The following is a 261,148-nucleotide window of genomic DNA, read 5'->3' on the forward strand; positions in this document are numbered from 1 at the left end:
ATTCCAGAATTTCATGTGAATGGAATCATACAGTATTTTTCTTTTGTGTATGGCTTCTCCCCCTCAAAACGATGTTTTTGAGATTTGTTGATGTTGTTGCATATACAAGTTATTATTTCTTCTTCCTGCTGAGTACCTTTCCATTACATGAATACACGATAGTTTGATTACCCATTCTCCTGTTGATAGATACCCAGGTTAGTCCCAGTTTGAGGCTATTACGAATGAAGCTTCCTTGAACATTTTTGTACAGGTATTTTTGTGAACATAGTTTTCACTTCTCTTAGGGGAATACCCAGGCATGGAATCATGGATTATGGGTAAGGTTGAACATATGTTTGGTGGTATGTGAAATTTACAGAATTTCTACCGAAGTGATTGCATAATTTTCCTACCCACAATATATGAGTTCCTTTATAGCCTTGCCAACACTTGCTCCTGTCAGTGTTTTCAATTTTAGCCATTCTCATGGATGTTTGCTAGTATCCTTGTGGCTTTAATTTCTATTTCCCTAATGTCTAATCATGTTGAGCACTTTTTAATGTGCTTATGGGCCACTTGTGTATCTCCTTTGGACAAGTTTTCAAGTATTCTGTTTATTTTCTATCGAGTTGTTGGTGTTTTTATTATTGAAGCATATGATTTTTCTATATACCCTGGATAGTCCTTTGTCAGATATGTTTTGCAAACACTTTCTCCCTGTCTGTGCCTTACCTATTTATTTTCTTCAATGAATTTTTTAAGCAGATGAGAAGTTGTTAATTTTGATGTAGTTAAATTTACCCACTTTTTACTCTTTTCTGTGACCTAAGAAACCTTTTTTTATCCCCAACTCATGAAGATATTCCTCTGTGTTTTCTCTAAAAGCTCTTACTTTAGATATGTTCTATTTTGAATTAATCTTTGTGTATAGTTTAAAGTAGGGTGGGAGTTCATGGGGTTTTTTTTTGTTGTTTTTTCCATATGGATATCCAGTTGTTCCAGGAACATTTATTAAAAAGACTTTTCCCATTGTCTTGCTTTGGCATCTTTGTCAAAAGTCAAATGACTAGGTATGGGTTAATTGGTGGATGCTCTATTCTGTGCTATTGATCTACATGTTGATGCCAGTACCATTCTCGACTACTGTAGCTTTATAGTAAATCTTGAAACCAGACAGTTTAAGTCTTGCTTTGCTCTTTTTCCCCCCTTGAGACTGCTTTGATTATTCTAGATCATTTGCATTTCTGTATCAATTTTAGAGTCAGTTTATCAATTTCTACAAAAATTCTGCGGAGATTTTGATTGGAATTACAATGAATTGTGGATAACACTTCTTTGATGTGTTTGTGAGATCCCTGAAAGACATCCCTTTGACCAGACCTCCCTTGTATGTGGGAAGGTGGGTCCAGTTAATTCTCCATTAGAATTTATTTGTTTGGATTAAGATGTTGTGTCATTGGATTTCCTCTGCTACAAATAATAACGGGTATTTTTAAGTGCACTTAAGAGTATTATATTCATAATCTTATTAAGGCCACACATACCAAAGAGCCCCCTAAGTGAGAAATTATTTTTTCCACATTACATGCGAGATGTCTAAGGCTCAAGGAGTTTAAATAATATGTCCAAGATCAGATAGCTGGTAAGGGAGGCTTTGAATTCAGATTCCTTTTACTCTGAAGCCTAAAAGTTCCAGAAACTGGATTTTACTGTCCTTTCTTACCCATTATCCTATGAGTGTGCTGGGATCCAAATACTAAATGATAGTAAGCTGAGACAAGGTGATTTGGTGATAGTGCAAAAAGCAGAGATCTCGCAGGACAGATGGGGCTTTGTCTTGGGATATCCAGGTTTGGAGGATACCATTAGAGGCTGGGATCCTGAAGTTAGCAGTTCCAGAAACTGAAGGCAGACAGTCTTTCTCCCAAATTGGCCAACGGAGGCCCAGACTAGAGGTGACCATCTAAAAACAGCCTGTTCTAATGCCTTTGGCTGCCTGGGAATATTTATATCTTGAGAAACTCACATGTGATACACTTGGCAATAGCTGCGGGGCCCCAGTTCCTCCTCCTCCTCCCCTCAGATGCTCTCAGGGCAGCAGAGAGAACATAGAGATTCACAAATGAGCTTTCTTTGTAGGGCACTGGCTGCTTTGAAATTCTTCATTAAATCTTTTTCACAAATAAATTGCCCAATGTCCATGGGGAATATTTCCATCTTTTAATCATATGCAGTTAGAATTGACTCTAGAGTTGCATTGTGCAGAGGCTGGTAGGGAGGGCCTTGGCAAGGGGCGGGGGACTGCAGACCTTCAGAAGCCCTGCCCTGGTGATTTCTTTTGAATGTAAGTAACAAAAGGAGAGCCTCAAAGGGAACAACCCGGGTGAGCTTATATTTCGTGATGTGTTTAGTACCTGTAGCAACTATGGATTTCTGAAACTGAAAGTTTATTACGTACCTTACCTATTAGTTTAGTATTGGTTCCAGAAGTGAAATCGTGGGTTTTGGTTTTCCTTTCATAGGCTGGTGAGCCATTCTAGATTAATAGTTTAAATAAAATGTCAAGTATCTGATTGCCATGGAAACATTAATACAAAGTGGACCCTGTAGCACTTCGTGCTGGAGAATTACAATGATATGAATTACCTCAGTCTCGAGACACCTTCTGAAATGACCAGAGCTACATCCCTGAAAAATGAGTCATTCATGCACAAAGCAAGAAATAGTGTGAAATGCTCCCACTCAGTCATGTCACCATGCACATGGTTATGAGTTGGACAAATGTCAGCTTCTTTCAAGGGACAGAAATGGGTAATAGAGGCAGAACTCACTGTTGTGTGGTCATTGCTTATAGTGGAGGCACCTGTGAGGAGAGAATGCCAGCTCCAGAGATCTTCAATCCTAGAGAGGGCAAGTGTCTTAAGGTGCTAGTGCCCTGGGGTCCTCAGGAACGTGCAGCAGGCACTTTGAGGTCTGCTCCAGGACCTCTCTATGGAACACATGTTCCGACTACCTCCCCCTGCCCGATTATCAGAGCACTGCTGATTATGTTATGCAAATGATGGGAGATGGATTTCACATTTCCCCCAGCCAGGCTTCACACAGCTTTGCATTTATTATCCCCCTTTAAAAATACAGAGTCCTCAGAGAAGGGGAATGGCTCATTTTTATTTGTTCGCCAGCAGAGTTGGCACAGACCTGTCAAGCAATCATCCTGGGCTGTGATCTGCAAAGCTGCCCTTTGTTTTCTCATTCCCCGACCCCCTAGATTGTTTACAAGACACACACAGACATCTGCACGCCTCAAAACAAGTTATTTCCTGATTCGGCAAAACTTGTCAGCCTGGGTGATGAAAATGTTACAGCATTTGCTGACAAGCCATCAGATAAACCTGGAGTTACGTCCCCAGCACCTTGTCCTCATTCACATCTCTGGATGGTAAACACTTAGCGGGTCCTGGTTCTAGATGATTGTGCAATCAGCCATCTGCCCCTAAGCACTTGTGATACTGCTTTCCACTCATAGGTGCTGGTCCATCACCAGGAAAACAGTGGCTGCATTTCCCCCCTTTTGGAAACGGAGGATTAAGCTTGTTTTTGCTATATTCCCAGGAAGAGCTAAAAACCAAGGTTGGGTCTCTTGATTTCTAGATGAAAGTCTAGCCACCCCAGTGGAAATATTTCTGAACCATATATCCATGGTAAGATGTTTCCCTCTACTCCTACTGTAGCTGCAAAAAACAAGAAAACATAGTATAGCTTTCCATTAACCTCTCCTCCTTCCCACATTCTCCCTCATTCTGCCTTCAGCTCCAACCCCAGGGAGGAACTAATATAATCTGTGTAAAATGAGCAACTGGAAATTAATGGGGCAGAGATCAGCTGACATATCCAATTCCTCCAGAAAAATTTGTATGATGATTTCCCCTGATTTACAAGATACAGCCCAGCAATAGTATGAACTCATCAAAGTGGGGAAAAATAGCCTCTTGTCACAAGTTGGTAAGAGCTCCACAGATCTTCGTCGAGTGGGAATAAAACTCTGTGGCTCTAGAAAGGTTTATTAAATCAGAGATTTATAATCCAGCTTTGCAAATAGCTACTCGCCACCTACCTCTGGTGAATCATGACTCATTCCACACATGTGGTACAGAATACTGATAGGTGTGTGTATACGTGCACACACACGTCATAGATGTACATGTACAAATGTGTGCATGTGTGTTTTTAACAATCATTTCTGTCAACTGCATTGCCCATAAATGTGTAGAACACTAGGACTAGATTAGTTATAAATTGATAGCTGATGATAACAACAGCTGATATTGGTTGAACCCCTCATGAGCCAGGAGATTTATAGATATCTTATTGTTATATAAACCCTGAAAAACTGATGTTATGTCCATTTTCAGATGGGAAAACCAGGACAGAGACTCTGAGTTTAACTGACTGTTCAGGATATAGTAGGATGCAGTCAGGATTCAAATACAGGTCTGTGCTGACTCACAGTCCATGCTGTCCACATCGATAAGGAGCCTTGTTTTCAGTGGCAGCAAACCCAATGCAAAATGGCTCAAACAATAGAGAGAATTTATTGTTTCACATACTGGAAAAGCCAGAGGCTGGCTTCAGTGGAAGCTTGCTCCTGCAGTTTAAATGATATCACCAAGAGCATAATTTCTTGCAGTCTATCCACCCCTTATCTTTCATAAATGGGGGTTCCATTGGGCACAACAGTTCTAGCTGTTTCACAAAATACCAGAATGCCTCCCCAGTGGTTTTAGATGGCATGTCTTCAACATGTCAACCAGAAAAGAAAGACTGATTTTTAACTCTCAGAGAAGAGAGATGCTCCTTTTCCCTGAATCCCAAGAAATATATCCTATTAACTCCTTGAGTATGATAAGATTATATTCCCATCCTTGAGCCACTCCGAAGTGGACCAATCAGAGTATACACCTGGAGCTGGGGGTGGGTCAATCTCCCCCACACCACCGGACGAGAATGAGGAAGATAGATGTTTTGCCCCCAAAACTAGTTCAGAAGAACTAGCAACAACAAAATTCTTGCTTGTATGTCAATTAAGAAATATGTAATAGGGATAAGGAAGCAAAAGATACACCTATGCAGTAGATTTAAGTGTCTGACATTCCTGCGGGTCCTGGGGTGGAGCCCTGTGAACATCCGAGCCCCTCCTCCAGCCCGGCGCTCAGAGCTGTCTGCTTGCTCCTTCCCTCTGTCCCTATCCCCGACTCATGTGCTCTGCCTCTCTCAAATATACAAAAAAAATCTTTCTTTAAAAAAAGAGCACACCCAAGGTAGAACTGAAGCAGGGATAGTAAGCAAAAATTATTTGTAAGATAAGAAATAAATAATGGAAGAGTCCCAGAACAGAAAGTTTGAGCAGTTTTCTTATTCCTGTTGTTGGTTTGTTATATTTTGTATTTTTAGTAGGAAATAACTCAGAATTGGAAGAGAAAAGCTAAAGTGTAAAAGCAGAGAAATCAATCATCTGTGGATGGAATGGGGGAGAAGGAACCATGTGCCTATTCTTTTGGGTATAACAGTAAGGAGTTTTTTGGTGAGATTAAGTGATAGATAGCAAAAGACTGAGCAACATAGGCTTTCTGATAATATAAAATATCAAACTGCTGCAAATTTTTAGACTGAAAATTGACATGCTTTTGAGAAATCTTCCATTCTATATACCATAGGTTGGGGGGGTGATGATCGACGTAAAGAGAAGACAAAGGGAAAGAAGTCAAACCAGTGCCCAGGATATGAGGACATCATCTCAAAAAACATATGTTGAGCACATACTAGATCATGTGTGAGGCTGTGTACTAGATACAAAACTAGGAGAGGGGATGCAATAATGAATTAGGTGTCGAACCTGTCCTTAAGGAGCTCACAGTCTTAAAATGCAGGTAAATAGGAAGATATCAATTGCCATCCAACCTGGCAGGTAGTCTATGGAGATAAGAGACATATACCCAAGGGTACACAGGAGCAACTGAATCAACCTAGAGAAATTTGAGGCGTCCACACTTGGGCTGGTTCTTGTAGAGGTGACAATAGCCCAAGTTGCATGGTGGCCTCAGAATGTGAGCAGTATGTTCTAGTGAAGCTATGTTGCAGGGCAAGCAAGTTGATTTTTTGAAGAGGAAGAAGAAGGAGGAGGAGGAGGAGAAAAGAGGAAGGAAGGCAGGAGGGAAGGAAGGAGAAAGGGAGGGCGGGAGGAGGGGAGGCAGAGAAGGACATAGAATTGTTTCCTTGCTTGATTACAATTGTTTGTCCTGTGATTTTACAGCCTAAACCTTTTCATTTTCTGTTTTTTTTTTTTTTTTTAAGATTTATTTATTTATTTATTTGACAGAGAGAGAGATCACAAGTTAGGCAGAGAGGCAGGCAGAGAGAGAGGAGGAAGCAGGCTCCCTGCTGAGCAGAGAGCCCGATGTGGTACTCGATCCCAGGACCCTGAGATCATGACCTGAGCCGAAGGCAGCGGCTTAACCCACTGAGCCATCCAGGCGCCCCTCATTTTCTGTTTTTAAACTTTTCAGTAGGCTCGGTCTTAAGATGTCACCAATGGGAGCAGAAAATGGTAAGGCATAAAATAACATTTACAGTTAAAATTAGCAAGAGAATGTGGTTAATTCGGTGTATTGTAATAGAATTTAGTTTGTACCCATTTCATATTTTTCAACCCTCAATCTGTGCCAGATGGTCATTCTTTTTAAAAATTTTTTTTTTAATTTTTTTTTTAAATTTTTTATTTTTTATTTCAATTTAGTTCACATCTAGTGTATTATTAGCTTCAGGGGTAGAATTGAAGGATTCATCAGTTGCATGTAACACCCAGTGCTCCTTATATCACGTGCTCCCCTTAATGTCCTTGACCCAGTGACCCCATCCCTCCATCTCTCTCCCCTCCAACAATCCTCAGTTTGCTTCCTACTCTTAATAGTCTTTTATGGTTTGTCTCAGTCTCTGTTTTTTACCTTATTTTATTTTTGCCATATGGTAATTCTTGGTATAATGTGTGATATCACCTAGAAAAAAAGGGATGCTTTTTTAAAAGCTGAAACATTGATTTGGCACCAGGAAGGGAAGGCAAGATCAATTAATGATATTATTTTTCCACTAATTGATATTCTGCCAAGACACTAATGTATGCATATTAAACAGAGAAAAAGAGGATGACAAACTGTTGTTTTGACCTTGCTTAAAAAAAAAAAAAAAAAAAACACACAGTATAGAGAAAATTTCAGACATCAACAGTTTCAACTGAGAATATTTCTCTGTTATGATTGAGAAATGTCACTCTGTCAGAAATTCTGGAAAATGGATCAGAGGTGAGGAGTAGAGGGTCAGCAACAATTTTGCCTGAACCTGAGATGTGTCATTCCCTAGCTCTGGAGGGAATTCTTGTATTCCTACAAAAATTCATTCAGTATAAGGTATTACTAAGAGACACATATACTGTGTTTATATCCTACTGAACCCATCCCTTATTAATATATCATTAAAACAGTGCCAATTATACTGTTTCATCTTGCATTTTGTGGTTGGCACTGCAAACTTTCTGTTCCCTTTCTTCAGCAACTCATTTTTGTTCAATTATTCATTGAAGTAGGCTCCCCAGAAATTTGGGAGAAATTAAATGTTATATCCACATTCATACCAAATTAATTAATCATGATTAATGTTCCTACAATGAATACAAAAGGAATTAATCATGATTAGCAACATATTGAAATGTGCAACTCAGAATTTGAAGTTTCGCCTGCTCAGTATGTACCGTAGAAACCTTGAAAAGGGCATTCGTAGGTTTCTGCTTCTTTGTCCTTTTTTCTGTTCTTGTAGTTGTTCTAAATGACAAAGACTTGAAGAGTCTGTCAATAAATAAAAGTGGATGGTGAGTTTTTTTGCTCCTAGGATTCAGGAGTAACTAACTCTTTAATAAAAATGGCAATCATGTCTTTAGACTAGGAATTGGCACACGGTGGCCTGTGAGCCCAGTCTGGTCCTCTCTCTGTCTTTGTCATTTACGGATTGTCTGTGGCTGCTTACGTGCTACCGTGGCAGAGTAGAATGGTTATAGCAAAGAGACACCATAAGTCCCACAAAGATGAAAATATTTACTCTGGTTCCTTACAGAAAAAATCAACAGCTTGCCAACTATTTAGGGTAAGGACATTTAAGTGATTCTAACTGAAGCTTCCTTGAATATAGTGACTCTGAATCTGCTTTCCATGCCAAGGGGTAGCATAGTGATTGGCACATAGCAGGCTCTCACTATGTTGTATTTGAATGAATGAATGAATGAATGAATGAATGCTTTACCCTATAGATTTTGAGCGAGGACTTCATTCTATGTTAATGCCTGACTTTCATACCTATGAAAAAAGGGAGAGGTTTTTGTCATAGTAGTAATTTATGGCATGTTTTGATATTAGATACAACTGTATAAGATGCGATACAGTTCTGCAGCATTCACTTTGGCACTAGTTATTTCATAGTTATTTTGTAGTGACAACCAAGTGCTGATCATATGTGCTTTGCAAATATTAAGTGCTTTAACTTTTATGCAACCATTGACTATAGAGTTTCAGATAAGACAAGTGAAGTATAGTGACGTGAAGTGATGCTGTCAAAGTCATACAGCTATTAAGTGGCAGAACCAAAAATTTGCACCCTAGTGGTCTAGCTTCAGAATCTGACTTTTCTCTGCTGTGCAAACCTGTGTTGCATTTTGTGTAAGAAGACACAGTGCTTTTTAATGACTGGGCCTTCTTCTTTGAGTAATGTAGCAAATGCTTTGATCTCAACTGGTTTCCTTTATTTCTTTTCATTTAAAGGGCCCTACTGAGGCTGATATGTTAGTGCTTGGTACCCCCAAATCTCCAAAAGTACATATGGATGCAATAGCTCCTTTTCATAAGCTGGCCAACTCTGGTCAAAAGAAATCCTCCAGAAAATACTTAATCCTTCAGAAAACTCATTATATTCTATTAATTCCTGATGTGAAGATTTCAAAATTAGATAGGCAGAATTTCAGCTATTCATTGAACTTATCCATTTGATTCACTTTAAAATCAGTTTGAAGGGTGGAATTAAATGAAGAAAACATAAAAACATGTGACTCCCTGTATCAGCCAACGCTCAGTTGCAAGCATCAGGGAGTAACAAAATTAAGTCAGAAAGGAAATTCCTGAGAGGATAGTAGGTGGTTTACAAACTTGACTCCTGAGAAACCAGGCTTTGATAATGAGTAGGAGCCTGAGCATCAAGGACAGTCTAATTTCATAATATCATAGCTGTCTACGAAGGAACACCATCTCAGGCTCTACTACTCCCAGTCACTTCCCATTGCCCTGACTGACTCATAGGAATATTAGTGCCATTTTTGTAAATATTTTCTCAATTATCCATGTGTTTTTACATCATTCTCTCAAGATTTAAAAACCTAGGAAATCTTACGGATATACTCATATATATACTAGAAGTCTAAATGAAACTCTTGGTGAAGAATTTAAAAACTGCTTTTCAGGTGTATCTTTGACTTGATTTTTTATATTTATAATTGGACTATATATCACTATTTCTTCTTTCATTTATTCAACAAAAATTCATTGAGTTTCTGCTAAGTGCTGAGTATTGGGTAGAGAGAGCACCTATTAGTGTTCATATTATGGGATGAGAAAGCAACACTTCCAAAACAATTTTTTTATAGAATCCATTTTATTTTGATCAATTATGTGATTCAGAAGTGTTGTAGATTGTTAGAATAATGACCTCTAATTATGATGGTTTTTGTTCCTTCTTCCGTCAAGAGGGAAGGGAGGTAAGATGAAGGACAAAATAGGTGAAGAGGGTTACGGGGTTAAAAAAGAGGTAGGATTTATTTCCCAACTCCTTAAATCAACCAAACATGTTATTTTCTTTGACCAGTAAGTGGCAGAAATGATGAAGTGCAAATTCTAGACCTCAAATCTTGATAAGCCTTACTGTTTCTTTTTTCACCATCTTAGAACCCAAAGACTACACCAGGCTATGAAGAAGACCAGTTTAGCCCACTTGGAGGCCACATGACATGCCCCAGTCAACAGCCAGCATCAACTGCCAGACTTGTGAGAGGCCATCTTAGACCTTCCAGCCCCAGTGAAGCTGCCAAATGACTGCAGCCATGTGAGTGAGAGAATTGCAAGAAATAATGAAATATTGTTGTCTTTAGTCACTACGTATATGGATGGTTTGTTGGGCAGCAATAGATGACTGGAAGGGGAAGTATTTGTTAAATACCCATTAGCACTAAATGTGCCATTCTTAGATTCAGATTCTCTGACCAGATCTGATTTCTTCATTTGTTTTGTTTTGTTTTGTTTTGTTTAAGATTTTGTTTATTTATTTGAGAGAAAGGGAGTGTGCACATGCACACAGTAGCATGGAGGAGGAGCAAAAGGAGAGGGAGAAGCAGACTCCCAGCTGAGCAGCGCACCTGATGACTGACAGTGATGACAAGCAGGGACTTCATCCCAGGACCCTGACATCATGACCTGAGCCAAAGACAGATGCTTAACTGACTGAGCCACCCAGGTGGCTCATTTCTTCATGTTCATCTATTGGCCATTTCCCCAAATTGGGTAGAATTCACTTACCTGATAAAATGAACTATTTCTGACTAAGATGATACTGGAAATTCCTGTTTTCTCTTTCTGTATTTACCTGTTTTTCTTGGAAAATTATTATAGATTTTCATAGTCTCTTACAGCTATTTACAGAAAAAAATTACATGTTCATTTTTCCTAATTATCTATAATTGTAATTCAAGGGAAGAAAGAATATAGACAGAGATGGAATTGGACAAAATCTTAAGAAAGACATTATTATAATTTCAGATGTTACTTGGAAAAATACTTGTGAGTCTCATTTCTAACCATGTGAAGGCTGCTTGTATATCCATGTTTTACCTTACCCAACGCAAGTCACAAATAAAAAACTAGGATTTTAATAAAAGCTAAAATGTTTGGTTGACAAAGAAGAGTTTTTATGACCTGCTACATGATTTGCATGACAACCACACACAAATACAAAAGAAAAAGAATTAAAAATACAAAAATCCCCACAAAAACAAAAACAAAAAAACCACTTTTCTGCCTATGTCCTTCAAAATATACATACATATGCTCAGGTCCAGGAAATCCCAGTAACTGTGACCCTGTCTCCAAAGCAGGCAAACGATACTGGATTTTGGGATACCATCTCTAACCCTTTCAACCTGAGTTTGTGTCAGAAATAAATCTGGACATGTTGGAGCACTTGACAGAGCGGATGTGAGCATGAGAAAGCATCAGATCTATCCTTTCCATGCTGAAGAAAATACTATTTTTTACCTGTAGTAAAGCTATTTTATCTGAAGGTAAAATATTGGAGACTTCTTTCCTGTTTATGACTCTTTTTCATTTTGAAGCTCAATCATTGTTGCCTTCTGCTTTGCATTGGAAAGAAGAGTAGGACATCTCTACAAAACTAAGCTTGTAGTCAGTGAGGTACATGTGAAGTGTGTTCCTTACTGTCATTGCATGGGGTAAGCCAGAATAGCAATTTCCCCCCTGCGCATATGTCTGACAAGTAAAAGCCTATTAAACAGTGCCTCCAATTGTCTCATGGAAATTAGACTCATTTTTCTAAAATTGAAAAGATCCACCCAATGTTGCCTTATTACATAGCAAATTGATAGGCGTATTGAGAACACACTTTTTCTATTTAAGCTGTGAACACCTAAAGTTCATCACATTTTCAGCTAGTGGTTACTAGAAATCTGCAAGACAATAAAAAATAATTTGAAAAATTATATTATGAAAAGAGAACATCAATTTTAAGCATGATCTTTTAGAACTTGAATTGTTGACTTGAGTTGCATCTCAGAATTTAATACATCCAGCCCCAAGGTAAATACTGTTAGGCAAGCTTGAACTAAGCTTAACAGAGTTTAACATGCTCAGTTATAATGTTTGCTTAAGAAGAATTATTTCTAGCTCTTCTTACAGACATGTATTTGCTACAACTCTTTAGAGCTTTGCTTTCCAGATGCAATACCTATGATTGAATAAACTGTTCATTACTTTATCTGGGAGAGAGTATGTGTGCTTTTGCCTTTACTCTCAGGCAAATATTTTGTCTCAATCTGTGTGAATCATATTTAATAGGATGAGTTCATCTTCCAAAGTATGAGTATTTAGTATTTATGATGAGCCACAGCTTTTTTGATCCATCCAAGCAACAGCAACTTATGGATGCCATATGTATAAAAATGACCAGAAGGAAACTTTGAGTTATCTCCAAGTACATAATATGTTATTCTCTAGGTAATATGGACCAGATGTTCTCCATCTTCTCTGAGGATGGAGAAGTATGCAATGGGCTTATACTTTCTTAAAGGAATTCAACTTAGACTTCCTTCATGATGACTTGTTGAGTATTAGAATTAGTTGATGAGGGAAACTAACTATATGGTCTCCATAATAGGTTGTAAAATACTACTTCCTCTCTCTCTCTCACTCTCTGTCTGCCTATTTAATCTTATTGCTCAATGGTAATTAAAAGTTCAGTTGAGGAAGACACTACTTAGGAAGGCTTGCCTATAGAATGTGAAGTTCATTATGAATAAATTCTTCCAGATTATCCAGTTTCTTTGGGATTAAATAGGATTTAAAAGGAGCTAGGTACTTGAAGCATGGTCCATTGCCACCACCCTCTGTTCCTATAGAATTATTTTGCTGAATTATGCTTTGGTGTGATGCTATTACACTACACAAGAAAATGTCTATGGGAAGGATGCTGTCAAGAGAAGTGTGTTCTGCTCTACACAGTCTACTCTTTATGAGGGCCCCTCAGAGAAATGACTCCCAAGTCTTAGTAACCAGGGTGGTTCCACCTTCTGTAAGGATTACTTCTTGTTGAATAAATACAATTGTGATTTACACAGTGATGGTGTAAATCCCATTTTTATGGTGACAACAGAAAACTTAGATCCAGTTTTATGGTATACTCATCTGCAGACACTGTAAATGCATTTCGGCACATTTCCAAGCTTAGTTTTATGTCTCCATCCATATTATTCTTTATTTTTTACCCCTGCTTTTAAATTGTACCATCTTATAATAATAACAATAGTAATGTTTATAATAATAACAACTTCCATTTATTGTGTGTTTACTGCGGGGATATCTGCAAGGATATTGCTGAGAGCTCAGTATGTAGCGCTAATTTAATTCTTCCAAAATACTAGTAATAATTATTGTCCCCTTTTTTATATATAAGGGAACAAAAGGGCTGTACATATTAATATTTCCTCTAGCTATTGGGGGTGGGAATTGAGATTTCTTTAAAGACAGGCTCTTGATAGTAAAAACAAACATGTGGAGGGCAGAGTCTAAGTACCAATCACTGTAGTAAGGGTCTTATCTTAATTAAAATGAGGAAAACCCTATGTCATAGCTGCTATAATAAGTACTAGTATCAGTACTAGTTATTAATAATGACTATTATTATTTTCATTATACTGATGAGGAAACTGATGCAGAGAGAGTAAGTCACTTTCTAAGATCCGAGATCAAGATAGAGCTAGTTCAACTCCAGACTCTAACAGGATAACTGTGACATCATCATGCTTATATTTTATATATCCTCGTAAACCACTTAAATTTATTCTGGAAGAGGTGAGGGGTATTTACATTTAAGCACTGGTGTATGTGCATTTATGCACACACACATGTGTGTGTCATTTTCATCTTCCTCTGTGGAAGTGATCTTACCCAGTGATGAGGTAAAAAGGGTTTCTCTGTATAACAGAGTAAGTAGCTCTGCCTGCAGTCTGAGGGAAGGGCTAGGTAAATCTTAAAAATTCCTTTCTGCCCCAATTCAACTGGGTTAAATGCTCCTTGAGGGCAGAGACTATGCAAATGTGCTTTGAGGAGTAGTAAGCCTAAACTGCTCTTTCCCTACTTGTTCATGCCCCTTGGCTTTTCATGGGTCCCAAAGCTGGACAACTTTTATGTTCCTGATGTGCCTCTTCATTAACCAAGAATGACTTCATTTCCTTAGTAATGAACTCTGCTCTGCTCTTAGGCCACACCCATCGGTATCTTCACTGTGTGAGGGCTGCCTCTGAACAGCTCTGTCTATATGTTCTGAACTTATACCCTATAGATGAAACTTTTGGCCCAAGAATGCCAAAAGTTAGGGCACCTAGGGCACTAGGTTCTTGTTGACCTGAATGAGATATGTCAGATTCTCTTCTTGCAAATGCGGGCCAGGTCAAGAGAGTCATGTCAGTAAGTTAGTCTGAATTAATTAGTACTTTGGGTTGCAAGTAAATCCCAACCAGGTTAAGAAAAAAATGGAATATATTATAAATTCACCAATTTCATGGAACATCCAAAGTGAATGAATTAGGGGTTTTGGTGATTTCATTCCCAGGTTTTTCTGCCTTTTTTACAGACTTAACCAGATACTCAGCAAACTACAATGGACCAGAGTCACTTACCAAAAGAGAGGGGGAATTTTTCTTTAGGCTTCTTTGTTTGTTTATTTTTTTGTATGAAAAATAAAATAGAAGTTAACGAATCAACTTAATACCAGTGCTTTTAGGATGCAAGTATCGGGCAAGAAGAGAAATGGATTCCTGAGGAGTAAACTATTATGATTTGGTCCTGGTTCCAGGGAATCTGCCACATCACAAGTAAATAAAATGTTTAATTTGTCTTTGGTGGATATTCCCTCTTTATCATCTGCAGGGGTGCAGTCAAGAAAAGTGTCTTGGAAGTGGTCCGTATTTCTCAACTCTGGAAAAGGAGCTGGCTCTTCTGGAAAATCAGCAATTCTCTGCAAACATTGGTTTCTCCATTAAATGAGGAAGTCAGGAAGTGCTTGTTCTACCCTGCATTTCTCCAGGGGGAATGATACACTAACTGGGAGCCTTGTGCTTTACCGCAGTAAGGGTAAAGGTTGCCCCTCAGCACTCAGCTTTCTGTGAAATAACGGATATTGCCTATTCATGCCACCACATAAAGCTTAAAAGAGCACATGGGGATGACTACCAAGAAGGGCAGTAAAGTGTGTATGGTACAGGGATTAACATCAGGGACTGTGGACTTAGACTACCTGGGTTCAGCTCTCAGCTCCATTGCTAACTACCTGTGTGATGGTGGCAGGTTTCTTCGGCCTTCCGTACCTGTCTTTCCTCCTAACAGCGTTTATGTCACAGAGGTAAGAGAATTAAATCTGCATAATGTGCATAAAATACTTAGAAGTATAGTAAGTGCCACATTCGTGTTAGCTGTTACTATCATCAGTAAGTCTTCACACAACATACTTTGAATGCTGACCTCATTTCCATTCTCACTGCTTTTACCTCCTGCAGATCTTTACCACCTCACCTATCCATCTAGGGTAATTGCTTCAAAACTGGTCTCTCGTTCCCTCCTCTTTCTGAAGCAATCTTCCATGCAGATTTCCTGTTAATCTTTTTAAAATGCCACTTTCCACTTCTTTCAGTGAACACTACCTTTCCAGGGTAGTGTTTACTTTCTGTCCGATACTTAAGACCCTCTACTGTTTCCCCCTTGCCTCATTGTAAACTTCCATTTGCAATGATTTTATCCTTTTACTGCGCCATAGAAGTGGCTGTGTCTTTTGTGGGAGAGGTAGGGACAGGGGGGATCCAGCTGAAAGAGACATGAAATGGATATTCCTAATTTCTGTTAAACAAATTAGTACTTATGAGACTGGTTCTAAACAAGACCTGGCTACATTAACATTAAAGCCTGAGGCTGGGCCATTCCTGTGCAACTGAAGAGCTCTCTGGAGACAGTGGGGCCCCAGTCACCTTGTGACACGTACAGTGCTCCTAAACCACCCAGGGTCATGAAAAGCTGGACTGAAAGGCATATGATGGGTCAGCAGCTTTTCTGAGTGCATTCTTGCATGGTGAGAGGTAACCACAGTAGCTGCAGTTACAACTTGACCTGTACATTTCATTAATATAATACAATTTTATAGCTTTAAGAAATATTAAATAGGAATGGAAGCAGGCACTGCATTCCTAATGGATTTACAACACCTTTTTTTCTTACTCCTCCTTCACTCTTTCTACCTAAAGTAAGAATTATTTTCTTTCTTTTTTTTTTTTTTTGGTGAAGCAGAATGGATTCATTTCCAACCGTATTCTGCTATAGAATAGATGGAATCTGTGCATTGGAAGAGGCAAAGATACTGATATTATATTGATCTCATTTCTCATCTGCAAATTGTGTGAGTGCTGTGTATTGCATCTCTGTGTGTGCTTCAGTTACGTTTTAGAAATTTTCATAGTTGGCAGGGGCTCCTCGCTATGCTTCTTGCTTGTCTTATTCTGCTCCCCATGAAACTGATCAGGTTGCCAAGTTCTTACTGACATCAAAGCAGGCTCTGGGCTCAGATCATCTCTGTGGGATGCAGAGGAAGAGGAGAAACAGCTCTTGCCCAGAGAACACTTCTTTGACCAAATTCTTAGTAAATTCTGGAGCTTATCTGACAGTTTTTTTCAACTGGCCGGGCTCCTAGTGAGGTCAAATATTACAGCTGACGTCAATTGGCTTGTGGCCAGGTGCTGGACTGTGCTGGGCAGAGTCTCAGGGCAACAGATCCACCCTCTTGGATCTTGATTTTTATAGTTCCGTTTTGCATAATGTTCTTTGAAATAGCAATAAAAACAGTAAACAGATTACAAAGTGCAAGCCACCCATGCGTACATTCCTTTCTCCTGAACCCAAGTGAATATGAAGCCAACCCTAACAAAGGTTAATTAAAAGCACAACAGAGATTCTAGTGAAAAAAAGGAAAAAATCCATCTTCCCACAGGCTGCAGAACTAGGTGCCTGACAGTCCTGTATTCCTTAGCTGCATATTTCTTTGCACTTATTCTACACATCTGTGCAAAGACCCTTGATCACTTTCATCCCCCCCCATTCAGAGATGGATGCAAATCTGACGCTGGAAAAACTGAAGGGAGTGACCTTAATTTCTGCGTCCAGGATTTCCTCACATGTGGATACATTCCTATGCATTTTGGATTTCTCCCTTATTTTGCTCAGGAGCCCACTGGCATGTGCTGTCTCCTGATTTTTCTAGGTCCAGTAGTGAGAAACAGCAAAGCCTTGTGCTACTAAACCCATCTTTCAAAATCACCAAAATCTGTATTTCTCATCCTTACCAATTGATGGGTCATCATCGGTGATGATGAGGTTGTGCTTAAGGAGAGCTACCTGGGAAAACATCCTCTATGTGAGACACTTTGTAGACTGGAGAGATAATTCTGGTTCCTAGTTTTAAGCAGGGGACATACTGCGCCTAATGCAACTCAGCCACACATGGTGAGCAAAATAATCTAGAACCTTGCCAGATTTGGATTTCCTGTGAAAGCAATCAGGTATTTATCCGAAGTCTACTTATGACCTGATATATATATATATATATATATATATATATATATATATATATATTTTTTTTTTTTTCTCCTTTTGAGTGGAAGCAGAGATCTCACCACTCCTGGAAACTCTTCTTAGAATTTTTCATTCATGGATGTTCTTCTTGGCTGTGTTGTAGAGATGGAGAAAATAGAAATTTTACCTTGTTTACTCGGCAGACCCTCTGGTGTCTGTTTTTGGTATGAACGGCCCATCAATAATGCTTTAAAATATTAGAAAACACCATTAAGTGATACCATCTCATGGTTTTAGATTTTTATAGTATCTCAGGGACCACCTATTCAGCCTGTTTATTTTACAGCTTAAGAAATATGAGCCAGTTAGTGGAAAAGCAAGCCTAGAACCAAGATGTTCATTCCCTGTATCACACTCACTTTAGGAAATCATGAATGCAAAATCTTCTTGTGAAAGTTTTCATAAGCTCCCCAAATTATTTTTAACCCTTTGAATAGAAAGGTCTGTGCAATTTAATGTTGTAGAGCTCACAATTTTTTTTAAAAAAAGATTTTTTAAAAGATTTTATTTATTGATTTATTTGGCAGATCACAAGTAGGCAGAGAGGCAGGCAGAGAGAGAGGAGGAAGCAGGCTCCCTGCTGAGCAGAGAGCCCAATGCAGGGCTCAATCCCAGGACCCTGGGATCATGACCTGGGCCAAAGGCAGAAGCTTTAACCCACTGAGCCACCCAGGCGCCCCTAGACCTCACAGTTTGTTTCTCTGAATGTTTCTGACACATTTTAGAAAATAGTGTGAGTTAAATAAAGCAAAGCAATGAATGGAGACAGTTACTGTAGTTGACAACAGCAAGGTCATCATGCCCTTTATGATTTCATTGTTAATGCTTTATCTTTTGTCTTTCAAATGGGCCATGGCTATTACATGCATAATTGAAAAATTGCCTTATTCTTTTCCATGTGAACTGATATGTTAAAAATTAACTAGATACTACGCAATGTGGCTCAACTTTTATGTGAGAAATAAAGTACATAATTACAGCTAGTCCTAAATACTTTATTCTTATTAGCTAGCTTTCTGTTCTACTCTATCTCCAAACTAAATTGAATTAGGTTACTCTTCTCACTGTCCCAGATTCACTTCTGGAGCTAGTTATTGGTCTCCTTTGAACCGTCTTTCTTTTCCTGACCATAAGTTGCATGTAACTTCAAGTTCAAGATCAAATTCTACCTCTCTCCTGTTAACTCTCCTCTCTACAAGTTATGCTTTTCTTTCCTTTAATTTAGACCCTTAAGAACATACAATTTACACCACAAAATTTCATGCTTAATTATATCCAATCTGATATAAATTGCTGATTTATGTTCATTTCACTTAAATTTGCACTTAGATTGTGAAAATTCTCATGCAAAGATTATATGTCTTCTCTATTACTACAACATCCAGCACAATAAAGCATAAATAGATGCCCAGTAAGTGTTTGCCTTTGATTAGCCTATGACTGAATAAGGGGGTATAATATGACACGAAGCATAGACCTTGCTACTCAAAGTGCCATCCACAGACGAATAGCATCAGTAACCCCTGGGAGCTCGTTAGAAATTCAGAATCTTAGACACTATTTTGGACATGATGATTTAAAAATTTCAGTGTTTTATAAAGTCTGAGGAGCAACAGTTTAGGGAGAAGGACTTCCACTGTGTTCTGGCCAACATGAGGCAGCCGTATCGCTCTTCTGACCCACTCCTGGTACGTGCTCACAGAGGGAAGTGATTCTTCAACATCTGTAGTCATCATCTCCTTGGAGAATCTGGTGAAAGCTTCAGACCCTCTTTCAAGAAAGTGAATATAAATACACACACATAATATTTTACATGTAGTTTTGTGAGCTGAAGAATGCAGTAAGTTTACAAAGAGACAAATGCTACTGCTATAAGTCCCTTTGAGGGTAGAGTATACGAAGGATAAGGATCAATTATCTATTTGCTGAGGTGCCTGGTCGTGTGTTGTATATTTCATTGTTGGAAAACAAGGAGGGTCTAATTGGCCTTCCTCTAAGGAGGACAGTCCATGATATTTGCACTGTTTGGATAAACAATAATAATCACATATAATGTTGTTACTGCAGGTGGCATGATCAATATTAGTGTGTAAAAGCTAATTTAACCATGAAAGAGGCCTTCATGTAATAGATTTCATTCATCTCGGTAACAAAGTAAGCTTTGATTTAAGTAATCAAGATTGTCTTTCTACCTAATTGTGTACCTAATTTAAAAAAAAAATCTTTTTGTCTTTCTTTTAATCCAAGCAAAGATCCATATGCTTTTCATGTATTTTTTAAAAGTCCTTTGGGGTGATGATCTGAATTGCTCTTAATTATCAATTAAATTTTCTCCAAGTAGATTGTTAAAAGTTTAGGTGAGCCCAATTAGTGAGAACCTCACTCTATCAGCAAGAGTGAAGTTGGTTATATTAAGTCTTCTTTATTATATAAAAAGAAAGGATCAGACATCTCAGATCAATGTTAAGTGGGGATTATGGAAATGGATGCTAAAAGCAAAAGATGTAGATTAAAAAGATATGAGCAGGAAAGTCAAAGAAATGGACTCTCTTTTTGATATTGAGTCTTGCCAGATTCTAATATTAGTTTGAAAATATGCCCACATTTACATTAAAGGGAGTGATAAATTTTCAGCTATATTTATATTTAACAACTATATTTTCAATATTCCTTCTTAGTGACTTTTTTCTTGAAAGAAATAATATCTAAACTCAAATGAAAGGAAATTTATATATATAAGTGTCCAAGTGTCCAAGAAAACTTTGTGAACTGTAAAGTACTCAGAGTTTCTCAGAATAGATTATGCCTCAGGGAAAACTAACAGTTGAATAAAGAAGAGAGTTCTCACTAGCCATAGAAGAAATTTTGGAGTTAGTGCCAAGGGTTGGCTAGCAATAACAAAGTGTATCAGATTACTTCTTTAATTATTCATCTTTGAAATAAGTTTTCGACTATTTCACATTCTTTGTTATTGAGGTACTGGATGAAAATCTGGGCTGAATAGAAACAAAAACTGAATTTCACTTAATTGTATTCAATTGTATCATTTACAGAATGCCAGGTATATGTCAACACACCTCTTGGTTAGTCGAGGAAAAGAGAATTAGAAAAAGAAAGGGTCAGGCCTTGGTACAATTAATGTGACATGCTCTCTATCCTTAAGAAAGTTGCTGTCTAGTTGGGCAACATATGTACACTAAGGATTAAATAATTGACAACTTCTAGAATTATTAACCATTAGGAGTCCAAGGAAAGTGAAGAAAGGAAGCTGAATTATTGTTCTCTTTCAATTCTTTATATCTTTTATTTCACATTCTTTTCTTATTTCACTGCATTTTTATAAGGATAACACTCTTATTAAAGAAGCAAAACTCTATACAATATCAGCAGTGGCTGAGACATCTTTTGAATGGCTGGTTTCCATGGAGTCCCTGAGATCATGTCACTCAGACAGTCCCATCTCCAATAATAATCATGGAAGCCTTGGTAAAATGAGTGAGACTGGAAGTCAGATCAACAGCTTGGGATGTGAATTCTAAAGCTGGCTTTTGAGATGGTTTTGGAAAAACTCAACCAAGACTGGCCTTGGTGAATTTCTGAATCAGATGAAGTCTAAATTTGGTGTGTTCCCAAAGGTAGTTCTGTTCAAAAGTACAGTCAGTACAATTAGAAGGGAAAGGAGAAGTTAATAAACTTCTCTTTATACTTTTTTCTCAATTTGCCTGATGCTTTAAAATCAGGAAGCAGTTACATGAAACAATATGGCTCAATCCCAATCCCTGTAGCTCTTCCCTTAGTGGAAAGAGAGCGGTTGTATACTGTCATATTCAGATACTTAAGAAAATATCTGGGTTAAGTCTTCCAAGTGATAATGTGACCTGACTTGTTTTAGATGAGGTTTGTTTGTGATTTTTTTTTTTAACATTTGTATCATAGCAGATTAAGGACAGTCACATGCTAAAACCAAAGACAAATGATTATTTGATTTCTCACTCATTTTTCAGAGGGTACATGGTTCCCAAAAAGGGAATGATGTTACAAGAAAAGAGCCCTGGCTTTTGCTCAAACTCCATAATATCTTCTTAGACATCAATGAAAATAAAGTGGGATTTGCAGAGAGTAATGGCCACAGTGATGATGGTGATGATGATGTCTATGAGGATAATAATGCGTACTACTTTGAAGTTAATATCAATGAAATAGAATTATAATAGTATAGCCTCTGAAATATGAATACTCAATTGTTTATATCTCTGAGACATGCTGTTAATAAAAACAGCAATGGCAGAAGCCCTGATAAATATTAGGACCAAAGTAATAAAAATTTGCTAGTTAGGAATTCAATATATCCCAGCTTTTTCTTTTCTTTTCTTTTCTTTTTTTAACTACCCCTTGAGAAACTAGGCTTGGAATCAAGGAAGGAGGGGAAATTTCAGGGTGAAATAGATAAATGATAGACTATTTCATCCAGGACTCAAAGGACCAAAAGAGACATGGGAATGGCTCAATGGTAAATTTGTACTACAGATGAATTAGTGACAAATTTACATGATGAATCTAAAATGAAGAGAAAAGGCTAAAATGAAGAAAAAAGTCATTTTTGGTAACTCTATGTAAATCTTTAGGTAAGCGTTATGGCTTTAAAGTTAATTTCTATAACTAAAACATGAAATACTGTCTAGAGCTGGAAGGCATCTTTATAGAGATCAGGCTTTGAAAGCTTGGAGAAGTTAAATACTTTGGTGACTGTCATGTGGTCACTGGCTGAATTGGGGCAGGAATATATGCCTAATTTCCTACTGACAGCTTTGAGAGGAAAGTGGGTTTTCACAGAGGCTTCCACTCTGTGAACAGATTAAGCGGAATGTGACAGATGGACTGTGTTTATTGCTGCTCCCATCAACATGTACAATTATTGAGATGTTACATGGTGTAAGATTTAACACTTACTTGTTGACATCTATTTTTTTTAATTCCTTGTTTATTGTGTTGCTTGGAGAATGCTAAACAGTTTGTAAACAATACAATTTCTTTTCCTGAACGGTTACATAATCAAGTAAAACCACTAACTGGAGTTTAAAATTGCAGTTAAACTGCAGTTAAAACTGCAGAAAGCAAGTCACTTTCTCTTTTTGGGTGACTTGCTTTTTATAAGCCACATATAGGGGTGGAAAAAAAATCTGTTGTCCAATTGTGGGTTTTGTTTGGGTTCTATTAGTCCAACATGAATTCTTTTTTTTTTTTTAAGATTTTATTTATTTATCAGAGAGAGAGAGCACAGGCAGACAGAATGGCAGGCAGAGGCAGAGGGAGAAGCAGGCTCCCCGCTGAGCAAGGAACCCGATGTGGGACTCGATCCTAGGACGCTGGGATCATGACCTGAGCCGAAGGCAGCTGCTTAACCAACTGAGCCACCCAGGCATCCCCCAACATGAATTCTGAAACCTGGATCTGTTTCCTCCCGCATACACGAAGATTTTCATGTAGTTAGTGTGAATTTGAATATTTTAACTTCTCTTTTGATATGACATAATTGGTTTAAATGACTTTAAACTTTTGTTTTTGTTTCTAGGGTTTTGTCTCTTTTATTTCTAAACATACTCGTTCTTTTCATTGTATCCTCCATGTTCTTGGCCATAGAACAAAATAACTGCCGTTGCTATCAGACCAATTAGCCGCCTGGCTAGATTTGGTAAAATTCTTTTATTCTTTTTTAAAACCATAGTAAGTAAGTTTTATTTGTTCATCCATTCACTCACTCATTTATTCATTCATTTGATTGTTTAATTTATTAATTTAAGCATTAACTCCATGTTAAGGTCACCATTATTTCTGGGGCTAGGGAGATGAATGAGATAGGGTATCCTACTTGAGGGTGTTCAAAAGTTGGTGGCCAAAAGGTCATTTTAAGGGAGTGTGTAATTGCTTTTTATATGAGGTACCTCATAAGATCTGACATAGACTTTAAGCACTCTTAGCATCCCTTCATCATCAGGATTTATCAACCATATTTTTTGCTTCTTAGCCTATTTTTATTTCTAGACTGTAATCCTCAGATTAGATGCTCTTCCATGAGTTTACTACTTAGCCCAAGAAAAATATACCTATACTTTCTCATGAAAAGATCCCAAGGTCCACAGAGCATTGGTCTCAGGTCTTTTCATGCATGAGAAGAAGAAAATATATGATATGAATTTGATTACACTCTGAAGGCCTTACTTGGTGAAGCTTCCCTTAACTTCTTTTGGTATGGTGTTGATACATGTATGATGTAGTCTGGATAAGAAATCCATTTTGCCGAGAAAGGACGTTGAAATTAACTCATAATAAGTGCTGCTGTTCTCTGAGGTTCTACGCCTCACCTGAGATGCACAATCCTGACAATGTGTGTATAGAGAGAAGAAGGAGTTTTCCACTGATTGAAATACTATGGCAACTAAAGATTGCCAGACAGACAACCAACCAGATAAACTTGCTGTTATTCACAATGAGGTTTGCATTTCTTTTCTTATTCATGAGAGGACAGAAAAAGGAATGATTCCTACAACACATGGTCGGTTTCTTATGTTTGTTTATACAATGTTATTCTTCCAACATTTCTTAAAAATTAAATTCAAAATCTAATGGATTAAATTGATGACAAAAAACAAAATCATTATGGGCAGTTTAGTGAGGCTTAATAATAATTTATATTCTAAATATGATTGAGGATATTCAGGAATTAAGGTTTTGAGGGAAGAAACTTGTTATCAAGGGACTTACAATCTTAAGGAGGCAGCGAGTGAAGTGAGAGACATGTATTTCACTATGTAAAATGTACTTTGGCTTTAAATTCAATGACTATAAGTAAAGGAGTTTGAAAATGTAATTTTTGTGTATGATTGATTTCCCAGCAAATAGGTATGTATCTATATATGTATATGTATATATTATATATGTTATATAAACAGATAGGTATATATATATATATATTTCATATATATATATTTCACATATATATAAAGTCTGCACCAAAACTTGGATCCTGCACTGTTTATCATGCATTCTAGACAAGACAATATGATTGAAAAGGTAATGAACTATAATACCAAGAAGTGGACTCTCTCTTGGGAAGCAAAAAATGCATCAGGAGACCTCTTAGTTTCATGCATTAGCAAAGTAGAGCCTGTAAGAGGTCTTTGGCAGGAGTTTACATAAGCTAATGAATAAGGAAAATGAAAGCTAATACTTTGTTAGGCTGACAAGAAATCAATCACATTTGATGAACCGGTAAGTTAGATTTAAATGCTAGGGAGTGCCCAAATTTGTTCCACTTTGGTGCATAGGTCAGACAGGTACCTGTAGTTACTACTCACAATGTCAATGCCTTGGCGTTCATGGAAAAGCACATTCAGAAGCAGCCTATTCACTCTTTTGAAAATCTGTGCATGAAAGTCTTGGCCATTCTTTGACTTGTTTATAGCAGCAGCTTAATTGCTACCTGACTTCTAGGGCTCTGTTGCTATCAGTTGCAAGAAAATGTTATCCTCCTAAACACAATGTATAAAGAAATATAACATGTTACAGGCAAATGCAACATTGTACATGGTTGGATTGGTTGTTGTTTTTGTCTTTCTGGCCTCTTCACAACTAACATAGATTAAATATTTCTAATTCTACCTCACTTATTTTGGTGATATCCCTGAAAGGCAGTTAATTGTATACATTACCTTTCATTTTAAGATAAATCAAAACTTCGGTGACTTCTTCCAGTAACATATAAGAAGGGGCTATCCTGAAGTTTTTTTCTCAGGTCTATGAGCCAAACGCTACATAATAGAAATTGGAAGTCAAGTTTGGACAAAGTAGCAGGGTAGGAAGAACCACCAGATTTTGTATTAAGCCCTATTCTCAAGGTAATCTACCTTTTTTTTTCTATTTCTAGAACAAGCCATGCCATCTTGGGTAAATTATTTTATCTCAAACTGTTATCAGTTTCCTCATCTGCAAAATCATTCACTCCTTTGACATATGTTCTTTTAATAATATGTTTTAAAAATGTTTTTCTCTAACTCTAAAATATATCATTATGTTATTTTTCTAACTAAAAAAAAAAAAGTCTTTAATGAATGAAGGGTAATTTAAGGACCAGGAAAACCTTGATGGGACAGAGGAAGTGCATACTGTTGTACTCGTTAGCAATACTAGAATAAGCCTGAATTCTGCCATAGTGCTTGCCAAAAATTTTGCATTATATAATTAGAACACTAAAAACCAGTCACACCTGATTCCAGGATTATTTGTACTTTAAGTAGAGGATTGGTTGTGAATATAAATGAATTATTATAATAAGAGGTGTAAGCCAACAAGAAATGTCAACTATAAAATATCCTCATGTGGATAAACTTAGTCCAAGATTATAAAACACACAATGGAGTCTAATCTGTCCTAGGACGAATATTCCTCTTTTCTCCTTCTAGATATGTCTTCACACTTCTCAACACTTCATTCATTAAATATTAATAGAATACTTATTATGTGCAAAACTCAGCAGAGAAACGGATACTGTCTTTAAGGAGAAATATTGCTATATTTATGTGCTCACGAGATTTTTGTTGAGTGATAGACTGATGGTTGGAAATAATCCTCTAGAAGAAAACTTGTTTGGAAGTGACTTCTTTGCAGATACTTTAATTTCTTAATTTTATGTTAAATTCAATATGAGGAGACTGGAAAATTATCAGGATGCCAGAAGATCTTCTTGAAAATAAAATTTAGAAAGCCACTACACCATTTTGCTGCCATGGAAAATCTGTCCTTTTGATAACTCAGAAGAAAATATGACTGCTATATTCTTAAAATATTCCACAAGAAGTAATTTATGATAAAAATCATAGTACTGCATATTTCTGAGTGAATCCATTTCCTTAACCAGGTAACTTCTTTTTAAAATTTAAGACTATTCTAATTTGTTCCATTCTAGAGACATAGAATACAATTGCTTAGGAACTCACCTGCCTGACCTTCTAAAGTTAGAGCTGGTTACCACGATATTGCCAGTCATCCCTCCTTCAACCTAAACCTCCTTACCTTTCCTTACTAAGACTTTGATTCTGGATTATAAGTTAATTTTGATGAAGATTCTCTTTGGAAATTTCCTATATCACATTTCAATGCTGATAAGTTTTTTTCAAAAAACATATGTTATTTTTTTTAAAGATTTGTTTATTTATTTTAGAAAGAAAGACAGCATGAGGGGGAGGGACAGAGGGAGAGAGAGAGAGAATCTCCTGCAGACTCTCCACTGAGTGCGGAGCCTGCACTGGGGCTCCATCTCTGGACTCTGAAATCACAACCTGAGCCAAAACCAATAGTCTGACTCTTAACTGACTGTGCCACCCAGGTGCCCCCCAAAATATGTTATTTGAAGACAAGATAAAATAATAAGGGTGGGTGAGGGCAGTAGGACAAAAGAAAAGAAAGGCCATTCTCTCACAAGATATTCCAGGGGTTAAGTGTCAGAAAAGACTGGATGTACCAGGGGGCCTGAGGTAGTTGTAGAAGGTAACTGGAGCCATTGGATCCACGTGTGCTAGAAATTTAGTCTAGATTCTAGAGGCTATGTGCAGGCTCCTTACTATGAATAAATTCATTAGGCATGTCTCACCACCACACTCCTAAGAGTAACTCAGTGGAGTGGGAATATATTTTTCATTGGGTTTCCTCACCAGTTGTTCCAAAGTCAACAGGAATGCAGTAAAATAGAACATGGTAGAATCCTAATTTAAATTCCTTCTATGCCCAAATATGAATGTTCTCTGTGACTTAAGCTCAATGGATGCTAGAAGGGTGTTCCTTTATTTAGGACTTATCAAAACAATAATCACCATCTAAAAAATCCAGAACCTGACAGTTTTTACACTTGGAGATGTTCTTACGAAATAGATATATTTCGTAGCAGTGTTTTTAAGATATACTTGTTCAAATCTTTATCCTATGAAATACTATTTTGCAAAGGCAAACTGTTGTTACTACAATAAAGAGAAGGCAAGCCTTTTCTCTCCATTCTTTTATTTGACCTCAATGGTCTGTTTTATATTCTTAGGCCTTCACTTCGGTGACTAGAGTGGTTCTCTTTTGTCTCTGTGAGTGTGATTCAAAGCTGACTCTTGGCAGCTACTGGCTGGTGTGACTTTATATTGTGTATTCCAGTTTGCTAGAACTGGTTAAGTGTTTTGTTAACATTGTTAATTATTTAGCTCATCTTTGACTTGCAGCCTGGTAGGGAAAATAAATTATATAGTCACTGATTAATATAGTTTCTTTCTTCCTTCCAACTGCAATGGCCTCTTGTGTGCAGCCAGATTTATTACTGAGAAATGAGGGGAAGGTTCATTATAGGCGGTTTCATTATTTGAGTGGGTTCTGACTGGCAACCAGCATTGCCCTCTGCTTTGCTAGTCATCAGGCTTAGCTGAGTTCTGATACAGGACACCAACTTGAGCTTCGATGTTTTCACTGGCAACATTCTTGATTGAAGAGAATGAAAAGAGATAGATAAAGGAAGAACAGATATATGGTAAACAGGAAGTAGGAGAGTAGGAAAGGAGCAGATGAGGGAAAGATTTGAAAGAAGGAAGTGAAGTAAGAATCGAGAAACATAGGAGGAGGCATCCCATGAAGAAGGTGAGCAGTGCTGTTGCCTTTCCAATATCTTTCACCGCTCCTTCTCTAACGGCATTCTGGCTTCACATTTCGAAACCCTGACCAGTTTTAAAAAAGATTATAGCCGGCCTCCACATTTCGCTGTTCCTTTGCAAGATCTTTGTTTTGGCAATACTATGCTTATTTACTTTTTAGCCATTTTTCTTGGTTTAAGTTCTTCAGATTCTATTTATTCAAATCTCTGCCTTCATTAGGGCCAATAGAATGAATTCCCGTAATCATGAGAATGACTTAATGTGCCTTTTCTAATAAACTTGCATTGTTAACAGAGATCATCAATGGTATTTTAGCCTACCCAAAACTGTGTTACTTGGGGGGGGTCTGTGATAGGGAAAAAGGAGAAAAAGGTATTTTGGATTCTTTAATTCATACTCAAAGGCCTCTGCCTACGTTATATACTCCTAAATGAAGCTTTTACTTAAGGTCCCTGCTAGCCCTGAGCCTGTGTTTAATTGTTCACAGTCTTATGGCTGATGCGTTATAGTATTGTTGGCTTTTGAAAGTAAGACATTTCTTCCTAAAAATATAGATAATTTAAATTGTAACTATCTGTTTCAATGTTTAAAAGCTGCCTCCACTCCCCATTCTATCTAGCTTTAGAAAATGTTATTATTCTTCTCAGTGTGTACCTGGGTTTCATGAATATTAGAACAGAGTACAGTTTATACCACTGCAAGACTGATTATGGAAATACCTCAAATGTAGCAGCTGATATATTAATGTACAGGAAATTTTTCTTTTTTTAATTCTGATCTCTCAACATAAGAACATTAAATTTTTCTTTTCAAATTCTTTTTCAGTCATTTCTGGATTATGATATGCCTTAATAAATGTTAAAAGCAGGCTCCCTTTTATAGAGGCATTATATCAACATGAAATTTTCCCCAATTAGATTTATGGATGTGGAATGGATTACTAAGAAACAAGCTTCACTGAGGAACAGAAAACCCGATTTCAAGTCACGACTCTCTCATGTGTTTGCCCATGTGATCACTAACTAATTGGCAATAAATGAAATGAAATGAAATGAAATGAAATAAAATACAGTAGAAGTCTACATGGTCACTTCACCTACTAGGGTCTTTCTTTTGTGTCTTCCTATGAATTTTGCAATGATCTTATCAGAAATTTCTATTATATCAAGTGTTATAGTGTACTCGAATCTTTGGTCTCCCTTTATGTTTTCTCCAATGTCAGGGCAATATCTATTTCTTTTTCATCTTAATAAACCCAAAACCTATTCCAATTCCAGGCATATTGCAGACACATAATGTTTATTGAATTAAAGAATGAAGATAATAGATAAAATAAGCAGTCTCTACTATGCATTTCCGTGTTCATCTAAAGATAGGGAATAATTTAACCTCCTCTGGCTCTTTCTAACTCATAAGACAGATTGAACGACTCCATAAAGGAGGTCTTGCTTTCTTCAACTGGCCTTCTCCAACTCCCTGTCTAAAGTAATCCCTCTCGGGGTGCCTGGGTGGCTCAGTCATTAGGCGTCTGCCTTCGGCTCAGGTCGTAATCCCGGGGTCCTGAGATCGAGCCTCACATTTGGCTCCCTGCTCGCTGGAAGCCGGCTTCTCCCTCTCCCACTCCCCCTGCTTGTGTCTCCCCTCTGGCTCTCTCTCTCTCTGTGCCATATAAATAAATAAAAAATAATATAGTAATCCCTCTCTACCTCTTTCCCATAAGATTATCTCTTCCTTTACCCTCTTTTGTTATCTTCCTGGTTTCGTTTTTTTTTTTTTTTTTTTTTTTTTTTTTTTTTTTAATTTATTTTTTTTTTTATTTTTTATTTTTTATTTCCCCACTGAAATGTTAGCTCTGTCATGAGGGTACTTATCTGTCTTGTTCCATCTAGAATCTGCCTTATAGAGAGACACACAGTAGATGCTCAAAAAACTCTTGAGTGAATAATGGGGACTTCCATATGTGACACTGGGGAGACTTACTCAACAAATATAAATGCCCTGTATTTTGATGTGACAAAATTGCAACTAAAATGCAAGCTGCTTTTATTATCATTAACCTACCCTGAGATTCCACCTTCTTTAAACAAGAGAATATATGCTAAAGGAAAAAAAAAATCTTATTTGGTGTGAATTTTTATCATTCTTAGCTTTGCAGCTATCTTTTTTGGGGAAAGCATTGTAAAGATATGAACCTTTAAAAATGTAACTTCTTATTTTCTTGAAATTTCTGATTCCTTTTCAGGAAACTAAGGGATATTTCTTGAATCCTTAAGTCTTTTTTCAAAGTTGGAAGATAGTATTTAATATGAGAAAAAAATGTAAGCCCTTGTTTCAGGAACTAAACATATGTTCATTTTTAGTTGGTATGAGGAATTCAACTTGAATAACTTGATTGTAATGTTGGAGTGTGGTTTGAAGGTAGCGTCAGAAATGACACACAGGTGAAGGTGATTTCATGTTCCCTTAGGGTTTTTTTTTTTTTTTTTTTTTTTTTACTTTGAATCTTAATGTGGTGCTGCTGCTGTACCCATCACAGAAGACCTTAGAGAACTGGAACATGAGAGGATGGGGAGAAAGAGAGAGAAAATTCTCAAGGGATTCACTCCTTAAAAGTAAAAAAAAAAGTAAAAGTAAAGTTTTCTTTACTTTGAATCTGAATGTGAATGCTTACATAATTTGTAGAATCAAAATTGTATAGTCTGGTCCTAGAAGCAGATTTTTAGTATTGGGTTTTTGTGTCCTGGGTGTTTTAAGAATGTTAGTATAAAAACTTACCATCATAGATGTGCATTGGTTTGATGCTGCCATCAAGTAGTTTTTGACCCATTTCTCATTTTATTTTCACATCTAATCAATGACCATGTTGTTGAGAAATATATGAATAATATCACAATTATATTCATGTAGTTTTATAAGAGAGTTGATCATCTTCATGCCTGGGAAGAGAACCACCATATCTGTTTGTGCATAATGTGGATTTTGAACTATGTCTATAGGGGGCAAGAGTTTTCTATTTGTGGCATTGTTTAATTTTATATAGTCATTTTATAGTCTATAAGCATAAGCAACCTCCAGCATCTCCTCCCCTGAAAATAAGAGCTCTTAGAAAGTTTTAAGTGTAAATTTGATTAGCAGTCAGTTGCTTTATACCCAGGCAGGAGATATCATCCTACTATGCTTCACCATATCATTCAGCAGGAAAAACATCTAAGACCACAGTGGGGTCAAAGGGGTGGAGCTGGGCCTCAACCAGTCACACTTCTTGAAGTCAGCTGCCATGCCCCCACATCTGGGCTTATTTAATGCAAAAAGGAAAACACCTTAAAAGAGGTATAATTAGGGACGCCTGGGTGGCTCAGTTGGTTAAGCAGCTGCCTTCGGCTCAGGTCATGATCCCAGCGTCCTGGGATCGAGTCCCACATCGGGCTCCTTGCTCAGCGGGGAGCCTGCTTCTCCCTCTGCCTCTGCCTGCCATTCTGTCTGCCTGTGTTCGCTCTCTCCCCCTCTCTCTCTCTGATAAATAAATAAAATCTTTAAAAAAAAAAAAAAAAAAAGAGGTATAATTAAAGTTTGTATAGTGGGTGCTACACTGCCCATTTCCCACTTTCTATGTCTTAAATTACTTAATAGTGCTATATGAAATATGTAACATCAAATGGCCATTTAAAATTTTATTATGTCAGTGGTGGATATATTTACTCATTGTTTGAAAGTCAGACCTCCATAATGAACACTAGGACATAAAGTGTACATAATCCGAGTACACTTTAACTTACCTTCTCAGATTCTGGATTATTTTGGGGAGCTGCTGATCTAAGTAGGCACCAAACAGGTTAAAACTTTAATACAGTACACCTTTAAATATTGTTATGCCATTGTTCCTGAATAATGTGTCATATTCTTCATGCACACTAAAAGTTAACGGACACTCAAAGATTTGGCCTTAATTGTCAGGTATTCAGCATATATGTTGTCAGAACTTTACATAAGTGTATATGTAAAGATTCATATTTAAGATTATATATATTTTTTTATCTTTGACAGAAATACAAGGAAACTTATTCTTGAGTGATATATATACTCAAGGGTATATATAAGGGTATATATAAGAATCAGTATATTTTAAATTAATTGATATTCACATTAAGAATTTACACAAAGCATTTTTTTGTTTTTTTATTTCAAAGTCAATCAAACAAAATTTATGACATTTTATAAAAAATAAACGTGGTAAAAACAATTTTTTCTTAGTGTTTATTATTATCTTTCTGGGTTATGCTGAAAGCCAGGACACAAAAATTCCAAATTCTAAATAACTTTACCAACTTAGAAATGAAATTTGTGAATAGGTCAAGAGAAATATTCTTTGTTTAAAAATTTGGAATGATAAAAGATAAAATGATAAAAGATAAAAATAAGCTTACCTATTACTCCTTGAATTTCGTCAATACACAACCCATTGTAGGCTTAAATATTGGGGGGAAGAGTGTGCTATATGGGATTGTTTGTGTTTATTTTTCAGGTACATTCTTCAGTCTTTATACTAAGGGAAGAGACTAGCTGGCGTAAAGCTTTCCTATCTGTTAATTTAGTTCTTCTGATATCTTTCAATAGTACTAAAGTCAAGACATAGTATAAACAAAAGAAAATTTCATTCTTTTCTTATTGAAGGTTTTCCTGGAAAGTTTTCTCTCAAAACAGTGTAAAGCTGATAACAGTGCATAAATTTGAGCAAACCCAATTTATGGGCTAGATTTTGAAAGTGTAATTTTTTTGTTTGATGTTTTAAAAAAATCTACGATGTGTGATATGCACTTTAAATTTTCATATTGTTTAATTTTGGTGAATTTTGCTACTTTAAAGAAGTGTTATGAGAGATGAAACAAGATAACTGCACTTTGTGAAATAAAATGCAAATGTGAGGTGGTACTGTCATCTTCCTCTTTGTTGTATGATCCCGAAGATCATCTTCAGTCTTCTCACTGCCCACAGTGTGGAACTGCTGTTTCTCTCAATATGCCAGGCTCATATTTCATATTTTTCATGAATATGCAATTTTCTCTAGTGAAGTTCATACCACGTTCAGACAGAGAAGTTAGAGAAAACTAACATCAAGAAAAATAAAGTTGGATTATTCTTTTCCTGTGTGTGTCTATGTATGGCTTCTGCTATAATAACAAAAGGTGTAATAAAAGGTGTTTCCTTATATTGTGTAGTAACCAACTTGACATATAACTTTAATATATTTGGTAAATGAAAATTTTAAAAAACCCTTTAATTAGATCAGTAAACATAGGTCTTTGGATTGAAATGCTCTTATCCTCTTATACTTTTGAAGTGAAAAATATTTCTTGTGAATCAAAGGAAGCTTTACATTGAGAATTTCCATTTGAAATACCCAAAGACTGAGATAGCAAAGGGTTCTGAGTCACAAATAAGGAAATTCCTTCAAATTCACCTCCCCCCTTTAAAGTCATGGTTAAAATTTCATAGAGTTAAAAAATATATTTTACTTTCAAAGTTACCTGTTAATAATATTTGGTATGGTAATCCTTTATTTGGGTCACTATCTGTAGTTCATTTTTATTGTACTCATTATAGACTGTTCAGAATTCCATATTCTATTATATAAATCACCTTTGAAAGTACATTATGTTTTAGAACTATCTTTGTTGGCAATGATAATAAGAATTGGTCACCATATTACATTCAGGCCATTGAGAAATAATTTTTAAGTGTCAATTCTTATATCTAGGTTGTAGAATATTCGTTTTCTTTTTCTGTCTTCTTAATGAATATAATCACCTATCCAAAATGATTAAGATGATTACCATTGCTTCTTACACACCAAAAATAGTAATAAGCTTAAATAAGTTAAGCTTCATAGTTAAATTTGAGAATAATTCATTTCTTTTTTTTCCTCCATTAACTGTATATTCATAGACTTGTTTTTATTCAGAAACCCTTTCTTACCATTTGAAAAACAGCGCATTTTGAACATTTATCACAATATTCAATTTAATGCTTTAAGACCATAGCAAGCAAAATTCTCTGAGATTACTATGGCTCATATTTCAATTTAATAAGAATGAAAAACTGCTTAATTATTAAAATCTCATTGCTTTCATATCAAGAGTTATTAACAATGCCTTGCTTATGTTTGGATATACATCTTGTCCTTTTCTCATGTTCCCAATGTTTGCTTCTTTCCCATTACCGTTGGTCTTAGGAAACATTTTAACATTTAACATTTAACATTATATTAAGTAAATATACTTTACTTTTACCCAGGAGAGCTAGGCTCTTATGTAATAAGTTATGCTGAATATCATTTTGGTTAACCTCTATACAGTGCTTGAGACATCATCATTTACAGTGAATAATTCTTGCCCAGAGTGGAAAAGCAAATCTGTGTCCTTGACTTTCCATTTTGAATGCTTTTCAAAAACATCGTTACATCATGTAAATTTTGTAATCAGATTTCTACAAAGCTAGTAACATCTTATGTCCATAATAAAATTGAACACATTTTAGCAGAAAAAAGATGCTGAACCGTGTTTTAAATCTTTGCCTGTACACCAAATCAGATGCATAATGATGATTGCTTCTTACCCAAATATGGTAACTAAACTTAAGAGCCAATTTCAGAAAAGGTATTGATTGTTTAAATTAGATGGGGCAATGAGTGTTTTAAAAATATTTTTCCATTAGAGTTTTAAATATTCCACAACTAGTAGCTATCACTAAAATTACGGACATTTTGAGGATTTATAAGCCTGCTTAATACTAATTGAAGTTCCAGTTTTTCCTGTGGGATTGTCCTAATTACCTCTCACTTTCTGTTTTTATGCTGGTGAAGAACCTGCCCATAATTTTAACATTCCAATATGGGATTTTTAACTGCCCAAGAGCTATCTTTGAATACCTCAACATACAAAGTGGTGTGTGTTAATATTCCGGCAGTGAATAAACAGTTATGCCTGCTCTGTCTTTCTCCCCATTATTGAAATTGGGTAATATTACTAGTCAGATTTTATTAACATTAAACATAGTACAATTATTGATGAACTTCTAGCTTTTCATTATTCATTATTTTATTTATATGACATGATAAAGCAGCAGTTTTTTGGGGGGAGGTTTATGAAAGATTTAAGTTAAAATAAGACTATTAATAAACCATTTGATAAACTTGTCAGTTCACTGAACTTACTGTCTCAAAGTCATTAACTGTCAGTGTTCATCTCATTTCAGCAGGTCTTTTTATCAAATGTGAGTTTTTCTATAATAGGCTTTTAGAATATCACAAGAGTGAACTTTCTACCATTTACTCATTGAAGTTTATACATAGGCAAAGAAAAATAAGATAAAAAGTGTTTTCCTTGAGTGTTCATAAACATTCCCTTGTACCTGTAATTAGGATTCTATTTTTATTGAATTAATAATCCAGAATTCAAAACTCTATATTTTTTATATAATAATTTTTTTCTTCTCTTTGATTAATTAAGGATATTGCAGTTGGGTTTTTTTGTCAATATGGGCATTTTTATCAATGATAATAAAAAATCTGTTATAATATGTATATGGGATCATCCAGATGAAAGTTTAACAAATAAATGGGTATAAGCAAATATATAATGACTCTTTTGTGTTTGTATTATATGTAGGCATGTTTCTATGAGATGTAAGTTTTCAAATTTAGGTTTTCATCTTAGTTTCCTTCATGCTCATATATTTTGTAAAGTGTTTTCACAAATTTTACCAAGCTCGATTTAAATTTTACTCCTTTATAAATTTGTTCCCCTGTAGTTTTAGAAGCAACTGATATTTGTCAACTGTCTTGTCTCCTTGAGGCTGAGTTTAGGCACTGAGAATTAGGTATTTAAAACAAATATCTCATTTAATTTTTATATCCTGGAATAATTGTGATCTCCATGTTCTATACATGATATTGGCATTTACAAAATGTTCAGTAATAGGAGTGAAACTAAGATTCAAATCCCTTTTTGTCTACTCTAAGATCTTGCTCCTCTATATCAAGTATTGTTGGATTTATATCCTCTAGCTGATGTTCTTTAGTTAAAACTTCTGATAATAAAAACTTAACTTCTTAAGAAGAGTCACAAAACTTTTTCCTAATTATAAAATAAGCGCACTGGCATTTACTGCTTTTATTTTAAATTATAGACACCATATCTATAACTCTTAAATTCTTTACCATGTTTCATTTTGTATATCATTTATTCTAGAGAATTAATTTCAATTCCTACTAGGATAGACAAACCAAACTTCTTGCTTAGGACAGCACAAATTCTGCTTTAGAGTAGACTAAAAATTGGAAGATCTAAGATCTAATAAATAATTTATCTGACTTTTCATTTGGAGAACAAGGTTCAGGAAATAATTGTTTTGAGATTTAAATAATGGTCATTTTCCTAGTAGGACATGCTATTGATTAATAATTATTATTCTAGAGAAAATAATTATCCATTTACAGAATGGCCACACTAATGCTAACGTTTCCTATCACTCTAAAATGTAAGGCAATCAGAATGTTTTATTAGGAGCATTTTCAGTGAGTATATACTTTTGCTTTTCCTGAAGACCTATGAAAATGAACATAAATATATTTTTAATAGCTAATATACAAAGGTTGTTTTCTAACTGGAAAACAGCATCATCATTCAATGAAAAAGTTAGGAAATATCTTTTTATTCCTTTAATATTAATTCTTATCCTTTAATTCTGTTTCAGAAATTTAAAAAAAAACTAGCTATAAGGAATGTGTGAACAAAATAATCCTTTTAAAAAAATTCAGCCATTTCTAGGACTTGAAATTTTAAGTGTTGTACTTATACAACAAAGAAATAAATATCTCTGGGTATGTTAAATGTGATGATAAAATTGTCTATAACAGAGTAAATTTGATTCTCACAACTATTTTGATAATTGAATAAATAGGAAAGATGAAATATATCAAGAATGTATTTGACCATTAAGGATACTAGAAAAAAATGATGAACTATTAATGATCAGTTAACACCAGCTATGGAGATTGCCACATATTTTTAACTTTCCTGCCTCTCAGAAAGAGAAAGGACAACAAATAGTACACCACGAATTGTTATTCTAAAATTTTAAAAAATTTTCTTTAGATCTTACCCATTTTAAAACTAGCTTCTCATAAAATGTCATTTCTGAACTTTTTATAACACTTAACTTTATTTATAAGAACACATTAATAATATATTTTTATACAATAATCTTTATAATTTAGTACATAAGAATTTAATTAACCAAAAAAATATCAAAATGCTTCTTATAAATGAATACTTGAAAATATAGATTCCTGACAGAATTGTCAAGAAACTAGTACCCTCATGCATCTTGAAAGAAACTGAGATATAACTTCCAAATGAAGTCATTTGTTTTTCCAATTATGTGTTATTCAATATTAATGTGGATCAATTCTTTTGGCTTTATAATGTGTACTTCCTAAATAAATTAAAACACTTTCTGAATGTATATTATTAACTCACTTTCCTCCCCACATATTTAGAAGACAAACTATCCATGTAAATGTTATTAATTTTTCCATCATTTGATTCTTCTACATCATGTGTATTATTTGATAGTTTGAAATAATTTATATTTCTTAATTGGAAAAATACACTAAGTGAAAACTTTTAAAAAAAACTTCTAAGAACAAAGTTGACCAACAAGAGTACTTAGAAAGAGCTTTGAAACTCTGTAGTAAATTGCATCTTGTGAGTACTCAAAATGAAATAATATAAATTTTCTCTAGGGCCACAAAAGTAATCATGCATTGGACAGATGAAGAGATACACATTTATCCCAAATAATTCCATATATCCCTGCAATGTTATTCTAATTGCTTAAATGTGTTATTCCCATAAAATGTTTTAGTTCTCATAAAGCTTACGGTTTTATTTCTCCACTTTTAAGGTATCCCCAAGAGGCAACATATACTGCGACAGCCCTAAAGCTACATTTAAATGGAAACACACTTACTAGAGTATTTTGCTTTATGGAAAGCTATGGTTCTGAAAGTTTCAGACTATTGAAACTTTTTGGAAACAAAAACATAAATTGTGTTAAAGTTACTATTTTTTAAATTTAAATTCAATTAGCCAACATATAGTACACCCTTAGTTTTTGATGTAGTGTTCAATGACTTTCTAATACATTTTCTTCATAATTTTAATTTATAAACTTGAAATCTATGTTCTCAGTAAAATAGGATAAAACCTCAATTTATTCGTTTTATCTTAGTGGCTTGAGACTCAGCAGTTTATATTATTCCATTTTCCAAGATATAGGGATGAGATTAATATCTATACCTTAAAATATTGTAAGAATAAAAAATAAAAGTATGTCATGTATATAAAAGAGGATAATATAAACATTAATTATTATAATGTCACTATATTGGGCAATTGTTTTGAAAATACTTGTCCCAATAATACTTCGGAGAAAAATTCTTGTCTCCTTTTTATTTAATTTTAGAAGTTCAACCTTTTAAATATACTTAAGGGTTAATGGCAATAGAGTTTGTGCTAATAAGGAAAATATCATAACTCATATTATGCTTTAACTGTAACTTTGTCTTAAATATTTGAAATGATATAAAAAGGCATGATTAGCTTAATTATACCACTTTTGCTATTTTATCACAGACAAATGATGACATTCTTACTGTTGGCAAAAATAATGTACTCTCAGTTTCAAAATCAGAATCAGTATATACCGAGTATACAATAACGATTGTTATAACTTACTATTCAGAAAAATAGGAATTTTGTATCTGCACTTTTTGTTATCAATTTTGTACTCTTAAATATAACACTGTTTAAGATTTCAAAATTCGTGTCGGTCTCTCTTCTCCATGATTCCTTCATGTCAGGATAAAAAATGATGCAGATATGAGTGAAGACAGAAAATAACCAGAAAGTGTGTGTAAATCTGTAAATATCTGATATAATGAAGATACCTGGGCAGTAGTACCAATATAATGTAATAACTTTTTTTCAGTATCATTATATTTCACATGTTACTTCATTGGTAATTTAATTAGTGTTTATCTTTACTTTTCACTATAGCAATTATTTGAAAATAATACTCAATCTGACAAACCCACCAAATATGAAAATGCATAACAGAGATAACCTCACATTGTCATCAACCTCTGTATGCTTAAGCAACATCAAGGTCTCAGAATGAGGTATCCTTGGTTGGCTCTGGTCTCTAATTTAATTATTCTACCACTCTTCAAAAGACTGTTCTCCAGTGCTTTGCCTTCTTATACCACCTCCCCCCGTTTTTGTCTGAGCTAGGTATTTAAAATACTTGACTTCATTCACAGTAAAAAAATGCACATGAAAACTAACGCCTAACAGATTCAATGTTTGTTGGCATACCTAGGGTGACTTGTTTCATCAGTATTTTTCATTCCAGAAAGTTAAAAAAAAAAAAAAAAGCACACCATTATAATCTTCTAACCAATCTTCAAATATCTTTTTAATAGAAAGAGAAAACTATTCTAAATAATAAAAGTTAATGCATAAACTAAAAACAAATTGAGATGTCAATGAAAGAAATGTGTGATTTTTTAAAAAGCTATCCAATTAAATTATCTTAAATGAAGTAGTTCCTAAATAAGACAGGTTACAAGAAAAATATAAAAGTCTTAAAAAGGGATTTTAAAATTTCACTGAATTTTTATGTTCAAAAATAACATCAGTGATTATTTAAAGCTTTGAAATTATAATCATGTTAAGACAATGAACAATGGTTATATTTAGCTACCTGCTAGAATATGTAAAATGTTTCATGAGTTTGAACATAAAAAATGAATTTTACAAAGTTCTCTCATTTAGATTAAGCCTTTCTAGTGTAGATAGAAGTAACATTTTCTAGAATTCATGAAGTCAAACTTCAAGAAAGTTCAACCTCAAAGGTTTTCTCTCTATTGGCAAAGCAATGGGGAAATCTCCTTGAAACTAGCTAATTGAGAATTTGGTCTTCCAAATAATTTTTTTTAATAAAACAAGTAGTTTGAGGGGCGCCTGGGGGGCTCAGTGGGTTAAGCCGCTGCCTTCAGCTCAGGTCATGATCTCAGAGTCCTGGGATCGAGTCCTGCATCGGGCTCTCTGCTCAGCAGAGAGCCTGCTTCCCTCTCTCTCTCTGCCTGCCTCTCCATCTACTTGTGATTTCTCTCTGTCAAATAAATAAATAAAATCTTAAAAAAAAAAAAAAACAAGTAGTTTGAATGCAAACAGTTCTTATAATTGCTTCTATCCTCTATTTGCCTAGGCATAAACATTCCCCCTGCCCCGAGAAAAGAAACCCCACATATAATCTTGATGTTAGAAATGTTAAAAACTTCTAAGAGTTGTGTCACGTAAGTGGTGCATTTACTAACAAATACTTTTACTGACGATATGAACCCTGCAAATACATCCTGTACAGAACTGACTAGAGAGAGTTTTTACTTTTTATTCTAAGATATTTTGGAAAACATGGTGGTTAGGCTTTGATTTATTGGACTCAAAATGGTTTGTTTGGTTTCCTCTTTATTTTTAAAAATGAGATAGGTTGATTTGTACCCTGCTAATATTTTTAAAAATTACAATTCGATTTTTATCTCTGCCATAAGTCCTAAAAGTAATGGTTTATTTTACAATAAAAAAGTTCAGCATGAATTGGCCTCACTACAAGTATATGGGTTTCCTACAATCAGAAACTTTCTCAGCACTTATATTGTAAAATAGGCAATGTAAAATATATAAACAATATAAAATTATAAAATCTATCTAAGATGTTTTGGTAAACATATTGAAATGTTGTTAATACATTACTTTATCTATTAAAGACTTGATATATATGAATATTTTAAAAAACTGACATAACATTAAAAGTGTGGAAATTTTGAGAAGTCATTTTGAAATTTAGTTTACAATTTCTTACAAGAAAAAAAGATATAATTACCCACCATCTTAAATATTGAAAGAAGCACTATTTTTGTTATTCATCTAAAGCTATAAAACTGGATAAACTAATGAATGACAATCTTAGAAAATGCCTTAAGTTTTCAATAGCCAGATCTCCATAAAAATTTTATTACTAATAAAATTAATTTGGTAAAGTGATTATAATTTGAATGCTCTTTGTAGTTTGAGCAGAATTGGAATATTCAATTGAGTCCTTAATCAAAAGCTTGACATTTCTGCTCAAGCAGAATAACAATTAAAATATATAGATAGATAGATACATACATACATATCTAGTATCTTTATCATTTACAAAACACTTTTTCAAAAATGGAGACTCTATATGATTTAAAACAGAAATAGAGACTATTTTACCCTAAAACATTTTCAACATAAATTATTATAAGGTCACAATTCAAGGGAAATATATGTAGTTTATATAGCAATTTTAATCACAATATGTAAATCACATTAAAGAAGATTGAGGCACTGCAGTTCAGAAGAGTTCAAATTTCTTCATTGCTATATATAAAGAAGTCAATTATCTGTATCAAATAATATTTTTTATTATCAACCATTTGAACATGTGATCTCTTATTTTTTGCTGTTTTCTTTGGTACTGAATTAAAGCTGATACAAATTGGCCTTTTAATTTTGGGGAGTAGCCAAAATGATGTGATTGGGGAGGGGCTGAGAAGTGTTTTTTGTAAAAATTCTTTAATCATTTCATAGAGGTAAACATACTTGAATGCTAAATACCTGACTCTTTCAAATAAATGCCGACCTACCTTGTTTTTCACAATAAGTCTCTATTAATTTCCATGAGACAATGTTTTCACAAATGTAAGGCAAAACAGATGTTTAATTACTTAAGAGAACTCATAATTTAAATAATTAAAACTAATTTGTGTTTAAAGCTATTTGCAGATTTATTAGAGAAACAAATACAAATATGCATTTCTACAGAACTGTTTTTTTTTTCCAAAATGAACTTAAAACTTGTTCCACAGTTTTTTACTTGTTTATATATCTATGGTAACCCAAGTATTGGCTTCTGTACCACTTGTAATGAGACAATTGCCCTTCCATTGCAATTATAAAAAACTATTTAAAAAAAAATTCGGCACATACACGTTAAATATATTTCCTTAAAAAAATAATCTAATCAAAATATTGAATACTTTAGATTTAAACAATATTTTATTTACAAATCTGATTTGATTACTTTATTAATTACACAAGGTAATGCTTCAATTTTCAAGAACAGTTTTTTTTTTTAATATATAGACCAGTGGAATGACATCCTATCTAGTAATATGTACTACACTTCATTTTTTTTTCAAAATTAACATGACAAGTTTTCTAATACTTTCAGTTTTTTGGAAAAAAAGTTATTTTATTGGGGCACATATCTGATGAAACAAAAAATAACATGCAGAATTCCAAAAATAACCCGTTAAAGTAATATGATACTTACCCTTCATGTAATAAGACATCTATGAACAACAGTGCATAACAATATTATGTATTCATGTTTATGAGAAACCAAGCAGGAGGCAAAATGAGTTCATTCTGCTTTCTAATCATGTGCAATTTCATATGGCTGTTTGCATCATTTAAATAAAGTGTGTACATTAAATTTCTAAGACTGCATTGCACCCAAAATTATTATGGATAGCCATGCTTGCCCTGTATTTAATGAGTGATGAATTTCTCCTACTAACAGAGTAACTGGTCTCAAATCGTGTCTGTGATGTAAGGAGTATTAAATTATCTTTTTATCTCTTTCAATTGCTGCCTTGGAAAGCAAGAATTCCCTTCTTGGAGAAGACTTACAGTAAGTAAAATTTACTTAAGGACTCAGTGAGGAATCAGCACATGAATCAAGAATGCAATATAAGAATGGATTAAAAAAATGTGATTATCAGTACCTTTGTTGAAATCTATTACCACCATTAAAATTTCCAAGGAAAGATAGGGCCTGTAACATAGGGGTTCCATTCATTGTTAAATTACTAAAATCTACCAATTTAATGCTTTCATACTGTTTATTTTTTTCCAATAGAAAAATAAATCTCATACATTAGAAGTGGTACACAAAAAACTGGGATAAAATTTATCAGATTCTTGATAGCACCATTTACACATTCTTAAAGTAAACATTAATATGCACTTTCTTAGAAAGCGATATAAATATATAATACAGGACTTGCTAACCTCTGTTAACCATCTGAATACGATGGAATAATCTATCTCTACTGTGCAGGTAGGCTGTGCATGGTGGTGTGGCAATATAATTTTAAAAGTTTGTTACAGATGTGATGGGAAGCTGGAAGGAGTCGAATAAGCAGAAAAAAGAGCTTAGATCTATTGTAAGCAATGAGTCGAAATGAGCCGTTACAGGTTAGAATTTATCTTTGTTTCTGATCATTCAATGAGAAAATGACTTCCACAGAAATAGATACATTTAACTGTTTCAGGAGTGGGGTGGGTGAGGTGAAGTAGGATTGAAAGTCCTACAGGTAATAGCAATAACTGGAAGTGCAGACGAAATTGGTCTTCAGTGCAAAGAGGAAGGCAGCCGTTTAAAAAGTCTAGGTGCAATGTTGTGGTGCTGAAAGAAAAGCTCCCAGTGATAAAGGAAAAAAAAAAAAAAAACTGCAATGCAACTTCAAGCAGTAATTTTGTGGTGCTGAAAGGACAGCTCCCAGTGTTGAGGAAAAGATCTTGGATCTAGAATGAGGTGTCCAATCTGTATGATAAACAGCACACTGTGTCTCAGAGCGCCCATTCAATCTCAGTAAGTAAATGAAATATTGATTGAAAGTGACCCTGAAACAGAATGCATTAAAAAGACATAGAAAGCTGCAGAACTGAGGTAATTCGTATTCAGCATGTTCACCAGCCTCCCTATAGCAAAACAAGTCTATAAATAGTTGCATTTCATAAGATGTTTGGCCCTTGTATCATCAGTTTTCTCCATTTTGGATCAGTATAGCTGAACAGCCATTGTTACATGCCTACCTGTGGCAGTTTGAAGCCATACTAATTTTCTTCCAGTAAATTAAAGCATCACATCACAAATCAATTCTACATGGTCTATAAATTTCAGAGAATAAGTTTTTAGACAGCATGAAGCTGATTTACACATAATGCACACAAACCCTTATCTGTTACCATAAATTAAAATGTAAATATCTTCAATTTAGCTTTCAGATTTAACTAACATATAACCATGCCAACTAGCAAAAGTTTAAAATTCCCATTTACAATTAAAATTGAACTGAGTGCATTTTCAGCAATACTAGCTAGTAAAATACACATAATTGTTTAAATGGTTTGGCTTCAAAGTAACATTAAATTCCAGATGAAATGCATGGGCTCCACAGTGGACTACTGGAATTTTGAAATAAAAGGTTGAAGATTTGCTACGACTGAACAAAACATTTTAAAGACCCAACATTTGAAATGCTTCTAATACACATCCTATATCACTTCCTTTCTCTTTTTCAACTAAGTGGGGCCCCAATCTTTGCCTTTGTTCACTGCTGACTCTGAGACAGCACGGTGAAAGAAATTTACATAGATATTATTTACTGTTAATGTATTATAAATGATCTGAGACTTGTGACATGCAAGGAAAAAATGAGACGGGAGACAAGTGATGCTACATGATGAACTAAGCACATTTATAATGATAAAATGAGTAAATATAATAGCGGCAATGCTAACCACTGATTCCACGAGATACACTATTTGTCAAAACTTACACAGCTACAGAGTATCGACGATAAATAGTCATTACCAATTAACACAGTTTACTACAGCTTTTCTCTTTCATTTAAACAAGCATATCATTCCCTTTTAAAATCATTCTCTAAATAAATATTTAGAGATAGAGAACTCTAAATGAAATAACAGTCCAATGTTAAAAACTAAAAAAAAAAATGAATCTACTCTTACAGTTTGACAGAAATGAATTATTAATAGTGGAAGGGGAAGGGATCAGGAAATAATTTCAAGTTCTCAATGTCCAAAAGTAAATTGCACAGTAAATCAATATGAAATGAAGAGTCCATATAGTTCAATGAACAAAAGGGAAAGTTCATGAGGACAAAGATCACAGTTCAGAGAGAGGCTGGACGAAATTCAGACATGGAGCATCACACTCATTGTTCTTTAATTGGTTGCACAGAAAGGAGCAGCTGGGATGCCATTTAGCTTGCTAGGATGGACGTAATCAATGGGTTGAAGTTGAGATGGAAGTAATTCTCTTTTGTAATTCAGTTGCTCAGCCAGATGATCCAGAGGTAGCCAGCATTTTATTTTTGTCCATTGAATTTAAGACTGCATGCACAGCATGAGGAGGTGCTTGGGGATGGATGCCCCTATGAGTGGCCTTGAGTGGGCAAACTCAGAGGTTAACAGATGGTGTGTCAAATGGCCTGGACAGTTGGCACTCAGGAGAGGTACAGAAGAGGGTGACAGTTGTTGGGTCTTGGGAACAAAGGCTTACTTTGAAATGACCTGTCAAAAAGCCTGACAAAGGTAGATCACACTACCTCTCAAGATAAACTGCCTCTTCTAAATAAGCATGCAGGAAATACTGTCTGGTTGGTGACATAAAAATGCTCCACAAAACATGCAAATTACCGAGTATTAGAAACTGCATTGGCTGCTAGCGCCATGCTGCAAAGACTCCATCATGGGAGCAAACAGCTAAATCACAGATAGCTTCACAGTAAAATCTACATTCACAATACTAATAGGTTTCTAGTGTTAACAAATTATACACAATTATAAGCTCTTAAAATGCAACATACTTATCAAGCAGTTGCAGATAATGAAACATTATCAGCTATCAATAATTTGTTGGCACTTTCACTTTTGTTTATAAAATTTCCAATACACTGTACCACAGTTATGTGTCTAAACAGTGAGGATGTTAATGGAGTAATGACTGTTCTACTGGCCAGGCGATGGGATCAGTAGTGAATTCAGTGCTTAAAAACAAATGTACAAACCTCTGAAGAGGTGGGACTCCATGTGAGAACTTTTGTTGAACTTACAAATGATGAAGAATGGGCCATGGCCAGCATGCAGCATTATTTCCATTGTCTAGTTCAGATGGAGAACAGGTGCTTTTATTGATCTGTAAACTTACCAATATAATTTTCCACAGTTTTAACCTTTTAAATATTTTACAGTGCTTTTATGCAACTATATTGCTTTTTGATCATTTTAAATTTAAAACTTATTTTCAAAATATTGTTTCCTACTTCACTGTGCCCTAAGCAGGAAGTAAGACTTACATGACAGTGCTTTGGCCTCACTCCATTTTAGGTCACTGACCCCACCATACTCAACCTAACAGTAGTTAATTTAGTGTTATCTAGAACTAATACTGAAAACTATACGCATATCCCTGTCTACATTCAATCATTAAACTACAATAATGCTGGTAAAATGGCAGGCTTAAATCTTACACTAGAAACACCTCTGACAAATATACACAAGCAAAGTATAGAGAACAAAACAGATCAAGAAAAAATTCTTTCTATGAAACATCTGGTAAAACACATATTATTTACATATACACATTGTCAACATAGTCGCATTCATTTGCATAATTATATATTAATAACAGAAAAACTTCACTTCTGCAAAGTACAGTACATCCTTCTTGAAAATGGGGTAAAGGAGGGGTTAAAATAATCTGATGTATAATTGGGGCGCTCAACCCACTTTCTGAGGATTGGCAGCCCGCACTCCTTGCTCATATGTGATCCTTTGTGTAATTAAATACTGAGCAGCCTGTGTTGCAGCTGGTGTTCCAGTAATGGTTACCTTCCGATTCCTTGTGCCAGGTACGAATTCTCCTTTTTTGGAGATCTGTATCCTTGCACCAGTCAACTCCTGGTATTCCACTAATGTTTTCCCTCCTTTGCCAAGTATTGCACCAACTAAGTTTTCTGGCACTGCTATTTCAACTACATCCTTTGATCCATCTGTGGATTTTTCTGTTCCTAGAATGGCACTGGCAGCTAGGGGAGAAGCAGCTCCAAAATATCCATTGGTTGCAGCAGTAGCAGCAGCCAGGCTACCTAATGCAAATGTCCCCGCCGTACCACCAGCTGTGCTGCCACTGGCTGAGGCTTCACTGGCATAGGTGGCCAACAAATTGGCTGCTGCTGCTGCTGGGTTGGCACTGGCAGCTGCTGCAGCCAAGGCCCCTGTTGCTGCTGCTTGACTGAGACCTAAACCTAATGTGTTGAGATTATATCCGTAGCTGGCTAAAGTATTAAGTGCAGAGGTGATGGCCACCAGGTCATTGCCTGTGAAGCCAGATAAGACTGCTGGAAAGGCTGCAACGCCAGCAAGGTTAGCATGTCCTAAGAGCCCTGCGGCTGCGGCAGCAGTTGGTAACACTTCAGCAGTGTTTGCATAAGGAGATCCGGTTGGATTGGAATTTGCCACTGGACCTGTAACATTGGCATAACTGATATTGAGACAGCTGCCACTCTGTGGATCCTCTTGTATCTTCTGGATGATAAGTTCAACAGCTTTTCGGTTTTGTTCAGGTTCTCCACTCACAGTGACAACCCTCTCTTGCAAGTTGATCCCATCAGGTTTCTGGGAAAGCTGCACCCAAGCCCCTGACTGCTCCATTATAGCCTTCACAGTAGCACCTCCCTTCCCTATTATCAGACCTGCTGTGCTGTTGGGAACTATAATCTTTACCTGTAATTAAAAAAAATACGTATAAATAATACTTCTGTTTTGCGCATACACATTATATTACTTTACTATCCTAAAAAAGTAAAACAACAAATTGAAAATTAATTTAAACATAAGTTATTAAAGATAGAAATACCACAACTTCTAAAGTGACTTTTATCGCATTTTAATACAAGTATCTTATAAAAGCAGAACGTCCAAAAGCAAAAGCAATTTTCAGTTTAAAATATTAAAAATTTTCCTGGAGTCCTTGTGCATTGCCGTAGAAGTTTTAAGAAATTAGTATGTTCTAAAGAAAGGATATCATAACTATACATCAATGGTAACATTTTTATATAGCTCCAAAATAAAAATACTGTTGATATTCTTCACCTAGTGTAGCTTTAAGAACACCTTTGGTCTAAAACGTATAAAAACAAAGAGTACAGGATTATGATGCAAAGTTAGTAAAGATAAAAGTACTAAAGTACTAGCTCGAGTCCCTTCTGAAAATTAATTTCATGTTCCTTATTACCTAGCAATTTTTGTATTATTCAAACCTTACTTGTTTCATGACTAATATTTTCAGAGAGCAAAAAGATTATTACTAGTGGTATTTTGATTTTTGAACTAAACTGACACACAACACATAACTTTATAAAAATAACAGGTATTTAAAAAAAAACCCAGATATTTCTAAATAATTAATATAAAAAATTTCAATCACTTTAGGGAGGTGAACAATGATTTGAATATGATATTGCCGGGATGTTCTACTTAAATTTGTAAAATGACTATTTTAATTAGATAGGTAATTCTCTTTTTTGGCAGCCGTAGCTACATTTTAAAAAATAGGGCTTATAACCATATTATCAAAGGTTACCGAAAATTTACTGGAGTCACAGGAATAATTACGATACAATGTGACCATATGAATAGAGACATTTTAACTAATTTGTATATCCATTCACAAAACCTAGACTATTTGGATTTATTTAATTATAGTCAAATACTATTGTAAAAAGGATAAAATCAGGTATTTCCCGTAACCCCTGGAATTAAAATATAAATATTAAAAATTTTATTTTGGTAGCACAAAGATATGCATGGCACTGTTTTATGACTCAGTAGATAAAAAACTGGGAGGGTTGTGTCACTGACAAAGCACTAAAGTAATTGCTTTCCTTGTTCTGGATATTAAAACGGGCAGGCTGAAGAACTTGTTGAAATTTGAGCAGGAATTTAGATGAGATATTCTATGAAAATTTCATTAACTAGTTTTTAGCATGTATTGCCATGCTCTCTTTAAAACAGAGATTTGGTAAAAATATTTTAAAGAAATACAGCCATGCATTTCTGGCAATTTTGCTCTTCAAGGTAGAAACTAGTCGAAGTATAAATTCGAATTTTAGACTGTGTCACCTCATAAATATATTTATATGTATTAACATACATGTACACACACACACAACTTTTCTTGCCACATATATAAATTTACAGGAACAGATTTTTTTTTCATTCCAATTTGTCTATTGAAAAGAATAGAAATTTTATTTTATTTTATTGAAATAGAATTTTATTGAAAAGAATTTAAATTTTCTAGAAACATTTTTTAGGAATATCAAATATATCCTTCATATTCCTCCTGATTAAGTGCATTTAGTTTTAAGAAGTAGGATGAGAAATAATTTTTAAAAACATATTAATTTATTAATTTTGTTCACAGACTTTTTTGTAAAAAATAATTTGTCTGAAATGCTGCAGTTTGTTAAAGTATAATAATTAGAAAGTTAAACCATGATTATTCCTTACACTAATTATAAAGATGAATTAGAATCATCTTTACATTTTATCCTGTGCACATGAGTATTGGGAAAATTTACTTTTAAGGCTTTAAATATCAGAATGCTAAATATGATTGTATTTTATAAATAAGTACTTCTTTCCAAAATCAGAACATTTTTATATAGTTGAAAACATTTACATATTGGCAAGCTGTGGTTTTTAACACAATTTTTATGTTTTAACATAATTTTTATGAAGAAAAATACACTAATTTTTTATGTAGTAATACTAATTTCCCACAAAATATTGGGAAATCCATAACTTTTCTTTTTTTGTTGTTTTTTTAAAAATTTAATTTAATTTTTTCAGTGTTCCAAGATTCATTGCTTATGCACCACACCCAGTGCTCCATACAATAAGTGCCCTCCTTAATACCCACAACCAGGCCCTCGGAATCCCCCAGCTCCTCCCCTCCAAAACCCTGTTTGTTTCTCAGAGTCCACAGTCTCTCCTGGTTCATTACCACTTCCAATTTCCCCCAACTCACGTCTCCATTAATTGACCAATACTTTCTTAAGAGTTGTTCTTAAATTATTTTAAATTCTAATATCGCTATTGTTTTGCCCAATTTAATGATTACCTCATGATTATAACCCAAGAAGAGAAGAGCACATGAAAGGTAAACTATGGGAACTATCCTACAGACTGTCAATAAAAAGCAATGTCTTATATAAATTTGTAACATCCATTCTAAAATCACCTGAAGCTTCTATGAGATGTATGAAGATGATATTAATTTATACTACTCTGCACACCAGTCTCATACCATATTTACTGCATACACAGCTTTTTTGTAAAAACCTTAGTACTAGTTCTATGCTTCCACAAGAAGTTGCTGATGTGTGCACAGCATTGCTATTATTGCACATTAGTTTCTCCCTTCTTTTCTTGTTTTCCCTTTTCCTTTCTTTTCAACATTCAAAAAAAAAAAAATTCTGAAACGACACATAGTTCAGAAATGTTGTGTGAACTTCTCATAACTGTAAGCATCTTCCAAAAAATCTGTCACTTTGAAAACTGAAAAACTACACCATGCCATCTATCTTTATATTAAAGATGTGCTTCTAATTCAAATTACCATCAGACTATACACACAAAAGATATCTTCATGTAATAAGTACTATTCGCTGGATTTTATTTTTAACTGTTTGAAATAATCTTCTATAAATTACTGTCAGCCATAATTGCTATTTTACAAAATACTGATGTGGTTCCCAATTTTTATTGGTAGATTTTATATTTGTCCACATATAACTACATAAAGGTGGGTTGCGATTTAAGAGAAAACATTACTGACTGTATATTAAGATTTACAATAGCATTTCTTAACTTTAGATAGTAATAATTCTGCATAAGGTTACTGATCTCAGATATCAAATTTAAAAATTAAAGAAAATACAAATATAACAAGTTATTAAATCAATATATTTTTTTTAATGTGAAAACTTAAGAGCCTAGTCAAGGGAACACGTCACCTAACTTTTATTTTTGACCCAAGGAAATGAAAACCTCTCAGATTTATACTTTTTTTCCTTGAAGACTTAAAAAAATATCTATTTGCTCACTTAATCTAATATGGATGCAAATCAGGAAAGAAAACTCTCTGAAAAGAGTAAGTTGAGACAAAAAGAAAAATTGGCCCATATGCATAGTATCTTAGAAAAAGTAGTGTTCTATCTCCATCTTCTGTATCAGATCAGAGCCAAGAAATGAGGCATTAGTGTGGAAGCTTGGAGATAATGGGCTACTGAATACTGGGTGGGGGAGGGGAGGGAAAGAAAGGGTGGAAAATTACAGAAGATGGCTACTTGTTTATTCCTTAGACATAGGAATATGGTATTTACCAAAGAAAAAGTCTGTGCACTAATATGTTTGCTTTCCCAATGAGACGATAAATAGCAAATTTTGGTTAAATGTATGGCTTCATTTTCATTGGTGAAATCTATTCACACACTCAAATAAGTAAAAATATATATTTCTAAGGAACTGAGGGAATTAAAAAAACCTTTATCCTAAACAGCATATAAATTATTTGGTTAACACACACCAACTAAATCAGATAAGCTGTTGACAGCTACAAATCAGTTTTCAGTACTATGCTCTACAGTTGCTACCATCAGTTCAGTCATTTAAGGAATGCTTACTGAGTGGTCCAGGCCCTGTGTTGGGAGTTAGGAATAAAGACAATGATTATTATGTTTCTAAATATCTTTGACATCTTTGTTCTCTAAGTATCCTGTTCTTTTTTTTTTTTTAAATAATCCTTTTCTTTATTTATCAGACATTCCTGTAAGTTTGAACTGTTATCTCTATGTTGGAGAGTTTCCATTCACACCTAAACCCATTTTAATAGTGACCATGTGCGTAAGTACTGTTTTTAAAGAAAAAAATGTTTACTTAAATTTTCCCTATTCTAGATTTATAATTATGAGAAGATTAACAATATAATTATGCTAATTTTACTAGTATCAACTGCTTTTCAGAAAAAAAGTAGTAAAATGACTATTTCTGTATGTGCAGCCAAAGAAGAACCTCTATGGGTATCCTATGAAAAGTATTAAAAGTACCAAATAGGTAGGCTTTAATGTTGATATGTTTCTGATTAAAAATAAATATTAAGCAAAACAAATTTACTCCTTTTCCAAATAAGAAGTAAAACTCATTATGGTCTTATAAAGCAATGAAAGTGTCTGTAATCATAATTTTTCATTATCATGGCAGGAAAATTATTTAATTATTTCATAAAGCCATACTTTCATATAAATTCAAAATAAGTTCCATTACAATTTAAGATATCTCAATTGACAATATGGACTATTTAAGGGCTGCTATATTATATACCACATATGCAGGGACTTTTATAAAGCAATGCCTAGCAATAGTGGATATCTTTCATTTATTCTGTCATTTATTCAGCCGTACTGATCTTCCCTCTTCTGGCAACAGACCCTAATTTTCCTTTAGGAAACACCCTCTCTCACTCTTAGTACATGTGCTTCAAGTAAGGCCGACAACCTTCCAATGCTCTAGGAGTGGAGACCTAACAGAGCCTGACACATCACAATTTCCACAACTTTGGCAGTTACTGATTTGGGATTGTGGATGTGGCCCAGGATGGTCCAATGAGTTAAATTTGGTAAAACCAATGGGACAGAGATACCTGTGTTTCTAATCTGGTAGGGCACAACCCTGACATTCCTAGTGACTATCTTGCCACCCTATGGAAAGAAGAAGAACCAGCCTGAAAATAAAGTTAACCTAGAAAAGAGTCTACAGAAATGGAAAAAATTCTGACACCATTTTGGTATCTGAATCTAACCATGTCTAAAGCTAGCACAGATCAATAAAGTTCCCTTTTTAAGCCACTTTGCATTGGATTTCTATAATTTATAACCAGGCAAGTAGTAGATTAGAAAAAGGTTTTACATTCTTGTTATTATCCTATATTATTTGCCTATCCAAAAGAAATATGGACACTTTGTTGCATCTCTTGATGCTCTAAGTCAAAACATTATAGCTCTAGTAAAGAAACACAAGCGGATTCCTTAATTTACCTTTTACCAAGATATACCCAACATGATCTAATAAAATAAATATCACTTCCCTAATGTATTACAACTTAGGCTACTGAGGCACCATTTTGTAGTGTCCAACGAAGATGCATATGTCATTTTGGGGATCTATATTGAACTGAGGAGCAAAGTAAATTGAAAACTTTTCTTTTGATTATAGATTTTATATACATAAATATCTTCCTTTCTGAAAAGTACTGATATGGCAAAAGATGTACAGGACTGCTACATGAATACAAGTATACAAAGAGAACAAAAAAGCAACTCCTCTCTCTATTAGTCTGTTAAATCTACTCACTTTTGATAATCAAATCAAAGGCAACACAGTTTTCATAAGCATGCATAATATTATTGTAAAATACCATGCTGTCTTTTCTTATGTATCTTCACCAGTCCTTCCCTCACCACTGCCAACACCAGGTTTCAAACCTGGAAGCCATCTGTGCCTTTTCTTGCTCCCTAGATCTCTACATCCTGTTATGTACTATTTTATTTTTTTCTCCCTGAAATGCTTCTTGCTCAAACCTACTGCTTTATCCTATCCAAAGAAATGCATGGTATTATAAAAAGAATCTAGAATAGGCAGTTTGAAGATATAGGCTCTCACTCCAGCTCTGCTGTGTGACCTTTGTCAAAATCACTTCAGTTGCATCATCTATAAAATCAGAAAATTTGGTAAGATTATGGATGAAGAGTTTTTATTTTAGCATCATAAAAAACCTTGCTCAACAGATGTCGGTGACAACTCCACCATTCAGTTACCCACTGAAGTATCTAGAATCCTTACGTAGACATTCCAAATTCTCTGTATCCTGTGCCTGAATTGTCTTCCCAGCTTCATCTTTTAAGACTGGTATACCATGCTGAATCCAAACTTTACCTTCTAGTTCTTGGATTTACTCTATATTAGTCATTTTTCCATGTCTTTGCTTTGTTATTTATACATTTGGTCCAAATGACTGAAGTGTTATCTACCTATATTCCCACACTGTTCTTTCCCTGAAAATACAGACAGTTTTTCCTTGTGAAATCTTCCATGTCCTGCCAGAACAGTTCAAATGCAGTATAGTTTGTAAACTCAATCCTTGTTCCTGAAAACCAAAGTGTCAAAATACTTTCTGCATTTATTATATTACTTATCCAAGGCTGCCTTATATTAGCATAGAACAGATATTTACCTCTCTTACAGAATTTTATCTTCCTGATGGGCATTATCTTATTTAATTTTGTATTTATTATTTGCACTTAGTTGACATTATCAATTGGATAACTTTAAAAAATAAATCCAAAAGTGTAGATTAATAAGAACTAAATAAGCTATTTAAAAGATTCCATCACCCCCATACAGTCGTATGTAGTGTATGTGTGCACATGCGTGTTGTGTGTGTAAAATATGACATTGGCTACAGTAATTTCTTTCTAGACACATCTCTCCAGGCAAGGGGAACAAAGGCAAAAATAAACTACTGGGGCCTCATCAAAATAAAAAGCTTCTGTATAGCAAAGGAAATGACAAAACTAAAAGACAACCTAAGGGAGAAGATAATTGCAAATGAAATATCCAAGGGTTAGTATCCAAAAATCTATAAAGAACTTATCAAACTAAAAACTTTAAAAGCAAATAATAAAATTATAAAATGGACAGAAGACATGAACAGACAAGTTTCCAAAGAAGACACACAGATGAACAGACACATGAAAAGATGGTCAACATCACTGACCATGAGGAAATTACAAATCAAAACTACAAAAAGATATCACCTCACACCTGTCAGGAATGGCTAAAATCAACAATACAAGAAAAAACAGGTGTTGGCAAGAATGCAGAGAAAGAGGAACCCTCCTACACTGTTGGTGGGAATGCAAGCTAAGATGGTGCAGCCACTGTGGAAAGCAGTACGGAGGTTCCTCAAAGAGTTAAAAATAGAATTACCCTACAATCCAGCAATTGCACTACTAGGTATTTATGCAAAGAATACAAAAATACTAATGCAAAGGACTCATGCACCCTGATGTTTATAACAGCATTATCTACAATGGCTAAATTATGGAACCAGCCCATATGGGTCCATATGGGTCCATCAACTGATGAAAAATAAAGATGATGTGGCATAGATATACAATGGAATACTACTCAGCCATAAAAAGATGAAATTTTGCCACTTGCAATGATGTGGATGGAGCTAGAGTGAAGTGAAGTAAAATCAGAGAAAAAAAAATCTGATCTCACTCATATGTGGAATTTAAGAAACAAAACAAACAAGCAAAGGGGAAAAAAAAAAGAGAAAGAGGCAGCAAACCAATTAAGAGACTCTTAACTAGAGAGAATAAATTGATGGTTACCAGAGGGCAAGTGGCTAGGTGCAGGAGAGATGAGCAAAATAGGAGATGGAGATTAAGGAGTGCTCTTGTGATAAGCAAGTTGTATGGGAATCACTATAGTGATGTTTAATCACTGTACATCTGAAACAAATATTATACCCAATGTTAACTAACTGGAATTTAAATAAACCTTGAAACATTAAAAAAAAATACAAGAAAAAAGATATACCTTGAAAATAGTAAAAAAAAAAAAAGAGAAAAATCACTAATATTATAATAAATATTAAACTTGCACTATATGCCTTTTTCTTAACTTTTCATTGATGTACTATGTTTTTCCTATGATATTTTGTAGTTTCTTACTCACTAAGGTTTTGTGGCTTCTTAGCTATAAAAAAAGTGTAGAACTTCCCTATGACCCTGCCATTGCACTCCCAGGTATTTACCTCAAAGAGACAGATGTAGTGAAAAGAAGGGCTATCTGTACCCCAATGTTTATAGTGGCAATGTTCATGGTTGCCAAACTGTGGAAAGAACCAAGATGCCCTTCAATGGACGAAGAGATAAGGAAAATGTGGTCCATATACACTATGGAGTATTATGCCTCCATCAGAAAGGATGAATACCCAACTTCTATAGCAACATGGACGGGACTGGAAGAGATTATGCTGAGTGAAGTAAGTCAAGCAGAGAGAGTCAATTATCATATGGTTTCTCTTATTTGTGGAGCATAACAAATAGCATGGAGGACATGGGGAGGTAGAGAGGAGAAGGGAGTTGGGGGAAATTGGAACGGGAGGTGAACCATTAGAGACTATGGACTCTGAAAAACATTATGAGGGGTTTGAAGTGGTGGGGGGTGGGAGGTTGGGGGAACCAGGTGGTGGGTAGATAGGGCATGGATTGCATGGAGTACTGGGTGTGGTACAAAAACAATGAATATTGTTATGCTGAAAATAAATAAAATAAAAACAAAACAAAACAAAACAAACAAACAAAAAAAAAGTGTAGCCAAACTGGTTGTGAAAGTCCAGAATACAAACATATCTGTGTTTACTTGATTAAGTTATGAACTGGATCAATACTATGACTCAAATGACAGTTTCTACTGAGTCATAATCACAATTTATAATTGATGCAATTACCTCCTATCCTTTGCCTTGCTTCAAGCAATTACATTTTTACTCCAGAATAATTAACTCAAAAAGTTTTGTGAAGATTGTACTTCATTTTGCATCTTTTTTCAAAGGGCCTTATTTTACTTGCCCTTTTGGCTGCTAGATATGAGAGAGAATGACAGACAGTACACCTCTTTTTTTGTGTCTCTTTGGAAAAAGACAGAAAATGAACGATTATGCCCATGAAATTTCTAAAGACAAATAATATTTAACTTAACTTTTCTACTTAATACATTGTTTCATGTTGCCCCTTGAAGGATTATTAAAAGTTTTTTTTCTTTTGATGACTGCTGCATATTTTATTTTATTTTTAAAGATTTTATTTATTTATTTGACAGACAGAGATCACAAGTAGGCAGAAAGGCAGGCAGAGAGAGAAGGGGGTAAGCAGGCTCCCCACTGAGCAGAGAGCCTGATGCGGGGCTGGATCCCCAGACTCTGGGATCATGACCTGAGCCAAAGGCAGAGGCTTTAGCCCACTGAGCCACACAGGTGCCCCAGAGTGCTGCATATTTTAATGATACATCACATCACATTCCAGAGAGGGGTAACTTAAGTATAAGAAAAATAGGAAAAACCAATATTTTATTGGTAAGAACAAGGAAAAGAAAAGCACTTTAAACTATTTCTGTTATGTCGAGATGCTAGGTACTCTAGACATAATTATGTCAAAAAAAAAATACTAGAAATCAAATAACTATAAAGAAAACACAAGGGTTGTAAATGATAAACATTTTAGGGCAGCCTATTGTTTACAAATGAAAATAATTTGGAGCACTGTCATCTTAATGCTTACTAAACTATATTTTACTAAAATGAGGTTAAATTTCTGGAAGCCCATTTGTCATCATTGTCCATGTGTGAAATTATCAAAAGTCTCTTAGAAATTATTATTATTACTGTTATTATTCTAAATCATCTCATCTTAGACAAGCTTTTTCAGAATATATGTAATAAGGTAATTGTTTAGTGTTCTTAATTCTGATTAGTGAAAAAATGTATTTGAAATATTTGGGGTTTTAATATGAAAACTAATGTTTTCAATTTAATATTCTAATGATTTTAATGTCAATTCAAAAAGTGAAAAATATCTATGAACATTAAAGTAGGGGCTGTGTTCATGGAAGTGGATAATGAAAAGGGATGAGAAATAAGAGTAGAAGGAATCAAGAATTCTATTTTGGGTATTTTGAGTTTGAAATCCCCATCAGACATTTAAGTGTTGATATTGAGTAGGTGATTGGCTATGGGTCTAGAGATCAGAGGAAATTTGAGAGTTAACATAGAGATAGCTATTTAAAGCAACAGGAATGGATAAGGTAGTCTAGGGGACCATAAAAGTGACTAACAATTCCTTAAATAGTGAACAGTAAAGAACTGTGTTTGACAAGAAATATTACTCTGCTAAAATCAATCAAAGATATTCAAGGTAGATCAGCAAAATTAATCACTAAAATAAAGTGAATCATGAATGGTCTGCTAATCTTTTTCTTTTAAAAAATGTGTGCCAGTATGTATTACCTCTTAGAAATCACTTTGTAGTACACATTAAGTTGTAAAATGAACATAATCTTTAGTTTCTCTCCTTTTGGGATCCTTCTGGAAAATAACTCAAATCACAGAAAATTTACACACAGAGCAGTGCACAGGTACTACATGCAATTATAAAATATTGTGGAAAATGACACAAAATTCTAAAATTTATATAAATATGTTACATAGACTTGGATTAGATAGTGTAAAATTATATGCAGGTAAAACTGAAATGAAGGTAATAGTAGAAATCGAATTTCAGGTGAGCTTTTTTCCCCTTACCATATAGACTTTGTCTTATTTTAATATTTTAAAAGCAGTTTAACAAAAGGAAATTAAAAAATTACTCCCAAACTAGGCTGCTGAATAAATAAGTCTTGCAAGAGCAAAATAAATAATTTGTTTAAAATAGTTTTAGTAGATTTCCAGTATTCACTACATAATTTTTTTTTTTAGTGTTTATTGTGTGCCAAGTACTGTTCCAGATGTTGGTGATTTTATAGAAGTGAATAAAAAGGATAAGACCTCACTTTATGAAACTTACAGTCAGGTGGTATCATAAATACTACCAAATATTTAAATTTATATTATAATATTAGTCGAGAGATGACAGGGGATTTAGAATATACTTTTAAATTTTAATAAGGAAGCTTAAAATCATAGTTTTAAATAAGATTCATGTAATTAAAATAAATGCTTGTTTATGAAGACCACAAAGGTAATTTTGGAATTTAAAGGTTTTTAAAATTCTGAGTTTATTGATGGACTGATTTGACACTCTATGATGTAACCAAACTAATTAGATATTTTTAGAAGTAACTGTCTCAACTATGTTTGAAATCAATCTCTACTTAAACTTATGTAACTAGATAATTAATCAAAAAGGAACCTTTTATATTTTGGGTTTTAAATTTTGTTTTTACAAATTTTTGATTAAGCCATTTTTACCATTAAAATTATTACTTAGGTGGAAAGATTGATGTGCCATATTTTTACAAGACTTAAGCTATTTTGAAAGATATCTTTGAAGTCAAATATAGGTGCTTGTAGGTATTTTAGATTTTCTAATCTTGCTAATACATTTCTTATATTTAATTTTACCAATAATTTTTCTGAAGACAATACTTATTTTTTAAAAACAAACACATTTGCATTTCAGTATCTTACTAGTAAAATTTGATAATTTATTATCACAAATGACTATTGTTAAGAAAATGAAAATCCATAAATCATTCTTATTTAATTAACACGGGATAAACAAATATTAACTAAATAAAAGGTTACAGAAGAATGTCTGTAATTTAACAAACTGTATTCTTAGTCACAAAGCTAAGCTTTTTACCTATATGTGGACTGAAGTAGTTTACTTCTATTTAATGAATCATAAATAAAAATACATTAATTTTATAACTTCTATTATTTGACTAGAAACAATTCACAGTTAGTTACTGAGATAAAGACTTCCTTTCCCAGAAATATTTTTAAAGAGTAACTTAAAAACTGTATCATCTAATTGAAGGAAAAAAACCAATAAGTAAATAAACGCTTAATAAAATGAATTATAAAGGTATTAAGTTCAGAAGAAAAGATGTTTTTAATAAGATCAACTTATTATTTCCTAGAATGTTCCCTAATCAAAGAAAAAAAAATTAGAAAAGTTAAAAATGAGAAACAATTTTTTATTCTATAGTGAGCAGGAGTCAAATTCTCTCATCTGGCAAAACTATTCTTTAAAAGAAAATGCAAAGACATTGATTCCTATTTCTAAGCATTTTAAAAGAAAATTAAAATGTTGAAAATAAACGATAACTACCCCTTTTATATGGCTTATATGGCTTTATTTGAAAGATTAGGAAAAAAATCTATTTAACTGTACACACACACACACACACACACACAAACACACACAGCAGAAGGACTTATACACATCTGGAGCAAAGAGCAATCAGGGTTTTGGTTATATAAACACATGTATAATGTTCTGTATTGAGAACATACTGTGGTATAAGAACTACTAAAACCAAAACTACAAGGAAAATGTTGATGAAATACACAAATCACCTTTACCTAGTAGGCAGTCCAGAAAGACAGAGTATTGCAAGCCTGCCTACTTAGGAGCCAATGCCTGATTTATCTACAGTATGTAAAATAAGCAACGTTACAGAGTGACTATCCATTCTTTTCTCCTGAAGAGTACCACTGTCTTCAATCAAAATAGGTGAAAAGCCCTAGATTTCCCATAAACATGAATATATCTTCATATGAAATCATACCTTCAAAAGTGACTTTGGAAGGTCATATAATCTGGTATTTACCATATGATGTGTTATAAACATATAAATTATGTGCTTTCAGCAGCCATCCTTGTCCTCAGGCGGATCCTCTGATTCTCATCACTGGGTGTGAAGAACACACTATCTATAACATAGCAACTGAGCAAACTTAGAAGTTTGCAATGGAGCAAATATGGTCAGGAAGCACTGATTTAACCGTTTTGGGCAAGTATATTGCTAAACAATCTTAAAAGAATACAACTTAATCTGCATATAAAGATCTCCAAAGTAAGAGAACTCCTGACCAAACTTGGGAATCATCAAAGACTACTAATGCTATCTGAAAAGATAACTATCCTTTGTATAATAACCTTTCATAGATTTAAATTGTACTAGTTAGTAAACTCTACTGTTCTCAAAGCTAAACCTAACTCAAAGCTAACACCTACCCTTCAGCTTCTGCACAAATCTAATACTTTTCTTTAATATTTTTCAAATAAAGTGTGTTATTTCATGAAAAAAGTTTTCATAATTAAAGTTTGAGAGATGAAACAGTGTTAATATTGTACACAATCATAATCATTTTAGTCAACTAATATGCAGTTTTCATATGGTAAACAACTTCAGAAAACATTTCTCTAATTTTTTAAACATACATGCACAATCTTGTGCTAGACCTATTAAATTAAATACCTCCATAGGTAGTTTTGATGTGAAGCTAGGAATGAGAACCTTTGACAGATTAATTAAGAAAGAATGAAGAAAAATATTGTAAATATTACACATTTTAATTTGACATAATTTTAAAATATGAAACAGTTGTCATTTCATTTGCTAGTTAATAAGTGCCTTCTCTAGGCCTGAACCCTCTCTCATGATCCTTCTTAAAATTCCTCAATAAAGCATTCCATGACTATTAAAAGAAGGAGCCAAGTAGCTCAAACAAATATATGATGCCAAAGATGGTCTAATCTTCCTTTTGGGAAATTCCCACTTTCTATTCTTTAAAACACAGTATAAATCACAACTGAAGGCATTATTTTCTCCATCTTGTTTTACATTCTCTTAGTTAACATTTTAAAAACAAAGTAGAGAGAAAACAAAACAGTTAATAATGTTCATAATCCTTATCACCTTGATGATACACACACACAAGATGTTTTTTGACTATTAAACATAGGGTCATATGTGTCTTAGCAGCTTAATATTCTTTAGGTAATATATTATGAACACTATTCTAGGCCAAAGTATGAGGTTTTAACTCATTATTTTTAATAGCTTTACCACATAATATTCTGCAACACCATAATTTATTCAGTCATTCTCCTGTTAAAGAGGTCAGACTTTTTCCTAAGTTTTGCCACTGCAAATAATATTGTAATATACATCCTTTGTCTCTATATTCCTGTATATTGGTGCATTAAGTTTTACTGGATGAATTCTCAAACACTGCAATTTTGTAGCATTTCTTACTTATATCAACATTGTATAAGAATTATTATTTCCCATATCTGTGTCAGCACTTTAAATTTATAAATACACACGCACACACACACACACACACACGTTGTATTCCCAAAGTATGTGTATTACTAACACACATAGAATCTTATCTATTTGTTAAAAAAAAGTAGAATGTTGTGGTACTGATTTATATTTACCTGATGCCTAGTGAGGTTAAATATGTTTTCATATGTTCATTGGATATTTCTATTTCTTTTTCCATAAAGTGCCTTTTCATAATCGGCCTATTTTTCTCCCTTCCCCCCCATATAGGAGTTCCTGTAGAGTTATTAATTCATTGTTATATGTGTGCAATGTATCTTTTTCCAAAGATACTGCTATTTTTGCTTACTAATGGTGTATTCTGCCATACCAAAAATATAAAGTATTTATATCCCAAATCTTAACTTATTCCTTTGTTTTGGGTTTTCTTCTTGCTTAAGAAAGCTATCCTAAACTTTATTTCAAACACTATAATTTACAGTTTCAATCTTGAATTCACCGAAATTTATTTTTGCATATTGTACAGGGTAGAGGTCTAAATTTATTTTCTTTCAGGTGAGTAGTCAAGTATATCAGCACCATTTATTAAATAAAACATCCTTTCTAAAATAAATTAAAATGACACTTAAATATTACCCAGGACCAGACAGCGTTCTAAATGCTTTTCATGTATTCATTCAATTTAGGGATCATGACAACTCTGACAAGCTAGGCACTGTTGTTACCCACCTTTTACAATGAGAAACACAAATGGCAAAGTTAAGAATGTTTCCTCAAATCAGAAAATTAGGAATTGGCAAAGATTTGACTTGAAGCCATGAATTATGACTCCAGATTACCGTTCTCATACTGCCTAAATGATACTACCTTTCTTAATGTATAATAAAATACGGTAAATTTCCGTATATACTTAGATTCCTGAAATCTCTATTATGTTTCACTAACTATATCTATATATTCCTTTTATTTATGATAGCTTTATAGTAAATTTTAATAGAGTGAAGTATGTCATCCTACAAAATATTTTTCTTGAAAATTCTTTTATTAATAATAATAGCCTTATGGTATTTCTTAGGCACTTGTTTTTCATATGGATATTAAAATCACTTGCCTTTGTTTCTCTCTCCTACAAAACTAAAAAAACTTGGAAGAAAATGAAAATTACAATACATTTGCATTTTAAAGTATTGATATTTTTAATCATCTCTTCCAAAATTTTTTAAAGTCTATTCATTAAAGAAATGTTTTATGTACTTATCTGGAAATTGTACATTCTCTTAATAGGGATTCTATGCCTTTTTGGTTCAGTTTATTCTTGGGAAATTTTGAAGATTTAGATATGTATATGATATACACCAAGAAACTGCCCTCAAATATTAGCAATTTTTTGAAATACTAGCATTTTAGGGGCGCCTGGGTGGCTCAGTGGGTTAAAGCCTCTGCCTTCAGCTCAGGTCATGGTCCCAGGGTCCTGGGATCGAGCCCCACATTGGGCTCTCTGCTCCGCAGAGAGCCTGCTTCCTCCCCTCTTTCTCTGCCTGCCTCTCTGCTTACTTGTGACCTCTGTCTGTTAAATAAATAAAATCTTTAAAAAAAAAAAAATACTAGCATTTCATAAAGCTCTTCCTAGTAATAAAGTACTTAAACTCTTACTGTATATAACACAATTAGTAAGTTCACTTAAAAAGAACATTTGGATTTCACTATTTTTCTAGAACTTTCTCAAACACACTTCTAAAGAACACTACCTTGACATCTCAGAGACACACATGCTGAAGGAAATGAAAATTAATTTTGATATTTTGGTAGAGAATTATGACAATTCTTGAGACAAGAGATAAGAGCTTGACTGGCTTTCAAACTGTGTTCTGAGTAAAGCAGAAGTCTAATGAAGAAGGCTTTGTCTCTTTAACTTATTAACCTCTTTATTCAATACAGAAACACATAAACACAGAGAACTAACTGGTGTTGCCAGAAAGGAGGGGAGGAAGGATAAGTACAATAAGTGAAGAGGATTAAGAATTAGAGACCTCCAGTTATAAAATGAATAAGTCACAGAGATGAAAAGCACAGCATAGGGAATAGGGTCAATCATATTGTAATAACGTGGTGACAGACAGTAACTACACTTTTCATAGAATTGTTGAATTCACCATGTTGCACACCTAAAACTAAATTAACATTGTATGTCAACCAAACTTAAGTAATAAAAATTTTAAAAACACCCTTTATCCAGCTGGTTTATATTTTTGGAGAACTTATATTCAAAATTTCATTTGAAGAGATTTTCAAAAATTAAGTTTTAAACATACAGGTTGTAAGCCTGCTCTCCTCCTAATACTAGTCATTCAACAAATATTTATTAAGAACCCATTAAATTCCAGATTACTGCTTCTGATACATAAGAGAATAAAACAAAGATCCCTGTTCTCATGCAACTTACTTTCTAGGAAAGTGAGAGAGACGATACACAGCAAATATGACAATACACAAAGTACATGGTATTCTATGAGGTGATGGGAAAAAACCACAGGAGTACTGGGAGAAGAGGGAGACCAGTTTGCAGTATTATATAGGGTGATCAGATAGGCCTTGTTAAGTTTATTTTGAACTAAGACTGGATGGCGATTAAGGTGTTAGTCAAGTAGATCTCTAAGATAAAAGAACTTCATGCAGAGAGAAAAGCAAGAGCTAACTGCTGAGGGGAGAGCATGCCTAATGCCTGCAATGAAAAGCAAGCCGGTCAGTTTGGCCTAGGGCAGAGTGAGTGGGCTGGTGAGGTAGGAAATGAAGTGAAAGAGGTATTGTGGTGAGGGCCAGACCTTGCAATTTAATGGGTGTCATTAGGGATTTTGGGTTTTACTGAGTGAAATGAGAAACTATTACAGGTATAGGCAAAGGAAAAACAAACAAAACAAAACCTGACACATTTTAGAAGGAATACAGACTTTATGGAGAGCAAAGGTACAAAGGTAGGAAACCATATATGGAGGCTGTTGCAATAATTCAGGCTTGATTTAGGATAACAGCAGAAATAATGAGAAGTGATTAGGATTCTACACCCTTTTTTAAAGGTAGAGTCACTATTATTTTTTATAGGAACTGAACTTGGGAGTACAAAAGAAAAAAGATGAGGGTGAATCCAAGATTTCTGTTCTGAGCAAGTGGATGTATGGCATTGTCTTCCAGTAAGATGGTAAATGCTGATATAGTCGGAACAGGTTTGGGGTAGTTTTTGGATTGCTGAATTTTAGAAGTCTATTAGATATGCAAGTGAAAACTGCTGTACAGGAAACTGAATACGATCTATAGTTTCATGTGAGACCTGGATTAGAGATAAGTATGAACCTAAGTTATGTGGAACCTGAATCGTACAATTTTAAGAGACATCTTTGGGAAATGCATTCAAAATTATGAACACAAAACTAGGTACAGTGTCTTGTCATAAGCTTGAGTAGATGAGAAATCTTAAGGGTTAAGTTTCATTGGTTCATAGTAAACCCATCTCACACTAAAGACATAAATTTTACAGATTGTCAGCATATGAAAGCCATGGTATTAGACAAGGAGAAAGAAAAGTATAAATCCAGATGTCATTTCAAATATTAAGATGTGGAGCACTCCCAATAGTAAGTGGGATGAGGGGAGGAACTAGCAAAGGATGCTGAGACAAAGCACAGGATATAATGCAGGAGACAAATCATGAGTGTGCAGGATCCTGGAAGCCAAGTAAAGAAGGCACACCAAGGAAATGGAAGTGATAAATTATGACAAATATTGTTGATAGGCCAAGTAACAATGTGGACTGAGAACAGACAGCTGGAATTAGCAGTGTGGTCATCATTGATGTCATTGGCAAACACAGTGTTGGTGGAACGGTGGAGGAAAAAAATCTTGTTGGAGTGGATTTAAGAAAGAGCGGGAAGAGAGATACTGGAAAAAAGTAGAGAAAATAATTTGTGAATTTTTCTACAAAGGAGTATAAGGATGGGGCATTAGTTAGTGGGGGAAGTGGGATTGAAAGAAGTTCTGTTTTGTCTTTTAAGATGGGAGAAAAAAACATATATGTACGCTGATGCAATGATTCCACAGAGACAAAAAACTTGAAAGATGAAGGAGAAAGAAGGAAGAACTGCTGAAGGGATGTCCTTGAGTAAAGAAAGAAAGATGAGATTTAACGTGCAACTGAAATTACTGGCTTTTGGTAGGAGATGGTAAGATAATAGCACAGAATGTGCTATACTGGCTCAGTGAAGTAGGAAGTAAGGTCATCAGTTGGGAATGGGGATGGAGTAAGAGATATTGTGGGGTTTGTTATGGCAATTCTTTAGATAGCCCCATGATCTCTGCCTCCTTGGTGCTATTTTTTGTGCAGTTCTCTCCATTTGAACGTGGGTGAAAATTGTGACTTGGTTCTAATCAACAGAATGTGTCAGAAAGATGGAAGGTCAGTACTGTGATTAAGTTATGTTGTATGGCAAAGGAGGTGAGAAGTTACTCCTGTAATTAGGTTCAATATATAAGATTCCATCTTGTGGCACACACCGAAGAAAGATTCTCCTGCTGGCTTTGCAAGATGCAACCAGCCATAGTCAAAGTGCCCACTGGAGAGAGTGTCATACTGCAGGGAACTTGGGCAGCTTCTAGAATCTGAGGTTGCCTCTTGCCAATAGACAGTAAGAAGTCAGCACCCTTAGCCATACAACTGCAGGGAACTGAATACTACCATCAACCTGGATCCACTTAAAAGGGGATTAGGTTAGGCTCCAGTCAAGCTTCTAGATGAGAATGCACTTCTTCCAGTACTTTTTGCAGTTTTGTGAGCTCACGAACAGAGAACTTGGTGAAGAAGTGCCTGCATTCTTGACCCATGGAAACTAGAAGATAATAAATGGGTGCTGTTTGAATCACTGCATAATTTGTTACACAGCAAAAGAAAACTAACACAGGGGTTAAAAGAAGAGAACTTACGAAATAGCCATCTAGAAAGTAAAAAAGTGAATGGGCTTATGACTGAAAGAATTAAAGGTCTATTTGAGCTCTACAGTCATGAATTTAAAAGACCAGCTGAGTTTTGCCTGTGTTTTTCTGTAACTACAGCAAGGGTGCTAAATACGAGTCACCTACTTTCATGTTTTATTATATCTTAGTAAATAATTTCAAATTCATCAGTAAATAAGCAAATGTCTATAAATTACATATTTTTGCAATCATTATTTTTCCTTTTTATCTTCATGAAATTTGAGAAGACTTCTAGGAGAGCTAACAACCAGGAACCTAAAATTAAAGCTGGAATTTAATTTTTAGCACCACTGACTGATTAGCAAAACCATTTTGTTGAATTTGGAAGTGACTGAAAAATTTAGTATCAATAACTTAGAATTAATGATCAAACCCAACTCAATGTTTTTTATTTTGTTTTTAAGGTTTTTGAAAACATATTGCTTAAAAAATCTAATTGTATTTATTATAGCTTTATATTTACTTCATACTTAAAATTTCATACGTAAGAAATTTCAAAGTTGTACCTTACAATATGTGACACATGCAAAAAAAAAAAAAAAGTCCAAGTTGTAAAACTATTAGCCCTACTAACATTTCCTTCTTACTAGGGAAGTAATAGCAGTTTGCTTTATCATTAGACAACATACAACTTAGTACTCTCACTAGTGAAGAAAATAACTGTAGAGCAGTTTAAACTATCTAGAAAAAGAATACAGAGACTCTGCTTACAGAAATATTTTGGAGCTAAAAAAGCAGCAACACTAGTACTTTAGAATTCTTCTTTAGAGGGGAAACTCAGTTTTCAAAAGCTCTATGCTATGCCATTTACCGTCTTAAAGAATACTCTTTTTCATATCACTTGAAAGATACTTCAGAAAAAAATAAAATAAACATAACCTAACATTTATGGTTAACATTACATTCTAGATGCTCTACTGTTCAAGAACAATAAATTTATTTCCTTCTTCACCCCTATGAAGATGTTACAATTATTTGAATTTCAGAAAAGGAGAAACTGAAACCCAATTTACTCAGCAAGTAAGTGCCAGAACAAGGATTTGATCATAGGCAATTTGGCACCAGTCTTGACTTATAACCACCATTCTAGAGGACTTCTCTTTGCGACAGTCCTTCAGTTTTCAGGGGGAAATTATTATAGACCCACTACTGTATTTACAGTCTGCCACTCTGACCTGTGGAAATAGTCTAACCTGTAGAAACATGACGGTAGAAAAAGTAAAATTTAGTATGTACTGAAACACATAATCATTTTTAAAATAATAGAAAAGCTTTTAACATTGAAACTGCAATAAAACTTTCTCTTTGGTATATTTTCTGTGCTTTTTACTTTTGGGTTTTCTGAATATTAATAGTCCCTTAGACCTTTTTATCACACTACTGTGATAATGTGACATCACTATAACACAGACTATTTATTCTGGAAATAGAACTCAATCATATCTTTTAGCTGTTATTGATGAAAATAACACAAGCAGTTGTCTGGACATATTTTATATTGGTTTATAAAAGTTCACAAGGAAAAAGTTTATAGTTTTAACAGCAGAGGGTATCATATTAGCTGTAACACATAAAAATAATTTTCTTACAGGTTTAAAAGTTCATTTTAATTGTGGAAACTTTAAGATGATCATATTAGAACCCACTATTCTATCTTGATTGCTTTTACAGATCTAAGCTAGTATAGTGTGAATCTGAATCCACTGGGAAATACTGAGGGAATAAATGATGACAAAATACTAAAAAAATGATGGACAATGACCATAATTCCTTTAATAAATTTAAGAATCTTGTTTGGTTCTTATATATCTTGCCTCAAGTTATCCAGGAGATATTATGCTTGTTTGTATAAAAACAGAAGAAACCAGAATATAAATAAAATATATTTAACAACTATAACTGCGTATAGTAGATGAAGTACAAAATCACAATGAATTATTATCTCAAATATTAGAAAAATAATTGGCAGAGGTGGACACAGTAACATACTGGAGGGTTAAAATATTAGTAGACTTTATAAACTAGCCTTTTTAAGAAATGATTTAACAGAAATTCACATGCACATGAAACTAAATAAAAGAAAATACAAATCTAATTTCAAAGACAAAATTACTGAGATAGTTTTTCTTTCCAGATCTAGGATTTTTTACATTGTTCATTCAGAAAAATCAGTAGTTTTGTTTTTATTGCTGCTGCACTCATTTGTCTTGTTTTGTTTGGAAAGTAAAGGATGATAAAGTGTAAGAGAAATAATTAAAAAATAAAGTTAGTTGTTATCCCAGTAGTTTTCTATATCATGTAATTAAGATTCATTTAAGAGATAAGGTATATAGAGTGAAAATGTATAAACACTTTTTAATCTCATGCATTAATATTACAAGCTTTGTTCTCACTTCACATTGTATCATTTCCTTCAACAAGAATTGCTGGGATTCATCACTAGAGATAATGTAGTATTTTAACCAAGTTATTGGGACTAAAATGTGAGTGTTACAGTTTTGTCTAAAGGGAATGCTACTGCATAAAATGAAAATCAATCTCCTACTTTGCTTCTAGTTATCATTTTAACATTTTTCCTGAAGTTGTAAACTATTAAACTCAATAAATAAGCAAAATTATTCTGACAATCTTAGATTGGATTACATGCAAAAGGCAAATTTAACGTAGTTAGCAAATATAGTTCAAAGTTAATAATTTATTGGTCAACTATATGAAAAATATATAAAAAGATAAGCTTTTATTTAATAATTTAATAATCCCACAGGCCTGTATTAAGTGAAAAAGTAGAAATATTAAAGAAAATATCATCTCTCACCTAAATGAATCTCAACTCAGACAAAATGAAAATGTGTTTAATCATTTTAATGAATATATTTTCAACATTTGTCAAGTACAGTATGGCTCTGAATTACATAAAATATTTTAGATGATTTACTCAAATGTGCCAAAAATAGCTACATATTTGAAAAATGACCTACAAATATTCAGTACCAAAATAATCATCAAATCAAACTAATATATTTCTGATTGCAAAGTCTGCCATTCCACCAAAGAAAATGGTCATACTAAATTAGAAGAATATACCATTTCCTAATTTGTAAAACAAATAAAATTATCACAAACACCAATTTTCAGTTACTTTTAGATTGCTAGAAATGTTTTTCACCGAAAGTTGAAAATTGTTTACACAGTAAGGCATGTCTGAAATAAAAAACAAATGAAAATGCATTCACTTTTAAAGATATACCTTTGCTCAATAAGTCGTATTTATACATTTTTTTACATATATGATACTCTTAACTTATATACCAATAATTCTAGGAAGAATAAATAATGAAGATTATAAACAGTGACTCAATAAATAACCCACAGAGCTCCGTAAAGTCATAATCTTAAGGGAAAATCCCAAATTCGAGTAGTCTACCTTCTGAATATATTTTTGTTATCTAAAGTTAAAAAATGCATAGAAATTTTCAGGACTAATTGATATTTCTCTTTCAGGTTATTTGGAATCTGATTATGGTGCACATATGTGAATGAACGAATACATCCTTAACCCACCATTATCTTTTTCTCCAGTGTGCAGGCAATCACCCGTGAAAAGTATGGTGTAGATGACAGGATGATACTGTACCTGATTAGCTCTGGAGGTGGTCATGGGATCAGATGGAGAGGACTTGGTGGTAGTTGGGGAAGATGGCAATGTCTGGGAACAAAGCAGTTCAGGAGCAAATCAACCTTTAAAAGCCTTAAACTGATTATTTAAATAAAACAAAATAAAATAAAATGTAATATAACGAGAACAAAATCCTATGAACAAATTTTTCTCCTACTCATTCAAATTTAATGGAATTTAAGATCAATTAAGTAACTAATGCATGTAAATATGCATGCATAAGCATGTAAAAATAAATTCATGACTTGAAATCATGATGGTGACTGATAATTCACATGAGTATTAAAGGTATCCTGACCATATTCATGAATAGTAGTCTCTTTTCTTTCCTCTTTTTTGTTTGGGGGAAAAGAGATGTCAAACAAAAATTCAAGAAATTCAATGAGTAAAACTGAAAGAGTCATTTTCCTATCAATGAATACAGTCGGGGATTGGAAGAAGTGGTGAAATGAAGTTTACTTTGGCATAAAAGCATCCACCTACTTAATATGTTGAACATCACCAACAAGTTGATTCCACATGAATTTAGGGATCCACACTTAAAAGCAACTAAATTTGCAGTTCTGAGTTCTTAAATCACATTATCTTCTAAAATATTAATTTTTAACAAATTTAGAGCCCGTCTGAAAATGTAAACATTAACCTCATATTAATAAACAAGTAACTAACAGAATTTTAACAAATTGCCATAATATTTTTATCATTTATGTTGAAGACTAAAAATTTAATATAAATGTATTATAGCATTATCAGCCTGTGTTGAAAATAAGTACAAAAATATTAGGAATCATATTTATTGTCCACTTCATTCTGAAATGCTTCTACATAGTATATATAAAATATGTTGTACAAGACCATAATCTACTTGTTGAACAATCAGTTAATATATATTAAAAAACTTCTCAAGTCCAGTAGAATAACCTTGAAGTATAAGAAGTTAAACTTTTTTTTTAAAGTATATTTTCACTTAGCAAATAGCATTGCTTAAGTAGCACCCTCAAAAGATAATATTTCCTAACAGGTGAAATGGGGTAGTTTTATAGTATAGACACAATTCTGTGTGGACATTTTGTTTTATATTAATAGATATGCACCAAAATTACTCAGATATGAGCAAAAGCATAACTTTAAAGGTTCAGCAATGTCAGCAAAAGCAGATAAAATTACTTTATAAAATCACATTTCTTCATTTGAGATTTCAAAGGTTCTGATTTGAGTAGAACAAAGCCATTAAGTATAAAAGAAAGGATAGAAAATTCACAGGCTTCTACTTAACTTACTGTTCTCCTGTAACAAAGTAAGATTGGTTCTAACAATAAATCAGGTTATGGTCCACTCCTCAAGTTATTCCTGGTTCTTCTAAAGTTAAAATGTAAAATACTTTGAGGAAAACTAGACTTAATGTTGAGTTATACCAAGGTTTTTATTGAATTGTATTTAAAAAGGGGACAGGAGCTACATTCAGAAATAAAACCTCATAAAAGAAGAAACAAAATCTTCAAATACTTTGTTTTCTATTTTCACTCTTTGTAATAAATTCCCATGATTTCTCCAGAGAGAGTTTCATTTTCAGTTATTAAAAATTGCTCTAATATTTTCCTCTTTCATGCAATTTATGCTGGAATATATATATTGACTTCATGCTACTACATGATAAGCAGTAAAGATTTTATTTTCCCACCTCTGGTTACAACCGTTATTACAGAGAATTCCTGCGAGTAGTTAACATACATTTAAAAATCTGTTCTGTACTTATCTCAGATTATGAGGTTGCTGATGAAACAGATGTGAAATAAACCTAGAGGTCATTTCTCCCCAAACAGGTTAGAATTTAAGTTCATTAACCTACAGAAGCACTAAGTATGTATTGGGTTCTTAGATTTCCATCAGGGTAAAATCCACCTGAAGAATGATAGGTTCACCAGGACATCCACATTGCCCTGGATATGAATTTTCAATAAGGTATTAAAACACTGCAAAGAATGATGTGGAAAAAGTTCAATATGAAGTGGTTCAGAATTTGTAGTCACCTAGATCAAGATTATGTTCTGTCGATTTATTCAATCCCTTTCTTTTTGCTTGGCATATATATGAAATACTGGACATGTATTATTAGTAACTGATACAACTGATAGTCATCAACATCCCCTTAATAATTCTGATGCTATCTATTCCTCACAGAAACAAAAAACAGTAAGTTTAAACTTCAGGTAAAATAGTAAGTGATTAAATCATTAAAAATTTGCTTATTAAAACATCATAATCTAATAAGAAATTAAAGTTTAATATTTCAAATAAATTGGTGAAAATTATATAAATTTGAGCTTCAAGGGATAAGATTATCAAAATATCACAATAAATTGTCTCTAAATATATTTTCTTCATTTAAATTCCTAAAATAATGAACATATAATGAAATAAACACATGATGAGTTTTGAAGCTATTATTCATATAGATACTTTAAACACAAAATATCTTCTTCTCCCTTTACTAATGTAACTTACAACAATAAAAGGATTCCAGAAAGTTTTCATTTTGGTTGATTTTTTAAAAAGTATTAGCTACAAAAATTGGTCTAAAAACAGATAAATGTAAATATATTAGAATAGTACCTTTAATTTAAAATGTTTATTAATTAGATTAATGAAACAGCCTTGATAGTTTTCTTAACAACAGAAATAGAACCAAAGAATCCATAAGAAATAGTTCAAGGTACAATATAAGTACAATATAGATTTGTTCCCCTGTATCTTATAAACAAAGCATTTACTCCTACTTACTACACAGATTAAAAATTTGTGGTTTCAGATTAAAAATCATTTAGTAAAATTTCTGTTACACATCATGAAGATGTAACTGAATATCCATATAAGCAATAGTATATTAAAATATTTATTATAAAAAATGAATGAAGTACATCCTCCTTTAAAATGCTTTCTTTACATTTATGAAATAGTGATTGCGAAGGACAGTCATTTTTTAGTATAATTTTATCTTTCAAATGGAAAAGTGTAATATGTTTTTATTTACACGTATTTACTGTTTAAGAATTCTGCTTTAAAGATTGAAGGCTGAATTACTATTGCAGAAAATTTTAAAGTAGTTTACAACTTCAAAATAGTGGATCCTTTGAAATAGTTTAAAAATATTAATGATTTGACAATAGACATTTAGTTAAAAGTGGATATAACTAGGCTTCTGGGAATAAGAACTAGAAAGTAATTACAAATTGTAAAATGCACTCTTGTTAACAAGTGACAGTTTTGCTGGACCAGAAAATATTGCTATAAATAAACTCTATAATATATGCAGCTTACCTCCAAGCAAATCTACAGTAACAAACTGTCAAGAACCTCTGATATTTATAGGTATAGTGAGACCAGCAATAAACAACTCTCAATTGTAATTCCAAAATCTATTACTAGCTGAGTAATATTAGTGAAGTAAACACCTTCCCAAATCTGTGTTTTGAGTTCTGTTAAATAAATCAGTATAGTGCTTTATTTTAAAAAAAGGATAAAATATGTTAATATGTAACTGTCATCTTAGGTTTTTCATTGTGACAAGTATCCTCGTCTTCTTCCAATGTCTGAACTATCTGAAACCCCTCCTCACTAATAGAAACTCATGTTGTCCAATCTACCCAGGTTTTTCAGAATTTATTTGTATTCTATAGCTTATTTTCCTCATAATTGCTATTTTGTACCTTTATTCTTTTCATCAACTGTCTATTCCCATGTATTTTATTTACCTTTCAACTGATAATCTTTATTACCTGAAAGAAATCATGATTTTTCAGAACGAACTTCCTTACTCACTGCAATTGACATTTGAACTTTTTCCATTTTCCAAAACACTTTTTTCCCTCCATCTTCCTTTTCTTTTCATTAAGACAAAATTGTATACTTAGACCTCCCACCCTCCATAGAGTAGGACCTTAACACCTTAAATATTAACTTTCTACTACTCCTGAGACATCTTCTTCCCTCATAGTAATCTCATTTCTAATTTCTCTACCTTTTCAAGCTCCTTTTTATTCTTTAACACAAGCCATTCCCTCTTGAGTAGCAGGGGTTATGGGAGCCTCCCTTATCTAACTTGTATTTTACTCCTTTGTATATCCAAAATCCCAAATCAGCATTTTTACCCTTCATACCATTTTCTTTCTTTACCTAACGGAACTGGTCACTTTTAGGAAATAATATTAGTACGAAATAATGATTTAGCTCTCACCATATGATTAACAGTGGCCTTTAATTCTCCAATAATTTCCTACTTAAAAAAATTATTCTTTTCGGGGCGCCTGGGTGGCTCAGTGGGTTAAGCCACTGCCTTCGGCTCAGGTCATGATCTCGGGGTCCTGGGATCGAGTCCCGAATCGGGCTCTCTGCTCAGCAGGGAGCCTGCTTCCCTCTCTCTCTCTCTGCCTGCCTCTCTGCCTACTTGTGATCTCTGTCAAATAAATAAATAAAATCTTTAAAAAAAATTATTCTTTTCTTTTTTTCTAGGTATTTGAAACTTTTTAGCATCTTTCCTTAAACTTTCTCTCCTTATTTTATCACAGAGAGTATTACTGATTTCCCTTTTATCTTTATGATTAATAAAGAGCACTTACTAAGAACCAGGTATAGTTCTACTCAGTTAACACAATATCCCTATGAAATAGATTATTATTACTAGTCCCATGTTATAGGTAAAGAAGTTGAGGTACAGAGAAGCAAAACAACTCACTCAAAGTTACATGGCTGGTAAATTAAAAAGCCAGGAATTGAACCTGAGCAGTCCTGCTCCAGATCCCACGCACTGAATTACTATACTATAATGTTTCTGACTTACTTTTTCTGGTAACTCCTTCTTTATCTCATTCTTTGCTTCTTTTTACCCCCTCTCCTACTATGAAGATGGTAAGTGAATTACCTCCTCAAATGTAATTAAGGATCTACATTTTCAGTTTTATATTCGTACCTGTACTTCTATAAAAGACTACTTCAAGAGAAAAGCATGCTACTTCCAACTTACTCAATCTGTCGGCAACACATAAAAATACTATCTCAAACAAACGCCTAACTGAAATTCACTTACTGCTTTCTAGGCTTCACCATTCTGCTTGGATCAAATCCTATATACATATATATAATCATTTATCATTCTTTTCTCACCATTTTGGAACTACAACAAATCAGTCTCAAGGCCTTACAGATTTTACTTCGAAATATCTTTCAGCTTCAGGTAGTCGTCTCAACTTCAGTACCAAAAGAGATTAGGTGTTTGTCATCTGCTTAAAATATTGCCTAGTCTCTTAACTTTACCCTGACCCAAGACATTCTATTTTAAATGAGGTTCCCTTCTCGGAAAAGCTTATTCCAGATATTGAAAAGTCCCCAGAGAGAAATCTTTTGGATTTGATTTTATCAGCATTGCTCAGAATTGGAGGCCTTAGAGCTCAGTCTTAAGATCAATTACCAGTTAAATTTCCTTGGGTAAGCTACTCAATTCCTTTGAACATCAGCTTCCATAAGTATAACATGGATTCTTTACTCTTTCCCTGCTTCATAGGTTTTTATGAAGATGGAAAAAAATGTGATAATACATGTCAAGTGCATAGCACAATGGCTGGCACAGAAAAAGAATAACATCATAGATAGCACTATTCCATTACTCATCCTTCATTCTTGACTACCAAACCTTTATTTATTTATTTAGCCTGACAAGGCTTAACATTCCTTAGACTTGTGAGTGTTACATGAAAGAAGTTTAGAAAATATTATCTTACAAACCTTCAAACCTAAAGATCTGCATAGTAGATCACTCACTTAATTGTCATAGTTCTCTTCTCCAGCAACAGTTGAACTCACAGGAACCCTAAGGGTCAGTCTGGATTTTTAGCACAGAAGGGAACAAAATGCAGAGGTGCCTCCTTTGGTTCTAACTTTCCAGAGAAATTAAAAGAGCTCTTTTGGGAAATATTAGGAAGTATCCATAGTCTGTAGAATGCCCCTTGGCCAGACACCAAGGCTCTCTACTATCTGGTCCCACCTACCTTTCTAACATTAGTTTCCTCTAAATTCCAACCCACATGTTTCATTTCTGTCATGACAGTCTCCTTACTATTCAACCATTGTATCTTTCTCCTCAAATCCATATTGTTTCACATGCCTATAATAAGCTTTTTGCTTTCTTCTCCTCTACTTAGGAAATTCCTATATCATCTTCAAGGCCCAGTTCAAATCTTCACCTATTTTATAAGACCAAATGTCACTCCAGCCTACATTGCTTTCACATGCTTCTGAACTTTTATAGTACACTGTTCATATTGTAGTTTTGGTATATAATACAGTTTGACATTTTTATAAATTATTTTAATCATTTATGATCTCTCCCAAAGTAGTTTTAGAGAGCAAGGGCTACAATTTAATATATCTTACAATTCAGCAAGAAGGAATTTAATAAATTCATGACAGAATGGATGAATAATGAACACATTATGTGCTATTTTTGCCAATTTTTTATGACAGAAGCAAAATTCTTTGACTAAGTTAACATTTCTGATATTTTCATTTGACTTTTTTAAATATAAGAGAATGCTCTAAATGCCTATAACTGCTTTGCTCTTTTCTTAAAAATACATTGTGTCTTTTCTTAAAAATACATTTGAGCCAAAAGGGGAAAAACACTGCTGAAAATCTGTAACAGACAAAAGAAGTTAACAGATGCTAACTATATCACTGATTTATGGTTTCTACCTTGTTTTAGAGTTTATTATATTGACTCATTATGTACAGACAACCATATTTAGAGGAGGGTTTGAGGGACTTAAAAGAAGAATAGTTTCAGTAATCCCAGGCAGGGACAAAAGTATCATGGTCAAAATATAAAAAGGTGGAAATGGATGTGTGTACTAAAAAATCTGGGCTGAAGACATGCTCCAGGAATGAGTTCAGAACTCTTACAAACAGGGTTTAAATCATTTGAAGATCACTGAATGTCTCTGCTATTTGTATGTCCTGAAAATAAGAAATCGTATGTCCTATGTTGTAATTAATATGTTTAACTTTGGTTTACTGGCTTTTGTTGCATATCAATTTCTAAGCATACTGACTTGTAAAATAAGCACAATGGTATTAGGTATTTCCTCCTCCTCATCATCATCATAACAAAAGCAACCTTAATAATCCTAATTAGAGTTATAGAACAGAGACCACAATATTTTGATTATTCAATATCTGTTAATTATTATTACTATTATCATTTGAATATATAAAGTATTAGAATCCCTCTATTAGCAAATAAATGTTTTTGAAATAAAAAAATAACAAAACAAATTTGAGAGGGAACAACATCTAACATCTAAGGTTGGTTATAAGGGTGTCATGCTACATTTTATCATTCCATTATATGAAAGACCTGCAAGACCAGTTTGCATTATTTTCTTAAGAAACTATATTTGAGCACTCATTCAGTCAATAAGGGTAGGTTTCATTTGGGCAGAACGTTCTGGTTCATGCAATTTATTCAGTTACCAATGGTAACTAGATTACATAATTCAGAATATAATATTCTGTTAAAAGTCCATAATATATGATTTGAAATTATAACTTTTAAAGCAACTTTTATTTGTCTAGAACTAACTTTTAGTTCCTATTTTAAGTCCAAGTTACACATAACTTGTATGTTTTTAAGAAGCAAGACCTTAAAATTATCAATCTTAAAACACAACAGACATATATAGTAATAAACATTAAGAAAATCTGTAATTTCATATTCAACATGAATTCATTTCTATGCAGAAGTTATATTTTCTAGCACTCTCATTTTTTGAAATTCTAATTTTATTCTTTGTACAATTTAACTAAAATAAAATTCTAAGAAGATGCTTTAAAGAAATTGTTTTTAAAATTAACTTCAGTACTAAATAAAGCCCAAAGTAGAGATAAAGGAAAGTTAAAGGAAAGACCATCATTTAAGAGAAATCTTACTATGATTCTATGCAGTATAGCTTACACCATATATAAATATCATATGAAATGTTTTTATATATTCTAGAGAATTTAAGTTTGGACGTATTATTTGATAATGGACAACCAGCGTTTTCAGAAATAAATTTGTGGTCATTTAAATTTATATGCTTGACTTACTATTTGGAGAATAACCCAACAAAAAAATCTTATATTGTTAAAATAGAAAACTTAGAACATATAAAACTGTTGATCTATAATATCTTGGAAATATTTTTGATCTTTTTTCCAGATTTTTTGAGTAAATTTTTCAATTTTTACATTTATTAATAAAGGGTTTAAGGGTTAAATATATTGTCCTACTAGATTTAGTGTACTTGTTTGATGATTTTAAATGATACTCTAATTGCATACATTATTATTACATGAAAATATTAAAACCAACAATAATTTTAATTCCATCAATATCTACAAGGCTTACAAATGAATGAAAATACACAAAAGTCAATCAATCACTATTATTTTTTAACACTTATTTTAAATTTAAATAACATTATCTGAATAAGGCAAGTAAAAATAAACCAAACATTTTTCAAATTCTTGTTTTCATCAATCTATATTGGTACTAGATATAAAGTAGCCCTCAAATTTCATATTGCATAGAGAAAATCAGAATTATAACAATTATTCATATTCCATTATATGATGGTGCTACCTATTATAATAAAAATAATAAATAATAATTCATATCATTGTCCTAAATATACCACCAGTGATATTATACTACTCAAACTACACTGTATATTTTACTTTTAAAAAAAATCAAGATGTTCGCTCTTATCTCTAAATGCTTGAAGTTTTCTCACAGAAGTTAGAAAAGAAAAGAGAGAAGTAATAGGTTGGAGTAAGGTAGAAAGTCAATAAATCCTACACTTTAGTGCCAATTCTGTAAAATCTCAGCCCCAGGTGATTTTAACACAGAGGTCTTTAACTAAACTCATAGTTTTAGAATCTGACCACCTCCAGAGAGTTCTGGGGTCAGTTTTAAAAATATTCCTTGTATTCAGTTAGCATAGCTAAACTAAACATTTCAAAACTATAAATGGCTGTGAAGAATTAAAAAAATCTACTGATGTTTAGACCTCTAAATTATTTACATTCTGTCATGCAAAAATTAAAAGATATGTCCTTGAAAAATTGTGAAGGGTACACAAATTGAACCATCTTGACAGTGACAAGGAGTATAAAATGAACAATCTTATATGGGATAACAGCTGTCTGATAAAACATGGGAAATTTTTTAATGGTAATTAATAGAAATTTCAATGGTAATTAAAAGAAAATTGACTGTTAACCTATAATTTGGAAATATATTACCTAATTATTAATTCTTATGTTTGTATATGATTAATTAGGCTTATTTTTATCTATATATTGGTAAAATTATAATATATTGTTTAGTTTAAAATTTTTTCTCAATTCAGAAACATGAAATTAATAAGATTTTGAGCTACATTTCAAATTTATTACAATGAACATAAAATTCTGTAAATTAAGTATTCTGTGAATTAATGAAGAATAATACATTTCTTTTGAAGGCATAAAAAGGCAAATGCAGAAACAATAATCACATTCATGAGGTATCAAAAAATTTGAGAATCTAAAGAGTTTATGGGGAAGAATTCACCTAATTTAACATTAAAGAATGTTGTTTTTCTCATGTCAGTCATTAATCAATCTTAAAAACTCACATTTTCTTTTATCAAGTAAAATTTTTGTTACAGAAAATCTCACACATTAAAAATGAACACTGGCCCTTCACGACATATATATATGTAAGTACTATATGTTATACAGAACATAATAGCTGTTTTGTAACAAAGGACTATTTGCTAGGTACAAAAATTTACTTATACATATTTTATATAAAAAATGTTGAATATAACAAATTAACAAAACAGGAGTTTATATGGCTAATAACTATACTAAAGACTACAAATATTATTAAAATATGGTACTTGAAATTTGAGGATATAGTTTCATTTCAATTTGTATACTTTATTTAAAAATTGAATGTAATATAAATAGATTAAATTCCTATAAATTAATCAAATTTGTGCCTATAAATTCTTTAAAAGGCAATGACAAAAGAAATGAGCCACATAATTGCTCCTTAGTGTAACACTAAAAAAAAGAGATATTCAATCAATCAATAAATCAACTGATAAATCTAAGGAAGAGACTCTGATTGTCTTTAAGTAAATAAAATGACAACTTTGTTATATATTAAGTATGCCTAGGAAAAGAAAAACTTTATATGCTAAGATGTTAAAGCTTCTTTTATAAGGAATTCAAGCTATGCTGTGGATATTTCTCTTTGATTTCCCAACTAAACACTCACTTGTTTGATGCGATCTGGATTAACGGTGGTTTGGGGTTGTAGAATACTGACTGGTTCTGTCTTGGCCACATTTTGGGGCATTTCTCGAATTTTTTCTGCAATGAATCCATGAACTGCATTCAGTGCTTCAACTGTTCCCTGGATCAAGCATACTCTTTCAGTAGTACCTGTGGATAAAAGATTAATTTTCAGAAAACTTTCCTTCTTTTTTTTTTTTTTCCAAAAATCTATGAAAAAGGATGATAAAGTTAGGCTAATAAAATAATGTAAAATGTAGAACTCTTAATAAACTAAAATGTTCACTTGAGCCAAACAAAATGAATACATACATAAATGTTACTTTCTACCATTTTTTTTTTTTAAACTCAGTCTTTTCTAAGTGTCAAAAATGGCCTTGGGTTTCCAGTACAGCCAGAGACCTTAAGACATTCTGAGCATATCGTTCATTCATTGACAAAGAAAGTATTTGCTAAGCACTTACAAAAAGACTTAGGATTAAAAACTGATAAAACATAGATGGAGATCAATGGACCCAGCTTTCAGAGAGGGGGTCTTAAGGTTGAAAAACTAAACTAACATCAGGCCAGAAATTATTTAATCGCATGATATTAGAAATAATGACTGTACCTACCTACATGGATGGCACATATGGATGATCTTGAGTGAAAAGAGCATTTAAATTGGTGGGTAGAGGAAGTCTTGGAAAGTTTACATAGCAGGTAAATTTCTTCATTTTTACCATCCTCTAGTCATGTACCATGCTCTTAATCATAGCAACAACCCTACCTGATATTGTATATTTGTTTATTTTTAACTTTTTTACTAGAATGCAAACTCTCAGAGGATAGTAGATTAACTTGTTTTGTTTTCTGCCATAGTTTCCCAAAGTCTTTAACAGTCCCTGGTACACAACAGGTGCACAATAAATATTTATTAGATAAATGAGTCAACACTACCTTTATTTTGTTTTTAATAGTAAGACAGAATATCAAAGTTAAGAACAAAATTTTAAAATAGTTTATGGAGTGCCTGGGTAGCTCAGTCAGTCAAGTATCTGATTTGATTTTGGCTCAGGTCATCAGGGTAATGAGATCAAATCCCATGTCAGGCTCTATTATCAGCGTGGAGCCAGCTTATCCCTCTCCCAACAAATAAATAAATAAAATAAACAAATAAATAAATAAAATCTTAAAAAATAGCCTATGAAATTTGAAATTTATGGATAATTGATAAAGATTAATTAACAGTGTTCATTTCACATCTAGTAAATAACATGTAGAAATAGGCGAGACAAGACTAAAATGAAATTGGTTGAATCTAATACAATGGTCCTATAACTCATTTTATACGTACACATTTTATACGTTTAAGGCAAAAAAAGATGAGTTTTCAGACTATCCTGAGCCTCATTACAGCAGGTTGGTATTAAACTCAACACCTCAACACAACATATAAACTCACTTCTTAGAAGTATTTCTTTACCAAACAGTTATCAAAAAAATCAAAAGATTGATTATTTCTAAATTTATAAAATATTGCTTCTCAATTAATATGAAAAATCCTAAGTACTTAACACATTTCTTTTTGGTAATACAGTTTAAAAATTCTAAGCCACTCTATAAAACATTTTCCAAATACATTTGGAAGGACAAATTTGCAAAGCTACCAACATTAAAATAACCATAAGGGGTTTATATTGCCTTAAGGATTAACTACCTCAATGAACCATTTTTTCTAGTAGTTTAGAATTTTTAGAAGAACAATAAAATATTCTCATACTTACTTCTACAAAAAGGACAAAATTTTAAAGAGTAATAAATATTATATGGATACATCTAAATTCAACCTTCATGTTTTAAACAAAGATTCAAGTCAATGAAAAACTTAGTTTCTTAAGTTGTACAATATATTTCAGTAGAGAGCAAGTATGTCATTTGTAAAGATGAAGAGAATCTGAAAAATATCAGGTGAGTTTGAGGGCTTAATATTTCCTGTTTCTCCCAATCAGCTTTTCTTCATCCTTATCTATTTAGCTCTATCTCTGTGGTTCTTGGGTAAAATGATCTAGTTTATAGGGATAATCTAGGGAAATCTTTACAAGGTTGTATTAACTGTCCAATAAATGATTAGAAAGTATAATAATAATTGGTCAATGTAGCTCATGCAATATGTTCTATCTAAGTTAGGAGACAAAATAAAACATCATATTACATTCCTGTCTCCAAAACAAATATAGAGTGCTCTTTTGGGGATGCCAAAACAGGAAAGGAAATCAGCTTCAGGGATTCTGAAAAAGCAATAACATGGCACTGTGTAACTGAAGAGATTATATAATTCAAGTTGTTTTTAAAATTCTAATTTATAGTAGAGTACATATCATGGCAGACAATACAGTAACCCCCAAAGAGTGACAATACTCTTCAGAGTGTAGAGACCAACAGGTAGTAAATGGAAATCACTGAGCCATAAAGAAATATGATTGTCTAGGGGCGCCTGGGTGGCTCAGTGGTTTAAGCCGCTGCCTTCGGCTCAGGTCATGATCTCAGGATCCTGGGATCGGGTCCCGCATCGGGCTCTCTGCTCGGCAGGGAGCCTGCTTCCCTCTCTCTCTCTCTGCCTGCCTCTCCATCTACTTGTGATTTCTCTCTTTCAATTAAATAAATAATAAAATCTTTAAAAAAAAAAAAAGAAAGAAATATGATTGTCTAAAACTGAATTTCATATAGCATATGAGAGACAATTTGGAGATAGTTCATAGGTTCAAATTTGTAGTAGGTATCTTCGAGAATAAATTATATCACTATCATTAGAACTACTACTATTTTAAAAAATAGGGAAAAGGAGATTGTACATCCACCAATGGGAATTGTTGTAAGCTTCAGAAGAGATGCTGTCAAATTCTTCTATTGAACTCTAATGGCCTTTTCACTCTGATGACACAAAACTATAATTTTTAGTAGAAAGTCACCAAGAGAGAAAACTGTCAAGTATATGACCAAACTGTGTAATGAAAATGCATCTATAAATCATAAAAGTTGCTGTTTTTGTCATTTTAAAGACTTTTAGGCTCCATTAGTGGCTAAACTAAACTGCCAGTTATTTATCATTTTATTTGTTTAGCAGTAGCATTTATTTCTCTTCGCAACAGACTAGCAACAAAAGCTGAAAAACAATTACATAAAAGTATATGTCCCCATTTTTTATGATGTAAGGATATAGATGTATAAGACACATTAATTTAAAAATCACTTTTGAGGAAGAAATTAGAAAAACTCTAACAAATAGGGTCAATGTCAAATATAGGCAGTGAAATTTAAAATGGTTTCAGTTTTAATTTCACATACAATATTATAAACTGAAAATGCATGCTTCTAAAATTAGGTACAATTATCAAAACAATTCTATAGAAAAATTCTGATAGAAATTTAATAAAATATACTTACTTTGTGCTACTGTAACCTTGCAAGTTACTTAGACTGTTCCTGCTCCTACCTGAGGTATTTCCTAATCATTTATGCAGTGGACTCTATTCTTTCTTACCTACCAACTTTGCCATTTTTTCATGTATTGACGTTCTTCCTAACATTGTGATTTTTCCTTCTCTATTAGATCATTTCCATCAGCAAAAATGCAATTTATTCAATTTTTAAAGACCCCTCCTTTATGACAGAATTAAGAAATTACCCTCTAGTAAAGTAAGTGAAATAACTGAATTAGGCCAAGATCATCAAATCATAAGATGAAAAGTTAATGGGTAATTATGAATGGAAACATAAGGCATTCACCAATTGATTTCATTGATCACCATTACCTTAAGAAAGAATGAGAGTGAACAATGTGTCTCTTGATGTGATGAAATATGACACACAGGGCACCGATTATGAAGTATGTCTCCCAAAGTAGATGAAAAAGTCTAATCAAACATTTACACTACATTACAGTTTACAATAATATTGCAAACAGAAAAATAAATAAAATGACACAATGAAGAAGCCAAGATACAAATCAAGAATGTAAGACAGTCTACCGATCAATTGATCTTGCTTCATCAATAAAAGAGGGATGGTACTCTAGACTAGAAGAAAATTTAGAGATATAATGATCAAATGTAAATTAGAATTTGACTGGACTTAGAATAAAAAACTTTTATTTTAAACAATTGTGGCAATATGATAAGAACTAGGTATTAGATAGCATCAAGGAATTGCTGTTACTTTTAGGAGTGATTATGGCATCAGGTTGTGTAAAAACCTGCTATTTTTTTTCTTTCTTTCTTTTTTTTTTAGATGCATACTGGAGTACATACAGCTAAAATGACTGGAATTCACTTCAAAATATTTCTGCAGCAACAACAAAAATGAGTAAATAAAATAAGTCAACAAATGGGGCGCCTGGGTGGCTCAGTGGGTTAAGCCACTGCCTTCGGCTCAGGTCATGATCTCAGGGTCCTGGGATCGAGTCCCGCATCGGGCTCTCTGCTCGGCAGGGAGCCTGCTTCCCTCTCTCTCTCTGCCTGCCTCTCCATCTACTTGTGATTTCTCTCTGTCAAATAAATTAAAAAAAAAATAAGTCAACAAAAATCGTGATATTGCTGGTATATGTGAAGGGCATAAGGGGGTTCACTGTATACTCTTTTATTGTAGATTTGGAATTTTCAAAATATAAGAAAAACATTTCAAAGGCTTTTTTGGCCTCATACTCATCTCTCCAGTTACAGCTTAATTTCATTATCCCTCAAAATTCCTTGAATGATATCTTTCCATCTATCTATCTATCATCTATCTATAGATATAGATATATTAAAAAATACTCTCTTTTTGCTTCTTCACCATTTCCATTTTTCTTGAATGTACTCTAACATGGTTTTTGTCCCTCACCCCATACAAATCATTCGTCATAGCTATACCTGGGTAAATCCAGTCTTCATGTCTTTATGTAATTCAACCCATCAGCAGCATTTGACAGAGTTGACCATTTGGTTCTAGAAACATTCTGCTTAGCTTTCAGGATATCACACACTCCTTGTCCTCATTTTATTCAATTCATTCATTTGACAAAAATCTATTAAGTACCTACTAAATTTTAGGTACTACACTAGAAGTCGAGTGACCAGACAAATCCTTCTGTAGTTCATATTCTAGTTCATATAGACACTATACATAAAACAAATACAAATAAATAAAACATATAAAATATATAGAGAGAATATGAAATGAATTCATGCTATGGAGAAAATTGGGGAACAATAACAGTATGAGCAAAGATAAAAATTAAAGTAAAATATAAAAGGACCTTGTCTGTAATGCTCACTACTACATCCTCAAGTATCTAGAATAGTGCCTGGTATACTGTGGATGCTTACACTGTTGGTGGGAATGCAAGTTGGTACAGTCACTTTGGAAAACAATGTGGAGATTTCCTTAAGAAATTAAACATAGAGCTTTCCTATGACCCTACAATTGCACTAGTGGGTATTTACCACAAAGATATAGATGTAGTGAAAAGAAGAACCATCTGTACCCCAATGGTCATAGCAGCAATGGCCACAGTCACCAAACTGTGGAAAGAACCAAGACAACCGTCAGTGGACAAATGGATAAGGAAGATATGGTCCATATATACAATGGAGTATTATGTCTCCATCAGAAAGGATGAATGTCGAACTTTTGTATCAACATGGATGGGACTGGAGGAGATTATGCTGAGTGAAATAGGTCAAGCAGAGAGAGTCAATTATCACATAGTTTCACTTACTTGTGGAGCATAAGGGATAACATGGAAGACATTGGGAGATGGAGAAGAGAAGTGAGCTGGGGGAGTTGGAGGGGGAGACAAATCACGAGAGACTGTGGACTCTGAGAAACAAACTGAGGGTTTTGGAGGGGAGGAGGGTAGATGGTGGTGTGACCCTGGTGGTGAGTATTATGGAGGGCATGTATTGCATGGAGCACTGGGTGTGGTGCATAAACAATGAATTTTGGAACACTGAGAAAAAAATTAAAAAGAAAAAAGAATTATTTTTTGAGTAAATGAAAAAGTGACTCTAAATGTTCTTATCTGTATATTGAAAACATATGTGATTGGTTTTAAGAACTATTTATTCATAAAATGTCTAACAAACCAGTTACCTTCTTTGGGTTTCTAAGATCAGTTAATGTGTATAAAACAGATATATTTGGGGAAATGATTTCAAAAAGTATAGTAAGTTATAAATTTTCATGTCCATTAGAATGAATCTAGTCTAGAATAATGGGCATATACTAATGATTTGACCCACATATTTCTGATTGCCAACTGTAATGAAAATTAGTGAACATTTTGTTTGTTAAGAAAATGAATTGGTTTGGGTGCCTGGGTGGCTCAGTGGGTTAAGCCGCTGCCTTCGGCTCAGGTCATGATCTCAGGGTCCTGGGATCGAGTCCTGCACCGGGCTCTCTGCTCAGCAGGGAGCCTGCTTCCCTCCCTCTCTCTCTCTGCCTGCCTCTCCATCTACTTGTGATTTCTCTCTGTCAAATAAATAAATAAAATCTTTTAAAAAAAGAAAGAAAATGAATTGGTTTATACTATTACTGAGATATATCCTAGTATTTTATGACAAGAATGCAAATATATAATTCTTTAGGAAATACCAGTATCACTCTAAAGTAAGCGATCTGGTTGGATGAATGACAGTGAAACATCTCAAAATGAAAAACCAATATAAAAATCTAGTAGAATATTAATAATTCTAGGATAACCTACTGACAATGATTTTGGCCTTGAAAAGGACTGAGAAAGTGGAAGTGCCAATTAACTTTGCAATAGGCAAAAACATATTTAGAATAAAGCATGACATGTTTTGATAATTTTTACAGTAAGATAAGGGCTTCTTACAGGACTGAGAAATTACTTATTCTGAGCAGCATATATTCTGAATAAAATTTCAATTTTTCAATATAACATTTAGTTTTTACCATTTTAAGAAATATCTCCTGATTTATTATATAATTCAAATATATTTAACACTTGCATAATAACTTGGACTCAACTATATAGTTCTGGGCAGTAATAAAATGGTAATCCCATGATTTATGTAAGTCAATTTATTCTTTTTTTTTTAAAGATTTTATTTATTTATTTGACATACAGACATCACAAGTAGGCAGAGAGGCAGGCAGAGAGAGAAGAGAAAGCAGGCTCCCCGCGGAGCAGAGAGCCTGATGTGGGACTCGATCCCAGGACCCTGGGATCATAACCTGAGCTGAAGGCAGAGGCTTTAACCCACTGAGCCACCCAGGCGCCCAAGTGAATTTATTCTTAAACAATAAAAAAATTTTTTAAAAAGCATAAATAGAATCATAAATACAGAAAACAAACTGATGGTTGCCTGAGGGGAAATGGATGGGGGATGGGTGAAATGGGGGGATTAGATGTTATAAAATAAATAAATCACAGAGATGAAATGTACAGCATAGGGAACATGGTCAATACTACCATAATAACACTGTATGGTGACAGAGGGTGACTACACTTATTGTGATGAGCACTGGGTATTGAACAGAATTGCTGAATCACTATGTTTACACCTGAAACTAATATAACATATTATGTGAACTACACTTCAATAAAACTGAAACAGAGTGTATCATTTTTTTTTTAAATGGATAAAGCCACTTCAAGGAGTATTTCACTATTTTCAATCTATAATCATGGTAATTTAATTACTCGCATGTTTTTGTGGTTAAAAAAAAAGCAGAAGCAGTAGCTTGTTAGCTTTCCTTCAGTTTAAATTTAATAATATACTACAGATTACCCATCACTTGTACTAACATGTTATACAAATTTCAGGTTAGACAGAACAAAATGTAAATTATTTTAAAAGTTGCAAATAACAGTAATAGTAATGATAAATTTAACAGATTAAAACTGTTGAAAGATTTTAATACTTGAAAATACATGCTTTTAATATTATACCTTTCAACAGATAATGTTGCCATGTCTCTAATATGTATCTTCTATAATGACCTATATATAAGCAACATCTATTCCTATTAATGCCTTTATAAATAGTTGACTTATATGCATTCCATATTTATTACTGTAATTACATCAGGAAAAGTCCCATTTAAGGGTATTTAAGGTAATTACACCAGCAAAAGCCCCACTTAAGGATATTTAAAGGTCTGGTAGGTATAGAAATGTAGTATTACATTCTTTCAGGGGAAAATATATACTTTAGCAATTTCAAGAAATGAAGCCATTCAAAGGTCTTCTCTGAAGTTCACAACCATACATCTTTTCCTTTAATTTGCTTTCTTTTCCATGTCCCTATACTCACTGGGAAGAACTAACTTAAAATTTTAAGTAATTTTACAATATGTATCTCAGATTATTATTGTAAGATGAGTGCTTTAAATGTTGATTATACTTAGTTAAATTTACAAACCATCTTATGACTTTTATTAAAATATGTGTAAAGGGCGCCTGGTTGGCTCAGTGGGTTAAGCCGCTGCCTTCGGCTCAGGTCATGATCTCAGTGTCCTGGGATCGAGTCCCGCATCGGGCTCTCTGCTCAGCAGGGAGCCTGCTTCCCTCTCTCTCTCTCTGCCTGCCTCTCCATCTACTTGTGATTTCTCTCTGTCAAATAAATAAGTAAAATCTTTAAAAAAATGTGTAAAAATACATGTATTTAATATATTATTAATATATATACTATCTCATTTAATATTCACAATAACCAGAGCAGATAATACTACCTTGAAGTAGTTGGGCCAAGGACATATATAACTAACAAATGCAGAGAGATAGAGGTTTTGTCAAATACCATATACCTTCTGAAAATGTAATGTTAGGCCAGCTACCAAATTACATCCGTTTAAGAAAGTCACATATGTTATAGCGTGATGATGGAAAAATAATTTTCATCCAAGTCTGATAATTTTTTTACATACACTGAGTCATACCATTAGAAACACTTCACAGATTTATTCCATAAAATGAAATAAGTGATTGACCTTTCTTCAGAGAACAGAAACCACAGGAGATGGTTAATAACTGTGTGGACCGTTAGCAAAATTTTTAAAACAACTTTTCAAATCAACAAAAGCACCTAGGGAAATTGCTATAAAAAGTAAGTTCAATTTGTAATTGTAGCTTTTATACCATTGTATAGTTAGGCACATTTGATAATGCTTCCTCCTACCCTACAATTCAAGGAAAAAATATACTGTCTCAGGAAGAGGCTTTTTTAAAAAAAAAGGAAATCATAGGAATTGACATCTTATGATACAAAGTAATAATTGCTTTTCTCCTTCAGGTGATTAACTCTCCATACAATCAAGTCTCTACTTCTAAACTGTAAAAGTTTGAAAAGGGCCATTATAACATGCTTTAGTTACAATGTAGCGAAGGCTTGATTCTGTTTACAGAGCATGCTTTAACACTGATTTATTCTCAGTCAAGCCAAAGAATGAAAGTATAAGTTAAAGAAAAATCTGAAAATACTCATTCTTCAAATAATTTAAGATAAGAGAATAAATGGGAATTCGAGTACATCTCCAGCTTCTTGTTTACTCATTCTCTGTCCCATCCATGCAAATGGCATGGTCATTTACAGACATTCCCATAAAGTGGCATCAGAAGCATAGGAGACACTAACTTCTGAAGAACCCAAGGTTTGAAAAGTAGACATATCTGAAAATCCAAAGTAACAATTGCAATTGTTCTCATAAATACTGTAATTCATTTGCTGTTTTTAAATTCTGAGGCTACGCAAAAAGCAACAGTTAAAATGATAACCAGTTGTTCATTCATCCTTAGCATAGGTTGTGCTTTTAAATTCAGACCTAGAATCCTAGATTGGTTAGTATTACTACCTTTTAACTTCCATCATGATTACAGGAATATAAAACTGCCATGACTAAGTTCTATTAAAAGTTTATGTTTTTATATGTATTCGTAAAACAGCCTGATTTTCCTTCCATTATCAATCACTGTCACCATTTTTGACATTTATTTTGTATTCATAAATTTTTGCTATCAGAAAAATTGCACTTAGAATTTTTCTAGCTATTCCTTATGTAGTAATAGGAATCCACTTGCAGAAGTTTGCAGTCCATGCCTGGAAGCTGGAAAAACAGGCTGGAACAAACATGTGATATCAAACTAAGCTTAGAAACTCAGAGGCATGACCAGTGGTAGCATACATAGCTAATCAAAGTCATTTGAAGGTAAAGAAAGAAACATACCAGTGGATATGCAGCATCCTAAAAAATCGAAGTGCTGCTGATGCAAGCTGAGGGCAACAAAATAAACATCTCTGGCGATAGTCCTGTTCCTAACATATAAATTGTCACTTTGAGATGCAATATAGATTTATGCATTACCAAAGTATAATCGGTGACCTTATTCCATATTTTCTTTAAAAACAGAGTTATTCTGAAAAAGATTCCCATCTTTATCAGGAGCTTATAAATCAAATACAAAGTCAAGGTCCACATTTGCATAGGTTTTAAGAGGGAGTAAGTTATTCAAGTTAGTGAAAGATAACAAATGTCATACTGTTGCTCACATGCACTATATCGAATGAATGTAGAGGAAGCATGAAGAATTGTGACCCATTAACTTGCTGGGGGAAGGAATATGGGAAGGTAAATTTGTAAAGTTTGGGAAAATGATAAGTTTCAAGAGTATATGGAATCCTTCATTAAAGAGGATTTTTAAAAAAAGGTATTAATTTTGAGCAGTTTAACTTGTGTTGAGATAAAACAGCAAAATATTTTAAATTGTGGTAAGTTACATATAGCAAAATTTGCCATTTAAACCACTTCTTTTTTTTTTTTTTTCAGTATCAGTCTCTCTCTCTCTCTTTTTTTAAGATTTTATTTATTTATTTGACACAGACAGAGATCACAAGTAGGCAGAGAGTCAGGCAGAGAGAGAGGAGGAAGCAGGCTCCCTGCTGAGCAGAGAGCCTGATGTGGGTCTGATCCCAGGACACTAAGATCATGACCTGAGCCGAAGACAGCGGCTTAATCCACTGAGCCACCCAGGCACCCCTGCCATTTAAACCATTTCTAATTATAAAATTCAGTGGCACTGATTGATCCACAAGGCTGTACAAATATCGCCACTATTTCTATTTTTTTAAATCATTTCAAACAGAAAGTGTGTAACCATTAAGAAATAAATCCCTATCACTTCTTCCCCACATTCCTTAGTAACCGCTAATCTGTTTTTTATGAATTTGCTATTCTAAATATTTGATATAAGTAGAATCATACACTATTTGCCCTTTATCTTACTTATTTCACTTGACATATTTTTTTCAGTTACGCTGTAGAATATATGAAAACTTCATTCCTTTCTATGGCTAAATAATTTCCCCTATGTCTATATATCATATTTGTTCATCTGTTCATCTGCTGATGGACACTTGGTTGTTTCCATCTTTTGACTATTGTGAATAGTGCTGCAATTAACATTAATGTACAGGTATTTTCTTGAGTCTATGTCTTTGCTTGAGTCTATGTCCTCAAGTCTATGTCTTGAGTTCTTTGCAGTAGGAGTGGATTTGCTGGGCAATATGGCAATTCTATACGTAGAATTTTGAGGAAGAGCTTAACGGTTTTCCACAGATGATGCACCATGATGCAGCGGATGATCCTACCATCAATGTATAAGCACCATCTCCTCACTAACATCTATATTTTTCTTTATTTCTAATAACTAGCCATCACTTGTATAACTGATTTGCATTCCTCTAATGATTAATAATGTTTAGTAGCTACTAAACATTACTAAATATACAAATGGTCATTGCTTATTGACCATTTGTATATTCTCTGTGGAGATATGCCTATTCACCCCCTTTTCCCACAATATGGTTTTTGTCTTTTTGCTGTGGAGTTTTAGTTCTTTATATATGCTAAGCCTTAGTGTATATATATATGATTTACAAATACCTTCATGTATATAGGTTTATTCCATTAGTCTTTATGTCTATCCCTATGTAAGTATCACAATGTTCTGATTACTGTAGCTTTGTAGTAGTGTTTGAAACTGGGAAGAGTGAATTACCAACTTCGTACTTTTTCAAGATTGTTTTAGATATTCAAGGCCTCTTGAAATTCCATATGAATTTGAAGACTGTGATTTCCATTTGTGTAAAAAAAGGCTGTTGGAATTTTAATAGAGAGTTAATTGAATTTGTAGATTGCTTTGGGTAGTATTGGCATCCTAACAATATTAAGTCTTTGTACCAATGAACACTGGATGATTTTCCACTTATTTAGAAACTTATCTCCAGGTATTTTATTCTTTTAGATGCTATAGCACATGAAATTGCTTTTTTAATTTCCTTTTGGAATTGCTCATTGCTGTTGTACACAAATACATTGATTTTTGTGTGCTGATCTTTACACCCTATAACTTTGCTGAATTTATTAGTTCTAGTAGTTTTTTACAGATTCTTTGCAATATATATATATATATATATATATATATATATATAGGATCATGTCATCTGTGAAAAGAGATAATTTTACTTCCTCCTTTCCAATTTGGATGCCTTTTAAAATCTTTCCCTGTTCAATCATTCTGGCTAGAACTACCAGTACAATGTTGAATAACGGTGCTGAAAACGGGTATCCTTGTCTTGTTCTTGATTTTAGGATTAAAGCTTTCAGAGTTTCACTATTGAATGTAATGTTAGCTTTGGATTCCATAAATGTCTTTTATCATGTTGAAAAAAAATGGCAATAATTTATTAAGAAAGAAAATACAAACTTTCCACTAAGACATCCTGCTAATCTATATGCTCTCACTGTGCGTGATAGTTTTGCTATGACCATAATGTTGAGAATAAGTAGCCAAATCTCTTATTTAAATAAGTGGCTGCAGCACTCCACAATGTATTTGGAGGCTGAAGTTGAGGCTCAGAAGTTTTTCAAAGTTCTTCAATTTGTTAAAAATTACTTTCATATTCTCTGTTGTAAAAAGAAAATGGTGTATGTTGTCAATTCATGTCTTTGACATAGTGTTAAAGAATTAAAAACTAAAGAATATCAGACTATATTAGAGTTAAAAGGGCTAAAGTTGAGATATGAAAATAGAGACTACATCTAACACCAGTTTGACTGTAATGCAAAACAGGAAGCTACTGTTCAGATAAGTTTCTGTGACATCATGAACTAAAATTAATTGACTTGCCCATTATATTCTTAGTTTCAAAAAAAAAGTCCTAGAAAATGGCAAAACTGTGTTTCTATAAGAATAGTTTTCTGTAATTCCAATTCCTGTATCATATACGCCCTTCTCCTATCTTTGTCTCTCTTACTCTGAATTACTAAAAGATTATGAATAAGTTTTGTCAACAGGAGAAATCTCAGGCTAGATATTACCTGCAGGTAAGAGTGATTCCTTGTCAAGATATATTCATGCACTATCATAGGAATACTAAAGTCTCCATAGACTTAAACCTCCTGACTCTTTGGATAGTCCTCTTGACTTCTAATCCACTTGAAGACAGATCCTTGGACTCCTGGTTACCCACTGGCTTCTGACCCATGTGAGGACAGATGACTGGCTTTCTTTCCTCTGGCCTCCTTTCTTTTAGAAGGGATTCAGTTCTTAGGTTTCCTGTTCACTTTCTATGTAGTTTCTGGTCTCCTGCTTTTACTCATTAACCTTTCCCTGTAAATCAGTCTTTGAGTTTCCTTCCGATTGAGTCAACTGTTCCCCTGTCCAGTGGCTACCACACCTCAGTATCTCACTACTCCTGCTCCTCTCCCATTAAAAACAATACATCATTTTAAGGAGCAGAAAAGAATGGTCTGTGGTATAAGACCTTTAAAATAATAAACAGGACTAAACTTTTAGCTGTTCATCTTCCTAGTAGAGATTTCCATTCCTCATTTCCTATATATCTAAGTTACCAGCAGAAGTATCTGCTAATAGTCTACACTAATAGTCTCCTCTAAATCTGACCCAATTCCCTACCTTTCTCTGTCCCCTAAACCTCTTCAATGTGCCTTCTGTTACTTCAGTTTCAACACGTGCTCCATATCCCAAACCTCTATGAATGTTCCTTTTAGTTTCACCCCTTGATTAAATTTGTCTGTTCCTTTAATTCTTTAGGTCCCATGGAACACTCTCAACTGGAGCAAATCCCGGGTTAGTCAGGGCCACAAACTATTTAGATCTTTCCCTTGCTCCACTTTGCCACTCCTTTGCTGTCTTTGCCATTACATTTTCTCTCAAAGTTTTTGGAAACAAAGACTGAACAGGAGTACAGGTATGAAGGTAGATAGTAAATCAGATGCTAAAGTTTTCAGTCAACAAGGCAGAATGATAGGGATGTTGTTAAATTATAGCAATGAAGACAAATAGTAAATGGTATAATATTAAGATATTTTATTTTCCTCTCCATACAGTAGCCTCAGTTAACCATTTCTGCCTTATGCAAACACTTTCTTCCTTTGGCTTTCTGGTTGCTATACTCTTGCCACATTAACTATTTTAGTTCCATGGTTGTAAATACCATAAAAATATATTATGAATTCACTCTCTATTGACACCTCCCTAGTCCAAGCCATCACTGTCTCTAAACAGGACAGGCTGTTTCACTCCTTGCTCAAAGTAATTTCTTAAATATGCAAATCATATATAATTTACCAGTTTAAAATCAATGTATTCTCATCTTGGAGCTAAATCCAAATTTTACTTTGGCTTTCAAAACCAATCATGATTTGGCCTCCGCTTAGTTTTCACTCCTCATCTCATATTACTTTCCCTCTCTTTTTCTTCACTCCAGGGAGCTGGGTCTTTTTTAGTCACTGGAACATGCCAAGGCTTATTCTCACTTAGGCCTTTTTTTCCTACTGACTTCTACCTTAAGAGCATTTTTCCTCTGTCTTTTCTTACGGCGGGCCCCTTTCTCACATTAAGACCATGGTTCAGTGACACCACATCAAAAAAGAGTTCTCACTTAACATCCAGGAAATAGCTCACTCTCATTCACTTTAAGTTCTTTACTTTCTCCATGATTCTTATCACTTTCTGAAATTCTTCTTTTGTTATTATTTGTTTACTTCATTGTTGCCTCTCCCAATTAGAACAAAAGGTCAAAGAGGACAGAAATCCTGGCTGTTTTGTTCTCAGCTATATCCCCAGCCCAAAACTTAGCAGACTATTAATAAAGAATTATTTATTTAATGGATTAAAATTGGGGCCTTTGATAAACCATATTACAGTAAGATTTTACTGATCCATATTGATTACATTAAACTCTATTATAAATATCAAAAAAGGGGAAATACATACAGAGAAATATTAAACAAATGAACTACCAACAGAACCAAGTATAATAAAGGACCATTATTAGACTATTTTCTATTTACTAAGGGTCATTATCATACATGATTTCCTACTAAAATCTATAAACAAATACATCAACCATACACTTTTATTTCAAAAGATATGTTCTTCTTTCCCATTCATTTAGAAACATCAATGGATAGGAACTCAGCTCAATGTCTTATGATTATTACTTCCAAGGGACACTCATTTCCACAGAGTAATTTTATAAAGGGCTTTCCCAAGGAAAAAGATCCTAGTAAACCAATTCTCAGCATTAGCCAAATAAAGAGTATAGTTGAAACATTCCAATTAAACTTGATAATTATAGTGATAAAATATCAAATCCTGACCACAAAATAAGGCGTATAATACTGTTGTATATCAAAGTAGGACATTTTAAGTTTGGCACCTACTAGAATACCAAAACTACCTACCCACTACTAGGAAAAAAAATAAATGTCTTTTTTTTTTTCAATTAAACTATTTGATCAAATTCTGCTACATTTTTTGAAAGCTAAATTAAAGTTTTAATGTATTGATCATGACCATTTCTATGTAAAAATCTGAGAACATCTGACTTTAAATTTAAGGGCCATAAAAACATTTATTTATTCAATGAGTCTCTAACAGACCCAATGAAATGATTATTATATAAGCATCTATAATCAATCCAAATATTCTGAAAATAAATGTCCATGTATTAACCTTAATAGTAAAATAATTTTATTAGAGTAAAACTATCCCTGGTCTTTTTCTTTTGTTGAATCAAAATTATAGGTGTCTGCATATGTTCTAAGCAAATATAGTGTATTACACCAAGCTGAAATATCACAGAAACACAAATGAACACAACACAAATTTGACATTAGGAGTAAATATTTCTGAATACTTTATAAAAATCTTATTTCTGAATAAGATCTACAAAAGAGCCCTGAGAGGTTAAACCTGGGAATACTAAGAAATTTTCTGTGAACTGATTTAAAAGGAATAAACATACAGTCTTCTTACAAATTGTTCTAGCATATTTAAAATTAGAGACCAACAACCTCGAACTATACATAAAACAATGTGAATGTGTAAGACACCACAGATTAATTTTTCTTCTGTGTCCAATTTCTAATAACACAAGGGAGAAAGGCCCTACTGATAGGAAACTTTAAAGCTAGGCTACTATTCTTTACCTGTAACTCAAAAAAGAAAAATAACAAAGTGATATAGAAACTTCATGGGTACAATAGTGTGTAGCTGTAAAAAAATTTACAAGGACTTTGAATACACTTATTCTGGAGAAGATACACATGACTTTATGTACTCCTATGTTCCTCAGATACCATGTTAGCAGAAGAGGTATACACAGCTTATCCATTCCAAGCTTGCCCACAGCATCCTGCATACATGCATGTGTGTCAAATACTTAATAAATACTCCTGCTTTAATAAGTGACTAAATGGAGGTATAAATAGATGGCAGGTATCAATTAACTCAGTAAAGCTTTACTGAGTAGTTCTCAACCTGAGTTTTAAGTCATATGAAGGAAGAGTTCACCAGCAGATATGAAGTAAGAAAGGGCTATTCCAAAAGAGAGAACTACATGTGTTAAGGTAAAGAAGTTTGAGAACCAAAGGTTTGTCAGAACCATGATGTCCCATGTAAGTAGCTCTACGGAGTTGGGAAAAAAGTTCAAGTGAAATACAAAAAGAGATGAAGATGGAAAGAAAGGAAGAACATATCCCAGAAAGATATTTCTGTGATCACAGAAAATATTTATAAGAAAAACAGATATTACGAGTTGAATACTATGACTGCATTGGTAAAAGTTTTGAAGTTGCCATCTCAAGAAAATTCAGGAATCGTGAGAAGTATTTCTTAAAAGAAAAAAAAAACATAATTGTGTTATACAATCACCTTTTTTAAAGATAAGTTGAAGAGGAAGATACAAGATTTTTTAAAGCATTAAAACCCCCAAATGCTAGTCTAGCACTTCTCTAAGTAAATTTTACATAACACTTGCCCTACAATATGCTCTATGAAAAACAGGAGTTTCTGGTCCAATACTTTGAGGGGAAAAACTGCGTAAAATAACCTCCTCTCTGAATGATTCATAATACATGTTAGCATATTAAAATATGAAGTCCTACAATAAAGAACCCCACATAACTTTTTATAAATGTATTTATCCATAACAGCTTTTTGCATGTAACACCTGTTAACATCCTACCCAAGCAAGCAATATTTTGCAGAACATGCTCTCCAACACTAAAATGCCACAAATCAAATTCATATTTGAAGGGCTCATAATTTAAAAAAAGCCATTCACTCTTATTTGTAAAAACATAAAGACAAGACGTTAAAAAAGGAAGATATAATATCAATTTAAGATTGGAAATAATTTCCGGGACGCCTGGGTGGCTCAGTTGGTTAAGCAGCTGCTTTCGGCTCAGGTCATGATCCCAGCGTCCTGGGATCGAGTCCCACATCGGGCTCCTTGCTCAGCAGGGAGCCTGCTTCTCCCTATGCCTCTGCCTGCCATTCTGTCTGCCTGTGCTCGCTCTCTCCCCCTCTCTCTCTCTGATAAATAAATAAAATCTTTAAAAAAAAAAAAGATTGGAAATAATTTCCATTACAATTGTCTAGATATTGCTAAGATAATTGTCTTATTTTGCTAGTGTATCTAGGGCTAGAGCAAATAGAGGCCATATAATGACATCTAGTTGTACAAGTGCTATGAAAGAGGAGCTATATGTTGCTTTAAAGCATATGAACAGGTATACAAATCCCATATTGCGAATACATATATTGTGTACAACCCAATATGAAGGGCTGATGAATGCCAACTGTTAAGGTTATTTTAATGAAAAATTTACTAGAAGTATGCCTACCTGAAATAATCAATAGTTTTGTTTTGAATTTTGACATAATTTTTAAGTATAGGGAAAGACTGGTCAGATTACTGTAGTTTCTTGTTAATCCAACTAGGAAGTTCATTTTTTAATTATTACCTTATTAAGAAAAACACACAGGTATTGGTAAACAATCAAGTACAATCCTTTTTTTTGGATTGGGAGTTCTTCATTCTCATTTTCAGTAAACTTCAAGCAAAACTGACACTATACTTGATACAACAGATTTTAAAGGTTAGTCATTATTTGAGCAGAACAAAATACTTTGCTGTTATAAAAGTTTTCAGCTATTAAAATAACTAAACCTTAACTTGAAGTGTTTGCTTATGATGAATTGAAAACATTCAGTCATTCTTTTCTCATTTATAAAAATGAAAATAAGGGAAAAATTCATATAGTCTAGGAGTTTATATCATTAAGTATTACAAGAGCCATGTGAAGATATTTCAGATTAGAACAAAATGAGAAATTTAGAATAATCAGTTGCTCAGAGTAATAATATAAACTAAATCAATTTCTTCTACACTGTTACTGTGATGAAAACAGTTTGTTTTTACTGTTATTCAACTTTAACAGAAACCAAAGTTTCTTCTTCCTTTTTTTCTCATTCATCATTTCCTATTTCTCTCATACAGCTTACTGTTGATCTGAATTTTATATGCTTTGCTAATCATGGATATTATATGAATTGTGTTCTATCTTAGAACATGAGCCTTTCTATATTTGTAAGTTTCTTGCTAACATGTCATGGAATGTAAAACCTATGGGACTTTGGGACCTTAATTTAAGCTTGTGGTGCTAAAGATGCAGCTGTTCATTTGCAAGTAATCATCCCTACTATTAAAGCCATAGTAGAGCAAAAAAAAAAAAAAAAAAAAATTTAAATTTATTTTATACCACTTCAATTGTATTTCAGTGCAAAACAGTCAGCATTACATGATATTCATTTTTTTAACTTGCTAAGACCATATTTTCAAAAGACAGTAATTTAGAATATCATTTACCCAAGTGTAAATTTTATTATAAGTTATAAGCATAATTGATTTTGAAGGTAATGTTTCTAGAAAATAAAAAAAAATATTATGTACAGTTAGGTAGCTATATTGCAGAAACTGGAGAGTTGAAAATTTAAAATTTACTGTGCAGCAAAGTTCAAATATAAATAATTATATTTTATTAATTAAATGGTTGTAACAACTATAGTTTCCTAGTAAATTCTAAAAAACTCATCATTTCACTTACTTGAAATATGATACATACAATGATACTACTACCTTCAAGTTTTGTGCTATTATTCTTACAATGACATTTTAGAATCAGAGATACATCATTTATTTCTATATAAATAAAGTGTTACATTAAACAATGCTTTTCCTAGTTGTTACTCCCCTTAATTGAACATCAATCAAGGATTATAAATCATATTTCTTTCCATGTCTGCTTAGTCTCCCTTAGTCTCTCATCAACAATGTATAAAAATCCCTGTTTCCATACATTCTCTCCAAAAGAGTTTAACATATAATTTATTACTTCTGTAGATATGAAACAAAATTAGAAGGCTAAGATCAAACTGGAGGAATCGGCAACATGTGATAATATTAGATTGATATAATATTCCTTATATATATATACATATATATATATAATATAATATTCCTTAATATATGAAGTATTTTGAAAATCCTTAAGGAAAGGATATATATCGACCAGAAAAATGAAGTAGGTACATGAATGACCATTTCATTTACTCTCTTGAAACACACACATACATAACGCACACTCAGTCATATGCAAATATTTCCTTATATCATAATCATGCCAGAGAAAGAGAAACCAAAGGAAGGAAGTGAGGAAAGTCTGATTTGCTTATCAAATGAAAAAAATATTTAGTTCACTGTATTCAAAAAAGCAAAGCAATCACATCCTACTATATAGTTCTAATTGGCGAAATAATTATAAAAGTTTGGTACGAATATATAGGAATGGGTACTCTAGTATAAATAATCCTGCTGGAATTACAGATTGGTACACTCTGGAAGGCAGGTTAGCAACAAGTATCAAGAATATTATGACCTAATAATCTCATTTACAAATTTTTAAATTTACATGAAACAACCGAAAAAATACACAGATGTTCATAACAACATTTTTCTAATGGCAAAAATATTACAGTTCAACAACAGGAATTTGGTTAAGTAAATTGTGATTAATCATGATAAACCATAATTATATTTATAATCAAGACATTTTATTTACTTGTATGGAAAGAGGTTCAAGATGAATTAAATGAGGAAAAAAAAAAATCAGACAACATAATTAGCAGGAACAAACCAAAACATGGAGTGCCCTGAGCATGTTTGGTACCTCTTTAATAATATGTTTAAAGAGTTGTTCAATGTTTAGTGAGCGTAATCTTTTAATGGAATTAAGGGATTGCATAACATGAAATTTTTTATACCAGAACTTTTTGGAAGGCATACTAGCCATTTAATATCTAGATAAAAGTGTAAGTTAATCATTACTATAAACAACTCATAACTTACATACTATGCATAACTCACTTGTAGAATGTCAGTTGGCTTTTCTAATGTCAGGTCAATGTCAACTAACTATCTCATGGTCCAAAGCAGCCTAAAACTGTACCATGCTGCTTACATGTGGACATTACAAAAATATTCAAAATATTTTATTTCCATTAAATAGGTATTTATTTATTTATTTATTTATTTATTTATTTTTAAAAGATTTTATTTATTTTATTTGACAGACAGAGACCACAAGTAGGCAGAGGCAGGCAGAGAGGGAGGAAGGGAAGCAGGCTCCCTGCTGAGCAGAGAGCCCGACGTGGGGCTCGATCCCAGGACCCTGGGATCACGACCTGAGCAAAAGGTAGAGGCTTTAACCCACTGAGCCACCCAGGCGCCCCAATAGGTATCTGTTTTTGTGGCGGTGGTACTGCTTACAGTTTTTATACACATTATTTATATACACAAAAGGTAACCCAAGTTAACAAAAAACTTATTTCCAAATTTTTTCAGTGATCTTTGCATATTAAACAAAGGTAGATGTAGTTTAAGGAGAGATACTTCAACATTCTGTTTTTCCTGTTTTCAAAATCATAGAAAGTTATCTTATTGGTCCAGAGTTTCTGAAAAATTCCTTAGTAAAGAAGATAGCCATTCTTACCAAGCAGGTCCTCTTCATCGTTATGTATATACCCCTTTTCACTCTAGTACTACATTATGTTTTTGTAAAATATTACCGATGCTTTTCATTATTTGTTCAATTCTTTCTTTTCCCTTAAGGACAATAGTCTTGTACGACTTGCCACTATTGTCTCTTCAGTGCTTTGCTTTTTTTATACACAGTCAATATGCAACAAATAACTGCTGAATGAGCAAACGATGATGAGTGGAGTAGAAAAAGTAAAACACAGCCCTAGACTCACAGAAAACAGAAGATATTCAAACTCTTAGGTAGCAAATAGAAGTACGGGAAGGTTAGTAGAGCAAGAGATAGCATAATTCTTTGAAATATGCATAGGAGGGAATTAATCCCTTGCATTCTCCCTTTCTCTGCTTGTCCCAAGAAGTAGAAAAATGGGCTTTGGAGGCTACATGGTAGCAGTGACTACAGAAACTTTGGCTGGAGATGCAGGGAGTGCTTGACTAGACATACTCAAGTAAAAGAGATGACTACGAAGGAAGGTCTGTAGTAACTCCTACTCCGAGAGACTAACAGGCAACCTCATATGTAAAGAATAGAACGTAGGGATCACTACATATTTGAGAAAAATAACAACAGCGGGGCTGCCCCCACCGGTCTGTTTGATGATTGGTTTGATTCTCGATGCTTGGTGCAAAATAAAGCTTTGATTGACCTTTAAAAAAAAAAAATAACAACAGCTGAACTGTGTTGATATGAAATTTATGAATGAGCTAAAGAGTAAACTAAACATAGCTTTAATTCACTTCTACAAAGCACAATCTCCTTTTATGAAAAATATATAAAAATACACACATATATATGCATAAGTAAAAGTATGAAATAATATACTGGATACCAAATTTTAAAAGTAATCTCCCTGGGCACTGGGTGGCTTAGTGGGTTAAAGCCTCTGCCTTCAGCTCAGGTAATGATATCAGGATCCTGGGATGGAGCCCCGCATTGGGGCTCTCTGCTCCGCGGGGATCCTGCTTCCCTCTCACTCTCTGCCTGCCTCTCTGCCTACCTGTGGTCTCTGTCTATCAAATAAATAAATAAAATCTTAAAAAAAAAAAAGCAATCTCTCAACAGTATGATTTGGTTTAATTTTTTTCTGATTTTACTCAACTGCTTCTTAAAATTTTCCCATAATATTCAAGTGTTTTTGAGACTCATACTACATATTAATAAAATGACACCATTGTAAATAATTAAAACATATTGTTAGAAATATTTTGATTTTATAGTTTATAATTCATTTAGAAAAACAGGACTGAAGTTTAAACAATCTTTGAAAAATCTTTTTCCTTGTTTCATTTGTATTAAAATACTTTAAGATCTTAAAAATTAGACATCTGGTGGGGCCGCCTGGGTGGCTCAGTGGGTTAAACCTCCAGCTCGGGTCGTGATCTCAGGGTCCTGGGATTGAGCCCCACATTGGGCTCTCTCCTTGGCAGGGAGCCTGCTTCCCCCTCTCTCTCTGCCTGCCTATCTGTCTACGTGAGAACTCTGTCAAATAAATAAATAAAATCTTAAAAAAAAAATTAGACATTTGGTGAAATTTAAAAAAATTTTAAATCAGTTGTACATAAAAATAGATGGCCATCTAAAACATACTAGCTGGAGCAATCAATATTAATAAAATAAATAAATAATGCTATCAGATTAAAAAAAGTTAGAGATAAAATAACATTTACATTATAGTAATCACAGCCTTATAAAAAACAGAGGTTGGGGCGCCTGGGTGGCTCAGTGAGTTAAAGCCTCTGCTCGGCTCAGGTCATGATCCGAGGGTCCTGGGTCCTGGGATCGAGCCCTGCATTGGGCTCTCTGCTCAGCCAGAAGCCTGCTCCCTCCTCTCTTTCTGCCTGCCTCTCTGCCTACTTGTGATTTCTGTCTGTCAAATAAATAAATAAAATCTTTTAAAAAAATAAAAGTAAAAAACACCAAGTTATTTATCATTTCTCAGAAAGCAAATCTCATTCTTAGAAATCTCACTCTCAGGCCAAAGCTGTGTTACTAATACCTGAATAAACTCTAGTCTTTCATTAGCTAATCATTTTTACAGGTTAGGAATTTATGGTATTTTTGAATTAGACGAGGTAATCTTTGAGAGCTTAAAACGACTTCAGTAGGCCTTAAAAGAATAATTTGGATGTGGAGTTCATAAAAGGAAGTAAATTCAAATCAGCAAAATAGACTTGGGGAAGAAATTTCCTTTAAGAAATCCAAGAACTTTTCATATTTAAGTAAGGCTTGCTACAATGCTGGATTTAAACCATAGTTCCTTTCATCTCTCATGAGTCTTCTAGTTGTCACTGATAAAAAAAATCCTGACGCGTTGCTGACCTTGAACTGAATGGTCTCTGCAGATAGAAAGAGAAGCAACTGTCCTTTAAGGACTGTCAACATAATCATATTTGGTATTAGATAGATATTAGATACTAAATAAAATAAAAATCTGGAATATGTTAATCAGCCAATAGTTATCTGAAATTTCCTGAATTTCATTTTTGTCCTAATCCAAAGATTGTTCATATAAAAAGGCTACTTGAACATCACTCATCGTCAGGGAAATACAAATCAAAACCATGATGAGATATCATTTCTCACCTGTCAGAATAGCTAAAATAACAACACAAGAGGGTCACCTGGGTGGCTAAGTTGGTTAAGCGTCCACTCTTGATTTCTGCTGAGGTCACAATCTCTGGGTTGTGAGATGGAGACCCATGTTGGACTCAGCACTGTTCATGGAGCCTGCCTCTCCCTCTGTCCCATTCCACACCTTTCCCTCTCTTAAAAAAAAAAAAAAAAAAAAAAAAAAAAAAAAAGATTAACAACACAAGAAACAACAGGTCTTGGCAAGGATGTGGAGAAAGGGGAACCCTCTTGCACTGTTGGAGGGAATGCAAAGCAGTGCAGCCACTCTGGAGAATAATTTGGAGGTTCCTCAAAAAGTTAAAAGTAGAACTACCTTATGATCCAGCAATTGCACTACTAGATATTTATCCCAAGGATACAAAACTACAGAAGCGGTATAGACACCTCAATGTTTATAGCAGCATTATCAACAGCCAAATGAGGGAGAAACAACAACAGAGACAACAAACATGTCCATTAACTGATGAATAAATAAAGATGTGACATAATACACACAATAGAGAATTATTCAGTCATCAAGAAGAATGAAATCTTGCCATCTGCAAGGATGTGAATGGAGCTACAGTGTTTTATGCTAAGTGAAATAGGTCAGTTAGAGAAAGACAAATACCATATGATCTCACTCATATGTGGAATTTAAGAAAGGAGGAAAAGAAAAAAGGGAGCGAGGGAAACAAACCATAGGAGACTCTTAATGATAGAGAACAAACTGAGGGGTGAGGGAGGAAGGTGGGTGGAGGATGGGCTAGATGGGTGATGGGCGTTAAGGAGGGCATTTGTTGTGATGAGCACTCGGTGTTGTAAGTGACGAATCACTGAATTCTACTCCAGAAACCAATATTGTTTAACTGCGTGTTAACAAAATTTAAATAAAAACCCCTAAAAACAAACTTCTATATGAAAAAAAAATTACTTGACATGTTGCAAGAGATTATTTGTGTGTATCAGTGATTTGAGATGCCTTAGAGTTCCAAGTTAGTGTTGTGATGCATGTTCCAATTAGCAGTTCCCGATGTCTTAACTGAAGGTATCCTGGTTGCTATGTGTTAAAGTGAATACCATTAGAAATGTGAAATGCCTTAAATATTGATTTAGCATAGGTTACATCTATTTTAATATTATAATAAACAAGAGTTTAGTGCAATTTCCAAACTTTAAGAAAGCTATTTAACACTCAAATAAGGGGAACACCTACTTAACTGGGATGACTGCAAAAGAATACCTCAGTGGAATATATATATTTTATCAACTTGAAAAAATAGATTAATGGCAAAATTAGGCTTAAAGCATGTCTGATGATTTCTGCAAATCTTGTCAGATTGGTTAACAGATCCGAATGGCTAACTGAAGTTTTTCCAGCTATGTGGCCTTTTGTTCACCATTAGGCTGTTACTTTTTATAGATTCTGGGTAAAGAGAGACATCTTGACTTGATTCAAATTTTTAAAAAGTGTTTTTCATGAAGTTGTCCAAAATAAATTTTGAAACTAAAGTAACAGATGCTACGAAATCTTTGCTTAACCATCATATTTCATTATTTTTATTGAATTTCATGAATTCTATCCTTTGGAAACATACATTTTTAAACAGCGTTGGATCACCTCATTTGGATCACCTACATTCATTGCTTTGTCAGGTCAAACTAATATTCTAAATAACCAAGGAACATATTCAACAAAAATGTTTTCTTGGGGCACCTGGGTGGCTCAGTGGGTTACCTCTACCTTCCACTCAGGTGGTGATCCCAGGGTCCTGGGATATAGCCCCCGCTTCAGGCTCTCTGCTCAGCGGGGAGCCTGCCTCCTTTTCTCTCTCTGCCTGCCTCTCTGCCTACTTGTGCTCTCTGTCTGTCAAATAAATAAATTACCCCCCCCAAAAGAATATGTTTTCTGCTGTTTCTCCATTATACTACAACCACAGGGGCATCATGCTAACCTCTACACCAGAAGACCCAGAAACAAAATCAACACATAAATGTATACCATTATAAATGTACTGCTCTAACAGTACCACATAAAACATCCATGATGAAAATTCATTCCTTTGATAAAGAAATGAAGCTAGTGAAAGGAAGAGAATTCTACATAAAACAAGACCAAATAGCTATGTGTTCATATTAATTTGATAATATGTTAATTAATAACTAATAGGGTACTGACTGGCAAGAAATAAGGTTATTGTTTGGTGTCTCTTACAAAGATGAATATAGCATTCTTACCTTCTTTCTAAAAATAATATTTTGCTCTTTTATTGAACATAAAGTGTAACATTCTTAAGTAATTAGTATATAATTTTCCTAAGTATTTACAAATTGTATGTAGGTTACAAAAACATCTGTTGTTGAATCTTGGTACTCATGGAACACAAGTAGGATAGGATTGTTATATTCTTAGATAAAACCAGCAATTAGAGCCTTTGTAACCACAAATCTTTTCATATCATTGTGAATATTTACTTCCTGGATACAAGGAAACTTCTGAAAGAATTCAGTTAATAATATAAAAGTATCTATGTATGCAAATAAAAAAATAAAGAGTAAAGTGAACTAATAATAAAAGGAAAGTTAAAAATTATAGAGGCCAAAGACACATATTTTCTTTTAAAAAACTCCCACATACTTGGCAGAAAGAAAAAAAAAATATTGGAGGAGAGAGTGAGTAGTATTTAAAAGAAAAAAATGAATTAAAGATAAAGTGAAAATGTCTAAATCAAGAGTCAGCATGCTTTATCTGCCGTATCTGAACATGAACAAACTAATGGCAAAATGAATATGTGGACATAAAGGTTTCATATACATTTCACTAAAAGTCTTTCATTTCTTGATGCTGAATTAAACATAAAATATAAGACTACATGTCAGTTACAGATTTACTTCATATTTTCATTAATAAGACTGCAAATCATTTTGACAAAATTACAGTTAAAGTTTTTTTTTTTTACTACTTAGTATTGAAATATAGTTGACATATAGTGTTATATTAGTTTCAGGCACACAGCATAATGACTCAACAATCCATACATTACTCAATGTTCACCATGATAAGTGTATTTTTTAAATAAATGTAATTTTCAAACAGCATTTCACATTGATGTATAATTATAAATACCCAAACCACACAGATTATCATTGTTTCAGTGATTCAATAAACAAGATTATATAAGGAAATAATATTTTCAGAATAGAAAGTCTATAAGAAAACATCATACTACATTGTACATGGACTTTTAACTATCTTGATAATGTCCTCATTAAGAAAAAGGTCTCAAGAAACTAACATCTAGCATGGTATCTGGCACATTGAAAATGTCCAACTAATACTGTTAAATAAATCAAGGAGTAAAGAATTTCTCACTAGGATCTATTTTTATCTAACAGAATGTTTTCTTTCTTTTCTTTTTTAAGATTTTATTTATTTATTTGAGGGACAGAAAAAGAGCACCAGCAGGGGGAAGGGCAGGCAGAGGGAGATGGAGAAGCAGGCTCCTCAAGGAGCAGGACCCCGGGATCATAACCTGAGCCCAGGACAGATGCTTAACCGACTGAGCCACCCAGGTGCCCCTAACCAATTATTTACTAATATTGACAATTCTGAGCAACATGCATAGCTAAGTTGCCCAGATGTACAGAAAGTATGGCAAACTAATATCCTTAATACTCAAAAAAAGGTATTTTACATTATTTCATGAAGTCAGAGAGAATACGTATCTATTTGTATATTTTCTTAGCCACATAAAAATCAGTAACTAAAACAAAATACATCTATTCTTATTACATTTTCAAGTATATTTTATTTTTTAATTAATTCATACTGAGTTTATAGATAGAGTATTAATTTTTTTAAAGAAGAGTGTCCCAAATTATACCAATAGGTTTTTTTAAGTGTGTGGGAGAGAGAAAGGATGAAAGGAAGAAGATAAAGAATGGAGGAAAGGAAGAAGATAAAGATTGAGATTTTGACTGCAGAAGCTTTCACAGTTTAGCAATGTAGTAAATATAGGACAGGTGTAAACATCATTAAACAGAATTGTTTATTGGCTTTCTGCACATTTAACTCAATATTGCACATCATGAATTCTTGGGGGAAATATGGTTCTAGCATTTTCAAACGTGCTTGACTAAAGAACACCATTTCATGGAGAATTTCATTCTGTTCCAACTTCTGTTCCACAGTCTATATTATTGCCTATATAACATAAAGTCATTTAAAAAAGAATACACTGGGGGTGCCTGTGTGGCTCAGTGGGTTAAGCATCCAACTCTTGATTTCAGTTCAGGTCATGATCTTGGGGTAGTTGAGATCAAGGCCGGTGTCAGGGAGCCTCCTTAAGATTCAATCTCTCTCAAAAAAAAAAAAAAAAAAAAGAATACAATGAGCTTTAAATCTGAATATATACTTTACTTCATATCATTGGGAAACTACTTATTCCAGAATTCCACAATATACTTAGTTAAGACTTAAGGTCAAGTTTATGAATTAATAAGCAAAGTCAGTTCTGTTATTTGCATTACTTGGGAAATGCTCTTCATACTTTTTCATAGAAGTACTTCGAACTATAAAGGAGCAAAAAGCAAAAACTGGAATACTGGGGGAGAAAGTGATTTTGAGGAAAAACAGTCTAATGTAGAGGTCAGTAGACTCTAATCTGCAGGCTAAATTCAGCTCACAGCTTGTTTGTTTGTTTTTTTTAAATAAATATTAACTGAGAATTACGTTCACTTCTAGTTACCTTCAATGGTTGTAATATGATGTTAAAGTATCAGGTTTTCTATCAGCACTGATATCACAGATATCACCAATAATATGATGGCTTGTGGCCTAAATTTATAATTGCCAAAAATCCTTAATTTCAGATGGAGGTCAATAAAATTAAAGATGCAATTTTTTACAGACCAGGTTAAAAGCCTTTGTTTTAGAAGGTTGTGAAAAGATAAGTGACACTTTTAACTAAGATATCAAAACAGTAAGAAAAATGTAAAGCTACAAAGTAAAACATGCTTAACTTTTAAAAATAAATTAAAAACTAGAATAAAAAGCAAAAAAGGAGACTTAAAATCAAATGATATTTTGCACAAAATTTATGAGATGATGCCTACGCATTAGTACAAGTTCTACATTTCTCACTCTGCAATATTTCCTTAAATTTAAATAATGCTAATATTTTGTGTGCAACAATTAACTGATTATTCCAACTGCAAATGACTAATTTGTGCTCAGAAGTTATGGAAAATTTGAATGAAGCAATGCAAATTTTGCCTGCCACCATATCTCATTCACCATAACTGCTATCAGACTAGCAAAATAAATATAGGCAATTAGTATACCTTCACATATAAGCATTATGAATGTTTATGCAGGGGATAAACTACATAGATAATGACATTTTTGAAAGTGGAAATAAATCACATGTATTAAAAAATCAAATTATTAAATTTCCAGTGTTTTAAATTATAAAATATTATATAAATTGATATTACAATCACACTTCATCATACTCTTTAAATGTCTGTATTAAAAGCTTTCAAGATTATAAAGAGCTATAGTATGCACACAATATGATGTAATAATAAATGTATTTATCCAATAACAAAGTTCTTAAAATTGTGGTTTTACTTTCTCTAGATATGTCATGATTTACAAAGCAGAATAATATGTGTGTGTAGTTCTCACTAGCAGATTTTATTTAAAGAGGTATCAAAAACACTATTTACTTCCAATTTACAAAGTATAGGATGGTAATTGAAATTTTACATTATAAAATTACATTACATTATGTAATGACATTACATTATAAATTATTACAAAATGATTTATACTTTATCTTTCCTGGATGATTTTACCTACAACTAATTTTCAAGTACATAAAAGTACTTTAAAAATGTCTACATTACATTAATGTAATGTCCACCAGTCAATAAGGTCTACTGCTTTCAATATCCAGAAAAGTATATACAAAGGCTAAACATTACAGATTTGTCTGAACTTTCCATCTGTAAAACCAAAAAAGGACACTGGGAACTGTACATAATGTTCTATTGCACTTTGCCTTCCCTATTTTAACAATTAACAGAAACTGATCTTTTATGCTCTTACAAGAGTGATTTAGCATTTAATAGGAAGGACATTTTACTTTCATGTTTTAAAAGATAATAGACTCAAATTACTTCTGGTGAAGCCTAATGAAAGATGTTCAATTTAAAGATTTCATTTAAGGAATTTGTTAGAAAATAACACAGAGTGAGTAATTTTCTAGAAATAAGATAGTATAAAAAGGTCTCAAATGCTACCATTGGCACTAAATTTTATTTTTTGAAACAAAGCAGGAACACAGATAACCATTTAGCAAAACTTTAAAAAATTATTAACATATTAAAATAAGGAATCTGATTTTTAAAAAATCATCTGGAAGCATGCATGAGAAAACCGGTTGTCATGGAAACAGGCAGTATAAATGGCAATAAATCCAGAAGAAAATGTCAGTGCTTCTGAACAATGAATGAACACAAAATGCTGCTTGTGAAATAAAACACCAACAATGGAAGAAAAGTACACAGATATTTTAAAATTTTCATTCCACTTCTACAAATATTACTTGTTAATAAGAAGTCAGGGTAAAAATACTGATACTTGTACTGAAACAAATGAAAAGTATTCTCAAACAATAATTGGGGAACTGGAAATGACACTATTATTTCTTTCTTTTTAAAGATTTTATTTATTTATTTGACAGACAGAGATCACAAGTAGGCAGAGAAACAGGCAGAGAGAGGGGAGAAAGCAAGATCCCTGCTGAGCAGAGAGTCCGATGCGGGGCTCAATCCCAAGACCCTGGGATCATGACCTGAGCTGAAGGCAGAGGCTTTAACCCACTGAGCCAACCAGGTGCCCCAAATGACACTATTATTAAAAGAAACTACAAATTCATCAATCTTTCTGCTTGATAAGTTCAAATCTGAAACTATCAGGCTGTTCATAATAATATATAAATTACACTTAAGTTATACTTAATATAGACACAACAGATAGCATTTGCCACTAGTAAATCTTTCAGAAGAGCTAATGCCATTATTAAAATAGTATAATATGATATTATTGCATTACTTTAAGCCAAAATATTCTAATAATTTATTAATATAATATTCAATACAGAATTAAAATGTTTAAAAGATACTCTACTTAATATTAATATAAATCATTTATTTTTAAAATTCTAAGCAAAATAGCTTTAAAGTAAAAAAATTCATGGAATCAGGATCAGTAAAACACTAAATACCTAAACAAATTATACCAAAATCATATAGCTAACAGTTTATGTCATCAGTTTAAACACAGGCAACAACATATAGATCTCTCACATTATCTGAATTTTGTCAATATTAAAATAAATAAATACAAGTTTTATATATGAACTCTATTAAACACAGTTTTTCATGCATGATATCCATGAGGGAAAACTCATGTTCACAGTTATGATGTACATGTACTGTCACAGATTATTATTTTACATAATTACAACAAAATATTTAGATTAAATAAAAGAATAGAATTCTCCAACAGATAAGCATTGACTTATTAATATAATACTAGGTAAAATGCTTAAAATTATGACACTGAATATTTATAAATAGATAATATTTAAGGTTCATTCTTTCAATCTCAATAAAGGAATGTGTATATTCATGTGACAGCTGACGTAAGTAGTTACCTTGCCTTTTTCTTCCAAAAGAGTATCAAATCATGAGCACTGGGTGATGAATCGAATTGCTGAATCACTAAATAAAACACTTGGAAACTAATATAACCTTGTATGTTTGCTAACTGGAATTTAAATTAAAACAAAAAAAGAGTATCAAATCAAAATAAAAGTTTCCATGTTACCAATCCTTCTACTTATATCTAATAATTTTCCCCTTTATTTTCACCATGTATTTAACTCTTCTTTCCAATGTTTCTACAAACATTTATTTATTTATTTAAAAGATTTATTTTAGAGAGAGAGCACGCACACTGACGCACAGTTGGGAGGGGCAAAGAGAGAGGGAAAGAGAAACTCAAGCAGACTCTGCACTGAGCACAGAACCTGATGCCTACTGATCTCACCACCTGTAGGTCAGGACCTGAGCAAAAAACAAGAGCCAGATGCTTTATGGACTGGGCCACTCAAAGTTATTTTACAGTTTTATAATAATATGAGATCATGAACATGCATCCTCCTTCTATTAAAAGCATGATAAAGAATGAATGACAAAAGAAAAAACAAGTGTTGGTTAAATTATTTACTTTCCCATGACAATTATTGCAATACTTTTATCTGTAAAGAAAAATACATCATGGTTGTTCCTTGGAACACCTTACAAAGTCTGAATTTTTCTCTCCTCACATTTATAAATGTCTACTTATATTATTTGCTATTTCAACACTTACTGGGATATGTATATATGTGTACATAAGGTGAAAAGCCACCAGTATACATCTTAAATTTTCAAAAACGTATCCATGTAACCAGCATTCAGATCAAGAAATAGGGCATTAAAAGCTGTCCCACTGCACCCTGCTCTAACACTACCTGCTCTCCCCAAAATTAACCATTAACTATCTCTGACTGCTATTATCAGAGGTTAGTTGTTTGATTTTGAGCTATATATAAATGGAATCAGATGGCATTAACTCTTTTATGTTTGGTTTGTCTGAATATTGCATTTGTAAGATCAGTGACATTGTATTTGTAGTTAACTCATTCTTACTGTTGTTATGTATCCCATTGTGTGAGTTTAACAGAATTTATTTTTATACTCTACTGTTGAAGAGGTTTTAAGTAGTTCAGGGCTATTGCTAATAATGTCAGTGTGAATATTTTTATATATTTTTTGGTGAATATAGGTACACATTTCTGCCATTGGAATGGAAGTACTAGGTCATATGATAAGTATATGTCCAGCTTTATGAGATAGTCTCAAATGATTTTCCAACGAGCTGTACCAATTGACACTCTTAGCAGTTTATGAAACTTAGAGTTAATCCATATGCTTGCCTACACATAGTATTGGTCAGTCTTCTTCACTTTAGTCATTCTGGTGAATGTACAGTGGTATCATAACTAATGGATTTGTCCTCTTTTAAGGAGTTTATTGACCATTAGGATATTCTCTTTTGTAAAATTCCTATTCAATTGGCCCATTTTTTACTAGGTTGTAGCTTCTTCTTTTTGACTTGAAAGCATTTTTTGCATGCTCTAAATATATCTTCAGATATATGTATTGCAAATATATGTCCTCCTTTTTTGGCTTGTCTGTTTACTGTTAAGGATACCTATTGATGAATAAAAATTCTTAATTTTAGTAATGGTTCAAATATATCATTTCCTCCTTTATGGTTAGAGCTTATGTCCTATTTCAGAAACATTTACCTACTTTAAGGTCATAAAGATGTTCTGTGCTTTTCCCCAACACCCTTATCTTCTTAAAATTGACATATAGATCAGCAATCTATTTGTAATTGATTTTTAACAATAGTGTGAGGTGGGAGCCAACGTACATATTTTTTCCTATTTGGTTACTCAATTAATGTAGACTATGTTTTCCAAAACTGCACTATCGGGTCAACTTTGTCACAAATGAACTAACTATATAGTTAGAGTTTGAACCTGGTTTCCTTATTAAACAGATTTTTCTATTCTTTTGGACTACATCTATTCCGAAGCATACCACACTGTCTCAATGGGTCTGGGTATCTGGCAATGTAAGTCATTTAACTGTGTCTTCATTATGTTTATAAACATTTATTTTTATCCCCAGGAGTACAGGTCTGTGAATCGCCAGGTTTACACACTTCACAGCACTCACCAAAGCACATACCCTCCCCAATGTCCATAACCCCACCCCCCTTCTCCCAACCCCCCTCCCCCCAAGCAACCCTTAAGCCCACATCATTTTCCTGGTCACAGCCCTTGTGTATTCAGAATAAAATCCAAACTCCTTACTGGGGTTTACAATGTTGCTCATGTTTTGGCCACTGTCTACTTCTCTGATTTTAGATCTTATTTTATATCTTAATCTCCAACTCCCCCACCACCACCACCATTCGCCCTGTATGCTGAAGCTACATAGGCCTTCTTGCAAACCCTAGTTCTTTTTGCTAGAATGTTCTTTCCCCAAACATCATCACCTTTGTATGGCTTATTTCTTCAAAAATACCAGTCCTGAGACAGATCTTTGCTATTCAGGTTACCTACAAAGCTTCCTTCCCTTTTTCAAATAATGTTAGTAATTTAGATGTTTATTGGTTTTCTTGGCCACTAGAATGCAAGTTTCATAGGAGCAGAGGAAGCATGAGGGGTGGGGCAGGCAGAGAGATAAGTAGGCTCTCTGCTGAGCAGGAAGCCCAATGCAGGACTCGATTTTAGGACCTTGGAATCATGACCTGAGCTGAAGGTGGATGCTTAACTGACTGAACCACCCAGGTGCCCTACAGGTCTTGTTCTATTGCTTTATTTCAAGCACCTGGATATGTAAGTGCTCATTAAATATTTGTTTAATGTAAGAATTACTAAAGGCTGTATACTATGGTTGAAAGAAAACAAAATTGTAAGTTGAAAAGATTAAATGGACTTTTGTACTGCCTGTTCCTTCTTTTTTTTTTTTAATTGTGTTATGCTAGTCACCATAAAATACATAAAATACGTAAAATAGTTATTGATGGAGTGTTCCAAGATTAATTGTTTATGTTCTGGGGTAGGAGAGTCACTATTGGAGTCAAGGATTAGCAAGGAGGCCAATTAAAAAAAAAAGACTAAATGGAAATATGTACCTCAGAATGCTGATTAAGATAATTTAATAGTTGTAATTAATTTTATTATAAATACCAAATTTACTGTTTGTCACTTTCCAGCTAAAATCGAGAGGCTACTTTTACCATCAATAAAACATGTCTGAAAATTATACTCATCAATAGGTTATACATACCACGTTGTATGGTTGTATGTAAGTCAGTAGTCTGTATCAACAAGTATATCCTTTGAACTCAAATAAGTTTACAAACTATTACCAGTTTCTTCTTCCTCAATTTCAGAATAAAGATACTCTGCATTTTTGGGGGGGCGTCTGGGTGGCTCAGTGGTTAAGTATCTGCCTTAGGCTCAAGTCATGATCTCAGGAGTCCTGGGATCAAGCCTCTCATTGGGCTCTCTGTTCAGCAGAAGGCCTGTCTCTGCCTCTCCTACTCCCCCTGCTTGTGTTCCCTCTCTCGCTGTATTTCTCTCTGTCAAGTAAATAAAATCTTAAAAAAAAAAAAAAAAAGATACTATGCATTTTTTTTTTTAAATTCTCAGGAAATGTCTGTTGAAACAAATATGCAAAATCTGGGCTGGAAACAGGACTGGAAAAACACCAACTATTCTGATGAAATGTCACTTATAAATGAGACTATACAGTTAAATGCATTCCCAAGTTTTAATCGCTATCATAAACACGGCATAAATCCAATACTGTATGTTAAATAACATTTCAAATTAATAATAAATCATAATGTTATTTTGTAATGAAATATTCTTAAACATGCTTATGCCAAAGTGAAGAAACATTTTATATAAAGATATTTTAATTCTGATAAAAATTTTCATTAGTGGTTCACTTTAGTTGTGGTGAATAGAGTAAGAACTTAAAAAAAACACCGGACTACTTATTTAACTAAATGTGGACATTTACAAAATCTTAATAGTATCACCATAAATAAAATCACAATTTTCCCAAGTAGCAAGTATCATAAATGATAATAAACATTAAAATTCATGAACAATGTTTTATGAAATAAAATAATTGATTTCTTGAAATAGTTTTATGATAAAAATTAAGTAACTGAGTTTTTCTTTGCAATTTCATATTCTGACTGTATTTATTCCCAATTTCATTAAACTTAGAAATTAAAAAAAAATTCCTATTGGGCTTGATCTTGGAAATTGAAAAGGTGATTTTAATGCTCATTAAGAAAAAAGGCATAATTTCATGTTTTTTGAAATAGGATACAGATAAGAGTATACATTATCTTGTCAAGTCTAAATCTATAATAATTAGAATATTTTGGTATTTATCCACCATCATACCAACAAAAATGGGTCAGAAGAAAAAAGCCTGAAACATACTCTGGAAAATAAATTATGTATAGGATAAGGTGTTATAAAGAAACAGGAACTCAGACTATTTCTGTAAGAATGAAATAGGAAAAGCTATTTGAGAAAGAAAAAAGTGGATCTGCAAGTTTTACCACAGAACACCTTACATTCTAGGTATATTCAAGAGTTAAAGGTCTATGTTTTTAGAAAGTTATTTGACAATACAAGTTAGGAGCTTTACATTTTCATATTATTTGGCTCTCTAATCCTTCTTATGGGAATCTCTACAAAGAAATATTCAGAAATGCAAATATTTACGGGGAGAAGGAGTTCATAAAGAATGTAACAAAATACAATGAACTTTAATTTTCAACAATAGATCAATAGTTGACAAATTATGTTAGGTAGAATATTATGCAGCTTATGATATGTGAATAAAAAAGTAATCTGAGAATCACAATTATTTAGAGAAAAGGATAAAAAGATAAATCTGACACAAAAGAAAACAGTTAAAACTTTACCAGTATTTGTGTAGGGATTATAGAATTTTGTTTTCCTTTCTATAGTTTTCTGTTGTCCAAATTGTCTATAAATAAGTACACTTACAAACAACTATAATAATTATGGTAAAAGCATTTTAAAATAACAGAGTTGTCATTATTCTATAAATCAGATTGCAGGTGTCAGCTTATTTTACAAGCCCTCCTTCATTAATAACCACCTGTTTTTATCATTTTTATGACATAACAAATTATTTGAAATTTCACTCTATTTCTTGCTTTAGAGTAAGCATATTGGTGTAAGAAGATCAAATCTAATCTTTTTAATTATATTGGGAAATAAGGAACTACTGCTAAAATTTCTTATTTGTAAAATATGAGTCTACATTTCATATTTTTTCATATCTGTTTAAAATCTAATATTTTGTACTTCTATAGGGCTATCTATGGAAATAAATAGGTATGTTCAATACTGAAATTAGTATCAAAACTTTGTAATGGATACATTAACAAGAAAACATTTTCTCCTTTTAAGATATTATCATATTTTTAACCTAAATGATTTATTCATCTTTTCATGTAAAATATTCTAATACTGTATTTAGAACATATTATAGTTCATCCAACATAACTATATAATGTAGAATTTAAAAAGTAAAATACATTGTCAATGCCCAAGCAACCAGATTAGAATTTTTAAGTTACATTCATACCTCAACCAATCATATTACAATCTGTGAATCTTCTGAAGGATCAGAAAAGATGGCAGGAATGAAAGCACATGTGAGTATAGAGCGCAAGTGAAGATAAACAGTGAGACGATTATTGAGATAGTAGCAAATGATGCGCATTAGAGAATAAATAGGACAGATTAAGGATAGGTAGAACAGGACCAGATTATAAGGGGCTGTGAAGTTCAGACAAAAGATTTTGGATTTGATGTATGAGTTCTGAGATCAATGATGCCATTCAAGTTTGTTTTAGAAAAATTAGGCTGTTAACATATATGAAAAAAAAAATAGGAAGAAAAGGCCAGATAACCAAAGGAGGGTGAGGAGTGGTAACAAACTCCAAAAATGATGGACTGAAATAAAATATGTCTTCCTTAATAGGTATTTTGAATTGTTTTTCTAGTGATGGTAATAGATTCGTATGACTCAGTTTCTTAACCCCTGGATTCCTAGCATCACCCTATGGCTAATAAAAACAAAAGCTATATGACCTTAAGAGGAACAAGTAATTATCTGAAAAACAACACAAGAAAACATATTTTCTGAAATAAGTAACAGAAGGGGAAATGTTTTTTCTTAATTTACATCCCCATCAGCATGGTCTTGAGAAGAAAAACATTATGGTAAACTTCATGAGTTAATGAATGGGTTAAATTTCTCTTGATATGCATATGGAGTCAATTCTCACTATTTGCTGTAGTTACTATCCACACAGTCTCCCCAAACATTAAAACAGGGAACAATGAACTAGAACTCTTCAGGCAAATACAGGCTTAGGTTTCTGAGAGCCTGTGGTCACATATTTTCATCAACCTTCAATATATAACTGTGTTTTATCAGTGTTTCTGCTTAGGAAACCTTATTTAGTATATATTGTTGATTCATAAACATTGAACTTGGAGTCAATGGTCCTGTAAGTCATGCCTGGATAAAGATTACCCATCATGGCGTATTTTTTCTGCAAAGTACAACACACACCTCCTGCACTGAGAAACACTAGACAGCTTAGAGAGCACTCAGCACCGTGCTTGAGGCCATTTTAACAGTGTAATCACCAGCGAAAAGCACAAAATTGTGAAAGATGTAGCACTAAACTGTGAAAAGTACACTTGTTTAGAATATGAAAGCTGAAACAAGAAGGCAAAGCATTGCCTTATTTGACATAAGCTGTGAATGTGTGTGCCAGGTGACCTAATTTTTTTTTTTTAAAGATTTTATTTATTTATTTGACACAGAGAGATCACAAGTAGGCAGAGAGGCAGGCAGAGAGAGAGGAAGGAAAGCAGGCTCCCCGCCGAGCAGAGAGCCTGATGCGGGTCTCGATCCCAGGACCCCGAGACCATGACCCGAGCGGAAGGCATGTCATTACATTACAGATTAATCATTGCCTATTGAAGATTAAGTGGAAGCTCAACCACACAGTTAAATAGATTTTGAAATATGGAAATCTACTCTACAATGCATTGGGATCTGAAAGATGTTATGGGAAGTATAGTTTGAACTCAGAAAATACATGTGCTGCAAATCTGTGTGAGAATGGAGATTTCACTTCTTATTTTAATTGTTAGTTGCACAGAAAAGACATACTTGTGATCCAAAAACTTACTGTAGGAATAACTTAATGCAACTTTATGTCTTGCACAGAAGTATTGTTTTGCCATGTAATCTTGGGTTGAATTCATTACAAACATTATCAAGTCTACATCAAAAGCTAATTTTCACAGCTATTTAATGCCACTAACAGTGGTTGAGGGTCAAGTCATTTTTCTCAGTCACTAAGATTTCCACATTGGTCTGAGCTCAATAAACCTCAATGCACTTTATCACTAAGTTATTGAGCTATGCTATGTGGTAGGGCAAAGCAGGACAGTCATCTTTTATTTCTAATAAAATCCATAGAATGGACAATGATGAAGTCTAAGAGAGTGAAGGAAGTCGACCACTGAAATTACTGGCTTGATAACACATAATAGATTCAAATATATTCTATAAGGTATTTGCTGATTTAGTAACATAATGAATAAGCACAGGTTCTCAACACATTTCCATAAGCCTTGTATATTTATAAACATATTTTTTACTACCATCAGTAATAATACATCTTATCATGTTGTGCTTAAAGTCGTCATGAACTGATGTTTCCTCAACTTCTCTCAAAATAGTATCACAGACTATTAACAGAATATTACTCATCAACCACATTAATTCCTTCAAGAAAAACTGGAATTAACTCCTTGAATAATTTATTTTCTCTGGACATGTTTTAATTTACTTACCATTGGGAAATGCTTTCTTTGCTTGACTAACAAATTAACTACTCATAAACTTACTTTGGTGGCAACCTCATTTCACTTTGTTTTCATAAATAAGATATTCTATTTAAAACTTTTCTAACTGTTGCATTTTAGAGTGTTGGGAATGTTCTGATAAGTGCAAAATCTGTTAATGTGGACATTTACTCTTTTAACACAGCAATTGTCTTATTGCATAATAACACAATGCTATGTGACCTAATTTGTAACAAAATAATTCACACCCCATGATGTCTTAAAAGTACAACACTTGAAGTTCACATTTCTCTTCTTTCCTTGTTTTGACATGGATATGCATTGGTCAAAACAAATAAGTAAATTGCTGTAGTACAGCAAACACTGCTGAGTTATTACAGTGTTGCTATGATCTGTAGTGCATGGAGAAGTAGTGAGAAGGGATGAGAGTGCCATATGTGATCTCTGTTGCAACTACTCAACTGCCAGTGTAGCATGAAAACAGCCACAGATAAAGCAGTGTGGTTATGTTCTAATAAATTTGTATTTAAAATATTGAAATTTGAATTTCATATAATTTTCAGTTTCTTGAAATACCACTTTAAAATGTTTTTTGAATGACTTGAGGTTTTTTTTTTTTTAAAGATTTACTTATTTATTTTAGGGGGGATGAGAGGCAAAAGAAGAGGTGCTCAATGTGGGGCTCAATCTCTTGACCTTGATGTCATGACCTGAGGCCAAATGAAGAGCCAAGATGCTTAACCAACTGTACCACCCAGGCACCCCAACCACTTAAGATTTTAAACCATTTTTAAAATCTTTTGAAATATGGAAATCTACTGCCCATAGAGACATGGTGGGGACACGGTGGGTAGTTTTGACTCACAGATCAAAGTCTACCAACCCCAGGTATAAATAAAACCAAGTCTACTAAAAAGGGTTTTTGAAACCTAGTGATCACAGCTTAATTAGTTTGAACATGGTGGAAAGTAGTCTGTGGATCTGATGCCTCTAAGATCAAATATCTCTGGAGAATAAAAGAGACTGTTTCTTACCAGTGACTGTAAGTCACACTGCAGAAAGACTTTCACTTGTATTTGTTGGTGTTGTTAAAGGGGTTTATGAATTCAGATAAGCTAACATAAGTTTACCATAAAAATGACTCAAAGGACATGTGCCACTATAATTTTACTCAACATTAATATTAATAATATTAATTACTCAATATTAAAATGACATCACATATTTTACTTCTGTCAAATCACAGGAAGAGGCAGAGGGTCTTCTTTGGTCAACTTATTAAAGCAGCCAAAATGACTTAGTATTCATAGGTCATCTTCTAGAGCAATAATAGAGAATATCTCCGAATATCCTATAAGTTCTTCAAGGTGTATTTGGAACACTTTTTCCTATGCAAAATGTGATGGAATCAATGAAATGAAATGTTTTCTTTAATGTGGTTTTGTAGATATATAGATGGGAGACCCAAGAAGACATCCAAGGGAATAACTCAAGTAATCATTAAATAAAAAGTGAAACTTTAAAGTAAAGTTATAGGAAGTATTAAAGAAAACAGAGAAATGAATATTTTAACAGTGTAGAGGATGTTTTACAATTTTAGTAGTACATTAATAATTCTTTTAACAGAAATATTACTACTGAAAATGTAATAAGCTGCAATTAGTCCCATCTGCACTTGAAAGTATAATGCAAAAATAAAAGAACAACAAAAAATCATTTCACATATACATTTTTAGAGAGATAAAATATTTACATGAGTTAACACATGATTTCAAAGTAACACATTCATGAGCATCTTAGTTTTGTTAAAAATTTCCATTCTTTTACCAAAATACATCTGTCCAGTGCTATGTAATAAGAAAAACATTTGTCTGTTTTACATTAGCAATTATTGTACTTTTATTATCAGCCAACTTATTTTGTAGGATGTATCAGCTATAAACATTAAAATACATGTAGCCAATTCCTACAAGAGCTTTTTCCTGTAGTAGACAAATAACTTTGCTAACTTCTCCTCCATTTCTCATATAAAAAGGAAGTTTTTTAAGACTCAAGTGTCCTACTATTATATTTATAATGAAGGAAAAAACCAAGATTCAGAAAAGGTTCTGTGACAATCTTTGTAAAAACACTTCTGTCTTATCACACTTTCATTAAATGACTATGACACACTTCATATTACAGTTACATGTCTAAAAGTTACTTGCAAAGTTATTAGAAAATGAAATCACATTCTCCTATCATGGTATCATTTCTGCTCATAAGTCCTCATAATCATAATAAGTCCTCATTTTCTCTTTTCTTCTCTTACTACCTTAATGATTTACGTCAGTAAATGTATATCTGATTAACAACCACCTAGAATCAAAGTATACCTAATTCATAAAACCGTACTTCTCATAAACATCAAAACAAATCACTAATGGGAATATATATGTAAAGCAATCAAAAGCTTTTTGCTAAAAACTACAGTCCCATGGGCTTCCACGTGTAATAATTTCATATTCTTAATACTGGATTAACATGCAGTAAGCAACCTCTAATATTCAAAGCTCTCTCTCTAAAGTTCATTATAGCATATTCCTGTCAAAAGTCCTTTTCATCTCTTAAATCTGCCTCCTTCTTTGTTTCTGCAGAATTTTTGCCTCTACTCTTTTTCTGCTTAGTAGCCCATAAAGAAAAATGTTAATGTATTTGTTTTGGGGAGACTCAAAATTCATTTGACATGAATTATTATGGACAATAATAAACGTTTTTTAAATTTAGATTCTAAAATTTGAAGTGTTACTAACAAAAATGTAAACTATAAGACATTCTTTCCACCTGGTAGTTTTAGTTTACATTGTAATATGTATTGGAAATTATACAATTCTTACTTTTTTGTTTGTTCTTTTAAGTTAAAAGTTCAGTTTAAGTAAAAAACTGCATTCTAACTTAAGGAATCCTCTTAATGTGCTAATAAATAAGTTAACTGACAATATTGAGAAATCAATCCTCATATTGCTCAGTAAACAGCTCAAATTTGAGAAATGTTCAACATAAGAATATATTTTTAACCCTGCAAACTGGGTGGGGTTTATTGATGACTAACATGGTTCTGTTTTTCATCAATTACTAAATACCAAAAGTATAACAAATTTGGATCAGTTACTTTTCTATTCAGTCATCCTTCTTACAATTTTAAAGCTGGTGTTGCTTAGAAACCCATATAAACACTCTGTGTCTTTTAAAAGGAAGAAATAAAAAAATTCTTGGCATAATTTTTAAACTGAGATAACTGTAGAACTAGACCAAAAACACCTAAATTTATTTAAAAGTTCTAGTACAATTTAAAATATTCTTAAAAAACAACAAAAAACCCATTTTTATTATTCAAAAATTTGTTATATTTTTTCCATTCAGCACTTACTGAGCATTTACTGCCTACACAATACTAAGTGCTTTATAGTCATGGATTTCTTTAGCCCTTGTGATAATCTGACAAAGTTAATTTGTATCTGTCCCTCTCACAGTGAGGAGGGAATAATTTGTTACATTTTTAAGATTAGAAAAAACATACATGCTTACTCACTTTATTAGCAAATGAACTATATATAGTTATTCATATTCCTCTGTAATTGACTATACTGTATCTGAAACTAACACTAATACTGGATGGTGAAAACAATTTTTACGTAGAAAATTCTACATACAAAAATACAAATGAGGGGCGCCTGGGTGGCTCAGTGGGTTAAGCCGCTGCCTTCGGCTCAGGTCATGATCTCAGGGTCCTGGGATCGAGCCCCGCATCGGACTCTCTGCTCAGCAGGGAGCCTGCTTCCTCCTCTCTCGCTGCCTGCCTCTCTGCCTGCTTGTGATCTCTCTCTATCAAATTAATAAATAAAATCTTAAAAAAAAAAAAAATTAAAAACACTGATTTAAAAAAAAAAAAAAAACAAATGAATTTACAGTCTAGAGGAAGAAAACTAAAAGCAATTTGTCTTTATTTTTTAATAATACCTTCTCTCTTCAAAAGATCTAAAATAATTTATGGACAAACCTACTTTCAAGACAGTGCTCTTGCAAATGAATAACATAGATTTTATCTTACTAAAGAAAACTGGACAAATACCATATGATTTCACTCCTATGTGGAATCTAAGAAACAAAACAAATGAGTAAAGGGAAAAAATAAGAGTGAAAGAGAGAGAAAGAAAAACTAAAAATGAGACTCATAACTACAGAGCACACACTCAGGGTTACCAGAAGGAGGTAGATGGGGGGATGGGTGAAATAGGTGATGGGTATCAAGGAGTGGACTTGTGATGAGCACTGAGTGATGTATGGAATTGTTGAAACACCATATTGTATACCAGAAGCTAATAAAACCCTGTATGTAAAATAAAAAATTCTTTGTTTCTGAATAGACACTTCTCCAATGAAGACATACAAATGGCTATCAGACACATGAAAAAATGTTTCATGGAGAAAAACTGAAAGCTTTTCCGCTAAGGTCAGGAACACGGCAGGGATGTCCATTATCACCACTGCTATTCAACATCGTACTAGAGGTCCTAGCCTCAGCAATCAGACAACAAAAGGAAATTAAAGGCATCCAAATCGGCAAAGAAGAAGTCAAATTATCACTCTTCGCAGATGATATGATACTATATGTGGAAAACCCAAAAGACTCCACTCCAAAACTGCTAGAACTTATACAGGAATTCAGTAAAGTGTCAGGATATAAAATCAATGCACAGAAATCAGTTGCATTTCTCTACACCAACAGCAAGACAGAAGAAAGAGATATTAAGGAGTCAATCCCATTTACAATTGCATCCAAAACCATAAGATACCTAGGAATAAACCTAACCAAAGAGACACAGAATCTATACTCAGAAAACTATAAAGTACTCATGAAAGAAATTGAGGAAGGCACAAAGAAATGGAAAAATGTTCCATGCTCCTGGATTGGAAGAATAAATATTGTGAAAATGTCTATGCTACCTAAAGCAATCTACACATTTAATGCAATTCCTATCAAAGTACCATCCATCTTTTTCAAAGAAATGGAACAAATAATTCTAAAATTTATTTGGAACCAGAAAAGACCTCGAATAGCCAAAGGGATATTGAAAAAGAAAGCCAACGTTGGTGGCATCACAATTCCGGACTTCAAGCTCTATTACAAAGCTGTCATCATCAAGACAGCATGGTACTGGCACAAAAACAGACACATAGATCAATGGAACAGAATAGAGAGCCCAGAAATAGACCCTCAAATCTATGGTCAACTAATCTTTGACAAAGCAGGAAAGAATGTCCAATGGAAAAAAGACAGCCTTTTCAATAAATGGTGCTGGGAAAATTGGACAGCCACATGCAGAAAAATGAAATTGGACCATTTCCTTACACCACACACAAAAATAGACTCAAAATGGATAAAGGACCTCAATGTACGAAAGGAATCCATCAAAATCCTTGAGGAGAACACGGGCAGCAACCTCTTCGACCTCTGCCGCAGCAACATCTTCCTAGGAACAACGCAAAAGGCAAGGGAAACAAGGGAAAAAATGAACTACTGGGATTTCATCAAGATCAAAAGCTTTTGCACAGCAAAGGAAACAGTTAACAAAATCAAAAGACAACTGACAGAATGGGAGAAGATATTTGCAAACGACATATCAGATAAAGGACTAGTGTCCAGAATCTATAAAGAACTTAGCAAACTCAACACCCAAAGAACAAATAATCCAATCAAGAAATGGGCAGAGGACATGAACAGACATTTCTGCAAAGAAGACATCCAGATGGCCAACAGACACATGAAAAAGTGCTCCATATCACTCGGCATCAGGGAAATACAAATCAAAACCACAATGAGATATCACCTCACACCAGTCAGAATGGCTAAAATCAACAAGTCAGGAAATGACAGATGCTGGCGAGGATGCGGAGAAAGGGGAACCCTCCTACACTGTTGGTGGGAATGCAAGCTGGTGCAGCCACTCTGGAAAACAGCATGGAGGTTCCTCAAAATGTTGAAAATAGAACTGCCCTATGACCCAGCAATTGCACTATTGGGTATTTACCCTAAAGATACAAATGTAGTGATCCAAAGGGACACATGCACCCGAATGTTTATAGCAGCAATGTCCACAATAGCCAAACTATGGAAAGAACCTAGATGTCCATCAACAGATGAATGGATCAAGAAGATGTGGTATATATACACAATGGAATACTATGCAGCCATCAAAAGAAATGAAATCTTGCCATTTGCAACAACATGGATGGAACTAGAGCGTATCATGCTTAGCGAAATAAGTCAAGCAGAGAAAGACAACTATCATATGATCTCCCTGATATGAGGAAGTGGTGATGCAACATGGAGGCTTAAGTGGGTAGAAGAATAAATGAAACAAGATGTGATTGGGAGGGAGACAAACCATAAGTGACTCTTAATCTCACAAAACAAACTGAGGGTTGCCAGGGGGAGGGGGTTTGGGAGAAGGGGGTGGGATTATGGACATTGGGGAGGGTATGTGCTTTGGTGAGTGCTGTGAAGTGTGTAAACCTGGTGATTCACAGACCTGTACCCCTGGGGATAAAAATATATGTTTATAAAAAATAAAAAAAGTATAAAAAAAAAAAAAAAAAATTAGGGGCACCTGGGTGGCTCAGTGGGTTAAGGCCTCTGCCTTCGGCTCGGATCGTGGTCCCGGGGTCCTGGGATTGAGCCCCGCATCAGGCTCTCTGCTCGGTGGGGAGCCTGCTTCCTCCTCTCTCCCTTTCTGCCTGCCTCTCTGCCTGCTTGTGATCTCTGTCAAATAAATAAATCTTTAAAAAAAATTTTTTTAATTTAAAAAAATAAATAAAAATAAAATAAAATAAATTCCTTGTTTGCCTAAAAAAATAAAGAAAATCAGATATACCAGCAACATAAAAAAGTGTCTACTCATCGCTAGAATGAGGCTATCCCAGATGCAGAGTCTGTATTAAACCTGAGAGAGCGTGGGAAGGCTAAAGTGTTTTGAGGTTCCTAAGAATGCCTAGATCTGGTTCACGTAGGAATCAGATATGTTAAAATCCAATGGAGGGTATTGAGTGTTGCAACTGTGCAGTCCTATAGAAAATTATTTAAAACTCAGCATGGAAAAGGGAATTCTATTCACTGGGTAAAGACATGAGCTGTGTTGCTTACCCTGGAAAATAGCCATCAATGTTTGTAACATTTTCAATGGCTCTGGGGCCTGGCAGTGGGACAATTAGATAATCAAATCCCCGTCTGTGTGGAGTGCAATATTATGGTTGCAGATTGTGCGAGACCCGCACTCCCTATTCCCTATTCATGATCTACAAGGATACCCTTGGGAAAGAACTCTTTGAGGATGAACATTAATAAAATCAACAAGCTGATCAGATCTTCACTGCCCAGGTAAGAACCACAGCCACCCAGATATACTATTGTCCAGGGCATAGTAATTCATCCACAATTCAGAAAAGGTTGAAAAAACAAAGCCTTATGATTCTAGCACATGAGGCTTAGGAAGACTGGCAAATATGTCCAGACAGAGAGGTTTCACAGTCAAGTAGAAAAGGGAATTTTAATGCATATAGGCAGGGACACTAGACCTGTGTAATCTTGCCAAATACACTGTAAAGGTCTCCTCTCCTGTTGAGGATACTGCAGAGCACTGGCTGTATTAGACACCTTTCTGGTAAACCACCTACCACTGAGTCTAGACCTTATAGTGTGAGTAAGACATAAGGGAGAATCAGATAAAGGGTGAAGCGATTGCTGATGGGACCAATCACACAGCAGAGACTGAGTCACATGGCCACGGAAGGAAAGCAACAACCTTGACTATAAAAAAGTGAACAACTTAGACAGCAGTGGTCCAGGGGTAGAGAGGGGAAATCATTCCCTCAGCTCTTATCCACAGAGCACATACTTTCAAAGCTACCACTTTTAACTTGACCACCAGAGAACATTATGAACTCTCAGAAATTTCCCAGAAACTGCTGACTTCAGGAGTGAACAGGGAGTAGAATAAGATGAACTTTCTGGACCCTATTATGATGCTATTTAGCCTAATTCTATTATTGTTGATAACTTGTGGTCTCCTTCTGCTACTTAAGAGAGGACAAACTCTTTGCATGTTTCCCAGATTATAGCTGATTATTCTAAACTCTCTAGGCCAAGCAGTGATGAAAAACTGCCATACCCTGGACTCCCTGCTGGCTAAAGTGGGGTATGTGTGATTGCCAACACCTCTTGCTGCACTTGGATTAATGACATACTTAACTGGCTTGACTATGGATGAGACTGGCTGAGGTCTATCTTCCAAAAAGTGTTGATTGCCCCATTGGACGTCATATTTAACCTAAGCCCATGTAAGGACAATTAAGGGAAGTGTCTGATAATGTGGTTAAACCTCTTGAGATTTGTTATCTGAATGTGGAAAGGCTGGGAGCAGGAGTTGTAGGGGAATGGCTCCACCATAATGCCCTGGAATCTGTGAATGGGTACTCACAGGTCACGCTGGCAATGTTTTTAAATGCAGCTAAAGCGCATCTTTCCAGAATGTGTTGTAATCTTTTTGGAACAGGGAAAATGGGAAGCTTATGAGGAGCTGCTATAAGGCCACCCCCAACTCACCTCCCTATCCATCAGGGCCGCTATCATGAGATAATTTCTCATATCTTTGCAGGTTCTGATGAGCTAGTTATAAGGTTTCCTACTTCATCCTACCCAATCCTCAACCCCTTAGGGGATAGTTATAGACTAGTAAGTATTTTAGCTGCAGTTATAATTGGGTCCTCAGTAATGGGCTATCCCATTACTCATACTGCGGTCATCCAGCATCTTTTGTTTTCATGTTGTCCTTTTATTGTGTGGAACAAGGACCTGGGAATGTAAAAAGGATCTCCCTTTGTTGTGTATGTTAGTAATAAACTGAATCTAAAAGTAGCTCATTTTATGTTTACCAGTAGATTTTGCAGTCAAGTGTTGCCCTTGCCCTTTCTGTCTGCTACATGCCTCAAAGAAATATGAACTATGGTATATTCTGTCTGTTAAATACTATACAGAAGTAAAAATGAGTGAAGGTATCAGCATGAAAAGATTTATCAGACATGTTGCTAAGATTTTAAAAAAGCAAGTATAGCATGCTTATTTCAAGTCTGTATTTAAAAAAAAACCCTACAAATGTGTATACCTATGTAAAATATTTGTTAGTAAAAATATGTTAAAAATAATCAGAAAAGAATACATTGAATCTTTAACAGTTCTCTGGGAGAAGACCAAAGGAGTAGTTAAGAAGGTATTTCACTATTTATTCTACATCAATATTATTTGAACTTTTCAAAGCAAAATATTCATGAATTACCCATACAATTGAAAGAGGTGATTAAAATAATTCCTAGTATATATTTATTGGTACCCATTAATAATTAAGCTCTCTGTTGGCGGGCAGAAGAGCAAAAACATAAAACATAAAAAAGTATGCCCACTATGTGTTAAGTAAATAGATATTAGAATCCACATCTACTTCATCTAAATACCATCCTCATTAAATTTCCTTAAGTTTGAATATAACAATAACAATGCTAGCAATAATGGCACCCAACAATATTTACTGAATATTTTATATCTGATAAAAGCAATGATAAGGTATTTATATGTACAAATTCATTCAAGACAGAAAAAGCACCCTTTTATTTGCTGGATGGACACAGCAGCTAGAATAGTATTTCTTACATGAACCAATACCAAATCTATCTTTAAATTCAAAAGAAAATCTGCCTACTCAATTCTCTATATTCAAAGCTTCTCAAATGTGTGGAGACAACTCTTCCAGCCTTCTGTGAACATACTTACTAATCAAATTTGTTTTCATACCACGGTCAACTATTAACTCAAAACATTTCTAAAAAGTTAAATGATAAGATTGCTAGGAAAAAACACGGACGAAAACTTGACATTTGCAAAAGTTTCTTAATACACAAAAAGCAAAAAATATAAAAGACATTTATAAACTGAACTTCATGAAAATTATAAGTTTCTACTCCTTGAAAGGCACAAATAAGTAAATGAAAACATAACCCATATGTGGAAAAAACTATTCATGACACATGTATCTGAGAAAGAATTGTATCCAGATTATATAAAGAACTCTTGTAACTTGAAGAAGAAAATAATACTATAAACACAGGCAAAAGAATTGAAGAGTCAGCTGACAAAAGAAAATATATCAATGGTCAATGAACACGAGAAAACCTACTAGGGAAGTGCAAATTAAAACCACAATGTGATACAACTACGTACAATTTATAATGGCAAAAATTTTAAAAGACTGACACTACCATGCACTGGTGAGGATATGGACCAACTTAAATGTTCATATATTGGCGGTAGGAATGTAAAATGGCATGACCTCTTTAGTATACTGGCAGTTTCTTACGAAGTTAAATATTCTATATAATCCAGATACTCGATTTTTAAGTATTTACTCAAGAGAAATGAAAACATCTGTCTGCACAAAGACTTGAACTCAAATGTTCATAGCAGTTTTATTCTAATAGTCAAAAACAGAAAGCAACTTAAATGTCCATCAACTCCTGAATGAAAAAAACCCACTACATATTCAAACAATAACTACTCCTCAACAATAAGAAGGGATAAATTATTTATGTATACAACAACAGGGATGAACTTGAAAAACATGCAAAGCAAAAGCAGATACAAGGCTACACAATGTAAGATTTCATTTAAGTTAAAACGCTAGAAAAGTCAAATAAATCTATAGTAACAGAAAAGAGATCACTAATTATCAGTGACAAGAGTAGGTATAGGTATGGGAGGGGTTGAGGTGACTGGGGAAGGGGAGGATGGTTTGGCAAGGGACACAATGAAATATCGAGCATGATGGAAATATACCAAATTTTGACTAGGGTGGTAGTTTCATGGTCTTGTATTACTTATATAAATATGGCACATAGGTAGTGACCTTGAAATCATCCTTATAAAACATATAAGCCTTTCATAACTTTTGAGGCAGAAGATATTACATTTTGATGTCCATATCTCGTGTCTATATACATCTGGTAAAAATTATTTCAAACAAATTTTAATATTATGTCTACACTCCCTCACTATAGAATTCTTTATTTCATTTTTCCAGATAAAGATTTACAGAAAACATTATTAAATAAAATGTGATTTTTTTAGATCAGCCTTCATGTTATATGGTTCAGAAATCTTACTAGGATATCTATTTCTTTTCTCCTGGCTAACTACCAATACATACTGTTTGTAGTGGATAACCTTGGTTTCTAACAAAAATGTATGATTCAGACATTGGTTTTCCTATTCTAACTTTGCACACTAGTGACAGTTAGCCTACCAACAATATAAGAAGCCTTTCAAATGAAATCAGAGCTATAGCTTCTAAAATAAAGATAAGGCAAACATCTTCTTCAACCCCAAATATACCTGGCAAAAGCTGGGTGCAATCTTAACTTTTCTCTCATGTACTGTATGCACCAGTAAACAAGTCTTTGATGATTCTATTCTATTAGCACTTTTCCCATCTATTTTCTTCCTTTCCATCTCTACTTACATCACTATTTCAGGAGGCACTTCTTTCTTTTGTTGTAATGCAATGGCTAACCTGTCTGTAACCTTCCCACTGGCTTCAGTAGAGTCCTACATGTTGCCAGTGGACTAATCTTTTAAAAACATAGATCTGTTGATGAAAAACCCAGAATTAACATTAGTAACAGACTATTACAGGAAAAAGTACAAATTCAGGAATAATCTACAATATAGCAACTAATTCCTATCTATTATTCCCTCCTGGCCAGACCTAAATTTTAGCTGTAATGATCTATTTGCAATTCTCTCAATCCTTCTTGTATTCAACTCTTTATGGCCCTGGTTCCTGCTACTTGCATTCATGATGAAATCTTTGTCAGAAGTTCTGTTTAAGTGTCAATTTCTTCCTTTTTATTTCTTTTGCTTCCTCCTAGCAAAATTAACTTTCTTCTCACTATGATATGACTCCTGAGATTAAGAATTCTATATTCTTTATTTTTGCATGTATAGAACCTAGCACAATGCTTAATACAGAGTAAGAATGACAAATATTCCTTTAAAATCTTGACAGAATGGACATGTCACTGGGAACCATGTAAATTTTCAAAATTGACTCCAACAAAAATTAAATAACCAAAGAAACCTAAAAGTCTGTCCAAGAATTACAATCAAATAAGCTCTGAGCTCAAATTGCTTTATGTGATCTTTCAAACTTTAAATGATCTTCAGACTTCAAACTTCAAACAATTTTTATGCTATAAAATCTTAAAAACTGGGGCACCTGAGTGCCTCAGGGGGTTAAAGCCTCTGCCTTCGGCTCAGGTCATGATCCCAGGGTCCTGGGATGGAGCCCGCATCAGGCTCTATGCTCCGCGAGCAGCCCGTTTCCTCCTCTCTCTCTGCCTGTCTCTCTGCCTACTTGTGATCCCTGTCTGCCAAATAAATAAACAAAATCTTAAAAAAAAAAAAAAGAAACTTAAAAACTATTCCAATTGATAGAGAAAAATCGAGCACCTTCAAATTAATTTTATTAAGTAACATAACTCTTATTCCAAATGGAAAAGCAACTCAAACACAAAACCAACCACACATAATAAATTACATTTATTAATATAAACAATGAAAAAATCATAAAGAATTGGTAAATTAGATCCAACACTATTGAAAAATTGATATACTATAGTCAAATGTACCTTAATCGAGAAATGCAAGTGTGGGTTAATATTCAGCTGTACGTAAATATAACACAAATATGTCAAAAGACCAGGGAGCAGGGAGATAATGAACAATGAACAAATTACTGACCTATGTTAAAAAATATATATCTACCCTAAACCAACAGCAAATATGATAGTTAAAAGGAAACTATCTTAGGCATTTACATTAAAAAATGAAAGCAGCAATAAGACAGAAATAGAAACAAGAGGTATAAGGTTACCATGTAAAAGAAGTTATGATTACTTATGATTTTATGACTGTTTAGGAAATGAACTAAATGCCACCATACTTAATGTAATAGTTCAATAGAATAGAAAAAAGCAAATTGGTACTTAAATTTAATAATTTTCCTGTATGTGGTAGGCTGAATAATGGCCTCTCAAATAATATCCATATGCTAATTCCTAGAACTTATGAATGTTCTCTTTTATGGTGAAGGAAACTTGCAGATGTAATTCAGTTAAATCTTCAGACGGGGAGATTATCCTAGAGTACCCAAGATGGTTGTAAATATAAGCAAAAGGGTTCTTATAGACAAGACGGTCAAAGAAGGAAGTAATGTGATGACAGAAGCCAAGATTTTGTAGAGATTCAAGGAGGGGCTCACAAGCCAAGGAAAACAAGCAGCCTTCAGAAGCTAGAACAAAGAAAGGGGCTCTCCCCTGCAGCCTCCAAAAGGAACCAGCCCTGTCAATACTTTAACTTTAGCCCAGTAAAACTGATTTTGGACTTTTGGCAACTAAAACTTTAAGAGAACAAATCTGGGCTGCTTTAAGACACAAAACTTGTGGTAACTCTCATGTGACCACAGAAAACTAATACATGAACTACAATAACAGTTAAATAAATAAAGAAATAAAGATATAAAATAGCAAATAGCAATGACTTTAAATTAAACAACTAAGCATGATCTTAAATGAGATGAGTTGGTCATCTACATAGAAAAATTTTCCTGAGACAGAATGGAAAAAATAACCTCAGTTCATATATAAAATCCTAAATACTGTAAGACTATCTTGCACAAACAAGCTAATAGTTTTTCTGTTTGTCTGTTTTGTTTTGTTTTTGACCAGTTAATAATTTTAACACAATTTCACTAACACAGAAAGCAAGAATACCTTACTTGGAAAGTATATTTGGCAAAATGAATTTTAAATTCATAAGCAAAAAGAAATGGAATAATATCCTAGAATAGTTGTTAAAGTATAATAGAATCAGGGAATTATTATCCCAGTAGATAACTCAAAATGTAAAGATACTACAAAGCAATAATAAGTAACATAAGAATTATTATAACAATGGATGAGAATAAATAACCTGTTCCCCCAAATCCCAGGAATACATAGAAATTTTGCATCAAAACAGTATATGTGATTACTTTAATTTATATGGCTAGCATAAGTGAATTATTACTTAGAGAAAATACAGTGAGAACTTTTTCTCTCAAATATCTAAAAATAAATTCTATATAAAATAGAGAATAACAAAGTAAAATATTAGATCAAACCATAAGTAATCATATACTTAACTGCAGAATGAAGAAAGTTATTTTAAGGACATGAAAGGAAAAGGGAAAACTTGATAGATACAACCATTAAAAAATACTAAATTTTGTATGTGAAAAAACACCATAATTGTTTTACATAATTTGGTGGGGACACAGATGGGGAAGAATGGGCCAAGATTTTAAAAGCACATAATTATTGGGAATCGGAACACTGGATAAGAAAGACACAACCATACACTACTACTGGGAGTGTAAACTTACTTAAGTTTTCTTAATTTGGCTTCTAATTTGGCTTCTAATTTTCTTAATTTGGCTTCTAATTTTTTTAAAAGATTTTATTTAGTTAGTTGAGAGAGAGAAAGCAAGAGGACAAATGTGGGGTGGGGTAGAAGGAGAGGGAGAAGCAGACTCCCCACTGAGCAGAAAGTCCATGGCAGGGCTGGATCCCAGGACCCTGAGATCATGACCTGAGCTGAAGGCAGACGCTTAACTGCCTGAGCCACCCAGGGTCCTCAGAATCTTTAAATGTCTTAAAATACTGCATGTACTCCTATGACCCAGTAAATCCATTATTCTATGTTTAATAATTTATAAGAGATCATAAATGAATCATAATGAACACAATCATAAATGTACACAAAGACTTAAATACAATACTATGTACTGTTATTTATATATAAAAAAAAGATTGATACAAGTATAAGAGACTGATTAAATATATTATAATGAATGCCCAAGATGGAATACTCTACAGACCTTAAAAAAATCACACTTGTGAACAATGAAAATGTATCATCTAAATAATGGATAGGATACAATGTTAAGTGAAAAAAGATGAAAAGCTCTCTATATAGTTTGAACTTTATTTTATAAATAAATGTGCAAAAAGATTAGACGTAACAGAAACACACTTATAAGACCCAGTTTTATCTTTTTTTTAAATAAAGATTTTATTCATTTATTTGACAGACAGAGATCACAAGTAGGCTGAAAGGCAGGCAGAGAGAGAGAGGAGGAAGCAGGTTCTCTGCTGAGCAGAGAGCCCGACGTGGGGCTCGATCCCAGGATCCTGGGATCATGACCTGAGCCGAAGGCAGCGGATTTAACCCACTGAGCCACCCAGGCGCCCTTAGTTTTATCTTTAATACCTTCCTTAATTCATGAAAATAAGTGATAACTTTATATCCAGAAACATTTTAATTAGAATACAGGAAAATGGAATGTCTCCATATTGGGAAGTTTTTCTTTTCTTTCTAAAGCAATGAAAAGGTCATATACAAAAACATTACAAAAACAAAAAAGCAAACAAAAACAAACAAAAAAAGTCATTGATTTGACTCTGTGAAAGTAGAAAATTCTTCATATAAAAAGTGCCATGAACAAGAATGAAGGCAGTTGACAAAAGGGGAAAATCACAACTATATGAGACAAGCTAACATCCTCATATCATCCACTTGACAATGTATACTAATTACATACTACTGCCCAACAATATTCTAGCCTTAGAGGGCACAGCAATAAGTAGACACTTGCCCTCATGAATCTTCCATTCTCATTGGAAACAACAGGTAATAAGTAAGTAATGAATAACTTCAGACAGTGGTAAGTGCTATGAAGACTAAAATGCCTGGGGGTTAAAAAAGCAGCACAACAGAGGCAGTAATGTGGCAGAATGTGGAAGGTGTAAGAAGCAATATTATGTCAGGAACAGCTCCTCTAAGGAGGTAACATTTGAGCTAAAACATGAATGACAAGACAGTCAACCATGTGAAGACTGGCAGAAGAGGGATTCAGAAAATAGAGAATCACAAGTGCAAATTTCATGAGGCAAGAAAGAGGTTAGTGTGTTTGAGAAATCGCTGAAGTGTCTAGAGCATAAGGGACATGGGTGAGACTAACAAAAGATAAATTTAAAAACCTCAAGGCCCAATGATGTTGGGATGTTTAGATCTCTATAGTTAATGTGACCTTTCAAATCAATAAGATAAATAACATCTCAAAATAAACAAGGCCAGAAACAATTGACAACTGGAAAACCATCACCTGTTAATATACACATTAAATTTCAATCTAGCTAGTAAGAAAGATAAAATTTTCTACCTTTCAAACTGACAAGCCATCAGAAATCATTATTTATATATAATGACAGTGAGGTGATAAAATGATGAAACATTAATGTTATTTATGCTAGCAAAAAGTAGGAAAAATATCAAAATAGAGTATAATTTAAATAAATTATGATACATTTTTACCATAGCAAAGTCCAAGTCCACTAAACTTTATCTTCAAAAAATATTTCATGTTTAATTATGTCTGATATTGTTGATTACACCATTTCTAATCCATTCACAAATTCTACCAGTGCTCCTCTAAAACATCCTGTCATTATTTCTACTGCCAAAAGCCCTAATCCTAGACATCATAATTTCTGGGACTACTGCAATATATCTAATAATTACCTCTCTTAGACCCTAACTCCTATTCCTTGTTTATCTTCCACACAGCAAGAAGAGTGATGTCCTCTGTGTGAATCATCATAAAACTCTAGTATCCAATGTCAACACATGGTAACTATAATACAATTTCAACTTCTTACTATGGCCCCTTTGATCTGGTCCATGAATTATTTCAAAGACCTCACCTCCTGCCACGCTCTCACCCACTTCTCCTCCCAACAACGTTCAACATACACAACATTCTTTCTGTTTTGTTTTTTTTTTTCAACAGGTCAAACTTACTCAGATCCAAAGACCTTTGCCCTTCCTATTTCTGATTCTGAGAATGTGATTTTCTTCCTTCTAATTATTTAGAGCTCAACTCAAATGTCCCATCTTTGATGCTTCGTCTTGCTATCCTAGCTAAAGTATATTCCACCTCAACATTTTTTATCATATGCATTTATTTCCTTCCCAGTACCTATGCCTATTTAAAATTATGTATTTATTTAGTGTTTCTCTGCCTCTTAGGCAACAAAATAAAATCTCCATTAAGAGCAAAGACTTCCTACATTCCCAGCATGCAGGACAGTGCCTAGCACACAGTATCCCTAAATAAACATTTACTGAATGAAGGAAGAGTAAAAATAATTGAATATTATACAAATAACAAAATGTTAATTATATCTAACTTATTCAGTGTCAGGAAAACCGTATCATATAATATATAGGGTATAAAAGCAACTTATGCTATAATTAATATATACATAAAACTTGAAAATAGATTTAAAAAAATCTATCTAAGCTTCAAATTTTATTTTTATATAGCAAAAGTAAAATTAAACTGGAAAGTTTATATCATTTCAAAGAAATAACTGAGAAATGAGAATATAAGAAGGTGGATTTATAAAATTAAAAGTTCTTTGTACACACATATATATGTACAGATAAATGATAGATCTGGATAAAGGTGTGTACACACACACACACAGAAAGAAACAGGAGAGGAAAAAGGAAGAAATAGGAACATACTGATCAAAATCATCAAAATTATAAACTGAAAATATTTTTGAGAACACATTTAAAAGGTCATCTTATTTCTGTATAACACTAACATTCATTCCAATAATTTTACAAAATACTCCAGAAATAATCAGAATAAGCACATTTTCAAATTCGATCAAATCTGAAATGACAGCACCTTCAAAATGTAAATTTCCAGAAACCAGTGATTATTTTCAAAGGCTACAATGAGAAGAGGCAAAAGGAAAAAATAAATTCTCTATAAAGTTCTAGCACAGGAATCACTAAAACAGCCTGTAACACAGTTATTCCTCTTAGGAGTTGCCATTTCCACGTACTAGAATCAATCAGATCCACCTGTGGAACTAGGCTGAAGACTTTTGCAAGATTGTAAAAGAAGCTTGCTTCCCATTTGGATTTCATACCTCTGAAAGAGCTACAAAAGGACTAATGTAAAAAGCAAAGTAACCGAGACTTCCGTTAAAATTACATTGTCAAGATGGCATATAATGATATTTTTAAAAATGGGATCAAAGAGAAAAAAACCCTGAACTTTGTTTAGTTATAGCAAAACCCCACAAATCATCATCTATACTAGCATATTGTCAAGAAAATCTGTTTTCACATAATGAGGACCAAGCCAAATGTAATCAATAGATTATTCAGAATTCACTTAAAGCATTTTTCCTGGTAGTGTTAACTCTAATAGGTTTATCATCAAGTTGGAATATGTATGATTAATTTTAACTGTGGCACTGCTCTGTGTTTTAGCAATCCATTCAAAAATTTAAGGCTTAGGGGCGCCTGGGTGGCTCAGTGGGTTAAGTCTCTGCCTTCAGCTCAGGTCACGATTCCAAGGTCCTGGGATCGAGCCCCACATCAGGCTCTCTGCTCAGTGAGGAGCCTGCTTCCCTTCCTCTCTCTCTGCCTGCCTCTCTGCCTGCTTGTGATCTGTCTGTCAAATAAATAAATAAAAATCTTTAAAAAACAATTTTTAAGGCTTAAACAAAAGGAATCTACTACTTCACAATTAGTTGATTAAAACCAAAAAAGATTTACTGAGACTATACTCCATGGAAAGCACAAAGGTTAAAAATGACGTTCCCATCTTCAAGAAAAATTTAATATAAACAGAAAGATAAATCTAGTACACGAATCTTGGCAAGTGATAAATAATGAACTAGAGTTTATCGATGGATATAGAATGAAGCATACTGATTCCAGATACACATTAAAAACAAAATAATTAAGATCTGGAAATAAGTAGGATGACATTTTGTCAAAGGAAAGGAGAAAGTGGTATTATTTTGACCCTCGGTGACAAGATATATGGTGAAGTCCTAAGCAAGAAAGATTGAGTTGGGAGGCAGAATGAGAATTGAGAAATAAAGATTTATTTTGGTTTCAGACATGCTGAATCGTCATAACCTTCAGCATAGGGGGAAAAAGTGGAGCCAGAATCTCAGAGAGAAGCAAAGAAAAAGAAATATCAATTAAAAATTTTCCATTTTTTATTTTTTTATTACCATATAATGTATTATTTGTTTCAGTGGTACAGATCTGTGAATCATTAGTCTTACATAATTCACAGCATTCACCATAGCACATACCGTCCCCAATGTCCATCACTCAGTCATCCTATCTCTCCCACCCCCTTCCCCTCTAGCAACCCTCAGTTTGTTTCCTGAGATTAAGAGTGTCTTATGGTTTGTCTCCCTCCCCGGTCCTATCTTATTTCATTTTTCCCTCCCTACCCCGACAACCCCCAACCTTGCCTCTCAAATTCCTCACATCGGACAGATCATATAATTTTCTTTCTCTGATTGACTTATTTCAATTGGCATAACACCCTCTAGTTCCACCCACAATGTTGCAAATGTTAAGATTTCGGTTTTTTTGATGGCTGCATAGCAAATTCCATTTTTTAAAAGATTTATTTATTTATTCCAGAGAAAGAGAGAGAGAGAATCCTCAAGTATACTCCCTACTGAGCAGAACCCAATGACCACACGCTGCTGAATCCCAGGACCCTGAGATCATGACCTGAGCCAAAATCACAAGTCAGCCATTTAACCGACTGAGCCACCAGGCACCCCTGGACAATTTCCTTATTATGTGTACTTATATCTGTAATATAAGTAATGTATTTTGCATAGAACACTACCTAGGTTTAAGTATAAAATAAAGAACTAGGTTTTGATGAATGTTACTCTTTATAATATTTATTTTTTTAAACATTTTACTTGACCACTAAAAGAGGGATTCTAAATTAAAGTCTTACACAAAACCACAACTGAAAAACAGCCTCTTAACAGGAAAAGAAAACGGACTAGCAAATATTTAAAGCAAACTACACTTGAGATGATATATTTTGAAAACTTTATTTTTAACATTAATTTTCCTATTTGATAACTGGTCCATACCAGATGCTTCCTGGAAATTCTCCTGGATTTTAAGTTTTCCCAAATACGCTCACAAAAACTTAGAAAAATACAACTTTGTTCTTCCTAATATCAAATGTCTGTACTTAGCAATATTCACCTTAAACTAAATGAAAAATACAATAATAATTAATTTTAAATTATGTGAGATAAATTAACTATAGTGGTTCAAGATGGGGGTAACTAACAGGAATAAACAGTGTTTCTGGATACCTAAAACTGAGAATCAATCACTTGGCCATCTTTTATACTTTGTTGCTTCTTATGAAAACATATGCACAAAAATCTACTGGTATAAGCAATATGACTTCAAAAAAATAATCACACAGATTACAATTCCTGGTATCTATACTGCTTGAAATTCAACTAATCCTGAAATCTGCCATATTTACTTTTTTTTTTTTTTTTTTTAAACTTTCAACCTGAACACTGAACCTGCTTGGAATACCTGGTTATCTTCACTTACCATAGTTATATCCATCAGCTGTAATAAAACAAGGAAGAAAAATAAAGAATGCAGGGAGAAATGGACAAAAATGAGTCCAAAATGGAACTAAACCCTAAAAGGAATGTGTCTAAAAATAGATAAAGAGCAATATCACTGGGATAAAAAAAAATTAGAGGCATAAAATAAAATTCTTGCCCCCTCAAATATTTTTTGAAAACTTGGGACAGAAATAATTAAGAATATAAGTATTAATTATTCAACAATAATTTTACAAACTTCAATCTCAGTGTTTGGAAGAGATTTATTTATTTAGCAAATAATGTATGGAGCACATCATAGAGAGTAGGTGGTAAGGGGTTCACCAATAACTCAGTGGCTGTCTCAAAAATGCTCACAATCTAGTCAGAGTGACAAATTTATAGGTGATACATTAACAATTTACACAAAGTATTTGTGAGAACACTGTAAGGAAGGATTTATTCTAACTGCAAAGACCAGTAGCACTTCCCCTAAATTGGACTTCAAGACTGGGAAAAATTCCATCATGATGAAAAAGTATATCCAAACTCACAGAATAGCCAAACACAAGGCATGCAAATATAGAAATGGATGAATGTTCATAGAAATTTATAGTAATGCAAGCTGCCCATTATGGCCTCAGTTTAGATCATGTAACAGGATATTAAAAAGGGATTTGTTTGTTTGTTTGTTTTCTCTGTTTCAGTTAGGATCCAAAGCTGAGAACAACAGGTTCTAAGTACTAGAACTGAGATAGCAGATCATCTATGCAACATTTGGAAATGTGGCCAAAAATTGCTCAGGCATTGTTTGGTCCATCGTTCACATTAAAAAAAAAATACACACACACACACACACACACACACTGATATGTGTGCGTGTGTGTGTACATATATATATGTGTATATATATATATGTGTGTGTGTGTGTGTGTGTGTGTGTGTGTGTGTATAGGAGGAGAGGAACTTATATTGTTTGAGGAAGAAATAGAAGAGGGATTCACTCAGAGTTTACCCTATGACCATTAGAACAGGACATTTAAGGAATGACACAGGAACTGGACTTTGGCCTAAAAATAATCTATAGGCAAGAGGTTAAGTTGCCTTTAGTCTGGGGCTACTACATTACAAATGGTCAACACTTAAGAATTTGTAAAGTGAAGAACTGTATTTTCCAATGGGACAGGTTAGGACCCCTGGGAAAGGAACTAGCATTGAGCCATTTTTAAAGGAATTCTACACAGACTGCAAAGGGAACAAGATAATTCCAGAAGAGAGAGGTTTGAAGCAGACCAGAAAGTCAGAAAACTATGGATAATAGTCAAAAGAAGACAAACAAAGGAAGTATCAGTTGCAACCAAGAACTAAAATTGGGGAGTCTTTGTAAACTCAGAAGAGCAAAAGAAAGGTACATTTTCACTATACCTTTACTCCTTTACTACCAATTAGTTCTTCTCTATTTCTAACCTCAGACTTTAAAAGGCCCAGGAATAGAACAAGGAATAGGAGAAATACTATGGCAAAAGAAATTAATACAAATGTCTACTACTTGGCATGTCCCCACTCTGGTTTTTAAGGCTTCTTTGAACAAACCTGATATAAGGAAAAATTTTCACTTTGGATGAGGTTTTAGAATTTTAATTTCTTAGCTTCTTAAAAAAAATTTACCTGAAAAGTAAGTGTGTTTTGAAATGCCAGGGACTGAGCAAAGAAAGAATTAAAGAGAGAATGCAAAGAACAAGAGAGAAAGAGGAGGAAGAAGAGCAAGAGCAGAGAAAAAAAAAATCACCTGAGCAGCATGTATCAAGGGGCAGAAAAGAAATATTCTGGGTGGGATTTCAGGTATAGTGACCGGGAAGAATAAAGTAACTTTCAACTTGTATCCTGGTTGAGTTCACCTCCTAAAAAATCCATTAGGAATGATAGATGGTGAGCAAAGTAGTCGATTTTAAAAGGCTGTAATTTTTTTTTTTAAGATTTATTTATTTGAGGGAGAGAGAGAGAGAGAATCTCAAGCAGACTCCCCACTGAGTGCTGAGTCAATGTGGGGCTCGATCTCACTACCCTAAGATCACAACCTGAGCCAAAATCAGGAGTCTGATGCTTAACTGACTGAGCCACCCAAAAGTCCCAAAAGGCCATAATTTTGATACGATTATTGTGGAGTTTAAAATCTTTTCTATAAATATATAAGAAATATCTTGGTTAAGGGGAAATCTAAAAAGTTAGACTTGAAGGATGAAGTTGAATTATACAGATGATAGTGGCCTATGGATAAAGAGGTGTGTGAGTGTTTGGAAAGACAGCTTCAGGCAATGGCCCAAAGAAAACAACATATTCTAGGAACTGCAAAGCGTTGAATATTAATTAATCAATACATGCAGTTTGCAAGGAAAGAATTAAAAGTTTAAGGACATAAGTGGGGAGCCAGATCACATGCACAAAATTTAGATCTTATCATAAGATAAAAATGAGGTCCACTGAAGTTTTAGTAACACTCATTTTTTTATATACTGCATATCTGACATATGCAAAGCACTCTTTCACATATGTTTTATTGGTTTTCCTCACAACAACCCTGTGAGGTAGGTATAATGATTTCTTACTAACAGATTTAAAAAAAAAAAAACCCTTACAGTTCTTAAGAAATTTATACTTTATTAAATAGCTACAAAGTAGCAGTCAGGATTCCAGGCCATGCTTCAGAAAATATACTGGGAACATTACACACACACACACACACTTCACCTACAACACACAGAAATTTCAGAGTTAAAGGCAAACTGTAAGTAATAAATGTTAACTTAGTATTAAAGATATTTGTGGCATTAAGTAGTCCTTTATACAGACTAATACTTTTAAAATTTTCAAGTAATTAAATTTATATGGGAAATACTATAAATTCATAAAAATGGCAGGAATTGGGTTGGTATATAAAACAAAAATAACAGTGACATAATTATATGAATTTATTATCTTCATATGACTGGCCTGAGGTTATTTGAAAAAAAAAAAAAAACAACTTCACATTTATATCTGAAGTATATAAATTCAAACTGCAAGTATTGTTCTATGGATATAAATTATGTTTGGAATATTAGAAAATAATCCCTGAATACTAAAGTTCATTAAATAAAGTAACCCAAATATGAACCATTTAGTGTAAAAGTAATTGTCCACCTAATGTTAAATTGCAAAATCAACTCATTATTCACAATAAAACATCCGAAAGTGTTTCATTTCCCTATCACATGACAAGAATCTGTTCAGACAAATTTGACAAGACAAATAGTTTTTTTGAAACCTGTTCAGGATGAATATAAATATATGCCTCTAACTGAAAAGATAAGAGTGTATATTTTATAAAACTAAGAGTAATTGAGAATTTTAAAATATGGATTTAAACTCTATATGAAAATGTACATTCCTTAAAATTGGTTTTAATTAAGTAAAATCTACACCTAAAATACATTTTCTTATCTTTTATTTTCTCATCAATTTCACTATTTCTTCAGTTTGTGCTATATTTCTTTTTAAAGCCTCCAACTGAAAGCTAGGCATTGGCAGAAGATTACTACTAGAGGTCTAAGTACATATTATTAAGTAATAAAAAGTCATTTTATCTATGTATTTGTTTCATTTTTCTTATTTCAATCAAATGACTATACTAGGGAAAGATGAAAAAATACAGATTTATGATTTAATTACTCTTGATCTATATTTCTCAATTCCAAAATTATTAAATGAATATAAATTATATAATAAGCCCAGCCACATTTCTGGTCCTCTGTAATAAGATGAAGAGCCCTCCTTGAAAAAAAGAACAATCAAATAGAGATATTAAGTATCTATAAGATACTTTATGTGATGAAGATAATTTCTAAATAAACTAAACAAATGCTCCAAATATACAGTTTAAATGAAATACCAACATTTTCCTTTATTTTTGATTATACAAGTAGTACATGTTCATTAAATTCATATAATACACAAGTATATTCAATAAAAATGCAGTTTCCATCTAATTCCCTTTTCCAAATAACATACGTTGGAAGTATATTAAAGTGTAAGATCCATAGGGTTAAAAATTTAATCTATAAGTTGTTAAACTTACATCATCCACAAAAGGCATAATATGTAACAATTCTGTATATATGAAAAATATATATTCAGATATGCACAACAGGTATGAATTGTACTTTTTCATCAATTCAGTATATAAAGCATATGGTCTATCCTGTCAAATATGGTAACTTCATTTAATAAGATAAATGGGATTAAGCAATACTTACAATTACACTGTTTGTAGAAAATGCAAAAGAACCAATTATAGCATATCAAATATTACATATACTGACAAAATACCTTCTTGTTAGATATAACAAGTAGATTACATGATGTCTAAATGATATTCTTCAAAATAGTAAATTTTACTTTTTTAGTGCTTTAACTGCTGAATGAAGTATCAAGTCTAAGTAAGAGGGAAAATCTCATTAAAAAGTTAGATTTTGATAATATTTAACTTTACTTTGAAGTAAATAAAGCCTAGTTTAAAAAAAAATACCAGATGAATAAGATATTGAGAATTTTGTTTACTCTCAAAAAAATTATTTCAAAAACAGTAGGGTAGCTCCACTATAAAATTAGAGATAGTTAAAAATCTTGGTAACAAAACATACCTCTTCTTTTGACTTTAAATGACCACCCCTTGGCATTTAATTATCACAAATAATATTCTAACTAGACCAAAGTTACTTGCACCAAAATATCTTAGTTACATAATATAAGGTACAATTCTGAATACACAGAATTCTGCCCCTGAATTAAACAGAAAACAGAAAACACTTAAAGAAAGGCTCTGTGGATATAATTTCTTCCACCCACCTCATTTTACAATGTGGCCCAGAGAAGCTTTTATCTGCTTTCATTGAGAATCTATAGGCATAGAGATGTACACAAATATCATTTAAATTATGATAAAATTTAAAGTTACCTAAAACAAATGACACTGTATTTCATATAATTAAGACTCTGCAAAGACTAAGAGATCCTAATTTCTTGCCATAGAAATGGTTACAGATGCACAGACACCAAAAAAGCCAGATAATGAGTCATACTATTGACCTGAAAAGCAAAACAATGAAATATAACAATCCATATCATATTGTTTAACAATAGACATAGCAGTTTCCTTATCCTATAAGGCATAAACATGCCAAATGGTTACTAAAGATGGCACTCTGATTAAAATGCTTTTACAAAAGGAAAAAGAAAATCATTAAAAAATGAAATGGGAGAGAAAGACTAAAATACACTAAGTGAAAGTTTAAATATTTACTGTTTCTTCTCTCCCAAGCTTTGTTTCAATATTTAAAAAAATTTTTTTTTCTTTTCTTTAGTGCTTCTAAAACAAAGAATCAAAACTAGGTTCATTATAAACTGGCTTTGTTGCAAAGCTTTCACCAAAGAATGAAAGTATTAAGACTAAGACATGAAACATTGTAAGCAAAGCTAATTAGGATGTTCCTGTTGAATTTTAAGTAGATTTGTTACTTTAAGAACACAGCTCTAAAATCTTAGATAATATTGGTTCAGTTATTTGAAAATATTTAAAAATAAATTGATTCTTTTAAGCTTCATTAAAGTGAAGTATTTATAAAAGCACTTTAGTTTCATATGCTTTTAGAATAAAATAATTGCCAAGGAGTGCATCCATTTGTTTGTTATTAAATTAAGTACCAATCACAAATTAGATGACCTTAAAATAAAATTTAGAGCCAGGGAAAGCAGCACTAAGTGTAAGTGACCTCAATACATTTTTAAATGATGCTTCCCAGTTATTTGTTATTCTCTTAATGGGTTTTCCAGTCTAGGACGGGTACACAAGAAACTTACAGTCTATGTAGTACTCCTAGTCAGTTTCACTCTGCAGATGGCACAGTGGAGAAATACCTTCTGTACAGGACCATGTACAATTTCTTCTGCAGCTGTCAGCACCTAGGGGAAAGTGCGCTGTTAAACAGTTGCTGCGTTCCACCTCAGAAGTGGCTGCAATTCGGTGGTGGGTGAAGTGACTCCTGTACATATATACAGGGATGAAAAGTACTATAGAAAATGAAAATATTTAACAACAAAAGTGGCTGTCCAAAAACTGTGCCACAGCAAAACAGAATACATCATTCAGTCACAAAAGCCCTACATAGATCGGCTACCATTCATTTAAAAATTCGATGTTAAGAATGATCGAAGAAAAAAGTAGAAATACATTTTTCAATTCACAGTGTAACTATAAGTCAACGTTAAAACACATATGTTGAAAAATTAAACCCAAACATTGTATACTGATTCATAACATTATTTCTGTAGTAATTTACCTAATAAAACCAAGAAAATATATACAATAAGATTCTTCATTCTGCTCAGAAAATTTAATGCTTTTTTTTTTTTTTTAGATGACAATTCAATGGGGAAAAAACAAAATAGGTAAGAAAGTAAGATATCAGAATTGAAGCACAAGTGAAGCATATTAAGATAAATATTTTAAAAATGTAAGGAACCCCATTCTGAAATTCTAAGTTACTTTATATTAAAAAAACAACTATTTGAAATAACTAGTCTTCCAATAATTAGCAATGGTTAAGTTTATTTTTCATATACTGGAGCTGTAAAAGTGAACTAATATGAAACGATAACTTTTCTTCTCCAGAGTCAGAGTTATAATCTAAATGCAGTCCTACCAATGAGTTAACTAAGTGCACAATAACTTGAATTCATTAATACAGAAAATTATTACCACCCTACTCTTACTACAACACCCAAATTAAAAAATTATTTTCTGAGAAATATCACTGAATCAATCACAAGGCTGGAAGGCACTATCTTTCAAGTTTTTTTTTTATCTCTAGGTTCAGCTATTATGTTTATACTACTCTGAAGAAGTAACAGTTTACACTACTTCAAAATATTCACTTTAGATTCGTGAAACAGACTGAAGGTGCTATGAAGCAAAGCCCAACAAATCTAATGATTAAAAAGCATCCTATCCATCAAACTTCTGAGTCTCACTTGCCATAACAGAATTTATGTATTTAATTTGGCATATATTCAGTAGAGTTAGAGTTGACAGTTTTCTCTCAGCTTCCTTAAATTCTCTCTAGAATAAGGCATAGTGTAAATATCACTTCCCTTAAGTGACAAGAGGTAGTAGAGGAAGAAAAAATATATAGCTTTCGTCAGTCTCTTTATTAAAAGAAGGCACTGATCAGAGATTCCTAATCTGGAGTCCAAGTATGGGATTTAGATAATCTAGGAATTCTGCAAAACAGCATGCTAAAATAAAGACATATTATATGAGCCCACAAGCACACTTTTCTAGGGCAAGTGGGCCGTAAGCTTTATAGTGAGCTTCTCAAAAGGTTCTGTGACTTCCCCTCTAAAATTTAAGAACTACTGATAAGTGAAATGAAAACACCTAACTGAGTAGGCAGCAGTCATCATTTAAATTAAATGTCTAACTCTGAGCAGCTGTTTCTTCTTTTGTATTATCAGTAACAGATACAGGAATATTTCAACAACTAAATGAAATAATACACATAAATACATGGTACAGTACCTGACCTATTTTTATCAGTAATATTAATAATTGTTCAAAAAAGCTATCTCAAACAACTAAAACTTCCTTATAGGGTCCCCTCTTTGTTTATTGCTACTTAACTTCATACTAGTTTTATTTAGATGTGTCTTCTACTTACATTTAGCTTTATCTTCTAAAAGAAACTAATATCACAAGCTATGTATTTCTATATTATCTTAGACACAAAAATGTTAAATACACGTTTTGGAACACTCCTCTTTATTCCTACAGTCTACATTTTCCACAAAGTCACACTGGTCTGTTCTATGACATTGTACTTACTTTGAAAAGGTTCAGATATGGAAAATATTTAGCTTTAATTGTTTATATGAAATAATTTCATTTCCTTTATCAGTATCTCCTCTCATTCTCACAATAATATACAAACAGGGGTGCCTGGGTGGCTAAGTCAGTTAAGCCTCTGCCTTCAGCTCATGTCATGATCGCAGAGTCCCGGGATAGAATCCTGAGTCTCAGGCTCCTTGCTTAGCAGGAAGTCTGCTTCTCCCTCTGCCTGCCACTCCCCGCTGCCTGCGTGTGTGCTCACACACACACACACTCTCTCTCTCTCTGTCAAATAAATAAAATCTTTAAAAAATACAAATAAAAAATTCTAAATTTAAAGAAGCTATCAAGGGATCACATTTTCTGAAGAGGTTTTACAAACAATACACTTACTTTCATAAATCATCTTCCCTATTCCTTTCAGTGTGTCTTTCTGAAGGTAAATGATTCAATATACAACCATACATACATATCCTCTAAAAAGAATCTTTGAGTTATGACATCTGTAGATTAGCCATACCCTTAAAATAAGTTCACAGTATTAAGAAGAGCATTACAAAATAGTGTTTATGGAGCTCTTCAAGATTGTAGCAACTTTTAAATACCCATCAAAAATGACAAAGGAACTTTTACCATGTATTAAAGATTCTCAGTGAAGAAATGGAAAGGTTTGCTTACGTATGTAAATTAGCAGGATACAATGCAACTATGTAGTTGGTTCCCAATTATTTCAAATTTTCTAGAGTCTTCTCACAATAGGAGTTACATTTTATGTATTCAAACACTAATAAAATATATAGCAGTAAGATAAAAGTGGAAAAGCCTTTACGTAAAGGTACAGGAGTAAGAGAGAAGCATTTAGAGTACTGTAACACAAAGAGCATAGGAGTAGAATAGGCAGTACATGCAGATGTCAGTGAGGAGAAAGACAACAGGCACAGGCTCAATTAGGCTAAAGAATTTTAGAATAGTTTATTCCAAAGGGTGGCATCTTGAGAAGCATTTTACAAAAATCACTCTAGCAGCAGCATGGAAGATGAACTGAGGTGTGGATGGTTCAACTGGGATGACAACAATGGGAATATATAATTAGGAATAATAACCTATAAAAAACAAAAATGTCTTACTATGTAAAAACACTAGGAGTGTAAAAATTGTGAGATAAGTCAAAGCTATTTCTAAAGTTTGTGTATGAAAACTAGCATTCCTTCATTTGTTTATTCACTCAACAAAAAAATTGTCTTCCTAGGAGTCAGGTTCCATTTAAGACACTAAGTAAAGCACTGAACAAAGGAGCCAATAACTTGCCCTTTCAAAGATTACTTGCTAATGAAGGAGATAGATAATAAATAAACTATTAGATTATAATAAAAAGTTTGAAAAATGCTTCAGGTATAAACAAAAAAAAAGCAAGTAATAGGAACAGACTGATAAACACACTATTTTAACAGACTAGTCAGAGAAACCCTGAGGAAGCAGCATTATGCGAACAAAGAATGGAATGACATGAATCCACAGACTATCTGGGGTAAGAACACTACACATAAAAGACAATTAAGAGCAAAGTTCTGAGACAGGAACAAGTGATTAAATTTTTAACCTGGTGTCAGATCACACAGAACCTCGTAGACCATACATAAGGCCTTTGGATTGTTAAAAGAACAACAACAACAAAACCCCACAAAACCGAGTGTTTTGACTGGGGGAGTGATAGAACATGTTTAATCTTCTGTAAGGGCCACAAGAGCTGCTGTGGTAGAACTGATGGTAGCTAGCAAGCATGGAAATACAGCAATCCCCCCTTATCCATAGTTCCACCTTCTACAGTTTCAGTTACCCTTGGTCAACTGTTGTCCAGAAGCATATGATCCTCCTTCTAATATCATCAGAAGGTCAACAGTAGCCTAACATTGCTCACGATGCCTGTCACTAACCTTACTTCTTGTCACACAGGTGTTTTATCATCTCACATGACAAGATAGTTGAGCTCAGTACAATAAAATATTTTGAGATAGACCACATTCATATAATTTTTATTAAGTATACCATTATAAATATGCAATTTTATTATTAGTTATTGTTTTTAATCTCCTGCTGTGTCTAATTTATAATTAAACTTTACCATAGCTGTGTATGTATGGGGAAAAGCAGTATACATAGGGTTCATTACCATCTGTGGTTTTAGGCATCTACTGGTGGTCTTGGAAGATATATCCTGGTTGGTTCAACTGTACTAGCAAAACTATGATAAAATTTACATAACAATATGAGGTGCGATTGGTAATCAGAACTCAACACTAAGAACAAAAAATCATCAATCACATTTAACATTCAGAACTCCGACCAAACATGTGAGAACCAACTGCTCCTCCATAACTGAAACGTTTACTTTCCTTAGTTCCTTTTTACCCCAGAACTGCCTACCTTTGTTCCATTTGAGTGAGTCAACAACTTTAGTTTGCTTCACTATCTTAATGTTGTCAGACAGTGTTTTGTCAAAGAATCCAAATCTAGTAAGAGGGGCTTCAAAAGACTGGTAAGAGGGAAGACTGTTATATTATCTCTCAGTTTTGGACTACTTGCATTTACACTTGCTTACCATCCCATGCCTACTCCCTTTCCTCACCCTTATTTGAGGAGTGGGGGGAACTCTCAAATTGGAAAGCAGGGTAGGGCAAACCAGAGTCCCAGAGTCACTGTCTGTAATAGCAGAAAATGTTTAACTGCGAGCCTCCAGACAATGGGGATCCCAGCAGCCAGAGGCTGGGAGTACACTGGAGACATAGAAACTCAGAAAGAGTAGAAGACAAGTTAGAACTGGATGGTGTGACACTCCAAAAATATCTTACCCTCAAAGCAAGTTTTACACATGTGCTGCATCAGAAAGTCAGTATTTGTCTCTCTTCCCCTACAGAAGGCATACCGTCTAATCAGTGTTCAGCAGAGGGGCAGAAATAAGAAAAAAGAAAAACAAAAGTTCTCCCCTTTTCATCTCTCTTCTCTGGGTATCAGAACCCCGGAGGAGAAATAGGAATTTAAATGAAAAAGCAGATCACTTTCCATTTCATTTCCAGAAAGTGATCTGCTTTTTCAGTCTGTGAACAGACTGAATGACTAGATACAACTCTTTCTATACTCCAGTGTCTAGAAAAGCCTAAGTGGCACTGAGTAGAAGGGGGAAAATCTGAGTTGTAAATTGGGCTGTGGAGTTAAAATTCAAACTTCAGATTAAACTGACTTTAGTAGATTAGAGTCAGAGTAAACTAATTTTCTGAAGTGCCCAAAAAGTTATGACACTTTCTTGAGATGAGTAAAGAAACAAAGTGACTTACCAATCATAAACAAAGGTGCTACTGAAGAAAAAATAGAACCATTCCATGTTTCCAACCCCACTTAATTTTCCATCTCAATTCATATTGTATTATGAAATGGTTAGCACCAATGAGCTAGTAAGTGATTCTGACTTTTTAAAATATCTACCACTATCAGGCTAAATGCCTGCGTTATCAGTCTTACTTCTTATTCTTAAGAAACCTGGTAAGGACAGAACTACATGCATTTTATAAGGACTTCCTTAGATTTTCCCCTTATATAAAAATTAAATACTTCAAACATTTATAAATAATTGTAGACCTTATTACAAAAACTAACAAATACTAGGTTGTATAGAATCTATAAAGTAAAAATCTCCTAAAAAAGACCCCAAACTTAAAAGCTTGTAAAACAAAAAGGCTCTAGTGAAGGAAAAAGCAAAAAGAAAGAAAGAAAAAAAAGATTAAAATTTTTTCTGTTTTAAAGGAATACTTTCAACATTCACAATGGAGTAATTTAAAGCATAGTTTCAGAGAATAGTCTGCTCTGACTCACAGCTCAATAACTTAGGAATTTCCCTCAAACAGAATCATGTTCTTTCCAGTCATTTAGTATTTAAAATTTAATGGGAATTTCCTAAAAACTCAAATATATCCTTTAAAATAAATTAAGGAGTATCAGCATTTTACATGACTAAATTATACATAACCTTATCTCTGTTTAAATGTCACATTTTTAGAGAATTCAGGATCCCATTACATTGAGGTTATTTATGTAAAGTTCCCATTTATTTTATACTCTTTCATCTTCCTGAACTATGTCATGTATTTTCAACATATATTTTACCAGTCAGTTCTTCTCAGAGATACAACATAATGAAAAGAAAATAATGTGAGTCAAAATTACAAATCTAAGTTCTATATTTGTATCTGTTTTCTAGTTTATTTTTTAACAGAATATAAGAATAAATATTATAGGTTATAAATTAAATTTACTTACTGCAAAGTAAGAAAAATCATACAAACTCAAGTCATCCAAACTCACATGTTAGTTCACTGTTAGTAAATAATATTAGTCAGATTGTCAATACAATATTAAGGGGGAAGAATACAGTTGGAAGACTGATTACTACCAAACTTCGAGACTTACTAAAAAAGCCACAGTAATTAGGATACTATGGTATTAGTTAAAGAACAAATTGATCACTTGAAGAGAACATAAAAAAATGCAAATGAATATAATCAACCAATCTTTGACAAAGGAGCAAACAAAATTCAATGAAGAAAGGATAACATTTTCAACAAAGGATGCTTGCACAAGTGGATATATACATGAAAAAAAATTCTGGATGCAGATAATAAAACTTCCATAAAAATTAGCTCAAAATGAATCAAGACAAAGCAATAAAACTCCTAGAATATAACATAGGAAAATATCTTGGTGACTTTGGTATATTGACAATGACTTTTTAGACACAATACAAAACCATAATCCATAGAAGAAAAAAAAACTAGGGGTGCCTGGGTGGCTCAGTGGGTTAAAGCCTCTGCCTTCTGCTCAGGTCGTGATCCCAGGGTCCTGGGATCAAACCCCGCATCAGGCTCTCTGCTCTGCAGGGAGCCTGCTTCCTCCTCTCTCTCTGCCTGTCAAATAAATAAATAAAATCTTTAAACAAAACAAAACAAAACAAAACAAAAACACCTAAATTGGAATTCATTCAAATTAAAACTTCTTCTCTGCAAAAAAACACTGTTAAGAGAATTAAAAAACAAGCCACAGTTAGGAAGAGAGCATGCAAAACACACATTCAAATATACAAAAATGAATGAAGGAATGAATAAATACAAAGAACTCTTGAAATCCACCAATGAGGAAACAACAACAAAAAAATGGGCAAAAGATCTTAAGAGATATCTCCCTAAAGATATCTTACATATGGCATGTAAACATATGAAAAGATGGTAAACATTGTATGTGTATTAGCTTGTAAGGGCTGCCATAATAATGTACCACAAACTGGATGGCTTAAGCAATAGAAATTACTTGTCTCACAATTTTGGAGGCTATAAGTCCAAAATCAAGATGTTAGCAGGGTTGGTTTCTTCTGAGGGCTGTGAGGGAAGGATCAAATTCCAGGCCTCAATCCTTGGTTTATAGATGGCAGTCTTCATGTTTCCATGGAATGCTTCCTGTACGCATATCTCTGTGTGCAAATTTCCCTTTTTATAAGGATACCAGTCATACTGTATTAGGACCCACGATAATAAGTTCACTTTATCTTTATTAATTCTGTGAAGACCCTATCTCCAAATAAGATCACATTTTGAGGTACTGGGGTCAGGACTTCAAAACATGAATTTGGGTTGGCAGGCATAATTCAGCTCAGAACAATATGTCATTAGAGAATTACAAATTAAAAAAAAAAAACAATAAGGTACTACTACATACCTATTAGAATGGCTAAAATCCAAAACACTTGGTATCAGCAAATGCTAACAAGGATGTAGAACAACAGGACCTCTTATTCATTGCCAGTGCAATGAAAAGTGGTTCAGTCATTTTGGAAAACATTTGGCAGTTTCTTTCAAACTAAACATACTCTTACCACATAAGCCAGCAATCACACTCCTTGGTATTTACACAAATGGGTTGAAAACATGTCCACACAAAAATCTACACACAAATGTTTATAGCAGCCTTCTTCATAATTGCCACAACTTAGAAGCAACCAAAATGTTCTTCAACACGTGAATGAATTAATAAATTGTGGTATAACCATATTACAGAATATTATTCAGTGACAGAAAGAAATGAGTTATCATGGAATCAAAAGATATAAAAAACAAATAAACCTTAAATGCATATTGCAAAATGAAAAAAAAGCCAATTCGTATGATTTCTAATATATGACATTCCGGAAAAGGCAAAACTCTAAAGCCAGTAAAACAATCAGTGACTGCCAGAAATGCATGGGGAGGGAGGGAGGGCTGAATAGGTGGAACACAGAGGGTATTTAGGAGAGTGAAATTGTTCTGTATGATACTGTAATAGTGGATAAATACCACTATATATTGGTAAAAATACAAAGCAAATTTTAATGGAAACTATAGACTTCAGTTACTGATATACAAATATTGGGACAAAAATTGTAACAACTGCTACTCTATTAAAGCAAGATCTTAATTATAGGAGAAACAGTATTCTGGGGATACAGAAAAGGTATGGGGCAAAAAAGGGTAAATGGCAACTCCTTGGACTTTCTACTCAATTTTTCTGCAAGCCTAAAGCTATTCTAAAAATTGAAGACTGATAATTAAAAAAAAAAAAAAAAGTGGTTGTTATATTAAGACAATCAAGAATTGGAAGGCTTAGGATAATTATATGGAAATAGAAGTAGGCCTAAAAATCCATCATGCAAATGATGACAATATTATTTTTTCAGTAGTTGTCATGAAAGTAAATTATGCAAGAGATACATTATATCTAATTTTAAATTATGTGATTTGAGTGCAATACAGGTAGAGAAACAATGGTAACATTGTAATGATGGCTGATATGCAAATGAGCTTACCAAGGTAAAACTTTTTTGTTCCTCATTTTTCCACTGACATTTTTTTGTAAAACTATTTTTTTATGGTCTTAACAAAAACCATTTTCATTCTGAAGCTTCTTTTTCAAGTTATTTCACTTGAAATGGAATACAGTGAAAGAGAACAATAAGCATCTCATGTATTCAAAGTAAGAAATAAATTTAAACATATGGCTAACCAAACTTGCTTTCATCATACACAAGTAATATTTCCAGTTTGTAGGATCTCAGCACATATTAAGCTATATGTTTATAAAGGTAATTTATGCTACAAACTCAATGAAATTGTTATCTATATATAGGAAAGCTGTATCTGGGAAACAAAGTTTAAATAGGCCAAGACATTTTGTTAGGTTTAATGTGCTATTTTAATTTCAGAAACCCAGATAATGTCATGGATAGAACAGTATCAAGAGTTTGAGGTTATATTTTTAAAAATATCCATGCTATACTTACTTTAATCATTCTAAAATTACCTAGCTTACCTGATGGTATGAGGATGGAACTAGGTGATATTGTTTCAGCAAAATGAAATAGAAGACTTCTGATTAAAAGAATATGAACCATGATGGACTGTGGACTCTGAGAAACAAACTGAGGGTTTTGGAGGGGATGGGGGTGGGGGTATAAGTGAGTCTGGTGGTGGATATTAAGGAGGGCATGTATTGCATGGAACACTGTGTGTGGTGCATAAACAATGAATCTTGGAACACTAAAAAACAAAATGAAATTACAAAAGAAAAAAAAAAGAAGAACACAAGAATAAGTTTTTCCTCCCTGCTACATACTACATGTCTTACTTGGACACAACAGTAAATTTAAGTGGACAAGGGAATTTTAAATTAATCATGATATGAATTTTCACCGTGAGAGAAATAGTTCTCTACCCTTTAAAATTTTTTTTAAAAAGTTATTTTTCTAAAGTGTATAGATCTGTAGTTCCATCTATACTTCTGTGCAATCAATATTCTATTTATTTTTAAAACTCTTCAGTAACATATGACTCTAGTGTGTCTTTCATTAGATGAGAAATAACCATCAAGTTTAGGCAAATATAAAATACTCTGGAAGCTGTGTTAAAGAGAATAATTAGATAAAATCTGGTTTGGATCCAACAATGTAGAATTAATCTTACTTCATCATTTATTAAATACTTTATTGGTTCCTGTAGTTCTGGGAAGGATACTGAAAACTATTTTTAAAAATATGGGATAGCTATAAATTTTAATATCATTTATATATGATGTAGACAGGTTTATATTTGAGACTCTTATTATCAATTGCTATTGACATATCCAAATCTAAATATCCATGAGTGATATTCAAGGGAGATCATATACCAAATTTATATTTTATAGTCACACTAAAAATGAATTTATACTTCATCGTGACTCTAAGATCATCCCCTAATTTAAGGATGCCAAAAATGTACATGAATCTCTCAGAACTCCTTACAATGTCTATAATATATTTTATCATATTTAATAATACATGTCCTTAAAAATTTCCTCAAATAGAAAAGAATAAGTATTACAGATTCCTCTATCACAAAGTTAAAGGAATATAATATTGAAATCATTTGTTGTGATAATTTAGTAAAACTTTATTGAATAAGAAAATATAAATTTGTTAACTAGCCAGGTAAAGAAACAGTACAGAGACTATCACTAAAGTAATGATCTATAACCTCCTGAGGTTTCTGGAGATAAAAATCAAGCAATAGCAGTCTTTACCCAGTTCACAGGAAAATTAGAATAAGGGATAAAGTTGCCAAATTTTGAGATTTTATCTAATTTTTAATATTTGGTAACTCCCACTAAGTGCCTATCCTAGAAGAGTCTATTAACAAAACATAGTAGTTATGAGAACTTGGGGGCAGACTATGAGCAAATCCCATCTCTGCCACTAATTTTATAAGCAAAAAAAAAAAAACCACATATATATATTTCACATATATATATATATTTACATATGTATAGATGCATATATACCTTTCCTGTATATGTGTATATATTAAGTAATATAATTAATGTATGTCTGTATATATTTATTGATATGTATATATGCATACACACACACAAACACATATATATGTACCATACATACATATATGCTTTGGGAAATCACTTTATCTCACAGGATTATTATGTGAATTAATTCAGTTAATATAAAGAAAGCATGCAGTTATAACTGTCCCTAGCTCACAGAAAGTTCATATAATTATTAGCTATTATTATTATCATTGCTGCTGTTCTACTAATCTTAATATACCAATGTTCCCAATGTTCTGAAGAATATAACTTACTTATATTCTATTACTTGAATAAGGTGAATAAGTCTGGAGACTACTGCCACTGAAGCAGAAAAAAAGCATGGAATTTTGAAATATACTTGGGATTTTTAGAGGAAGAAGTGTGAACAGGGAGTATCTCTTGTCACAAAATACTTTGAACTCTCTTGAATTTAAAATCTATTTGCATGTCATATGAGATTTGTGAGTAGAGATAACAGAATTGCATCCTATCCCAAACCTTCTTTATTCTTTAACAGCAGCAGCTGACACAGGAGAATAATTTCCTGCTTCGCTGTGCTGACAGTACATCGCCTAGATTCAGAAATTATATCCTCAGCAGGAAGGCAATAGGTTTCTGTCTATACTGAAGAAATAGAAGGATAGAAAAATTACACAAATAGAAATGATTCATTATTATTATAAAAGAAAAACCAAACTATATTGAATCAAGTTTATTTTTAGCTGGTGACACTATAAGTAGAATTAAGGTTATTCTAAATATCAAGTGTTTGATCATAATATTTTTTTAAAATAAAAGTTTTATTTATTCATAATCTTTAAATCCTGCAAATATCATATTTCTACTTTTCCTGAAAATTTTAAAGGAAAAGTTTTTTTTTTTAAGAAAGGAAAAGTTTTAATACAATAAAACTTATCAATCCTCTGATTTTATTTAGTTATCCCTAGTGTGTAGAACATTGTGTCCTAGTTCAGACAGAAAATGTCATTAAAAAAAAAAACAACTCGGAGAAATGGTGGTAAATGAAAATTAGTAGTTTATATTAATTTTGTGTTACGAGAAAAATTACTCTTCATTCAATAAGTAGGTCTATATGTATACTTGTGAGCATATCTATATGCAGCATATTTATAAACAACTAGGGTTTCCTCTAAATACTCCATTGATTTACCTTATTTAAAGTGATTTATAAGATGTATGTTAGTTTTAATAACTCCAAATGTTATGAAGGTATTGTAGACTTCTGGTCTATAATGCTAAAGTAGCAATCTCAGGTTCTAGAGGTAAGTTCCCAGATTCAAGTCTTTCTGCCATTTACTAGATGTGTTATTAGTCAAATTACTTATTTTGTCCCCTCATCTATAAAATGAGGATAATAATAGTGTCTTCCTAATGGAATTTGTTTGAAGGTTAAATGAAAATCTACATTAAAATACTTAGGACAAGTCTAGCACATGGTAAAGTATTTGATTAATGCTAGTTATTTTTATTACTATTAATAATATTACTATTATGGTTAAGAATGGCAGATTCAGCACACTCCCTTCTGAAATTCCACTAAAATAACAAAAAAGTGCAAAAACAAAAGGACAAAGAAAATGGCAGAAAAGACAATAGCAAACGAGAAATTGAACATGGTTCCAAAAAATGAACAACTCAGGGGGAAGACCAGTGATTCAGCACAGCAGAGGAAGCTGAAAACTAAGTGGCAGAAAAAAAGGATAATGCAATCAAGATAATTTGCCTAATAGAACCCCAGAAAGGCAGAGGCAATTTTAGCAGTGAATACTGAGGGATTCTCTAGAAGTCTATATAGAGAACATTTTCATACACTAATTACCCTATTCCACATGTCTTTAACTTCTAGAAGATCAGATGTTTGAATGTTTTGAACAGAGATGTTCTTGACTTAGAACTAACAAGCACAACATAGATAAGAATCAAGAAACAAGGGTCAGTTGGATTTGAACTGGTTCCTACATGTCAGTAGGTAGATGTAAACCAATCAGAAAGAATATTTGCAGATTCACTGGGGAACATTTAAGACCCCAGAGAAGAGAAATATAGATACCACAATATGGCACCTCCAAGAAAAATTCTGGCTCTTTGCTTAGTAGTCTTCATGAAGCCATCTAGGCAAGAATTCTTGTCCCCAGAAATACAGCTATCAACCAAATCTGTAACACCTCATTAAGTTAAGGCTTTCAGAAAAGTCTTCAACATGAAAGATTAAATCAATATAAATGAAGTACTCTAAGGAAATACAATACAAAGAGCAGAAGAAATCTTAAAAAAAATTATTCTCATACACATAAAAAAGTGATCATTATACCATAAAGTAAGAACAATGTGTTATGTTAAAAAAAAAGAATAATCACAGAAACAGTGAGAACATTTAGAAAATAAAAATAGCTGAAATAAAATATTCAATTAAACAGAAAGTCTAGGAAATGTCCTACTAAGTAGAATATAAAGAAATGAGAAAACAAAAAAGGAGAGAAAAGAGAATGAGAGCAGTGCCTTCATAATTCTAAGGAAAAATTATTTTATAGACTATAATTATGCTGTAATTATGTAATTGTAAGCTAATAATCAAAAGTGTTGATGGGATGAAGGCTGTTATCATTACTGCTATGCTATGTTCTAACGTAGCATTATAAATCTACTGAACACAATATATTGTTTTTGACTACTTAGAAAACACTTTAGGATTTTATAGGATCTAAAGAACATAACAACAAAATATTATTATGAGCGTATTAGAGATATATGAAAGTGTGTTCAAAATTAATAGAATGCTTGGGGTGCCTGGCTGCCTCAGTCAGAAGAGCATGTAGATCTTGATTTTAGGGTTATGAGTACAAGCCTCACATTACATGCAGAAATAACTAAAAATAAATAAACAAACTTTAAAAATTAATGTAATGCCAGATACCAAAAATATTCACCTTATAAATTTAAAATAAAAATTCTCCTATAAAAATTATAAGTTGACAAAACAATATATGTATAAACTATGTATTTCCATTCATTGTTTGTCATTTGCTATTTTGCCCCTAAAAATAGTAGTACCACTATTATATCTGGTAAAGTCTATGAAATAAAACTTTATAACATGGAATATAACAATATAACATGGAAGAAGAAAAACATTGCCTTTGAAAGAATCACATTATGAAAAGCTTATTAAACTTACCTATCTAATAACAGTATTATAATGCATTAATTCTAAGACACATTTTCTTCCACATTAGTTTACTTTCTTGGTACATAAAGTAATAGTTTATCTTATAAATAGTAGTACTTTAAACTTAACTAAATATGGTAATGAACATTACAATACATCAAGCTCATTCCAACTGCTTTATACATATTTACTAAAATAATCTTCACAACAATCCTGTGAGCTGGGTATTATTACTATTACTATTTTACATATGAGAAAACTCAAACCCAGATTAAGTAAATTGCTGAAGCATAGACCGGCTAATGAATTCAAGACAGAAAATTCCAGGGGCACCTGGGTGGCTGAGTGGGTTAAGCCTCTGCCTTCAGCTCAGGTCATGATCTCAGGGTCCTGGGATCGAGCCCCACATGGGGCTCTCTGCTCAGTGGGGAGCCTGCTTCCCTTCCTCTCTCTCTGCCTGCCTCTCTGCCTACTTGTGATCTCTCTCTGTCAAATAAATAAATAAAATTAAAAAAAAAAAAAGAAAAATAAAGGAACTTTAAAAAAAAAAAAAAAAAAAGACAGAAAATTCCAAATTCAGTAGGAAATTTAGTTTCAGAGACAAGGTTTTTCAATATTTTATAGTACTGTCACATCACTACACATAATTTCTCCCTTTCTCTAAGACCTGCTAACTTCTAATGCTTTTTTCTCCTCTGAAACTGCAACTGCTTTTAAGTAGAGCACTTTCTGTAAACAGAACCTACTGTTTCTTTGGTTGTATAAGAATAAAGACTAAAATTAAAAGTAGAACTATTTGGTTGCCAGTGAATAAGGAGCATAAATGGGACAATTAGTCAGCATTCATTCTTCAATTCCCTGCTCAGCTGCTTCTCACCCTTTCTGTTGTAATCCCTTGGGATATAAACCCTTAATATACTTTCAGTTCTGATGGAAGATGTTTAAGCAGTAAATTGGCATACATGTGATGTAGAATAATAATTCTTTTCTAAAAACAAAAGTTCCAAAGTTTTTCGCTACACAATTTCAAATTCATGCCTGAAGAAATGATGTACAATGGCTACTATTTTTTTTTAAGATTTTTTTTTTTTAATTTATTTGACAGACAGAGATCACAAGTAGGCAGAGAGGGAGGCAGAGAGAAAGGGGGAAGCAGGCTCCCCACCGAGCAGAGAGCCCAATGTGGGACTCGATCCCAGGACCCTGGGACCATGAGCTGAGTCGAAGGCAGAGGCTTTAATCGACTGAGTCACCCACGTGCCCCTCCAATGGCTACTTTAATTAACAGAGTATTGAAGGAGGAAATGCCACACAATTTTGATTACAATTAACTCTACCAATAATTTTTATGTGGATCCAAGTCATTCTTCTTTGGTAAATAAGGAGAACCTCAAGCACAGCTAAGTAAGGTAAAAATCAAGAAGCCATTCCTACATCATTTTGTAACCACATGCTGTTTTATACTAAGACCATACCAGTTACTGAAGGCTTAGTCTGCATTCTGATAAAGTTTTTTTTTTTTTTACATACACCATCACTCAGTATGGCTCCTTGCAACAAGTACTACCATATCCATGTATACACTAAGAAACTGTAAAACAAAGAGATCAAGCAACTTGCTAATAGATCACAGTGTTGGCAAATGATAAGGCAGAAATTCATACTCAGTTATGCCTTATTTCAAAGCCCTTGTTCTTTCATATATTGAATAAGTCAGTTAGTTAAATAGGTGAAAAGTTTAACAAAAAACTGACCATAACTACTCCTATTAGTAATATATAAACAATACGGTAAAAGATTATTTTAGTTATTAAAATACATCCAACATATATGTCTGGTTAAGTGTTTGTACTGGATAAGAATGCTAAACCTTTCATACTCATGTTATACGTCATTTACGCCTCAACAAAAAAATTACATTAATGAACAATTTGTATTTATGTAAAATGCCTTAAGTCCTTTTTGACAAAATTATTTAAAAACCCTCACAATGAAATTTAATTGAAGGTCTCTCCATTACACATGAGATATGTAAGGCTGATTTCAGGTAGGGACTGTGTTTTTTTCATCACAGTACTTTTAAAAAAGTTAAACCTTTAAGTACTATACCTGAATTTTAAATGCATTTATGGAAAATTTTCTAAAGCATATCACACATATCCCTAACTTCTTAAAATGTGAGGTACACAATTTAAACATTTCCTGATGCATTAGGGTCAACACTGCAAGCATCAGTGATTATACTGTGTGGCAAGATAGTGCAAAAGCACAACGTAAAACTTAAGAGCTACTGAAATCTGTAGGAATTCTGCAACTCTGTTAAGAAGTCCATGCTGAAAGAATTCACATCTGTCTTTGGTCTCTCTGTTTTTTTTTTGTTTGTTTTGTTTTGTTTTAAAGATTTTATTTGTCTATCTGACAGACAAAGATCACAAGTAAGCAGAGAGGCAGAAAGAGGAGGAAGCAGGCTCCCTACTGAGCAGAGAGCCCAATGTGGAACTCGATTCCAGAACTCCGGGATCATGACCTGAGCCAAAGGCAGAGGCTTCAGCCCACTGAGCTACCCAGGCGCCCCTGGTCTTTCTGTTTTGAAAAAAACACAGCAGTTGTTTGACTTTGCTCTCCATCCATACCTACTGTATCTAGACTCTACAGTTTTATAATAATGGAATGTTATCCTTTTTAGTATCTAGGTAGCTATGTGACTTATCCTCTGCCCCCAAAGAAGATGATGTGGAATCACCCTGTTACTGGGAGTTTTACTATTTTATAGTGCTGCCCTTGAGGTCTGTTAAGACCCTTTCTTCTTCCAGGATTACAAAGACATTCTATTTTCTGTCCTCCAGTGCCTTCCTTCTGTGTTGCTGTCTCTGCTGTGGTCCTAGCACAATAGCGCTTGCACACCTGCTCCCACAGTCTACTATGGTCTCCCTTCTTCCTTTCCCCCAACTTTTTTCTTTCTTGTCTACCTATTCAATATCTATCTTATTACTTCTTGTCTTCCACATATAAAAGACCAAAAATTCCATGTGATATAAGGCCAAGACATGATAAGAGACTGGAGAGACAGGAAAGAGAAGACTCATTCATTTTTTGTAATCTAGCATTGAGTACTCTTTATAGTAAGGACCAAATGATATTGTGTGGAAATGAACTAACTACATAATAAAAATGAATCACTAACAAATGAAATTAATTAACTTAAAACCAGGACCACCATATTGTCTTTTTTACTAGTTTTCTTTTTACTCCTTTTTATTTTTTTATTATTTTTTAATTTTTACTCTTATTCAATCTCTGATTGGTGCAGAAAATTTGACAGAGGAAAAAATGAGTGTAAGAATGCAAACCTAAGGTAAAGTTCTTAAATTAAGACATTACAAAATGGCCATCCATATAGGAAAAATAAACATAACTTAGAAAGTGCTCTATGGTCATTACAGGGCATTTAAGCAAAATCTTAAAAATGTCATGATTAAGGAATTTAAACAAAGCTTAAGGTTAGATACAGGGTAACAGATTTGCAATTTCTAAGAAAATATCACACCTATTTTGAAGACTCTTAGTAGAACTATTCTACTTATCAGCTTCAAATTCCAGGTCTAACCCATCGTCATCAGAAAAAGAATTACTATTAAAAATCAACTATATTTAGAGTGCCATATACATATGTTATCTAGTCTGGCTCTAATGGTTATAGCTAACTATCCAGAGAAAGTGATTTAACTTTTGAGCTTCAGTTTTTTATTTATAAGAATAGACCCTACTTCAAAAAGTTATTGGGCAAAACAAATACTATGTACATGAATACATGAATATGGCTTTATAAAGTACATGAATATGGCCTTATAAATAGTAAACGTTCAAGAAAAGTCAGCTATATTACTACTATTGTTATTATTTTGCTATACTTTGTCCTTTTCATCTAATATTTCTCTTTTAACTAATAAAGTTAATCCCATAATATGACCAAGACAATGGACACAAAAATTATAGTTCTGAAAGTAAAAAACAGATACTGAGAAAGAGGACTCACTGCATTTATTTTTTCTTACTTGGTATTTCTTATTGACACTAGTAATTTCCATTATCAATATAAATTATAAGCAATAGAAGTCATTATAGTAAGAGATGAGAAAAGCAAAAAAAAAAAAATCCATTTACATACTTTTTAAAGGGCTAAATACTACTTTACTAAGTCTTTCCTAAGAAACCAGCCCGATCCTTAGACATTCTATTTTTTCTTTTCACTCCCCCAAAAGTAATCTTCAACAGTATTTAGAAATCATAAGATGAGCTCAATAACTAGAAAATGAAAAAAAAAATCCGTTTAATTTCCTACAAAAAGTTGCCATCAATCCAGCCCACTTTTAATAAACTTCACAAAAGATGCTAAGTTATTATTTAAAAACTAATATATTAAAGTCTATATATATATTTTTAAAGATTTTATTTATTTATTTGATACACAGAGAGAGACAGCAAGGAAGGAACAAAAGCCAGGGGAGAGGGGGAAGGAGACTCCCCGCTGAGCATGAGTTCTGGAATCATGACCTGAGCTGAAGGCAGATGCTTGAATTCTGAGCTATCCAGGTGCCCCAAAGTCTATATATTTTTTATTTAAATTTAAAAATCTAATTCTAAATAAGTATAATCCACTTAAATGTAGCTTGCAAAGAATGCCTTCAGAAAAATTTATTTATAGTTTCTCTTATTTGGATTATCCTATGACATTCATAGGTCTTGCTTGATTTGAATAGTTTCCTAGTGGTTAGAGTAACCTAATCTGGACAACTGTTAATAAGATCACTTGTATTTTGTAGAGGGTTATTTTATACCTGTTTCACTTCCACTCTTCTGCTTCATTAACTTTCCATTTTCTCAAATCTATTAAATCTAAAGTAGCTATCTCAAAATGCAAAACATCTGATAACATTTTAAGCAATTTTTTTCTTGCTCAAGATGAACTAGTAATGCTTTTTTTTAAATTTAAGTTTTCCATTTGGTAATCAATACAGCTTTCTGCACTACTGCGTGTTTACTGAGAAAGGCTTAACAAATACCGTATTATGTTTATTTCTGCCTGTATTTGTAACACCAAGAAGACTCTCTTGATATTTACTATGTGACACATCCTAACAAAAATACTCATAGGATTGCTAAAGCAGAAAGTCAAGAAAAAGGTGGCAATAAGGAAAGGATCTGCTGGGATGTTGGAAAAAACTAAGCAGACAATATTGAAATAACAGGAGAGATTTAGGGAAAATAGAAAAGATTTTTTTTCTAAGGGAATCACAGTGTACTAATTACCTGGTTTTGACACATATTGCTAACTCAACAGTATAGAACAATAACTGTTATTAAATTTTCTTTCTCAAAACTCCTTGTAGATAATAACTCAGGATTTTATTTCCTTATATACAATACCAATGATCAACAAAATAAATGCTATGTAGAACAAATATTTGTAGATAAAGAATCTAAACCCATATGTAGGCAGTGCTGTACAATGTAGAGCATGGACTCTGGAGTCAGACAGATCAATCTATGTAGAGTAATCTTCAGCTACCAGCTGCATGACTCAGGTCAGGCAACCTCATTTCTGAAATGGTTAGAATACATGTACAGACTACCAGAGTACCTGGGGGAAACAGGTAAAATAATCTTGTAAAAAAAAATCTAGCATACTTTTATGGTTGGCAATATAATACACGTTAGAGAGCCAGACCAGTCTTTCTGCCTGAAACATCTAAATATATTGGGAAAAAATATTAACACATCATTCAGCGGCATTTTTAGCTGGCAAGAAAGTAATAAATATTGAAGTCAAGACCTAAATGAATGTGGGGACCCAGAGGAAAAAGTAGAGCATTTGAGAGAATATTTATCTTGAAAACATTTGATGAACCAATGTAACTCGAGCTTCTGTCTTTTTATCTTTCTGAATATGAAGATTAGGATAAAAAGTAGAGAGTATGTTCAAGGTGGGAAGATTACTAAGAGGGTCCCCAATAACCCTGACACTAATATGTCATGCCACAATTGTAAGCGTTAAACAGAATCATCTCCTCACTATGACAATTCCCCCAACATACATGCTTGAAAAGAGGGAAATAAAAATCTCTAGGAATTCATAACTACAAGTCCACCTTCAAGCTAGTTTTCAGTCTGAATTTATACCTTCAAGTAGGTCTCAGCCTGAATTCAGTGTCAAGTTGTTCCAAGTAGGAGTGACCACAGGCATCTTACGAAAGTATGTGCAAAGCCACTCTGAAGGGTACCACCTTTATCCAAGGTTTCAAAAAATTCCCAGATAAATGACTAAGAAAAATTAACAACAATAAAAAATTTACAAAGTGCACAAGGAAGCACAGCTACGTGACAGAGAGCCAGCAGAAACATCACAGAGAATTTAAAATAAGTATTCAGTCTTACAAACACACGAGCAAAGAGATCTGGAAAAGAATCAAATAGCACTTCTAGAAATGAAAAATAACTGAAATTAAAGAACTGAGCTAAGTATTTTGTACATAGAATATCATACCATATTTTAACTCATTTCTTCCCCATTTTCCTCCTCAAAACACAAACATTTTGATTACATGAGCAAGAAATCTGAATTATTTAAAGGCTTGAATTATAGTTTGCATTTTCACGCAGTTTATTAAATCCTATTTCTTGACAAAAAAACCAGATGATTAAAATATTAACAAAGACCGAGTAGTGGGTAGGACTGATATATTTGAGTGTTAAAGAACATTCCCAATGTAGTTTCTAAAAATTCCATGTGCCTCTCAATCTTATTTGTTTTCTTTATCTAGACAGAGAGAGCACAAGTGGGGAGAAGGGGAAGAACCAGGCTCCCCACTGAGCAGGGAGCCTGATGTGTGGACTCAATCCCAGGACCTGAGCCAAAGGCAGATGTTTAACCAACTGAGTTACCCAGGTGCCCCTCAATGTATCATTTATGTTCTCCCTTGTTTAATCTTCTTAAATTCTGTGCAAGTGTTCCTTTCACAAATTATAAATATGGATAACAAAAATATTGTCTAATGTCCACATATATGTAGAACTGGATGGGTCACAGAATTTGTTATCTCCCTTCTTCTCTATCAACCCACAGACTTGACTTACAGACTGGTGAAGTAAAAAGCAATGATTGGTGATGTGTTATTTTGGTTTAGAGACTAATATGGATTAAAAGACTTTGGTATATATATAATAGAATGACTAATGATGCCTTTCCTATTCCCTGAGATTTGGAAACTAGGACTCAAAGAAGGGAACAAGGAGAAAATAAGTAACTTTCCATTCTAAAGAGAATAGAAAACAACTAAGGTCAGACAGTTCCTCTTTTGGGAGTACCTTGACCCCCGTGGTGTTGCATAAAAAGGAAATGATCTCTATATCAGATGAAAGAAACAACATTTTCACTTAAGAACCCATGTTAAAATATTAGGGAAAAACTTTAAATAAAGGTGATATGATCGTATTATCATTGAACTAGTAATCTACTAGAGCTATACAATATTGCAATTACAATGAACATGAGAAGTACAGAAGGCTTCATGAGCACAAAAGAAGGGTCCCTTAACTAGATTAAGAGAGTGATGACTAGACGACTGAGAAAGTTAGTCCAGTGAGTCAAAGAACCAAGAGATAACAAAATTTTAAGAGAACTGAGTAACTTCAGGAGCAGCACAATGCTGAGGAAACTGAAACTTAACATACAGATTATGCTTTCAAGAAATCTGCAGAGGGGAGGGAAGCAGTAATCATAAGAGAATTATCAGAATCAAAGAAAGGATTTAGTCTTCTATAATTTAAGATAAATAAGAACTGAGCATATTTCTAAGTCAGAAAGAAGGATCTAATGAAAAAATAAAAAGATCCAAAGAATGAGATAATATAACAAGAGTCTAAAAAAGGTGAAAAGAAACAGGATAAAATACAGCCTCACAGATGAGGAGAGAATTCCCTCTCAAGAGGTAAGTGCAGGCAAAGATTAAAGGCAAAGTTATAGGGTAATAAGAAGTATAAAAGAAGCTGATGGAAGTCCTTGAAGATGATCTAAGGAACCTGAAGCAAGTTCATCTACAGAGTAGGAAGGTGCTGGGATGAATTTCTAGGTTGACAAAAATGAAAAGTTTGAAAAGTAGGCACAGGATAGAAAACTAAACAGAGATAGCTGAAAGGATAAAACAAGAGTTGGCTTCAACTGGAAATACGTTAGACTGAATAGGAGAAATTAAGTGGTCCAATTTTAGTCTTTTTGTAGGGATGCTCAGCAACTCCAGAGCAAAAGTACATAAAGTGGATGACAATAAAAGTATGAGGCTAAGCTACATCACTGATATCTTTTTTTTTTTAAGATTTTATTTATTCATTTGACAGAGATCACAAGTAGGCAGAGAGGCAGGCAGAGAGAGAGGTAGAAGCCGGCTTCCCGCTGCGCAGAGAGCCCGACGCGGGGCTCAATCCCAGGACCCTGGGATCATGACCTGAGCCGAAGGCAGAGGCTTTAACCCATTGAGCCACCCAGGTGCCCCGAAAATGGGATTTTTGAATCAGGAAAAACCTGTATAAAATCCCCATCAGCTGTGTGAAAATAGCATAATATAGGTATTTCCAAAATAGTATGTAAGAATGATGTGCAAACTCACATCCCACATAAATGAACACTAAAAGGGATGATTTAAGAAAGAAACATGTAATTAATACGCATGCCAAAATAAAATGTTTTAAGTCATAAATCTTAGGGTATAATTTTGAGTCACAAAATTAAATTTTAATGCTCAATTTAAAAATGAAATCAACTGCATAGACACATCCTTGCCCCTGTAATCCACCGTCCTTGCCCCTGTAGTTACAACAGTGACTAAACAACTTCCTCTACTAAATCATCTATATATTTTACAGGTATCCAGATTGATTTTGCTTTATTCTGGCAGATTATTTCCATAGATCAAGTATCTTTTGCCAGTAATACATACCAATGAAATGTATAATTAGAAAATAAGTCAAAATAGTTATTACATAATTATTCATTAAAAATATATTGGTGCTATAAAAACTCAATTATTTTTTCTCCTTGTATGTGAAATAATGCAATTTCTTTTAATAACTTAGTTCAGAACAACAAAAAAAAAACCCCACAAAATAGTAAAGGAAAAACTAATTGATTTAAATTAGAAAGAGAAATGAAGTCCATTAACTAGAATAATTTTTCATGGACAGTAAAATGAGGAAATTCCCAGTTGACAAGCATAAAGGTATTTCAAAATATTTTATAGAAAAACAATTACCACTAAGATAATTTATTATTTAGGTGTACGATTTAATGTACAATCATCAAAAAAGATGAAATTTTGATTTAGCACAAGATTCCAAGTAGTTCAGTATACATTCACAATGTGTATATATGCCACCTAACAGTTTGCATTTTAAGCTAACTGTGCCCTCAAGGATCAATACATTTCAATTTGATACAATCTAGTGAACTGGAATTATTTAGAGTTTTCTTAATTCTACTGCTTCATATTTATTCTTTGAAAATCAATTTTTGCAGGTATATACTTATGCTACTATAATGGATATACTGATACTGATATTCCTTAGAATTCAGATTCTTTCCTACAGACTTCCCTGTAACAAAAAATGAAACATGAATCTAGATTTCCCATTGCTTTATCTTTTGAAATTAAAAACAATTTCAGTCTGGTTAACCTAGTAATTGGGACTGGCTACTTTCTGCCAATCTCCAGAGTTTGGAGATTTTTAGAGTATCCATATCCTGGCTAATCAGAGCAGAATGTGTTTTTGCAACATTTGTTTGTGTTTCTAATATGTGTTGTTGGCTTTCATATATTGAACAAAATTAGAATGGATTAAATGTAAAGTTTGACAGAAAGAAAGAAAATGAAGGATGACTCCAAGATATTTGGCCTTAGAAACTGTAAGGATGAAGTTGTAATTAAGAGGGAGAAGATAGTGGGAGAACTAAATTTAGGTATTTGAAAAATGAGAGCATTTAATTTTAACATATTTATTAGACATTCAAGTGATATTAAGTAGGTAACTACATCACTAGTCTATAGATCAGGTGAAAGGTCCAAAATGGATATAAACATTTGGTAGTCGTGGAAGAACAGATGGTTATTTAAAGCCATGACACTGAATAGGATCACCAAGGGAGTAAATATGTATAGAAAAAAGAAGAGAGCAATCCAAGGACTGAGCTCAGGAAAAGAAGAAGAAAACAGCCAAGGAAATTTGAGGCTGCAATCAGTGAGGCAGAGGTGTGCTGGAAGCAAAATGAAATGCTTCAAAGAGAAGACAGTGATCGCTGTCAACAGCTGTTGACTGGTATAGTGATAATGTAAGAAAGGAAAAGAATTGCTACAACATGCCTGAATAGCTATGAGGGAATGTAATCTAGAATAAAAGTGGAGGATTAGCCTTTGCTAGGTGCAAGGACAGTTTATCAGAATAAGAGAAAATACAGACTATGTAGGAACTGATACAGTTAGGCAGATCTGGCAGTAGGAGCTCATGAAATTTCTTTTAATTACCTTTATTTTCCCAGTTACACAGGACATCAGATCATCACTCAGGATAACAGAGGAAATTTCGGATTTAATACTTAAATTCATCATATATTATGTAGCCTGATGCCTTAGTTCCAAAAAATAGTGAAAATGTTCTAAATGACAAGGAAGTTGTGCTATTTTCAGCTTTCACAAACCATCTCAAATTTCTCTAATTTCCAAAACTGTATGCTAATATAATTAAAGATAAGCCTCAGTCATCTCTACCCTACACTAATTCAGCTTCCTCTTCTATAAACTGCCAACATTCAGTATTACTCTCAATCTAATCAGACTTTAAACACTCCGAATATCTCTACATGTTCTAAGTATCTAAGAATAAACCCATCACTCTAAAGATTAGGCCCACAATATTTAATTATTTTGGAATTAAATGACCTTTAGCAAAGTTTCTCACTTTATCTTTTCCTAAAACATTTAATATTCTTACATATTCAAAAGTGTAAATTCTAAATATAAAATTGAATTTACTCTATACTATGGCAGATATTCACTAAGATTTTATATTTCTCACAAAGCAATAAGAATCAGTATGATTTTAATTACATTATTGTCCTTAAAGGTGCATTCACACACAAAAATATCGTATCTACAGTTGTTCTTGCTATGGCATTAAATAAATCTTAAATATTTAATATAGGCATTTTAATACATTAAATTTATACACTGATTATAACAAAATAGACATATCATAAAAAAGTTTTCGCCATAATGGCAATGAAGAATTTTGTGATGAATCATGGAAAATACGAATACTTGTTAAGAAATGGAAAGTAATAAACCATGACCCCAAAACACACTCTAAGTAAAACTATACCACTAAATTTTATTGGGTCATTCATGGAAGTTGACGGAACATGAACTAAAGTGTTTTATAGAAACAATTAAAACAATTTTTAAGCTTAAAAAAAAAGCTGAAAAATAAGTCTTATGAATTTTCACCTATATTATTAAACACCTAGCTTCATCATTTAATACACCATGACTTTCTTTTTGACTAGTAGGGAAAGGATTTTCAGAAGTCTTGATATCTTGAAAAAATTATGACAGAAATATTTAATATTCTATATACTACTTAATTTCTTATTAAAGCCCTGATCAATATTTTAAATGTTTTATATTTTTGCAACGATGAAGACAGGATTAACAAATTGTGTTAATTTTCAAGAGCCTTAAATACAAAGAAGCCTATGTGCTTTATATGAGATTTTGATATGCTTCAATATTATAAATTCATATCCTTAGTTTTCAGGTCAGTGATATGGGTAAAAAACAAACAATAAAGCTCTGTGTATCTTCAGGGGTATCATAGAACATGTTTTTAAGCTATGCATATAAACGTATTCACATAAAATACCAACACAGTCACAAATAGAAGGAAACGAACAGAGTATTTAGAAATTCTATATTCTATTAATCAACAGAAGTGATGTGTTTAAAAACTCATTCCTGTATGTAGCAATGAATCTCACTTGTAATTATCTATTAAAATATGAAGGTGTGTGAAAACTGAATATATATAAAAATTTAATTGAATGTATAAAAATATAAAAAATCATTTATAAAGCCTAAATGAATATATACCAACTTATTTATATTAATTATCTTAAGAGAGTGGGATGAGAAATTAGCTTTAACTTTCTCTGTATTGCCTGCATTTTAATAAGTTATTATGAAAACAATTTTTGTAATTTATTTTACATTAAAATATCTGATGTATGTTTAGTGTTATCAAATGTAACAAACATGGGAAGGAAGAGATTAAAAAAGATAATCATAAAATGTTTATTATGTCAAGTAATATGTGACATACTTTTACATCTTCCCTTTTGTGGTGCCTGGACCAAAATCTTATAATCATATGAGGGGTACTAATATCTCCATCACACAGATGAGAAAACTAGAGAAAATCATAGGTACAAGTATATTAAATGATTTGACAAAAATCATATAGCTATAGTGTCAGAGACCAGATACAAACTCTGTTCTTCTACCACATGTTCCCTTGGGGTCTCCACCCTACATACCCAGAAAGCATTAAAAAGCACTGAACTGATTTGATAATTTTTTAATAAACTTCACCATGTGATGTCCAAAACATATTTTCCTCACAAAAATTTTGATTATAGTAACTGTTGTCATAGTTATTTGACTACACCTTCCTATGTTCCTATGTTCTCTGTGTTGATTATGTGATTTAAAAAGTGCTAAACTAAGAATTATATAACTTCACATAAATACTCTCATAGATAAAGTGAAATTTCAAACTATATTAAAGATCTTATATAAATTAGTAGATGGAGAAGTACATAAAATATATAAAAATGCAATGTTTACAGAGGTCTCGTCAGAATAGAAAACCTGTGGACTTTTATCTTCTTTTAATTTATTCATTTGAGAGAGATACAGACATAGAGACAGAGAAAGCACAAGCAGGGGGAGAGGCAAAGGGAGAAGAAGTAGAATACCCGCTGAGCTGGGAACCAGATGTGGAGCTTGATTCCAGGACCTGGAGATCAAGACCTGAGCCAAAGGCAGATGTTTAACCATCTGAGCCAACCAGGTGCCCCCAGAAAACTTGTTTTTATGTCCCTATTTTGCTCATTACAGTTTTTCTTTTGATGGCAAAATTCAAATTTGTAAGATTTTCCTATTAGATAAACAGGGAAAATTATTATATCATCAAAAATATGTTATTTCCCAGTAATGGACCAATGTGGCAGTTGGGTGACTCTTACCTAAATTTTGAATACTGTATTTCTGAACTCAAGCTTGTAAGTAATATGATGTAAAAAGTTACAGAACAAACAGCAGACAAACAGGTTCCTCATTAACTTGTTACATCACAAATCATTTTAAGTTTCACCATCTTATTTTTCCTGAACTATAAAACAGTGACAAAAATTCTTGCTAAAAACAGGAACCTACCCTGAGATTTTAAGAATTGAAATAAGAGATAGAATGTAAGATCTAACTAAGCCATGATTAACAAACTACTTTTATGTACTACTTACTTTTATTAAATAAGTTTTAGCTATAAGGTTTTAGACTTTTAAAAACAGGATCATCACTTTTCCCATTAACAATAATAGAGAGAGTTTAAATACTCACATAAAGAAATTCAGAGCCAGGCACTTTAAAAAATACTGCATTTCGATAACTGTTACTTGAAACATTTCCCCAACTAAAAATTTTCCTCAAGCAGAACTGCATTTGTCCTGCATATTTTGAGTGGCCAAAAAATGTACATATTCTTTACCTATATTATTTCTCTCTCTAAATTTAAATTATCCCCATCACATTGCAGTTTCTACTTATTTTTAATGCAGTCTGCTAAATTATGTGAAGGGCCTTGAGAAAAATCTTTGATAAAATCAATTTTTTAAAAAATCAAATAAAAACATTATATTCAGAAAAGCTGTAATAATATTTGAAAGTTGGGTATTTTGTCATAAAGGGGCAATATTTATTGCAGTTTGTTTCAAACAGCTTCACTGCCAAGACTCTAGAGAACCTCAAACCTTCTCTATCAACATATGTACATTTCCTAAAAACAAAAACACTGTTTTCGATTCTTAACTATTTATTTTACTAAACCATTTTTTATCAGATAACATTATTATTCTTTAACAAAATACAACATAAGGATAGCTATTCACATTCATAAGCATCTGTCAAACTACATACTATTTGCAATATTTCCATTAACTTTCATAAACTTCAGAAGGTAAGTTACTAACACAGATCCCATGTAGATCATTTCAACAGTGAAAAGACTTTCACAAGGGCTGAAAACAGGGATTTACCAAGTAAAGAGTCTATCAGCATTCTAAGGCCACCAGCATGAAACTATACAATAAAAGTAGCAGCCTTCCACTGTAAAATTACTAATCTTAGTAATACAGTACTTTAAACATGCCATTTGAGATATATGCCAACCTAAACTGCCACATATGGCATATCTAGCTTATTATCACAGTTTGTGTTTTCATATCCAGAGTCATTCTAGTTCTTAAACAAGATGTCAAATACACCAGTGTAGCTAAAAATGTGATAAAGCTTCCAGAAGAACATACCTTTTCTTAAACAAAATAGGTATAGTCTTCAGAAGAAATTTAAATTATTACCAGAAAGAAAATCTGGCTGGAAATTTCTAGCATAGAAGATGTGAGTAAATACAAAATAGAGAATCATTTTAAAGGCAGAATTCATAAAAGATGTTAAATTTAAATAAACACTACTTTGAAACAATTCACAAACCCAAAATTTCTTCAAAATTTTTCTCAAAGAGAATTATACTGCCTCTGCAAAAAAAAAAAAAAAAAAAGTATGCAGCTGTCTTACCTATATTATTTATCCCTTTTAAGAATGAATCCTATCATACCATGATATGCACATCAGTTTGAAGGCTATGAGACTTCGTTTGTGCTTCCTTTTTGTATTGAATTCAACTTTGAGTTACACAACTGGTATTATTGAATTATGAATAGCACTTAAATAAAGATTACACAGTGAATATTTTTATTTCAAATTCCCATCTGGTGCTTAATGTCACTTCAGCTGTTCAATTTTTAAATGTTTCTCTACACAACTAGCCAATAATTTCACAAATCAGTATAAAATGCTAGATAGATTTTTAATCTCATTTTCTAAATGGAAAAACAGTGCCATATTTTTCAGCCTTTTTAAAATTAATCTGATTTTGATAGACTATGGATTAAGACTGATTCCTATATGGGCGCCTGGGTGGCTCAGCCGTTAAGCGTCTACCTTTGGCTCAGGTCATAATCACAGGGTCCTGGGATTGAGCCCCACATCAGGCTTCCTGCTCAGCGGGGAGGCTCCTTCTCCTTCTTCCACTCCCCCTGCTTGTGTTCCCTCCCTCCCTCTCTGTCAAATAAATAAATAAAATCTTAAAAAAAAAAAAAGAACTGATTCCTATATGAAATAAATATTTATCAATGATGGAGAATCCTGTTTAATCTCAATAATCAAATAAAATCCTAAATAAAATAATTACATAACAGAGAATCCAAGAACAATGAATAAGTTTCAGTTTTCATTTTCATTGACCTGATGCATACCAATGCTCTCTCACATACCAAAACTTTAGTGTTCCAATGACATCAAATTCACACATTAAATAAAAGTATACATTGTGTAAATCACAAATTTTTATCAGATTAAAAGTGAATACATCTGTTCACATGCCAAGAGAGCTAAAAAGGCCTACATATTCATGTAATTTAAGAAATGAAAAAAGTTTTATCAGATATAGGATTCTAAACTGCTATGATTCAAAAGTAAACCAGTAGAAGAAGCCATTCAAGTCACTAACTTCAAATGCACCTGCACAGACAAGATACATCAAAGTGAACAAATGTCAAAACCGGATTTCTATCCATACTAGTCCTGAATACAGCAACATTCTTCACTGGCAATTGTCCTTCACTAGGTCCCCATACCTTTTTTCTTCTACCGTTGGCACATAATCGCTTCATAAAAGACAACAATCATATTTCTTAATGTCTCTTTTTTTCTGAATTCCTACTTGCCTCACCTTTCCCTTAGTCTTTTCCTTCCTAAACAAATTAATCTTCTTTTTAATTCTACTTCTATTGCCTAAGCTGAAAGTCATACTCCTCAACCTATTGCTTGCCCTACTTATAGGTAATTAAAGTAATCCTCCAAAATACAAGAATCACTGTTTACATTTAAACAAATAGGTACATAAATTTTAATTACAGTACCACTGCCAGTCATATTATAGATGCAACACATATTTCTTCTTTAAAATAATTCTTACTAATAAATGTATCCAAGTTGAGTATTTTTCAATCAAACTTTTATCTTTTTCACACGTAATACACTTTATCTTATCTGTACAAATATCTATAGTATCTTCTTATCCCCATCCACCCCTCCCCCGCCCCAAAATATCCACTTTTTAACCCAGTAATATCAAACTACTTTTGGACCCCTGAATATAAAAGGAATTTTTCATATCTACATGGATATATATTTTGTCTCTCAGCCTCAAATGACCTTCTACTCTTGTCCATCCAGCCAATTAAATCCAACCCTCAAAACACCCCTCCTCTTTGAAGTCTTCTTTGAAGCCTACCCTCCCCTCTTAAGATCTGGTCACAGATAGAGTTTCAACTTCAAGACACAATTCTATCATTACACATTTATTAAACCTTTTTATAACCAGGTATTTACATCTCTTGTTTCTTATTGCTTCCTTGCTTGAGAATAAGATCTTCAGAGCATTGTATACCTAATTCTAACCCAAAAGGTGCAGATAAACATTGAACAAAATATTAAAATCTGGCCATGGTAGTAGCAGGGGAAGCAGCCAGGCAAAGAAACACTACAACAGAGTTATTTTAACTGTTCTCCACCAGCATTTAAAAAAATAGAATTTATAAAACTGTAGGGGGCTAAACATAAGACTAAATAGGTTTATCTACCAAATCTTAGATGTTTTCATTGGTTTATTGTAGCAGAACTCAATGTACTAATACAGGGCATTAATATTTTGTGCATTTCTCTAAATTTTAACTGCTTAAAAAGTGTTTTAAAAGTATTAAAAGACTAAAGAAGCCTGAATTTAGTAACTTCCCTAAAATTCTAGTTTCAAATAAAGCAACACATACTAATACTTTGATATTCAAGTCAATCAAAATCCAAGCTACTATAGAGTTTAAGCTGTATATACTTTTTCCCTTCACAAATAAGAAAATTAAATAGCCCAGCTTCTAAAATCATAATATATTCATACATGTTAACTTCACCACTACAGGTGGGGGAAAAGGCATTAAAATACTTAAAAATAAAACATTTATTTATCATATTTTTAATTATGTAACTTTAGTTATATTTATTCTGACTTAGGCAACATGAACTTATTTTTATTGCTAAGAGTACTCTGAAATACCTACATTATAAGATTTTACAGTTATGGTACATTATAGTTTATTTACAGCCATGTGGCTACTTGTGCAAGTAAGGAACAGTCTGCTGGCTGATGACTTTTCTTGAAATACCCTGAAAATCAAAGATTACTAAATATTAATTAAGCTCATGTTGCTTAAGTCAGAATATTTTAAAAGTTATCTTCATTGTTGATGGCTTGACATATTCTCCACAATACTGGAATTTGAGTTTCCCAATACGCTAAATACAAAGCAAAACTCCTTTTTCACATTACACTCTTTTTCCTTAATACCTGGCCCATACTTGTTTTAACAATTCTATGACCATTTCTGGTTTGTTTCAATATTTAAACTCATTAGTTCACTTATCTAAAATACAGACTTTATATATTCACACCAGCCCCAATTAAGGTAAATTAGAAATACAATGAAAAACTAAAAACAAAACGCCTTCTCCAACCATTGTATTGATATTGCACGAGCACATCACAGAAGAAGCCTCAAATCAGTCATTAATTCATTCATACATACATTCATTTAAATTTAATTACCACCTATCTTTACAGCACTGAGCTGTAGACTGAACATACAGCAACAGGCATGAAGGATGACATAAGTTCCTTCATACCAATGGAGCTTAGTAAATCAATGTAAGTAACAACTATCACAAAAGATTTTTGTTTTACTTTAAAGCTGTGAAGAAAAATATATCCTCAGAAATCACATTAAGTACTTTTATAATTATGTTAAAAAGTAGTCCGTAAATTTACAATATAATGCAAACATCATCAGAACTCTAATTAACTGAGAAGCAGACCAATTTAGTGAAATGAATTTAAAAAAAGAGAAAATGGTAACGTTTTAAAATTAATAACTATTGTATATCTTCATTTTTACTTAGACTGCCTTACAACTAGCCTATTGCATATTTCTTAACCATAATATTTTGTCCTTTTTAAACCAACTGTTAATAAGTAACAGCAAATAAGCAAATAAGTAATACATAAGGAAATTTTTATAGAAGTCATAAAAAATATGGAAAATACATATGTCCTTGAAAACAGAATTTGAATTAGAAAGTGTACACATTCTTAAAAAATTAAGGTCAATAATCTGCTAAACCAAAATAAAGAAATTCTTAAAAACTGAGCTAAGGAACAATGGAAGCAAGAAAAAAAAAGAAAAGAAAAAAAAAAGAAAGAGAAAACAAACTTTGTAAATGAAAAAAAATAACGAAGTGCAGAAATCAAATCACCCTGAAAATACTGACATTTTCAAACTATAATTATGGAAAACCAGAAAATGACCAGGCTACATTCTAAACAAATATAATCTATCATATACTTTTTTTTTTTGAATGTATGATAATGATAAAGAGAACCTGACTTTGGCCCTACAGTACAGCAAATCACCAATAAAAATTGTCCTAAAATACGTAATGAGCTTTCAACTTAATTTTCAAAATGGGGGAGAGGGCACATTCATTTTAAAACTAGGAAAGAGAAAAAGTAAAGCTCTATTTCCTCCAAGGGTCATATCCAAAAAGGGAGGTAGGAAAAGAACAGTGGAGCAAAACAAGAAGAGAATGAATTACCTATTAAAATTGTACCCCAAATTCAGAAAACATATTTAAAATTATAGGATTAAGTTACATCACTTAATCTCCTGGTATCTTGGTTTTCTCAACAGTTTTAGGGATTCTGGAAGAGATCAAATCTACTCCCATTTTTTTCATCTAGTTCCACAATTCCATGATTTTTCCAATCTCTTCAAATGGAAAGCCTCTTTGCTACTTCTAAGTGTCCTTATTAAGACTTTGACAGAGATGCCATATAACAGGGAAAAACTTAAAACTTAAGAAGACAGCAACAATTAAAGCACAGCTTTTTAGGGAAAAGCAAAACATTCCCATATTCTTTTAACAAAGAAAAAGATGCTTTGTAATATCTCTAAGTCTTGATGAGCAAAGAGCTGCCTACACCTGTGCTCATAGGAAGCATCTGATAAATACACATAATAATTAACAAGAAAAAGCTTCCAGACAGATTTCACACCAGTTTTTTTTAAAAAGCACTTCCATGACTTTAAAATAAAAACAGTCTTAGAAAAATAAAAGCACAGTTATATAAAGAATAATTAAGACTAAATATGTGAATTTATAATCTCCAAGTAAACTCAATTGCTTCTAATACTAACTCCTTCAAAAACATTATTTCAAGAGTGAATATAACCAAAATTGAAAAGTTTGAATTCTTCTAATATTTAGTAATATATAACAAAAACTTATACTACGTTCCCACTATGTTCAGTGTTAACAAAATGTACCCCAATTCCTTTCTTTCTGCCCTTCCCCCAAATTACAGATCTTAAAAAAATTCACTGAATCTAATTCCTAGAGCAGCAAAATATTAACAATTTAAATGAAAACAACTTTCTTCTTTAAGATAAGAATGATTTTTAAAATTGAATCAACTGAGAGCATTTATTATATCCTACAGGGAATACAGGATTTGAAGGCCTATTTAATTAATAAGTACATTATGACATTATGTGAAAATTTCTCCTGCAAAGGAATTATGGAATCTTCAGTGGAAAACTGTTCTCTAAAACCTTTAAAACAGAAAAATTATTCCTCAAAACCTCAAAAGGTGGTTCAATTTTACAAGGAAAGTAAAAAAACATTATAGTCTATAAATTTTAAAAATTACTGAGTTCAGAATATAATTCATTATAAATTACAAATCCACTGAACATCAGTAGGACACAGGTCTTGAAAAGAGAAAAAATACATTAATTTTAAATATCAATTATTAAATAAAATTAAAGAATGGTTTTTTTTTTTTAAAAAAAGGTTTATTTTCCACACCAAATAATCTTACCTGAATCATTTTGCTGTTAAAAAACTCAAGATACTGATTTCATTTTTCATCTGGTCCTGTCAACGATGCTATGACAGGCCCTGCAGGAAGCAGCAAAAGATCAATGATGGAGTGTAGCTATGATGTGTTTTCATGATCAAGTTTTGTTATGGAAAAGGATATCCATACAGTAGCTTGAAACTCAGGGAATATTGAAAATATCTCAGAAAGTTTGTCAGTGTACATAAAGTTTGTCAGTGTATATAATATTCCTTTTTTGTACTTTCTAGTCTTAAATGGTTATTTTCATTCAATTATTTTATCAAAAATTTAAAAATGACAGTGCAGTATGTATGTGGAATTGTGAAGAATCATTTCTATATTGATAAGAATTGATAAGAAAATAATTATTCAAGGTGTCAAAAATGAAAAATGTTTAAAAGTACGGGAATGATTCTCTTAACTTTCAGAGATGATTATTTTAATCTCATTTCCCAGGATTACTGTAATTACCAGTAAATTATTAACTATTCATAATTTAATTAAAATAAGGTTTAACAGACTTCTTGCAAAGAGTAACTTCAGAATGTAGTAGTTACTGGCAATAATGGTAAAAATTCTTTCAAGAAAAGCATATAGGCCGCAAAAAAAAACCTGTACAAACTCCAGAACTTAATTCCTCTTTGGTAATTGACAGGTTATATTCAATAAAGACCAAAAAATTCAAATTAGTAAAAAAGAAAGTAAAAACTACAAAATTCCTTCACAAGATTCCAAATAATACTTTTAAATTAAGAACTATTTTAAAATAGTATAGCACCTTCCCAGATATAATATAAAGACATTTTTCTGCTAGGAATTAGTTTCCTTCAAGGGCAATTAATAAAATAGCACTGTCATAACACCCCTACAGTAAGTGGAAATACTATTAGAAGACATACAAAACTTCTATGTATGTCTTGGAAGCATACTGAAGTCAGTCTTTCAAATAGATTAAGAAATTTAAAACGAGAAATACATGACAGATTAATTTTTTTAGAGTGTTTATGCTATACCTGTCTTGTTTGTTGAAATACTTCAAAGGATTCGGCAGAGTTTGCTTGCCTCTAACATGTTTTAAAGATACAACTTAATTTTACATGGATTATTTCTCATATAAGAATAAACACATGTTAAGCTACGGTAACACTAATAAAAAATTACAGTGTACTTCCATTTATTTTTGCTCACTCGTGATTTGAAAATGTACTTGTGGAACAGGGAAATTTAGATACTGCTGACTTAAGATTGTTTTCTTTCTATTTCTATACAAACATCATTTGTGTGTATGTGTGTGTGTATTCTATCACATTCATAGAAATCATATTAGTTTCAAATAACTCCATATAAAAAAGTAGGAAAGCCGATGCCATATCTTTTAAGAACAAGATGAAGAAAATGGAAATTTCACCAACCCAAGCATCAGGAAGTACTGAAAAGTACTGCTTCATTTCTTGCATGTTGTGTTTTATACCATGACACTTCAGTCTCTGAGGGTCAGGTTAATTAAGCTCCATAGCAGCTGCAGTGCAATGTGAGACACACACTGCTGCGGTTCCCACCAGTCCAGTCCAATTACCTGTAGTATTCCAGCACTGGACAAGTGACAACCAACCTCTTCTCTCTAGTCACTTGCTCCCACTGGTCTACTGATAAATGTTAGAACAAACTAACCTCCTTTTGGAAAGGACTGCAAGCTGAATGCACCTGCTGCAGGCTGCAATGATGAGTCCCAGAGAGATGTTTGTCAGTCAGATCTCTGCAGATGTTGTTTAACTTTATGCTAGAGCTATATCCAAAGATGGAAATGAGATGGCAATCAAGCATAAATCTCCCACCCTTGTCCCCCCAATTTTATTTTAAAAAGCTGCACTTGCTCATAAAAGTGGGTTAAAACAGCTCCACTAAACTGAAAACAACTAAAACTAAATTCCATGGTAAAAAGTAGTTTATTAGGTACTGAATTTTAGGTAACAAGTGGCGTAATTGTGTTCAATAAGTGTTATTCGTGTTATTGAAAAGTTTAAAATTTCTCTTAAGCCAGAGCAAAACAAAACAAAACAAAACAAAATAGCTATAAAAATAGCAAGTTTTCAATGGGTGGTTTATTGCTCAGGTTTTTAGTGACACCACAAACTCCTTAGAGTTCCCAAGACACAGATTGTTTTTTCTCTTGTATATTACACAAAACATCTCTCATATTTGAATACTGAACTATTTCACCAATTGTGTTCACTCTATTCCTGAAACCTTTAGGGAGGATATTTGCAAGGCAATGTTGTTAGATGTATTGGATTTCCTCACAACGTCACAAATTTAAATGAGCTATTTTTCCAAAATCCAGAAGGCTTGAAATAGCAAATATCAAAGAGACATTGTACATTATAATTCATGAAAATACCAACAGTGTAAATAATGTTCCACAACTTACTAAGTCAATGATAGAAGATACAACATCAGAATGAAATAAAAAAAAGAATCAAGTAAATTGAAAACCTAAGATTTCTAATGCTAATTAAATTTTTCTAAAAGTCCCATGGTACAAAATATTTGCTTACATGATTAAGTATCAAAATTGTATCCTTTGGAGTTGACAATTTTAACATAGACTGTGCTATGCCAGTAACATTCCTTCATATGTTAAGATTTCCTATTGCTTCAAATGAGAAACAAAATATTAAAAAAACAGTAAATTTTCAGAGACATTGATGTCTAAGTGAAAGATTATGGTTCCTCCACCAACTAAGGGTATAAAGAGACAAAATATAAAGTAACCCACAACAACAGGTAATGTGACAAATATTACAAGTTTAAGATTTAAAGGAAGACACATTCTGTGTCAGCAACTCTTTGATCACACTAAAATCAAAGGTACAACACAGTGTAATGATAACCATCGTATTAAACTCAATACTAGAAATTATACTACTTTATTTTTCCTTTTTACAACTCTATTTATCTACTAATTTTGCCTTAAAGTATGTATAAATAAATTTCGAAGATGCTTGGCATCTAGATCAAAGTGTTTAGACTGCAACTTTTAAAAGCTGTAACTAAAATATTCCTGTTGTACCACCAATATTGTAATACTTGTCCTTCAACAATATAAACAAAAAGAAGTGATCTATTTTAAAACTTTATCAACTCATCTGATTTCCCAAACAAATGATCAGTCTTTGCTATACGGTCCTGAGCCTAAAGGTTAAGGGAGGGGGCCACTGAATTCTTCCCATGTCAAAATTAAGGCAGTGTTGGGTATTTGAGTTACAGTCTGCTTTTTCATGAGTTTTAAAATTTTACCATATAAACAGCTTGTGATTAAAAGAAAAAAAAAATCACCCAAGTTGGACAATGCTAAGATTATGATATAATAAATCTAGGAATATAAGTTCAAATTTTAACTTACGGATCATAAAAGTAAATGCTTTACATCAACTGTGATCCAGTTGTATAACCATGAATATGGAAACAGTGTAAGATACAGACTAATATATGCTAAGATTACAGTGAATTATTTCTGTTTGATATAATGAATATCTCTACTGTCATATAATGGAATAACAATAGGTACATTATGAAATGTTCTAAAACCTAAAACACATATGAAAAATACATTTTATAAACCCTTTACAATTCCCAACCAATAATGTATTCAATAAGTTTTTTGGATTATCTACCTGAACCATGTATTATTTATAATAAATAAAATCAATCTATTAATGAAAACTAAACACACCTTCAGATGCCAAATAAAAGAATAAGAGAACACTATTACCATTCTGAAAATGCATTCATTAATATATTCCCCAAAACGAGAAAGCTGTTTTTTACTACAAGGCAACAACTTTAGGCAACCTATTTGTAGAAAAGATATACAAATAAATAAGCTGTTTTAATCAAGTAAGAATAAAAGATATATTCATAAATCACAGGTAATAAGTAGTATTCTGTACGATTTAGATTTTTGAAAAGAAAAAATGAGTTACAAAGCACAGCAAAAAATAAAGCATGTCCACTCGTAGATCTTTTCTTTCTGATCACAGTAATTTAAAAATGCACTTTACAATCCTCACCACACAATTTCCCCAAATTATTTTATTTATGCTGACATGTTGAAGTACACAGTATAAAATACAGTTCTACAAATTCTAAATCATACCAATTAATGTGCATGAAATATTTTCTAGATTTCAACCATAAGTATTAAAATTACTCAAAAAAGCAAGGTTGCTTAAAATATTTTAAAGATACAGCTAAGTACAAAACAAACAAAAAAAACCATAAAAAACAGACAAATGTGATAAATATGAGTAGACTATATTGGCTACAATAAAAACAATGGACATACAGTTGAGTTGAAATTTATTAAAATAGCCCCAAAGTGTGTCTGTACTCTGCATTATATATCCTAAAGGAAATCTGTCTTAGATACATCAGTATGTTAACTAAACCTCTGGAATACAATTACATTCTGTTTCAAAACTTAGGTAATTTGAGAAAATCCACTAGGTTATACAACTGAAGTATACTTTTCCCCAAATAAACTGTCTTACCAAATGAGAAACAGAAAATTTCTTCATGAAATAAACATCAACATATTCATTCTAATCAAATAGGAGTCATAAATACATAAATGAAACACAAAAATGGGCTTCCAAATAAATTACTGCATAATCCTACATGAAAGTCCTTATAACTCGGCGATATGAATCACAGTTCTATAATTTACTTTGTCTGAGATGAGCAGGTAAGTATTGCTTAAATATCTCTGAGTACGAGAAGTTGAAAGTAGCTCTATTTGAAGAATACCAGGACCTTAGATAATTCCACAGGCTTGTGGTCAAGTGTGAACAGAAAAACTATTAAAATTGAAGTCTATCAGAAGAAGAGAGATGTATCTGTCTGAACAGGTAATAACCTAGTTAATATCATATTTAAATAAAAAAGTGTTTAGAATTAGTACGGCTTCTTATTAATTACAAGGCTTTATTTTATCCTTAAAATTGATTCCAGTGTGTGCTTGGTTTCCACCTGTTACAGGCAGAGCGTATATGCTTTCTTTTAACCAGACATTTCAAATCACATTTGATCAGGTTACGTCACTACACACACAAAATTTTGTTCAACGCATTCCAGTTTTCCATTTTTTCCAACGGATATTCTTGCTGTATATGAATAACGTGTCTCAGAACTAACTATAAATAAAATAAGCAATTTCAATGTAATAAGAAAAATATGCATAACTAAGTGGACTAAAAACAAAAGATCTAATTCTCGGTGCACCCTTTCCAACCCACTGAAAATAAACTATATTCAAATGAAAAGGCATTTAATTTACTATTTGGAATATCCTTGATAAACACCAATTTTCTGTAACATCCCTGCACATCTGATACCACCTCATGTTTAATGCAAAAAAGCTATTTCATTTTCATCTATTGACAGTGAATTTAATTTACCATTGCAGCTCTTTTCCTAGAACTATCACGTTATTAATTCTGCAATCAAGCTCTTTTGAGTGCTTTTATTTGTAAAAGGTTTTCACAATTCCACATTGATTTTTTTCATCATAATATACCTTTTAAACACATAAATGTGAATATGTTAGTAAACTTTCTTAATGCATAAGGAAAGTTTCAGAGACAAGGAAAGCCATCTACAAAACTACACTCACAGGAGCAAACTTTCGAAGGGCAGCATATCTAATACATTACATTTTAGTTCACTATTTGTAGTGTTTACCAAATATACTACGTTTAATTTGTATAACTAAATGATACTGTCGACCATTCTAAAACCTTATCTAGCATAATAGTTCATTTTCTACCACCAATCAATTGGCTATGAAAAAGAAATCCTCTATTAAAGAACTCTTACTGAAATTAGATCACTGAAAGCAAATAAGCTTTTCTTTTCTACCAGGAAAAAAAAAAAAAAGGCATTATCAGTCCCCTCAGCAGTGAATAAATATTTTTTATGGCCATAGAGACAAAATAACCAAAAACAAACAAACAAAAAAGGCAGAAGCTACACCTGGGTAAAAGCAAATCAGTTAATGTTTTACCTAAGAGATACACTATTCAATTATGCGGATTTTCTAGTTAAACTTAAAACCCTTACACTAAGTAGCAAAATAACAAAAAAGAAAAAGCTAAAACACGCAGAACTATATAACACTTGAAATAAAAAACAAACACTGAAAAGTACAAAAAAAATTATACCACCTAGGAAACTTGCCATTTTCCAGCAGGTTACAGTACCACACAACTGTTAACATATTTTAATCTAATACAGCTGTTCATAACACAAATTTTGAAGTATTACTTTACTTCTTACATAACAATATATTTCCTTATCACAATTACATTAAAAACGCAGTATTTTAAAAATCTGAAGAGGCAGCACTTGTCCTCTTTACTTCACTCCAGGGCCAACAAACAAAGCAGTGAAGCAGAAAGAGGTACATAATGGATTTAGAAGTAAATGGTCCATTCTTTAAGAAGCCTTCCTACCCCCTCTTCTGAATTCACTCTAGACTAATTGTCATTACAATGATGTCTGAAACTTCAAAAGAACCCTATTTCCTGATGCCAGCTGTCCATGTTTCTATCTTTAAATTTCAGAGTTTTTTCCTAATTAGAAAGAAGTATTTAGAAATACCCAAAAGATTCATCTCATAATTGTTCTAAATCAGACACAGTATATCAATTATTGAAACAAAACATAACACCAACAGTAGAAATATACTTTAAAATTTTCCACAAATACAATATATAAATAAAGTCATACTATTAAATTAAGAATTTCTTTCAATACAACATACAGCACAGGTAGATCTTCTCCTTTTTTTCCTTGGGGATTTATCAAACAATCTCTTCACCATTGCACCTACCTGGGTAAAAATCTTTGGACTTAGACAGCTTGATGGTGGCTCCAGTTTCTTTTTGCAACTGAACAATTGTCTGTCCTCCCTTCCCAATTATAGATCCAGCAGCATAACTAGGTATGAGAACCTTTAGAAAATACTGGCCGTCTTCTGAAAAATGCAAAGAAATATACTTGGTTAACATGATAATTTCAAACTTTGTATCCCCTCTCCACCCTCAAGAGGGAAAACAGCAATTAAAACATTGGGCATACAGCTGCAGGAAATATGGGGTTAAATTTTTAAAGAACAAAAATAAGCTAATTGCAAAGAAAAATAAAGAGATACAAAATGTTTCCCATTTTGAAGGATTTATACTTTCAAACTTGGAATTAAAAACTAAACATGTTCTATCATTTTGCAGCACTGTAGAAACTGATGACTAAATTCCAGTTGTTATTCCAAACATGGAAGACTTCCAATTCTATCTGTGGTTACTATGGTAAAATGAAATGAACTGACCCTTTAACAAAACTTCAGAGATTTATATGATGACAAACCTTTGCTTAACATATTCCAATATAAATAAGTAAAAGGACTGTAAATAGTGATGAGCTATATTTGTTTGACATTAGCAAACACCTAAGGACTACAATTAGCCATTGACTATATCCTACTTAAAGTATGCAAAACAAACATTTCTCCTACCAAATAATCCACCCAAACTGTAGGGTGTATTCCAAGCCTGTAATAACTGCCAGGAAATAACTCAAAGTGATGTGAACTGGCAAATCTAACTAATCCTGGTGTATTTCTTTAGCACTTCTTAGTCTACCATGATCTCGTTTAAGCTCATTAATTAAAGGACCTTAAGAAGAATTCTGCCAATACTAAAAAGCTTAGGAGTCATTTATATCAAACACACTTAAAAGTGACCAAACAGATTATGTTACTTCTCCAAAACAGCCACAGTTTTTAAAGCAGAGGGGGTGGATGAACCAAGAAAGAGTGAAATGAAATGTTTTAGAAAATAAAGCCAACTCCATAAACTTTAATTTCCGACAAACTGATCTAGTCTTAAATAGGAAACACCCCGGTAAATCCAGCTTCCTTATGTGAATAAACGTTCCAAATTTTGCGGGTGTGCCATTCCAAGACCCCCGTCCGTCTCTAATGTACATGCTGTAGATAAATTCACCTCTGCCTCGATGCATTGGGTGCATTGTTAAGATGACTCCAGTGCAAATGAAGAAGCGATAGCGGTCCCGTTATAACTCATCTTCCCAGGAAGCGCAGAATGTTAAACTAACAAGTCAGAGTACCAGACACCCCCACCCTCGTATGCACACCTCTGAAGACAAATCAATGAGATATTTGCAACGACAATATAAGTGCGGTAAGAGCATGCACTCATCAAGATTTTGCATACTACTTGTGGCCCAAAGCAAGGGGACGAAGAGAGGAAAACTCTCCGGTGCCCCAATCATTTGCTATCCGCTACCCAAGTGCCATTTATTTATTTATTTTATCAGACTGTTAAATGCAGCGCGCATCTTCGGGCGGCCATCACCTCACTCGGGGGTCATCCTCCTCCTCTTTAACGGACCCCCTTGCCCAGGTCTAGGATATTTAAATGGTCAGTCTTTAGACCGATTAAATGGAAAGATAGGTCTATTCCGAAAAACCGGTCGCCATTTTGATGAATGATAAACAGAGAAATGGAAATGTGTCCGGGACGGCGAGGTGCCGGGCAGGTGCAGGGGAGGGGGCGCGGGGCAGGGGCGCGGGAGCCGCCGGGTTCGGGCTAGAGGTGTCCGGGCCGCGGGAGGGAGGGAGGCCGGCGGGAGGGAGGGAGGCAGGGGCGGGCGGCGGGGGATGGGGCCAGCGGGGAGGTGGAAGCGATACCCACCGCCCGTATTGGTCCTCTTGGTGCTGCCGGCTTCAGGGGGGGCTTCCAGCGGCCTTTTCCGCGAGTCCGGCGGGTCCAGGTCTATGGGAACCCCAGTGTGGGTCCCGTTCTGCTGGATGGGAGCTGCCGCCATCATGTTTGCAGTTCCTGCCGCTGCTACAGGGAGAAGGTTCTCCCTTTTGTTTTGGCTTTTTTTTTCTTTCTTTTCTTTCTTTCTTTTTTTTTTTTTCCCTTTTCTTTCTTTCTTTCTTTTCTTTCTTTTTTTTTTTTTTTGCGTTTGGGGTTTCTTGAGGTTTTTGTTTTTTTTTTTTAATCGGATCAATAGAAATCTCTTTAGGAAAAAAAAGCTATGTTGCTGGTTTGTTCTCACTGGGGAGGGGGCAGGGCTGAGGAGCAGCTGCAGTGCAGTGTCAGAAAGGAGACAGGGGAATGGAGGGGGTGTGAGAGACGGAGGGTGAAAGAAGGAGAAGAAAGGAGAGAGGGGGAGAGAGTGAAGGGAGAGGGGCGAGTGAATGAGCGGGAGGAGGGGAGCGGGGAGGACGGGCAGAGGGAGTGGGAGAGCGCGAGGGCTGGCGGGGCGCGGGGAGAAGCCGAGGAGGAGGGGAGAGTGAGGGAAAGAGTGAATGAGCAGGAGGAGGGGAAGGAGGTGGATGCGGAGAGAGGAGCGAGCGGCGGAGGAGGGCAGGAGCCGGGAAGGAGCGCGGCGATCCCCGCGCCGCGCTAGCGCTGCGCTCGCTCCCGCTGCTGGTGCTGCCGCCGCCGCCGCTGCCGGAGCGGTTCTGCCGTTGCCTGGGCTGCTCGGCGATGCTGCTGCTGCCGCCCGGTCTCGCTCATTATTTCTCCCGCTTGTAGGGGGGGCTGGCGGGGAGGGAGGGGGATGGCTGCGAGGGGAGGGTAGAGAGGGGTTGAGTTCGTAGACTCCCACACACTTCGCGCTCGGGTCCCTGCCTCTCAGCAGCGCCGCCGCCGCCGCCGCCGCCGCCGCCGCCGCCGCCGCCGCCGCCGCCGCCGCCGCCGCCTCCCAACGCTGATGCCTCAGCCTGCGGGGGCGGAGGGGGCCCCGCCGGAGGCGGGGGAGGGTGTGTGTGAGAGTGTGTACGCGCGTGCGTGTGTGTGCGCGGGCTAAGCGCGTGCCCGGGGGTGCGCGCCGGGGATGGAGGCTGGGGTGCTCCTGTGGGAAGGGAGGGGTGAAAGGTCGCCGGTCGCGGCAACACGGCTCAGGCAAACGTAAGCGGCTTGTCGCAGAAACCAAGGGGTCTAAGAAACGCGCTAGGCTAGAAGGCGGGAAGCAGAGATTACTGACAGTCATGCTAGCCAATAAAATGGGAATGTGGGACAGGCTCTCCAGGCCCCTTCCCAATCAGGAAACTTAGGTATGAGAGGGAATGAAGGGGCGGGGTGGGATCCCGGTTAAGCCGCGGCTGGAGCGGCGACAGTTTTGGCTAGTCTGAGAAGGGCATTCGAGTGACCGTTGACAACGGGGGAGACAGCGTCAAGGCTGAAGGAAGAACCTTTAACTTTATGCTTCCAGGACTACTAGCTAGGTACATTAGTTTTTATTTTTAAGAGTTAGGGAAAAGAGCATCTCAACTCATCGGCGGTTTTCTACGGGCTGTTTCATCAAAAGAGTATTCATTAGTGGTACAGTGTAACATCGTTAGGGAACTTACAGTGTTACTCGCTGCCTTTAATCCTTTCGGGAACAAGCAAGGGTATAAACAAAGCTAGGTATATGGGTCTTCCCTTCACGAGGCGCTAATAGGCAGACTAAAGGCAGGCAACAGCTGAATGAGTGTACACAAAACTAGTTATTGAAGAAAGTATGAATATAGTAATAAAACTAGTTGCAATGTGCACGGCTTATGACTATACAGATCTTGGATATATAGGGTGTCTGAACCTCAAGTGTACAACGCTACGGAAAAAGAATAACAGCTACGATAGACTCTGAAAGTCTGAAAAGACTCAGCTTACAGATCACTAAATTGATTCAGTGAAGTATTTTCTCAAGGTCATCTACCAAGTTAGTTGTTTAATTAGTCAGGGTGCTAGCAGTTAGGGATAATGGAAAAACATGGGCTTCGGAGCCCGAAGTCTTGGTTTGAAGTCCTTGCAGTCATGTTCTAAAAGTGTAGGGAAAATCCTTTAACATGTTGGCTATTTATTTTTTGCCATGTGCCAAGCAATCCATTTTACATGTGGTGCTCTTTATGTGTAGAATATCGTAGAGTTATTACTGTCCCTATTTTATGAGGCAGTTTAGGTTTAGCAATATTAATAATTCAGTCACATAGGTATAAATATTGTCCCAATAATTCAAACTCAAGTCTTCCCGATTCCAAAGTCTGCCCTCTTGAATGCTGCAGTACACTAGAGTTTCATCTCCTTTGCACTTAAAACAGGGACTGAAACTCTACCTCCCATAGGTCTTACGAGTCAAATGAGATAATGTAAGATGTTAAATGTATTTTGAGATGTGAAAAGGTATAAACATAGTTGCTCGGTTTCTAGAACAAAGATGCTCCTTCCTCGGACTTTTCACTATAGCACTTCAACCTGAATGATAGCTTCAGTAAAAGCTAGCATAATAAAGAATTTTACTGTAATTCCATGATATTCTAACCAAGAATACCTGGATATCTGAGGCAATAACCAAAGAGAATAGAATAAAATTTAATTCCTGACAGGGAAAGAAATGGAAAAGAATACTAACCTTTCTCATAGCATCCTTTATTGCAGGGAACATCTAGGAGGTACTGGGATTTCTGGCGCTTTTTAAGTGATGAAAGACAGATTAAAGTCCACTGAACAAGGGGAAAACAATAACATTTGGCTTGGGAATAAAAGTTCATCTGGAGTATGAAAAATACTTTTCCTCAAGTCAGAGAAGAAGATATGCTGAGACCTCAAAGAAAGGGAAAGCCGGTAAGTTAGTACATATTGGTAAAGGTCTGTGAACCTTTAAAAAGTCCAGAATTCTATCTGATATATGATGTAATAGGAAACCCTGATATGGCCTTCATGACCAAAATAAAGACGATTTATACACAGAATTGGATTAAAAAAAAACAAAAAACAAAAAACAACAACAACACCACAAGGGAGCTGTGATGAAAGAAAATCAGGGTTTGGAATAAGTATGTGGTAGTCAAGATAGAAAAAGCTGATGGCAGACATTGTGTAATCAAAGTGTTCTGTGAAGTGTACCAAAAATATGCAAGGATGTTTTCAAATGAAAAATTAGAAGAGGGCTAGGATTTGCTACTAAATTGTTTTAAAACAGTAAAAAACCAGGGACAAAGATAATTCAAAAATGAAGATAGTTCAAATCTGTATTATATTAAAGCTTGGACAAAAGTATTCAGCATAAAGTATTTCTGAATTGGGGTAAGCCTGAGAGTTGGAAACTGATGTTAAGAAATTTCTAAAAATATTTCTAAAAATATTTCTAAAATATTTTAGAAAATTACACTGTCATTGTCATGTGTAAGTTAAATTGAAAATGAGCTTTCTAAGTTAAATTGCCTTACTGAGACATAAGCTTCCTAAGAGATGACACTGTATTTTTATTTGACCCTTCTCTTATTTCCTTCTTCAGACTTAATATTTAAATACTACCTACCATTCCATGGGGACTAGGAGCAGAAGGTATGATTTTAAATGTGGATAGCATGCTTACCAATAATTTATTTAACTCTGATATGCCAGGAATTTCAGAGACTATCTTAAGACCTGGTCAGACATCTAAGGGTTAGTTAGCTATGATCTGATTTGGTCAATGAAGGTTATCAGAGAGTATAATTTATTCTCCATTCTCTATTATGTTTTATTATTTTTTTAAAAAGCATACTTCTCCATTTCACACTATGTGTACCTCTATCATTCTGATTAAATAGACATAAACGTTTTATCTATTCTAATAAAACTGAAAAAAATTTTTTAAATCATTTCCCAGTTTATAGTATGCTATACCTCTTATGATACAAATAAGCTGTTTGAATGAACTTTTTGAAAAATGTAATAGAAATATTTCATTTTTTCATATTTTAATTCTCTGAAAAGAAATACTTTATTTTAATTAACCAAGCAATTGGCAGTGCAAATTTAATAATATTTTCTAACACCATAAGATACAGGAGAATGTGTGTGCTTCCTTGCTTACTTGATGAGTTATGAACATAAGCAACTCTGATAGAAAATTTTATTAATCTGAAGAATAAAATCCTTGGTCTTTATTGGCTTTCAGTAGAGGTTTTTTTCTTTCCTATGTTTTAGTCAGAGTAACATGGACATAAGATCATCTATTTTCAGTAGTAATGATTGGCTTTCTAGAGAAAACACAGATAGTCGATGTCCCCGAAGATTGCAAAACCCATTTGTCTCCTTCCTTTTGCCTTTCCTACAATGAGTCCTACTAACTATACGACATAATACTCCCTCTACTTGAGTGTCTCTCCAGCCTATGCTTTGGGAAACTTTTCTGAGTTTGTGTTCTACCAAAATCAGATCCTGACTTAAGTATTCAAGTGCAAATAGTGTATTTAGAAAGTGATTTCAGAAAACAGTAGGGATTTGGGGAAGTGAGACAGGGAATGGAAGGAAGGCAATGAAGGGTGAATTACCAAGCAAGTTTCATTGTGAGCAAACAGAGCTTAATCTTACTGGGATTCCTGGGAAACCATTTAAAACAGTAGCTTCAGAATTAGCTCAAAGTGTGAGAAAACTCAGGTATATATACACCAACTCCCTTCAGTCATTAATGGAGTTCTTTTCCTAGGGTGCATTAATTCAATGCATGCATGCTGGTAGTCTTCCAATTGCCAGAGCTGCATCTTTTTCTGTTGACTTTCTCTGACAGCTGGAGTCTATTCTGCCCCTACACATTAAAAAACACATTTCTAATTTTTTAAGATATAGATATGGTACATATTTTGATTATTTTTTCATCCTATGAGGCACAAAGAAAACAGGAACAAATATATACCAGAAGAGTTTATCACCTAATCCCACATCTTGGGTTTGTATAACAAGTTCTATAAATAGACATAGTGGTTAGAAATGCCTTTCCAAGATTGCACTTTTTAGAAAAATTACTTATTAAACTTTCTCTTCTTAAAAATTCAAACAGTTTTTATGTATTTAATCACATAAATTCATTGTTAGTGACTATACTTATGAAATAGTCTATGAAAGCTCACCCTAATTTATATGGAAATATAAATGTTTTTAGCATTATTCCAAAAAGTTCCCAAGCCTTAATATTCATCCCAATACATAAAGAGATATGTTAATATTTGAAAGAATCCTAAATTCTTTGGCACTGAGTACATTTCCTTGGTTTGTAATAGATCAATAATTTTTTGAGCATTTTTCTAAATATTATGAAATACATCTTTTGGCACTTAGAGACACTAAATCTGAACTAACACTGATGCAATGAAAAGAAACTTGTGATAATTGGTACATGGTTACGTAAAAGGCAAACATTAGGAGAAGCCGCCTGATAGGAACAGGGGAATTTTTATCTTTGGAACTCTTCTTTAAATTATTTTAAAAGTTTAAAATAAAAAAAATTGATAATCTGGTTGTGACTTTTCTACCTACTGATTTTGTGGCCTAAAATAACTCATTTACCTGCTCTGAGTTTTGTTTTCTTAATCTGTAAATGGGAGGGTTGGTAGATATTTCTACATCTCTAAAAACAAATTTCTATCTTAGTATGCTTATGACCATAGAATCTTACAAAGAAAATTGTCAACATCAGAGTGAATATTGTGTACTTTTACAAGGATCTTTAAATCTGTTAATGATACACATTTTTGAAGATATACTGTAGGCACAGTGGAAGATGATATGCCAAGGAAAACAATCTTGATACTGTAAAGAATATATGTGATATATTTATTCTCTGTTTTTGCATATCTTCATCTACACATACTTTATTCTGGTAATGCCTAGAGTAATCCTGAGTCTCCATTTGCTCTGGTCCTGATTTAGGCCATATGGCCGGGCAATTCTCAATACTTTCAAAATTGTCCCAATTTGAACAGTAAATTATATGGTCACTTGAATAATACTCAAGAGTTTTGACTTTTTGTTTTAGCCTGCCAATTATAAACCATAAAAAATTTTTGTTCATCAGATTCTTTTATATGGCAATTTCCCCATGTGTGATAGTAGAAATGTTTATTATTGTTCACTCTTATATTACACTATGATATAATAAATTAGTACATCCCTACATCCTCTACTCTTCATGATGTTTTATTCCCTACCTATATTTTTCTTAGCTAGAGCTAAGACTAGAATTCAAGAACAGAGGTAAAAAGTAGTAGGATAGAATTTAAAGTTTTATTTTTTCACATTTTACTGTAGAAAAAAACCATTTTGATCAGATGATTCTTCATTACTATGGCAAGATGAAGTGAATTGAAGAAATAATAAATGAGACACTATAAATATAGTGAAATATATTTTCAAACGATAAACCATTAGACCCACAAATGGCATCAGGGAATTGCTTACTTTATGGATTATTCAGATTCCGATGTGTTTACTTCCTGCTGTTCAAATAAGCCTTAGTCCTTCTTAAATTCCAGACAAGGTTTTACGGGCTCCAGTCAAGGCTTCTTTCTAATGTTATCTGCTATTTCCACTGTTTATTACAGGTCAAATAATAAAAAGTTCCATTTGTCTTATAATAATATTACATAGATTTATAAGTAGAAGAAGAAATTAGTATCCATGTATATTAACAAAAAATACATTACCATACTTCTACTTTGCTAGATTTTGCCTTGCTGTTTAGTCTTTTGGTTTCACTAGGGAAGCATTTCTATGGTAGGTCAGGGGTGTCTAATTGACTTCATGTAATTCTAAATTATTTTATCCATGCTTCATTTCATATAACTGAGAATGTATAGGGCTTACTTAATAAAACCTATATTTTACATACGGATGTTTTGATGTATATGGTGTAGAAAGAAGAGGGATGTGTGTGTGTGTGTGTGTGTGTGAGAGAGAGAGACAGAAGGAGATAGGAGACTGGGTACAGCAGGTCTATCTAATGTCTGTAGTAGGGATAGAAAATTTAGTAAATGCATATAACCTTTTCTTCTCAGGGTCAAATATTTGTAGGCTTTAAGAAAAAAATTTTTTTAATTTCTATTTTTATAAGGGAAAATTCTTATGCAAAAGGAGATAATATAGTATAATGGACCCCAGGTACTGTATACTGACCTTCAATACTGTAAACCCCTGATCAGTGTGGTTTCAATTTAACCTTTTTCTCAGACTAATTTGAAGAAATCCTGTCAATACGTTTTTATTCTGAAAAAATAAACCTTAAAAAATCCAATATAATACCATTATTATATTGAAAATAATTGACAAAAACTCCTTAGTATTATCAAATATCTGGTCTGTGTTTATATTGTCTCCATGGTCTTTAAATTTTCTCAAATGGTCTTATAATATTTTTACATCGTGTTTAAACCTCTACCCAAATAAATACATTACGATGGGTTCATATGTTATTTAAATCGCTTTTAATCTATGTAAGTCAAGCTTCAACCAGAGAAGCAGACCAGTAGGATATATATTTTTAAAATTTATATTTTATACACACACACGCACATATACAGAGTTACATAGTGATAGTGATGTTAAGGGAACTGGCTCACACAATTTTGGGCTCTGTCAAGGAAGCCCAAAGTCCACAGATGGGCGCTCAGGAAAGAAAGATTCAAGGGGACAGGAGAGCAACTGCTTGGCCCAACTGTGCTGTTTAAGTCTCTGATTTTCAGAGACCTAGTTGCTTTGATGGCTACCACCTGATTAATAAGCCCGACTCACCTATGGTAATCTCCCTTTCGGTTAACTGAAAATTGAAACCTTAAATATATCTCCAAAACCCCTTCACATCAGGCCCTAGACTATTGCTTGATTGAATAACTCTGAGAAGTTGTATATATGCTGCAAAATGGCTGTTACTTCCTCTCTATCCTCCAGCTCTCACAAAAGAATATCCCGTAGACTACCCTAGCTAGAAACTTAGCAAGGAATTCTGAGAAATGTAGTTCAGCCTAACTAAGTTGACAAATCACAAAGCTATCATAGCCCACTCCTTTTCTCCTTGGCACTCATGCTCAGCTTCTTAAAGCATTTTCAATCACCAAGGAAATACAATAGCAAAATCATACTTCTAATAAAAATGGTGATATACAGAATGAACTATCCCACATAAGACTAAAAACATGCTAGTCCTTTCCCCAGGACATGATACAAAATCTTTGGGTGATGTTTCCAGTCCTGTGGTATCCTGTAAATTAAATATGAAAATATAAATAGTAACTGTTATTAACACATTTACATGATAGAAGAGAGAAATATGAGTATTTAATTAACACATAAACATAATATAAACAATCACATGAAAATAAATATAATGATTATAGTCCTCACTTCCTCATATGGTCACATCATCATAGATGGTATTTCTATTCTTTCACAATGTTCTTCCTTTCCTTTTCCCTCTATCTTTTCAGTATTCCCTTTGCCCTCAGCAAGCACCTCACCTGGTTGTGGGTCTTTGCCAAGTGGGATGACCAAAATCTTAATTCGTGAAGGATCTGGGGGTATTAGAAATTTTATGTGAATTGAGTTGTAGTTTTCCACTGACTTTAATCAAAGGATATGAGAATGAAAGAGATGCTCTAGGGAATCTGTATTTCAAACAAAATCTTCTTTACCCTCAATTTTCCTTGATATCCAGGATCAGTCACTGCAGCCAGCACAGTACTACTTTCTCATCCTGTTGATTCACGGGCTTGAGCTGCCCAAAGTGGCCAGATGGCAGTCTCAACTTCTAGCTCAATCCATTCATTATTGTGTCATCTGGTGGATGCCTTCCTTGCTTTGAAACTAAAACCTCTAGACCAAGGGCAATAGTGAGAGGAGCCACTTCCATTTTCCACGCCTTGCATTAATAATTTAAGGATCTATAAATCCTGGTTATGGGAGAAATAGAACTATACGCTAAGTCTGATTTAGAGCATGGACCACACAGCCTGAGGGACATTGTATTACAAGTATTTCAAGGTATTGCCACCTAGCTGATACCATGACTTAGTTTTCAAAAGGGCAATCCACAGTGCTATCAAGCCAGCTGCTTCAGAATGGTGGAAGACGTAAGACCAGTGAATTCCATTGAGTATGAGCTCATTGTCACATGATATAAAAATTTTATAGTATAGCGGGATCCTTTCCCAAGGTCTCCTTCTTGGATTTGTAAATTGCCTCAGGTCCAGAATTTGACTGAAGAGCCGTGACTCTCTGTTTTGGTGGTTCAAGTCAGACTTCTGGTCACTAGACTTAGACTTTCCACCTGTATGATCAAGTAAGAATTTAGTAGGCTTCCCATCTCAGATATTGTAACTTTCATCTCTAGTAATTAAGTTTAGGTATTTTTTATATATCTTCCAAGTATCCACTTAATCTATGAATAAATCCTATAGATTGTTGAACATATGGAATACAGTTACAATTATTATTTTATTATCTTTGTTTATTGGCTGCATTATGTGTCATTTCTGAAGTTTTAATTTCTTTTTCTCGTCAATATGAATCATATTGTCCTACTTTTCTACATGTCTGGTAATTTTTATGGGATATCAGGCATTATTAATTTTACCTTGTTGTATGCTGGATATTTTTGCATTACTACAAATATCCTTGAGCTTTGTCCTTGAATGTGGTTATTGGAAACAGTCCAGTATTTTGTGGTCTTGCTTTATGAGGTGAACCCTAACCCTAATCCTAACCCTTGAATGTGGTTATTGGAAACAGTCCAATATTTTGTGGTCTTGCTTTATGAGGTGGGACCAGATCATCTAATCTAGTGCTAATCTTGCCCCACAACTGAGGCAAAACCCTCTTAACTCTAGCTAATATACAGTGAATTATGAGGTTTTCCATTCCAAGTAGAGGGAACAGGAACTATTTCTAGCTCTGCGTGAGCACCAGGCACTGTTACCTCATTTCCTTAGGTTGTTCCCTCCGATGCGTCTTCTGATTAGTACTCAGCTGAAAACCCAAGGAGACCCTTTCCTGTTTCCAAAGGTCTATTTCTGTGGAGTTCTTTCCTCTTAGTACTCTGCTACCTATGAATTTTAGCCACCCTGTTTGGTTGTTCCTCAAAAAGCTAAACAAAGAAATCCCATATGATCCAGATATTCCACTCCTAGATGTGTTGTTATCCAAAAGAAAACAGGGTTCGAACAAATACTTTTACGTGAGTTCTAATAGAAGTATTATTCACAACAGCAAGAAAGTAGAAGCAACCCAAATCTCCAACTAATGAAGGGATTAAAAAATGTGTTATACTCATGTAACATATACTATATATCATCCACAATGGAATATTATTTAAGCACAATATGGATGAAACCCAAACACATTATACTGAAAATATAATATGCATGCTGTTTATTGAACATAAAGTACATGCTTATTGAACATAAAGTATATAGCCTACTTGCTAAATGAGAACGTATTTATCATATTTATGTGGCTATTCTACAATGGTAGAACAAAGAATATGGTACACACACATAACCCCCCCACACACACCCTGGTCACACACACACAATAGCTTCTGTTTAGGTTTTAATTCCTGTCAAAAATATTATTTAAAGAAAAGTATATTACATTTCCTTTCAGAAACTATGCATCTCATAGTGCAAATATCCTTTATAATCTAATTTGAAAAAAATGTCTATTCAAGTCTTTTGCTCATTTTAAATTTTTGTTGAGTTGTAGGAATTCTTCATATAATCTGGATACCAGTCCCTTAGCATTTATTTGATTTATAAATATTTCCTCTCATTTTGTAAGTTGTCTTTTCAGCTTTTTGACACTGCCCCTCAATTTGCAAAAGTGTTCAATTTTGATGAACTCCAACTTACCTATTTTTTTCTCTTTTCTTGCTTCTGCTGTTTGATGTCATATCTAAGATTCAATTGCAAAATTTGAAGTCATAAAGATTTACTCTTATGTTTTCTTCTAAGAATTCTATTATTTTATGCTTTATATTTAGGCCACTGATTCATTTTGAGTTAATTTTGTATATGGTGTGAGGTAGGGTTCCAAATTCATTCTTTTACATATGGAAATCCAGTTGTTCCAGCACAAAGTTAACTTTTCTTGTCATGTATCATGGAAATCATGAGAAGCCAGAGGGTTGCAGTTATAACTTCCTAATTACCTAAATATTAGAAATTCTTTCTTTATTAAAATTTAGGAAAGCTTATTTATTTGTACGTGAGGAGGAAGATAAAATAGGAGGATAAAGATAAGGAAGTAGATGGTAAGATTCTCTTTTAGATTGAACAGAATGATCAATATCCATCCCAATGGTATATTTCAGAGCCTCCAAAATGACTCTATATACCCTCAATTTTCCAGAAGCCCTATCATCCCACATGAGAGATACCTATTTCAGTGTTCCAATGTTTCCCATTCTACATTTTCATCTCTTTGTTCCACTAACTCATCTTATAGTGCTAAGCCACAATGAATGGTACTACCATCATGCTAAACTTCATGAACACTCAGATCTCCTTTATACCTAGGCTTTGGTCTCACAAAACATTTTGCCTCTTAAACTGAGGAAAACTGGACTTTGTCTAATAGAACTTTTTGGAAACTAAGAAGAGAAAAATCAGAAAGTGTAGAAAAATAAAAGTTTAATGTGTTCCCTGTAAACTGAAATTTATCCATAAGTTGGCTTAGTTGGTATATGTTTATGGAACAGCAGGGCTTTCTTCCCTTTTTCTTACTTCAAATACGCCAATGGTGGCATGTTTATCCAGGTGTTATTAGCTGGACATAGATTTGAATTATCCCCACAGCTAGGTAATAAATTTCTCAATTTAATATTCAGGTTTATTTCCAGCTCCCTGTCCCTAATTTCAAAGATTGCAATTGCTTATTTTATTAACACAATCTTCCACCCAGTCCCTGACCCAATCATATGTCTTTGTCTGAATCATTTTTACTGACCAGCTATAAAGCTAGTTCTATCTTGAAACTGTGCTCCTTTACCTGAATTGGTATATTGGGAATTTATTGGGCTGTAATCTACTTTGTATCACCTTGGATACTCTATGATACTCTTAAGGATGAAAGAATTTTTTCCTATCAGAAGATAATCAAGGTTTAGCATTCTGAATCTGAAATTTCTGCCTTAAGTGGGGGGATGTAAAGGTTTCTGTGTTTCAGGTCCCTAATACAACACTTGCTGGGTAACTGGCAAGACAGCCCATTCAAAAGAAGAGAGATGTTAGTACTGAGAATGGAGGAGGAGAAAGTGACTCTATCTGAGAGACAGGGAGAGTTATAAAATAACATTTTATATGCAGCTCTCTTAATGGAGAATGACCAAGTGATGCTGTGAAAAGACTAACCACTTAGCATTGCAGCCTACAGGGCAGTGCTGTAGGTCTTTGCTGCTGAGGCTGCACTCAATGAGTGGTGTCATCATGGCAAGCATTGATCCTGTCAGTGAATCGGTGTCCAGCATACAGCAGAAGATGAACTGCAATAACAGCATCATGAAGCATAAGGAGATAATAACTGTCATAACGTAAAGACCAGTCCATATCCCCATGTCCCCAGTTCCTGGACAGGTACCAACTATACATCCTCCAGATTCTTTGATATTCCTAGGAAAGAAAATACCCTCCTTGGGAAACCTCTTCATGTCACCTCCCTCCTTGGAGGCCTTCTACTATCACTTTTGCTATTGCTCAATAAATCACTCAATAAACCTTCCCTTGCTGCCCATCAAAATATATATATATATATAGCTCCTTCCATTTAATGCAACAAATACAATCTCATACAACTCAAGATGTTATGGATTTGGAATATAATTTTGTTTGTTTTAGAACAAATAAAGTGTGATACTTAGTATGGGGAGCAAATTCATACGGGCTACATTGATATCTAGTCCCGGTCTCTCAAGTGGCTCTGTGGTTTTGATAGAAAATGCCATCATTTCCTGCTGAAATCTGTCTGAATCCTGTCAGCTCTTCTGACAGAAGCAGAGTTCTCATCTTTTACAGTTTCTAAAATCCTTTATATATTGAACCACCCACTAAATTTCTATTTTTCTGTCAATGAGAAACCTGAGTTCCCAGCTTATTTGCAAAACAGAGATAAATGACAGATACTAAGTTTAATTACTAGTGAGGGTCAGGACACCAGCTCTGTCCACTGCCACAAGTCTTTTTGAAATTCCCCCAGATGCTCACAAATGGCATCCATCCAGAATTCTTTTCCAAGTTAAAATTTATGCCAACCATAAAGATATTAGTGAATGTCCACTAAAAATAAGACAGCTTATTTAGTTAGACCTCCTAGTAAAATTTGCCCAGGTATGTATCTATTGTATATTTTAACTTACTACATATTCTACATTTCCTCACATGCTCTCTTTGTGCTTCAGTCTTTTCATAATCTCAGTTTGGAATATTAAATATTACTTCTTAACTTTGTGCTATTTGAAAGGATTTTTGGTTCTCCTATTAATGATCTGTAACATTGGACAAACACTTCCCCCTTCTGGATCTTATTCATCCATAACATAAAGGATTTTATTAAATTATTTTTAAGAACCCTTATAGTTTTGACTTTCTGTAAGGTTAAATTGAAAACACTACGAAATATGATTAAGAAGTCAGGGAAATGCACCTCTATTTTCTAAGGAGTTAAATAGTTAAGTTTAAATCTATTACTTTTGGGGAGAATATTCACTTATAGATTTGTAATATATTACTGGTTGCTGAAAGTAGTAGCTTTACATATTATGCATGAACCTGAATTCTTCACGTGGTTTTAAATAGTGAATGTATTCTTTGGTCATACAGACTTATATGTATTCCTGTAATTCATACAAAATGGATTTGTGAAATTTGAAATAATTGAGCTTATAATTGATTTATATAGTTGAGAGGTTACAAACTGACTACCTTATTTTATTTTGCCAGCACTATATTTCCATTTGGGAGCCAACACTTAAAGTAAATAAATAAAATAAATAAAGTAAAGTAAATAAAATAAAGTAAATAAAGTAAATAAAGACTTCTGATGAATCATTGAACACTACATTTACAACTAATGATGTACTATATGTTGGCTAATTGAATTTAAATAAAAAAATAGATTTCATGTTGTAAAAAATATATGCTTTGCAGTGTCATTTTGAAAAATCACATATTCTCATAATTCTGGTCCCACATTTCCATGTAGCAATGATTGGCCAATGCTAAATAACAATTGTCCCTTCAGGTAGGGCATGCATTTGGGGCCTTGCCCTTGCTGCCATCACTCATACAGGACCAGTTCACTTATGTTACTTTCCCGGGATTTCAGCTAGTATGTTTACTTCCATTTGTTAGGACTCATAATATTGAATTCAAATAAACATTTCCTCTGGATTTATAACTAAGAATTTGGATTTCTAATCACCCAAATTTAGTATGATTTCTTCAAGACTTCTGAAGTGAATGAACGTCAACCTTTTATTGGCATATGTCCAAACAGACAGGCATTGAGTTATATATTCTTCACAGATATAATACAGAAAAATTTTAGCACTATAATTTTTCAATTTGAATTTGAATGCCAATTAAATGAACATAGTATCTTCATTATAACCTTGTAAGCAGCATTAAATCATAATTATGATTCTTCAACTATCCCACCCTCACACACAAACCTGTTCAGATATCCAAACACTGGAAATAAAAGTTAAGGTATATACACATATATAATATAGGTTGTGATTTTAAGTAGAATCCTTTTTCTAATAAATATAAAATCCTTTTATGAAATGGAAGGGAAGAGCCTTTTAGTAAAATAAATTTACTATATGAATTAAATTTATAGAATTTATTTTAAAATTAATTATGGAGAAAAATTAAACCATTCAGTGATACAAAGATTTGAAATTACAGGTTGTAAATAACAGGTTTAGCATCTGATTTATTCTTTATTTGGTGGCAGAGTAGCAAGAAAATCCTGATTTACACAGACAAGTTGCAACTGGTATTAATAGATTTTTTAAAAAATACATTTTTCCTGCCAATATGATAATTTTTAAAATAATATTTATTTTATAAATTTAAAGCTTTACACATTTATAATTTTAATATTTTACAACTTTATAAATTTGTAACTCAGAAATCCCAGAAAAAGCTTTTCACTAAAGCAAACGCCACAAAAAAAGTTAATATATGACTACACAAATCCAAGTATTGCTGGTCACCAATGTATTAAAATTTAGTGGCTGACACATTTTATTAACATGACTTTGAAATGACAAAAATATCTAAAAGCTCAAAAGTTCAAATCAAGTAGGGCGCCTGGGTGGCTCAGTGGGTTAAGCCTCTGCCTTCAGCTCAGGTCATGATCTCAGGGTCCTGGGATCGAGCCCTGCATCGGGCTCTCTGCTCATCGGGAGACCTGCTTCCCCCTCTCTCTCTGCTTGCCTCTCTGCCTACTTGTGATTTCTCTCTCTCTGTGTCAAATAAATGAATAAAATCTTTAAAAAAAAAAAAGTTCAAATCAAGTATATGCAGAGTTTCAGCTCTTATGGAAAATAATAGGAGGCATACAGTTTTCAAAATATTGTTCAATAACCAATTAGCAAAAGATAATAATACTTAGAGGATTAGTAAACTTGGATTTTTAAAGGATTAAAACTGGGATCATTTTTCCTTTCCTTTTCTCTTTCTCCTTTCTTAAAATATATTTAATTCTGAAAGAGAAATCTGGAACCAGTTGAAGATGCAAACCACTAAGGGAGAGTCAAATTTGTAAAGTTTATACTACATTTAAGCCAGCTATATTATGATGGATAGCCCTTATTTTACTATTTTAAGATCAGTGCTTGTAATCATCCTAAAGTTAAATATGCACAAGCCTCCACATTTGCTAAATGGTTAGATTTAGTACTATTTACTGTTTTGTTCCATAGCCCATATAGTATGAGAAACTATATTCACACAGTTGCTACTACTACTTTGTAATTAAAAAGGATGAAAGATGAAGTTAAAAAAAATTTTAGGTAGTATACTTAATACACAATTTAAATTTCAAAAATAGCAGTTACTGTTGTTAAACCAAATTTCTAGGCCCAAGATGATCCCTCTTCTTTTTTTTTTTCTTTTTTAAGATTTTATTTATTTATTTATTTGACAGAGAGCTCACAAGCAGGCAGAGAGGCAGGCAGAGAGAGAGGAGGAAGCAGGCTCCCTGCTGAGCAGAGAGCCCGATGCGGGACTCGATCCCAGGACTCTGAGATCATGACCTGAGCCAAAGGCAGCGGCTTAACCCACTGAGCCACCCAGGCACCCCGATGATCCCTCTTCTGCTTCTCCCTGAAGTGCCACTTAAGCAAACTGAAACTGATGTAACTTCTCTGTCCCTATATATGTTCTGCTTGACCAAAAACACAGTATATCCAGTCAGCAAATCCCCAAATGCCAAGCCAACTCTAGATCTTCTTACGCTAAACAAGGTTGAGTATGAGGCCCCAGCCAATCAGACATTTTCTATTTTTCTCTTGTTTTTCATTCTTTAACCAATAAAAGCTTCTTGCCTTTCACCTCATTTTGCAGGTCTCTGAAATGAGACAGTCTGCTTCACCAAGTGTTTGTTTGTATTACCTAAATTGTCTTTAATCAGTTTTAATGCTGTCAAAATAGTGAAAAGCACTGAATTATCACATGTTTGTGAGATTTCAAAATTGAGAGATTATCATATAAACAAATTGCTAATATACCTTATGAATTTTCTAATCAGTAACCATATTAGTCTTTAAATATCACATTTAGTTAAGTGTATCACAGTAGGGTCTTAAAAAGAAGACAATAAACCACTGCAAAACCACTACCCACCGGTATTCCTAAAATAATAAATTGTTTAAACACAAGTACACAACTCTCAACACTTTACAGTTTTGCCTTATCCTCAATAATGTCCCCAGAGCTAACATTTCATCTGTGAGGAAAAGGTGAATTTATTTTGGGGGGCATAAGAAAGGAGTCAACAAAATGTCCATTGTCACCTTCTTTGTGCTGTTTGGGCCTTTTTTTTCCCTATTTCTCCTTTTACTTGCTTCATCTATATTCTCTAGCCTGACCTCCTCCCTTTCTGACTTCATTTTTTCCAGGCATCCACAGAGGCACAAATAACAACTGAGTACCTCAAATCCTCCTCCGTTACCTTTATCTTAGTTAACAACCATAGAAGAACTAAGTAGTAACTAGAAAGAAAGGAAATTATTCCTAGGTTGAATATAAATATATAATGTATGTATTTGCTAATATTATATTTAATAATATTTGAATTTATATTCATAAATTATATTGGCCTGTAACTTTCAGTTATATCTGTAATAGATATCTAAAATATCTTTAGTTTTAGTATCAGAGTAATACTTGCCTCATAAAATATGTTGGAAGTATACCTATTTTTTCAGTGTTCTGAAGGAGTTTTTATATGGTTGGCATACTTTTATCCTTGAATGTTTGGTAGAATCTATCTCCAAAGCTGTCTAAAACTGGAGGTTTCTTTGTAAAAGATTGTGAATTAATTTTTTGGGGAGATCTAGAGCTGTTCAGACTTTTGAAATTATTGTTATATTACATTTAGAATTTCAAGGAGTTTGCCCATTTTGTTTATGTTGTTGAATTTATTGACATGAAATTGTTCATAATATTTACTTACTGTCCTGTTTTTTGTTTTTTTAATTAATGATTTTTATTTACTTATTTAAGAAAGAGAGAGAGAGAGCAAGCATGAGTGGGGGGCGGGGATGGGCAGAGGGAGAGGGAGAAGCAGATTTCCTACTGAACAGGGAGTCTAACACTGGGATAGATCCCAGAACTCTGGGGTTATGACCTGAGCTGAAGGCAGACACTTAACTGACTGAGCCACCTAGGCACCCCTGTTTACTGTCCTCTTACTATCTTTAGGATCTATTGTGGTGTTGATGTTAGTAATTTGTGTCTATTTTTTTTTCTTTTGTGTCTATGATTTATCAGTTTTATTGATCTTTCCAAAATACAGCTTTTCAGTTATTTTTTATATTGTTTGACTATTTTCTTCTCACTGAGTTTCATTCTTATTTTTAATTGTCTCTATTTTCTTATATTTAGTTTGGGTTTAATTGGCCCTGTTTCCTAACTCCTTACATTGGAGACTTAGGCCACTGACTTTGTCCAAAAACGTTTGAGAGGAAGAGATGTGCGACAACTCTGGTAGAACCACTGCACATATGTTATGAGTGCATTCCTTTTTCCCCTCTGCTATGAGATTGGCAATGACCCATGCTGGGGAATACATCATTGGCTAATCCTCAAATGATATGAATGTGAGGGAGAAATAATCTTTATTGTCGAAAGATTTGGGGTTGTTTATAAACCTGGGAATAATCTACTGCAGAATTTCTCAATATCAACACTGTTATCAATGGGATAGGATAATTCTTTGATGTTGGGGGGTGGGGGGTTCTCCAGTGAATTGTAGGATTTTTAAATTAGCAACCCTGATCTCTACCCACTTGATGCCAGAAGCACTCTCTTTCCTATTGTGATAAAGATAATTGTATCCAGACATTGTCAGGTGTCTTCTAGGTGGCAAAATCCATTCCCCTCTCCCCCACCCTGAAGACTGAAAGCCACCTGGCTGACTCATATACATACACATATGGAACTAACCAAGTAAAAATGGAGTTCAATATCATGTTATACACTAAAACCAATTCTAGGTGGATTAAATGCATATGGATAAGAGACAAAGCTATGAAACATTTAAGAGATAATATAGTGGAATATCTTTATTTCTTCAGGTGGGAGAAGATTTCTTACATAAGAAATGAAAAGCATAATAAAATAAAGGATTAATAAATTTGCTTAATTTTAGAAAATGTCTGCTCATGAAAACACACTTTAAAGAGATGAAAAACATAAGGCAGAGAGTTTTAGGAAGTATTTGTAACACATAAAACCAATGAATGATTAACATCCAGAATATGCAAATATTCCTCCAAACCACTATTTAAAAATTTTTGGAAAAATGTTTCTGTGGTTGGTGTCAAAGAGTTTATGGCCTATGTTTTCTTTTAGGAATTTTATAGTTTCAGGTTTCATATTTAGGTCTTTATTCCATTTTGAGTTTAATGTTGTATATGGTATAAGAAAGTGGTCTAATTTCGTTCTTTTCCATGTCACAATCCAGTTTTCCCAACACCATTTAAGAGACTGTCTTTTTTTCCATTGTATATTCTTGTTTCACTGTCATAGATTGATTAACCATACATGCATGGGATTATTTCTGCAGTCAAATGCTCTACCCCTGAGCTATACCCCCATGGGTTTATTTCTGAACTCTCTACTCTGTTCTATTGATCCATGTGTCTATTTTCTGCCAGTGCCATACTGTTTTAATTACTAAGCTTTGCAGTATATCTTGAAATCTGGGATTCTGATACCTCCTTTTTTGTCCTCTTCAAGATTGCTTTGGCTAGTTAGAGTCTTCTGGTGGCTTTATGCAAATTTTACAATTATTTGTTCTGGTTCTGTGAAAAATACTGGGGTTTTTTATCAGAATTGCACTACATTTCTAGGTTGCTTTGGGTAGGATGGACATTTTAGCAATGTTTGTTCTCCCCGTACATGAGCATGGAATGTCTTTCCATTTATTCATGTCATCTTCAATTTCTTTCATCAGTGTTTTAGGGTGTACACACATGTCACTCTTCATATCAAGAGTTAGAGCTTATTGCTGCTTTCCTTGAAATTGAGATGGCTTATGACTGACTAGCTTCTACAAATAGAATGACAAGGCGGAAGGACAATATGAGACTTCAAAACTCAGATCAAAGAGAACTGGAAGATTCTATTTGCTGCCTCCTGGAACTCAGCCACCATGATATGAGAAGCCCAAGATAGATGGAGGAATCACAAAAATGAGAACCAAGGCATTCTAGTTATATTGGGCACTAATTGACACCCATATGAGTGTATCTTTGTGGTAGCCAGTCTCTGATATGGCACCCAATAAGGGTGCTTTCCTGTTATTCATACTCTTATGTAGACCCCTCCCACATTGTACCAGTACTGGTTTATATGACCCAACTGAATATCACAGAAGTGATCTGTCATTTCCAACATTACAAACTGTGCCGTGTTTTTCATATTGGTGGTCCTCTCAGAGACCACTCAGTTGGAAAAGCCAGTTGTCATTTCAGCCTATATACAAGCCTTTGTGGTGAGGAACTGAAACCTGCCTACAAATCCTTAAGTGGATCTACCTGACTTCAGATGACTGCAATTCAGCCGACAACTTGACTGTAATCAAGTCAACCACCCAGAACCACTCAGCTAAGCTGCTCCCAGATTCCTGACCACAAAAATCTATGCAATATACTTTTTTATTATCTTAAATAATAAGTTTTAGAGTAATAGATTACATAGAAATAACTAATACATCTTTCTTAGACATACAGGTTAAATTGAGCCCTCAGATGATTATAGCCCCAGCAAAAGAAAGGAGCAAAAGAAACTGTCTAACCCAAGTTAGCATATACTATCATTAAAGATAATAAAATGGTTGCTATTTTAAGCCATTAAATTTTGGGATGGTTTGTTTTGTGTTAATAGATAACCCAAACAGAAATTGGTACTTAGAAGTGAGGTGCTGCTGTAACAAAAGCCTAAAACATGTGGCATTGGCTTTGGGAGCAGATAGTGGGTTTGGGTCAGAAAGGTCACAGAGATGGTCAATGGAGGCTGTAAGACAGTGAAGAAATTGATATTTGGCGTGGAGCAAAGGTGAATTTATGCCCTATTTTGTAGAGGGAGAATGTTTGACAATGCTGCAATTGTGGTAATATGAGAGAAAATATATCTAATGACCTTGTGTATTTGGCTCAGAATGTTTCCAGACAGAAAGTTGTTAGAGTCAACTGGTTTCTTCAGGTGTGCATGACCATTAATGGGGTGGAATGAATTAGAGAAGAAACCTTTAATTTTCAAGTAGTATCTAGAGTGTAAGTCAGCAAACATTTTCTTTAATGGGCCAGATAGTAAATATTTTAGGCTTTTTAGGCTGTATGGCATCTGTAGCAACTACTCAACTCTGCAGTTACAACACAATACTGGACCCAGACAATTTTAAGTGAATGGGTGTAATTGTGCTCAAACAACAACAACAAAAAAATTCATTGACAAAGTAGGTGACAGCCTGTATTTGACCTGTAGGCCATAGATGACCAACCTCTGATCTAGAAGAAAGACTTTCAAATAAGGATTTGCTGGGTTAGAACATAAATTATTCTCATATTCATCTCTTTCAGCCCATATGAGATTTTCAGGGCAAATTAAAAGCAGGAACAAAGATCAAGTCCAGAGTGCTGCCAGAAAAACAGCCACTGCATGAAGATCTGTCTAATGGTGCAGTTGAAAGACTGTTTAACCTTCAGAGAGATTAAGGATCTGTCCCTTGGACCTTCCTAGACAATAGGGCTTTTTGAGAATCTTAAGGGCTTGCCTTGTTGACCTCAGATAGACAATAAAGTTTTTAAGAATCTTCAGATAGTGCTTCATAAGCCCATTCAGCTAGAAAAAAGGATTTTCAAGTATCTTAAAGGTGTTATTCCTATAGCATTCTGATTTTAAATCCAAAGTAGAGAGGGTTATGTCTTTAAACATCTATCATAAAATATGATAGGTACACAGGAAGTCCAAACATTTTAATGGAAATTTTAAGAGCTTAGACTAAAAGGGACAGATGTAGAATGGAAATGGAAAATGGAAAGGGACCTCAGTGTTTTTAATCTCATATGAATAGGACACAGCTAAGAAAATTATTTAGCAGCAACACATTGCACTTCTTATGGAAAAGTAAGGATGACAGGAGGCATAGCCATGAAAAACCATCCTCAGGGGGCAGAGATGGTCCCTAATCAAGAAACATTAAAACAACAAACCCAAAACATTCTCTATCACAGGAGATGGAGGGAATGGTGACATGTCCTGCTGTATTTCAGAATTGCTTTGGGCAAGTAACTGTTATATGCCGTAGGTTTTACACTGTTAAAATGAAGGTTTCTATTGTAGGCTACCGGGTGCTTTCCTAATTGTTGTACATTAGGAGTGTATGGGGCAGATGATTGTGTTGGTGTTTCAGTTTTTAGTTCACAGGTGCTCCTGAGAAGATTGAGGAGTTACCTCATCTACATTTTTTCTGATATAGGTGATAAGAGTTTTGTCTATGAGCTGATGCAATAAAGGAATGGTAATTTGTGGCAGTATTGGGAGGTGTTAAGTGAATTTTTTTGTACATGAATTATTACATTATTTTGTACATGAATTATTACAGTCAGAAGGCAGAATCTGGAGTGCGTTTCCAAATTCCTCCTTTCTTTCTATATGCATTTTATTCCTAATTCAAGTGGTGGAATTTATTTCCCCTCTCCTTGAATATGGGCTGCCCTTGTAACCAACTTTGATCAATCAATGGCCATGAAACTGGTAAAGTTACTGTTTTGGGACCTACAAGCCCTGGCTTTAAGAGGACTGATAGTATGACAGATCTAAGATGAGCCACTCAGATCCTACTTTAGAGAGGAACTTGTTATTCAGCAGTGAGGAATGAAGGCAGCAGACAGACATCAAGTGTAGCTCCTTCAGCACCTCTCTCAGCTGTAGAGACCTACCTCACCTGAGGTCATGCCTACCCTGAAGACTAAACAAAGAGAGGGTATAAAGGGCTACACATTTTGCCCTGATGTGCTACATATGGTTAACCAACTGCATCTCAGTTGGATTTTTTTCCTTTGCCTAATCCCGCTACTTCCACATCCCCCCCACCACCAGGGATCAATAATAACAAAACATTCTGTACCCCAAAATTCTCAGAATCTTCTTCTGGAGAGTTTAACCTATGACATGTAGGTTCTACTACCTACCCCCTTAAAATCCAGTAGCCAGGTTTTGAGAAGCCGTATCTATACGGAAAGGCCAGATGGAGAATACTCTGGTGGATGAATCTAGCTGAGTGTCTTGTTAATAGCTATTACCAACTGGAAACTATGTGAAAGAGCCATCTTGGACTTTCCAGCCTGGTTGAACTTCCAAATGACTGTAGCCCTTCCTGACATCATGTGGATTAGAAAAACCACCCACTGAAACCATGGAAATATGAACAATAATAAAATAGTTGTTTTAAACCACTAAGTTTTAGGGTGTTGTGTTATGCAGCAATAGTTAATTAAAACATTTCCCAGCTCTCTCCTTGCTAGATACAAGTTGTTCTTCCCTTTTGAGGGCTACATCGCTCTGGAAAATTTCTCCTGCAGCTCCATCCTCTGGATTCTGTTAACTGGTAACATCTTTATTTTGCTATCCCCAGATTATCATGCATTTATTATGAAAATCAGTATTCCTTTGCCTTATTTCCTATAAAAAAAGGAAGGTATCTCCCATATTTTATGAAATCAAGGAGACATGATTTCTAAATATAGGAGGTTTAGAGACACCTGGCTGGCTCAGTCAGTAAAGCGTGCAACTCTTGATCTTGAGGTTGTGAGTTTGAGTCCCACATTGGGTATAAAGATTACTTAAAACAATTAGAAAATAGGGGTGCCTGAGTGGCTCAGTCTGTTAAGCGTCCAACTCTTGGTTTTGTTTCAGGTCTGATCTCAGGGTCATGGGACTGAGCTGCTGTCAGACTCCTTGCTCAGCACAGAGTTTACTTGAGATTCTTTCCCTCTTCCTCTGCCCCTCTCCCTGCTTGTACATGCATGTGCTCTCTGTCTAAAATAAATAAATAAAATCTTTAAAAATATTAATAAATAAATAAATATGGGAGATTTAAGTAGAAATCTTCTAATATGGCTCTTTCTCCTTCCTTCTTTCAAATTTATCTCTGAGAAGAGGTACTTTGACTTACCCCTGCTTATAAACAATAGGCAGGCAGTATGGTCTGTTAATCTCATTTTCTTTTCATAAAAGGAAAAACAGATGTTAAATATCTGTATCAAAAGGTCTTAGCCCTAAAGTAGGACATGTTCTTAGGGTTCTGCCTTAACCAGTAGCGTTTGACAGTCTGTCTGATATGCTTTGAATCAACTTTGAAAAATGTGGCCTTAAACAAAAGCAAATCATGTTTAATGATGATTTTTTAGGAACTTGTTAGGTGGGGAAGTTTGGAGAAGGAAAGCATTTTAAAGATTTTCAGTATATTTTTAATTATCTATTTATTTATTATTTTTTTAAAATAAATTGTACTCCTGACATGGACTTGAATTCCTGACCCTGAGATCATGAGTCAAATGCTGCACTGACTGAGCAGTCAGACACCCCTCAGTATAGTTTTAAAACAAAAATTTTTCTATCTTATATTTAGTCTCCTACCTTTTATTAACAAGCTAAAATTAAATTGATTGTCTAATTGTTACAATAAGTTGAATATCAGCAATTTGTTAAATAAATTACTTCTGAAGTATTCACTATCAGTGACAGATTATTATATTTGTGCCATTTAACATTAGATATTTTTAAACTTTTGAGTATTTTTGCTAATGTTTGATTCAGATTTTTTTTTTTAAGATTTTATTTATTTATTTGACAGAGAGAGATCACAAGCAGGCGGAGAGGCAGGCAGAGAGGGAGATAGAGGGAAGCAGGCTCCCTGCTGAGCAGAGAGCCCGATGCGGGACTCAATCCCAGGACCCTGAGATCATGACCTGAGCCGAAGGCAGAGGCCTAATCCACTGAGCCACCCAGGCACCCCTGATTCAGATTTTTTAAATTAAGTTTAGGCTTAGCCCTTTATCTGTGTTTGTCCAGACAAAATCAGTTAATGCCCATTGTCTCTTCACTACTATTATCATTATTACTGTCCTTTCTTTCTTTTTTTTTTTTTTTTATTACTGTCCTTTCTTATTCACAAATTGTACTTTGGATGATAAATTATCTGGCCACCTTATCTCAAGTGGTAGTTATTTCTAAGACAAAAATATACATGCTTATATCAGAAAATAATATTAGTTTAAATATTTCAAAGGCTTTTTGTTGTTGTTGTTTTCCCAAATAATAGGGTCAGAGTATCTTTAAATCTTTAAAAAGGTTAACATGAATTTTAAAAAGAATGTATATTATTTTAGATTTAATTGGTTGAAAATGCACTTTTTCTAGTTGACATAAGCTTAATGGTAAAATTATGTTCCAAAATTGACTTTTATAACTTTTGTCTATGGAATATTATCCTCGTACTTGAAGACGACAGATGAGGTTTGAAACCACAAAGCAAATTAAGGGTTTTCTTGATCAGTAGTTACATAAATTAAAGGGAATGTCAGTTTTATATTAATATTTAATAATAAGTTGATTAAACTTTGATTGAAAGCCTGTTTGTTTACATATTATGTAAATTGATGTTGAAATAAAGTTTATAGATTTAGATGATGTTTACATTATTTCAGTTTCTAAGTTTACATGTGCCATGGAAATTTTGGTGCTGTATGACACCCCCTAAATAAGTTTGAATGTGGGGAGAAATAGCAAAATAGTAGAATGAGAGATTAGGACGTTTTTCAGAATTAAATTTTAACCTTTTTTATTCCATCAGCTTCATTCTTTTGTAATATAAAGTGAAAGAGATTGTATGTATTGACATGAACAAAAATCTCTTGCCAGCACTACCCTTACTCAGATCTATCTTTGATCTTCACTTTGTGAGTCTTATCCATATGAACTGTACCACTCAGTGTTCCTTACTCTGAATATGAGGGGTAGGGCTGGTATCCAAAATATACAATGAATTCTTACAGCTCAAACAAAAGAAAACAAATAACTCATTTTAAAAATGAGCAAAAGATTTGGATACCTCACCAAAGAATATATATGATGGCAAATAAGATGTAAAAAAGTAGTTCCATTTCATAGGCTATCAGAGTAATGCAAATTAAAAATACAATGAGATACTAGTACACACCTATTAGAATGGTCAAAATTCAAAGAGCTGACAACCCAAATAATGTGAAAATGGAGCAACAGAAACTCTCATTCATTGCTAGTGGGAATGTAAAATGGTGCACCCACTTTTGAAGACATTTTGGCAGGTTTTTTTTCTTTAAACAAAGCTAAATATAGTCTTGCTATATATAACAGTTCTAATACTAAGTATTTACCCAACTGATTTGAAAACTTATGTCCATAAAAAATCCTCATGTGTTTTTAGTAGGTTTACTCATAATTATAAAAAACTGGAAGCAACAAAGTTATCTTTCAACAGGTGAATGATAAACAAACTGTGGTACATCCATACAATGGAATATTATTTGGTGGTAGGGAAATAAGCTATCAACCCAGGTAAAGACATGAAGCATCCTTAAATGCATATTGCTAAGTGAAAGAAGATAGTCTGAAAGGTTACATACATTAGGATTCCAACTATAAGACATTATTAAAATGGCATATAAAGATTAAAATATAGAATAAATTAAAAAAGATCTAGTTGTTATTGGAGGTTTGGGGTGGAGGAAGGTTCTAATAAGTGAAAAATAGTTTGTTATTTGAGGAATTGAAATTATCCTGTGTGATACTGTAATGGTGAATACATAATAGTAACATCTGTCAAAAACATTTAGAATTTTATTTCACAGGGTGACCCTTATGTATGCAAATATTTTAAAAATTATCCAGAAGGTTGGAGAATTCCAGATTGGAATAGACTATAATGAAAGAAACTGACTGTATTACAAGTATATTAAACACACACACACACACACACACACACTTCGCAAAGGAGGAGGTAGGGGGAAAGGTGCTAATGTAATAGCTGGGAATGAGTGGAGCCTGTAATGCTTAAGGGAAAAAACTGTTCTTTTAGCTGTTTTCCATGAAGGTATGAATTAACAATGCTGATAAATATATATACTCAATGCTATAATATATATACTCAAATTGAACAATTAAATAAATGAATAGAAGATGGTGGAAGCCAGGTTTCTCACTGTTAAGTGGAGGTTAGAAATAAAAAGAATGATCCATGTGGTAAAAGATTAGAGCAGAAACATCAGGGTGAACTCATGTTTAGCTTAATATAGATATAAATGGCTACATACAGAAATATTTATAGATATGTGTATATATACAGATTAGTATATACAATTATATTTTCTTAACCTGTCAATTGAAATGTTCTAGAAACAATTACACCCCAGTAACAACAAGGATTATCTAGCACCCAGATTTTGGTTTCTTATACTATTTCCAATAAGAGGAACCAGGGCTTCTTGGATAAATGGATGATTCTAGGACTGGATCAGGAATTAATATAAGTCTGGAACATTACGCAGTATTAGGAAGTAAGGAAGTGTTATAGACTGAATGTTTGTGTTCTTCCGAAATTTGTATTTTGAAGTCTAATCCTCAATGCAGTGGTATTTAGAGGTTTGGGAAGTTATTTAACTTTGGGAAGTTATTAGGGCATGAGGGTGAAGCCCTCATAAATGGGATTAGTGCACTTGTAAAAAGAGGCAAGAGAGGTAGCAGCTCACTCGATCTTTCTCTGCCATGTGAGAATACAATGGTAAGTTGGCAGTTTACAACCCAGAAGAGGTTCCTCACCACAACCCAACAGTGCTGGTACCCTGATCTTAGACTTACAGCCTCGAGAAGGGTGAATAATAAATATGTGTTGTTTATAAGCTACTCAGCCTATGGTAGCCTTTATTGTAGCAGCCTGAACTAAGGGGTGCTCAAAACAAAAATCACAAAACATAAGCCTACATTGATAAGGCATGTTGAAAGGATAAAAGAGCCAACTGAAAGAATTACAAATGGCCAAAACTGGAAAAATTTGAGCAATACAATAAATATAGGATAAGTTTATAATCCAAAGTATAAGATAAATTCCCATGAGTCCATGATGATATAAATGATTAAATAAATAAATAGGAAAGAAGAGGCAAATCTCCTTTGTATAAGAATTATAAATAACTTATGTAGATAAGCTGCCTTCAGGGGGAGGGAGGACTATAAATCCCCACTCCTTAAGTGGGGGATATGTATACTGAGTTTTCTCCTAAGGAGAAAATATGGAAAGGGGGGATAATGGGATGAGAAAATGTGAACAAATACTACCTCAGCCAGGTGATCAAGGTCAACATCAACATCAGTATTAGGTTATAAATCAAGTTGATAATTTGTGTGATATGATGTGATAAAATGGCAGTTTACCTCTATGGTTTTCCTTGCTAAAATCCACAACCCCTGTCTAGCTAGCTATAAGGGGGGGAAAATCCCCACAAATTGCCTGACATGTATTCTTCAAATACATGTATCCTGGATGGGATCTTGGATCAGAAAAAGAATATAAGGTAATAACTAAGGAAACTGGGATAAACTATGAACTTTAATTACAATGGTCATACAGGTATTAATGATGAAACTGTATGCAGGGTAAAAATAAACTCTGTATTATCTCAGTTTTTTTTAACTGTAAATCTAAGACTGTTTTAAAAAATAAGCTCTATTTTGAAAAAAGTATTTATTGTAAAGTCTAACACATAATAGGTACAAGGTTAGGAAAGGAATACTTCCAGCATTCAAGAATTGTGCTCTTGAGAATAGAATAAAATGTTACAGCTTAACATAACCCAAAGGACCATCTTGTTCAACTTCTATATAAAGAAGGAAGATGAGAACAATAGATGTTAAGTGACTTGCACAGTCACATGGATTAATGGAAAAGTAGGTGCTTTCTACAAACAGTATTGCTCAGCTAATGAGACCCCACGTTATTGGAGTATTTGTCTGTATACCTGTGTAACAAGCTATCCTTTCTAATTTGAGTAATTTTAACATATTGAAAGGAAAAAGGGGACCCACAGGCAATTTAGTTAAGGACCTTTAAGACAATCTGGTTATACAACTGCAGATTTTAGAAAAGACGACCCTCTCAATGTAAACTAATCATTAAATAACTGCAAATTGAAGGAGCTTTTGGGACGGAATTAAAAATATACAGAAGCATGATTTCAGGTAATTCCATGAATGAGGAAAAAACCCAGCATTGAAAAAACACATATTTTACATGTTGCAGTATTTTGTTACGACCTTGGAAAACCGTCATTTGGTGGAATTACTATAGTATTCATTAGAAGAACTGAGGAAAAAAAATAAAACAAAACAAAGCCTTTCTCTGATAAGCCTATAGTTAGTGAAAAGTTTTTCCTTCATAAATCCAAAGTATGGAATGATTATGGACCAGGAGAAATTCCTAACACATGAATGAGTCTCCTCACCTATATGGTTGAACTAAGCCCTGACTGCTTGCAGATGGAGGTATTTGCGGTATTAAGGTGTTGTTATTTATTTAAATATTTTATGTTACATATCTTTATTAAGCTTTGGTCATTAAAATAATGTAGTCTTTTTAATACTTTATAACAGGAAAAGCTCAATTAAGTCTAGGAACTTTGCTTCTTTTCATCACACCTTTTCTATCCAGGTTAGAAATAGGTCTAAATGTTAAAACAGTATCTTCTTAAGTAGATGTCACATTTCAAACAATGATAAAAATAAAAACTGCAAAGGAACTAATTTTCAATTAAAATTAGATAATTTTAATTATCTAATAAATTGATCCTCTTATGCAACAGGAATAGATTTGATGCATGGGTCATCAATATCTTGTAGAAATATAATTGGCAGGGATGGTAAATTCCAATTACCCCGCATCTTTCTGATCGCTGACATATGCTTACACAAATGATAGTAGTTATTAAGTACTGCATGCAGATTCATTTATATGATAGAACGATGTTAGAGAGTATTTGGGAATAGAAGCATGCTTTAAAAAAATTCAAAATGTGCTGTTGAAGCAAAGGTTCAAAAAATTTAGAACTAGGTCATAAGAAGCCTAAATGTCTAATGAAAGAAACACATTCAGTTCAGGTTTTCAAACTAAGAATTTTATAAAGTTCTCTCTTGTAGAATTTATTTTTACTATCCCATTTTGATCATTCAGACTATTGCTACTTTGAATGCACCTATAAGCTAAATATGTATTATAGTTTACATAGCTTAATTATTAAAGTAACTTTAGATAGCTCATAAAATAATGTTTTAAGGAATTAAAGCCAAAAGAATGTGAAGCTGTATCTATAACATACCATTACACCTGTGTACAGATGGTCATCCAGATGAGCAACATACAAACAAAATTCTCTTTCATAGATGGAGAAAATTCAATATATAGGGAATCAAAATGCTTTCCAGTTGGTCATCAAGGAAGTCTCCTTCATCTTCCACTTTTTATAGTATTAGGTCAATCTACTGTGTATATATGCTATCTTTTGTTCAGTGCTTTTCACAACTAATTCAAAATCCCTTGTCAAATTATTTATTCTGTAACAATAAAAATGTTCAAATACATTAGCTGTACAAAGAAAAAACATCTAGAAATGCTGCTCTGCTGTCCCGACACCGTGCGTTGTTAAGACCCGCAGTTCTCTGCTAAGACTGCTAGCGCCCGGCTCGCAGAAGGCGCAGCTGCTTCAAGGGCCTGCAGGAGGTCGAGGGTTTCTGGGTGACTTTTGGTTGAAGATGTACAGCTGAGAAGTGGTCACCTCTGGGCCCTGGAATATCAACTACGACGGTGGCTACTTCAAGACACGCCTCCAGTTCCCCATCGACTGCCTTTTCTCCCCTCTGACCTTTTGGTTCCTGACCAAGATGTGGCACCCCAACATTTACCTGATGGAAGATATTTGCACCTCCATCCTCCACCGTTGGTCCTCAGAACAGGGAGCCACCGACAGGGCGGTGAAACCCCACCCAGAATGTCAGGACTGTCCTTCTGGGCGTCACTTCCCTCCTTATGGAGCCCAGCGCCTTGACAGAGCCGTGGTGGATGCCTTGGTGTACCGGAAGTGGAAAGAACAAAGGCAAGGACCCGGATTACGCAGACCCGGAAGCAAGTTCGGCGACGATGGTAGATGCAGAGCTGGACTGGGCAAAGCTGCCTCTCATGCTGGACAAGTACTTCGTAAACGCTGAGTGCTCCACAGCCCCGAGGGCTTTGGACCTCCGGGAAGAGTATATGGGGACATGGAACCCAAGCCAAGGCCAACTCCAGCCGCAAGGAGTCCTGACACTTGCGGCCTCTGCCGAATAGCCTTGCCAGTTTTGTCTACTCAGGCCCAGTGCGCGGGCTCTTGGGGCACGCACTGACGTGGAGACTACCTCACAGAGAAGGTTTGTACTGCCCCTCTCCTTGGGTTTGTTTTAGCTCTCACTTTCCTTTTGCATTTTGGTGCTGGGTTTTCCTCGCTTTGAGGGGAGGGACCCCCACTCCGGTGGGCCCTCGGAGTCCTACTTGTCCTGGGCGTCTGCGTTGAGTCTGCCAGGCCCGCGGGTCTGTGGGCAAACTGTGACGGCCCGAGAACACAGACCCTCGTTGTCTGTAGCTCCCGCTGTCAGTTATCAGAACTTTGGGTTCCCAGCTCGTGAGTGGACGAATTAAATTGTGGTCACCCTTTCTGCAGTTTGTTTGGAATCTAAATGACATGACTTTACTAGGAAAAACGAAAGGGTCACCACTACCGGTGGAACTTTGAAGAATAGATCAATGGAAGGTCATGGCCTGTCGTTTCAAATGTATATACGGCGAGGCTTAAGGAAATTATACTTTATTTACCAATATTCTTCATTTGTCTTGTTGATTAGACCACGGTCTACTAAATAAGATAAATCGTCAGAGTTGTTGCGTAGTTGTAATAGATTTTCATTTTTAGTAATTCTTCAAGCAGAAAAAGAAGAACTTTTACTTTTTTGTTGTTGGTATTTTTCTTATTAATGCAGAGATACTGTCAGTGTCCTCTTGAATTGAACTATGATATTTTACATTTTTTTCCCTTTACCCATTTTGTTGTGATTTTTCTCTACTTTTCTCATTCCAGTTAGCTCTTCTAAACTTTAATATCTTCCTCCGAACTTTCTGGCAATCTGCCAATATTTTCAGCACTGATATGTGTCAGCTTTCAGGATTGTTTAGCCTGTTGGTTCATTTCTCTTTGAATTCATCTTTTCCCTCCTCCTAATAGTTTTGTATTACAAATTTCAGCTTGACTTTTACTGTGGAAGAGCCATATTCCCACTTAGAAGATAAATCAGAGAATTCCTTCATCCTGGAAAAGTCAGAAAGATCAAGGTATGGTCACAGGAGTTTGATCATCACCTGAAATTGGGGGCAAACTGAGCAGAAAGGAGCTTCCTGGTTCCACTGAATTTTATTCTTGCACATTCAGTGAACCAAGAAGATGATTTTCAATTTATTTAACTAGGCTTCTTATTATTTGCAAAACCTCCAATTTAAAGTCTTGATTGAGGGCGCCTGGGTGGCTCGGTGGGTTAAGCCGCTGCCTTCGGCTCAGGTCATGATCTCAGGGTCCTGGGATCGAGTCCTGCATAGGGCTCTCTGCTCAGCAGGGAGCCTGCTTCTCTCTCTCTCTCTCTCTCTGCCTGCCTCTCTGTCTACTTGTGATCTCTCTGTCAAATAAATAAATAAATAAATAAATCTTTAAAAAAAAAAAAAAAAAAAAATAAAGTCTTGATTGAAGGTTCCCGAATTCACCCGCAAACCACAAGATAGAATTTTGCAGTAGTGGCAACAACGAGAGTACAGAAATTCTCAGATTGTTTTAATGATAAGATCCAAGCACTTGGCATGTGGTCCATTACTTCCAGACCCCCAAGACTATGTTATGTTTGCTGAGTACTTTTATACTTTCCAGAAATGGCTAAGATAGGATGTGCTGTCATAAAGTCCTAGCATGTGTAATATCCAGTTTGTTCTTTGTCATTGTCTCATGGGATCTAAATCGGTTATTATATCCTTCTTTGTAATTTATTCTGGTGTTAAAGAATACATTTCCATTAGGTACTATATTTTTTATGTCTGAAGAACATTTTCTCTTATTGAATATTTAAAGGCAGCATGGCATGGTGTAAAAGCTACTGGACCAAGTATTAGGGGGTTGGGATTATTAGCCCTGTTATGTTTTGGCTATGTTATGTTTTTACCATACTTTTGTTTTAGCTGCTTTTGTTGCTGCTTTTGTTGTAAGGAATAGAAGAAACCCATCCTAGCTTACATAGGCAGAAAATAATTTCTAGGGAGGGGGATATAAGGATATCTTACTTAAAATCTGAAAAATCTAAACCATCAGAATCAGGGAGGGTTTTTGAATTCTAGTAGTAACAACAGACTGTCTTATCAGGTGTTGCATCATCAGCTGATCATCATTAGTCCTTCCTTTCCACTCCCACTCTCACAAATTTCAGAGAATATCTATTTTATTAGTCTAAACTGGAGAATAAAAGAAAACAGATCCTCTTGATTTCTCTAACCAGATTGTATCTGATGAGAAAAGAGTATTATTTCTCTAGAAGCAAAATTCAGGTGTTGTTAATGAAGGAAGAAAAAGAATATTGATAAAATAACAAATTCCAGAAGATTGTGGCAAAAATAACAAATTGTTTATTCAGTCTTTATGCTTCCAAAGTTATCACCCCATATTGCTATACTGGGTTTTATATGAAATATTAGGGAAATAGCATAATAGTAATTCAGTTTCAGAGCTCTATCTTTGAACTGGGGCTTCTTTCCAATCTGTCAGTGTTGTGGACCAGTTCCTTATTCTATCTTTACTAGGCTGTTATTGGAGCTTCCTAACTGACTGTATGACATCTCGTTTTATTCATCATTCTCTTAATTGCTCCTCCATAACAGTTAGGAGTATCTTTCTAGAATACAGTTTTGCCTTTTGGAAACTGTAATAGCTTCAGTACTGTTTAAAAGATACTTAATACCTATTCTTATCACCATGTTGGGCAGAATTAGATGCCCGTTTTACTTAGCTATTGTAGCACTTTGTACATACCTTACTTAGAGATCTTGATTCACTGAATAATTATTGTGAAAAAGGGGTAAACTATTTAAAACAGTAAATACAATAAATTCTCAGATAAACACACATAAATAATCCTATGTGTTATGTTAATTCTGTTTTCTAAAGGCAATTCATATCTATTTATAAAGATCCATATAGCTTCCTCTCACCTACAGAGCTTAATAGGGGATGAATAAAAACCTGCATGTGTTCAAAGGAAAAAGACCCAATTTCAAAACCTCTGTAGATTTTTTCTGTTGTGCTAAGGAGTTCATACCTGGAGTGAACAGTCTTTCATTTAACAGCCACCTTAATGAATTGGTATGTATGCACAACTGGCATGAAACTAATTTCTCACATTATGAAGTGACAGGTTATTGGGATTTTGAATATTCTAGTGGTAACACTAGGGAGAGGGGTTTAGGGAGCCTGAGAAATTATATGAAGAGGAAATAGAAGAAAGATTTTTGGAACTCTTTGTTTTGGGGAACCTAGGTAAAAAAAACAAACAAAAAACAACAACAACAGCAGCAACAACAAAAAAACTCAGCCAGTGAGATTTTCCCAGAATAGGAATTGCCAAGGGGCTTGTAAGAATAGTTGCATCTAGTATTTAATATTAAGTCATTTGCTCTTTTGTGCATTTATAATGGGCATTGTGCCTGTCTTTACATCTCTTCCACTCTTCCTTGATTATGTAGCAACCCTTTGGTTTAGGTAAGATTAACCTTTCCTCTTACTCTAATACTGAAAGCAGATTGGTCTAAACAATCAGGTAATCCCATGATACCATTTAGATGGTGATTAGTTTGAAAGGTAAAGTAGGCCTAATCCAGTTAACGTTTATAGACGAGGCAGGGGGGTTCCTTTAGGAAAGATCTACACAGCAGCGCCTCAAGGCTTTTCATCTTTCAGTTGTGAGAATTGCCCTGCCTGTTGTACTGCATGTGGAGACATAGTTCCGATTTCTGATGGCAGTTATCCTTTGATCATATGGGAGGTCATCCTTAGGGAGACAGTGACTGAGATGGAAAAATGGAAAGAAAAACACGAGTCTTTGATGATTTGGTTTAGTCATTAAGACCAAATGACCTATGTAAACTCATCTTGAAGCCTTCTAAACCTCTGGTATAGATTTCTAGTTAGATGACCTAATGAATCTCATTTATTGAATAAAATTGAACTCTTGATTCTCCACCTTCCAAGGAAACTCCCATAGGATTATTAATTTTATTTACTCATTTATTGACTTATTTGATTGAATAATTGACATGCTATATTGTATTAGTTTCAAGTGTACAGTATAGTGATTCAATATTTATATGGACTATGAAATGGTCACCATAGTAAATGCATTTACCAGGTGTCACCATGCAAAGTTGTTAAATATTATTGACTATATTCCCTGCTGTATATTACATCTGTGTGTCTTATTTATTTTATAATTGGAAGATTGTAGCTCTTTATACCCTTCACTTATTTTGTCCATCCTCCTACCTCATCATCGCTCTTCTGGCAACCATCAGTTTGTTTTCTGCATCTATCAGTCTGTTTCTGTTTTGTTTTGTATATTCATTTGTTTTGTTTTTTGTTTTTTTAGATTCCACAAATGAGAAAAATATGGTTTTTGTCTTTTTCTGACTTATATCACTTTGCATCATATCCTCTAGGTTGATCCATGTTGTCAAAAATGGCAAGACTTCATTATTTTTATGACTGAATAATATTCCATTGTGCATATATACCATATCTTCTTTATCTCTTCTTCTATCAATGGATATTTAGGTTGTTTCCATTTCTTGGCTATTGAAAATAATGTTGCAATGAACAGAGAATGCATATGTCTTTTCAAATTAGTGTTTTTATTTTCTTCAGATAAACATTCAGCAGTGGCATTGGTGGATCATTTGGTAGTTCTATCTTTAATTTTTTTAGGAACCTCCATATTGTTTTCTGCAGTGGCTATCCCAGTCATCCCAACCAGCAGTGCAAGAGGACCCCCTTTTCTCTACATCCTTGCCAACACTTGTTATTTCTTGTCTTTTTGATAATAGCCATTTTGACAGGTGTAGGTGGTACCTCATTGTAGCTTTGATTTGCATCTACCTGATGATTAGTGATGCTGGGCATCTCTTCATGTGCTTCTTGGCCATCTGTATGTCTTCTTTAGGAAAATGTCTCTTCAGGTTCTCTCCCCATTTTTTTACTCAGATTTTTTGTTTGTTTGTTTATTTTGATATTGACTTTTATGAGTTTTTTATGTAATTCGGATGTTAATCCCCTTTGGCTCTGTCATTGGTAAATATCTTCTCCCATTTAGTTGGTTGCCTGTTTTATTGATGGTTTCCTTTGCTGTGTGAAGGTTTTTTGGTTCGATTATAGTCCCATTTATTTATTTTTGCTTTTGTTGTTTTTGTCTGAGGAGACAAATCCAAAAAATATCAGTAAGACCAATTGTCAAAGGTCTTACTGCCTATATTTTCTTTTAGGAGTTTTATGACCTCAGGTGTTAGATTTAAGTTGTTAATTCATTTTAAATTTATTTTCATATATGGTATAAGAAAGTGGTTCACTTTCATTCTTTTGCATATAGCTACCCAGTTTTCCCAACACCATTTATTGAAGAGACTGTATTTTCCTCATTGTATATTTTTTCCTCCTTTGTTACAGATTAATTGACCATATAATTACAGGCTTATTTCTGGGCTCCGTATTCTGTTCCATTGATCTATGTGTCTCTTTTTGTGCCAGAACTATACTGATTTGATTATTATTATGGTATTAGTATGATTATGCATTATGGTATAGTTTGGAATCCAGGAATCTGATACCTCTAGCTTTAATCTTTCTCAAGATTGCTTTGGCTGTTTGGGGTCTTTTGTGGTTTCATGCAAATTTGGGAATTGTTTGTTTTAGTTCTAGATATTGTATTGAATCTGTAGATTTGGGGTAGTGTGGACATTTTAACAACATTCTCCCAATCCATGAGCATGGTGTATCTTTCCATCTATTGTGTTGTCTTCAGTTTTTTTTTTTTTAAGATTTTATTTATTTGAGAGAGAGAGAGGCAGCAAGAGCAGGAATACAAGCAGGGGCAGTGGGAAAGGGAGAAGCAGGTTTTCCATTGAGCAGGCAGCCCGAAATGGGGCTCCATCCCAGGACCTTGGGATCATGACATGAGCCAAAGGCAGATACTTAATGACTGAGCCACCCAGGTGTGCTGTCTTCAGTTTTTCAACAATGTCTTACAGGTGTTAAAGTACAGGTTTTTCACCTCCTTGGTTAAATTTATTCCTAGATATTTTATTCTTTTTGATGCATTTGTAAATGGAATTGTTTTCTTAGTTTTCTTTTTGTGATAGTTCATTATCAGTGTATAGAAAAAACAGATTTCTGTATGTTGATTCTGTTGCTAATTTTTCTATTGATTTTACTTTTTTTTTGTAATTTTGTTAAAAGGCACCTTTGTCCTCCCACTTATTCCACCTTTCCTCTTACAACTCACATGTAATCCATTAGCAAATTTTGTCAGCTTTTCCATAAAATATATCCAGAATCTCACCATTTCATTATTTTTGTTACTACTAACCTAATCTAAATCCACATTATCTCTCTCCTGCATTATAACCATGCCTCCCAAATGCCTGTCTGATATCCTTTTCTCTATTCAGTAAACATATAATTGCTAATTGTAAGCTAAACAAAGCCAGTCTTCAGTCATAAACTTCCACTATCTATAAAAGCCTAAGTCCATTCATTGGTCTAAGAAGCTCTTTCTGAGGGGTCCCTGGGTGGCTCAGTGGGTTAAGCCTCTGCCTTCACTCAGGTCATGATCTCAGGGTCCTGGGATCAAGCCCCACGTCAGGCTCTCTGCTCAGCAGGGAGCCTGCTTTCCCCTTCTCTCTATGCCTGTCTCTCTGCCTATCTATGATCTCTGTCTGTCAAATAAATAAATTAAAAAAAAAAAAAAAAGAAGCTCTTTCTGATATGGACCTCAGTTATATTCCAGACTTATATACTACTTTCCTGGTCTGTCTCACTGACTTATTTTTCTTCAAGCCTGCCATGTTTAGTGTTTCTGTGTTGCTGTTTCCTCTGCTTAGAACTCCTGTCTTTCAGATGTTCCCATGGCTTGCTTCTCAGTTCCTTCAAGTTTCTCTTGAAATGTCACTTTCAACGAGTTCTTCGTTGACTCCCCTATTTAACAGATAAACTAAAATAAATAAATAAATAAGCAATGCCTGTGCCCTTTTCTCCTCTAGTGTGGTCGCTGCATATACATATTTATTTATTTGCTAGCTTATTTTTGTTCCCCAGGAAAAATTCATCTCCCCAAGAACAGGGATTTTTTTTACTGTTTTTTCATTACTAATTCCCCAGTGCCTGGATCAATACACTGTTTATTGAATTAATGGATAGTTTAGTACTATTTGAGTTTATATTTTTCTTTTATTGATTACAACCAACAGATCCTGACAACTGTAGTTCTCAATTCCCTTTCACTGTTCCCAACTTTTTAGAAAGTAAGATAAATATGAAGATCTTGCATTTCTGGGTGCTTTGGGAAAGATGAAACATAAAAATGACAATTCATCAAAAGCAGGAAATTGCAGCAAAAGTTCAGGGGGAGAAATACAAACTTTCTGAGAAGCCAATAGATGGGAAAGAAGGCTATGATTTCCATCATCCACAAGATAGGAGCTTAAGTGAATTAATTTAAATATGGGGAGAATAGTAATTCATGGCTGAAGGAGTTGCTGTTTTGTTTGTATTATTTGCATTTATGATTTTCCTCTTGCACTGTGGGCTTCTGGTATATGGGATCCTTCCACTGATCATTGTTCCAGAACACAGAGAAGGTATTCAACAGAAAGCTGTTGCATAAATGAAATAGCATTGGAGAAGAGGTCTAGAGTTGGTAATGCCAGTAACTAGATGTTAGATTTGTTATTTAGTCTGCCTTTGCTAGGCCTTGGTATTTTTACCTATAAAATAAAAGTTCTAACCTTCATAATTAAGTCCTTCCCAACTATAAAATATTCTGTAATTTTTTTCTGCTTATGTATGGGTGGAGACATACATGCACTTTTGTCTAGTAGAAATAAAGATATACTCCTTAAAAATTTCCTTTGCAAATATATTTTGATTAATATAGCTGCCATCAATTTGGCTTATAAAATAGTGTTTTCAATGATCTTTTAGCATGATAGATTAACTTTTATGTTCAGAAAACCATTTCCTCTGAATGCTGCTGAATTCACACTTCACTAATGGCAAGGATCCGATTAGAACTAATTTCATAGTGATTCTTTGACATTTTCAAACATAGAAATGTGTGCTTTTCTGAATAAAAGTGAGAACATATCATAAATTATAAAAGTTACTATTAAAGTTCAGTCTAATATTGGATAGTAGTGTTGAAATGAGAAATGCCTTCAAGGCTAACCTCTTGTAAAATAAGAGCTTTCTGTAAGTCTCCCTGCCCCTCCATTTCTTTTACTTTCAGCTACCATAGTCTCCATATCTGGATCCACTGGAACTCTATCTCTAGACTTTGGTCTGTTTCACCAGCCATTTGGTCAGTTTCTCAACTTTAGTATTTGACAGAACTTCAAATTAGAGAAGCTGATAGTGTCTAATGGAGAGCTTAGACCAACAAATCATCCCACCAAGTGAAGTTCAAGGCAGAAACTTAAACCTGTGGACAAGGTGAGCATAAGAGAGAACAGAGACTTTCTATCATTTCTAGATGATGTAGGCACTAGCAGTTTATCCTCCAGTAAAAAAGTAATGGATCTCAAAGATACCAAGGAAACTTAGGGGAGCAACACAGCATCTTGACATTTATGACATTTGTCACTTGAATCCATTACCTAGGAACTCGAACTTTATTTTAAATCTACTTAAAAGACTATACTTTCAGGGATCATTTCTATAGTGCATTAAATCTACTTAAGTTGGTGGAATTGGTGCTACTAGAAGACTTCTACCCTTGGTTGGAGTTAATTCAGAAACTAAGTGATGGCCTTGTTCTACAATTGGGACCCATTAGTGGAAGAAGCTAGAGAAAATGAAGGCAAAAGGAACAAAGATGGGGTTAAGCATGCCTTCATATTTAGGGAAACGAATCAGGAAGATCCAAGAAAGAACTGAGAAAACCCGATGAGAATACCTTGTTGAGGCTAAGGAATAAAACGGTTTAATAAAGAGTATAGTTAGTTATATAGTGAATTTTCATTTTATCTATGGTATCTACTTATGATTCTTCATGACATAGGTTGAAAATGACATAAAGTCAAAATTATTTCATATAAGTGTCATGTTAGATGTTGACACGTAGTTTTTCTATAAAAGTTCAACACAGGTAATTTTTTTCTTCCACAAATTGAAATAGATTCTTCCTTTCTTCCTTCCCAGCACCATAAGACATAGTTGAATTTCATGTAGAAACCACGTTTCCTGTAGAAGATAATTTTCAATACTGGACTCATTCTCAGTGAGCAAGTAGCTCACACTGTGTGAGACCTTCTGAGATCATGGTGGTTTGATATAGCCCATATGATTCCTGTTTTGTAGTAGAAGAGGTTCATCATCTGTAATAACACATAAATCATGTGGTAATGTTATATTTTCTTTCCTTTGTCTTTGGCCAACTTTTGAAATTTCAGAAGTTCGGTGCTTTATGATGTGAATATTCTTTTATTTTGTACGGAGGTCAGGAAGAATAAAGATTAGGAAAAGGTCATTTTAGTGCCCAGTTAGGGGGTTATAAGTAATCTCTGAGTGAAATTTATAGACCATATTGAGGAATGAGAATCACATTTCAAAGACAGTTAAGAGGAAGCTGCTGGATGTGTTAGAGAAAGAGGTGATTATTGATAGAGAGTAGAGAGCAGTGTTTCTCAGATCTTCAGTGTGCATAAGAAGTATCTGGAGAATTTAGATAAAGATGACAATTCTGGGCCTCATTTCAGAAATTCTGATTCAGTAATATCAAAGTAGACACCAGAAAAGAGAACTTTAAATAAGTAAAAGATGTTTTAAGTGCTGGTATCCTTAGATCATATATTGAACTTCTCAGGTCTTTCCTGAGAAGAAAAGGAGGGGGGTGGAGAGGTGAGAGAAAGACCAAGATTATTCATTGGGGTTAGCTGTGACAAGGAACAGGGAGAGGTTTTTTCCTGAGGAGTAAGGGAAGATAAAGAATGAATATCAAGAAAAAGCTGAGGTAAGGTAGAATGAAGATAATAGTTCTAATTTGAAAACTGCAAGATGATTTTTCAGGAGACAAGGACAGGGAGTGGAGAGCAGCCAGAAGAAGCTTGAAAAACATGGAAAAGGCTTGAAATAGCTCTTATAGCTGAGTGATAATAGCAAGACTCTGAATTTCTCTGGAACATCATAATTTCATTGTTAAATGATGAGATTGGACATCATGAACTCGGAGGCCCATTCCAACTATAATCATTTTTATGATTATTTTTTATTTTTTAATTTTATTTAGTCCATTCCAAATGGCGGTGATGAGGGGGAACAAGCAGACTCTGCACTGGGCACAGAGCCCAACTTGGGGACCCTGAAATCATGACCTGAGCCAAAATCAAGATTCAGACACTTAACTGGCTAAACCACCTGGGCACCCAACACTTGTATGATTCTACTACAAAAGTAGTCTCAAACATTTATCAGCATATCATCTCTGAGGAATATGATGTACCCTTACCTGTAACTGTGATTACTACAAGTATTTTCCCCAGGTTGGGCAAGTCCTCCAAAGATAGCTTGTATTCATCTTAAAGAAAATGATTTCAACTATAATCTCTCTCCTCCTAACCTCCTTCCTAACCTTAAGAATTATTTTCATATGGAATAAAAGTAAATTAAAAACAGAATTGTTAAATAGCAGTGATCAGCCAGTTTAAATTTAGGCAGTAAATTTTTTAGGGAGCTGGGTCTTCATGGTTCTATGTCTTTGTCCTATTTCAGGAAGCAAATTGATGAGTAACTTGGTGGACAGAGACAAGGATTTGCCCCTTATTTTGTTCCTTTGTTTTTTGCTTATACTCCTGTTTTTCATTATGGACTATTTTTATTTGTTTGTCTTTTTCTGTATACTTATCTCTCAACTTGAGTAGTTCATCTTATTGACATTACACAATAGGAAACAGGTTTTATAGCATGCGTGATACCCTTCTTGGACAGAGGTCAAGAGGTTCAGACAAGCTTTCGGAGGACAGTTAGGGTGAAGAATTGTAGTCCATTCTACTCTTAGCCAAGGTATGGTAGGTGATCCCTCTCAGATCTGAAGCCAAAGAGCAGGCTGAAATGTGCAAATACAAAGCTAACATTTATTGAATGTTTATTGTGAGTCAGGATACTACTATCAAAGACAGTATCCAGAAAGGTGCCCTTGGGCATAAAAGGTATCATGATTAATTTTATATGTCAACTTGAGTAGGCCATGGTACCCAATTTTTTTAAATCAAATGCCTGCTTAGATGTGCTATGAAGGCATTTTTTAGATGTGATTAACATTTAAATCAGTAGACTTTAGTAAAGCAAATCACTCTTATAATGTGGGTGGGCTTTATCCAATCAGTTGAAGGCTTTAAGGGAAAAGACTGAGGTCTCCCAAAGAAAAAGACTACTTTTGAACTCATGATTGCAACATCAGCTCTTGCCAGAATTCCCAGCCTCATAGCCTGCCCTGTGAATTTCAGACTTACTATCCTCTGTATTGCATGAGCCAATTGCTTAAAATCCCTCTTTCACTCACTCTTTTACACACACACACACACACACACACACACAGAGTTTCTGTTTTATTGGAGAATGCTGGAGAACCATAATACAAAAGGAAATTGGTGAACCTTGGTTCTTCCTAATGGTTCAGGGCTTTACTGATTTGGGATGAAGAACATAGTTAAGATTCAGTGAACGGTACAGACTCTACCCAGGAAAACGTGTATACGTGCACATACCTATAGAATTTTGCATACACATACAAGGTGCCCAGGGATTAGAACTCTTCTGGGTTTAGATGTAAAATTGATTTGCTTCTAAGTAAAATGCAGTGAGACCTTCTAGGTCAGAGGTCTCATTGAATTTCACTCAGGCCGTAGGTAAGAATCAAAGGCCAAAAAATACGCTGAGCAGGTAGGAATATAATTTGTGTTCTAAAGGAGACAAAAAAAAAAATGTTTCTATTGATGTGCTTTTGAAGGACACTAAGATGGCAAAATGCATATATGTTCAGATGCACTTTGCTTGCCAGTATAGGGTGTGAAACTGGAAATGTATGGGACAAAGAGGGCTCCTGTATGACAGTTGATTTGTTACAATGATTTTACCAAATATACCCAGAAAATAGGTAGAAAGGAAAGAATTCCAGACAGGTATTCATTTTTAATCCCAAACTGTCAATGAGGATTATTTAAATTCTTACCAGAATTTAGAATATGCTTATTCTAAACTAGGTAGAAAATTAATTGGAAAATTCTTCCTTTCCAGAAGGGCTCGTGGATATTTTACAGAACTTTAGAGAGTTGATGTTCAACTCTACTTTCTCAGAGTAATGATCTGTGACCCATAAATAAGAACAAAACATGGCTGCTAGCGATTAGTACAAAGAGGACTCAGATTCTGTGAAAGTTAGTAAAAATTTAATAGAAAATAACTTTGACTATAAAGTAAAGGAGTACAATCTATCAAGGATGTTGAATGAGATCATCAGTTAACTTGCTTTGCCAGGTTAACTCATTTTTCACGTTTATCAGAAAAAGCTTGTTTGTCATCTCTGTGCATGTATTTGAAACTTTTCATTGAGTCATTGCAATATAATTTAATGCTACACTGGTACCAAAAAGGTTCAGACCTTTGCACGCCAAGAATTGTAAACTGTGAAAGGGAGAAAACTATTATAGCATGTGTGTATGTCTTTGCACTCAATTTAATGCCAGGCGAGGATCAGGCATATCTGTGAGTGCAGGATCAAATCATAGGGTAATATTTTGTTGTGGACTGGTGAATAATGATATAACGAACTCTGTGTATAGTGTGGCATGATGTTTAATCTTCTGTCAACTTGACTGGGCCATGGGGTGTGCAGATACTTGGTCAAACATCTTGAGTGTTTGTGTGAGGGTGTTTTTGGATGCAATTGCATTTAAATGGGCCAACTAAGGAAAGCAGATTATCTTGTGTAATGTGAATGGGATCTCATCTTTTAACTGAAAGCCTGATTGATAGGTAGACTCTTCCTGGGTCTCCTGCTTGCCTTCACCACTGGAACTATACTGTACCCTCTTCTGAGTCTGAGCTTCCTAGCTTACCCTGTAGGTACTTGAACTCGTCAGTCTCCATAAACATGGAGCCAATTCATTGTGATCTCTCTCTCTCTCTCAACATGTCTATAAATCAGGGAGTATAGCTCAGTGGTAGAGCATTTGACTACACATGTATATAAATCATCCTATAAATTGCATTTTTTGGAGCACTCTGACTCATACACATAGTTTTAGCACTTACTTTGAATTTTGGATTCTTCTTAGTTTATGATAGTTTATAATCTTTGTATTCTTTCATAAATTTATTACCTTTTTTCAAATAAAATATAATTGCTCTTAAAACTAAAACTATTGGTAAAAAATTGAAAAAAAGGAAAGAATCTAATGGTGAGTTTGATTTGGCTTAAGATGAAATAATGTGTACTATATTAACATTATGCCATTATATAAAACATTGTTCCAGAAATTCTTCTACAAAATCACTAGAAATTTAAAGAAAAAGCATGACAAGATAGTTAAAATTATTTTTGTTGGGGATCATTTTTATGGCAATAAAAATTACTCAAATCCTCAGTGTGTTTATGCAGCGAAATTTTGAAAAGAGTTCTATAATCTCTGCCAAGTTACATTATTTGAAACAAAACAAAATAAGCATAAAAACAAAGCTTTCAGATTCTTTCAGAATAAATGAAACAGCTTAATGTTATCAAAAATGTATGCAAACAATTTGAATCTGATGCTAAAAATGAACTTATTAAATGACATTCTATTATATTGGAACAATTGTATTAGATTAACAGGCAGCTAGGAAAATACAATTAGTACAGTGTATGAAAATAAAGCTAAGAGACTACAGGAATGTGCATACAAATTACTTGACTAGTTCATAGGCTGACATACAAGGAAATCTTTACAATTCAATTGGACAAGAGAAAAAATATTTCAGAGCTGTCCATTTACTTGTTTTTATACTGTATGTGAATATAAGGATATTTATTACTTTCTAAGTCAGTTGCCATAGAAAGAAGAAATTTTTTTGAAATTTTGAGGGCAAACTTTAAAAAAATTAGCATTTAACAAAATTTTAAAAAATGACACAACTGAGTATTTCATTATGAAGGTTTAAATTAGTTTGAGCCCATTTATCCATGGTTTTTCAAAATTAACATGACTCTAATTATATGCCATACTTAAACTAATCCATTTGTAAATACCATCTTACTTAATATCGTATGGGGTAGGTATGATTAGTATGTCTAATTTTCATCTCAAAAAATGGTTTAAAGAGGTCAAGGTCAAACAGTAATTACATGAAGGAGGCAGAACTGTAATCTCAGGTCTTTCAGACTTCAAAAGTTATACTCTTAACCATTATTATAATTTGTAATAATTCAACTTTGATATAATTTCTTAGGAATCCTCTTTCATGGTTGTGTATCAAATGGGTCATGAATTTGCAAGGCATGCCATTCAAAACTGTTGCTTTTAGGAACTGATTTTCTGTGTGAATCAGGATTTTCTTATAAATACAAACCAAAGTAAATAAAATTTCAAAATAATATTTAAACACTTTAATCGGCATTGTGATTTGATTTAAAAAAATGACATTTTATGTAAAACAAATATAGTTATGTTGAATTCTGTATTATCTAATTTTCATGACAAAAACTGGTATACAACCAAAAATCATTTCAAATTCAGGGCTTCGGATTAAATCCTATATTCTTATCAATAAACCATGTTGTTTAGAGATAACATTATCTCAACACATTGAAAATATTTAAATAATCAAAAATTTAAAAAGAAACCAAAGACAATTAGTAGTGTTTCAAGAAAAAGTGAACTCCTGTCCACCAATAAATTATGAATTATTCATTAGTCAGTGATTTATTAAGTTATCAAAAGTAAAGATCATTCTTTTTGATTTTTATTTATTTTAATTGTCTATCTAATGTGTATATCACACACACATATACACACACACAGATATATATATATATACACACACATACATACTGCATTTCAGTTTTGCTAAAATCATAGATAGAACTTAAAAATATTTCAAATAGAATATTTTTATGAAATTATCTTTATATCTCTTATGCATGTGTCATTTTTCTATAGGATGAAATCAGTTTCTATTTCAAAAATAGCTTTTTTCTGAAATCTATTCTTTCACAATAATAGTATCTGGAATTTTACACTTTGGAAAGAAATTATTTTCTTGTTTTTCAATCAGAGCATAGAACATTTTATAAATTCATAAAAACTTCTGCTTTCTTAAATCAGTGACAGGTTATCAAAATAAAGTAATTCTTAACTAGTAGTATGTATCAAATTCAAACAACAAAATAAGTACAATTACCTTTTTTCTTCTTAATACTACATGGCCAATTTCACATTCAGCTATGTTAGAATTATCTGTGACCAAAATATGCAGAGCATCAATTTGCAATGCCTTGTAAATATAGGCCCACATGTTGTGGGATTAGTATTTTTCATGCACAGCAAATCAGAACAAACATATTGCTTCAGCCATGTCAGACCATATTCACATGCCCTTCACAATCAAGGCCAAGAAGTTCAGTTTGTAAAAGGACTGATTTGATAATGACTGAAGCTGACAAGCACTGGCTTTAAATATCATTTTAGAGATTCCAAATTTATGATCTCTGTGAGAAACATATCTTGAAATACACAATTCAGTGAATCCAAAATTAAATTTGTGGAATGATATAATGGCAATGTATGTAGCTCCTTTGAAATAATAAAGAAGATTAATATAGTTTCCTCTTTCCTTGCCTTAATAGTTAACAATTTAGGCATTTGGTAATATTACTCTAGCTTAAGTATTTATTAATAATAAAATGTTTAGTAGGGAAATCTGCTTTGAGAAAGGAAAGAAGAATGGCCAGAGGATATCTTGGGGCCAGATAGACTTATTATAAGCTGGATGACTTTCAACAAATTTGTTAAAACTGAGTGGTAGTTTTTTCATCTGAAGTGAGTATATTAAGAAATACCTCACATGGTCTTATGAGTATTAAATTTTAAATCTATGTAAAATTACTGGTACAGTCTGGCTGTCAGTAGGTACTCAGTACACGTTGCTTTCCTGCTCTCGTTTTATCAATGTTTTCTCTCAGAAAAGGATCTAGAAATGTGTCTGTCCAATATGGTAATGACAAGCATTATGAGGTAAATTGAACACTTAAAATGTGTCTGTTCTGAGTTGAGATGTGCTATAGATATTAAATACACACAAGATTTTAAAGACTATTAAAAAAAACAAAATATCTCATTTAGTTATTTATGTTTATTACATGCTGATATATTTCAGATATGTTAGCATGCATAAGATATATTATTAAATTAATTTTACTTGTTTCTTTTTTTAATGTAGTATACAAAAGTTTTAAACAACATATAGATTTGTGCCTCACATTCTATATTGAATAGTGCTGATCTAGAAATGAGAAGATTTAAGAAAATCAAGGTTCTCATAAAATTCCTAATTGGTATAAGAGAAGGAAAGGTTTTTCTGTGTTTTAGTATCTTAGAGTCCTTGTAGAAAGGAATCATATTGTATTAAAATCCTGTAAAAAACAAACTATACCAAATAGCAAACATTTTTGATTAGTCTCCTTAGAGTTACAAGGTAAAAAATAGTTTTCCTGACTTGTCTACTATAATTTTAAAAATTGGAATAAAGTAAACAAAATTATGTTGTAATTCTTTTTCTGTCTTGTGCATAATGACTGCATCGGCAACACTCAAGCACATATTCTTTTTTTTTTTTAAAGATTTTATTTATTTATTTGACAGACAGACTGATCACAAGTAGGCAGAGAGGCAGGCAGAGAGAGAAGAAGGCAGAGAATGAGGAGGAAGCAGGCTCCCCGAGGAGCAGAGACCCCGATGAGGGACTTGATCCCGGGACTCTGGGATCATGACCTGAGCCGAAGGCAGATGCTTTAACCCACTGAGCCACCCAGGCGCCCCTCAAGCACAAATTCTTTACAGCAAATGGAGCCAAGTGTCTCCCTGAACTACCTAAGATTTATTGAGGTCCCGACCAGCCAGATTCCTTAACCTAGAGAAGACTTAGCCAGTTTCTCAGAAGGTACAGAGAGTGACAAGAGGAACTGCTAATAGCTAGTCTGACCAACTTCACACTATAATAAAGTATACTTTCTGAAAGGTAAGTCTGATCATGTCTTTTCCCTTAAAATTTTCCTTTGAAATGTTTGGTAGGTTTTAAGAGAAAGTTGGAAGGCTACTTTCTTGAACAGAATTTTCTATTGTTACATTCAAAGCTGTTTTCTCTCCCTGTATCTATAAACATATAGAACACATGGGGATAATGAGAACCCTCCTCTCTTCTGCATGTTTACTATAGGGTATGCAGTCTAGCCATACCTGGCCTAGACATACGTCTCCTGGATAATGAGAGTTCAGAAAAAAAATGTTTGTTTTATTCTTTCTTTGCTTCTAAGTTTTTCTCAAAAAACACCCTTGTTCTTTGCATCTGTCCCTCTAGAGTTACTATTGTATTAGAGAAGCAGATAATAAATAAAGTATGTATTTTAGGGGCGCCTGGGTGGCTCAGTGCGTTGGGCCGCTGCCTTTGGCTCAGGTCATGATCTCAGGGTCCTGGGATCGAGTCCCACATCGGGCTCTCTGCTCAGCGGGGAGCCTGCTTCCTCCTCTCTCTCTGCCTGCCTCTCTGCCTACTTGTGATCTCTGTCTGTCAAATAAATAAATAAATAAATAAAATCTTAAAAAAAAAAAAAACCTCCATCGATTTCATTAAAAAAAAAAAAGTATGTATTTTAAATGTATAGACTATTAGATAGTGTCAACTGCTAAGGAAAAAGAACTATTGAAGGAGAATGGGAATATACACATTATAAAGGTTTGGATTTTAGATGGAATAGCCACAGAAGACCTCATAGAGAAACTGACATTTGAGAAAAGATATGAAGGAAGGGCTATTACTCTGTGGCCTCATCCTGTGTTCTTGTAATTAGGAATACCTCTTACCAGAAGTTTAAACCCTTTTTTCATAGACTCAGTTATGCAAATATATGAAAATGCTAAACAGGGCAGAAGACTTGTGGATGAGGCCTGCCCTGGGAAGTGCCCATGACCCTTTTGAGACAAAGGGAACAAGCACTTTTACTTCTCCATGTATTTTATCTTCAAGCATGATTGTGGTCTTTGGCTCAAGATTTTTCAAAATGTGGCTCTACTCTTAGGTTTAGTAGATGACTATGAGATTAGTTTAGTAAGTAACAACCAATAGCAAGAAACAAAAAGTAGAAGGAAAAATATTTGTTGCAGTAAGGATAGGAATTATTTCAAACACATGTATACATACTCAGCTATGTGCTTGCTGGGCAATGATATAAAATGTATTTCTTAATATGCATCATGGATAAAAGACTTTGAAAAATACTATGCTGAGTCCAAGAGAACTTCTGAAATGATGTCTCCTAAAGAGGGATTAAGACAATGAACCATGAACCATGTGGGGCGCCTGGGTGTCTCAGTTAAGCGTCTCCCTCAGCTCAGGTTATGATCCCAGGGTCTTGAGATCAAGTCCCATGTCCTGGGATCAAGCCCTACATCCTTGGGGCTCCCTGCTCAGAGAGGTGCTTGCTTCTCTCTCTCTCTGCCCCTCTCCCCTGTTTGTGCACATGCTCTTTCCCTCTCTCGCAAAAAAACCCAAACAACAACAACAACAAAACCCCAGAAACCAAAACAATGAAGAAGGAAGGTGTAATGGGCTCTAATCTCTGGGAAAAATGAGAACAGGGCTAAATGAAGAATATCAGTCACCTATTTATCCCTACTTATTCAGTTAAAGATTAAAAACTGCATTTAATGGCTTGTGTTTCTTGTCCTTTGTATTTTTGATATCCCTTATGTGTGCATATGTGCACATGCACAGTTTATATTTCTGTGTGTGTTTGTGGTTTATAATAGTGGCTACTGAGAAAGACTCTGAGGAGAAAGATAAGAGTCAATATAATTTTCAAAGGAAATTAGGAAAGTTGGGAAGATTGTGCTACTGTGTAGCTGACATGAACAGAATCCCGAGAGTTGGTATGGTGGTGGAAACTACCAAATGGAGAAGGCTGAGTCTATGGGAGCTTCTGCAAAGATGGAAGGAAATGAAGAACACAGAGAACTAGTAGGGACCATGGGAAGGTTTAAGAGCTGTCTGTAGAGAGGCTCAAATAGGTCCCCAAACCCAAGTTACACTGGCATTTTCTAAGATTCAGTCTTGGCCCTGTGTTCTCTTACACTTCCTGCCTCATTAAATATATTTCTTCTGATTCTTCAGTTATTATTTTAATGCAAATAATTCTTTAATCTATATCCATTGGCATGGTTTCTTCTGAATTCCAATTTCAAATGCTTGCTGAGCAGTTTTTTGAAAATGTTTTTTATTATGTTTTCTGGCTCCTAGCCTGAGAGCTTAAACTGCTTTCAGGGCTATCGATATATATCTCAAGAGCTGGCAGGTCAAGCCCACTAGGACTATCCATGAATGAGAAAATAAAGCATCGTTTGGTCCTTCCTAAAAACATAAATAATGGAAAGTCACATTCCATCAAATTGGTTAAAAAAAAAAAAAACACAAGATAAAGATCTCTACAGATCAGGTAGTGAGCCACACTAACACACATCAAGAAGGGTTGCCTACAATAGAAGGAGCCATCCATTATATGCAACATAGGAGAGGAAGGGGAAGGGAAACTTGAGATTTCCTGACAAAAGAAAGGAAGGCTAGTTCCTTTAAATCAGTGGAGTGTGTGGGCACGTGTGTTTTCTCCAAAGCTGTACCAAACTATTTTTATGTATCCTATTTTACTTATAAATTGATGTCTTTTGAAGAAACATGAACTACTTTTAGATTAATACAGTGTCAAAAATGTTGAAATTTCTCTCATTTATTAGCTTTTGTCTTTCCCATTGAATCTACTGATGCTCTTCAATTCTGTGGAAGTTACATATATAGTCTTATTATCATTTTCTGTTGAATAGAGCTTGCAATTATGTCAAACTCTCATACTTAGAATCTGGAGCTCCAACTGTAATTTTCTTTTGGAGCCAAGACCTGAAATCCTGTGATCCATGTGTATAACCTTGGTGCGGATCTAAGTAATCTTTTCCTCAATATGATTGGAGATCTAATCCTGGATTACAAGGAAGATTCAGCAAGGCCATTAGGGAGCCTTGAGCCAAAAATCACCTGTCAGGGAGTCCCACTTGCAGTGACAGACTTGCTTCAGTATCTCTGAGAGGCTCAGTGGTTGATTGGGAGCAGGCCTTGGCAGATGTACCTTTAGCACAAACACACAGTTGGATTTTAGCACATCATCAGAAGTGCTTGGTCAATTAGGCTTTCTGTAGTTAGTCTTTGAGGTACATTCTCATGGCCTCTAGCCACTACTGCTATTCTCTGTTCAATCCAGTCTTATGTAATATTTTTCTCAGATACATCTGAGAATGGAACCTAAAACACAATCTTGTTCTACTAAAAATGTCAATCCAGATTGTTATGTATAATGTATTTTTAGTGCAACCATTCAGACTAGTAGCAAATTATAATGGAATTGAATAATTTCTTTCTCTTGTTCATGAGTATATCATCTAAGGTCATATCTAATTGATAATTTGCTTGAATTTGAATATGTGTCCAGAAATCACCTGGTAAATAAATGGGCTAAATCTGTCAACAAAAAAATGAATTGAGACATGCATGATTTGTATCTAGTGAACCCGTGTTAATTCCTAATGATCATTTGTTTTCAATTGTTTATAAACCATATTTTAATAATAGTTCCTAAAACTTTCTGTGGAATTAATTTCAGACTCTCCAGTAAAGCACAGAATTCTTTGATTTTTTTCCCCATTTTTAAATTTTTTGACTTATTTTTTTGTTCACGTATAATTAACACACAATGTTATATTAGTTGCAGATGTATAATATAACAATTTAACAGTTCTATACATTACTCGGTGGTTATCAGGGTAAGTGTACTCTTAATCCCCTTCACTCTTTGACCAATCCTGCCACCCACCTCCCCCAAAGTAACCACAAGTTCACTATATTTGAGTCTTGTTTTTTGTTAGTTTTGTTTTTTAGATTCCACGTCCGAGTGAAATCATATCTTTGTCATTCTCTGAGTCATTTCATTTAGCATTATACCCTCTAGATACCTCCATGTTGAAAATGGGCAAGATTTCATTCCTTTTTTTATGGCTGAGTCCTTAATTTTTAATTTAAAAAGAAATCATAACATTTTTTTCTTTCTTTAGTATTTTGGTTATCTCTTTATGATTATTCACAATGCCTCAAGAAATAGTTCAATGGTACATTTTATTTGAAAGTTACTTTTTTTAACCTGGAATATAATTTGCCTAGCACAAAAGATATAAAGTCATTTAGGGAAAGAATTGCTTTCTTATAGTCTTATATTTCTTGGGTTTCAGTTGCCTCTCACTAACATTATTTTTGCTATCTTTGACAGAGAAGATGGAAATAAAATAAAAGTTGAGTGGTATAGATTTTTCTTTGTCATGTATTATAAAAATATTACTCTACAGCAACATGTTCATTTTCTCTGAACATAACTTCAAAATCCTACTTTCCCTGTCTCTAGAATTTTTGGCAAGCCTCACTGCATTCTTGTTATTGGCGTTTTCAAAATCACTCTTATACTTCTTAGCTACTTACATATTTGTTGTTGGTTATACCTCTTTTTCCTCTCTTTTGTATTTGTTCTTTTTTATAGGTGAGTTCAACGATCTTTTTCCTTTTCACAATCCATTGATTAGTGTGGCCATGAGATATGAGTTATGATCATCAATTCTGTGCTCCTAGGTTCTTATGTAAAATTAGGAGACAGAGAAAGAAAGAGAAAGAGAGAAATCTTTGTCATTAAAATCTTTTATGTCAGGGTATTTCTGAATATCTCTCTTCATCCTAGTTTTTCTTCATTTAAAAATCATATTCTTTATGGAAATAACCTCATATTTCTTGTGCCATCTTTTTTTTTTTTTTTAAAGATTTTATTTATTTATTTGACACAGAGAGACAGGGAGAAAGGGAACACAAGCAGGAGGAGTGGGAGAAGGAGAAGCAGGCATCCTGCTGGGCAGGGAACCAGATGCAGGGCTCTATCCCAGGACCCTGGGATCACGACCTGAGCTGAAGGCATACGCATAACGACTGATCCACTCAGACGCTCTTCTTTGGCCATCTTAAAAACAAAGTTTTTGTGGGTTTTTTTTTTTTTGTATTTTATGTAACTTATTCCAATAATGTAGGTTTTGATTATGGTTCTAAAATTGGACTTGATTTTGATCATTATCCTCCAGATGGCATAAAGACAATATTTTTATAATAGTAATTAAATAGAAAACTACATAAAATTCCATATTGCTCAGGAAGATCTGGATTTAATGAAATGGAAGCACACCGAAGTAGATTTAGCTATATCAGGTATTATTTTTCTTATATAGGTAAGATGTCAAGGCTCAGAATATTTAGAGACTAATTAGTCCATTTGAGTAGGGTGACTGTTAAACTCTTTAGGAATTTGTTTCCTGGAAGTCAGCAGCCAGCCTTGGGAACATTTCTTAATTCTAAGCCATTTGTACATTTGTTCCTTTTTGTTTTTCTACCGTTCCAAGGTTTTTTTAAATTACGTATGTTTCTACCAGGGTTCTTCCCATTGGAAGGTAGTGTTCTAGAGTCAGGGCTGTGGTTAAATGGATGGCACTTATGTAAGTTATATAAACTTTCTAAATATTTTTCTGGACTTGGAAGATCGAATGTATTGGTAAGAGTATTAATATGTATAAAAGCACTTTAAACACACATAAGCTATTTTTATTGGATTATACAGGGAGTGTAGGCTCTATCTGCACCGAGTTGTTAGCAAACAAAAATTCTGAAAAGGATTTTTAAACTAAATATAAGTGGAAGACCAAGGTATTCACAAGTCCTAAAACTTCCATTGTCTCAGGTAGCCAAGAATCTAGTATGAGAATTTAAAGATAAAAAGGGGGGCTATGATTAAATAATTGACCTGCTAATTAGAGTAACTGATAGTTATGGAAAATGATTAACCCTGTATTTAAAAAAAAAAACTATAAAACATAGCTTGTCTTTTTTTTTCTTTCTCTTTCATTTCTCATCCCACTTTGATCTTTATAAATAATGGTACAATGCTTAATATTAAGTAGAGGAAAGGCCAACAAATGCCCACTGGGGATCACAGAGGAAGGATGAAAGGTATTGTATTTATATTACAGCCTAAATCACTTAAGAATCTTAAACAGCAGAGATGAATATAGTAGCTATGAAATGGCTGTACCTTTCATTAATTTTATTTTTAACAGAATAGTAGTCATTCAGTTATGTTCCATTGTCAGATAGCATTTTGGCATACCATTGTTTGGTTCAGAAGTTAAAATAATGTATTGCATATAAGTTGTGGACTAAGTGAAAATTATTATTCAACACATACTGAACACACTTAATATAATGTGTAGTGCTATTGACAGGATCATAAAAATGACTTATCTACAGTTCAACAAAATTTCATATGAGACAACACACCCTTCTGCATTATGGATAGACAAAAAAGTAAAACCCTAAACGTGTTAAAATCTACTTAGATTTTTTTAAAAGCTCATTAATGTACTTTTAAACTAGTGTTGTATAAGAGTTAAAATTCAGCATTAAAGAAAGTGCTCTGTTGTAAGTTTTATCCTTGTGAAGTTCATTAAATCTCCTTAATGCATCTGTTAAAAGTCCTCTACATCAGGCAGAAATTAGTATAAGGAGTTTTAAATCATGTTCATCCTCTTAAAATGCTTTAAAATATGCTTATGTACAGTTACTAAGCACAATCAAGTATTTTTATTATAATTAATTTGAAAAACTCCCATTATAAATCATCAAAAAACATTCTCACTGAAAACAGATCTTAAAGTGTAAGCTTTAAAATGTACATGAGCTTTAAAATGTACATTTATTTTTCAAATTCTTAGTTCTATATTCTGATCTAGGTTTTTAATCAGGTCTGTTTCAGTAGATCAGAATTACCTTAGCCCTGACCAAGGTTATGCAGTTTAACAGAGGACAGCATTTTATACTCAGCATATTTTATAAGGTGGAATGAAAACATGTTTGTAGATTAATGATGTAGTATTCTTTATGATTAAATTTTCAAATAAAGAGTTGCAGCATCAAGTAGTGGAAATAACACTGGGGCTGGACATAGAAGAACTGATTCAGAGCTCATTAAGGGGGTTGAGTAACCTTGGGAAATCACTTGTTCTCTGTGAGGCTGTTTTTCTTCTCAGTCTCAGGAGGGTAAAATCCAACTCATAGTGTTACTGAGAGCTGACTTTGTGAAACCCCACAGTTAAGTGTCATTTCCTACTTGTCAATAAATATTTTTTTTATTTTTATAAGAAACAGGGAAATGTCATATTCTAGTAATTTATAGTCAATGCCTTGATTATCACATAACTTTAATGTTTAGCTACACATATTAAGAGGTCTAATTTGCTCATTAAATGGCCATATGAATTTAGTTTTGGAAGGACTACTACTGCATATTTTTGGCAGAATGATCCTGATTTTATTGTTTGACTTGGTGAGAAAAAGAGTGCATGGCTACTTTATATATACACAGCTAGGTTTAGTACATAAAACTATACAGGTTTATAGAACCTCTAAAATTTAGATGTTTATTGTTTCCGCTAAGAAAAAAATGTTAACCTGGATTATTTTCTTTCTAGCAAATCTAGGGCAGTTCAGCAACTCTATGAGTGTAGACATCTGCCTTTGGGGCTGTTTTGGGAACTGGTAGAAATCACATGGAAAAACCTACCTTGTAAATGACCTCTAGGTTTCATTTCCCCAGCTCCTGGAGAAGGACTGTATTTGAGAAGCAGTGTATTTAAGCTCGAGGAGATTAGAGTGTGGGTATGACCCAAGACATTGTTGGTTGCTGCTTGATGAGGTGACTTATTTGTGGAGTGGTAACTAATAACTGTGTTGGAAGCTGGGGGTTCTCAGCCTGAGGCACTGTGCTATAATGGTAGACACATGTGTGGCAAGATTAATGGGAAACTAGGCTTTACAGAGTATTGAAGTGTTAAAGAGGGAATTTAAGAGATCTTGTCCATCTGGATTGACCTTCAGATTGAAACTAGGTAGAGCCAAGTGCCTACATTCTGTTTGCCTTGGAGTTCTCCTTGGTCACATGGAAATAGGATTTTTTTGTTTTGTTTCTGATGTGAATCAACTCTTCAACATGAAATGTTAACAAAAACATCTAGCCTAGGGTTTGAAAATGTATTCCACACAAAAAGTCTTGAAAATACTTAATGCTTCAAATAATTTTCCCTAGTCTCTGAGATATCTTATACTTAAAGTGTCTTTTTGTTGAAATATTTTATAAAATATTAGTTTCCACTTTTACTTTTCTGCTCCCAGGACAACTGTTCCTCTGAACTACAACTGTTCCTTTATTTTATATTTTTCTGGTTCTGAAATAACCCATCCTGCAGCCATAAACAACTTGTCTTGATGGCTAGCCAAGACTCTGTCCTGCCACAAACCTCCTCCTACTTTTTCATTTCTTACCCCAAGGAGCAATAAACATGAATCCTGACCCACCAGTGGAGCCCAGAACTAAGAAGAGATACACTGCAGCTAAACAGGTAGGAATAAAAACAGTGCCTCACTTCGATAATATTAAATGTGCTGGGAAGACAGCCTCCAAGAGAAAGGATAAATAATCTACATAATGAAGAATTAGTTAGCAGTGTTATGTAAATATTGTAGCAGCATCAATAAGGAGGTAAGCAGAAGTATTTTAAGACACTATATTATACAATACACTGTGCACTGTTTCCTGGTGATAAGGTTTTTTAAAGCATCTTTATAAGCTCTTCTTCTCTGTTGTGACAGGATTATTTTTGCACCTTTGGAAAGCAACTGAAAAAGGAAGCTTGGAAAAAAATCCTGCCTAACAAAGCAGCCAAACTCAAATAGCTTAAACTATAAGAAAAAACTGATTTAAGATATAAGAATAGATAAAAGATTAAAACAGGATAAAAATGATATCCTCGTTTTTTCAATGCTGTGTATTCTTGTTGTGTAGTGAAAAGTTAAAATGCTAAAGGATTAAATTGTTTTTGATTATTATGCCCCTGAATTTTAAATAGTCACTGAAACAGATATTTTATATAATAACATCCAGAAACAATAACACATATAAGGATAAAGATAGGTGAATGGAAAATGTAATGTACAAATTATCCAAAAGGAAATCATGCTAGTTTAAAGAAATGTTTTAGCCACCGGCATTGATAAATTGGCTCCCCACTATTTTTCAGAAAAATTTGGCATACATTTTCTCCTTGCTACACCCCCTGAAAACCAGAGTTTTAGAATGATAAAATACTTAAATCTTTTAGAACTATCTAAAGTTTGGGTATTTTTTTCAGAGAACGTTGACTCTTGTGTGCACTAATCACTGAAATTCACAAATTCTAAATCTAATTGTTGATACTGATTTAAGGAATGTTAAATGTTTCAACTTAGTGAAATGCTAAAAAGGTAGATAACAGAAAAAAAAGAAATAGAAATGTTTCAGATAATAAAAAAATTGAATAATTTCAAAAGAATTGAATAATTAGTCAACCCCTCAATAAAACAACTTTTGATTGTCTAGCAGTATTAGTATCATTTTTAGGCTCTCCACAGAGAATGTTTAATTGAAGGATGCCTTTCTCCCTACGTTCTTCCTATTGCCATTAGTTGTTGTATACTCAAGAAAGGCAAACATTTTAATATCAGTTATATTTCAATCAGGATTGAAATATGCATATTTCAACCAATGAAATCAGGATCAAAAGGAAAGTAAATATAGAAATGCAGGCACAAGCTAGAATGTAGGAATTGCATCCAGGTAACCAAAGAAGTTGAAGTGAAAACAGAATGCATTTAACAGTGGCAATCAGGTATCCAGAAATGAGTCAAACCGCTGGGGGTCTAGGATAGCAAGGTCAAGGTAAGGGACTTACAGAAAAAATATTCTTTCCCCATACTGGAAAAATCCTTCTTCAGATGTTATTTATGATCCCAGACCCAAGAGATGTTGAATTCAATTCAGTTTTTGAATAACTGGGATGTGTAAATTCAGTCTCTCTGTGGGCTCCTAGTTAATTGCAGTTGGTATTCTCTCTTATTTCATTGTTACTAAAAGCACTGTAAAAGAACGTAAATAATGAGAGGCATTATCCTTTTAAAATCTCCTATCTTCCTCCACTGCCAAACTCTTTACCAAACCTCATTACCGTATACATACATGAATAGTTAATGCACTGCAAGAAAGTCAGGGTGGAAAGATATTTTAGGGTATTTGTGAGCTGTGTTAGTGGTGACATTGTTGGAACTTGAGATGCCACTGAGCTATCTGAGTTTATACTTTTACTGAGGTTGGATATGGAAATGCTACTGGGAACAAACTTCTACTTTGTTTTCCTAAGTTATGAATTAGTATTTTGGAGACATTTATGAGGAGCAGTATTCTTCAGATCTTTGGGAAATCATTGAATTTAAGGTTAATTTTACTTTACATCTTCTCTTGTCATGTTCAGTCAGATCTAATTGAACAGAGCAGACACTATCGGAAGCCTATTGCAATCAACATTTCTATGAAAGAAAAACTCTAGGGAATTTGGTCTGAAAATAGCTATTTTAAAGAAGATGAGGGTTTTGTTAATGAGTAAATATTTACTATAATGTTGAGTTCTGGACTGTCAAGACAAGGCAAGGAATGTTAATTAATTTGGGGAAAAAAAAATTGGGCAAATTTCCATACCTCCAGGATATCCAATTGTGGAAAATAAAATTTTATAAACCTGAATTATCCATGGAATGTATGGTAATTATTTAATATTTCACTTTGGTTTCATCTCAGAAGTAAGGTTAAAATAATTTTATTTATGTGGAGAATATTTTTAATGTAAATATGTTACTACTTTGCAATCTAATCCATAGTCACTTGTCATGTAAATAATCATTCAGAGCTCTACAGACTGATTATAGCCTTAAAGTGAAAAATTTTTTTAAAAAAATCTAAACAGACCAGTGCAAAAAGGAAGTCATCTTGGGGCGCCTGGGTGGCTCAGTGGGCTAAAGCCTCTGCTTTCCGCTCAAGTCATGATCCCAGGGCCCCACATCAGGCTCTCTGCTCAGCAGGGAGCCTGCTTCCTCCTTTCTCTCTCTGCCTGCTTCTCTGCCTACTTGTGATCTCTGTCTGTCAAATAAATAAAATCGTTAAAGAAATTAAAAAAAAAAAAAGGAGTTCATCTTGACAGGAGGGTATAGTTAATAATAAAGGACAAGGTTAGCCACATTTTGTTTTTACAAAAATGCTTTAAAAAAAAAAGATTTTATTTATTTGAGAGAGAGAGTGAGAGAGACAGAGGACAAGGGGGATTGGCAGAGGGAGAAGCAGGGAGCCCTATGCAGGGCTTGATTCCAGTACTCTGGATCATGACCTGAGCCAAAGGCAGTGGGTTAACCGACTGAGTCACTCAGGCACCCCTCAAGAAAAAGCTTTCTGAAGTACTTGATGTCATCTGATTGGCTAATGTACTGGACATCTTTATTATCAGGTTTTAGATTATCTTAAGAAATACTTATGTCTGGATTTCCCAATAAAAATACAATTTTCATCCTAATAAAAGTATTGTTAAAACAGCTTCTTAAATGTATAATAAAAAATCAATCAAATTAAATATATTAATCAAGCTGTTGTCTTCTTAATTTCCCTCCACATCCTTTTTTTCCATTTCTGCCCTCTTCATTTCGGGGCATTTTCCTTTCTATGCCAAGTGAAGTTAATAATTTTGGCCTAGAGATGGGCACATGATGCAAGCAAGTCAGTCAGATTACTTCATTGGAATTTTACATAGTGGCTTTGAGAAATAAATATTCTGTCCTCCTCTGATGTGGCTAACACAGGATTTGTGAGCATGGAGTAGGAGTGGGAAGGAGAAAGAAGGCATTAAGATTGGGGACACAGGAAGAAGGAAGAAGAAACCTAATCCTAACCTAATCTGGTTTATCCCATTCTTCCCAGGAAACAGGATAAATTTCCCAACTCCTTTTATTTTCCTTAAGCTAATTTGAGTTATGGTGGTAACATGGTATAATGGTGAGCACTCTGGATTTTGAATCCAGACTAGTTTGAGTTGGGATTCTGTCATTTGAAATTGAAAATGTCCCAACTAATGTGCTGTTCAAGTAGATTTTTTTTCCTGGTATGACGTATGCCTGTTTTACTAACTTTCCAAGTTTTTGGCATTTAATTTAGAAACTCTGAAGTGAACAGGTTGGCTTAATTTTAAGATTTGTTCTTTTCAGAAATTAATTTAAGCAGATAATGGTGTTGATAACATCCCAGATTTACCTCCTTTGTTATGGAATTTTTGGAATTGAACTAATCAAAATACATAAAACCAATGAATTTCACTCACATACTTTCTGTGGTCTCCTCAATTCATTTAAGGATTTGTTTTAATGTTGAACTTTGCAAGGAATAAAAGTCAAATATGTTTAGGATTCTAAATATCATGTTATTTAAAAAAACTACCCCAAAACACCCTAAATTGTCTACCGTGTGTTGCTTTTAATTTAAATGCATTTCTATGCTTCTAGCAAATTAAAACATATATATTTGGAACTCAAGTACATTTTTAAAAATGGATTTTATGTTTAGAGCAGTGTTAGTTTCACAGCAAAATTAAGCAGAAGTTACAGAGATTTCCCATATATTCTTTGCCTCCACATATGCCCAACTTCCCCTACTATCAAAATTGTGCTCCAGGGTGCCTGGGTGGCTCAGTGGGTTAGGCTGATGCCTTTGGCTCGGGGTCATGATCTCAGGATCCTGGGATCAAGTCCCACATCGGGCTCTCTGCTCAGCGGGGAGCCTGCTTCCCTCTCTCTCTCTGCCTGCCTCTCTGTCTGCTTGTGATCTCTCTCTGTCAAATAAATAAATAAAATCTTAAAAAAAAGAATTGTGCTCCAGTATGGTACGTTTGTTACAATTGAAGAACCTACAATGACATAACTATCACCCAAAGCCCATTCTTTACAGTAGGGTTAACTCTTGGTGTTGCACATTCTGTTGGTTGGACAAATGCATAATGAGATCTGTTCTCCACTATAGTATGATTGAAGTAGTTTCCTTGCTCTAAAAATCCTTTGTGCTCCATCTATCTAACCCTACCTTCCCCCAGTCCTTGGCACCTACTGAGCTCTTTTATTGGCTCTGTAGTTTTGTCTTTTCCAGAATGTGATATAGTTGGTTATATTATACAATATATTGGCTATGTCATGTAAATACAGTGAAAGGCTATGTCATACAGTATATAGCCTTTTCAGTTGGCTTCTTTCACTTAGTAATACATATTCAAGTTTCCTTTATGTTTTTTCATAGCTTGACAGCCCACTTCTTTTTAATATTGAATAATATTCCATTGTTTGGATATACCACAGTTTATTTATCCATTCACCTACTAAAAGGCATCTTGATTGTTTCCAGGTCTTGACAATTAAGAATAAGGCTGCTCTAAAACATTTGTGTGTACATTTTTGTGTGGACACAAATTTTCAACTCTTTTTAGGACACACCAAGGAGCATAATTGCCAATCATATGGTAGGAGGGTGTTTAGTTTTGTAAGAAACTGCTGATTTGTCTTTCAAAGATATACAATGTCTATACCATTCTGCATTCCTGCCAGCAGTAAAGGAGAATTCTTGTTACTCCACACCTTGCCAACACTTGGTGTTGTGTTTTAGATTTTGCCCATTCTAACAGGTGTGTAATATCTCATTGTTATTTTAATTTGCAATTTCCTAATGACATATGATGTTCAGCATCGTTTCATATGCTTATTTTCCATCTGTGTATCTTTTTTGGTGAAGTGTCTGGTCAGATCCTTTGCCTATTTTTTTAATTGCCTATTTTTAAATTATAATGTCTCGTTATTTTAATTTGCAATTTGCTAATGACATTACGTTAAGCTCCTTTCCTTTGCTTTTACCATCTGTCTATCTTTTTTGGTGAAGTGTCTGTTCACATCTTTTGCCTATTTTTTAATTGGGTTGCTCATTTTCTTACTGTTGAATTCAAGTACTTATTAGAAGTAAAATAATTTATTCTTAGAATGTGTTATTTCTAAAATAGAACTATAAAAATGCAATATATTCTAATCAGAACATTGTTAGTAGAAATGTGTGTGTGCATACACACACACGTACACACGTACACACACACACACACACCTTGAGAATATTCTTTTTCTCCTAAGGGTTTTATATGAATTTGTCCTTTTAAACAATAATCACACTAATAACAATCACTCATTTAGGTACTTTGCTGTTTTCAAGGCAGGTCTACATAGGGTACCATGAAATTAAATGATATAGCTTGCTTTTATCAGCAGTTATTCATCTCATTTTTTAAAATAAAGAAGCAGAGAAGAGGGAGAGACTATGTGAGGAATATGGGGGATATGTGAGTTTACGGTAGTGCTGTGAGTAGGCTTTGTTCACTGACTGTGTAATAGCAAATTTGAAGATCAACAAAACATTACTCATTGCTTATTAAAAACGTGTAATTTTATTTTCCACATGGAGAATATTTTGTCTTAGTTTTGCACGTGAGGCCTATGATTGTACACAATGGCATCTACCCAGGTATGCCAGTCATTTAATCAGTTCTTTCTTAGTTCATCTGAAAAATCAGCTTTTTCACAAACATCATTTGTAACAATCTTCAAATTTCTCTAGTGGATTATGTGTATTGACTTCTAGGCCAATATCACATCATTTTAACTATTATAACCTCAAATGCATGTTAAAAATGGTATGAGTCCATATCATATAGAAATATGGCATCAATGTCCTGTAGAATAAAGAAGTAACTTTCAAATCCTTTTGGTATTTGCTTGCATACAAAATAGTGTTTGTTTATTTGTTTCTTTCTTATTAACATATAATGTATTGTTTCAGGAGTACAGGTCTGTGATTTATCAGTCTTACATAGTTCACAGTACTCACTGTAGCATATGCCTTCCCAGTGTCTTGTCACCTAGCCATACCATCCCTCCCAATCCCCTCCACTCCAGCAATCCTCTGTTTGTTTCCTGAGATTAAGAGTTTCTTATGGTTTGTCTCCCTCTCTGGTTTTGTCTTGTTTCATATTTTCCTCTCTTCTCCTATGATCCTCTGCCTTATTTCTCAAGTTCCACATATCAGTGAGATCTTACAATAATTGTCTTCCTCTTATTAATTGATTTCAGTTAACATAATACCCTATAGTTCCATCCATGTCATTGCAGATGGCAAGCTTTCATTTCTTTTGATGGCTGCATAATATTCCTATGTGTGTATACACACACACTCACACATATGTACCATATCTTCTTTATCCATTCATCTGTCCATGGACATCTAGGCTCTTTCCAGGGTTTGGCTATTGTGGGCATTGCTCCTGTAAACACGGGTGCACATGCCCCTTCGGATCACTACATTTGTGTCCTTGGGGTAAATACCTAGTAGCGCAATTGGTAGGTAGCTCTATTTTCAACTTTTTGAGGAACTTCCATTTGTTTTCCAGAGTGGCTGCACCACCTTGCATTTCCACCAACAGTGTAGGAGGGTTCCCATTTCTCCACATCCTTGCCAACATCTGTCATTTCCTGACTTGTTAATTTTAGCCATTCTGACCAGTGTGAGGGCCATCTCATTGTGGTTTTGATTTGTATTTCCCTGATGCTGAGTGATGTGGAGCACTTTTTCATGTGTCTGTTGGCCATTTGGATGGCTTCTTTGGAGAAATGTCTGTTCCTGTCTTTTGCCTATTTCTTGATTGGATTATTTGTTCTTTGGGTGCTGAGTTTGGTAAGTTGTTCATAGATTTTACATAGTAGCCCTTTATCTGATAGGTCATTTGCAAATATCTTCTCCCATTGTGTCAGTTGTCTTTTGGTTTTGTTGACAGTTTTCTTTGTTGTGCAAAATCTTTTGATTTTGATGAAGTCCCAGTACTTCATTTTTCCTGCTGTTATCCTTGCCTTTGGTGATATATCTAGGAAGAAATTGCTGTGGCTGAGGTCAAAGTGGTTGCTGCCTGTGTTCTTGTCAAGGATTTTGATGGGTTCCTATCTCACATTTAGGTCATCCATTTTTGAGCCTATTTTTGTGTGTGGTATAAGGAAATGGTCCAGTTTCATTCTTTTGCATGTGGTTGTCCAATTTTCCTAGCACCATTTATTAAAGAGACTGTCTTTTTTCCAGTGGGCATTCTTTTCCTAATCCAAAGATTAGTTGAACATAAAGTTGAGTTGAGGGTCCATTTCTGGGCTCTCTATTCTGTTCCACTGATCTGTGTATCTGCTTTTGTGCCAGTACCATACTGTCTTGATGATTACAGCTTTTAATAGAGCTTGAAGTCCAGGACTGTGATGCCACCAGCTTTGTTTTTCTTTTTCAATCTTCCTTTGGTTATTCAGGGTCTTTACTGGTTCCATACAAATTTTAGGATTATTTGTTTCATTTTTGTGAAAAAAGTTGATGGTATTTTGGTAGGGATTGCAATAAATGCATAGATTGCTCTAGGTAGCATAGACATTTTCACAGTATTTGTTCTTACAATCCATGAGCATGGAATGTTTTTCCATTTCTTTCTCTCTTCCTCCATTTCTTTCATGAGTATTTTCTGAGTACAAATTCTTTGCCTCTTTTGTTAGGTTTATTCCTAGGTATCTTATGGTTTTCGGTAAATGGGATCGACTTTAATTTCTTTACTCTGTCTTGTTGGTATGTAGAAATGCAACTGATTTCTGTGCATTGATTTTTTTAATCCTGACACTTTACTGAATTCCTGTGAGTTCTAGCAGGTTTGGGGTGGAGCCTTCTGGGTTTTACACTTTATGTGTAAAAAAAGAGTTTGACTTCTTTGCTAATTCAAACGTTTTCATTTCTTTTTTGTTGTCTGATAGCTGAGGCTAGAACTTCTAGTACTGTGTTGAGTAGCAGTGGTGATAGTGGACAGCCTTGCCATGTTCCTGATATTAGGGGAAGAGTTCTCAGTTTTTCCCCATTGAGAATGATATTCGCTGTGGGTTTTTCTTAGATGGTTTTGATGATATTGAGGTAGGTACCCTCATCCCTACACTGTGACGAGTTTCAATCAAGAAAGGATGCTGTACGTTGTCTAACACCTTTCCTGCATTTATTGAGAGTATCATTTATTTCTTGTTCTTTCTTTTATTAATATATTGTAATACATTGATTGATTTGCAGATGTTGAACCAACCTAGCTGCCCAGGACTAAATCCCACTTTGTTGTGGTGAATAATCCTTTTAATGTACGGATGGATCCTATTGGCTGGTATTTTGGTGAGAATTTTTGCATCCAGGTTTTTCAGAGACCTTTGTCTGTAATTCACCTTTTTGATGAGGCCTTTGTCTGATTTTGGGATCAAGGTAATGCTGGCCTCATAAAATGAGTTTGGAAGTTTTCCTTCCATTTCTATTTTCTGGAATCATTTCAGGAGAATAGGTATTAATTCCTCTTTAAATATTTGGCAGAATTCCCGTGGGAAGTCCTCTGGCCCTGGGCTCTTGTTTGTCGGGAGATTTTTGATTACTGCTTCATTTTCCTTCCTGGTTATGGGTCTGTTCAAGTGTTCTATTTCTTCCTGGTTCAGTTTTGGTAGTTTATATATCTCTAGAAATGCATCCATTTCTTCCAGATTGTCAAAATTGCTCTTTTATAGTTGTTCTTAATATGTTCTTATAATTGTTTATATTTCACTGGTGTTGGCCTTTCATTCATGATTTTATTTATTTGGGTCTTTTCTCTTTTCTTTTTGACAAGTCTGGCCAGGGGTTTATCAATCTTTCAAAGACCCAGCTCCTAGTTTTGCTGATTTGTTCTACTGTTCTTTTGGTTACTATTTCATTGACTTCTGCTCTGCTCTTTATGATTTCTCTTCTCCTGCTGGGTTTAGGCTTTCTTTGCTGTTCTTTCTCCAGCTCCTTTAGGTGTAGGGTTAGGTTTCTGGTTTCTTGAGAAAGGCTTGTATTGCTAAATACTTTCCTCTTAGGACTGCTTTGCTGTGTCCCAAAGATTTTGAACAGTTGTGTTTTCATTTTCTTTTATTTCCATGAATTTTTAAAATTTATCTAAAGATGAATTTAAATGAATGAATGGTTGACCCATTCATTCTTTAGCCTCCATGTATTTGAATTCTTTCCAACTTTCCTCTTGTGGTTGGGTTATAGTTTCAAAGCATTGTGGTCCGAAAATATGCAGGGAATGATCGCAAACTTTTGGTACCAGTTGAGACCTAACTTGTGACCTAGTAAGTGATCTATTCTGGAGAATGTTCCATGTGCACTAGAGAAGAATGTGTATTCTTTTGCTTCGGGATGGAATGTTGTGACTATATCTGTGATGTCCATCTGGTCCAGTGTGTCATTTAAAGCCTTTATTTCCTTATTGATCTTTTGCTTAGATCTGTCCATTTCAGTGAGGGGGTGTTAATGTCCCCTACTATTATTGTATTATTTTTGATGTGTTTCTTTGATTTTGTTATTAATTAGTTTACATAATTGACTGCTCCCATGATAAGGGCATAGATATTTAAAATTGTTATATCTTCTTGTTGGACAGATCCTTTAAGTATGATATAGTGTCCTTCCTCATCTCTTATTATGGTCTTTGGCTTAAAATCTAATTTATCAGATATAAGGATTGCTTATATCTTTTGATGTCCATTAGCATGTAAATGGTTTTCCACCCCTTCACTTCAAGTCTAGAGATGTCTTTCAGTCTCAAATGAGTCTCTTAAAGACATCATATTGATGGATCTTGTTTTTTTAATCCAATCTCATACCCCGTGTCTTTTGACTGGGCATTTGGTCCATTTACATTCAGGGTAACTATTGAAATATATGAATTTAGTGCCATTGTATTGTGTATAAGTGACTTACTATATATTGTCTGTCTTTCTTTCTGGTCTATGTTTCTTTTTGGCTCTCTTTTTGTTTAGAGGAAACTTTTCAGTATGTCCTGTATGGCTTGTTTAGTGTTTGCAAATTCTTTTAGGTTTTGTTTTCTCTCTCCTATTTTCAGTGACAGCCTAGCTGGATATAGTATTCTTGGCTGCATATTTTTCTCATTTAGTGCTCTGGATCTATCATGCCAGTCCTTTCTGGCCTGTCAGGTATCTGTAGCTAGGTCTGCCGTCAATATAATGTTTCTACCATTGTAGGTTACAGACCTCTTGTTCCCAGCTGCTTTCAGGTTTTTCTCTTTGACTTTGATATTTGTAAGTCTTACTATTAGATGTCATGGTGTTGCCTATTTTTGTTGATTTTGAGGGGGATTCTCTGCACATCCCGGATTTGGATGCCTCTTTCTGTCCCCAAATTAGGGAAATTCTGTACTATAATTTGCTCCAATATACCGTCTGCCCCTCTCTCTCCTTCTTCTTCTGATATCCCAATTATTCTAATATTGTTTCATCTTATGGTATCACTTATCTCTGAAATTCTCCTCTCATGATCCAGTAGTTGTCTGTCTCTCTCTTTCTCAGCTTATTTATTCTCCATCATTTGGTCTTCTCTTATCACTAATTCCCTCTTCTGCCGCCTATATCCTAGAAATTAGAGCCTTCATTTTTTTATTGCACCTCATTAATAGCCTTTTTTATTTCAACTTGGTTAGATTTTATTTCTTCAGAAAGGGATTCTCTTGTATTTTCTGTGATTTTTTTCAAGCCCAGCTAGTATCTTTATAATCATCATTCTGATCTCTAGTACTGACATCTTACTAGGTATCCATGTTGATTAGATTCCTGGCAGTTGGTACTGCCTCTTGTTCTTTTTTTTGAGGTGAGTTTTTCCGTTTTGTCATTTTGTCCAGAGAAGAATAGATGAATGAGAGTACAAAATGCTAAAAGGGCAACAATCCCCCAGAAAAATATATACTAAACAAATCAGGAGAGGCCTGAAACCTGGGGGAAAAGAGAAAAAAAGTAGAATATAATCAGGTTGATGAATAGAACAGAGCCACACACAAGATTTTGGTTGAGTTTTGATTTGTTAGGAGAAACAGCCTTCCAAAATTTTAAAGAAAGAAAAACTTTTTTAATACAAAAATAAAGGTAAATGCAATGAAAGAATGGAATATGACTAAAAATAAAAATTCAAAAAAATTTTTAAAAAGGAGTTGATAAGTTGATTGAAAAAGAAAGAAGAAAAATTAAGAAAAAACAAAAGGAGAGAATGTGATCAGGCAGATGAATAGAACAAATCATTACAGTAGATTTAGGATATATTTTAGTCTGTTAGAAGAAACTACATCTCATTTTAAAGAAAAAATTATATATATACAAAAATAAGGTTGAATACAATCAAAGGAAAGAGTATAATTGTAAAGATGAAAATTAGGAAAGATTTTTTAAAAAGTAATTGATAAGATATTGATTGAAAAAGAAAAGAAGAAAAATTTAAAAAAAAAAAGAAAAAAATGGAAAAAATGAACTTAGGAAGACTAAAGAATCATGGGGAAAAAGCCATGAATTCTGTTTGCTGTATTTCCCTAGTGCTGGACTTTTGCTGTTCTCAATTGACCAGTAAACTTAGCCTTGGCTAGATGTTCTTTCTGATCTTCTGGGGGAGGGGCCTGTTGCAGTGATTCCCAAATGTCTTTGCCCGAGATGGAATTTCACTGTGCTTTCCAGGGGCCAGGCTAAGTAATCTGCTCTGGTTTGCTCTTGGTAGCTTTTGTTCCCTGAAAGCTCGTTGTACAGTTTTAGAGGATGAGAATGAAAATGGCGACCTCCCAATCTCTGGCTCCAGAGGAGCCGAGAACTCAGGTCCCCACTCCTCAGTGTGGTCTCAGAGAAAAGCAGTCAATAAACCCTGTCTCACTGCTCTCTGGCCACATTTCATGCTCACCTGACATGTGACTGAGCATTTCTCCATCTGTCATATGACCCTGTTTAAAGTTTCCAAACTCAGGTGATTCTGGAGGTGCGCTCTTGTACTGTTCTTCCCAGGGGAGGAAGAGGAGTTTCCCTGGATCAGCCACTTCATGGGTCCCTGCTTGAAAAGTAGTGGCCCGACTGTGCTGAGGATCATGTTTTATGGCAATCCTTAGCTGAGAGCCCACTCCTTGGCTCCGTCTTTGCAGTTGGTTTTCCTGCTCTGATATTTGGGAGCTCTGCCACACTCAGGCACCCCTTGTCTTTCTGTGACCTGGAGGGTCCTGAGATCACACTGTCCCAGTGAGTGTTCCACCCCCCTTACTTAGCCACTGGAACAATGACCCTCAGTGGAGCTGACTTCTAAAAGTTCTGATTTTGTACTCCCCTGCTCTATCACTTGCTGGTAGCCAGCTGATGGAGGCTCCCCCCTCCACCTTGGTCTATCTACCTAAATATTGCCTTGGATTTACTTCTCTGGACATCCCACCTTCCAGAAAGTGGTCACTTTTCTCTTCACAGAGTTGCTACTATTCTTTTCTTTGGTCTCTTTTTGCGTTTGTAGATGTTCAGAATGGTTTGATAATATCTAACTCAGTTCTTGGGACCGCATGAAATTTAAGTCTCTTACTCCTCTGCCATCTTGCTGAGCTCTAGCAAATAGTGTGTTTCTATGGCTATTAATGTTTTTACAAAATTTTAGGTACTATCTGTTGTCTTCCTGTTATGAATTGATTGTGCTACTTAAGCAAAACAATAATCTTGGCATTTCAATATTTATTTTGCTTTATATATAATTCCATGAATTTTGAACATAGTTTAAAAAATAAAACAGGTAAAAGTGTTCAGAT

At 33.9% G+C, this 261,148-nt stretch overlaps 1 protein-coding gene and 1 long non-coding RNA gene across 6 annotated transcripts; one reads left to right on the forward strand and one right to left on the reverse strand.

Moving 5' to 3' along the window:
• Nucleotides 1-44,882: 44,882 nt before the first annotated feature.
• On the reverse strand, nt 44,883-191,879 carry NOVA1 (NOVA alternative splicing regulator 1). 4 transcript variants are annotated; one of them, XM_059181813.1, is made up of 5 exons: nt 190,862-191,878; nt 188,980-189,123; nt 81,216-81,382; nt 70,817-70,888; nt 44,883-47,955 (listed from the first exon to the last, which is right to left on the reverse strand). In XM_059181813.1, the coding sequence occupies exons 1-5, from the start codon at nt 190,995-190,997 to the stop codon at nt 46,951-46,953; spliced, it is 1,524 nt and encodes a 507-aa protein (XP_059037796.1). In that variant the 5' UTR covers nt 190,998-191,878; the 3' UTR covers nt 44,883-46,950. The 4 variants fall into 4 exon arrangements, with proteins under 4 accessions (XP_059037796.1, XP_059037797.1, XP_059037798.1 ...); XM_059181816.1 differs by lacking the exon at nt 44,883-47,955 and adding an exon at nt 70,087-70,383 and having other exon boundaries at nt 190,862-191,876; XM_059181814.1 differs by lacking the exon at nt 70,817-70,888 and having other exon boundaries at nt 190,862-191,879.
• Nucleotides 191,880-191,977: 98 nt separating this feature from the next.
• LOC131836424 (uncharacterized) lies at nt 191,978-194,822 on the forward strand. Of its 2 annotated transcripts, none has more exons than XR_009355601.1 (3): nt 191,978-192,405; nt 193,586-193,786; nt 194,460-194,822. It is a non-coding gene; the product is annotated as an uncharacterized LOC131836424 (long non-coding RNA). The 2 variants fall into 2 exon arrangements; XR_009355600.1 differs by having other exon boundaries at nt 191,979-192,405; nt 193,601-193,786.
• Nucleotides 194,823-261,148: the final 66,326 nt, after the last annotated feature.

Source organism: Mustela lutreola, chromosome 7 (assembly GCF_030435805.1).
Source record: "Mustela lutreola isolate mMusLut2 chromosome 7, mMusLut2.pri, whole genome shotgun sequence".
Lineage (NCBI taxonomy): Eukaryota > Metazoa > Chordata > Mammalia > Carnivora > Mustelidae > Mustela > Mustela lutreola.

Coding starts and splice junctions, on each gene's coding strand:
- NOVA1 (XM_059181813.1), bottom strand. CDS start 190,997: ATGATGGCGGCAGCTCCCATCCAGCAGAACGGGACCCACACTGGGGTT. Junction 189,124..190,861: donor CAAGAGGACCAATACGGGCG/GTGGGTATCGCT, acceptor TGCATTTTTCAG/AAGACGGCCAGTATTTTCTA. Junction 70,889..81,215: donor ATCCAGATCGCATCAAACAA/GTGAGTGTTTAG, acceptor CTTTGTTCCCAG/ACATTGCCATCTTCCCCAAC.